Source organism: Trematomus bernacchii, unplaced genomic scaffold (assembly GCF_902827165.1).
Source record: "Trematomus bernacchii unplaced genomic scaffold, fTreBer1.1, whole genome shotgun sequence".
Classification (NCBI taxonomy): domain Eukaryota; kingdom Metazoa; phylum Chordata; class Actinopteri; order Perciformes; family Nototheniidae; genus Trematomus; species Trematomus bernacchii.
The window spans coordinates 2,428,063-2,716,420 of NW_022987524.1; the positions used below are offsets into that span (position 1 = coordinate 2,428,063).

The window sequence follows — 288,358 nt, forward strand, 5'->3', positions numbered from 1 at the left end:
AAGACTTTGTGTGTAAGAAACGTACCTGAAGAGTTTCTCCTTGTCAAAGACGGTGTCAGCTGACATGTTGACGGGGATGAGCAGATCAGGGTGGGAGTCTAGATGAACCATCTTTATGTTCTGCAGGGGGAGGTGTCTCGATGCAATGGCACGATAAATATGACGCACCACCTAGTACAGAACCAAGATAGAGTAAAATTAGCAATTTAAAGAAATTTGACTCATTAGAATGTCATGATAAAACTGACATCTCATCTAAGGCTGAAGATATTCAATAGAAGAACCAGCACAATCAAACATGCACTCTAGGAAGGGGGAACTCTGAAAACACAACAAGCTAATGTTATTTGATTGACAGGCAAGTGTCAAGTGGCTGACAAATTAAAAAAAGAGGCGTTGACAGATAAGGGACATTACATTTAAAAATAGACTTTTGATCATAACTGACCCCATTATGTATGTGGTTCGATTAACCCTCCTATCTTCAACTATCATTGTTTTTTTTACATTTGATTGAAACATCTATGTAAAAAATGAACGCCATTGCAAAGGAATGGGTAACCTTAGATTATGTTTGTCCATCAGATAATAAACAACCAAATCGATAACATGTTAATTTTGGAAGACATTTTCAGTGTCTATTATTTGTATATTCAGGTATTCATGTCATTGTTTACAAGGGTGTTAAATAACATTTGGTGATGATGAATCGTTTTAGTGTTAATGTAAGAGCAGTTAAAACAGACCGTGAACACCAAAGTAAGGCTGGAGAAACCAACATGATTAGAGGGTTAAATCAAATGTATTCCAGAGAGGTGGAGAGGTGTGTGTGTGTGTGCGCGCTTCAGTAGGCTGGTTTGTGTTTGCGTGTGTGTGTGTGTGTGTGTGTGTGTGTGTGTGTGTGTGTGTGTGTGTGTGTGTGTGTGTGTGTGTGTGTGTGTGTGTGTGTGTGTGTGTGTGTGTGTGTGTGTGTGTGTGTGTGTGTGTGTGTGTCTCAGTAGGCTGGTGTGTGTGTCTCAGTAGGCTGGTGTGTGTGTGTGGGCTGTCCCAAATACGATTTTCCGGGCTCCGGATATTTGGTAGTAATCAGCAGCGGATATTCGGCCCGCGCGGGGGGGGGGGGGCGTAGTAATCAACACGTGTATTTCGGTTTATTCACGGAATTCATTTTGTTATTCTACAGTATTGCTGTTTTATAGTTATTTGTTAATGTATATAACCCAATTTGTGTTCTTTGAAATTGAAAAGGATATTGCATTATGTTTGTTACTTTAGTTGCAGTTGTATTTATGTCTTAAGTGTAATTTGGCTTGGCTTCCTATTTTTTATGGACATGCTTTTATTTCGAAGGAGAGTTAGCGCTGTTGACAGGAAGTTGTTGTTGCTATGGAAACAACGTGACGGAGATTAACGGAGAAAAGTCATATCTACATATAAAGACGGAGAAATTAAACTATAACGTTTATGGTTAAGTGTTAGCAGCCCCCGAAGAGGCACAAGCTCTCGTTGATATTGGAGATTTCAATAAATTCAATCAAAAACGAAAAAAAAAACGAATAACGAAATTGAAACCCGAATAGTACTCCAACGAACGAATATTCGGGTACAGCCCGTGTGTGTGTGTGTGTGTGTGTGTGTGTGTGTGTGTGTGTGTGTGTGTGTGTGTGTGTGTCTCAGTAGGCTGATATGTGAGCAGTGTTCAGGCTATTTTTGGTACACACTGACTGCACAGCCTGCCAACAGCCTGCTTCTTGGCAGAGTCGGTTGAAAACAACACTGAAATGACTGTGACACAAATAAAACAAGAAAATGCATTTCCTGCTGAAAATGCGTGTGAATGCTGTAAACTGTGAACATTTGTTGCTGAATTTAGCTGAAAATGCAGAAAAAGCTGAATATGTTATTAGCTGAATGGTAGCTGCTTTTAGCTACAGAGACCAAGTAAGTGTGTTGCTGAACTTAGCGGAGAAATGCAGAAAAGTGAAATGATTTGAATCAAATTGTTACAGCTCAAATGCATTGCAATGACTTTGTTGAAAAGTTGAAAGTGAAATGTTAAACTGGAAGAGTAGGAAAAATAGTGAAGGTTTAAAAAAGGTATAAACAACTAAATGTATAGCCTCAATGTCCTGAAATAGCTGAATAAGTTAATAGTTGAATGGTTTATAGCTGCAAGTAGGCTGAAGGAGTTAGATATTAAATGTAAGTAGTAGTGAATGAATGTGTATTAAGAAGAGAAAAGAAAGTAAAAACGCTTTGAAAAGCATCAGAATATTTTAACTGCAAACTTTTGAACTAAAATCAAACGTCACCAATAATGTATAAAATATGTGGAACGTGTTGAAGTCAGTATGAAGTCTCCATCAGACAGAAAACAATAGGCTGAGACAGTCTGTTAAAGTCCAGTCTGTTTGTCAGTGTTTGAGGTGACTACGTTATGAAACACCCTGAGTTGAAGAAAACACAACCCTCTCTCTTTTCTGAGAGAGCATTCACACTAATCAGTGTGAAGACTGCCAATATGAAGGTAAACCACACAGAAAACACACATGTGAATACATTTTTACAAAATCTTAATTAAGTAAAATTACAAAAGTATTGGCATCAAAATATACTTAAAGTACCAAAAGTACTTGATGCATTAATGTGTTCATCACAGCTAGGTACATGTGGAGCTAATTGTATTACTGTATACTACTAGTGAATATCTTAACCTATAATAATTATATATCATAGTTTATGTATTACTTTATTTATGTTTTGACTTATTTGACTTATTATTTTTGTTAGATTGATGTAGTAAAAAGAGTAAAAAGTCCAATATTTACTTCCAAAATGTAATTTAGTGGAAATATAAAGTAGCATGAAATGGAAATACTCAAGTAAAAGTACCCCCAAATCGTACATAAGTAATACTTGAGTAAATGTACATCACATTACACCACTGGCTGTCACTAATAAACCAATAAGTGGTGAATTAGGTAATTACAGCTAGCTAACGTTAGCAACACACGACATTATGTTATGTTGCGGAGTTCTCCAGAGACCCCTCAGAGTGTCAGTATAAAGGGCCGGCTTACATCGTGGTGGTCCTCCACCACCCACACCGGCAGTTCCGTGTAGAGCCTCTTCAGCGGGAATCGGCTCATCTTCTCCGCTCCGTCAGATAACGGTACACTATCCCTTCACGAGCCGTTAGCTCACTGACCGCACGTTCTCACACACCCTCCGACGCGCACAGTCTGAGCACGTTCCTTCAGACAGAAACAGCAGAAGCATTCACTCGTGCTGTTAATACAGTCATCCACGAGCCTTTTAAACTGGCTGCTCGCATGAGTGAACCACCGGAAATTACACCATGCATTGTTTTCATGTCCGTGTGGAAACACAAATCATGATAAAATAAAGGTTCCTAGTGTGGGGTATTAAAACTGAAGGAAAAGTGTGGAGATACAATTGTAAGTGAATAATTACATTAGATTAATTGTTAAGAAAGCAGAAGTCGTATACAATATGAATCTAAAAAAAATCCCTTTTGTCAATACTATATGTTAGCAGATTTAGACTTATACCTTTTGTCTATCTACAGCAGAAAGGTGACTATTCTCACAGTTCAAGTTTAGCCATTCATTTCCGCGTTGTTCATTCGATGCACACAGGCAGTGGCGGCTCCAGAGTATTTTTGTTGGGTAATCTATGGTAGGGCTAACCCATACAGTGGTGGGGCTCAAGTCAGTATTTGCAATGTAATTACATACACGATATATCGCCCCCCTTGACAGTGAAACGCCACGCGTGAGGTTTAAATTATTTCCCTATCTCAATCAAAATTGAACTGTATGAAATAAAAAGGCACATTTGTCTTGTAGTAAATAAAAAGGGCGACCTAGAGCCAATCCTGCAATTTCCCCACAGGTGAAAGAATTGACACGCTGAAAACCCGACCCTGCAGGGGGGTCTGGGGGGATTCTCCCCCAGGAGATTTTTTGAAATACTAACATAAAATACACATTCTGGTACTCTCTTGAGAAGAAAATAAATACATCTATTACTACACGACATATTTAAAAAAATTAATGCTACATTAATTTTGTGTTTTGTTACTTTGTTCTGAAAGCTGAACCTGCTGCTCCTCACAGAGAAGAGGAAAGAGGAGAGAGGAGAGAGGAAAGAGGAGAGAGGAGAGAGGAGAGAGTGTGTGTGAATTACTTTACTTTGTTCTGAAAGCTGAACCTGCTGCTCCTCAGAGAGAGAAGAGGGAAGAGGCTGTGTGAATTACTTTACATTGTGGATAAGGGTGGATAGCCCCCATTGTTCTGTGTGTCAAAATGAAAGACAGCCCACACACCTATCAATCATCAAACCGTGGGGTCTTATTTCATTACGTGTTGATTTTTATCAACACGTAATGTTGTATCCATGGATATATAAAGAGAAGTTCTCCCGCAAAATGATTCTCCGCCAGGACTTCCTGCAACAACACCACCGCCGTTATCGTGATTCTGATTGGCCAGAAGACATTAGCAAAGATGTTTTATTGTGAAGACGATCACTACGTGACAAAAGTGTTCAAAACCGTTTCTAGTCTTCAGCATTTCCAGACAAGTGGCTACTGAAATCAATCTTACTAGCTGTGCAATTTACTCGGCGCGAGTTGGCGGACTTTTTTTTGTTTATTTTAACATAATTTTTCATGGTGGGGCTAAGCAATTTCATGGTATGGTTGTAGCCTACCCCAGCAATACCCTGAAGCCGCCACTATTTCAAGGATGCTACGTCATCGAGTCCCGCCGAAGGACTGCTCCAATGTCCAGGATCCTTGGAATTCTACCGAGGCCGGTGTCCTTCGTTGCGGGAAATTTCGAGGCTGCACATGTGTGTCCACGGTCTTAAAATCCCCACAATGCTTTGCACACGGACCAATTTCCAAAATCTTTGGCGGAAATCGCGCTCCATTTAAGGCGGGGCCTCGCATATGACGCAAACCTGCACACCTGTTAGCCTGTTCCACCATTCTTCGTTTTCCGAGGCTAGGAAGGATTCTTGCCTCGCTTCTGAAGGACCTGACTCAAAAGACATGTCCTACCAAGGAAGCGTCCTCGACATTGAGAAACACCCTGTGTCTCAATTCAGGGACTGTGTCTCTGAATATCAGTCCCAAACTGGTATTGTCGAGTAGCGGCGCTAACTCACAATAGGCGTCACCATTGAGCTTGTCGTCTTGAGCCCTCTGTGCCGCGGTCAGTTCTCCAGTGGGTGCTCGAAGGATGGTCTCCTTCAATCCCACTCTGTGCATGCAACACAGCATCCTCTCTTCCCAGAGCTCATACTCTTCTGCTTTCCCGTCGAATGTGGGCCATTTGCTCTTCCTTGTGGTTCTAAAACTACCCTTGGATGATGGTAAGGTAGACTAAAAGCTTTAGGAATCCAAAGTGCAACATATAATAAGTACCCTGTATCAAGATTGATGCAAAACAAGTGACATTTGACCTTTTTAGAGAGGTTTAGCAAAAGAAACTCCACCTCTGAGGTGATTTGGGTGGAAATGGGAGTTTTACCTTTCTCTGGAACCCATTGGTCGATTTTGGTGATTGACATCTTTTTCTGACCGTTAGAGCCAATAGAATCGAAGGGGAATCTCCCCTCTCACACACATGGTAAAAAAAAGAGGTGCGGGCTTTGCGCATGCAGTTTTGCATCAGAGCGAACCTATACTCTAGCTCTGACATCTGGAAATGGAAAAGCAGGTTTATTGCTCATGGATTATCAGAAATCATTTCAAAGGGACACAGACACATTGGATTAACCTATGGATTAACTTCAGCAGCGTTTTTATCGTTTTAATGCCATTGAAGACCACCTTTGACCAGACTACGAGATAGGTAAGCCATGTTAGCATTTTTAGCTACCTAGCGCCACATGTTTTGATGTCTGTTTTTGTTTATAAAGACGCAAGTTCGTATCATGGAGTGATAATGTATGCACCCATCGATTCTGTGTCACCTCACGATGTGAAACGATGTCATGGATGTGCAGAAAAGATAAATAATAAGGTTTTGTGAGTGAATTTTGGTGCAGTAATCTGTTAGCATTTTTCGCTCGTTGCTAATTCAGAGGCTCAGCGTTAGCATTGTGGGTTTTATTTTGAAAAAAAAAAAAAAATGATCAGTTAGATGAGTTTCTTCCCGTTACATGGATATAAAACATTCATAGTTTATTAACCTGTTACGCACGGCCCCCCCGGTACCGGGCGGATAAACGCGTCATTTGCAGGAAACAACGTCTAAGGAATCTTAATATTTAATAATCTATGAATGTTTTATATCCATGTAACGGGAAGAAACTCAGCTAACTGATCTTTTTAATTTTTTTTCTCCAAAAAAACCCCACAATGCTAACACTCAGCCTCTGAATTAGCCACGAGCGAAAAAATGTAACCTAAAACGTCACTTAAACTCACAATAACTCTCTTATTACTTATCCTAGATGCACAGCAAACCACTCATTTTGGGTCTCCTGGAGACACAGAATCGTTTGGTGCCCACCTCAACACTCAGTGATAAACATTTGCGACGCTATAAACGAAAGCGTACATCATAACATGTGGAGCTAGGTAGCTAGAAACGCTAACATGGCTTACCTTGGTCAAAACTGGTCTTCAATGGCATTAAAACGATAAAAAAACGATGCTGCAGTTAATCCATAGGTTAATCCAATGTATCTGTGTACTCTTTGAAATTATTTCTGATAATCCATAAGCAATAAAACTGCTTTTTCGTTTCCAAATGCCAGAGCTAGAAATAGGTCCACTCTGCTGCATATTTACATTCGCGCAGCCCCCACCTTTTCTCTTCACAACGTGTGTGTGTGGGGGCCTCCCCCTTCGATTCTATTGGCTCTAACGGTCAGAAAGAGGTGTCAACCATCAAAATTGAGCAAGGGGGGCCAGAGATATGGAAAAAAAAAACATTTTCACCCAAATCACCTCAGAGGTGGGGTGGTTTTGGCTAAACCTCTCTAAAAAGGTCAAATGTCATTTGTTTTGCATCAATCTTGATACAGGGTACTTATTATATGTTGTACTTTGGATTCCTAAAGCTTTTAGTCTACTAACCCATCATCCAAGGGTAGTTTTCACTATCTGTAAAAAATAATATTTGGACGGACACTATAATTTACAGTTTTTTACTATGTAAAATCTGAATTTTCTTTAAAATAAAAAACATCTATATTGATTCTGACACTTCTACATCCAACTCACAGATGTAACCTTGATTTGATAAAAGAAATTATTCATATAATCCTTTTAGAAGTTAACTTGTAGTCATTTGTTTTGGGCATGTCATTTTCGAGCCTGAAACATGAAAAACAGGCTTGGTGCTTAACAGGTTAAATGAACATGCCCTCAGACACTGTTTCCTGCAAGATGTTGCGGGAGTGCCCCGGTACCGGGGTCTCTCAGGCTTAACAGGTTAAGAAGTCAACAAAACAAAAATTCAAACAAATTGAGTTTGGATCAATTCATACAAATGGCCAGGACCGTAGGGGAGAGTGGGGTAAGATAAGCCAGTGGGTAAGTTTTCAACATGTAACGGTTATTTCAAGGCAAATGTATCCAGGTCTGAAAATATGTATCATACATGTTGGTTATATAGCAAGGTGTAAAACCATTTGAATCATTTAGCTAAAGATTAGCATGAAAGACTAAACTAGACTGTTCTGACACCATAGTGTATTGGCACCCCCTAGTGGCAAAAGTCGGTACTGTAGCTTTAAGGCACCAAATAGCGCGACTCTCCTTCTTGTGTTTTAGTTTACACAGCAAAGCCATGCAGAGCACATCGTAGCTCAGTTCTATGCCACAAATCATTTTTGTTTTAATCCTTGGAGTAGATCTGTCTGTAAGTATACAAACTTACCTGTGTGCCAAGTTATGTGTTTCAAAAATGTGGTTTAATTGATTGTGTGGTTTCAATGTTTAAGATAAGCTAAGCTAACTAGCTGCTCAGCTAACGGACATAGCTCATTCTTAGCATAGGCTGTTGATTATACTGCACTCTATTTGCATTATGTTGCACATGTATTATTTCAATTGTGTAACTTGTGTTGTATTTTTCTGTTTATTCTTGCAGTTTTACAATTTCAAGCCTCAGTAAATGGTCAACTCAACAACTGTCTTCTGATTCTTTGTTCGCTATCTGTTAAGCTATGCAGTGCGATGCATACGCAAGGGCAGAATAGTAAAAAGACACTACTCAGCTGGAAAGGCAGCGAAATAATTCTGTGATCAGCACGCTACTACTTCAACCTAAAGACTCATTCATCAGACAGCAGTAAGATGAATGACCAGGAAGAAGAACTCCGGTCTGTGGAGACCAGGTCCCGGGCCTCAAGTCACAGGTCATCAACAAGGTCAAGCAAGTAATCTGCCAGTGCTGCAGCGACAAGGGCAAGAGCTAAAGCCGAAGCAGCAAAAATAAAGGTATCCTTCGCAGAAAGGGAGGCAGCCATGATGAGGCAGAAAGCAGAGGTGGAGGCAAACCTTTATGTTTTGAAGCTGGAAAGTAAAGCTGTGGCCGCATCTAAAGAGGCAGCCATATTTGAAGCAGCTGCAGCAGATTTGGAAGAAGGACATCTTGGTGAGTTACAGGATGTAGCTCAGGAGGATCCAGCAAGACGCACAACAGAATACATTGATAAACATTCATTTTTACAAAACACTCACCAACAGTTTCAAGACGTGGAAACACAGAAACTCACTTCCCACAACAACGGACAGCAGGGCATACATTGGCCACACAAGGGTGCAGATGAGCACAAACCCACTGAGGACCTACACTATGCATCTCATCCTGTCTCTCCAGCATTCGTTCCAAATAACTACTCAGCTCCAACTCCTCATACTCCTGATCTTGCTCAGTATCTCGTGAGAAAAGAGATGGTGAGTTCTGGGCTCCTTGCCTTTGATGATCGTCCAGAAAATTACTGGGCATGGAAATCATCATTCCAAGTAGTTACAAGGGAGCTGTATCTGTCTGACCACGAAGAGCTCAACCTCCTTGTCAAATGGCTTGGACCGGAGTCAGTAGCACATGCAAAGCGGATAAGGTCAGTGCACGTTCATAACCCCACAGCAGGTGTCAATATGATATGGCGGCGCTTATGCGGCTTTCACACCAGCGCTTTTCCCTTTCTAGCTCCGAGCTAGAGCTTTTCTGGTTCAGCTCCGGTTTCCCTTTTCTGCTCCCGCTCTGTTCACACCACTCAAGAGCCGGGATGGTACTGCGTCATTGCCTCATCGTTTGCTTCATGACGTAACCGTTTACATGCCTGCTTCATAAAACCAAACCACGCGGAAATCCCTCACATCGACAACAACAACAATGGCCGATTGTATTGAAGCGCTGTTCGCTTTGGTTATCCTCTTACGAAACGAAATGGAAGGCATGGGACGACTTTACAAGGGACGACTTTACTTGGAACTTTACAAACATCACATGCGAAATGCAAGACTTCTTTGTGGTCTTCAGCATCTACTTCAACGACGATTCCGTAGGAAAAAGAAGGTAAATATACGTCCTATTCGAAGGTCGCATGTTATTTGGACACAGCCCAGATCTTCCGATTGGTGGGACACCATTGCTTCAGACTTCTCCCCTCAGCAATTCATGCAGAATTTCCGCGTGTCCAGGGAGTCCTTTGAGTACATCTGCAACCAGCTCAGCAGCGTTTTGGGGAGAAGAAACACAAATTACCGTCTGTGCATACCCAATAAAAAACGGGTTGCAATTGCCCTCTGGAAGCTGGCCACCGGCGGAGAATACAGGACCATCAGCCATCTTTTCGGGGTAGGCCTAAGCACCGTTTGCGTCTGTGTTCAGGATTTCTGCAGGGCGACCATGGAAGTTCTGCTTCCACTACATATCAAATTCCCTGATGTGGAGAAGTTGGTGGAAATGGCCACTTTTTTCAACAACCGTTGGAGAGCACCACAGTGTGTTGGTGCAATAGATGGAAGCCACATCCCTATTTTAGCACCAGAAAATTATCCCAAGGACTATTATAACAGAAAAGGATGGCATTCTGTTGTTCTACAGGCTGTTGTTGATGGCAGGGGGATGTTCTGGGATGTGTGTGTTGGCGACCCAGGTAGTGTACATGATGCTAGAGTGCTAAAACAATCCAATCTTTGGGTGGCTATCAGTGATGGAGTGTTGCTAGGCCAAAACAAAATGGCCATCTCTGGCTGTGATGTGGGACATTACCTGATTGGTGACCCAGCCTATCCAATGCAAAGATGGCTGATGAAACCATTTTCGGACACCTGAACAGCACACCTACAATCACAGGCTGAGCAGTGCACGGGCAGCTGTTGAGATGGCTTTTGGAAGGCTAAAAGGAAGATGGAGGTGCCTCCTAAAAAGGAACGACAGTGAGCTGGAGCTCACCAAAATAATGACAGTGACTTGCTGTGTACTACACAACATATGTGAGGAACATAGCGACAACTTCACTGAATATTGCCATGAAGTTGTGTACAACCAACCTCCTTTACACCCTTTTCCAGAGAACGGTAGACAAGAAGGAGCTGACGTTAGATCCGCATTGATGGACTATTTCAACATGGGGGACCACTAATATTACTGCAGTTAAACCTGATCTATTTTTTATCATGCCTCTTACAATAAAATCACTGGATCAGACTTGAATTGTGTTTTATTTTGTATACAAATCACAGAATGTAGATAAACAGGTATGAACGATATTCTTATAAAAATAGTGCATACCCAAAAGGTTTAGACCAGGGGTCTCCAACCTTTCTTCATCTGAGAGCTACATTTATTCACATAGCACTCATCGGTTGAATTAAAGTGGACCTATCATGCTATATTTGAATAATATAGTGTAGGACCATACCTATATAAGGCATATTTATACTTTTTTTTTTTCAAAATACCAAACAGATCATGCATTTTAGCCATGCCACATTTTGCTCAATTTGACAATTTCTAGCTCTGTTTTTGCAAGGGCAGATTCTGTGAGAACAGCACCATCTACTGGCCTGGCATATGTACTACAGCGTCTCCAGCGCTTTCGAACGACAATGGCCGTGGCTGTCTCCTCCTGATTGGTGGAGTTGGCCCAATAGCCGTAGCGCCACTGTCCTGACGTTAGGACAGTGTTCAAATCTGGATCAGTTTTTATCAGATCCGTTGTAGCCCCTTTTTTAGAGATTTGGGTATGGAGGAAAATAGAGAGGGTTGTGTTTTCTGACACTTTGTGAGTTCTCTGGAACACCGGGGACACATATTCATGTATAAAAGACGTAAAAAGTGCATTTTGCATGATAGGTCCCCTTTAAGCTACTTTTGTAAACATGTGAAATTGCAATACCCAAAGCTTATCAAAAATCTTAACTTCACATCAAGGTCCAAGAAAACGACAATTTCTCACATATTATTATGGCCCACATACAGTAAGTACATCACTGAAAATTCACATAAATATCCAAGAGAAAAATAAAATGTTAAAGGACATGACTTTTGACTTATGTTTATTTTACATACAAATCAAAGAATGTCTGTACAGACAAGTATGAACAATATTCTTATAAAAATAGTGCATACCCAAAAGGTTTAGACCAGGGGTCTCCAACCTTTCTTCATCTGAGAGCTACATTTATTCACATAGCACTCATCGGTTGAATTAAGCTACTTTTGTAAACGTGTGAAATTGCAATACCCAAAGCTTATCAAAATACAAATAAAATGTGTGTGAGTGTGCAGTCACCTGAGCTGCTGTGCTGTGTGTGCAGATACAGCTGTGCTCAACATTCATCAGGGATTGGTCGCTCTCTCTTTGGATGTGTTATGAACAATTTAGTGCTAACCTCAGCTTTATGTCATTACATTTGTGCTGGGTAAGGGCACAGTACATTTGAGTTTTTTTCCTTCACTTAGATTTATGTCAGTATTTTATATCCTAACTTCTTTCTAAAGATAAATAGGAATAAAATAAATGGTGTGCCTTGCTCCAGCTTGACAATGACACATTTACTGTATTTTCGATAACACAGGTAACGATTTCATTTAGCATCATTTTGTTTAAAGAATGCATGGCAGAATCAGACTTAGCATACGAGTAGTTCATCAGTGTTTAAGTTAAATAACGCTATAGTGTGGCAACACAATGATAATGGTAACATGCTGATGTTTAGCAAGTATAATACTTATCATCTACCACTGTTTTAGTTCAGTGTTTTATCATAGTGACATTAGCTAGTTTGCAGTGGATCACTGAAAAAATTAAATGTAATAAGACATGACTTTTGACTTATGTTTATTGTACATACAAATCAAAGAATGTCTGTACAGACAAGTATGGACAATATTCGTACTGTATATAATATAATAAAGTGTATTTAAAAAAGAATGTATACAAAGTATTCACAAAATAGTGTGGAGAACATACTGTATATACTATAATTAAGTGTATTTAAAAAAGAATGTATACAAAAAGGCATGAACAATTTAGATACAAAAATAAGGTCATTGTTTGCTGTTGGTCTCCATCACCTTCACCATCCTGTCTAACAAGCCAAGCATGTGGCTGTTCTGCTCGGTCTTCTCGATTCTGTTGATTCTGTTCTGCTCGATTCTGCTCTGCTCCGTTATGTTGAAAACCCGTAGGAACTCAGCATTGGTCTCCTGCACCTCCTGAAGCATCGCCCGGCTCTGCTCCAGTAGCTCTTCGTCCCTGGCGTCACTCTTCTCCATTAACAAGACAAGGCCAGATGACGAATCCCGCTTCCTTTTAACTACAAAGGGAAAAATAATAATGAGGTCAACACCGTGTTCATGACATTCTATGAGGTGTAAATTATATACTGTGTAATGAAATGTTTTATTGTTATTATGGCTGCAGTTGCATAACTTGAACAACTACTACAATGACAATGCCATGATAAATGGCAACAGGGAACAGTATTACCATTATGAACACTGTAAACCTTACCCTGTTTGTGTCGGCCCACTGGCTGGGTTAGGGTCACCAGAGATTCCTGGGAAGAGCTGCTTGTGGCAAGAGGAGACCCAAGCATGTGCACGGGCGAGCTACACGCCGACGGTAGTGGTGGTTCCGACACAGTACACTCCAAACGAGATATGCCTGGAAACACAATATAAACACAATGAACAAAAGTAGCCCTTCAACAAATCATACATCGTTAGTGAGAAGAAAGAAGACACATTGGAGGCGTTCACTGTCTTTGCCATGGGGATACCTTTGTTTATTATTGTTAGCATTAGCATGCTAGCGCATGGGTGCCCACCCGGTAGCTGTAGTAGGTAAACTTTAGCTATTATTGCCAGGTCTGTCGATAGCTACATGGTTTAGTTTATGTTGTAAAACAAAAAGTCACAAATAACACAAATCAGTAATGCATAACTCACCAGCATTAAATGACTCGTCCTCCAACCCAATTGACGAGAGAGAAAGCGAATTCACGGTGCATCCCAAACCACTCGTCGGTCTGTCTCCGAGGACCGAGTCTAGCAAGTCAAAATGTGGACTTGTTTTCGTACGACCGCTGCCACTCCGTCCGAGCTCTTTCTTTTGGTCCCGATAATCCTTCTTTATTTTTTTCAATTTGTTGCAAATCTGTAAGATGCTACGGTCATAACCAGTGGTTGCCATCTCTCGTTGCAATTGTTGCAGAATAGCTTTGGACCGCGTGCTCCCCTCCAGCTTCCTCTGTACCTCTTCGGAAGACCAGATTGCCACTAGGTAGCTGGTCTCTTCAGTGGACCACTGCTGCTTATTAAGTTTGAGGTTTTCCATCGTTCAACCTCCTGAACAACAACAAAATGCCTGCGTTTTATCCAGTTTGTACACAACGATGGAAAACCTCAAACTTAATAAGCAGCAGTGGTCCACTGAAGAGACCAGCTACCTAGTGGCAATCTGGTCTTCCGAAGAGGTACAGAGGAAGCTGGAGGGGAGCACGCGGTCCAAAGCTATTCTGCAACAATTGTAACGAGAGATGGCAACCACTGGTTATGACCGTAGCATCTTACAGATTTGCAACAAATTGAAAAAAATAAAGAAGGATTATCGGGACCAAAAGAAAGAGCTCGGACGGAGTGGCAGCGGTCGTACGAAAACAAGTCCACATTTTGACTTGCTAGACTCGGTCCTCGGAGACAGACCGACGAGTGGTTTGGGATGCACCGTGAATTCGCTTTCTCTCTCGTCAATTGGGTTGGAGGACGAGTCATTTAATGCTGGTGAGTTATGCATTACTGATTTGTGTTATTTGTGACTTTTTGTTTTACAACATAAACTAAACCATGTAGCTATCGACAGACCTGGCAATAATAGCTAAAGTTTACCTACTACAGCTACCGGGTGGGCACCCATGCGCTAGCATGCTAATGCTAACAATAATAAATAAAGGTATCCCCATGGCAAAGACAGCGAACGCCTCCAATGTGTCTTCTTTCTTCTCACTAACGATGTATGATTTGTTGAAGGGCTACTTTTGCATTTTGTTGTTGTTCAGGAGGTTGATCCCGCCCATGCCCCTGCCCCCGCCTCGACGTAAGAGAGACGTAAGCGGCCCCGCCTCTTAGCTCCGAAGCTCTTGCTTCTAGACCGACCATTTTTTGGAGCTGGAAGTGAACCGGATTCCGGAGCTAAGAGGCGGCGCCGCTGCGGTGTGAACAGGAAAAAACGGTACTTTTCAGGCTCTAGCTCCGAGCCGGCGCTGAAAACGCGTTGGTGTGAAAGGGGCATTAGAAGAATGTTATGGATGCACAGAGGTGATCGAAAAGGCCCTTCTAAAACGAATAGAGACATTTCCAACCATCTCAAACAAAGACATCCACCAGCTCAGAGAGTTAGGTGACTTGCTACTGGAGATAGATACCGCTAAATCTGGTGGATTCCTGCCTGGCCTAGCATATTTGGACACTGCAAGAGGTGTTAATCCAATAGTGGAAAAGCTTCCTTACAGCCTACGAGAGCGCTGGGTAACGCAAGGCTCCAGGTATAAGGAAGATTATCTTGTGCCTTTCCCACCTTTCAGCTTCTTTGTGAAATTTGTATGTGCCCAGGCAAAGATCAGAAATGATCCAAGTTTTGCATTCAGTCTCTCCTCTTCCCAAGTGACATTAGAGTGGATAGAACACCTAAATACACTCCGAGAACAGCTGTTTCAGTTAGGAAAACTGAAGTGACTGCTTCTGCCTCACAGTCTAGCTCAGCTATCAAGACAGAGGAACCAGACAAACAATGCCCAGTGCATAACAAGCCTCATCCACTGTCAAAATGCCGTTGGTTTCGAGGAAGACACCTTGATGAGAGAATAACCTATTTAAAGGAGAAATCCATCTGCTTTCGATGTTGTGAATCCACAAAGCATATTGCCAAAGATTGCGAGGCAACACTTAAATGCAAGGAGTGTGAAAGTGACAAACACACCTCAGCCATGCATCCTGGTCCAGCTCCTTGGTCGTTTGGTATGTTCAGACCTGAGAATGAGCAAAGCGGCGAGTCTGGAGGACAAAGGCCACCTGAAGTAACTTCCATGTGTACAGAAATCTGCTGTGGTGCTTCCAAGCCCAGATCGTGCTCGAAAATCTGCTTGGTGAATGTATACCAGGCTGATTATCCCAACAAGTCACACAGAGTGTATGCATTGATGGATGATCAAAGTAATCGGTCGTTAGCAAAATCACAATTCTTCGATCTGTTTGGCTTGAATGGCAATGCATCTCCCTATACTCTAACAACATGCTCAGGCAAAGTAGAGACAGCAGGAAGAAAAGCATGCAACATTATAGTGGAGTCACTTGATGGGAAAACTAAAGCAGCACTCCCTCCTCTGTTGGAATGTAACAACTTGCCTGACGACAGGTCAGAGATTCCCACTCCGGAGATCACACAGTATTTTCCACACCTCAGGCAAGTGACTGACAAGATTCCTCCCCTCGACACCAATGCTCCTATTCTCCTTCTGCTCGGAAGAGACATTCTGCGTCTACATAAGGTGCGTGAACAGTGTAACGGGCCTCAGGACTCACCCTACGCCCAGCGCCTTGACCTTGGCTGGGTCATAGTTGGAGAAATATGCCTGGATGGGACTCACAATTCAAACAATGTCAACGTCTACAAGACCCATGTCCTTCAAAATGGACGCCCATCCTTTCTTAAGCCGTGCACGAACAGCATTCAGGTGAAGGAGAGGTTAAATGGTCCAGCCAAGCATCATCTTCCAGCCCCATCTCACAGCCTGGAAAACGTCCTTAATGGAAGTTTAGATTGTATAGGAGAAAGTGTGTTTCGAAAAACACCTGATGACGACAAACCAGCCCTGTCTGTGGATGACAAGGTCTTTCTCCGAACCATGGAAAACGAGGTGTATATGGATGATGAAAACCACTGGGTGGCACCACTGCCCTTTCGCTTCCCCCGCAAACCCCTTCCTAATAACAGGGAACGCCTTGCAGCGTCTCTCCTCTCTCCAACGCTCATTCAGAAGGAGACCAGACACAGAGTAAGAAAATAAGACTGAATCATTTGAACCTGTGCAACCAGAGACTGATAAAGAAATGTATCCTCAAGTTATCTCTCTTGCAACCAAGGTCACAGAGCAGAGTCTCGGATCACAACGGTTCAAACATTTCTCTACTTGGAAGGCTCTTGTAAGAGGTATGGCAACGCTCATTCATGTAGCCAAGTCCTATTCCAGCAAGTCTCACACTGTAGAGTGCAATGGATGGCATCACTGCAAACAGTCACACACCTCAGAGCTCTCTCAGGCCAAAACAGTCATCTTGAAGGCAGTGCAGCAGGATGTTTACAAGAACGAGGTGGACTGCGCAACTCAGGGCATTAATGTTCATAGCCACAGCTCTCTTGTGAAACTGGACCCATTTCTTGACAAGGATGGATTGCTGAGAGTTGAGGGTCGCATCCATAAAGCCCAATTGGAAAACCAAGAGAAACATCCACTCATCCTGTCAGCCAGCCATCATGTTACCACTCTCTTAGTCCGACACTATCATGATCAAGCAGCTCACCAAGGTCGCCATTTAACAGAGGACACACTGCGCACTGCCGGTGTCTGGATAGTAGGAGGGAAGAGGCTCATTTTGAGTATAATATTCAAATGTGTCATCTGCAGGAAGTTGAGAGGCAAGTTTGAGGTTCAGAAAATGTCCGATCTGCCTGCTGACAGATGGATCCACCTTTTACACATGTAGGGCTTGATGTCTTTGGTCCATGGAGTGTGATAACTCGTCGCACAAGAGGTGGTGCTGCTGAGAGTAAAAGATAGGCAGTCATTTTCACATGTCTCAGTACGAGAGCTGTTCACTTGGAGGTTATTGAAACCATGTCCACCTCAAGTTTCATTAATGCCTTGAGGCGCTTCCTGTCGATTCGTGGACCTGTCAAACACCTCAGGTCAGAGGCACAAACTATATTCGAGCATGCAGAGAGCTTCAGATAAACACGGACGATCCTGAGATCAAGGACTATCTGCAAGACCATGGTTGTACATGGATATTTAATGCACCTCATTCCTCACATATGGGTGGAGCTTGGGAGAGGATGATTGGTGTGGCTCGACGGGTCCTTGATGCACTGCTGTTGAAGAATAAGGATAAACTGACCCATGAAGTCCTGGCCACTTTGATGGCTGAAGTTATGGCCATCATGAACGCCAGGCCTCTGGTTCCCATCTCTTATGATACAGACCTTCCTGAGATACTCTCACCTGCTACTCTTCTAACCCAGAAGGCGAGTATGACACCCACACCCCGGGGGACTTTGAACCGGATCACCTATGTAAGGTACCGTGGCGCCAGGTCTAGAGCTTGGCGAACTCCTTCTGGAAACGGTGGAAGCAGGAGTATCTGGCAACTCTTCAGCCTCGGAGGAAGTGGACCGAGGAGCAGCCTAATCTCCAGGACGGTGACGTTGTTTTGTTAAAGGACGTTCAAGCACAACGTAATGACTGGCCTCTTGGTCTGATAGTAAAGGCCATTCCAAGTTCGGACTGCAAGGTGCGAAAGGTCATGGTGAAGACATTAGGTCAAGGGACAGCTAAAGAGTACCTTAGGCCCATCAGCGATGTGGTGTTACTGATACCAAGGGTAAAGAGATGTAAATAGTGGTAAACAGGTTTACCAAGCGGGGAGTGTTCTGACACCATAGTGTATTGGCACCCCCTAGTGGCAAAAGTCGGTACTGTAGCTTTAAGGCACCAAATAGCGCAACTCTCCTTCTTGTGTTTTAGTTTACACAGCAAAGCCATGCAGAGCACATCGTAGCTCAGTTCTATGCCACAGATAATTTTGTTTTAATCCTTGGAGTAGATCTGTCTGTAAGTATACAAACTTACCTGTGTGCCAAGTTATGTGTTTCAAAAATGTGGTTTAATTGATTGTGTGGGTTCAATGTTTAAGATAAGCTAAGTTAACTAGATGCTAAGCTAACGGACATAGCTCATTCTTAGCATAGGCTGTTGATTATACTGCATTCTATTTGCATTATGTTGCACATGTATTATTTCAATTGTGTAACTTGTGTTGTATTTTTCTGTTTATTCAAGCCTCAGTAAATGGTCAACTCAACAACTGTCTTCTGAGTCTTTGTTCGCTATCTGTTAAGCTATGCAGTGCGATGCATACGCAAGGGCAGAATACAGACCATTTAAAAAAGAAAAGTGGCTGTGGGGCAAAGTGAGCCACATGCTGTGGGGTAAATTGAGCCAGTGATTCAACTTAACCTCCCATGAGGCACTGAAGTTAAGTTAAGTCAAGTCTCTCTAGTAGTAGCCCCGAGCCTGTTTTTCAGGTCTCAGGCTTGAAAATGACATTTCCAGTACAAATGACCATAACTACACTTCTAAAAGGGGAAAATTAATAATCTTTTTTCTCAAAGTAATGATAAACCTTTGAGTTGGATGTAGAAAAGTCAGAATCAATATAGATGTTTTTTATTTTAAAGGGGACCTATCATGCAAAATGCACTTTTATACGTCTTTTATACATGAATATGTGTCCCCGGTGTTCCAGGGAACTCACCAAGTGTCAGAAAACACAACCCTCTCTCTTTTCCTCCATACCAAAATCTCTAAAAACGGGGCTGCAACGGATCTGATACAGACTGATCCAGATTTGAACATTCCACTGACGTCAGGACGGCGGAGCTGACCTATCAAGGGAATGAGAGGTTGCCGTGGCATGGTAACAGCATGGTAACACGACGCTCGTAACTCGGCCCCCTCGTTTGCAGGGGGGCGTGGTCAGCTGCAGCGCATGCAAAGACAGGGTGGAGGAGTGCAAAATAGAGCGAAATGAGGCATGGCTAAAATGCATGATCTGTTTGGTATTTTGAAAAAGAAAACGTATAAATAAACCTTATATAGGTATGGCCCTACAATATATTATTCAAATATAGCATGATAGGTCCACTTTAAAGAAAATTGAGATTGAACAAAAATTCTTTTTTACTTATAGTGAAAACCACCCTTGAATGATGGGATGGTAGACTAAAAGTTTTAGGAATCCAAACTACAACATATAATAAGTACCCTGTATCAAGATTGATGCAAAACAAGTACAATTTTACCTTTTTAGAGAGATTTAGCAAAAAAAACCCACTTCTGGGGTCATTTGGGTGGATTTTCCATATCTCTGGCCCCCCTTGGTCGATTTTGGTGATTGACATATCTTTTTAACCGCTAGAGCCAATGGAATCGAGGGGAACTCCCACATACACACACACGTTACCAAATAAGGAGTGAGAGTGACGCGTAGCCAAAACCGGAAGCTGCGATAACTCTGGTGGCTACCATTAGCAGCTAACTTTTATTCTCCGATTTTTACATAAAAATGGAATTATGGATTATAAATAATTTGTTCAAAGTGACAGACACATTGGTATAACCTATGGATATGGACCTCAGCAGCGTTTTTATCGTTTTAATGCCATTGAACACGACTTTTGATCAGTATAACAGCTAAGGTGAGACGATGTCCCGTTTTTGCTCCGTAATGCTACGTGTTGTGATGTCTGTGTTTGCTTCCCCTGTCGCGAGTTCTGATTGCTCAGTGATGATACTATACCTATATAATCTGTGGAGTCTCAGCTTTAATCGGATATCTTGTATGTGCAGTTACGATAAGTAATATGGGTATCTTTATCTTGAGTTCTGTGCCAAATGCGTTAGCATTATTTCGATCAGGGGTCATTTAGATGCTTTTTATGAGACTTGTGTTTTGTTTTGGTAAAAATGGTTCGTATCGTCAGTTAGCTGAGATTCTTCCCGTTAATCTGGTATAACACATTAATAGGTTTTTAAATATTAAGATGCCCTGAAAAAAAAAAAAAAAGACCCGCCGAAGGGGTCTTTGGGGCTTAACAGAAGATGTTCTTTATAAAACGTTCCCTCAATGTTACATGATAACAAATGAAGAACATTCTCCAAGCAACATTCTGAAAATGTTTTCAGGATGTTATTGGGGCCTGAGATGACAGAAAGTGTTTTATAAAATGTTCCTTTAATGTGATATGTTAACAAAGGTGGAACGTTTTGCCTGCAACATTCTAAGGATGTGTTTTGGACGTTGTTGGGTAACACATTAAAGATGTTCTTTATAAAACGTTCCCTCAATGTTACATGATAACAAATGAAGAACATTCTCCAAGCAACATTCTGAAAATGTTTTCAGGATGTTATTGAGGCCTGAGATGACAGAAAGTGTTTTATAAAATGTTCCTTTATGTAATATGTTAACAAAGGTGGAACGTTTAGCCTGCAACATTCTAAGGATGTGTTTTGGACGTTGTTGGGGTAACAAATTGCATATGTTCTTTTAAAAAACATTCCCTCAATGTTATATGATAACAAAAGAAGAACATTTTCAAAGCAACATTCAGATAATGTTTTCAGGAGGTTATTCTTTATTTATAAAACGTTCCTGTGATGGCAAATATTAACAGAGGGTTTTATTTTCTAACACTTTGTGAGTCTCCTTACGGTGTGTAAGGAGACTCACAAAGTGTTAGAAAATAAAACCCTCTGTTAATATTTGCCATCACAGGAACGTTTTTATAAATAAAGAATAACCTCCTGAAAACATTATCTGAATGTTTGCACATATTTATGTATAAAAGACATCAATAAGTGAATTTTGCATAATAGGGGACATTTAAAGGAGTTTATGTTTGCCATATTTTTCTTCCAATTGTCCTTTAAAGGGCCCATGTCATGGCCATTTCTACTGATCATAATTCCATTGTTGAGGTATACTAAAATAGATTTATACTGTGCAATTTTCCAAACTCACATTGGTTTCTCATACAGCATCTCTGTAAAGTATGTGTATTCACTCTCTGTCCTCGTTGCAGCTGCTGCGAGGAGCAGACAGGCTTCCGTGTCGGCGATACAGCGAGAACAAGCGAAACTCATCCTGAGCACACACAAACACTCACAGCCGAATTAAAAACAATAAGTGTGGCTTGATATTGAGGCCCCGCTCACACGAGGCCGTTTGCGTTTTATGCACAGTATTCGTATTCAAAAAAGTCTTCCGTTCACATGCATTTGTTTCATTTAACGTGTCTGTTCAAACGAGGCCGCTGGAAACTCTGTAGTACATATGCTGGGACTGTAAGTGGCGCTGTACTTCCACACGAGACCGCTCGAAAGCTGTAGTACATATGGCGGGACTGTAAGTGGCGCTGTAACTTCCGCCACAAAATACACCAAAAGCAGCGAGTATAAGATCCCCCCCGGATGTGTGTGAGGCACAAACAAAACAAACAAACGAAGATGGCTGTTATTCGCGCAAGAAAGGAGCTATTTTCGTGGTCCGACGACGAGGTGGAACTTCTTTTAAGTGTAACACTTGAGTATAAGACGACAAAAATACAGGATAATGTAGACTGGGAGTCCTGCAAGCCTAAATATACGGAGATAGCCGACTTATTTCAGGCGCAATATCCGAGGACCCCGACTGAAAAAGATTTCCCTCACGAGAAGAACACAATTTCACAGGGCCAGCTTACAGCGAAACTAAAACAGGTACAAGGGGACTTGTTCGACATGGAAGAGTCGTCGCCCGGACCAAGTTCATCCCCGAGTTTGGAGCGTTCCACGGATTCGCCAGAGTCGAGTAGATCCAACGGAACTCTGCCAACTGCTGCGGTTGTGAGTCATCGCAGGGATCTGCTCCAGGTATGTTCATGATTTCAATCTTAAAGGGCTTGCTATATACTATGATGCAGTACCTTCCACTGAAAAACTGAACCGGTTTAAGCTTGGTAAAATTAGAAAGTATTTAGAGCTGTTTTATTTGTAAAATGTATTGAGAGCTATTTCACAACATGCCTTTTGTGTTCTGTTATCTGGTGGCTATGGTCCTATTGTGTATTAATTCAAACTTTCTCTGGTTTATTATAGGCACGGCTGGACGGCCACAGAAGTGACCGCATGAAGAGGAAGCTTCCAGCTGAACATGCGGTGCAGGAAGAGCTGCGATTAAAAAGCCGGATGTTGGACTTAATGGAGGAAGCAACCAGCCGCAGCGCAGCCAGCATGGATCGTATGAACAACACCATGGACAACATTAATGTGACTGTACAGAATGGCCTTTCCCTGATGAGCCAGTTCATGCAAGTTCATACTAACAACAGTGGATATGGACACTTCCAGGTGCCCTCATACCCACCCCGAAGGCCACACACGGCCACACCAAGATTAAACCCCTCTGTACCACACACCCCACAGCAACAATCTCCTCCATATTCATTCAGGCGGTCACTGGATGAGGAGGAGCAGTAAAGCAGTGAGCTTCTTTTTTTTTCACAGCACTTTTTGGTCAAAGGAAGTCTGTAAACATTTTTATTTTTAACTCCACCAGACTTTGTACAAATGGAGAATCACTTTTTTTTTTAGCTAGCAAAGGTATTTTTTTCCCTTTTACTGTGTACACATTTATAAATAATGTTATTAATAAAAAACCTTATTAAAATAAAAGAACAGTCTTGTCTTTCATGTAAGGGTCAATGTACTCCGCAAGCACTCTCCTCACTCTCTTTCCTTCTCCCTCATTACAGTCAGTGAGATATCTATATCAGTGTGTGGGAGGCTGTAAGTCCTTTTCACCTTGTAAACCTAATTTTGACTAAATACACCACATTTATGAAAAGTAACCCCCCCCCTAGTGTCAAATATCTGAACTGTGATATGTCACATTGGGCCTTAATGGTAAAGCCCAAACTATTGTTAGGCATATATTATAGTCTCATATATATAAAAAAACATGTCTATGAAGTGTTTTGCTCAAAATACCAAATAAATTACCCATTATAGCCTCATTCCCTTCTATTTCATCTCTGGAATCAATATGATCAGTATTATGCATTTCACAAAGAAAGTTTGCATTATGATTTTTATGAATTGTATAAATTCAACTTTGATTCAACATTTGCTTATATTACTTTTACTGAAAATCCTCAAATATTGGTTAAAATACTATTTAGAGAAGGGAAGGTAACACAATCTTAACAGGTTAATATAATAGTTTTTTACTACAGTGTATGTACTATGTTTCACTAGTGACCAATACAGTCTGAAAATACCATATCAAAATGTACGGTTCTTTTACTATATGTGTAAATAAATACGGTACAAAATATATATGGACAACCTGACTCGGTAGAATGGGCCATATAACTTCATTCATGAGGATGATGACATTTGTTGCACATTAAGTTCAAAGAAAGTCTGGAAGTGGTTGCAGCCAATTTTATTTTTAGTTTCACACTTTTGACATTGGAGAATCACATAGTTATTTGCTTAGTTTCACACATGTGACATGCATTAAAAAGTACTAAAAACAGTTAGGATATAATACAAAAAATCCTGTAACAGTCCTCAGATTTAGCAGCCAGGTACATATACCTAGCCAGGTATATGAATATTGTACAGCAGCCTGTCGCTGAAGGAGCTGCACAGTGAGGACAGGGAATGTAACAAAGAATGTTTATCACATCTTAATAAACACCTTTAAAAAAAATGTACAGTCTATGTACATACATGGTATGGCCTCCTCTTCGTCCACAATCTGTTTTTTCAGAGCAGGGATCTTTCCAGTTTTTAAGTACATGTTTAGCTTGGAATTAGCAAAGACCCGTGCATCATGCACACTCCCAGGCCACTTTACCACGACATCCATGAATCGGTACCTGTAATCACAGACAGCCTGTACATTAAAGGAATATTTTCCTTTCCTGTTGATGTAACTAGTGGAGTCGTTAGATGGCTGCTTGATTTCGATGTGGGTTCCGTCCACTGCTCCTAAACATTGTGGCATGCCATGTGTACAATGGAACCCCTCAACCAGATCCGCGGTCTCGGGCTCAGTAAAAGGCAGCTTGATGTATTTTGGACCCAGGTGGATGGTGATCGCTCTGCATGTCTCCCTAATAATGAGGGACAAAGACGGGCGGGAAACTCCGAAGGCGTTAGCAGTCTTCCGTAGCCTTCCCTCGTCGCTCAGGTAATAAAGAACCGCAGCAACCCTTTTCAGTGGATCAATTGGCGCCCTCATGTTTGTAGTTTTCTTCTCGATATATGGGCGCAGTTCTTCAGTCAGGGCAACGACAGAGGCTTTGGACATGCGGAAGTTCTCCCTCCATTCATCGTCCACGACAACGCCATTGACAAAATTGTCCCACCAACTGCTAGTTCTGCCCGGTCTTACCCAAAACTTTCTCCTGGTCGCCCTTCTGGTTGTTCTCCGCGGTGGATTTAGCCACATGTCGTGTATGTGGTTCTTCATGTCCACTAGTTGCTTGTGGTTGTCGTAGAAGCACCGTAGTTGTAGCACTAACATATTAATCATGGTCAGTAGCGTCTGGAGCACAACAGCAACCCTGTGATCCGCCATTCTTGTTGTTGTTGTTGTAGAAACAAATCAGCAATGAGGCGGGGGAGAGGTGGGAAGAGGCGGGGCTGTCGTTATTTTTTCAGGCAATATTCGTATAGAGGCGATTAAACGGACTCGGTTGACCCCCCAGAGCGTTTCGTTTGCAAATCTATCCACCTTGGGACCCGTTATCGTTTGTGTGGTCAGTTTCTATCGGCCTCGTCTAAATAATAGGGCTATACGCACGCGAAACTATGCAGATACAAGCAGTTTTCTCCTCGTGTAAACGGCGCCTGAGTAAGAAAAAGGTTTATAACGTTGTGAGAATGGGTCTGCAGAGAGCATTCCTCCGCGATCCCAACTTAGCAGCCCGAAAAACGTTTAGCCATTTAAACAGTCGTAGTATACCTTGTTTGTTTTAAACATCATAAATACACAAACAACAATGAATACTTACAGGTTGTGTACCCGAATCTCCCGCTGGTCCAAACAAAGTAGGAACAGCATCGTTCTTCAGTGCCCTACGCTCAGGGGCGCCGCCAGGGATTTTGGGCCCCATGAAAAGATATCACATTGGGCCCCACCACCAGGCCCAGGCCACGCCAACCAAGCACAATTGCTGTAACCACACCTCCAGAACCCAACCGACTCATTTATGCTTTAAATAACTCTACCAGTACAGGCTTGCATCTATCTTGTAGTCCAATACTAACCGCACAATATTTACTGACACTGAGCTGTGAAAATATAACACTGTGCAGACGTGCAACATTCTGCTGCAGTAGAATTCACTATTTGATATAAGACTAACATTCCTGACAATAGATCTCAATAGTCATCTTTTATGGTGTAAATGCCTTTTTAATAATAACATTTTTGAATGGAACATTCTCAACATGAATGCATGAATCCAAATAAATATAACTTAAATACTGTGTTTGAAATGTGTAATTGAAATTAGATGTTAGCTTTTTGTTTTGATATATATATATATATATATTTTGTATTCCAGTCTCCCTTCAAATATGTTAAGTGGCATGTCATTCAACACAATGCTGCTCACCTCCTTCAGTTGGGAGAAAAGCTGGTTCAGGTTCAGCCTTATGGGGGGACAGGGCTGCTGAGCCTAGAGATGGATCTGTTGGTCCTGGCACCAGGGGGAGGGACAACTGGTTTAGTATGAATAGCTGCTAAAAATGTACCTGCATTTATTAAATGTCAGCTAAAAGAGCAGTGAAATGAAAAACTTCTGAATTTTCTGTGAAGATATTAACAGTACTTAATGTCAGCTTAGTACATTATTATTTACAATGGACTACGCTTAGCTAACAGACTAATTTCCACCACTCATGGACACCCACCTTTTCTTTTGAAAAACTGGGTGACATACTGTCGCCCTTTAGTCCCTCTCTCTTGTCTTTCTCTCCTTTCTTTTTCTTTTTTGAAAGCCTGACTTTTTTAGTCGTTGAGACATCGTACACACATAATGTATGGAGGACGGAACATGACATAAGTATAAATAAATAAATGTGTAAATAAATGTATGAAGAAATACAGGAATAAATAAATAAATAAATACGGAAATAAATAAATGAGGAAATAAATACATAAATAAATAAATGTGGAAATTAATACACAAAAAATAAATAAAATAATAAATAAATATGGAAATAAATACTTGAATGTATAAATAAATACATAAAAGTCGAAAATAAAACAGAACACACTTTATTATATTATCTTTAATATATTTCTACATTTACGGTTACTTTTATTTATTTATGTATTTCTGTGAAATGCTGGCAGAGGGTGTGGCCTCTGGGTATCCCCACGTCAGAGTACCCAGGAAGTAAACAATGGAAAATGAGAAATCTCCAAGGAGGCGTTTTGGGGCAGCATAGACTGTGTTAGAGTTTTACTCGCTACAGGGTGTACTTTGAGGGTTTTTGACTCTGCAGACCGTTTACATGCATACAAACCTTCATAACACACAAGGGGACGGGTAATAACCAGAAAAGCATGACATGGGCCCTTTAATAAAAAAAAACATTGTGTTTATGGACACATGGGAGATCTTTTTTGCGTGAAATGTTAAACAGCTTGTGTTTAATAGCCACTATTTTATTTAACGCTCTCCTAGCTCCAATATTAAAACAATTCCACCACGGAGAGACTAAGACATCAGTAACAAACAAACAAACTGTATACAGAATTTCTAATATAAGTTCTGAGAACATGCTGCTGTGACAGGAAAGCATTTTAATGACAGGAAGTGAGTTCTCTACAGCCAGTCAGATCTAAGGGGTTGCGAGGCCTCCAGCCGTTAGAGCTGTGATTGATCGGTGGTCCGCTGACTGTTGTCCAGCTCCAGGAAGTCGTCCTGAGAGGAGAAGATGTCGGACAGCAGGTAGCAGCTCTCCTGCTTCGCCTCCTGTTGAGCATCCTGTCGGCGCTTGCTCTTCCTCAGCTGCTCCTGCAGGAGAGGAGTCACCCTCAGGTGCAGGAAGTCTATGATCTCTGCAACAGAAAGTGACATCAGGGGCATCATTTATAAAGTGATATACGCTCAAAAAATGGCGTACGCCAGTTTCTACGCAATGTTTGCGATTTATAAAATACTAACATGACGGGAAAATGTGCGGTCCTCCACGCAAACTCTAACCCATGCGTACGCACTAAGCACAACAACGGGAGAGACGAGAAACTGCGACACCGTTGGCAGAAGGAAGAATGGAGAGAAATATGTGGAAATAATACCATAAATAAAATGTTACCTCTCATTTATCAAATATGAAGAATTCATTTTCAAACATTGATTAAAGCCAATCTTAAAATGATTAAACAAACGCCTGTTTGAGACTCCTCAGTGCACACAAACACATAACTTGGAGAAATAAATAAATACGGATATGTTATTTAAAACCACCTCGAATATGTTGTGTCAATGTTATGAAATGTTTTCTCATAAATGATGCGGTAAGCAGGAGGACAGAATTACGTCTAAACTGACGCCGTTTTGCATTTCTATAGGTTGTAGATACGAGCATGGTTTTATATACTATCACGTTTAATCGTGTTTTATGCCGTTTGCCAAGACTTGATAAGTCGCTCGTAAAACACAGGAGGTATGGAAACTAAGAACACCATATGTGGTAAATTGTACAGCTAATATAACACAACACATTAGTTGTATTTCATTTAACTGGTGGATTATGGATATATAGTTGCTGATCGACAGCTGGAACACAAACCACCAAATACAACAAAATAATTCAGATCCAGTCGTCATGACTCCACTCCGGAGGGATTCCCCGATCATTTCTTACAGTTTCTCATCAAGGGGGTGTCTCCTGTCCCCGGGACAAACACACTGCCTGAGGAAGGTTATGTGTATTTTTTTTGTCATTAACTTTTTTCGGACCACTTATTTATTTATTTTGGTGACGATCCGACCTCCATGCTGCTACTCTGGTTCAAACTGCATCCACCAAACAATATGATTTATCTCCACCTCCCCACAATAATCCAAATCTGACACGGTGTGAGATGTCTTTTTTAGCTGTTCGGTCGTCATTTCCTGCGATCTTCTTCATGCAGTCAGTCAAAATGAATGAATGAATGGGCGTTTCTTTGACTATTTATAGGCAAATATGGGCGTTACGAGTTGATTGTGATTCATAAAGGGAAACAGGCGTAGGGAGTGCCGTACGCACTTCCCTCGCCGGTACGCAATGTTTTGTGAATCGGAAAATGTCGGAACATTTCTGTACCTATTTTTTTGCTTTGTACTACGTAAGCAACCTTCCCACGTCAATCCTACGCAAGGCGTTATGAATGAGGCCCCAGGTGAGGAGGACATCATGGTAGCTTAACTTAAATCAACTCAAACCGTTCATGCAGTACTCTGTGATATATATTGCAGTACTCTGTGATATATACATTACATTACATGTTACTTGTTAGACGCTTTTATCCAAAGCAATCCCCACAGGAGCAATTTGGGGTGAAGTGTCTCAGGGACACAAGGACATGCTGACTGCAGTGGGGTTTGAACCTGTGACCATCTGCTCCCCAGACCAAGGCGCCACACGCCTCCCATATATTGCAGTACTCTGTAATATATACTGCAGTTCTCTGTGATATACAGTGAAGGATTAATAATTATTTGATCCCTTGCACATTTTGTATGTTTGCCCACTTACAAAGAAATTAACAGTCTGTCATTGTCCTGCTAGAAGACCCATCCATGACCCATTTTCAGTGTCCTGGCTGAGGGAAGGAGGCTATCGGCCAAGATTTTACGGTTCATGGCCCCGTACATCCTCTCCTCGATGCAGTGAAGTTGTCCTGTCCCCTTAGCAGAGAAACACCCCCAAAGCAGAATGTTTCCACCTCCATACTTGACGGTGGCGATGGTGTTCTTGGGGTTAAAGTCAGCATTTCTCTTCCTCCATACACGGCGTGTCGATTTGATGTCAAAGATCTCGATTTTGGTCTCATCTGACCACATCATCTTCTCCCAAGCCTTCTCTGAATCATTCAGATGTTCATTGTCAAACTTCAGACGGGCCTTTCATCGGCCTTCTTGAGCGGGGGACCTTGCGGGCGCTGCAAGATTTGATCCATTATGGTGTAGTGTGTTACCAATAGTTTTCTTGGTGACTGTGGTGCCAGCTGCCTTGAGATTATTAACAAGTTCCTCCCGTGTAGTTCTTGGCTGCTACCTCACCTTTCTCATTTAGTGGGAATGCTGATACAGCATTCCCACTATCTGTTATGCTATGCACGAAATTCTTTATTATTCCGCCAGGTTATTTTGCACCTCTTCTTCTCCCACATTCCACATCGCAGAAACTCCGTTCAAACATCAAAACGTTCAGCTCGGTCGGGAATCGATGGCTATTACTTTTCTTATTCATAACTTTCATAATTCCAGTGATACATCCCATAATTCATCAAATTTTTAACATGGAAGTCAATGGAGAAACTCTTCAGACTTGAACAATCTTCATGCAACTTCAACTGCTAACTGCTCCTTCATACTTTCACTCAGAAACCTCATTCCAATTTTAAAATGTTACACATCTTTCTGACATTATTCATGTAACACAACTTTTAAATCTGATTCATACTTTTACAGATATTAAACATTGTTCAGACCTTGGTAAAAAGGCCTTCTTCAGATTTTAGAGTGCGTGATGTCACAGCTAGAGTGGAGGACAGATTTAATTTTGCCTTCATATTTTCTTTTAAACCTGCCATAATTCCCAAACCCTACATTCCTGAGACATCATATTTCATGAGAAACGTAGGAAAACATCTCGTAGCTTGAGAAATTAAAAAAGATTAAGCAAAAATAATTAAACAAAATGCCTCTTGAGGGCATGAAGTGACAGAAACTTTCAACATGTCTCCATTAAACCCCATTGTAAGTTCAGCCTCATCCCCACCACCACAGCAGCCACACACTTTAGTTAAACTGCCAAAAAGGCCACATTATTAACCCGAAAGTACACAAAAAGTACACTTCAGATGCTGAAGTACCTTGACATGCTTCACGCTTTGAAATTTCACCGATATGTTACGGTTCTTCAACAAAACGTTCACATGTAAGAGGTTTATCTCATTCAGAACAATGAAAATGCTCTCCTCTCACTGATCACCATGGAAACCTTTGATCTCTGGACACGTCGTTAGCTCAAATATAAACACCTGTGTCATGGAACATGATGATGTCATAACTCCAACTGACATGCTCAGAGCACCAGACTTCAGATAATGGTTAACGGTCCAGCCCTCAACAGCTCTACGTCAATTATGGGGTGTCATCATATGCCGTTTCCATGGAAACGCAACCCTCGCCATAAAAGACGATGTTGCTATAACTCCTATGAAAATGTTCAAAAAGTGCTCAAACTTCACGTGTGCTAACAGTCCAGCCGTGAAGACATCTACGAGACAGTTTTGAGATTTCTTCAAATGCCGTTGCCATGGCAACACAATGCCCACCATGAAACACGGTTTTCTCATAACTTCAATGAAAATGCTCCAAACGGCCCAAAACTTCACAGGTTTGGTAACGATGCAGCCATTAACACATCTAAGCGTATTATGGGATGTCATCAAATGCCGTTGGCATGGTGACAGATCATTCGCCATCAAGTTAGTTCAAAAGTTTGCAGTTCAAATATTCTGCTGCTTTTCCAAGCCTTTTTACTTTATTTTCTTCTCTCATCACACATTCAAGCCCCCAGTGTTCATGTATCATTTCAATCTAAATTATTCACTTTCTTCTTACACATTACATTTCAGCATAGCAGTTTAGCGTCAGCTTTTCAGCATAAAGCATTCCCACTAGCAATTTCTTCAGGAATTGCATTCTCTAGTTATCATTAATACCCTATGGGGCGAGACCTTGAGTTGAGCCCCAGACCGATTGATGGTCATTTTGTGTTTCTTCCATTTCCAAATAATCGTACCAACAGTTGCCTCCTTCTCACCAAGCTGCTTTCTGATGGTCTAGTTGCCAATTCCAGCCTGGTGCAGGTTTGCAATCTTGCCCCTGAGGTCTTTAGACAGCTCTTTAGTCTTGCCCATGGTGGAGAGGTCAATTTTTATCTTTTATCTAATTTCTGGATTTCCTTTTTGATATTCTGTCTCTCATTAGTAAAACAAACCTACCCTTAAAATGATAGACTGGGACTTCCGGTTTGGGACGGCATGGAGTACAAGCAACGTTCAGGCACTCCTGCTTACTTTTAATCTTCTCACCCCTTAACCTCTCATTTGCCCAACTAAATTGCTTCAAGTCATATATTACCCCTTTATATACTAATATTTACTCCCAAATGGCTTCAAAGACCGGTAACCACGGGAAAAAGGACGTCTCGGCGGCGACAGCTAGCTTAACGGTTGAAGCTATCTCTTTGCTACTGGACCAGCATCGGGAGGCGCTAACAGCGGACTATAAAACCTATTTTAGCACACTTGAAACTACATTTGACGAGGTCCGGTCTACAGTCGAGGATCACGGACAGCGTCTATCCTCTCTGGAGCTAATTTCTGATGACCTGAGTCAGCGTATTAACGAGTTGGAAGATGTCTGCTCGAGCCTGCGGGATAACAACTCCAAGCTCACTGCTAAAGTCAACGAGCTGGAAGGTCTTAGCAGACGACAAAACGTACGCATCCTCGGTCTATGCTCACACCAAAGACCCAAATGTATACAAAAAGAGGGTGGAGTTACAAACTGAATTTGATCTCTTTTCGACACATCCAATTGAACGCCACAACTTGTAAAGAACAAAAGTTGGTTTTATGCTCATGGGGAAAAATCTGGTAAGCTGCTGGCTAATCAGTTGAGAAAATACAAGGCTAAGCAGTTCATAACTCAAATTGCAAAGGAGGATGGCAGTATCACCTCAGACCACACCGCCATTAATGACACGTTCAGGAACTTGTATTCTGGGCTCTACTTTTCTGAATTTCACAATGATAACAATTTGATGGAAGGTTTCTTAAACAACTTAAACATCCCCAAAATCTCTACTGAACTGACTGGAGCAGCCTATTTCGCAAGCTGAAATAGCTATAGCTATCTCCTCCCTACAGTCTGGAAAATATCCAGGACCCGACGGGTTCCCTGCAGAGTTCTTCAAAATGTTCTCTTTACTGATTTCTCCTTAACTCAGTTTAGTTCTGTCAGAATCTTTCAAACAAGGCAAACTTCCCTCATCATTTTATGAAGCAACCATCACTCTTATTGCAAAGAAAGGTAAAGTCCCGATTGAATGTTCCTCCTATAGGCCTATCTCTTTATTAAACGTTGATGCCAAAATTCTGGCTAAAGTTCTGGCCCGAAGATTGGAGAACATCTTGCCAACAATTGTCTCAGATGACCAAACTGGTTTTGTCAAAAAACGCCAATCATATTTCAATACACGTTGTTTATTTAATATTTTGTACTCTCCCTCTGATACAGTTCCTGAGTGTGTTATTTCCTTGGATGCTGAAAAGGCATTTGACCGCGTGGAGTTAAAGTATTTATTTGAACTTTTGGAAAAATTGAATCATTTTAGACTGAACTTCATTGCTTGGATTAAGTTATTGTACTTGTGCCCTAGGGCATCGGTCCTCACAAACTCAATACAATCAAAGCCTTTCAACCTCCAACTAGGCACTCGTCAAGGTTGCCCCTTAAGCCTGTTACTTTTTGATCTGGTCATGGAGCCACTGGCAATCTCACTTCGCAGTAGCAAAAGATATTTCTGGGATTTGGAGGAGTGGGGTTGAGCATAGAGTGTCCCTTTATGCGGATGATCTCTTACTTACTGATCTCATATCGGACCCAGCTACATCTTTGAACAAAGCCCATCTTCCAAAATCTAAAACGAGTGGAGGCATGTCACTGCCTAATTTTCGTTTTTTACTATTGGGCAGCCAACATACGTTGTATTACGTTTTGATCTCATTTTCACAATCAGGCCGATTGTCCGTCCTGGGTGGCTATGGAGTTGAGTTCCTTCAAAGGACTTTCCATCTTAGCCCTGCTCGGATTTTCACTCCCTCTCCCTCCCAAAAACGTGGGTTGTAATCCGGTTGCTAGATACACATTGAGGGTGTGGGCTCAGTTCAGAAAACACTTCAGCTTTCATGGTTTCTCTCTCTTGAGACCTATTCTATCCAACCACCTTTTTCAACTGTCTGCATCTGACTCTGTGTTTCGGGAATGGCAGAGGGGGGGTATCACATGTTTTAAGGCTCTTTTTATTAACAACAGCTTTGCTTAATTTGAGCAACTTTCTGAAAAGTTTAGCCTTCCGAACACTAATTTCTTCAGATATCTGCAAATCAGGCATTTCCTCCATTCTAAGATCTCAAGCTTCCCAGAAGCACCCGAGTCGAACATCGCCGAGATGCTTCTTAATTTGCATCCAAGTGGTCTTATTTCGGTTATCTATGACAAGCTGACAGGTATAAGAAATGCTCCCCTCAACAAAATTAAAACTGCCTGGGAGCTTGATTTAAATGTTTCAATACCTGAGGACGTATGGGTTTCAATCTTCAAACTGGTTAATTCCACATCCATCTGTGCCCATCACTGTTTGCTACAGTTTAAAGTTTTGCACAGGGCTCATATGTCTAAAGCTAAATTGTCCCGGATCTACCCAGATGTAAGCACCTACTGTGAAAGGTGTAAAATAAATGAGGCCACCCTGGCACACATGTTTTGGACATGTCCTAGCCTAGAGAAATATTGGAAGGACATTTTCAATACTTTATCTGTTATCCTTGATCAAAAGCTGGACCCTCACCCTCTAGTTGCACTCTTTGGCACCACTGGAGAGGATGATACACTCAGTACTCTGATATATACTGCAGTACTCTGTGATATACACAGAACAAAAATATTAACACAACTCTTTTGTTTTTGCTCCCATTTTTCTTGAGCTGAAATCAAAGAACTAAGACTTTTTCTATGTACACAAAAGGCCTATTTCTCTCAATTACTGTTCACAAATGTATTGTCTGTATTAGTGAGTACTTCTCCTTTGCCGAGATAATCCATCCACCTCACAGGTGTGGCATATCAACATGCTGATCAGACAGCATGATTATTGCACAGCTGTGCCTTAGGCTGCTCACAGTACAAGGCCACTCTAAAATGTTACTTTTATCACACAGCACAACACCACAGATGCTGCAAGTTTTGAGTGAGCGAGCAATTTGCTGATGACAGGAATATCCACCTGAGCTGTTGCCAGTGAATTTAATGTTAATTTCTCTACCATCAGCCGTCTCCAAAGGCGTTTCCGAGAATTTGGCAGTACATCCAACTAGCCTCACAACCACAGACCACATGTAACCACATCAGGGGAGCCCATCTGCATGCTATCGTCATCTCCGGGTTCTTGACCTGACTGCAGTTCGTTGTGGTAACTGACTTGAGTGGGCAAATGCTTACCTTCGTTGGCGTCTGGAACTTTGGAGAGGTGTTCTCTTCTCTGTGAATCCCGGTTTTCACTGTACAGGCAAGATGGCAGACATGTGGGTGAGCGGTTTGCTGATGTCAACGTTGTGAATCGAGTGGCCCCTGGTGGGTGTGGGGTTATGGTATGGGCAGGTGTACGACAACGAACACAGGTGCATTTTATTGATGGCATTTTGAATGCGCAAAGTGACCGTGACGAGATCCTGAGGCCCGTTGTTGTGCCATGTTGCAAGAATCTGTACACAATTCAAGCTGAAAACATCCCAGTTCTTGCATGGCCTGTTTCCTCACCGGACATGTCACCCATTGAGCATGTTAGGGATGCTCTTGATCGGTGTATACGCCAGTGTGTTCCAGTTCCTGCCAACATCCAACAACTTCGCACAGCCATTGAAGAGGAGAGTAAAACCCATGAGGCCTGACATGGTCATATGGTCGGAGGAGGAAGATCATCATTATTGAGCTGACAGCCCCTTGGAAATACAGGTGCGAAGAGGCCTCGGAAAGGAGGGTTAAGCCATTAAGTACCAGGACCTGGTCCATCAATGCAGGGACAAAGGGTAGCAGACCTGGCTATATCCAGTTGAAGTTGGCTGCAGGGGCTTCCCGGTGCAATCTGTGTGAAAGATGCTCACAGCTCTGGGACTAGCAGGAAGGGAGCTAAATACAGTTGCTCGTAGGTTAGGGGAAGCAGCAGAAAGAGCCTCTTGTTAGCTCTGGAACAGACGGGAGGAGTTGTGCAGGAAGCCAGGGGAGGATGGGCAATGGGACGTGGTGATTCAGGGTGGAAACCAGGGCTCTCGGCTAACTTCTTTCACCATCCTCCCGGAACCGTCCCGAAATACAATCTAAGCCGTCCCGAAATTAATGTGGACCGTCCCGAATTTAAAATATTAGTTTTTCTACATTATCATTAGTTAAAATCATTCAAAGTGACCTTTAACATAAATAAAACATCATACAAATCATTAGATGATAATTCATCAACCTTTTTAATTGAGTAAATCAGTCAAACACATAAACAAAGGCCAAATATATTTAAAAAAAACACACAAGCGAGAAAGTTACTCTAATATTGAATCCAATCAAGTTCTATCCAATTATCAAAAACATCCAACACTCTGTCCTGAAGACAGAAGACAGAACCCAGAGTAACCACTAACCAGGATGACAGTCTGTAACACAGTCAGGAGACCTTTACAAACTGCCCCGCCCCCTCGCACACAGACGGGGGAGAGAGCTCTCTCGTCTGGATTGGAAAGATCGAAAATAAGATCGAAAATACATCATAGACGCATTTTGTAGACTTATTGCATATTAGAAACGGAGTTGGCGAAACTAAAACTGCGATATAATGTTCATGTAGCAATAATACATGACATATATGTTTTAAATGTCTCCACTACCGATAAAAAGTCAGATAACGTCGGAGCTTAACGCTACCACTGTCTTTAATAATTCCGGCCCGGGGCCCGTTTAATACCGGGGCTCGGTACCCATCCCTACATGGGGAGAGACGCAGCATATTGCTAAGGACTAAATACGATGGAGAGTTCTCATCTCAGCCTTATTACCCATAGGGGATGAAGAGGAGTTAGTAAATAAAGAGGCCGGCGCTCCAGGGTTAGGTTCTGCTGTGCGTTTTCGTGATGTAACGTAAACAATTGCAGAATTCCTCCACGGGATGCCATTGTCATTGTACATCACTCAACGCGAAATACACACACTCAGTACATAGCTAGACCCAATAATTTGCGGGCCAGGAGTTTGCGGGCACAGCTGTGTGTGTGTGTGTGTGTGTGTGTGTGTGTGTGTATTTCGCGGTTTGCTAAATGTTTTGTGCGTGTGTGTTTATGTTGACAAGGAGGTTTAATAACTGTGTGCTACACAAAACGTGCAGTCAGTTTCATTTTCATCGCCGTTCGTACTGTAGTAGAGTTATCAGGGTATTTTTATTTTAACTCTCGTCCCAAATTCGTCCCAAGATTATTTTTTATCCTCCCCGACCCTATTTTTTTCGGCCCCGGGACGACGGGACGTCCTTAAACTCGAGCCCTGGTGGAAACGCCACCTGACAACATCCTCTCTTTGCCGAAAGCCATAGTTATAAGTATATGACTGAAGGTGTTAGCAGTAGATGTATCTAACAGTGATATATACTGCGGTACTCAGCAGTATTACTGTAGTTCTCCCTAGTATATTAGTAGTATTACTGTAGTACTCAGGTGTATAGCAGTACCTCCGTAGAACAGGCCGCTCCAGTGAGGAACTCTGGAAACCTTCAGTCTGTGGAAACTCTTCTGAACACACATAGGAGTCACCTTCCTGAAACACACACACACACACACACACACACACACACACACACACACACACACACACACACACACACACACACACACACACACACACACACACACACACACACACACACACACACACACACACACACACACACACACACACACACACACACACACACACACACACACACACACACACACACACACACACACACACACACACACACACACACACACACACACACACACACACACACACACACACACACACACACACACACACACACACACACACACACACACACACACACACACACACACACAGTAAGGAGAGACATTGTTACCATGGTTACCACCTGGTCACCTCGGTTACCAGCTCTGTATGGGTGGGTGACAGTTTGAAATTATGACCTCACCCGACAGCATGAGCGACCTCGTCCCAGTCGACATCGCACATGTCCTCCACACGCATGTTGTACAGCCTGAGACACACATCATATTAGAATTTAAATAATTATTATGATTTCTTTTTTTATTATTATTACAATTATTTATCTTTTAAATTAAAAATATCATTATTATTAAAATTATCATTAGTGCTGATCAAACCCAGAATCTGTTTGAAAATAATAGATAAATAATAATTACAGGTCGACAATGATTAGGTGTTTTATTTTGAAAGGGACTCACGTGTTAATGAGGACGATTTTAGCCTCCAGTCCTTCAGGTCCTCTGCTGAATGTGCTCCCACCTGAGGCCAGCTTACCCTTCAGCAGAGAGAACCTGCAACACAGCAGCACTGTTATTGATGTTATTATTAGGGTCTGAGACCAGAGGTCGGCGAAGACCCTATTGTAATCGCTCGCGCAGCTAGTCCGCGCAAGCCCAGTCACGTGAATGCAACTTGCATGCTTGATATCCGTAGGATCAATTTAATCGCTTATTGATATTGGTCCGATTATTAGGGTCTGAGACCAGAGGTCGGCGAAGAGCCTATTGCAACCTTTTTTAGGATGAGAACTACTTTCAAAAAATAAAACAAGTCGGGGGCTACTTTTTTTTTTGCACGACTAGGCTGTTCAATGGGGCTGATGTGTTGTTTAGATTCTGCCAGAAGGAAAATCACGGTCACACTCCTTATGAAGCGGTGAGCTGCCGCTCCACATTGCTTTTCTTCCCGACTGCAACGCTGGTCCCGCAAATCAAGCAAGAACGTGATTGGTCGATATGCATTGTGGCGGTGGGGGGAGGAGGGGTGTTAGATAGATATAGAGTTGTAGTACCCAGACCCAGTGGCAGAGGAGGTGGCACTGGTCTCCTGCTCTCTCCCAAATGGAGCTTTTCCCTCTTCAAGCTACCTAACTTCACTCCTTCCACCTTTGAATTCCATGCCATCACAGTAACCCAGTGGTTCCCAAACTTTTTCAGTCGGGCTCCCCTTGGGTAATTGGAAATATTTTCGGGCCCCCCCAACCCGGTTCCCATCTATATTGGTAGGATTAATTGTATATTGTTGTAAAAACATTACATTTTCTCTGCTAATAATAATAAGATACAAAGATCCAACTATAATTTTATATTTTATTATGGATTACACATGAACAAAAGTGCTTGTAATAGATACTGTGAATTAATTTGATGGCAGCAACAGCAGAAAAGCCTGTCTCACACAAGTCTGATGTTGCAAAAGGCAGCAGTATGCCCACAGCTCTCTGACCAATGAGATATTTTCGAGCAGTGTTTGTTTACAATTTCTTCCCGTGCCCCCCCTGCAGTACCTCAGCGACCCACTAGGGGTCGCGCCCCACAGTTTGAAAACCACTGCAGTAACCCATCCTATACAATTAACCATTGTTGTTCTCTATTGTCCACCAGGCGCCTTGGGGGACTTCTTGGAGGAATTAGATCATCTCCTCTCACACATCCCTGAAACTGGCCCTCCCACTGTACTTCTCTGAGACTTCAACCTCCAGACAGGGAAGATATCTGAACTAACATCTCTTTTAACCGCCTTTGCTTTCTCACTGTCTCCATCCCCACCAACTCATAAAGCTGGCAATGTCCTTGATCTCATATTCTCAAGGAACTGCTCTACTTCTAACCTCTCTGTAAACCCACTTCACACATCCGACCACTCTTTCATTTCATTCTCTCTACCCCTTTCCAAACATAACAAACTAATCTCTTCTAATTCTGCACCTGTCCGCCGTAACCTTCGTTCCCTCTCCCCCTCTACTCTGACCTCATCGGTGCTCTCAGCCCTCCCTTCCTCTGACTCGTTCCAACTCCTGCCTCCAAACTCTGCTGCAGAAACTCTCCTCTCTACTCTTTCATCCTCTCTGGACTCTCTCTGTCCTCTCACATCTCGGCGGCCTCGTCAGTCCCCTCCTGCTCCCTGGCTAAATGACGCACTGCGTGCTAATAGAACCATCCTTCGGGCAGCAGAGCGGAAACGGTGGAAATCCAAACACCGTGACGACCTCCTAACCTATCAGGCTCTCCTCTCCTCTTTCTCTGCTTCGATCTCTCAGGCAAAAAGCACTTTCTTTCAAGATAAGATCCATTCTTCATATTCCAATCCCAAAAAATTATTTTCCATCTTTTCCACCCTCTGTCCTCACATCCCCGGACCCCCAGACTCGGAGGAGCACAGGAATGTCAGTATTGTTTATGAAGCAGGGTATAGAAAGTACACTATTGAAATGAAAATACTATTTATTTACTTTTACAAACAGTGAGCAGCTGCAGCATGTTTATTGGAGGACATGTGTTGGACTGTGTGGTTGGACTCTGTCTCACAGGCAGGTTGCAGTGTAACATCAGAGGAGACTGGGCCAATTGTACATTCTCAAACTGCACCACTTAGAACTAACTAAACAATTATTTTTATATAATTGTATTCAATAACCGTAACAAAATTAAACAGTATGAAGTGATTTATAAATAAGAATACAGATTTGACTTAATGTTTTCATCAATATATTTTTCTTCCAGTTTGTCATGGGACTTATGACCGGAATCGAAAAGCATAACCGGAATCGTTAAAATCCAAACGTTACCCAACCCTATGTGTGATGCAGTAAAATATTACCGTAAAAACCTTGGGAAAATGTAAAATATGATGCCGATCGATTTTTCTGGACAAGTGAAAAATGTATTCGGACAAGTAAATTGCCAAACTCACTTGTCCATGGACAAGTACTCTCTAAAAACTTTTTCTTACACTGTAACTACTTTGAAAAAAAGGTTGATGACATTCGTTCTTCTTTTTCTTACTCACCTTTACTCGCTGCTCACCCACACACTAACCTCCTTTTCCCCTCTCTCTCCAAGTGAGGTTCTTACCCTCATTACCTCTGCCCGTCCTACCACCTGTCCTCTGGACCCTATCCCCTCAAACCTCCTTCAGACTATCGCTCCTGATATTCTACCGTTTCTCACCCAACCCATCAACACTTCTCTAACTTCTGGTCACTTTCCAAACAGTCTCAAGGAGGCAAGAGTAAACCCTCTCCTAAAGAAACCCACTCTCAACCCGTCTGATGTTATAAACTACAGGCCTGTCTCTCTCCTCCCGTTCCTTTCTAAAACACTTGAACTTTAAACAACTCTCCTGTTATCTCCATCAGAACAACCTTCTGGATCCACACCAGTCTGGTTTCAAGGCAGGTCACTCAACAGAAACTGCTCTCCTCGCTGTCTCTGAGGAACTGCACACGGCTAAAGCAGCCTCCCTCTCCTCTGTCATCATCCTTTTGGACCTGTCTGCTGCATTCGACACGGTGAACCATCAGATCCTCCTTCGCACTCTCCAAAAATTTGGAGTTTCAGGCTCTGCATTTTCCCTCCTCACCTCATACCTCAAAAAGCGCTTTCACACCGCAGTACTTTTCCCGCAAATAAATAAAATGGCGGCTTCACAAAACCTTTTGGGAGTTTTACGGGGCGTGGTTTGCAATCCGCCCAGCCAATCAGACATAGGAACCTTTTTCTCCCACGAAAGTACCTGCTCTCTAGCAGGGACGGAAAAAAGGGGGTAAAAAGGTTCTCATGAACTCATTTTATTTCCGGCTCTTTTTGGTGTGAACGCGACATTTCGGAAATATATCGGAACTAAAGTGGGAAAAGTACTGCGGTGTGAACGCGCCTAAAGACCGCACCTACAGGGTAACTTGGAGAGGGTCAGAGTCCGACCCTTGTCAATTAACTACAGGGGTCCCTCAGGGCTCTGTTCTTGGTCCCCTCCTCTTCTCTTTGTACACAAACTCGCTCGGATCAGTCATTAGCCCGCATGGTTTTTCATACCACTGCTACGCTGACGACACCCAATTAATTCTGTCCTTTCCTCGCTCAGAGACCCAGGTCGTCGCACGCATCTCTGCTTGTCTAGCAGACATCTCTCAGTGGATGTCTGCTCACCACCTCAAGCTCAACCTTGACAAGACTAAACTGCTTTTTCTTCCGGGAAAAGATTGTCCCACTCTTGACCTAACAATCAACATCGGCACCTCTGTTGTTTCCCTGACTCAGACTGCAAGGAATCTGGGTGTGACCCTAGATAACAAACGGTCCTTCACTGCAAACATCGCTGCTACAACCCGCTGCTGCAGATACACTCTTTACAACATCAGGAGGATACGTCCCCTCCTGACCCAGAAAGCGACGCAGGTTCTGGCCCAGGCTCTCGTCATCTCACGCCTAGACTACTGCAACTCCCTCCTGGCTGGTCCACCTGCATGTGCCATCCGACCTCTGCAGCTCATCCAGAATGCAGCGGCTCGTCTGGTCTTCAACCTTCCAAAATGTTCCCACACCACGCCGCTCCTCCGCTCCCTTCACTGGCTTCCAGTAACTGCTAGAATCCACTTCAAGACAATGGTACTTGCGTACCATGCTGCGAATGGATCTGGCCCTTCCTACACCCAGGACATGGTTGAACTGTACACCCCAGCACGTGCACTCAGCCAAACGGCTCGCTGCACCAGCACTGCGAGGGGGACCCAAGTTCCCATCAGCAAAAACACGTCTGTTTGCTATCCTGGCTCCAAAATGGTGGAATGAGCTCCCCATTGACATCAGGACAGCAGAAAGCTTACACATCTTCCGGCGCAGACTGAAAACTCATCTCTTTCGACTCCACTTCGAGCGATAGAATTACTAACAAAGAATTACTAACAAAGCACTTATATACTAATAAAGGACTGGCTTATCTAAAGCCAGTTGAGAAGCACTTGAAATGTTTTGGCTCTATGAAACCTCATGTACTTATATGATTCTGTTTTCTTCAAGTTTGTATCTTCTTGGTCGAATGCACTTATTGTAACTCGCTTTGGATAAAAGCGTCAGCTAAATGCAATGTCATGTAATTAGGGCTGTCAGTCGATTAAAATATTTAATCGCATGATTGTCCATAGTTAATCGCGATTAATCGCACATTTTTTATCTGTTCTAAATGTACCTTAGAGGGATATTTTTCAAGTTTTGAATACTCTTATCAACATATGAGTGGACAAATATGCTTTATGCAAATGTTTGTTTATTATCATTTGAACAATGACAAATACTCTCATGAATATTCAGGGTTCTTACACCTTTTCCAAAGTCAAATTCAAGCACTTTTCAAGCATTTTCAAGGTGCATTTTCAAGCTTTTCAAGCATCTTACAGCTGTTGTAAATTACATATTTATATACACATACTTATACTCAAATGATTATTTCCCTACCTCACATTAAATCAAATGTTCTTTATGCTATAAACAACCAAATGTGTGTTTCGTAATAGCATTCTACATGAGGATGAAAAATTAAAGAAAATAAACCTAGTTTAATATTTCAAAATGAGTGACCCATCGTACGTAGACTGGGCATCCCATATAACCTGGCTGAGCCAATATAAAACAATCAGCCAAATAACTTTTCAATACATTATTGATTACTATTTTTGAGGTACTTTTAGGTTGGCAGTAAACACAAGTCAGAGGTAAATGGTGTACTTTGACTCCACTACATGTATTTAATACCTTTAGTTACTTTACAGATGTGGATTAATGATGTGAAATATAATCAAGTGTTAAATCAGACTTTAGTTCCACCTGGAGTAAATTCACAAGCTACCCTGCAGTATACATTAGCCGCGTTCACACCAAGTACTTTGCCGTACTTAGTGCCGGCACTTAGTGCCCCGGCACTTATTACCCCAGGGCACTAAGTACAGATCGCGTTCACACCGGAGTACTTTTTCCTGAGGGAAGATTACGCAAATGAGCCGCTGACGTCACTTCGTCTTCTTCTGCTTTGGGTTTACTGGCAGGCCGCAAACCACTTCACGGTGTATACTGCCACCCGAAAGTCCCCGGAGTTGGGGACTGGCTTCAGTAGAAGCTGCTGGGACTCCCAGCAGCTTCTACTGAAGCCTTCCGATTAATTTGCAGAACGCCGACACCTCCTCATCTTCACCGCTCCCATGTTTTATTTTGTGTTGCCATAAGTTAGTCTCTCTGCGTTTGTGCGCTGGGCGAATGCTAATGCTAATGCGAGGATAATCAAATGGCGGCTCTACAAAACATTTCAGAGTTGTACGGGGCGTGGTTTGCAATTCGCCCAGCCAATCAGAACTGGGACACTTTTTCCCCCCAGGAAAGTACCATGTCTCAGCAGGCACTAAAAATGGGGGTAAAAGTTCCTGGCACTAAATACTCTTTTTGGTGTGAACGCGACATAAGGGGTACTAACGGAACTAAACGCGAAAAGTACGGGGAAAAGTACTCCGGTGTGAACGCGGCTAAAGTCATTCAAACTAACTGCACCTTTACCAGCTTTGAGAACACTTTCATGATCAATCATTATAAAACATATCATATATATTATTCTGAAATGGACCAATCTGCACAATGACTACTTGTACTGTCGCTACTTTAACTATATTTTGATGATAATACTTTTCTACTTTTACTTGAGGAACATTTTGAATGCAGGACTTTTACTGTAACAGAGTATTCCTACACTCTGGTACTTCTACTTTTACTCAAGTACAAGATCTGAGTACTTCTACTTTTACTCAAGTACAACATCTGAGTACTTCTACTTTCACTACAATATCTGAGTACTTATTCCACCTCTGGTAGCGTATTAGCCTGAATTGTAGCCACAAAATCACGCAGAGCTGCATAAAAATAGACTCACAATGGTAACAAGTGGAAAATAATATTTACAAATGTGTACAATGATTTGTAGGTAATTTTGACTACTCAAGACACCTGACTTATACATCTTCAAAGGAAGACTGTGTTCATTACATTACATTACATTACATGTTACTTGTTAGACGCTTTTATCCAAAGCGACTTACATACTCAATACTGTGGGCAATCCCCACAGGAGCAATTTGGGGTGAAGTGTCTCAGGGACACAACAACATGCTGACTGCAGTGGGGTTTGAACCTGTGACCCCCTGATCAGAACACCTACACACAACCCACTGCGCCACACGCCTCCCTGTGTTCATTCTACAATTACATGGGATTAAAGCAAAATGTAGTTTTACTTGTATAATACTTCAAGATTTTATATAAAAGCCTGTTTCTAAAAGTATCAACCATAGCGACGCGGTCAAATCCTCAGTTTATAATTTATAACAACATACTAACAAGCTAAGGTCTAATTACGCAACCCAGTCTCACGGCATTTCGTGTTGTAGTCACAAAATAAATGTAATCTATGGATTCGTGTTCACCAACACGATTTTCCCCTTTTTTTCGTGTCACACAGAACGATTTTAAAAGTAATGTATTTCTATTGGTAGTGTGTTTCGTGCCTGCAACACGTCTTTTTGTCCGGTCGGGTCTTGGAAGACCGGAAGCTGTGTGGTTCATAAAAACATGTTCTTACTCAATATCAAGCCACGATTATTGTTTTTATTTTAAATCGTATAATGTCGGGCTTTTTTGGGGCTCAGAGCCTCAGAATACTGAAATCTGTATATATTTTTTTCCTTCTAATTTGTTATTATTTGTGACCCGCTCTACCGAAATCAGTCAAAAGTCGCAACGGCTGATTTAAAAAATAAACGTGGATTTGTGTAAAAAAACTAGTTTTTCAGGGTTCGGGTGTTTTGTTTGATTTTAAATAAACAAAGTCTTGGCTTTCAGAATATGAAACTGTTTGCCGATTAATTGCCAAAATCTCATGATAAATACATTTTTAAAGCTTGTAAAGGGAAGAAGAGGCACCTCTCAATTCGCACCCTGCTCTTCCGCAGCACCGCTCCCCCTCCCTCCGCTGAACTTATGAAGTAAAGGCGTAGAGTAATCATAGATAACACGACAGGGTCCGTTACAGTTTGTTTTTATCTGATTTCAAATAAACAAAGTCTTGGCTTTCAGAATATTAAACTTGTTTCGGCAAATTTAGATGATAAATACAACTTTGAAGCTTGTAACGGCATAATTACAAGCGGAGAACGGAGTAACTTGACGTCACAGCAGGCATAACAACAGCCGGTGTTTCTTGTGAGTGTTTCTCCGGTACACAAACACACATACGCAAAAATACACAAACATACACACACTCGCGAGCTTCCCCCAGACCAGTAATACAAACGAAAATGTGTCTGCGGGTCAATGTGACTGATTTCGATAGAGCAAGTAACATTTGGTTTAGGCACAAACATACTACCAGTAGAAATACATTGCTTTTAAAATCGCTCTGTGTCGAATCAATAGATTATATTTCGTGACTATAACACGAAATGCCTTGAGACTGGGTTGAATTACAACAGTGAGTGCTTCATCCTCTGAACACTGTAACGCACATAACATAGGTGCGCTCCTCTGAAATGATTGTCCCCTGCAATTATTATTATCCCTCATCGAGATCGCCTTGCTAACGTTAGCTTAAACAAACGTAACATGCAACGTTAGCCTTATCTAAAATGCTCTACTGCGCAGAGTTCTCGTTAGAATATTTTTTTGCCGGTCAAAATGACCGTTAAAGTTTAAATCTTCCGAAAAAATTTGAAAAGTGCCGGTCAAAGGTCTTCTTTGTTATTTATTGAGCTTTAAAACAAATTGATATGATTCGATATTAAACAAACTAATTATAGTAGATTAACTATTCAAAAGTGTACATTAACTTATAACACGGGAATAATAAACGGAACGCTCTCTCTCTCTCCTGACAGCCCGTCAGTATCATGCAGCTCGCGGATCCAGTAATGAGTAGGGTTGCAAAGGGGCGGAACATTTCCGGTAAATGTCCGGAAAGTTTCCATGGGAAGTTAAGCTGGGGAATTTTGGAAATATTCGATTCAAAATTAAACAAAAAACATGACATTTCAACAGATTTTTTTAATTTTTTTTAAGTAGAACAGAACAAGTTTTAATTATTTTATTGAACAATTATTTGTTTCATTGAAGAACGAAAACAGGAATGTTGAGTTAAATATTACTCATCTGTGCATGTGATGGAGGAATGCACAGTGCCTGTAGGGGGTGTGGTCTCAATAGCCATGCAGTAAGCAGTGTGCTATGGCATGGATATTCAAGTGTACTTGAATGGCATCTGTTTGTTTTAGTCAAGATTATGCTAAAATATACTTTCCCCAACTATATTTAAGTTCCCTATGAAGAGCCAACCTTCAATTTAGAAAATTCCCAGTTTATTCCTATAAATTCCCATTTATTCCCATGGAAAGTTTCCATCTTTGAAAATTCCCGGAATTTTGCAACCCTAGTAATGAGTGACCCCGGACAGTAAAAATAAACATATCTATAACTAGTTTAGGTAGTTTGAGAGGTAATTAAAATAGCTACGTGTGATATTCTAACCTGAAGTGTGTGTGTTGCTCCCTGCAGGTGATCATGCAGAGCTGCGTGTCGACTCGTCAGCAGCAGCTGATCTCTCTCTCCCGTCAGATTACTTTACTCGCGTTTATGTCCATATTTATCAGATCTAGCTAGTTCTAGCTAATGATATGACTACCTTGCTTATTAAAAGACACCTAAACAATAAGCGTCGCTATGCAACCGGGTGAGGCCGCAAAGTATAGCGCAGAATTATGCATTTGTTTACATGCCAACCGGAACCCCGAGGCATTACCAACAGATCAACGCACAATCAACCCATACAGGACATCTCTTTCTCCACATTAAGTGTTAGACATTAGAATTGACTCTTCTTGTCTGTCACATAAGTGGCGCAACTGATGCGGTATTGCGCTAAGGGGAAATGATTTTGACCGGAGAGATTTAGATTTGCCGGTCTTCAGCATATTTTACCGGTCATAGTCCGGTAATTACCGGCTAACGGGAACTCCGCTACGCTATGTCAACTATGGGGTGTCATCATATGCCGTTTCCATGGCAACGCATCCCTCGCCATAAAACACGATGTTGTCGTAACTCAAAGGAAAATGGTCCAAACAGCACCAGACTTCAGATGACAGTTGATGGTCCGGCCCTCAACACCTCAATATGACAAAAGTGAGTTTTCCTCAAAAGCTGTTTCCATGGCAATGCATCCCTCGCGTGAAACACGGTTTTCTCATAACTCCATTGAACATGCTGCAAACGGCCCAAAACTTCACAGGTTTGATAACGATGCAGCCCTCAACACATGGCGTATTATGGGGTGTCATCAAATGCCGTTGCCATGGCGACAGATCACTCGCCATCAAACACAATGTTTATGATACTGCTGTAACTCCTATGTGCGTTGTCCGATCGGCCTGAAACTTCCCACGTTTACCAACGGGTCCAGTCCGGAAAACACCTGCGTGACACGTCGACGTGCGGACAACAGCCTGCGGAGCGTCGAAGACCCGCTCAACGCTGCTTGCAGCTTTAATTATTATTGGAATTCAATTATTGATCAGGGCTGATGGGACACTCACCACTTGATGCGGCACTGGGTCCAGGACCGGGTCTCCACCTGCTGGCTGGTCTCATTCCAGGGCAGGTTGTTACACAGCTGGTCTCTGGTTAGACTAGGACCTTCAGAAGCAGCTGAATCTTCAGAACCAGCAGGACCCCCAGCCAGAGCCTCCAGGTGAGTCTTCAGTGCCCGCTTCAACCTGAACTCCTCCTCTACGCTCCACGCACCCCGTCCTGCAGCTGGAAACACCACCACACACACACAAACAGTTAGTAAACAGTGTGCGTGTTCCAACAGAAACTCCATAACCGGGTAAGGACTGACCGATGTGAGCAAAGCGTTTCTGTAACGAGTACGCGCTGCGGTCCATCTTCTCGGCGATCTTTGACCAGTCGTTCCCGTGCAGAGTCTGAAGCTTCATCAAAGAGCGCATCTCCTCCTTCGAGAACCTGGACACACACACACACCACACACACACACACACACACACACACACACACACACACACACACACACACACACACACACACACACACACACACACACCACACACACACACACACACACACACACACACACACACACACACACACACACACACACACACACACACACACACACACACACACACACACACACACACACACACCACACACACACACACACACACACACACACACACACCACACACACACACACACACACACACACACACACACACACACACACACACACACACACACACACACACACACACACACACACACACACACACACACACACACACACACACACACACACACACACACACACACACACACACACACACACACACACACACACACTTTTAAATGTAACTCAATGGGAGGAACCTTCAAATCCTCTTTTACCTACAATAGTTTAATTTTTTTTTGCTTCATTTTTTTTAATTTTACAACGTAGGAGAGGTTTTCCTACGTTTTTCATGGAAAATGATGTCCAAGGAGGGTTTGGGAGTTATGGCAGGTTTAAAACATTTTTTGGGGCGAATTTCAAGCTCTCCTCCACTCTGTTTTGAGATCAAAGCACTCTAGACTTAACGAGCGGCGCAATACACACTAATGGTGGTCACGTCTCTGCTTTCTTACAGTGCAGACGCTTTTCTGCTTGCTCTTGCCTCTGCTTACTTTTTTATGCTGATTTTCCTATTTTTCTTTTCTGAAAACTTCGAGCAGCGGCTCCTGGACATTAACTTATCACTGGGACAGTTATTCTTCGTAAATAGATGGAGGGTTTCAGCCATATTTCAATATTTTTACGACGACCTCAGTCTTACAGTAGCGTGGCCTAGAAACAGCTAAAGCCTGGTACTGCATGCTATTTAGCTTAAGCTAGTTAGCAGCAACATGCCTCTGTTCTCTAGAGATGACTTCCACAAACTTTTACAGAAGATGGCCGTGTTGGAAATGAAAATGCAACGGTTGGAAGTTAACTAGGAAGTGAATGGTGAATTACTAACAAAGCACTTCTATACTAACAAAGGACTGGCTTATCTAAAGCTAGTTGAGTAGCACTTGAAATGTTTTGGCTCTATGAAACCTGATGTACTTATATGATTCTGTTTTCTTCAAGTTTGTATCTTCTTGGTCGAATGGACTTATTGTAAGTCGCTCACAGCTAGTTAGCAGCTACAAGGATTCCAAGGAACAGGAGGGCTGTGTAGGCCTACCGGGTAATACATCTACAAGTGGTAGTCCTCCCTGGAACTCTCTGGGTGCAAAGCCTAAGAGTAAATCATTTCCATGGGATTTGGGAGGACGAATAACAGGCAGAGCCCAGCGCTCTGAAATCTGTGATGCGACTGGCTGGCCTGCATTGTTATCACCCAGGAAGAGTGCCTCTTCAACCCCTATTCATACTAGGAAACAGCCGTGGACAGCTGCTAAAGGGAGAGCTACAAACAATCCTCCCAAACCACCAAGTGTGCCAATCCAGAACAGATACGCTCCGCTGACACAGAACCGGAGATCTCTTTCTGATGACCTGGATAACCTGCCCTCTTCACACAGCAGGGTAAGGACCAATAGCTACTCCAAAAGTAAAAGGCTAGAGGGAAAGCTAACGACTGGGCCTGAAACTCTGATTGTGGGTGACTCTGCTGTAAGAGATGTAAAAAGTCTGTGTAGTAAGAACAACACCAAAGTACTCTGACTTGGCTGAGAGGATCCTGCATATTGGGTCTGGACATCCGACTGCGACAGAAGTGCTGAAAGAAGACTTTAAATGTCTGTTGGAAACTGTCAGCTCTCTAAATGCGGAGGTGTTCATCAGTGGCCCTCTACCACCAGTCAGAAGAGGAGTGGAGAGATTCAGCAGACTGTTTGCACTGAACACGTGGCTTTCAACTGCCTGTACTGACCATTCTGTCCATTTTATTGACAATTTTAACTTTTTCTGGGACCGCAGACATCTTTTTAAGGCAGATGGACTTTGCCTGAACAAGGCAGGAGTACAATTGTTTATCTCTAACATATTCAACTGCCTGCGTCATCAATCTGTTCCCTCTGCCAAGGACAAGCAACAAGTAAAACAAGAGAAAGACACAACACATCGCGCAGAACACCATGAAGAAGTATCACTGCACCCGCCTGAGGAATGTCTTGATTATGGGAAACCTATGAGACAAATGGAGGAGTCTCCACCGCCCTTCACCCCCCCTATCACCTTTGAGGATACTCTTCCTTCACCCCCCAGCTCTCTCTACTCTCCGTTCACCCTTTCACCCTCGCCCACCCTCCTGGAGTTCGACCACATGAAGGAAATACAGAGGGTTGGCACCAAGTCCTTCCTGGAGATCAATAGCCGTGTTCACACCGGAGTACTTTTCACCGTACTTTTCGCGTTTAGTTCCGTTAGTACCCCTTATGTCGCGTTCACACCAAAAAGAGCACTTAATCTCGGGAACTTTTACCCCCATTTTTAGTGCCTGCTGAGAGATGGTACTTTCCTGGGGGAAAAAGTGCCCCAGTTCTGATTGGCTGGGCGAATTGCAAACCACCCGCCATTTTATTATCCTGGCATTAGCATTATTAGCATTAGCATTCGCCCAGTGCACAAACGCAGAGAGACTAACTTATGGCTAACTCCTCTCTCACTTTAGGTAACTTCACTAAAAATCGATCCATGTTGCAGCTCGCATAAAGATAGATTTCGCTGTTTCTCGTTATTTTTTTCTCACGCTGCGCCTCCCCTGAAGCTCTCTGGCGCCCCCCAGGGAGGCGCGCCTCACACTTTGAAAACTGCTGGTATAGGGCATAAGACAAATACAAAAATAAAAGAGTAGGATAGATTTGAATACAATAGTGCAGGTTATGTTGCAAGACCAGTCCGCAAGTTGTGCAGATAAAGTTAACTATATACATGTGAGAACAATTAATAAATACAATGAGCTAAATGATGTAGAGAATGTTGAAAAAGGCAGGATTTTATGTACACACGCAAATAGAATAATGAACTCAAAACTAAGGAAGCGGGTCATCTCCTCAATCATTTTTGAAAACCCGGACCAGATTACTAGACTGACTGCACTGACACGCTTACTAACTGAATCCCGTGAGTAGAAGTGACTGTGTATTTTTTCTGGAAGAAGAAGGTTTTGTTGAGGATTTTCAAATGGAGAAATATTAGGGCTGTCAAGTTCACACGTTAATAACGTGTTAACGCAATTTTTTTTTAACGCCACTAATTATGTTAACGTGCGATTAACACATGTGTATTTGCCCTCGGCCCGCCCCGTAGTTTCAGAGCCCATAGGCTTGACGTTGTTGTTGTTGTTAGCCTGGACACGGCGTCTACGAGCAGCAAGCTTTCAACAGCGATAGCTAAATGGGTGGCGGTGGCTACAGCTTGCAGGACAATTAACATTGTGGAGGACGAGGGACTGTGTGAGATAATTCGGATCGCATCCAACGTGTCGACTGCACATCACAGCACATTATTTTGACCCCTGTGGGAACTTCAGTCTCATGCTTTGACTGAAGATGAAGACAGAGGAGCGGCATTTCGCCGACAACTGTAAACAGGCTTGTCTGTTTGAGCAACTGGCTCAGTGCAGAGAAGTACACAGGGTTGGGAGAGAGTGTAAGAGAGAGAGAGAGGTTCCAGGTTGTTGTGTTGAGAATATTCAGGAGAATATTTGTCATTGTTCCAATGATAATAAACAGACATTTGCATAAAACATATTTGTCCACTCATATGTTGATAAGAGTATTACAAACTTGACAAATATTCCTCTAAGGTACATTTAGAACAGATAAAAAATGTGTGCGATTAATTTGCGATTAACTATGGACAATCATGCGATTAATCGCGATTAAATATTTTAATCGACTGACAGCCCTAAGAAATATACATCTACCCTAGTTATTTTTGGACTTTCTTTTAATAAATGAACTGTCCTTTGTGAACCATTTGAAAACCAAAAGTGGACTTTTTGATTTATTTTGTATTTGTGGTTTGAAGGTTTCACTTTTTTGGTGCGAGATTTAAATATAAATACTAAATATGTTCTGTCAGTGTTGGGGGGTGTACTGTAAATAATATGCACCTTTGTGCAGTTTTGACTGTGATTAAAAAAAAATCTTAAATGTTAGGAGAGAGACCTGACTGACACCCCTAAATAAAATGATCAAACATCAAAACTAAAAGTCAAACTGTCACAAGGTGAACACAAAAACTGACAGTGTTCTGGTTTCTTATCACTAACCTCCCATTGTAGTTCCGATCATCAAACATCTTCCTGGCTCTGATATAGACCTGATGACTAGGGCGAGGAATCCCCTCAGCTGGACGGACAGAGAGTAGAGTTAGTTATATATATAACTATATATGTATATTTAACAAATATATTAAATATATATGTATATTTAGATATCCTGTATGTACAGGCCTAATATAAAAGGACGCAAAAGACAGTTCATATATTAAAGGAAAGTCCAAAAATAACCAAAGTAGATGTATATTTATCTGTTTGAAAATCCTCAACAAAGCCTTTTTCCCCCAGAAAAAATACAGTCTTTCTACTCACGGGATTCAGTTAGTCACTGTGTCAGTTCAGTTGCTGGGCAACGATTAAACATGGTTGGTTTGCAAACACTTTAAACAGTAAGGTGCTTTTAAATAATAGCAGTTAAAATATTTCTTGTAAATCTCAACTTCAACATAAATTAATGTAATCAAATCAAAGCTATTTGCCTCTGCCAGGGCTTTAACGTGTTATCTAGTTTGTTATAGAAGTTGCCCTCAGAGTCCAGAGATAAGATTTTCAACTTTGAAGTGGTTACAAATAACTCTGGTTCTATCATCTCCGCCCTCTGAAGAGATGTCAAATGTCCATGTAAGAGTTCGGTACCTTTGTCCATGTTTCTGTCCCCGCCAGTGGTCGCGTTAACCGAATATTTTCCGTCCATGACAATTCTTTTTTAACAATGACGGAAAACTCTGAAAGCAATCCGTCATTTTGACAGATTAGAACAAACTCAGAATAGCGCCAAAGTTTCCCCGCAGCGAGGCTCCGGTGTTATGCCGTGTTATGCATGCCCGCCAAAAAGGAAATGATATAGTTTCCAAACCTAACTTTGCCGTACAAATCATTGAAATGTCTGTGAGTATTAGCTTTACGCTGAGCGCGCTCCTGCGAGGTGCAGTGGGCATGCATAACACGGCAGAACATCGGCGCTAACAGTTCACGAGCGTGCCCCCCCCCCCCCCCTTGCTCCTGTGGTTTGTCTGTATGTTTTCAGAGCCAGGGAGCAACGGACTTTTTCGCACACTGGTGTGTAAATAAAATACAGCTTAGTGTCTGTGTGCGTACCGATCCTCTCTAGGAAGTGATGTCGTGCTCTCAGTTTTCTGATCTCCACTTCCTGTTCCTTGTATCTGCGTGGGAACAGCAGCAGATTGGCCGAGCTGACACTTGTCAGAGACAGGAAGTCTGCCATGTTCTCTCTTATTCGCTGGTTTTCCTGATGAGAGTAGCGGCCGGAGCGGAGACACACACCTGCACACAAACTGCACAGAGTAACACCTGCGCACAGAGTCACACAGTCTCACAGTCTCACATGGCGCACACACACACACACACACACACACACACACCCACACACACACACACACACACACACACACACACACACACACACCACACACACACACACACACACCACACACACACACACACACACACACACACACACACACACACACACACACACACACACACACACACACACACACACACACACACACACACACACACACACACACACACACACACACACACACACACACACACACACACACACACACACACACACACACACACACACACACACACACACACACACACACACACACACACACACACCACACACACAACACACACACACACAACACACACACACACACACACACCTTGCTGTTTGAAGGCTTTGAAGCGGTGCAGGTCGTATCTCAGCAGTCTTCTGATCACATCGTCACATTTATTCTTGATGTCTGGAACAAACTCCTGCAGCTCCTCCACCAGTTCAAAGTTCACCCTGACAACAGAACTTTCAAGAAGAAGTACAACAGGAGGTACAACAGATTACAATATGAGGTACAACAGGAAGTACACTGTTAATAACATAATAATGATGATAATAACTCACTGCTCTTTTTGTGCTGCTGTTGCTGTGCCGCTTGTCTTCTTCATCTGTTTCTTCTTCTTCTCCTCCTCCTTTTCTACCAGAACATCTTTCTTTCTCCTCTTCTCCTCCTCCTCCTGGCGGTGTGCAGCAGCAAGAGCACTGACCTCCTCTTCCTCCCTCCTCTTCTTCTTCTTCTTCTTCTTCTTCTTGGTGTGGTTGGTTTGCATGGTGCTAATAATAATAATATTAAAGTCATAATTAAAAAAATGCTTTTCATGGTACTCAAAGACCCTTTACATATTAAAATTCAAAAGTAAATCTACACACTTCACATGTTAACATCTGCACACATATACTACACATATTAACAGTGTTAGAGCCACAATGAAGTCAAAGTTATTATTTAGATTCATAATTTGATAAATGAATTAATGATGTAAAATGATTTATATTGCCATGGTGAATATCTTTTGATGAAATGATTGTTCATTTTAAAATCGTAAATATGATCTGTTTCCTTGTACCTTCCGGTGTTTATTTAAGTGAGGCAATTGAGGACAGCCGGGGTGCTCTGAGACCTGATGAGACGGGGAGCGGAACAGTTTTTCGACCGCAAATTGTAAACAGAAATTAGTGTTGCAAATTGGACTGCAAAGTATAGAATATATAAGAAAGTAAATCGCCGAAATTATTAGTTAGATTTGTTATTTTGAGACTATTTAAGTCAATACTTTTTTGTTAATAAATTACATTTTTTGACTGAAAACCTTCGGCTGCTTATTGCTTTGGATTGCGTGTCGTCAAACACACACACACACACACACACAAAACAGGCAGTACACTGTTAATAACATAATATTAATAATAACTCACTGCTCTCCTTCTGCTGCTGTGCTGCTTTTCTTCTGCTTCTTCTTCTCCTTTACTCCCAGCACATCTTTTGTTTTCTTCTTCTTCTTCTTCTCCTGGTGTTGTGCAGCAGCAGGAGGATTGACCTCCTCTTCCTCCCTCCTCTTCTTCTTCTTCTCCTCCTGGTGTTGTGCAGCAGCAGGAGGATTGACCTCCTCTTCCTCCCTCCTCTTCTTCTTCTTCTCCTCCTGGTGTTGTGGCAGCAGCAGGAGGATTGACCCTCCTCTTCCTCCCTCCTCTTCTTCTTCTTCTCCTCCTGGTGTTCTGCAGCAGCAGGAGGATTGACCTCCTCTTCCTCCCTCCTCCTCTTCTTCTTCTTCATGGTGTTGTTAGTTTGCGTGGAGATGTTCTTCTCTCCTTTATTCTGTTTCATCTTCTGATAATAATAATAATAATACATTTTATTTATAGAGCGCTTCTCATGGTATTCAAAGACACTTAGCATTTTAAAATTCCTTACAAAAATGTTTAACATTTGTGAAGCGCATATCGAGGCTTGTATCGTTTTAGGCGTTGTGCACACGGGAACGTTTGCGTTTATGCACAGTATGTGTTTTCAAAAAAGTCTTCCGTTCACATGCATTTGTTTCATTTAACGTGTCTGTTCAAACGAGACCGCTGGAAACGCTGTAGTACATATGCCAGGACTGTAAGTGGTCGCTGTAACTTCCTTCCGCCACAAAATACAACCAAAAGCAGCGAAGAAGGACCCGGAGCAGCCCCGCAGCAATGTTGCCATGGCTACCCTTTCTGTTTATGCCCCCGCGGTTGGATTTAGCCACATGTAGTAGTTTCATGTATTCTCCATGTCCAATTGTTGCTGATGGTTGTGGTTAGAGGAGCTGTAGATTTTGCACTAACATCTGTAGCATGGTCAGTAGCAGTAGCACTAGCAGTAGCTACTGACAGGAGGAAGTGTGTGTGGCGATTGCTGGTATTCAGCGGGATATAGTAATTTCCTCCGCATGTAAATATATGGATAAATGCAACGGGGAAGTTAACTGAAAGAAACCGAATCTGTGGATATTGCATCGACCGACCAAGAAGCACGTCTCCGTGGAGAGGACGCGCTCAGAAAGAGAGATATTCTCTACAACACCGGGTGAGATCGCTCTCTGGGGACACGCCGGTCCTCGTGTTTCCTTTTTTTGTGTGGATTATAGCCTGAATAGGCCTACAAACATTTCTCTTTTTGCCGCCGACGGGTGCAGGAGCAATGAACAATGATGGCCTGGATTAGGCAGTAAAGACAATTTTGGTGTATCGCAGAGCGGACTGTTTAATTTTGTTTGTGTTGTTTGGCTGGAAAATTGTCAATATAATGGATCAATGCATGAAATCTGACTCTGTTTATTTTGTTTAAGGAGTATATTGGGCGTTAACAATTCTGGTTTGCCTTTTATAATATTATTTCATTCAAGAACCCCTTGTGCGTTTAATTAACACAGCTATTTTTGATAGTTGATCGTTACAGATGGCTACTGGCCATGCTACAGCAGTGAGCAGGAGAGGTGGGGAGAGGTGGGGCTATCGTTATTTTTTCAGGAAATATTCGTATAGAGGTGATTACACAGACTCGTTTGACCCCCCAGAGAGTTTCGTTTGCAAATCTATCCACCTTGGGACCCGTTATCGTTTGTGGGGTCCGTTTCTATCGGCCTCGTGTAAATAATAGGGCTATACGCAAGAGAAACTATGCAGATACAAGCAGTTTTGTCCTCGTGTAAACGGCACCTTAGTCCTGTGAATGGTAAATGGATTTATGTGGGGCTTTGTTCAGGTTTTACGACTCCTCAAAGCGCTTTACATAGTCCCATTCACACTTCATTTATACAAAGCAATCGGCCACTTGCTCTAGGAACCTAATGGCGCGTTTCCACTACAGCCCGCAGCACGGTTTAAGAGGGCTGTGACGTCAGCGGCCCGTCTTTGGTTGCGTTTCCCACTTGGCCTAGTAACCCGGCCGGCGGGTCCTAATTCACAGTTTTTCTGGCCTCATAAAATCGTGGGTCTGGGGCCAGAGACAACGAGGCTGAGTCGGCTGAGTATGCTAAACTAGAGAGAGCATCGCTGGCAAGGGGGCAACAACTACAAACAAGATGGACATATTTGACCGTGATTTAATTGTAATACACGTTTCAAAATGATGCCGAAGTAACAACATACTGATACCGGTTAGTAAAAAACCATGAATTAATGCTTTGTCAAGTCTGCAGACAGACGGCAGGCGAAAAAACCTTTTAAAATGCTTGTTTTCTAAATGGAGATTGGCTAAGCTAACGCAGTATATGCTCCAAACCGTCCACACTCACACAACGGCCTATACAGACATAAATAAAGCAGCGACTGTATTCGCCATGACACAGGCAGTCTGTGGTTTGTACTTGTTAACTTTTGTCTAGTTTCTGAACATATATAAGGAGCTGTGAGCTCTGAGTGCTAACAGCTAACGGCTGTGTTGTTTTTCTGGGGTCCTCTGAAGATCACGTCACGGCTCCGCCTACACTGCGTTACTATAGATACTGCCCCAGTTCCTAAACTGTAATGGAAATGCGCCATAAAGTGAGCCAGTCCTAACGAGGCCTAGCCATAACCGAGCGGGGGCCGAGCGAGGCCGTGTAGTGGAAACGCGACATAACACTCACACAGCAACCGTTGGCCATCAGGAGCAACTCAGGTTTAGGTATCCTTCCCAAGGATACATGGACATGTTGACTGTAACAGTCGTGACGTCATGGATGACAATCCGAAGCCTAGCTGACCGTCTTAACCCATGTGACTGCTTTAGATATTGGTTCAGATCATTCCAGATCGGTGAAATCATCAATCAAATCAGTCAATAGGTCACTCTTTTATAGCTTTTAAAGATGCTATTGTTTTTACTATAGGGCTGTTATTATTTTATTATTATTATTATTATTCTTTATTTTCAGTTTTTATGTTTTTCTTTGTATTTTTACTTATGTTATAGTTTGTGAGCTGAACTGTGTGATTTTGTTTCCCATGTATTTATTCCTCTCTACAGCACTTTGGTCTGGAGGTGTTAAAGTGCTTTACAAATAAAGCTGTATTGTATTGTATTTTCCTGGTTTTAAAATGAAACATCCCTGTTGGAGCAATCTACAAACAGAAGGAATGTATTGATAATGGCATAAGAAATAGTATGAGATGAACCCTTTTGCGAACCAATTGGATGGAAAGCTTCAAAGCTTCATGAAGCTTCATCTTGCCCTCACAAGTAGTGATGTTACGTATTGCGCCGAGGCTTAGGAGCGTGGTTCGAGAAATCCAGGACGTTTTTGGTGAAGCGTGTATCGAGGCTTGTGTCGTTTTAGGCCAGTGACGTCATCGGTGACAAACGAAGCCTCGCTGCCCCTCGATTAGGGCTGTGCGATTATGGCAAAAATCATAATCACGATTATTTGGGTCAATAATTGATATCACGATTATTAAATACGATTATTCATTGACTTTGAAAACATCCATTTATTGAACTTTAAAACAAATAATAATTTGAACAGTATCTTGTTAACTGTTGATTACCCTGAACGTATAATTCAACTGAAAAACCAATACAAAAATAAATTAAATAAATAATATCAAAATAATAAATACCAATAAACAAGATCAACAAATATTTTGGAGCGCACTTCCCCAAGCTACTAAACATATATAAATATGATAAATACAAATAAATGAGACCAAAATTAATTAGATCAAATATGTTGCAGTGCACTGTCACAACCTAGCAAAGCTAAATACATTTTTTTTTCGATCATGTTGTTTTCGTAATTGTGGCAGGCCAAAATCGTAATTGCGATTAAAATACGATTAATTGCACAGCCCTACCCTCGATACCACGTGACTGCTTCAGAAAGAGCCAGTGTTAATTTTGGCAGCTGTTTTTGATTTAGTCTTAGTCTTTAGACAAAAATGGTTATTAGTTTTAGTCACATTTCAGTCATTCCTATCCTTCGTAGTTTTAGTCTAGTTTTAGTCGACGAAAACTCAAAACGTTTTAGTCTACTTTTAGTCGATGAAAATTCCATTTTAGTCAACTTTAGTCAAAATGTTTTCTCTCTTTAAACCAATTCAGTTAGGCAAATACAGGTTTCTGAAATTGTAATCAAGGTGACAGCATCAAGTGTTGAAATTTGTAAAGCAACATTTCACTCTCTTAACACTTTACTTACTGTAATATATAGGGATGGGTATCGTTAAGGTTTTTTACAGTACTACTCTTATCGAAACTGCTTATCGATCCGGTGCTTTAACGGTATTCTTGTAGGTACTTTTTGTTATTTTTTAAAGGGAAAAACTAAACAAATTGTTAACCGAATTAACATTGCTTTATTTACATGTGAAATAAATAAATAAAATATGTATAATGATGTTATTATATTGTACTGTACTTGAGTAAAATGTTGAGGTACTTGTACTTTACATTTAAATGTTTTGCTACTTAGTACTTCTACTCCACTACAGTTCAGAGGTAAATGGTGTACTTTTACTCCACTACATGTATTGAATCCCTTTAGTTACTTTACAGATGTGGGATGAATGATGTGAAATCTAATCAAGTGTTAACTCAGACTTTAGTTCCACCTGGAGTAAATTCACAAGCCACCCTGCAGTATACAAAGTCATTACAACTAGCTGCACCTTTACCAGCTTTGAGAACACTTTCATGATCAATCATTATAAAACATATCATATATATTATTCTGAAATGGACCAATCTGCACAATGACTACTTTTACTGTCGCTACTTTTATACTTTTATTTGAGGAACATTTTGAATGCAGGACTTTTACTGTAACAGAGTATTCATACACTATGGTATTTTTACTTAACTACAAGATCTGAGTACTTCTCCCACCTGTGCACACCTGATGTGATAACGTTACTCGTAATTGGCGCAACAGAGCTACGAGTTAAGGAAGTCGAAAATTGTGCATTTTCTCCGATTGAATATGAACGCCTTTTGGCCGGCTGTTTGGACAGACTACTCTACTCGTGTCAACGCGCTAAACGCCATAACACTAATGGCAAACGAGCTTTGTCCACATCGAGCCTTGTAGAGTGTCTCTATACTTCTGAACGCTCCGTCCCGGCAGATCTCTGTGTCCGCTGCAGCGTGTCTGGTTAGGCCCCCCCCCGCCCCCCCCCGCACACAGAGAGAGAGAGAGAGAGAGAGTGAGGCCCCGCCCCCCGCACACAGAGAGACACAGGGAGATCGCTCTTCTGGAGTGAAGAGAGAATAATGATATTGCAAGTTAGAAACGTAAGATGCATTTTGACAGACAAGATGGACACTTGGGGGGAAATACCCTGCATTTTGAATGTCCGATAGTCCACCATTAACACCTTAGTCCCGTCTCGTCTCGTCAACGAAAACTAAATATACATTTCGTCATAGTTTTCGTTATCAAGAATTTATTTTTAGCTCGTCATCGTCTCGTCTTAGTCATGTAAAAAAGGTCGTTGACGAACATTTTTCGTCATAGTTTTCGTTGACGAAATTAACACTAGATAGAGCGTCAGATCGGTTGAACCACTGACACTTCACAGTTTTACAACAGTCATATTACCACGATGGGATTCAGAGAGCTCAGACCCTCACTTATATGGAAGACAGAACATGATATAAGTATAAATAAATGCATAAATAAATGTACGAATAAAACATGAATGAATTAATAAATAAGGCAATAAAAGAATGAATACAGGAATAAATAAATAGACTAATAAATAAATGTAGAGATAAATAAATGTGGAAATAAATACATGAATAAATAAATATGGAAAAACATAAATGAATGTATAAATGAATATTTATTTATAAATAAATAAATGCATACATTTGTTTATAAAAGCTACAGCTTAATGTAATAATGCAGTTAATAAATGTACTTATGTTATGTTGTTTAGCCTTCTGAGGCTGTAACATGGTTAGATTTACGAATATTATGAGGAATAAAAATCCCTTTTTGTAATTTACCCAGCCTCCTTAGGCTTTCAATCACAATCATTCAACTGGAATAATCAATTCAAGGCTTTATTGTCATGTGCACATTGATCTACAGTGTAGATATGGCAATGAAACACTTAAGTCACAGGCTCCTCCAACAATGCAACATGAATATATATAGGACATAAAACAAATAAAACAGATAAAATAGTGCAAAAGAATGTTTTGAGATGTGCAAGTAAATACAAATAAATAGAAATAGCGCAAGAAGAGTCTACCAAGTAAATGGAATATGATATGTTAGATAAATAATTGCAAAAATGCAACAGATGATGTTTATGGATGTTCTTTAAAATGTTCAGGTGTTTAATAGCATGTACAATATTGATACAAATTGAATTACATGAGATAGGATTGTATGTTCATTGTTAGAGTTATTCTAAGGCTTTACTCATTGGGAACTCAGTACAACAAAGATCACACTGTTGAGAATATCTGCCTGTTTTACACACGTTGACCACCAGGTGTGTTGTGTTCAATGAAGCCTCATGAGATGAACCCTTTTGTCAAACCAATTGGCTGAAAGCTTCAAAGCTTCATAAGGCTTCATCTCGCCATCACTAATAATAATAATAATAATGAATTGAATTTATTAGCGCCTTTCATAAGCTCAAGGTTGCACAAGACATACAACATAAAACATAACATAAAACAGGGGGCAAGTAGTTAGTCTACTGCTAGAAATACAATTAAGTACTTTTAATGTGTAACTTTTTAAGTAATTCTCTGTCAAAGTAATAACTTAATAACTCACCGTCCGTCTGCACTGCACGCGGGGGAGGCTGCTTGTTTACTTCCGGTTTCCTATTGGCGCATGCGCATGGCACCTAAAGAGCAGACGGTGAAGAGGAGTCTCACTCTGACTGAGTTTCCTGATCCTTTCTGCTGTGAAGAGGTCTCACTCTGGAGTTTCCTGATCCCTTCTTCAGTGAAGTCGGGTTTTCAGGAGCACAATCTCACATATATATATATGACATAATATAGGGATCGCCCAGTCTGTTTGTAAATGTCAATTTTATTTGTTTTTTTAATTGTTAACAGACCATTTATAATACTTTGAGTTTGACTCATAGGGAAGCCCTCGAAAAGATTTTTGATGATTATGTCCATACTGTATCTCCGTTTTCAAATGTATATTTCTTGTCTTAAATCATTTTTTCTTTCTTCATGTATGTGCGTTGAATATAGGTTTTTCTAAAATGAACACTGTATAGCGCAACATTCAATTAATAGATCTATTTATTTTCTGCGTAAATGTCGGCTATATTCTTATACTAGCCTAACCTTGGGCTTGAATCTTTATAAATGGATTGGATGACTTTTCCAATCTGATCACTTTATCTCTGGTCATATTTAGCTGCGTTTTATATCTATACTGTATAAGCCCTCCTCTGCCAGCACAGCAATTAAGTTCAGAATTCAGACGTTTTTAAAATACCTGTGTGGCTTACCTCTGGAGTAAACCCGCATTATCATGGATACATCTGAACAGTGTTCACTCGGATTCCGAGTGAACACTGTGAAAGGTTTTCTCCACCTGCTGCTTTCAATTTCATTAAAATATATATATATATGATATTAAATTAAATAAAGACATTACATTACACTTTAACAAAATAAGAACTTGCAGTGAAATTGCTGTGTACAATTACAAAATATGTGCTTACATAGTACTCATATAATATAATTCCAATACAATGGCAAAAATAAACCCCTGTAGGAATACAGGATCCTCAGTCTGAACGTCTGTGGCTGTCAACAATGAGGCTGTTCCCATGCTACAGTACAGCTCATTTTAACCAGCAAGTCTTTCTAAATGTCTCCATACAGTCATATGTTCAAGCTACTACCATCGCACAGGAATACAAATGGGCTAATTTAATTTCAAACACAATAGCAAAGCAAAGAGATTTTTGCTGTGCCAGTGTTGTTGAAAGAGAATCTATACTTACTATACTTACCTTCAAAACCTCTCTTAAAGAGCACCTTAGGGGGAGAGCATTGCAAAACTGGCCCCGGGTAATGGTACAAATCTCAACCTGTCGTACAATGGACAGCTTCCCCCCCCCCATCTATGTATATATACTCACATTTTAGACTCTGTTACTAACTGTATATCTGTAGACTTGGTATGTCTTAAATGTCCGGTTAGGATGTATTAGAACGAAAATCTAAAATGAAAATTGTAAATAAGCCATCTGTATGTTAAAAAAACCACCTGTATGTAAATTGTAAATAAGCCATCTGTATGTCAATATGTCTTATATGTCTTAAATGATATGATGAAATTGGAAATGGGGGACCCTGATGTAAACAAGACGAAAGTCTTTCTCTGGTCTGCATCCCCTTAACAATTGTATGTTTTGAGCTGTACTGTACTGTACCCAATATACAAGCTGTTAATAAACTTTTCAATCAATCAATCAATCAAATCCGATTCCAGTTTCTCGCACAGATTTCATGTGGCGCCCCCCAGAGGGGAGCAGGGGGACAATTCAATTCAAGGTTCATTGTCATAACAAAACTACGGTGTAGTATCTAGGCTAATGAATGAAACACTTGGGTCACAGGTTCCTCAACAATGCAATTACAAGACATAAAACACATTTAAAAAACAATAATTATAAAAATGATGATTAATGTAGTTTATGATTTTATTTTGCATTATCAATCTAAAACATACAATCATCTGGAATTAAGTGGAGTACAAATATATAACATTGGTACTTGGATTAATCTTAAACGTGTTGCATATCTTATTATAAAATAATTGCATACTTATTAATAAATATCTTCATTCCTCAAGATTTCCCTTGAAAGAAATTCAAACACCTAACAAGCTAAAAAGAAATCCTCCTCAGATAGCTCTTCGTTATAATGTGCCTATAATCTTCAGTGTAACACTTCAAGGTCTTCAGCAGCTGCTTTAGTATAACACAACATTTCCTTCACACTGTTTTTTAATTGGAGGGACAATATGACAGTAAAGAATATAGATGAATAAGTGAACAGTGGATGTGAGCAACAGGAAAAGATGCACTGAGAAACTGAAATGTTGACTTTAATTAAATGTAATATGTCAACAGATTTCACATATCTGTATTTGTCACGATCTGTCTGTGTTTTATTTTGTCATCTCAAGATCTGTCTTTGTTTTCCCGTTATATTTTGAAAAGTGTTTACCCCCCCTAGTTATGTCTGTTTTTACTTTCTGTCTCTGTGTTTCCCTCCTGTTTGATTACCTGATTGTGTTCACCTGGTGACCCTGTGTTTTTCCTCCATCCCCACCTGTGTCTCGTCTTTGTGATTAGTCTTGCTGCTATTTAAGTTCTGCTTGTCTTTTAGTTGTTGTCAGATCCTTGATGTTGTTGGACAGATTTAGCTTTAAGAGAGTTTATGTTTTGTTTTGCTTTGCCTTGCCTTGCCTTGTTTGCCTGGCCCAGTCCTGAAAATAAAGGATTTGGATTTCAACAAATGGTCTTCTGCATTTGGGTCCTATGTACCTTTCCCTCCAGCCGTGACAGAAGGATCTGACCAAAGATGGACCCAGCAGGCGACCTTTACGAGGAGGTAACTTATAATTTATTGTGCCTAAAGAATGACTGTCGATACGCCTGGGGTTGAGAGGAGAGCCAGTCAATTATGTCAACCGCACACCAAGAAGTCACTTCCAGACCCTGGTTAAAGGACTTATTACGAGAGTGGGTGGAAGACTTTTTGGGTAGTTCTGAGGTCAAGCCTGATTCCTGGCCTGCTAGCTCCAGGCATGCTGTCCCCTTTCCTGCTCCTGTCCAGGACCCTTTCATGGGAACTCGCCTGGCCTTTGGAGGTCTGCTGAGCATTCAACGCACTCCAGGCAACCAGCCCATGCCCCGAGCCCCAGCCCCTTGCGCTGTGGCGGAGTTTTCCACGGCCATGATCCTGATCTCTGCTTCATCTAGCCGCCTGTTAGCAGACTGAAGCTCCGCAGAATGCTTATTAATAAACTCGACCAGAGGGCTGAGTTTATCGTCGATTACTTTTATAATATTAGCAGCATCAAGTTTAGGGCTTTGGCAAGGGCTGGGTTGAGTTAATCAGAGATATCAGATTCGGCCTGATCGCCATCTTGCGTGCACTGACCGGGCTCAGATTCAGCTGTGTCTTTCTTGTCTATTCCTTTGAGTTCTTCCCATTTTGTCAAAACACTGTGGCCAACATTTTTCTAAGGACATAGCCTTAAATGTTCATAACAAAAGTGGCTTCCAATTCACAGTTATTAACAGGATAATCAAATAATTTTATCCGAGTGGCACGGAGCTCCAGCCAAAACGGTGTCTTCACATCGCGCCATAACGTGACCCCCCAGAGAATGCTGTTTATTGACTTCAGTTCAGCTTTCAACACCAATAGGCGCGTTCATACCAAGTACTTTTCCCACAATAGTTCATGAGAACTCAGTTCATGAGAACTCTTTTAGTTCTGATGAACTAAAGCAGATCGCGTTCACACCGAAATGAGTTCCTGGGGGAGGATTAGGCAAATGAAGCCGCTGACGTCACTTCTTCTTCTGCTTTGGGTTTACTGGCAGGCCGCAAACAACTTCACGGTGAGTACAGTAGGTGGCGGTATGCACCTTAAAGTTGCAATCTGCCAAAAAACCAAGAAGAAGAAGAAGAAGAAGAAGAAGAAGAAGAAGACGACCTCGAAGACCTCCTGCGTATACTGCCACGCCCACCTGCTGTATATGAGGCGTCTGTTTACCTTCCGACCTCAGACATGAGCTTCGTCTGAGTTATTTAAGCAAACACAAATACAGATCGTCGACCAGTCAAATGCAATAGCAATGCTGATTCGGAAGCGAAGGCGGTTAAGAAGGATTGACAAAAGGATTGGACGACGACATGCACGCGCTATGGATTGCGTAACCTGTGTGAAATGAATAAACTGTGCCAGGTATGTCGTATGCACACTAAATAGGCTCAGCAGTTAACACACCTTTATTATATATCCTCCTGAGAGCAACTGCATCCGTCTGCCATGAACCCTACAGAAACCTACGTGTTAGTTTTGGCCCATAGTGGCCTCCATTTGTGTCGTGTAAAATGGGGGGAAATAAAAAGTTAGCAAATCCCCATGTCCTCCTCAGAGGACATTCATAAAAACATTTAGTTTTAGGTCAAATAATTATTACACTGCTCTGAAACTCACTACACTAACTCCTAAGATGTTCCCTTACTATAATTCATTAAAATATTGAACTGACAACACTGGTAATTACAAACTTAACCATTTCTCTTTCTATAAATAAATAGTGCTTGAGTTGATGGACGCCATTTTGAAATACAATGAAATTATCTTTTTCAAAGCCACATATTTGGGGTGGGACAGTTTATAACCGATGAAACATGATGGTATCAGAATAATCACTTACATGTGATGTATAGGATGCTACACAGGTCACTGTAAAGATAAAGTGTCAGAGGAGAAATAAGCAAGATACAGGATCTGTTTAATCGCCATGTAGGTTCTCTTTTATTGCACACTCAAGACAATATCAATAACGGCATCACGCTGTCCCAGGTGTGTCGTATGCATGTAAATACAAGTTAAAAGTTTTAATGTAAATAGAAGTTAACATTTTCAATATAAAAGAAAGTGTCAGTAGTATCAAAACTATATATATATATATATATATATATATATATATATAAAAAATAACAATAATAGGTAGGCTCAGCAGCAGACACACCTTAGTGCAAAGTGAAGTGTCAGTATTAATAACAGTGGCATATATATAATCACAATAATACAAAATTAACTGTCCCAGGTGTAGGCAATTTGGGGTGAAGTGTCTTGCCCAGGGACACAACGACATGCTGACTGCAGTGGGGTTTGAACCTGTACCACTGCACCACACGCCTCCCAACAAGGCATTGTACAGTTTATCAACGACGACAAGTTTTTCTTAATTTTTTTTATTGAAGGCCTGTTGGATTTAATCAGCTCGCTTAGCACTGCCAGAAGCCCAGCCTGAAAGGTATTTTGTTGCTCCACCTGGCGCGCCGCCAAGTCAGCATGGCGCAGCATCACCATGAGCAGCTGGTCGTCCGATTCCTGGGCCTTGTGTGAATGCAGCAGCCGTTCCTCGTGCATCTCCTTGGCACGCAGGTCCTCATTCTCCTTGCTGACCATGGCACGGCGGTCCTCCATCGCCATGATGGTGTCAAGGAAGCTGTCATCCCGTGCCCGCTTTCCTAAGAGGAGAAATAAGCAAGATACAAGATCAGTTGAATCGCCTAGTAGGTTGTCAACAGAGACAACATTGGACATGGTGCAGGCAGGGACAGTGTACAAAATGCAGGTGTAAAGTAGAAGATAAGATAGGATCAAATAAAAAAAATATATCAAAGTGCCCTTATTTATTGTTTTGTGCTTAATGTATGCTTGAACTTTGTTTTATAAGGATTAGTGGACATCAGTTTGATGCGTAACCTTCTTTCAAGGCCAGAGTAGTTACAGTGTAAGTGGATTGACATCTAACATAACATGGCTGAGTAAAATGATAACAATCAATATAAAAAAGGAAAAATAAATTTAATTTCAATTACATTTTTACTTAAATGTGCAAAATATTAGAACATCAGTCTCTGTGGCATGCAGGTAATCAACTGTTTAAGCTTTTACCATTAACATGTAGAATGAATGTTGCAAATGACACATGAAATTATAGCAACTACCATGTTTTACCTCTATTCAGTGTAGCCACAGAGGTAGCATTATGTCCAGCTAGCATGCTAATTGCTAACGTTATATTATCGTTTTATCCCGGAGGGGAAAGCTCACTAGTTTCCAATCCAGAGAGAAACACCTCGCCTGAAACACACGATTAGTGCCATGAGTTAGTGAAGCAAATTACAGAACATTGCACACTTATTCACAAGTCAAAACGTTTTCATAGCGGGCGCGGCTGAGAATAGCTAGCTAGCTAGATGTTGTTAGCCAGCTTGGAGCTATGATAGCCAGTTCAGCTAGCATGGCTAGCTCGATCTACTGAGCAAATAAAAGTACATCTGAGACCAGTATTGTGCAGATTAAAACAGTGCAGTGCTGTAGTTTATTTTACCTTTGTCGTCGTCCCGGCATGACTTTGCGGAACAACGCTCCTACATTTTGCAGTAGAAGCTTCTGGATCGCGTCCTCCGAGTAAATCGCCAGAAGCGCCAACACATCCTCATCACTCCACCGCTCCAATGATTTATTTAGTGTTGCTATAATAACTGCTTTCACAAAAGTAATCTCTTCGTTGGTGCGCTGCACTGAGTTTTTAATGCGAGCAAATACAATGGCGGCTACGAACACTTTTTGGGAGTTTTACGGGGCGTGGTTTGCATTCTGCACAGCCAATCAGACATATGAACCTTTTTCTCCCACAAAAGTCCCTGCTCTCTAGCAGGGACTGAAAAGCGGGTAAAAATGGTTCTGATGAACTAATTTAGTTCCTGGGGCTTTTTGGTGTGAACGCAAATATATTGTAGTTCTGATGAACTATTGTGGGAAAAGTACTCCGGTGTGAACGCGCTAATTGTGTCCTCCAAGCTCGTCATCAAGCTCAGGGACCTCCGGCTCTGCAGCGCCCTCCGGCTCTGCAGCGCCCTCTGGGATTGGATCCTGAACTTCCAACACCATTGTGAAGTTTGCTGACGAAGAGATCACCCCCATGAAACCAGCAAAGAAGAAGAAGCAGTAGATGGAGAAGACCTTGTTAGATCTTTGGAATCCCCCCCCCCCTCACACGCTGATATGTTTTTTTATGAGACAACATAAAAAACGATACAGCGCACAGAGAGGGGGTCGAAAACCTGGCATCTTGGTGCCAGGATAACGACCTCCATCTCAACGTCAGCAAAACAAAGGAGCTGATTGTGCATTATAGGAAGCAGCAGAGAGAGGGACACGCCCCCATCGCCATCAATGGGACTACGGTGGAGAGAGTCAGGAGCTTCAGGTTCCTCAGTGTCCACATTACTGAGGACCTGACATGGACTCTTCACACAAACACCATCACCAAAACAGCTCGACAGCATGTTTCACCCAAACATCGATAGTAGCTTGAGCGCAGCCCATTTGACATTGGGATATAGCATATTTTTAAATTGGATTGTCTGCTTGCTTTTAGCAGAGAGGGAAAATGCGCTAATTCTCCGTTTTGAATACGTGTCTTGAACAGTTTCAGTTTGTTAACAAATGCAAATACACTTTGCATAACCTTACATTCTGTTCTTTCACCTGCACTATTTTATTCAAATGTATCGTACGTATTTGTATTATTATTATTATAATTGTTATTTTGTTGTCTTATGTCCTTTATATAATATGTTACATTGTTGGAGGAGCTCGGGACCTAAGATTTTCATTGCCATAACTGCACATGATAATAAAACCCTTACTAAACGTTACTGTGTGCGTGGCATTTCACGGACCAAAGCAAACATTGCACAGCTTGGGGCCGGATATGCAAAGCGTGTGGTACGAACCTCACACAAAGAAGGAAGTGAAGTCGGAGATGCATTGCAGAAAGCTCAGAGAGAATCGGAAAACTCAGAAACATTCAGAAACGGTAGCATTGGACTGTTTTTTTTTTGGTGGATTTGCATAAACTGTACATTGACTGTTTCATCATGTCAACCAGCTCAGATGGTAGCCAAAGAAACGATATGGAATGGATGATATCCAAAGCTGCGAGGAAGAAAAGGGCTTTGAGAGAAAGAGATAGCTCAGTAAGAGCGCGAAATTGGTCGGGTGACGCAGACAAGGCTAACCATACATTAATTATATCTCCTACAATTTGGCCCTCTAATCTGCTCTTTACTCTGTTATTGTAAACTGTCTGCCAGACCACTTGATCACAGCACCTTTTGTCATGTAAATTACATTTCACTCACTAATCTTAGACCCCGTTTACACGAGGACGATACGGGTTGTATCCGCATAGTTTCTCTTGCGTATAGCCCTTTCGTTTACACGAGGCCGTAACAAAACGATAGAAACGGACCCCGCAAACGACAACGGGTCCCAAGGTGGATAGATCTGCAAACGAAACACTCTGGGGGGGCAAACGGCTCTGTGTGTACGCCTCTATACGATCATTTTCTGATAACGATGAAATAGCCCCGCCTCCCTCTCCCCACATCTCCCTCTCCCCACCTCTCCTGCTCAGAGATCAGCTGCTGGGCTGTCAGAAGAGGGGGAGGAAAAGAGAGGCTCCGTTTATTATTCTTATATTATTATATAGAGTCGTTATCAATTTGTTTTAAAACTCAATAAATAACAAAGAAGACCTTTGACCGGCACTTTTCACATTTTGTCCGGAAGATTTCAACTTTAACGGACATGTTGACCGGCGAAAAAAATGTTAACGGAAACTCTGCCGCACGGTCCCCTCGTCCCTTGGAAGAGGCGGAGAGGTGGGTGTTTTTCATCTGCTGGTGGACTACCGGGGAGATTTACAGCAGGAGAACACGCCGTCCACCGCGGAGAATAAACAGAAGGGCAACCATGGCAACCATGCTCCGGGGTCTTCTTCGCTGCTTTTGGTGTATTTTGTGGTGGCAGCAGCGCCACTTACAGGCCCGGCATATGTACTACAGCGTTTCCAGCGGGTCGAGCGGTCTCGTGTGAACGGACACGTTAATTGAGCCGAATGCGTGTGAACGGAATACCTTTTTGAAAATGCATACGGTGCGTAAACGCAAACGTTCCTGTGTAAATGGGGTCTTAGGATAATGTGAGTACTCTTTATGATGGGAATTTACAGTGATTCAATATGTATGAAGGTTTCCTGCCTATGAAATGTTCTCAGACAGATGGGTGTCGCCCTGACCATTGTCAGGCAATTATCATATGGATGTTCGGGTTGTAATTAACATGCTGTGCTTCCCCTTCTGTCTGCCCTCCACCCTTCTTGGGACTGCAATGTGGATTCCCTAGCTGAGACCCCCCCCCTTTTGTCTCCTCTGTATAAATAACATTGCTTTTCTGTGTAACCGGGTCAGATTTCTTAAGCATACATTGGTGTAGGGTTATCTGTCCTTACCAGCTGGAAATATGATTTATTCTGTTAAATTCTATAACTCTTTATTAAATAACACGACTTTGATTTAAGCTTGTATATTTGTCCTTTTTTTACCAGAAGGTGATTAAGGCCCCGCTCACACGGGACCGTTTGCGTTTATGCACAGTATGCGTATTCAAAAAAGTCTTCCGTTCACATGCATTTGTTTCATTTAACGTGTCTGTTCAAACGAGGCCGCTGGAAACGCTGTAGTACATATGCCGGGACTGTAAGTGGCGCTGTAACTTCCGCCAAAATACACCAAAAGCCGCGCAGAAGAGCAGCCCGAGCAGCCCCGCTGCAATGTTGCCATGGCTACCCTTCTGTTTAAGCCCCGCGGTGTATTTAGCAACATGTAGTTCATGTAATTCTCCATGTCCACTTGTTGCTGATGGTTGTGGTAGAGGAGCTGTAGATTTTGCACTAATATCTGTAGCATGGTCAGTAGCAGTAGCACTAGCAGTAGCTACTGACAGGAGGAAGTGTGTGTGGCGATTGCTGGTATTCAGCGGGATATAGTCATTTCCTCAGCATATGGATAAATGCAACGGGGAAGTTAACTGAAAGAAACCGAATCTGTGGATATTGCATCGACCGACCAAGAAGCACGTCTCTGTGGAGAGGACGGCTCAGAAAGAGAGATATTCTCTACAAACACCTGGTGAGATCGCACCTTTGTCAATATAATGGATCAATGCATGAAATCTGACTCTGTTTATTTTGTTTAAGGAGTATATTGGGCGTTAACAATTCTGGTTTGCCTTTTATAATATTATTTCATTCAAGAACCCCTTGTGCGTTTAATTAACACAGCTATTTTTGATAGTTGCTGCAGCAGTGAGCAGGAGAGGTGGGGCTATCTCTATTTTTTCAGGAAATATTCGTATAGAGGTGATTACACGGACTCGGTTGACCCCCCAGAGCGTTTCGTTTGCAAATCTATCCACCTTGGGACCCGTTATCGTTTGTGGGGTCCGTTTCTATCGGCCTCGTGTAAATAATAGGGCTATACGCACGCGAAACTATGCAGATACAAGCAGTTTTCTCCTCGTGTAAACGGCGCCTAAGTGTGGAATTTCCACCACACAATTGAATCTTGAATGTTGTCCATCACAGCACATCATTTCCACACTATGGCTTGAATATTCACTTGTGCATGTGCTTTTTTTTATCAGGTTTGTCCAAGAAACTTTTGAAACTTTCAAAGAACAAGGACTGCAAGGTGTTGAAGAGGTGGCTGCGCAGCATAAAAAACCATGTATACTGGAGTGCGACGAGCACAACCTCAGGGCCGGAGAAGCTGGCAAGGTGGACGTCAGTGGTCAACCACCTATAAAACATTCACGTGCATGACGACCCCCTATTCCCCAAATTCACATCCTGAAAGAGCCTCAAGCGATGCAAATAAATGGCTATAACCTGGTAAGTTCAATATTTATAATTGGAAATAACAAGTGAAACTTTTAAAAACACTTCACTTCCTTCATAAGATCAATAATATTGAATGTAAATATATACATTGTTGTTATGGCAAATTATTGTTGTAATGTTCTAATGGGCTGGTGATTTACCTAATATTTTTGTAATTTTACTCAAGGGTCAATAACACTCGCCAAAGTTGAAAGAATACTCAACAACAAGAGAGTTCTCAAAGATGTGCAAAAGCTAAGCCATCACTACCAGACCTCATCCCTGGAGTCCTTCCACAGCTTAATTCTGCGTTTTGCCCCCAAAAATGTGGTTTTCCCCTTCATGGGAATGTTGTGCAGGTAATACACTGTATAATTTATTCTGTAGCATCTTATAACACAGTCACTGTTTAGTGGCATGAGGGTTTTATTCTGTTATAACACAGTCTCATTTTATTTAGCTATTATATAGGTTAGCAGCCATGCATCACAATGAGAATGCTGACCGTGAGCAAGCCACAACAGCTGTAGGACAACATGTGTACAAAGTGGCCTATCCAAAATCAAAGAGGGGAGAATGTACCGCAAAGCCTGTAAAGAAGGACCCTACATGCAGTAAATTGTAAAATATTTTTGTTTTAATTACAAACATAACTTACATTTTAAATTATTATAGCCACACTGAATTATATGTACAATGAAAGTGTTACATGAAATAAAATAAGTTAATTCAAATAATAAATTATTATATGAATGCAATATTGTTCAGTGTACGTGGGTGAGCTGATGAGGCTTGTGTTTGGGGAAGTGTTTGAGGACCCAACACCCTTTGTGGAGGAGATGACTAAAATCCCCATCCCAAAGGACCTGTCCACTCAATTTGACAAGCCCTCAAAGGAGGAAGTGGTTGCCCGCCATGTCTCCCGTTTCAGTCAAGGGGAGGTCGGAAGCCAGATCAGGAAACTCCTGGCGTATCCGGCGGACAACACACACACACGGGATGACCACTCTGATGCCTCGTCCTAAAAATCCCCAGCACCAGCTTACAAAGCTGCGATAGGCAAGATGCCGAAAACGCCTATAAGGGGAGGAATGGATGATATACAGTGTATATATGTATATTTATTTACACATGTTCATTTTGTACATTTCTAAAAATAAAGTTTGATGGAAATACTTAGTAGCCTTTCTTCCCTGAATTATTTGCTCCATAACATATCATTCATATATAGCAAACCATGATTTGATTTTTCATCAAACACAGTAGTCATTTATTACAGGTAAGAATAACTTATGCCCCTTTCACACCGGCGCTTTTCCAGCTCCTGCTGGGAGCTAGAGCCTGAAAAGCGCCGTTTTTTCCTGTTCACACCGCAGCGGCGGCGCGTCATAGCTCCGGAATGCGGTTCACTTCCAGCTCCAAAAAATTGTCGGTCCAGAGGCAAGAGCTTCGGAGCTATGACGCGGCGTCTCTTACGTCGAGGCGTGCAGGAAACCTTACTTTGGCCATCCGTTCGCTGTTATTGATCATTGTGGAGAGCAGGCAGACGTTTTGTTTGTTATTATAGCAGCTATCGGATGGAATCAATACATGGGCTGTACAGGTTGTCATGTCCGACTATCACAAGTAGAATCATAATGAAAAATACGCCGGTAAAATGTGCCTGTAGAAAACGGCTTAGCAAGTAGTCAGTTTAGCTTCGGTTGCTATGCTAACATCACCCATGTTATACCAGAGAAACTTTCATAACAGCGTTGTGATGCCAAACAGCGTCAATTCAGACTGACACACATTCACTTAAGGGGAACTGGGGATATGTATCAGCTGCTTGTGTGACAGTCAGACAGTGAATACTTTAGAGCCGTGTGAGCTAACCCGGAGCTAACGGGAGAATAAACTCCCGTTGAAGAGCAGCCAGCACTGCAGCGGTCGGTAAATGCCGCTGAAACACATTAATAAACAATGAACCACGGCACTCTGGAGAAAAGTATAAGGTTGGAGAAGTCGTTATTTAATTTAATCTGGCTTCGTATGATTAAAAGCAACACGATCATCGACCCGACGCAGTCCCCGGCCCGTTGTTGTTGTGGGAGAAAATCAGCGACGTAAACTGTGACGTCATGACGCAGCAGCGGCAGCTCTGGGCGGTGTGAACAGAGCGGGAGCTGAAAAGGGAAACCGGAGCTGAACCAGAAAAGCTCTCGCTCGGAGCTAGAAAGGGAAAAGCGCTGGTGTGAAAGCCGCATAACTCTTCTTCTGTTCTACGCCTCAAAGGTCTATAATCGAATCTGTACATGTTATAGAGGTTCTGCAGGGTGTATGAGTTGAGACAGTTTGGCTCTAGTCCTGGGTGGTGTACCATGCACATAATAGGAGCCGGAACTTGGTTCATTCGTGTTACAACCTATAGGAAGGTAAGATATTTGTAACATAACACGTTTAGCAATTAAACCAACTATGGCGAGGTTTACAAAATAAACATTCAATTACTAAGGAAGAAATAAAAGGGCATATAATAGTCTATTGACTTGACAGGTATGTATGGTGTATATCTTGGCATATAATGTTGTGTGCTACTGTTGGTGTTTTCAGCTAGCTGGCTACATAATGTAACTGTCAGCTAGGCTACCTTTCTAATTTCCTTGCAGCAGACGTTTTCCACTTCGGTAGGCATCATGGCGCAGTTTCCACAAGTGCACCTAAATAACAACAGTTGTAAGTACAGTTTGGTTAGTCAGCAGACAAACTTGTTACTGTGATGTAGTCTCACTTTCAGGATCGGACTCCGGTTCAAACATATACGGCTCTATCTAATCGATAGATTTATGATCGATAGATTATATGATTAGCATAAGTTCGTTCATGATGGCTCATGTCAGTGATAGTGATGACATCGTTGCGAAATTATTAACCAAGTCATTTTCAAGATTGAGTTACAATGATAAATTGGAGTGGCAAAGGATCAGCTGCATGACCCGCCATCAAGTGCTTCATCCAAAAGGACAGGAGGATGGACTTTGTGTTTAAGTGATTTGATCATCAAAGGTAGGCCTAAGTCATTCTCAATGTGGGCCGCCGTGCCGACTTCATTCATTTGTAATTGTTACTTGGCTGTGGGTGCCCTGTCATGATAGGATATAAATGGTGTTGTTTTGTGTGGTAGAGGGTCGCTGTCATTGATGCGTTTTGCACCCCGGGCCGCTGTTTTGATATTCCGCTGAAGTATACGCTGTGACGTAATAACTCTTCTTTTTATTTATTTTTTCGAGGGAAGGGGTGGTCAGAGGGCCTAGGTATAAAAGTCATGGCTCGCCACTGCTCAAAATGATGGAGCAGGTCACATATCTGGTCGGAAAAGTACATCTGTGAGACGTACCAAGGTACAGGCAGGGCCGTCCCTGGCCAAGTTGAGGCCCCACGCAAAGTTAGATGATGAGGCCCTCTGTTTCGCGAGCATCGACGGGGGAGGGGGGTTGCTAGTGGAGCCGGCGAAACCGTGCCGCGCCACACTAATTGCGCCGCATAAACGCATAGGTGCACATTTGCGGCTCAGTTGAGGCACCTTCCGCAAGATGAGGCACCCTCCGCAAGATGAGGCCCCCTCCGTGAGGTGAGGCCCCACGCAGTCTGCGTGATCTTCCTGTAGGGAGGGACGGCCCTGGGTACAGGGTACACCTATGATAGATGGTGCGGCTATAGGGCATATGTGATAACAAATACCGTCCCGAAGGACTGGGGTTATCAACCAGAAAAAGCGAGTACTGGTGCTAAACCATTAAAAGGTCGAATTTCCATGTTCAAGGCATCTTCTCCTCCAGTAAGTTCTTGCAAAGAAGATTGTAATCCCCTGATTATCTCAATGAAGGACCCTCAATTCACAGATACAGGCATTTATGTGCTTGGTGCCAAGATGAGTGGTGAGGACCCCCTAGGCCAGTTAAAAATAAATGTAAGCCAACCAGCTACTGTTCAAGCTAACGGCACCTCGGCACAGACCACTGTAACCCCCTCATCTGCCAGCGAGAATGAGAAAAATTAATAACATACTTGGATGTCTCCACAGTTCAGCAAACGATGGCGGTGGAGACAGGATACGCAGACAGAAATACTTGGTTGGATTGGGTGCTGTACTCCGCTGGGCAGGCAGGTTTATTTGATTGTGTAGCCTTTGCCTCAGCCAGACCAGGACTTGGCACCATGCCATTTCCTATAACCAAGCAATGCCGACCCCCAAGGCCATGAGTGTTTTTTTTGTTTTTTATCCAACCCAATCCTCAAAATTGCACCTCAGTCGCCTTATTCCCCAAGGTTTCCCCAGGTCGTGTGCCCCCACCATTCATACCTTATCTAGGACAGTATGACTGTTAACGTCGTAACAGCAACCCCTATGGGTCCCTAGTAGGAGTAATGCTACCGACATGGTGCAATACCACGTATAAGATCCCAGCTACCAATACTACGTTCCTCAATAATTTCACTAAAGCCTTAGCTGATGTCTGGTGGTATTGTGGTAAGAAAACTCTGCATCCCACTCTCCCTTATAATTGGACTTTTAGTGGACATGCAGGAGTTTGCTCATAATGGCGCTGCTTTTGAAACGCTGCGTGACCGAGGCTATCGATCCAAAGAGCCCCTCCGTAGACACGGGGGCTCCCAGGAGATCATCACGGTCACTTTTTTGGAGAATGCCGGGAGTCCCAGCCAGCCGTGGCGTGATCCCACTGCTGGCCAGGGACATCACCTGGCCAGCAGTGGCTGCCACACCATGGATCAGGTTATTATGCTGCGGTCCAAATAATCGCTCTGATCCGGTGAGGCGGGGGCATCTTGCGGAGGAGTAATCAGTGAGACGCCCAACACACCCGTGTCATTTGCAGCCGCAGCCATCCGCTCCAAGCCGGAATATTCTATCAAAGATATTCCAGCGTTTTCCCTGTCATGTGGCAGCGGGGGCAGAGTTTCTCCGCCCAGCATGCTGCCTGTGTCAGGCTCTCATCGAGGGGGGGCACGCCGGGATATGAGGTCTCCGTGCGGCCCCGCACCCTCAGAATACCTACCATTCCTTCCACCGGAGCTTTCGTTTTCAGTGGCTATTGCCACGACGTCTCCACACACTGCCAAATATCTGGCAACGGGGGCGAGACGAAAGCCGGTTGCACCGGGCTGGCCGGACCGTAAAACCCCTGGTGGAGGCGGCTGGCTTCGGCGGCAGTGGTGGGGGGACGATGTCATCTTCTTCTTCTTCAGCAAACGGAGCCGTAACCCGCACGGCTGGGATGGCGATCGTTGGTGGCGTCGCCTCGGCCATATCCTGGTCTCCCACGTCCACCACCTCGAGCTCGTCTTCGGCATGGTCTGGTCCCAGGCATTCGAAACAGAGCTGGTGGGGATCGGCGCCCGCTATTAAGCCAGGCATGAGGGACAGGCACAGGTTTCCTGCATTCGCTTGCCTGGAGGTAAGATACTTTTTACTTGTTTTTTTTGAATGCTTTTCTGGTCAGGGGCCTATACTACGAAGCAAGATTTTCGTTTAGCAAGCTAACTTCAGGGGTTTCCGGTCCTACGAAGCTGGTTCACTTTTTAGCAGGCTAGATCTCCACGGTAACTTATCCTGGAACCTATCCTGCTCCGGAGCAGGATAGGTTCCAGGATAAGAGATCAACTCAGTGAAAGCACTGCCTGCTGACCAATCAGAGCTCAGTGTGCGGAGGAAATACAGTTTAAACTGCCGTTGCAGGAAAGACGGCCGGCCAAAATCACCGACTGTGTGAACGTGAAGATGAATAGAATATCACCTCCCATCTTCAGAGCAATCTGACTATTAGCCTATAACTATTATACTATTATTATATTATTATGTTAAGAAAGCTTAATTAAATATCTGCCACAACATAAGTAACCGGATCAAAGTAACATTACGTAGCCTACAGTCCGCGGCACTGTGAGTGCAGACGTCGATGTGTCCCATTATCATTCATATCATATCACATCATAATGTATCATATATTTCCTTATTTGAGTCAGCTTCTTGAGCCGTATCTGGCCGTGCAACACTCACAGTGTCACATACTGTATGCAGAAGTATTATTTTAAGCAACACATTAAGTTGACGAAACACTCGAGTCAAATGTAATTAAAGTCAGATCGTGTCTTAGACGGGGCAGTGATTTCATAAACCTGTTAATGTACGCATTCAAACACTTTCTCTGTTACCAGCTGTATTCACCTTGCAGGTGCAGCTATGTGGCTTTTATCCTGGATAAAGTGTTTAAGTCATGGATGTTTAAAGTTTAACTTCTTCATATTTGACTAATATTATAGTTCACTTTTCATTCAGGAAGTATGACGCTGCGCTGTCAGTGCGCTTGTCCATGTTTGTGATTGGTCGAATGCTCCAGATACCACCCCTTTTATGTGAACGCACACCTAACTAGATAGGACACGGCTGGCGTCGTAGGACAGTTTAGCGAGAGCGTTTTTTTTTTGGATTAAGTCAACCGGATAACTCAAAACATATCCAGGATATGTTGAACTAGATTCGTAGTATACCTCCCAGGTGTTGAAGAGAAAAGGATGACAGTCAGGAGGTGTAGCTGCCTTATATACTGTGAGCCTGCGCGCGCATTCAGGTAGGCTTGCCCTGATTGGCCGGCTACGGTTATACAACTTCAGTGTGTGAACGCTCGCGTCCAGTAGAGGGCGGAGCCTGTGTGAGATAGAACATGTAATGTAATGTAATGTAATGGATGAGGAATTGGGTCTTTTTCTAAAGGGAAGTACAGGGGTTAATGTGCTGATCTACCAGTCAGAGGTTCAGTGGTTCAATCCCACCCCCTGCTGTCAACAGGTCATAGTGTCCTCGGGCATGAAACCTAACCACAAATTGCTCCCGTACACAATACACATGTCTATGCTGTGTTAATGTTTCCAGGTGGCTTTAAATAAAATCATCAGTTAAACAACATGTTATGAAATGTATTAGATTCAGCATTAGATATTGGATAGCCATGGAACTGTTTACAAACAAACATGAATTAGCAGTTTCTGAAGCAGTCGTGGTTCAGTTAAAACACCTATACCAAGCGGATGGCACCCAAATTATTCATTATTACGTGCAGTTTTTAGCATCGCTGTGTAAAGCCTTACATTTCAGACAATGGCCACATAATAAAATAAACAACCAACTACTACAACCCATAAAAAGGTTTGGGTTTAACATTCATCTATCAATTTAAAACTGACATCCCCCACACACAGCTTTACATACACCTCTACATTGGGTGAAAAGACACATAACTTGAACCAAGTTTCTGAGCTCTTGTTCCTTTTGATGACATTCCAAGCCTCATCTTGATAATCAGGGTTTAAGATCCGTACCCAACATTCTTACGCAGGATATACACCTTGATTATTATTATTGCAATCTAATAATCTTGTTCCCAGTTTCAGGGGACAACCATAACCCAAACTAGAAATGTAATTTAGACTGTAATTATGAATGTAAATACAAAGCTTTTACCAACATTATTTATTTACTGCAACAGACAACAATATTTGATGGTCATTCTTGTAGAAGAAGAGACATGGAGTGAAGATGACAGTTGTTGGTAATTTGAGGACAGAGAAATCAACATGGATTAAATGGTGTGAAGTGACTACAGAGCTAACATGTTGACACAGCAAAAGGCAGAGAGCGCTTTAAAAAAGGAAAGAGGGAGAGTGAGGGAGAGTGAGGGAGAGAAAGAGCGGAAGAGGAGGACAAGGCAGAGAGAGAGAAGAGAGATCACAGAGAGAGAGAGCGTGTAGGGAGATGGAGAGCTCTCCCAGAAGAGTTCTGGCGCACAGAGAGATCTCACTGCTTGCAGAAATACAGAAAAAGAGAAGGACTGGAAATAATGAAATAATACAGAGTGAACTGGCCTCACTCTTCTTTGCATACTTATCACTGCTGTACATGTAGGGAAATCCAGTGGTACAGAGATTCCATGCCCAGGAAAGGTAAGAAGAAGGACATGACTGGGGACTTGAGAACAGCATTGTGTAATGTGAGGCTGAAAAACAGGACATTTAGACAACTTAAAAAATAAGACAGAAAGGATAGCATCGTGAGGATAACGAATAAGAACTGGTACACAGAGGTAAAGGAAAAAGACAATTGGGAATATCCAGGGTACACAGACTTGCCCTGGAGTAGTCTACTTTACTCTAGATGTCCAAGTCCTCCCGACTGGGTGCTCCCGCAGTGGGGTCTAAGAGCCCCAGGTTGAGAAAAGAGCCACAGAGTAATCGTTCATGTATGCTTCGGATTGGAGAGAGGCTGATGAGGGCCGGCAGTGAGGGGAACCTGGTTGAGAGACCCATACCAGTCCAGAGCCGGAGCCAGGCCTCTTCAAGCAGACTCGCTCAAGGACCGAACGGTCGGACACAACCTATAACCCTGGAGGACAAACCCACTGAGCATACAGAAGATAACTCCAGCAAAGGTAAGGGACCTCTCTCTCTTAAAATACAAATACTTTATTTAACAGCGTAACATAACATAACATAACATAAAATAACATAATACAGCCATATGAAATGCTTTGTTTACTTTTCTACTACTTAACTTCTTAAAAATGAGTACGTAGCTTGGTTACTTCCTCTGTTCTATCAGATTGTGCACCTGGGCTGTTATTGATATACTAAGCCTGTGTTTATTTCTATTCAGAGAGCTTCCTGCAGTATTTCAACTAATTCTTAGTTCCCACAAGAGGACTTTTACGCTAAATGTTTTGTCCTAACAATGTTATTGTTCCAGGAACATTTGAACAGCACTCATAAATGCTGGTTAGGACCAACAGAGGAATGCTCCAGATATGTTTCAGAAAAACAGAGACAAAGAGAAAATTCTTCACCCTAACTGGCTCTGCTTGTGGTCAATGTAGATATTATTAATAGCAGTGATAGTAAAGATATGCAAGAAATTGTATGCATATGAGCTACAGGCCATTTACAGGAGAGAAACACATTACTTCATCAGCCCTATGAAACAGCAACATGTTACATTTTTATGAAACGTTTCAGTTTGCCGCTGTTTCCATGTGTGTTGCTGCTTATTAAATGTAATGCTTGCCTAATCTTCTAACATTGGATGCACGAATTCGGAAAAAATGGGAGGATCTGACTAAAGAGAATATGTCAATAACGACATAAAGATATTTCTTTATTGTTTAATTTGTTGAATAGTAATATATTCATATGTTGGCTAAGGGCTTCTAATAGTAGATTTTTTTTCTTTTCCCACTGTTTGTGTCGAAGTCTTGTATTTATAGGCATATATTTAACATATAATACTTCCAATTAGGAAGACAAATATGATCTTGGTCATGTTATATAGTCATACCAGTATTCCAAATAGCAGTCAGTACAGCAGAGAGGGATTGTATGTGTGTCCTCACACCACATAATGCTGCTGCTGCAGGGCTGCATTAGTTGATGTCATGCTGTCAAGAGTTCATGCATGAGTTGTGATCCATCATAGTGTCAGTTGGTCAGTCTCGAAGTAGGACATTGCCCTCTCATTCACGACTACTCTGACTTTTAACAGGTCAATACAGAACTTTTGATATGATTGTTCAGAAGTTGTCCCATTACTTTATCATAGTGCGCTTACATACAGTACCAGTCAAAAGTTTGGACACACCTTCTCATTCAATGTTTTTTTATTTATTTTAATTGTGTTCTACTATGTAGATTAATACTGAAGACATCAAAGCTATGAAAGAACACATATGGAATTATCTAGTAAACCAAAAAGTAAAAAGAAATCCAGAATATGATTTTTATTTTAGATTCTTCAGAGTGGCCCCCTTGTGCCTTAACGACAGCTTTGCACACTCTTGGCTTCTCTCAGTCAGCTTCATGAGGCCGTCACCTGGAATTGTCGCTTTTTGTTAACAAAATCAACTTAATTCGGACTAATTTTAGCATTGCTACTTTTTAATCTGAACCTCGAGTCTACTGTCCTCTCTTGTCTGAATTTACCCTATTTCTCTACACAAGCTTCCTGACGTTGTATCTAATAAGCACCTGTCCTCCTACAAGTTAGATAATAATAACAATTGGTAATATCCCCCCAATCCCTGACAGGTCTTTCCACCATTGACCCAAGCCTACTCTTAAAAATAAATATCTCTCTCACCTCTGGCTAGTCCCCGATGGTTTCAAGACGGTGAGCGTCCATGCTATTACATTTTTTTTCCCCTTGATCCAACACAACAAAATAACTATAGACCTATTTCAAAAATACCATTTTTCTCTAAAATTATTTAAAAAATATTTAAATCAGCTCATTGAGGTCATTTAAGGTCACACTATTTTAAATCTGGATTTTGTCACCAAACTAAAACAGAAACAGAACTACTAATGGTGCACTGGCTGACCATGGGGCACATTCTATCATGGTCCTTCTTGAATTAACAGCTGCATTGGATTTCCGATTGTGTTTTAAAGGCTCAATAAATTGGTTGGTATCTCATGCTCTGATATAAAAAAAATGTGTTTATGCTATTTTTCGAATAAGCAGTTTGAGGTTACTGTTGTGTTCAAAATTCCAGGAAAGACAGACGACTTCTAAGTTTAACTATTTATTATGAGAGAGCAAAATATATATATCACTTGGCCAAGGACTCCGTCACGTCATAGAAATCACAGACTGCAAAGCTGTAATCTGTCAGTCTATTTCCGGACAAGAGCCTCGAACCTCGTGCGTGCATACATTTTTATTACACAGGGCGTTGCCCGTACATTTATGATTGGTCAAGACTAGCTGAAGAGATACCATGGTTTAGACTTGGTTCTCTCTTGGTTGGTGTGCAGACTTAGAAAAAAGTCTCTTGGCAACACGATCCTCCAATCAGCATTCGGCCGGCCTGTGGAAGTCCCTCCCTACTCTGACACCATCATACGTAATTTGTTTTCGCTAACGTTTCGACAGAAAAAGTGGAATCTTCATAAGGCTGCTTCCTAGCTGTGTGTGGGAGCGGAGCTCACCCAAAGCTCAAGGCCAGAGTGATGTCCTGTTTATGAATAACTCTTTGTATTCTTCCAGTGTCTGCACCTGACCTTGCTACATTAGTATTGCAAGCTAAAGACGTCTATTTATTCCAAAGTCACAGCCACATAAATGAGCACAATAAGCTTATAATGTAATAATAAGAATCAGTCTTTCTAATTTTATATACAAATAGCCTCCACATTACCATAGACAAATATGTATCCTAAGCTGCTCCATTACTCTGAGGAGTTCCACAGGGTTCAATCCATGGCCCCATCCTTTTCGCCCTCTACAAGTTACCTTTAGGCAACCTGCTTAGTCAATTTCACATTTTTATGTGAAGGACACGCAGATTTACCTTTCAGTCAAGCAAAATGACATAATATTATCAAAGAATGGATGTAAATGAACTTCCTCATATTAACTCTGACCAAATCAGGGTCTCAGATGTACAATCCTGTATTGGACCATTTCAGCTGTGGCTGTACCTCGTTATTTACAAAAAATAATGTTGCTCTCCTTGATGAGGTCGGTTAACATAGCTTTTTACAGACACAGGCTTCCATGAGTCATGAGAGCCCACAGCAATGTATTCATTTGTGTGTGTGTGTGTGTGTGTGTGTATGTGTATTTACACACATTATACTATTATTTTTCTTTCTGAGGACAGTTCTATAACATGAGGGTGCATGTCAAAGTCATAATGCACATGTACTACATGTACGAGTCAGAATGAATTAATATGTGCATTAGTGCGTGCCACACTATAAGGGTCAATGATAATAAGGAGATGTTAGATAATGATGACTTCATGCGCTGTCAGTAAATGCTACAATTATGCACCCTTGTAAGGGAAGCTCATTTATTTGTTTGTTGTAGTATTTTGTATTTTTGTTAAGGTATGGTTGTGTGACCTTTTTTGAAGGAGAATGGAAGAAATACAAAAAGAAATGTTGAACTTACAAGAGTCCTTTGCGATATCAGTGTTTCCCCTAGGATGGAGTCATAGCAGCGGTGCTAAGGAACGTGGGCCCAGCATAATGTGAGCGCGGAGCGCGTGGAATTTTTTAGTGTGTGCACGTGCGAAGTGTGTCCCGCCAATTTGTTTCTATGTGTCTGCCAGCACAAGAAAGGCTCTTGAGGCCTAGTACCAGGGCCGGTTCTAGACAATTTGCTGCCCTAGGCGAGATTTTAGGCGAGATCTACAAAAGACAAATACACTACAAAAACAGAAACTTATTGACATAGGTAATAGACGTCAAAATGGCTTCAAATGTATTCAGTATTGTATGAACATGTTTTAATTGGGGGGTGGACATCACCTCCTCTAGGGGGGTCCGGGGGTATGCCCCCCCGGGAAGATTTGTTTGAACATTTTAAAGTAAAATGCTTCAATCTGGTGCACTTTGAGCACACAATTACTAGAGACCTGATCTAGGGGGTACAACTCTAAACACCCATCTGAAAAAGATCGGTTTACATTTTAATAATCAAATAAGTATGTGAACATAACCAATAACCTACCATTGCCAATAACAAATAAATGTAACTTATTTTATTTTTGTTGTTCATTTATATCTTATTTTACCAGTTAACATTTATTTATTTATGCATATTTTTGTATCAAATACGTTTATTTTCTACATATCTTCTAGAAACATATTTTCTCCCACGTTACGTTTGTTATGAACGTATCTCAAATTATTATTAATTTGGTTATTTTCTACATATCTTTGCCATTTATTGTCTTGCTTATAATAATGATAATAGTCATTTATAAATATCATTTTAGAGCACACATTTGAAATCGACGTTAAATTAAAATCAGTAGGGTGTAATTTGAACACAGTCTCAAAGGCAATGTGAGCGTCCATTCCCATTGGATAACGGAGGATTTTACACCCGGAAGTAAGTATTCTCCTTACTATCGATTGATTTTACAGTGATATCTGCACTACTCATCAACTCAAAAACACCAGATTATCCTTGTTAATTACACAACATTGATTGGTTTAAATTGTGTACAATACTTTTGTATTTTTCCCCTTCGATTCGGAGAAACAAATCTTTTTTCTGAGTTTAGGATGGCAGAAGACACGACACTACCCAGAATCCTCAGCTACCGTTTGGGACTACACCATGTGCTTTGCTTGACAAACCCTGTGATTAGTCTTCAAGCGCTGTGATTGGATGTTGGAGTGGCAGTGCGCGAAGTTTACACCGTCAAACAGCAGTTTGAAATGGAATGAAACCCATCGACGGCACACTATTCAAAACAGGAATCGAACGTGTCCTACCCCCCCCCCCACATGAAAGGGATGTGCTATTTTGCACATCCCTTTCAAGATTTCATGATTTTCTAAGGTTTATTGACATATCATATACACAACTACGGTGTAGTTATGCAATGAATGAAACACTTGGGTCACAGGTTCCTCAACAGTGCATTACAAGACATCTATCAATATGTGTATACCTCCACCATTAAACTGTCATATTCTGCACATTTCTTATACTATCTACATACATAAGAGTATAATTAATGTATATATATATATATATATATATATATATATATATGTATATAATATCAGTTAAAATAAGTGCTTCAACATAGTTAACATTGCAGGAAAGCAATATATTAGACGTTAAGTACTTTGTCAGGCTTAATATTTACCTGTAAATACCCCCAAAGCTGTTTTCTTATTTAAAAGAAGACCTTAACCTAAAGCATTCTTTAATGTGTTAATAAAGGTTAATTAGTTTGTCTGTTTTGCACATCCTCATAATAATATCTTTATACATCCGGCACTAAACTGTTTTATTGTAGAGATCACAAATGCGGCTTTCACACCAGCGCTTTTCCCTTTCTAGCTCCTAGCTAGAGCTTTTCTGGTTCAGCTCCGGTTTCCCTTTTCAGCTCCCGCTCTGTTCACACCGCCCAGCTGCCGCTGCTGCGTCATGACGTCACCGTTTACATCGCTGATTTTCTCCCCAACGGAGCTCACAACAACAACAACAACAACAACGGGGGGGGGACTGCGTCGGGTCGATGATCGTGTTGCTTTTAATCATACGAAGCCAGATTAAATTAAATAACGACTTCTCCAACCTTATACTTTTCTCCAGAGTGCCGTGGTTCATTGTTTATTAATGTGTTTCAGCGGCATTTACCGACCGCTGCAGTGCTGGCTGCTCTTCCACGGGAGTTTATTCTCCCGTTAGCTCCGGGTTAGCTCACACGGCTCTAAAGTATTCACTGTCTGACTGTCACACAAGCAGCTGATACATATCCCCAGTTCCCCTGAAGTGAATGTGTGTCAGTCTGAATTGACGCTGTTTGGCATCACAACGCTGTTATGAAAGTTTCTCTGGTATAACATGGGTGATGTTAGCATAGCAACCGAAGCTAAACTGACTACTTGCTAAGCCGTTTTCTACAGGCACATTTTACCGGCGTATTTTTCATTATGATTCTACTTGTGATAGTCGGACATGACAACCTGTGCAGCCCATGTATTGATTCCATCCGATAGCTGCTATAATAACAAACAAAACGTCTGCCTGCTCTCCACAATGATCAATAACAGCGAACGGATGGTCAAAGTAAGGTACAAATAAACAGAATCACACGAAGCCTGGTTAGTGTTGCCTGACTTTATAAAGTGTGTTTTTTTTTATAAGTGTGTGGTTGCCTTCTAGTCACTTTGCTCAGCGATACTGCTTGTAGGCAGGCATGACGAGACTCTTCAGTCGACCCATGGCATGTTCAGGGGAGGTGGGTTTAGTTTCCTGCACGCCTCGACGTAAGAGAGACGTAAGCGACGCCGCCTCTAGCTCCGAAGCTCTTGCCTCTAGACCGACAATTTTTTGGAGCTGGAAGTGAACCGCATTCCGGAGCTATGAGGCGGCGCCGCTGCGGTGTGAACAGGAAAAAACTGTACTTTTCAGGCTCCAGCTCCGAGCCGGAGCTGAAAAAGCGCCGGTGTGAAAGGGGCATGAGACAGTTTATTAACATACGCACAACTGCAACTAGGGTAACAAGAGGTGCAGAGAGAGGAGATTGCATTATTCCACTCAGAAAAAGTTATTTCAGTCAGTCTTCATTTTCTGTTAAAGCTGCTCAGCAATGGAACTCAATCCCATCTCCAATCAGAGACCAGTCCACATTCACTTTATTTAAATCAAAACTCAAAATATGGTTAGTGAGGAATCAGCTCTGCCAACACTGATCCAATCTTCTGCTCCTTACAGCCCACTGCCTGTGTTTTAACATGTTTTAACATGTTCTTTTGTTTTGTTTTATTTGTTTTGTTTTAATGTTCCGTGTTTTAAATTGTTTTATTTAAGTATCCCAGTAATGTATGTTGCATGTTTTAAATGTATTGTATTTACTTGTTTAAAATTAAATGTGTTTTAGATTGACTTTTAAAATCTAACTAACTACAGATGAAAAATAGCCTCTTGGCTAACTCTGGCACATTTACAGAAATGTTCATTAATGTGCACTGTCCCTGTTAAATGAATAAATAAATAAAAACACCATTGCCACCGGTCATTCCAGTGCCAGTGGTCACTCCAGGGTCGGCGGCCAAACCTGATGAACCCACCAGGGCAGTTTCCTCAGAGCGAGAGGAACATTTTTATCAGGACAGCTTCTTTAAGGGACAGCATCGCCCTGAGATCTATGCTGCTAATATTTTCATAACGCCATATGGGAGAATGGTGAAAAGAACCAACTGGACTGGGACCAATGGGAAAATGCCTCTTCCCCTCAATGTGAAGCGATCTAACTAAATTCTATTCATATTCTTGACGGGAAGAGCAGTGTAAATAGTGGCCTATATGCATTTGAAAAGCAATATAAATCACACAGTTAGTATACAATAGGCTTTAAAAGCACCATCGATAACCATTGCTCTTCTCCAATTCAAACCAAAAGAGAAAATGCAGATATTACACTCTGAAAAGAAAGGGTAGACATATCTGTACTCTTAGTGCCAAGTAGCTAAGCTATTCATTCGCAGAAATGTAAAGTGATCTAACTAAGTTCTATTCATATTCTTGACGGGAAGAGCAGTGTAAATGGGGGGCCTATATGCATTTGAAAAGCAATATAAATCACACAGTTAGTATACAATAGGCTTTAAAAGCACCATCGATTACCATTGCCCTTCTCCAATTCAAACCAAGGTATCTTGGGTCAGTCTTGTCTTCCAAAAAGTTTGTGACAAGATGTGAAGTCAACAGGTATTCACTCAGAGGGGGGTAGGTACTAAATGCCACTCATTTACATGTAGGCAAACAAAGTCAAAAATCAACATACAGTAGGGGGGTGGGGGATGGTGAACGGTATGGTCAATGTTTGTAAACACAATCCCCAGGATGTGTCCTAATCAAACCAAAATAGAAAATGCAGATATTACACTCATAAAAGAAATGGTAGACATATCAGTAGCCTACTCTTAGTGCCAAGTTGTCTCAGACAATCTGCATTTCCTAATGTGGGACAGTTCTGTGCAAAATGTGGGACACTGAAAAGTCTATGTTAAAAAGCCTCAGTCACCTTAATTCATGTAATAAAAACATCTCAGGTCAGTAACACTGAAAGCTAAATGTGCAATACCATGTTCAGCTATGTTACTATTTATAATGTTATTGTTGTTACAACAGAAGATGTTTTTCTTTATATTGAAGTTAAATGCATCAATCTGGTGCACTTTGGGGCAAAATTAAGAGATTTATGGATACCGCCGGAAAACGCTGCAGTACATATGCCGAGCCTGTACGTAGCGCTGTAACTTCCTCCACAAAAGCAGCCTTCTGTTTATTCAACGTGGTGGGGGCCGAGGGAACCGGGCAGAGTTTTTCGCCGGTCAACGTGTGTTAAAGTTAAAATCTTCCTTATTGAGCTTTAAAACAAATGAATAACGACTATATATAATAATAAAATACACGGAGCCTGGCCTCTCTTTGTCCTCCCTCTCTTCTGACAGCGTCAGTGTCTGTCTCATGCAGCAGCTGATCCAGTAATGAGTGACACATTTTGAGTTGTATACACTGTTGGAAATAGGAGATTCCTAGCTTTCTAATGATATCAGGATTGTTTTTGTACTCCAAATATTAAGCTAAATATGTCACATTATGTAATGACTGTCACTGAGTCATCATTTTGAGAAAAAGGCCTTCAAAGTTTCCTCTTCTCTGGAATCCATCGATCTGATTGATTATTAGCGGAGCAAATGATCAAAATAGTCCGGAGGGAAAATATTTCGCGAGTGTATGTGTGTGTGTGTGTTTGTGTATTTTTGCGTAAGTGTATATTGTGTTTGTTTCCCGGGGAAAACACTCACGAGAAACACCGGCTGTTGTTATGCCTGCTGTAACGTTAAATTACTCCGTTCTCCGCTTGTAATTATGCCGTTACAAGCTTCATAGTTGTATTTATCATCTAAATTTGCCGAAACAAGTTTAATATTCTGAAAGCCAAGACTTTGTTTATTTGAAATCAGATGAAAACAAACTGTAACGGACCCTGCCGTGTTATCTATGATTACTATGCCTTACTGTACATTCATAATTTCAGCCGGAGGGAGGGGGGCGGTGCTGCGGAAGAGCAGATTGCGAGTGAGAGGTGCCTGTCATCTTCCCTTTACAAGCTTCACAAATGTATTTATCGTGTGATTTTGGAAATAAAAGTTTCATATTCTGAAAGCCAAGACTTTGTTTATTTAAAATCAAACAAAACACCCGAACCCCGAAAAAATAGTTTTTTACGCAAATCCACGTTTATTTTTAAATGAGCCGTTGCGACTTCCGACTGATTTCGAAAGAGCGGGTCACATATATTATATAGTGTATTGTATTATTAAGTAATATCATACATTAACCCCATTATAGCAGATGCCACATTGAATGGATGAACACATGTATGCATCAATAATTACAACAGAGTATTTCTAAATACAAGCTGTAAAAATACTTATATGTATTTAATACTAATAACATAATGATTAATTTCAGATGATAATACTTTTCAGTGTCTGTCTCATGCAGCAGCTGGACCTGTAATTTACAGGAAAGGAGTGCGCGCTACTAAAGAGCATAGACTGTATATATAAAGAGACACGCTACCATGGAAACCAAACAATGGTGTAGCTGTATTGAAGTCAGAGTGGAAACAGTAGCATTTGGAGCGTTATGTTTGAATGAAACAGCCAGGTCGTGACTCACACAAAAAAAGTGTTACTTCACTAACTGTAAGCTTGTCACTCAGAGTAACCCACAGTTAACTTAACTGCTGGAGAAGAAAGATCAGGGGGGAGGGAGAGAGCTGTGGCTGATGGGCCATTAGGTGTGTAAAGACACAGCATTCAGACTGTTTAAAAAACGGTAACAACGGACTATTTTTCTTAGCGGATGCATGTCAATTTAAATCAATACATACAACTATTTTTTAAATCAATAAAAACATTTTCTAAATCCATAAAAGCATTTCAATTAATATTGGGAGTCATGTCGTTACTTTGTTGAGAATGTGGCCATGTAATAAGCGGGATAATTTGCAGCGACTTGGTCATTGTGGGGAAAAATAACACCCCAAATAACACCCTCCGCTACGCGTCGGGATCCTGATCTGCCTGACAAGGCTCCATTAAAATATAAATATTTTTAGTGAATTACTGAGTTTAGGCACGTTAATAACGTTTTAATGAAGTTGAATACAGAATATTCATATTTGTTTGTGATTTCATGTCAATTCGGCGAACATAAACATAAATGATCGTGGTGAAGATGATGATTAAATTAGGATTAAAAATCGAGAGCCGGCTGCATTTCCTCTCGTTCGTTTTTTTCGACTAAACAACATTATTTTGTTAAATAACAACATGGTGATGTTTTGTAAATGATTACATGTCTTATTTAGCACAGACTATGATCCTATCCGTGACATATGGATCTTAATAAAGATCCGCTATACAGTAGTACCAGACATACTGTACATCCAGCTTACTGTATCGAAGTTGATGTCACATGAGCTCCAGTGTGGAACCCCACTGCACCTCCTGGTGGATCAATGATCCATTGCAGCTGGCTTCACAATAATTAAATGTATTTATCACGGGGGCGGTCTCAAGGCAGACTGGGGGCAGGCTCTTCATCGCTGGCCTTTCACGGGGCGTTCACGGGGCGTTCACGGGCCGACCACGACCCTCGCGTTTCAAACTGTCCTAAATAAGCTGCTACATCTGTAGCTGCTCCGTCCACACTCACAACAACTCTGTGTGCTGAGATCCTTACCGCTGATTGGCTTACACAATAACTCTTGCGATACATGCGGACCCCTTCAATCGTGTCAATCACGTAATTCGCGCGCCGCGTCGTTCACGCCGCCTGAGAAAATGTGCATCTATCCGCGTCTATGCATTGACTACATCGCCCAGAAATCGCATCGCGTCCGGTGTAAATGCACCATAAGGCATCAAAAACATCAGTTTTATTGTCCTACTGATCACCTTATAGCGAACACTTTATACAATATACAATATTTGCATATTATCTCCTCATATGATACGTTAGAGTAAATACTTCCATTTATTTTACATGATAGTATCACTTTTACACCATTTCTGCCATTTCCTCCTTCTGCCAAGGGGGCCGCAGTTTCAATCAATCAATCAACAACTTTATTAATCCCGCAAGGGGCAATTGGTTATGAGCAGCAGTTTATGTCATGTACACAGGCAGGAACATACAGGAAGAAAACACACAGATACACCCGGGAGCACAGATGTGGATCATTCCAATTTACACGATAAATAGTTCATAGCATCACAATAATAAACTCTCTCTCTCTCTCTCACACACACACACACACACACACACACACACACACACACACACACACACACACACACACACACACACACACACACACACACACACACACACACACACACACACACACACACACACACACACACACACACACACAAAGGTATTTCCAGTTACTTTACATTCAGTATAAAATTACAGACACACATATACATACATCTGATTACAAAGTATCATCTGTACAGGACGGTAAAATAATCACAGGCACACATATAAATACATCTATGACAAAGTCTCTTCTGTACAGAACAGTATGATAAAACTAGAGAATGCAATTCCTGAAGAAATTGCTAGTGGGAATGCTTTATGCTGAAAAGCTGACGCTGAATTGCTATGCTGAAATGTAATGTGTAAGAAGAAAGTGAAGAATTTAGATTGAAATGATACATGAATTTGTGATGAGAGAAGAAAAGAAAGTAAAAAGGCTTGGAAAAGCAGCAGATTATTTGAAATGCAAACTTTTGAACTAACTTGATGGCGAATGATCTGTCGCCATGCCAACGGCATTTGATGACATCCCATAATAAGCTTAGATGCGTTGATGGTTGTGTTACCAAACCTGCGAAGTTTTGGGCCATTTGGAGCATTTTCACTGAAGTTATGAGAAAACCGTGTTTCATGGCGGGCATTGTGTTGCCATGGCAACGACATGTCCCGTAGATGTCTTCACGGCTGGACTGTTAGCACACATGTGAAGTTTGAGCACTTTTTGAACATTTTCATAGGAGTTATAGCGACATCATGTTTTATGGCGAGGGATGCGTTTTCATGGAAACGGCATATGGTGAGATCTCAGATTTGGCATAGAGCTGTTGAGACATGGACCGGTGATATACAAGTGAAGATTGGGGGACGATTGGACCGTGTCGATTGGACTCATAGCGACATCGTGTTTCATGGCAAGTGGTCTGTCGCCATGGCAACGGCATTTGAAGAAATCTCAAAACTGTCCCGTAGATGTCTTCACAGCTGGACTGTTAGCACACATGTGAAGTTTTAGCACTTTTTGACCATTTTCATAGGAGTTATAGCAATATCGTGTTTTATTGCAAGGGATGCGTTGCCATGAGAACAGCTTTTGAGGAAAACTCACTAATGGTATATAGACATGTTGAGGGCTGGACCATTAACTGTCATCTGAAGTCTGGTGGTGTTTGGATCATTTGCATAGGTATCACGACAAGCACACATGTGAATTTTGAGCACTTTTTGAACATTTTCATAGGAGTTAAAGGGACATCGTGTTTTATGGGGAGGGATGCGTTTCCATGGAAACAGCCTATTGTGAGATCTCAGATTTGGCGTAGAGCTGTTGAGGCATGGACCTGAGAGAGAGAGAGAGAGAGAGAGAGAGAGAGAGAGAGAGAGAGAGAGAGAGAGAGAGAGATAGCGAGAGAGAGAGAGATACGAGAGCGAGTAGATAGAGTAGAGAGAGAGATTCAAGACTAGAGATAGCGATCCTGCTCTCCTCTCTCGCTCTCTAGCTCTTCTACTCTCTTCTCTCTCTCTCCACTCTATCTCGCTCTCTCTCTCTCTCTCTCGCTCTCTCTTCTCTCTCTCTCTCTCTCTCTCCTCTCCTCTCTCTCTCTCCTCTCTCCTCTTCTCTCTTCGATTTTCCCTTTTCCCTGACTGCTGTCAGTTGGAGTGATGACATCATCGTGTTCCATTACACAGGTGTTTATAGTTGAGCTAACGAGCTATGAAGAGATCAAAGGTTTGTATTGTTCTGAATGACAGATAAACCTCTTACATGTGAACGTTTTGTGGAAGAACGATAACAGATATCTGTGAAATTTCAAAACGTGAAGCACGTCAAGGAAGTTGAGTATCTGAAGTGTAATTTTTGTGTACTTTCGGGTTAATAATGTGGCCTTTTTGGCAGTTTAACTAAAGGTGTGCGGCTGCTGCTGTGAGGAAATATCTGCCTGAAATTACAATGGGCTTTAATGGAGACATGTTGAACGTTTTTGTCACTTCATGCCCTCAAGAGGCATTTTGTTTAATTATTTTTGCTTAATTATTTGTCATTGTTCAAGCTACGAGATGTTTTCCTACGTTTGTCATGAAAGATTATGTCTCAGCAATGTAGGGTTTGGGAATTATGGCAGTTTTAAAAAAATATATGAAGGCAAATTTCAAGATTTGCTACACTCTTGCTGTGACATCCCGCACTCTAGTTAATGTTAAAATCTGAAGAAAGCCTCTTTACCAAGGTCTGAACAATGTTTAATATCTCTAAAAGTAAGAATCAGATTTAAAAATTGTGTTACACGAATAATGTCAGAAAGATGTTTAACATTTTAAAGTTGGAATGAGGTTTCTGAGTGAAAGTATGGATGAACAGTTAGCAGTTGAAGTCGCATGAAGATTTGTTGAAATCTGAAGAATATCTCCATTGACTTCAATGGTTAAACATTTGATGAATTATGGGATGTATCTCTGGAATTATGAAAGTTATGAATGAGAAAAGTAATAGCCTGCGATTACCGACCGAGCTGAACGTTTTGATGTTTGAACGGAGTTTCTGCGATGTTGAATGTGGGAGGAGAAGAGGGCCAAAATAAGTGGGCGGAATAATAATAATAAACTTTTTGTCCGTAGCATAACATATAGTTGGAATGCTGTATCAGCATTCCAACTAAATGAATAACGACTCTATATAATAAAACACGGAGGACGGAGATCTATTTTTCTCCCCCTCTTCTGACTTGATCAGAGCACGCTCCCCTCTCCTGCAGGGGGGCGTGGTCAGCTGCGGCTCACAGAATCAGCCCCCTGCAAAAACAGGGCTGGAGAACAGCAAATAGAGCGAAATGAGGCATGGCTAAAATGCATGATCTGTTTGGTATTTTGAAAACAGAAACGTATAAATATACCTTATATAGGTATGGCCCTACAATATATCATTTAAATATAGCATGATAGGTCCACTTTTTGTAAGGTAACTTCCGGCAGCAGAATATGAAAAAACTGTATTTTTTTTGTTTCTGTTTCCTAGTGATTTTATTTTTTGTTTTGAGAAGTAGAAAATGAAAATCATCCCGTTTTTTAAGTTTAGTAAATCCCTTTTTGACCATGATAAAGAAAAAACGCCTTGTATTTCAATTTTGGTTTTTCAATTTTAAAACGAAAATTAAATATCCAGTCGTTTTTTGTTTTTGAATATCCATTTGTGAAAAGAAAATCCAATGACCAAAACATACACTGACCCTGTGCCCTAAGTTTTTTCATTCATTGCATGACTACACTGTAGTTGTGTATATGACATGACAATACATATTTGAATCTTTAATCTATATGTGACATAGATGGCCGTACAAATTGCAGATAGTGATTATGTGGCACATTGCAGGTTTATTGCACAGGATTGCAAGAGTCTCTATTGAGTGGGGGTCTACCAGGGGCCGTGGTGGTTGTAGAGCCTGACTGCTGCAGGAAGGAAGGACAAACAACATGTTTTTGTGCAAAGGTGTTGTTAACACAGACATGATAAATGACTAATTTCTCTGCATTTATCTCCATCTTTCTTTTCTCTACAATGCCACATAAGGATATATTTTCTGTCGCTGCTTCACTGAGATTGTGATTTGTTCTGACAGCAGCAGTGTGACCTAATCTCAGATGTCTTCTATCCGTCTTCACATTCTTTGCAATTCCTTTGTCTTAAAGTCAAAATCATGTGCGGTGTGCCTCAATGAGCACTGAGAGCCCTGGGAAACAGCTGTACTGCAAACATCTCCTGAGTATATATTCCATCACTCAGGCTACATGTCGGGCTACTTTCTCTGCAAATAACACTCATGACAGTTCCCGGTGATTATTTTTTATCCTGCCCACGGTGTGGCAATTTCTGCTTTTTGTAAGTGCAAATCATGTAACTTTTGTGGTCATACAAGGGTAAGCTTTAAAGCTACATCCAGAAAGGAACATGGACGAGCTGGGGCGAATGTCCAGTTGCTGCAATGCACTGTTCATCTCCATCAGTATGTTAGTGGGAGAGTGACTCAGCGGGGCCTGGGAAGTGTGGACAGCCACCGGCTTTTCATAGGACCGTGAGTACAGGGTCCACAAATATGTTTATTCATATTCAGTGTTCACGCCAAACGCTTTGCAGGTTCCAACAATGTTAGCATGTTTGTGGTTGTATGTCTGTATGGCCTGTGTTCATTAACGTTATAATCCTTATTTAGTGCTACAATTGTGGTGATTCAATTTTTTATTGAGGCAGAAAGTAAAGCTGGATTTAACCTTGATGAAAGTGAGGCCCTTCCCATGTACATTCTAAAACCCTTTCCTGCCTACTGAACTATTATTCTTGCAACTATTCATGACGTTCATTCATTCATTGTGATGAGAGATCTCAGAAAGCAAAAGGTGTGCAGAATAAATGGCTTTGCCTGATATTATTGAAGATCTTCTTTTTCTAATTGATAATCTTTTTGTTTTTTTTCATCATTAAATACTTGATTTTAACAATTTATTTGTTTGAAAAGCTTCGAGAGCAGCAGTAGTAATGTTCAAAACAGTAAAGCTATTATGTAAACTTAATATCTTACTGAAAACAAATCTGAGGGCTCAATAAAACAAATACCATTCCTTAGTGAAGTTTATAAAAAATAAAGATCATCATCAGTCCTTTATCCTGTCCGCCCTGCTGATGTAAATCTCATTTAGCTCCTTTTCACAGCCAGCAGCTTAAAAGAACCCTCCGAAGACACATGGTGAACTATACTGAACAGTAAGACTACATGCAGACTGCTTTTGTTTAGGCTTGTTTGTTACAATTTGCTATTGCTACTGTTGAACAGGTGTATTGATCAAGTATTAGCTGTTTCCTCAAAAGGTTTTATTGCACATACAGTATCAAGCATAGTTAGAGGAGCCACAACACAGAGAGCAGAGGAGATGCTGCAGCAGGGTCACAAAAGAATGTACAAATTACAGACCCAGTATTAATACTAAATATGTATCTATTTAGCCACGCTAACCTTCACAGTTATCTAACATTTAGGGTAAGACAGGAGATTAGAAATGATGCTGCTATAAACAGTAAATTATATGACAACTAATGTATGTTGAAACTGAGTGTGTCTAACAGATACACATAACTGTATCAACTGCTTACATCTGAAAACAGGCTCGATTGCCCCTTTTCCACCAAACCGGTAAAAAATCTCTTCGTTGGTGGCTGCGGCGCTGAGCATTTAATGAGCAAATACAATGGCGGCCTTCAAAAAAAATTCAGAGACTCACGGGGCGTGGTTTGCATTCCGCACAGCCAATCACACGTATGAACTTTTTTCTCCCACGTAAGTCGAGCAGGGACTGAAAACGGCGTAAAAATGGTTCTGATGAACTAATTTAGTTCCTGGGGCTTTTTGGTGTGAACGCAAATATATCGTAGTTCTGATGAACTATTGTGGGAAAAGTACTCCGGTGTGAACGCGCTAATTGAGTGTTTCTGCCACAGAGTCAGAGAGTGAGGGGCGGAGTCTGGCAATGTTTTTGAGATGGTAGAAGGCGGATTTGGTCATGGATTTGATATGCGCCTGGAAAGAGAGGGTGGAGTCCAGGATGACTCCCAGGTTGCGGAATTCAGTGGACGGGGAGATGGAGCAGCCGTTGATTGTTGTTGTTGTGAGCGGCATTTGGGAGACATGTAAACCGACGTAAATGGTGACGTCATGATGCAGCAGCTGCAGCACCAGTCGGGCTCTGAGCGGTGGAAACACAAGTGGTGCTACAGAGAAGAACCAGTAATGCTCCGGAAAAGCACAAGAATGGACCTTGAACCGCAACCGGTTTCGTGGAAAAGGGGCATATGAAGTGGTGAGTGATTAATATATCAACTAAAAAGAAGTGGACCAACAACACAACCATGCAGAACGGCTGTTTAAGTCTGAAAGTGTAATTAGTCATTACGTCTAAAGTAACATGGCTTAACATTACATTGTTAGACGCTTTTTTCCAAAGCGACTTACATACTCAATACTATGGGCAATCCCCACAGGAGCAATTTGGGGTGAAGTCTCTTAAGACCTTTTTAAGACCACTTTGAATAGAATTTAAGACCTATTTCACGGCAAGAAAGTATGAAGGAAAATTGCTATGAAAGAAGAAATACGTACATGAAATGTATTCATGTTCAACATAAGAACGATGACTGAACATAACAGCAACACAGAACTGTGTTAGCGTGTTAGACAAAAAGTGTGTGTGTGTGTATGTGTGTGTGTGTGTGTGTGTGTGTGTGTGTGTGTGTGTGTGTGTGTGTGTGTGTGTGTGTGTGTGTGTGTGTGTGTGTGTGTGTGTGTGTGTGTGTGTGTGTGTGTGTGTGTGTGTGTGTGTGTGTGTGTGTGTGTGTGTGTGTGTGTGTGTGTGTGTGTGTGTGTGTGTGTGTAGTGCTAGATCGTATAGCTCCTGGGTTTTAGGCGGCCGAAGTGACGTAATCGTGGATGAGAAGTCGGTAACTTTTGTATTAAAAGTTTAACGTTTACTCTAAATAGAGGAGAGTTCCGCTCACGCACGTCTTGTCACAAATATGAGGTTCATTAACGAATAATGCGATCATACTCGATAACAACATTAAAATGTGTGAAATATACTTACATTTCAATAATAATGGTTTTATTATTAAATAATAACTTACAGTTCTTATTTGTGTTGCATTTGTGGATAAAACCCAAAGAACATTTAGGATATATATAAATACTGGTCAGATATCCACCAGATCTTTTAGTGATTTTTGTCTCTCTTGGAGAAATTAAATTGCAACATCAAATACAAAAGTTAATCTGAAACAAACTCAAATACCATAATGAAATTAATCCACAAATTATGATTGTTATAACTTAAATGTTATACCTGGAAACACAAATACACAACCGAAAATAATACATTTAATATGCTCGTCTCTTGTCCTGGGTGGCAGATTACGATTTTTTGCAAAAGGTGCAGCGGGCTTCAAACACGTTCCCCTCAACTGGTTTCAACCAAGCACTAAATTCGATGTTTTCCAACCAAATATGGTTGAACTTACACTTCCCCATATTTGTTCGTAAATAGATTCGAAGATACCTTAGTTTCTGACTGCCGCTAGCTTGGTTGCTAGGTTACTAGCTGGGTGTTCTCCGATAAGAGGCCGGGGGAAACAAAGTTAGTGATTACTGGTTCCATGTTGATTTAATTCAATAAAAATTGTTGGGGGGAACTGAAAGGCTCTTACCGTACTGGTTACTTTGCAGCCCGGACATTTCCCCCCAAAACACAGTTTCCTCGTTTCCTCAGTCTCACTAGCAGCCCGGCGCGGGACCCTCGCTTTGTCTTCCTCCTGCGTCTCAGGTAGGACAACAGGTAGCCATGGCGAATCTCCATTGTCTGTCGGTGGGTTATTGTCCACAAAGTTTCTGATGTGAAGAAGTTCCTCTCTGCTATATTGTATAGCAGAGTTGGTGCGGTCGGCTTGCATCTTGCGAACCATGTTAAAAGCAAACGGCAAAAAGTAAATAAACACAAACAAAATACAAAAAAGGGCAAAGTTGGAGAGGAGCCAAAAGACAAGGCAGCTACACTGCTCTGTCTATAGATTGGGATAAGGTGTTGGTTCTGTTTTTGGGGGTGTTTTTGTTTGTGAGGCACGTTTTGCTTCGTGTATTAAAGTGCTCAATAAATAAAGTTTGATTAAACTAAATTCTAAATATAGAATAACACCAGACTACATTTTCAGAAGACTCATCTGAGATAGCAGCAGTGGCGGCCGGCCCATAGGGGCGCTAGGGGCGCCGCCCCCCATCTTCCCACATTAAAAAAAAATATATATATATATATTTAAATTAGGGCTGTCAGTCGATTAAAATATTTAATCGCGATTAATCGCATGATTGTCCATAGTTAATCGCGATTAATCGAATAATACTGTGTGTGTGTGTGTGTGTGTGTGTGTGTGTGTGTGTGTGTGTGTGTGTGTGTGTGTGTGTGTGTGTGTGTGTGTGTGTGTGTGTGTGTGTGTGTGTGTGTGTGTGTGTGTGTGTGTGTGTGTGTGTGTGTGTGTGTGTGTGTGTGTGTGTGTGTGTGTGTGTGTGTGTGTGTGTGTGTGTGTGTGTGTGTGTGTGTGTGTGTGTGTGTGTGTGTGTGTGTGTGTGTGTGTGTGGGAGAGACACTGTGATGGATCGTTGGAGCTATGTGCAGCATATGCTCGAATGGGAGCTGCCTGGACGCTGCAATCATGTTGCGCACACTATCCGTGCTGAGTGTGCTGACTTTTCGTACAATGTCCCACTGTCTGGCTACCTGCATAAAGTCAAGTGCTCGGCGCAGTTGTCGGCGAAATGTCATTGAAACAGCTCCTTATATCCGTTAGCACAGCTAGCTAGCACCAGATGCTAACAACAACAACAACAACAACACGTAAGGTGTGCCTCGCTCGCGCGAGTCGCGCCACACATACACACTCCCTCCCGGTCCTCCCGATGGCCAGTCCGGGCCTGCCAGTGAGCGTGGAAGTGTGGTCTGCCACAAGCGGGCGGCAGGAGCGGGGCTGTCAGCATCAGCTTGTAGATGGTATTTTACACTCGATGCGCTCTGAAACTACGGCGGCCGAGGACAAAAAATACACATGCGTTAATCGCGTTAAAATAATTAGTGGCGTTAATTTTTTTTTGCGTTAACGCGTTATTAACGCGTTAACTTGACAGCCCTAATTTAAATATATATATATATATATATTTAAAAAATATATTTTTTATTTTTATTTTTATTTTTAATAAACAAGGTAAATATTAAATAATTGGTATCAGTAAAATGTATAATCTACAATAAAATCTCGTTTAAAATTGTGTTACGATGTCTAAAGTTACTGATAAGTCACATGTTTCCTGCCTGGCCTTGCCCGTGTATCATTACTCCCTCTCGTCTGGGCGCTATGCACAGCGCCCAGACGACTGTTGCTATCTTTAAACTATGCCGCCGAAACATAATTTCAGCGTCGTCAAATCTGATGGTCACAGGGCTCCTACGTGAGCGCCCGGTGCAGTCTGTGAGTTGTTTGGACTCGTATCCAAGGAGACAAAACAGGAAGCTGTCATACACTCTGGAAGCTACCATTAGCAGCTAATGAAAACTCCGTTTTTGACATAAAAATTGAATTATGGATCATCAATCATTTTTCAAATTGACAGACACATTGGATTAACCTATGGATTAACCTTCAGCTGCGTTTTTCTCGTTTTTGATCAGAATTGTTATTCTGCAAAAGGTGAGCATATCTCCGTGTTTTGCTACCTAAAGCTACATCGTGTGATGTCTGTATTTGCTTCCCCTGTCGCGAGTTCTGATCGCTCAGTGATGATACTTATATTTCTAGAATATGTGGAATCTCAGCTTGTAAGCTTGTTTGTGCATATCCGATAAGTATATCGATTGATTTATACCTAGAGTGCGTTAGCATTTTTTCGCTCAGGGCTCATTTAGACGCTTCTTGTGAGACTTGTGTTTTGTTTCGGTAAACATGGTTCATATCATCAGTTAGATGCGTTTCCTCTGAGTAGGACACATGAATAGTTTATTACATTTTAAGAAGCCCTGAGACACAGTTTCGTGAAAAAAGAAACGGGGGAAAAAAGCCCCTTAACAGGTTAAATGGGAATTAAATCAGTGTTCCCAAAGCCCCGGTGTTCTGCAGTTTGTGTGGGCCTACTGTACTGTTGCACAGTTTATGCTGTAGAAACTATGTCCAGGACAAGGTGTTTGGAAGTTTTGGAAGATTCATAGCTAACCACACTGAAGTTATGGAGGTATTGATCAGTCTTCTCATATTTTTAAGCCTCAAATTGTCCTTCTCCCCCCCCTCCTCCCCCCCTCTAACATCACCAGAAATCATGATTTAAGGGGTCTTTTCTCAAAAAAAATTACCGGGGGAGCATCCCCCTGGACCCCTCTATTATTGTTTGATCACCATTTCCACAGCCCCACCTAAAATATTTTCCACCAGCCGCCACTGGATAGCAGACCTCGGCTGGGTGACTGGCTGTAGCCTCGTCAGCTAGCTGGTTAATTGGCTCACTGTCTGGTTATCTGACGGTCCACGTTGTGAGCCAAATATCATTACAGGCCTTCCATGCACAGTGAAGAGCTGAGAGAGGGTTACCTCCGGCCTCCACTGAACTAGATCCATCAGATCTGTTTTGTCAACGATAGAGAGAGGAAGAGAAAGTTGGAGACGGAGAAAAAAGAAAGAGAGGGGGAGGGGAAAGTGGGTGGTAGAGAATAATGATTGTAAAGAAATAGAAAAGCATTATCTTGTGTCCCCTATATCATGCAGAAATGCAGCAAAAATGTGAAGCACAATATAGGACATTATATATATATTTATATATGTGTGTCTTATCTGTATATATGTTGAGAACTTGGACCGGACAGGATAGTTTAGACAATAAGAAGTAAGTAACATGCCCTTGGAAGACATTTAACAGGACAGGAACAGGGAGCAATACAATTAATACAAATAAATAAATAAATACATAATATTCTTATATTCCTTTTACTATGACATAGAGTATTATATTGATATGCATTTCTGTCTTTTTCTTAATTTTCTGCAAAATATTATGTGAAGCTCAAGACATGTTAATGTGACCTATGCAGACCTTCAGTAATGAGTGTGACAATATGGCAACATGAGAGAATGAAACAGTGCTGGAGGGATTACTTTTCTTAACGAAAGGTAAAAACAAATAGATGTGGTGTGAGTTGTGTTAAGAAATTTTTATTTTAAAATTAAGCACAAGAATCGGATGATGCCATAATCAGAGTATGCTATTTTCACTGACCTATACTGAGCAACTTGACTAAAAGAGGTTCGGAAACTATAGTCTCTACTATAGTTTTAGAAGTTGTTTCCTTAATGATTGTTTTACTGTAACACACAAACCATTCCTTTCCGATTTGCTTTATCTGGTGCATCCAAGTTCACTAATTGGTCAAAAAGAGAGCTTTCTGAGATCTGCTGTGGTAAGCAGTGATATGAGTTAGGGCAGGCGGGGACAGAAAAACAGCCATGCCCACAACCATTGCCTATATGTTTAGGTGGCAAAGTTACCTATGAAGAGCACATGCACGGTTGTGGCTCTTTTCAGTGTGTGTGTGTGTGTGTGTGTGTGTGTGTGTGTGTGTGTGTGTGTGTGTGTGTGTGTGTGTGTGTGTGTGTGTGTGTGTGTGTGTGTGTGTGTGTGTGTGTGTGTGTGTGTGTGTGTGTGTGTGTGTGTGTGTGTGTGTGTGTGTGTGTGTGTGTGTGTGTGTGTGTGTGTGTGTGTGTGTGTGTGTGTGTGTGTGTGTGTGTGTGTGTGTGTGTGTGTGTGTGTGTGGTGTGTGTGTGTGTGTGTGTGTGTGTGTGTGTGTTGTGTGTGTTTGTGGTGTGTGTGTGTGTGTGTGTGTGTGTGTGGACATTTGTCTCAGGGGGATTGACAGTGTGTACAGCATATGACTCCCAAATAAATCCATGGCTTTTATACATTTAATTTCATTACATTTTGTATTATTTTTATATATTTATCCAAAGCAAATTACAATAAGTGTGATAAACCATACAGATCAGAACAACAACCAACATGCAGGTATCAAGTAAGCCAACCCAACCCAGTCTCACAAAAAACCGTGAAATAGCTACGTTGGTCCACAGGGCAAGACGTAGTATATTCACAAATAACTCTCTCAAAACGTGAAATGGATACGATTTCTTTTTCCTATTAATTTCTAATGACCGGTGTCCATGTCACGTGATCCCAAACTTTCCAGTGTGAGAAAAAAAAACATGGCGGTCACCCGACTTATTTTGAGTGGAAAATCCTAAATTGTAGGATAGTTTGTCCATTAAAATGCTTTTTGATTAGATTTCTTGCGAGAAGTGTATATTGTACTTTTAGAATTCACGTCCAGTGGATATGTAGGATCTATAGTTTGATAGATATTACAAAGATTATTTGCTCTGCGTGCACCCCCTGAAATTGTGAGATTGATACCTCTTTCCCCCTATTCATTTCTATTGACCAGCGTTCTATGTAAAGTCATCGTCAACGGGGTGAACATTTCCGGTCTCTGCGTTTTCATAGTAGGTGTTACAACCGGAAGTATTCCCCTCACTGTCACATGATTTTACAGTGATATCTGCAGTACTCATTAACTAAAAAACATCAGATTATCCTTGTTAATTACATGACATTAATTGGTTTAAATTGTGTACAATGCTTTTGTGTTTTTCCCTTTTGATGACTTTCAAAGAGTACAGCAAGCACTGCTGAATAAAGTATGATTTTATCTTTTACGAAACGTTTTTTTTCATATGGAATGCAGTTGGAGGTCAACCAATCACAGAGCTTGAGGCAAAGCGGAACAATAGCTGAGGATTCTGGGTAGTGTAGTGTCTTCGGCCATCGTAAACTCCGAAAAAATATTTGTTTCTCCGAATCGAAAGGGGAAAATGCAAAAGCATTGTACACAATTTAAACCAATCAATGTTGTGTAATTAACAAGGATAATCTGGTGTTTTTGAGTTGATGAGTAGTGCAGATATCACTGTAAATAAAATCAATCGACAGTAAGGAGAATACTTACTTCCGGGTGTAAAATCCTCCGTTATCCAATGGGAATGGACGCTCACATTGCTCTCTGTGTCCGTAATACAATAAAGGGGACATGATCAAATAGGAATATAATTATCTTTTAAATAACGTTAACCAAAGGGAACAATCTATTTGACACAGCTGAAGCTCTGGCCTTCCTTTAAAACTAACTAATTTAATAAAAATCACAGTTGTATTACACACAATGTACTGTTTTTTGAGAACAAAAATTCGTAACTAATGCACCATAATACATTCTGAGGAAAAATAAAAATGATTATGAATACAAATAAAATAAAAGAAGCCTCCCGTGAGTTACTACAAGCTATAAAGTAGATTTTAAAAACGTTTTATAGAATAAAAGCTCACTGCTGGACGTTGTAGAAATGCGTGTGTGCACCACGACAAAGGAGCCTCATTCACTTTACATTGGGTTTGTTTGCGTGGTGCAGACACGTAAATGTAGCAAAGTTCGTGACTCCACCACGCACTGCGGTGTTAAGGAGTCGTGGTGGAGTCACGCATTCTGGTGAGACCAGGTTGGGTTTTAACTGCCGCCAACATGGACGGAGCGGTGCTTCCCTGACTCTTTGCGTCCGTTTATGAAGCTGAAGGAGACTCGGTGCATCACAACTGCACGCTAAAGGACCCTGACCAAGAGTTGCTCTTGGACGATCAGGGAGTGAGACTGTGTTGCAAACGCCGCTCACAACAACAACAATGGGGGACTGCGTCGGGTCGATGATCGTGTTGCTTTTAATCATACGAAGCCAGATTAAATTAAATACTCAACCCTTATACTTTTCTAACTCACGGCATAACTTATAACTATATCTCGAAGAGCACTTATCCGCCCGAGTACTTCGAAAATGTCTTCAATATGGGCCAAAATAGTATCCGTCGGTAAACCGTGTTGATCAATTTGATCTGCTAAGGATAGCGTGGCATCTTGGAGCCCACCGACGTCTTCCATGTTGTCTGCCCCGCCTTATTTTTATTTAGTAGTTTGCCTTATTTTTATTCTGTAGTCCTTTTCCTTCTTTTTCTTCCTCTTCTTGAGTAGTCAGTGTTGTGGTGCTGTTGCTTTGGTCTGAATCTGTGAGCTAACCACGCCCCGTTCATTTGAATATAAGAAATGGAAATGTGGCATTATGAAATAAAAGTCCCCTGAAATAAATAAATGTGGCATTAAGAAATAAAAGTCTCTTGAAATAAATGTGGCATTATGAAATAAAAGTCTCTTGAAATAAATAAATGTGGCATTATGAAATAAAAGTCTCTTGAAATAAATAAATGTGGCATTATCAAATCAAATCAGGTTTTATTTATATAGCACATTTTTAAAACGATTTTTGGTCGAGCCAAAGTGCTGTACATATAATAATTACCTTACAGTAAGGACACTTTACAGCAAATTAGGGATGTCCCGATCACTTTTTTTGCTCCCGATCCGATTCCGATCATTTGATTTTGACAATCTGCCGATACCGATTTTTCCCGATCCGATCTTTATGCAATGCATTAAGAGAAAAAAAAAAGGAGAAAAGCATTCAAGTTGTCCCTTAAACCCCACGTTCTCCACCACAGATAACGGCTGGTCATCCAACGCGATGAATTCAGCTATCTTGGCTGTTATTTTTTTGGCCTTTTCACTGTTCTGGGGCAGTTTCTCTTTCCTTTTAAAAGTCTCTGAAAGTGTTGGTTGTTTCAGTGCCTTTACCTGAGTGGCCGCTGTGTACTCGTTGTGTTGTTGTTGGTGTTTGTTTCTCAGGTGGCGTATTAGATTGGTCGTAGCTCTGTTCTTTCCACCACGCGGAACCTCCGCCTTGCAAACATTGCATCTGGCTGTTACACTGCCTTCGCTTTCAATTTTATAATACTTCCAAACTCCTGACATTTTCTCTGTCCCGACTCCCGAGGCACCAGCTGAACGTAGCCTCTTGTTAGCTTACTGCTACTATTAGACACTGCGCCCTGCCCACTCTGTTGCCAGATTTGAGAGAAATAAGCAACCAGGTCTATGAAAACAGGCCCAAAAGAAGCAACACATACATGATGTTGTGTAATTTTAAACCAAAACTAAGGCCTCAGGATGACTTTAAGACGTGAACATGGTCATTTTTGTTTTGTAACATTAAATGAAATAATAAAAATATTTTATAAAAAAAAAAGAAAAAAAAAGAAAATTCCCGATCCCCGATTTCTTTCTCCCGATTCCGATCTTTTGAAAATCACGTGATCGGCTCCGATCCCCGATCACGTGATCGGATCGGGACATCTCTACAGCAAATACAACAGCACAGTTTGTGCAGAATATCAGTATGAGAAAACGACACCCTCTGTCCTTAGACCCTCACATCGTACAAGGAAAAACTTCCGGAGAAAAAACCCACAGTTTAAAGAGAAAAATGGGAGAAACCTCAGGGAGAGCAACAGAGGAGGGATCCCTCTCCCAGGACAGACAGACGTGCAATAGATGCCGTGTGTAAGAGATAATACATTTTACAGCGTAGGTAGACCGAATGTTTGGAAATGCATGTGTCTATAATAAGGAGATGAATCCACGAAGATGTCAACAATAATCCTGTGGGAGCCATCAGGGAAGCAGCATGAGGAGACCCAGGCAGGACCGCAGAGACAGGCCCAGCCACGACCCGAAGTCCACGACTTAATCCAGAACTCAGGATAGAGGATCCAGGGCACAGGACCACAGCAAGAGGATCAGCCTCGACTCCGGATCCCGGCGTAGATATAGACACAAAAGAAAAATTTGGGGGAGGCTGGGTTAATCGGAACATGCAAATACACAGACACAGACAGGCACACGCAGGGAACAAAGTCCCTGCTGGGGCCTTAGTTGGAATTGGTGAGAGGTAAGGAGGTACGCTGTGACTACGGCATAACACTCCCCGGCTGGAATAGGCCCCTCTGCAAACCTGTTTCCCTCCAATAAAACCTTGTGAGGTCATAGAGGGAAAAGGTTTTGGATAAAGAGAAAATAGAAAGAGTAGTAATAACCTTAGTTTTAAATATAAGATCCACATTTTTAGGATTTAAGTGAAAGAGCAAGAACCAAAATGTAGGTGAAGAGGCACAGCGTATCTGCGTCAAAGCACTCTCATTAGGTTATTTTATCAACTATAAGCTTTATCAAAAGGAAAGTCTTAAGCGTACTCTTAAAACGGATAGGCTGTCTGCCGCTCGAACACCTGAAATAAAAGTCCCATGAAATAAATAAATAAATGTGTATTTAAATTACATTTATATATATTTATTGCCTCATTTATTTACTTCAGAATTTATTTCATCGGCATATTTATTTATATATGTATTTATTTAATTATTTATTTATGTATTTATTTATTTAATTTGGGCTTAAACGGCATTCCATAGTTAATTGTGCCTTGAATTCTGAATAAATCACCAACAATGTCACCAGCAAATCCCCCCCCCCACACCATCACACGTCCTCCTCCATGCTTCACGGTGGGAACCACACATGCAGAGACCATTAGGGATGTGCATCTCCATCACTGAGGCCGATGCGATGCGCATCTCGATACGTTGCCAACGATACGATACATTAACGATACATTTGAAACACCAGGCGATGCGATACAATACGATTCACCCCTGTTGCGATACATTTCGATACGATTTGATTCAACATTATGCGATTCGGAGCGATACGATGCGATTCAACACAATGCAAAATAATGATACAATTCAATATGTTATGACAGAGGATTTTGTTTTATTCCTTATATGCAGCAAATCATACATTAACAAAAAAGTGCTTCACATATTTGGTTCTCTACTAGTACTGCGCATCCCATCATGCTGTTTCTTTTTTACCTGTCTCCAGAGTACAGTACCATTTTATAACACCTCACAGTTAAACAATTTAAGGATGCATTGCCCAGGATTAACAATGTACAAATAACAACTACCATAGTGCAATGCCCATACAACTGCCAGCCTGATGTGCTTAACACTCATTCATAGCCTAACTCACCAGTGAGCAGAAAGCAGTGGTTTCTATAGGAACAATAAAGAATACAAATAACCTTTCACAAACAGGTATTTCACAACTGCTTACAATTGTACTCATATGTCTTACTTTCAGGTTTTTATTTTCAGCCGCAGACCCCATGTCGCCTCTTTATGTGCGTCGCTAAGTTCCTCGTACTACTTGTGTACTTTAAAGCGGCACGGCATCGTTTACAATTTGCTTGCGATTTGTCAAGTTTTCCGTCTTTCTTGAAAAATCAGAAGTGTTGCCAAATGTTTGATTTGTAGGTATTTTTCGGTGCGCTGTGTTTCTCTTTCTCCTCCACTTTCATGTTTGTTAATAACTGTGACGCGGCTGTCGGCCACTGACCTGCCCCACCGGGGGGGGGGGGGGGCTGCGATAATAAAGGGGGTTAGGATACTTAATAACCTGGGTTCCCCAATACGAGCCCTTAGGACATGTCACGCAGATAAGAGTAAAAGGATGGACAGGGACGTGGCCTCAAGTTCAAATGTTTACAAAAGTTTATTATATAAATAATCAGGTAAAAGTTCAGTATTATAAAATGCAGATTAAAACTTGTTCAGCTTCCCCAGTCGACACACCTAAGTCCCACGATTGAAGGCTGGCTCTGACTAGGAGAGAAGGATTATAATATCACACATATAGTGATAGTTAAATAGTTAAAAGTGATTCTTCTGGCCAACTGCTGAGGGTTTCCCCAAAATCACAATATCACCACGTGTAGCTGCATTCAATTAACACTCACTGCAAATCACCCATATACCTATCTGCATGCAAAAAGTGCCCAGCAAACCACATGCTCCACTCCACAGTATGGCCAGGATCGTCACTGAAGAAGGATAAACACAGAGACAGTATTAGACCTTGTGGGACAGGGTGGGTCGTTACAAGGAGGGTGCTGTAGCTTTAAAGACTTAATCACTAGTTTGTACACAATACAACAAACTAGTCTATAAGCAAAACATAGAAGGCAGGCAAATCAATACTTCGGCAACAAATAGCCTTTAGGCATGGTAAAATACAGCTAAAACCTAAGATAAAGAAAAGGAAAGGCAAAACAGTAGCAAACTAATCCTCTGGTCGCCCCTACCCCTGATGCAAACGCATCCACTCAAATATCACCTCACTGGAGACCTCCGCAGCTGTGATTCTCTACACAGTCTCTGCTGGGGCTGTCAAGAAGCCTCGTATAGGGGGAATACACGCCTATCAGCCAGACAACGATGACCGGAACAAGAACACACTCGTAATAGTCACAGCTGATTTGGGTGAGGTGTCAGTGGGCATTTAAAGTGTAGCGGGAGATGCTGAACTACGTACAGCTGCTACAATAGATGCATTGCGAGTTCAATCCAAACTGTAACCGATGTGCACTCTTTCAACCGGTGCACTCGCATTTTGAACGTTGCGAATCGGTGACTCTTAACATCCCTAGAAACCATCCGCTCACCTTCTCTGCGTCTCACAAAGACACGGCGGTTGGAACCAAAATTCTGAAATTTGGCCCTATCAGAACAAAGTACAGATTTCCACTGTCTAATGTCCAATCTTTAATTTGTGGATTCTGAGGCTGGTTACTCTTGTGTTTTTATCCTTTGCAGCAGAGGTGTCTCTTGTAGGGATGTTAAGATTCACCAATTTGCATCGGTGCACCGGCATAAACTTTCAAAATGTGCACGGGTTGAAAGAGTGCACATCGGCTACAGTTTGGGTTGAACTCGCGATGCATCGATTGTAGCGTCTTTGCATCGGTAAAAAAACTATTCATTCATATAATATCCTCTCATCCTGTCAGCACTCAGCAGAGACGATCTTTGATCTTTGCTTCGCCACTACGGAGGCTGAGAGTCTCAGTTATATACAAACATGGAAGTCGAGGAGAAAGAGAAACACAGCGCACCGAAAAATACCTACAAATCAAACGTTTGGCAACACTTCGGATTTTTCAAGAAAGACGGACAACTTGAAAAATCGCTCGCAAATTGTAAACAATGCTGTGCCGCTTTTAAAGTACACAAGTAGTACGAGGAACTTAGCGACGCACATAAAAAGGGGACATGGGGTCTGCAGCTGAAAAGAAAAACCTCAAAGTAAGACATATGAGTTAAGTCACTGACTGAGGTGTTCTGTCACTGAGAGTGGTGTTTAGTTTACAACAGCCTGTGACTGCCAATAATAGTTTAACCTGTTAAGCCCGAGAGACCCCGGTACCAACGCCCTCCCTCAACATCTTGCAGGAAACAGTGTCTGAGGGCAAGTTCATTTAATAAACTATGAATGTTTTATATCCATGTAACGGGAAGAAACTCATCTAACTGATCTTTTTTTTTTTTTTTTCAAAATAAAACCCACAATGCTAACGCTGAGCCTCTGAATTAGCAACGAGCGAAAGATGCTAACAGATTACTGCACCGAAATTCACTCACAAAACCTTATTATTTATCTTTTCTGCACATCCATGACATCGTTTCACATCGTGAGGTGACACAGAATTGAAGGGTACCCACATTATCACTCAATTATACGAAATCGCGACATTATAAACAAAAACAGACATCAAAACATGTGGCGCTAGGTAACTAAAAATGCTAACATGTTTACCTAAATTAAAACAAACATCAGGAGAACATTTCTTCAGGGGGAAGATGCATTATAAAGGATCTGTGTTGCAATAAAATCAGTTTGAAATTTCAGTAAAGTCAAAATATAATTTACCAATGAATCCAAAATAAAAAAAACGCCTTTTCGAAGAACCTCTGGTCATGTACAATTAAAAGAACACCAGACTGCTTTTCCGTTTCTAGATGTCAGAGTGAGAGATAGCTTCACTCTCATGCAAAACTACATGCGCAAAGCCCCCACCTTTTTGTTTTACAACGTGTGTATGGGGGAATCCCCCTTCGATTCTATTGGCTCTAACGGTCAGAAAGAGGTGTCAACCATCAAAATCGACAAAGGGGGGCCAGAGATATCGAGAAAAAAACATTTCCACCCAAATCACCTCAGAGGTGGAGCGTTTTTGGCTAAATCTCTCTAAAAAGGTCAATTGTCACTTGTTTTGCATCAATCTTGATACAGGGTACTTATTATATGTTGTACTTTGGATTCCTAAAGCTTTTGGTCTACTAACCCATCATCCAAGGGTAGTTTTCACTATAAGTAAAAAAGAATTTTTGGACGGACACTATAATTTACAGTTTTTTACTATGTCAAATCTGAATTTTCTTTAAAATAAAAAACATCTATATTGTTCTGACTTTTCTACATCCAACTCACAGGTTTATCATTACTTTGAGAAAAAAGATTATGAATTTAACCCTTTTAGAAGGGAAGATATGGTCATTTGTTCTGGGAATGTCATTTTCGAGCCTGAGACCTGAAAAACAGGCTCAGGGCTTAACAGGTTAAATGTCTTCCTTACAATTGTAAGCAGTTATGAAATACCTGTATGTGAAAAAAGGTTATTTGTATTATTTATTGTTCATATAGAAACCACACCACTGCTTTCTGCTCACTGGTGAGTTAGCCTATGAATGAGTGTTAAGCACATCAGTCAGCAGTTCTATGGGCATTCCACTATGATAGTTGTTATTTGCACATTGTTAATCATGGGCAATGCATCCTCCAGTCACCAGTCTGTCAAGCTCCTGATGTTCGCAGACAACACCACCCTCATCAGACTCATCTCTGGTGGGGACGAGTCTGCCTACAGGTGGGAGATGGACCATCTGGTGACCTGGTGTGGGGAAAACCACCTGGAGCTCAATGCCTTAAAAACAGTGGAGATGGTCGTGGACTTCAGGAAGAACGCAGCCCCACCCGCCCCCATCACTCTGTGTGACTCCCCAGTCACTGCTGTGGAGTCTTTCCGCTTCCTGGGCACCATCATCGCCCAGGACCTAAAACCGGAGCAGAACATCTGCTCCCTCAGCCCAGCAGAGGATGTTCTTCCTGAGGCAGCTGAAGAAATCCAACCTGCCAAAGACGATGATGGTGAACTTCTACACCTCCATCAGGTATACTGATACTTCTACCTCCTCCATCACCATCTGGTACGCCGCAGCCACAGCCAAGGATAAGGGCAGGCTGCAGCGTGTCATCCGCTCTGCAGAGAAGGTGATCGGCTGTAATCTGCCATCCCTCCACGACCTGCATGCCTCCAGGACCCTGAGGCGGGCAGGGAAGATAGTGGCCGACCCCTCCCACCCTGGACACAAACTGTTCACCCCCTCCCCTCTGGCAGGAGGCTGCTCTCCATCAGGACCAATACCTCTCACCACCTGAACAGTTTCTTCCCCTCCGCTACCGGCCACTTAAACAAGGCCCAGTCCCCCCACTGACACTTTACCTCTGCCACATCATAGACTATATGCATTACATTAATGCACACAATGTTCATACTCCTTACTGCACATATTCTTATTTCACATTTCATAGTTTATATTCTAAAATTCATTCATAGCATTCTATTTCCATGCAAGCTACTGCTTTATTTTTATTTGTATTGCTATTTAACTATATTTTATTACGGTGTAAAAGATTTTTTGTTTTATATTAGATTTCTTGTTTTTTATATTTTATGTATGCACCATGACATCAAGTCAAATTCCTAGTATGTGCGAACCTACCTGGCAATAAACCTGTTTCTGATTCTGATTCTGATTCTGATTAAATTGTTTAACTGTGAGGTGTTATAAAATTGTACTGTACTCTGGAGACAGAGAACACTACTACACCTGAGAAAAGGCCTGTTTGTGAAAGGTCCAAGTGGTTTTTTTTTAAGGTAAAAAAGAAACAGCATAATGGCATGCGCAGTACGAGTACAGAGAACCAAATATGTAAAGCAATTTTTTGATAATTTATGATTTGCTGCATATACTGTAAGGAATAAAATAAAATCCTCTGTCGTACCATATTGAATTGTATCATTATTTTGCATTGTGTTGAATCGCATCGTATCGCCCCGGATCGCATAATGTTGAATCAAATCGTATCGAACTGTATCGCAACAGGGGTGAATCGTATCGTATCGCATCGCCTGGTGCTTCAAATGTATCGTTAATGTATCGTATCGTTGGCAACGTATCGAGATGCGCATCGCATCGGCCTCAGTGATGGAGATGCACATCCCTAGTCTCTTGGTCTTCCTTTGCCGGGGGTCCTCATGAGAGCCAGTTTCATCATAGCGTTAGATGGTTTTTGCGACTGATCGACTGGCCTTCAGTTCTTAAAGTGATGATGGACGGTCGCTTCTCTTCACTGAGTTGAGTGGTTCTTGCCATAATATGGATTACAACAGTAGTCAAATAGGGCTTTCCACTGTGCACTAACCCTACCTCTGCAAAACACAACTGATGCTCTCAAACACATTCAGAAGGCAAGTCATTCCACAAATGGACTCTTGACAAGGCACACGTGTTAATTGACAACCATTCCAGGTGACGACCTCATGAAGCTGACTGAGAGAAGCCAAGAGTGTGCAAAGCTGTCATCAAGGCAAAAGGGGGTTACTTTGAAGAATCTAAAATAAAAATCATATTCTGGATTTGTTAACTAGATAATTCCTTATGTGTTCTTTCATAGTTTTGATGTCTTCAGTATTAATCTACTGAGTAGAAGACATGGGGAGGCGTGTGGCACAGTGGACTAGTGCGTTGGTGTTCGGATCAGGAACCTGTGATCAGGGGAGCACAGGTTCAAACCCCCACTGCAGTCAGCGTGTCGTTGTGTCCTGGGTACAGTATTGAGTATGTAAGTCGCTTTGGATAAAAGCGTCTAATAAGTAACATGTCATGTAATGTAGAAAAACAATTAAAAAAAACATTGAATGAGAAGGTGTATCCAAACATTTGACTGGTACTGTATGACGTGGCAGGCCATTAGGTTTTCAAGCAAATTTTTTATTTGAGTCAAAAACATTCAAAATAATACACTATCATCATAAGGTGAAGAAGTTTGACATCATGTCTTTGCTTTGTTTTGCAGAGATATCTACTGAAAAGAGCATGCTAAGCAGCTAGCCCCAGCCTTTCCTGTTTTGTTATACTACTGTTACCTCGAGAGGTGAGGGTGACTCACTGCAGCATCCAGCCTGAACTCTGCTCATTATGACTGGATGAAGAACTAGAGCTGCCGCTAGGGCTTGTCTATTCCTACTCATTAAGTAAAAATAACCCCCCCCCCCCCCCCCCCCCCGGGATGTTAACCTATATATTCTCCAGAATATTTCTTGCTGTGTGTTAAAACCGTTTTCCTTTGAACAGACTCAGTGGTATTTCTAGTCCGCAGCTCCACTCAGTTCCATTCAGCCTATGCTGAGTAGAGATTAGGAAACTCGCCAAATAATCCAAATGAACAATACACAGACTGTAAACCAAAAGGAATGGAGCTAGAGGACAATGTTCTACTCTGCTAACTTGTACAACAACAGCAGTTCGCATCTATTTTGTGTTTGGATTGCTAACTGGAGTGTGTGTGTGTGAGAATGTTGCAGCCTGCAGCCCTGACAATGCTAGATGCCACACAGAATGGCATTTAGATCACACAAATTATTAAAGTACATACTAAGCAGTACAGTGCCGTCAGCCATTATGTTGGTTTGTTAGATATACTAGTGTGTGTGTGTGTGTGTGTGTGTGTGTGTGTGTGTGTGTGTGTGTGTGTGTGTGTGTGTGTGTGTGCGTGTGTGCGTGTGCGTGTGCGTGTGCGTGCGTGTGTGTGCGTGTGTGTCATAGTAATTATTCATTAAAGCTGGCAAAGATTTGGATAATTCTGTCAATCTACTGCCTGTCTTGTTTCTTACCTGGAGTGTGATCACATTTTTGCCCCTTTTCCATCAAACCAGTTCCAGTTCTAGCTCCATGCTAGTGCTCTTCTAGTTCCGAACTGGTTCTTCTTTTTAGCCCCAGTTGTGTTTCCAGCGCTCAGAGCCCGACTGATGCTGCGTCATGACGTCACCGTTTACGTCGCTTATTTTCTCCCCAACGCCGCTCACAACAACAACAATAGGGGACTGCGTCGGGTCGATGATCGTGTTGCTTTTAATCATACAAAGCCAGATTAAATTAAAGAACTACTTCTCCAACCTTATACTTTTCTCAAGGGTGCCGTGATTCATTGTTTATTAATGTGTTTCAGCGACATTTACCGACCGCTGCAGTGCTGCTCGTCCACCGGAGTTTAGTCTCCTGTTAACTCACGGCAGAGTTTAGTCTCTCGTTAACTCACGGCAGAGTTTAGTCTCCCGTTAACTCACGGCAGAGTTTAGTCTCCTGTTAACTCACGGCAGAGTTTAGTCTCCCGTTAACTCACGGCAGAGTTTAGTCTCCCGTTAACTCACGGCAGAGTTTAGTCTCCCGTTAACTCACGGCAGAGTTTAGTCTCCCGTTAACTCACGGCAGCGTCCACTGGAAAGTATTCACTGTCTGACTGTCCAACCCAGTCTCACGGCATTTCGTGTTATAGTCACCAAATGTAATCTATTGATTCGTGTTCACCAACACGATTCTCCCCTTTTTTTCGTGCCACACAGAACGATTTTAAAAGCAATGTATTTCTATTGGTAGTGTGTTTCGTGCCTGCACCACGTGTTTTTGTCCGGTCGGGTCTTGGAAGACCGGAAGCTGTGTGGTTCATAAAAACATTTTCTTACTCAATATCAAGCCACGATTATTGTTTTTATTTTAAAGGGGACCTATCATGCAAAATGCACTTTTTGATGTCTTTAATACATAAATATGTGTCCCCTGTGTGTCGGGGAACTCACGCAGCGTCAGAAAATAAAACCCTCTCTCTTTTCCTCCGCACCCAAATCTTTTAAAAACGGGGGTACAACGAGCGGATACAGATTTGCTGCCGATATGACGTCAAATCGGCGGCGGACCCACAGAAAGTTGCTATCTGCTATATAACACACTGTTATTTACTCAACAATAACACACAATTATCCTTGTTTTTATTTATTTGTTTAATTCTATAATGTCGGGCTTTTTTGCCGTCCGTCAGGAACTGAATTTCAAAAATAAAGTCATTAATAATATTATGTATGAAATTATTTTGTCTATTAACTAGAGCGCCGGGTCATGTTATGACCGTCTTTTCTATGTTGCTGTGGGGTTTTTCCATCGGTTTGGGGTTTAAAATATCAAAACAGTAATAAGCCAATAAGTAATAAGCCTTATCAACCATAACTATCAACAGAATTCCGTTGCCAGGCAACAGCTTGGGTTCATGTTCATTTACAAACTCTTCCCTAGTTATATATATATTTTTTTTAGAAGGCCTCACGAAATACATTAAATAAAAATGTAAATGTGAAGGAATGTGTGTATAACAAAATACATCCGTCATAAACAATACCGGAAACAGACGTAGGCCTATATATGGGACATTTCGAGCGTCATTGCGATACACCCACTGAACTGATTACCCAAGATCCTCAGCTATGGTTGAAGCTCGGTGATTGGATGTTTTAGCCGCAATGCACGTTGGGATATGGTGTTTATGCAATATGAAATCCGAAAACATTAAAAAAATAATAATAATACTTTATTCCGCGTGTACTTGCTTTTCTCTTTGAAAGTCACATCTGCCGTAGTTCTTTATTTATAGAGCCCTGATTAGAAGACTTCTGGATTTATTTAATAGCTGGTCTTATGTCTGAGACCCCTCCTGTTGTTATTTGATAAGCCTTGAAACATGCACTTGTCAAGGTTCAGAGGCAAATTTTGCAAATATGGCTGTAGTCATCGATCATCTTAAGATAAGATAAGATAAGATATACTTCATTGATCCCAAGTTGGGAAATGTTTTTGTTGCGCAATTTATTGTTACTTTGTAATTCTACTCCACTACAATTCAGAGGTTAACCTGGTGTTTTTACTCCACTACATTTATTTTAATTACTTTGCAGATTCTGATTAATGATGTGAAATATAAACAACCCTTAAATCAGACTTTAGTTACACCTGAGTCAAATTCAGGGAAGGTGATTGTCAAGTGCCAACAATCAGGCAAGAGATTTGATAGTTGGTGCTTGAGAAGACTAAACATTTATCTGCAGATCCCTATAAAGTATATTCATTACTCGTTATTCTCTAGTTAATTAAATAATGTATATAATGGCTATTTTGCACTTCCCTTTCAAGATTTCAAGATTTTCTAAGGTTTATTGACATATCATATACACAACTACGGTGTCATATTCTGCACATTTCTTATACTATCTACATAGATCTTATAAGAGTATAATTCATATGTATAATATCAGTTAAAATAAGTGCTTCAACATAGTTAACATTGCAGGAAAGTTGATTGTCAAGTCCCAAAACAAACTATGCAATTTATTAGACGTTAAGTACTTTGTCAGGCTTAATATCTGTAGATACCCCCAAAGCTTTTTTCTTATTTGAAAGAAGACCTTAACCTAAAGTATTCTTTAATGTTTAAATAAAGGTTAATTCGTTTTTCTGTTTTGCACATCCTCATATTAATATCTTTGGACTAAGCTGTTTTATTGTAGAAATCACTTACAGTATCTTCTTGATATTTTCTATTCTATATTTCTATCATTGACCTTCTACTTTCCCCCTATGAAAGTATGTACTCTTAATATTTTTTTCATCAAATATAACATATTCAACAACAAAATGCAATAACGTGTTTTAACCACTAGGTGGTGCGGGTTAAAAAACTGTCAAGTTTAAAGTGTTAACACAATAAATTATACTTTCCAGTATAAGTTTCCAGTTTAGTTTATGACGGATGTATTTTGTTATCCACACATATATTGTTTTGATATTTGTAACACCAAACCGACAGAAAAGATGGTCTTAACATGACCCAGTGGTCTAGTTAATAAAACATAATAATATCATGCATAATATATTTATTGTGAAATTAAAACAGAACGGTAAAGAAAAATACAGTTTCCGGTGTCCGGAGGCCCAATCTCTCTCGATTTGAAGCTTCTGCATTGTACCATGAACCTACACCTGTAACAGTCAAAGGACAGGCAACTGTTGAGGAGTTGGAAAGGTAGTTTCTGAAGATGTTACAAATAAGGTACACAAAGCATACAATGCCATAATAACTTTTTATTATTAGTGTAGGACACTGATGTATGTATAATATCTGAAGATGTGTAGTTTTATTCATGTTTTCACATAATTTTACAGGATATTGCTATATTATTTCACATATTGTAGTTCCACACATTCATATCTGATTTGTAAAACATCACAGACAGAAAGGTATATCCGTCATTTAACGGTAAGCTATTGAAATTCTGAATCCATAGATGTGTATCCCATCACCCAAAACCCCTGACTATTCTCTCAACTCAATATTTACATTGTTATATTCAAAGAAAATCAGTAATATCTTTAAAAACTACAAGTCCCTTTCTATCAGCTGTGCACCGTTATGGTGTAAATATGGCCTATCTATAAATTGGATCAAATATAAAAATCAACCGAATTAGTATTGATACTGCAAGGAGACGTATTGTGTGAAGAGAAATTGAAGATGTTGTTTAATTGTTGATATATTTATGATCCACGTCACATATTCAGTTTCGGTGGCAGTTCTTCCAGTTTGTCCAAAAGTCTTCTAATCAGGGCTCTATAAATAAAGAACTATGGCAGATGTGTAATATTTAAAGCCCGCCGGCCCTTCCCTTCCGACCAATCAAATAATCGGAAGGGAAGGCCGGCGGGCTTTCCTTGACATGTCCCTGACACAGCGGACTGCGGGTGTAGTATAGAGTAGGGATGGGTATCGTTAAGGTTTTAACGGTACTACTACTTTAATCGATACCGCTTATCGATCCGGTCCTTTAACGGTACTTTTATCAGTAACTCTGTTACTTTTGTAACGCGTTACACCCAACACTGATTATAAATGACTTTATTTTGAAATTCAGTTCCTGACGGATGGCAAAAAAGCCCGACATTATAGAATCAAACAAATAAAAACAAGGATAATTGTGTGTTATTGTTGAGTAAATAACAGTGTGTTATTTAGAAAAGAATAACAAATTCGAAGGAAAAAGCTAATCTGACTATCTTGACTTCTTGTTGCTATCCTATAGTGGCATAAACTGTTTTCTACAGGCACATTTTACCAGCATATTTTTCATTATGATTCTACTTGTGATAGTCGGACATGACAACCTGTGTAGCCCGTGTATTGATTCCATCCGATAGCTGTTACTCGATAGCTGATAGAGGTTATAGTGCTTTATCTTGTTATGCAGCAGTGTTAATTTTGGCAGCTGTTTTTGATTTAGTCTTAGTCTTAATCTTTAGACGAAAATGGTTATTCGTTTTAGTCACATTTTAGTCATTTCTATCCTTCATAGTTTTAGTCTAGTTTTAGTCGACGAAAACTCAAAACGTTTTAGTCTAGTTTTAGTCGATGAAAAATTACATTTTAGTCAACTTTTAGTCAAAATGTTTTCTCTCTTTAAACTAATTCAGTTAGGCAAATACAGGTTTCTGAAATTGTAATCAAGGTGACAGCATCAAGTGTTGAAATTCGTAAAGCAACATTTCACTCTCTTAACACTTTACTTGTGTAATATCTAGGGATGGGTATCGCAAAGGTTTTTTTACAGTACTACTAGTCTTATCAATACTGCTTATCGATCCGGTACTTTAACGGTATTCTTGTATTTACTTTTTGTTATTTTTTAAAGGAAAAAACTAACAAATTGTTAACCGAATTAATTGCTTTATTTAAATGTGAAATAAATGAAATATATATAATTATTTTAAAATATTGTACTGTACTTGAGTAAAATGTTGAGGTACTTGTACTTTACTGGAGTATTTAAATGTTTTGCTACTGTGTACTTCTACTCCACTACAGTTCATAGTTAAATGGTGTACTTCTACTCCACTACATGTATTTAATACCTTTAGTTACTTTCAGTGGCGTTTTTATATGTACAAAAGTGGTGGGGCACAAAAAACTTAGATGTCTATATATAAGCTTCTGCAGTGACGTGCAGTGAGGTTCATGGCTGGTGAGGCACTGGCACTGACTCTTCAGGTTTACAAATATTATATTTTGACCTAAACCAAAATATAATATTATTTTCAAAAGCTTTTTTTGTCTGATGCTTCGATTAATTTTAAACAGACAGTTCAACAAAAGGATACCCAAAAAATGTAATTTGATCATTTAAATATTGAATTGTTCTCTCTAAGTAAGATCCCATTTTCAAAAAATTGCGGTCTTACCTTGACTTGAAGATGAAGTCCATTTGCCTATCCTTCTGGACAAAAAATTCTATAACTTTTTTGTAAAAGTCCTCCTTATCATCTTGTAGTTTCAAAAGTCTATCATAAATCTAATCGATAGATTTATGATTCGAAAATGATAAAAGTAGGGTAGACATGTGGATATTATCCGGCTGAACAAAACGTGCATTTATCTAACAGGTACGTTTCCCACAGATCTTATTTCAAGCTATTTTCTAAAATCCTATAGAGAAACCTCATTGCTTTTTTGCAGCTTACTTCCTGGTTTTAGGACGCGTCACTGCAGCTCTCGTCTCCTCTTATTATACATCCATGCTCTTCACACACCACACTTTTCGCGGCACACGTACTTACAGCCAATCAGCTCTGAATGATGTGAGATGACGTATGGTGGGGATGGCAGCTCTGTGCCCCTATGGTGTTTTTTTTTTTGCCACACACATTACATTGAAAAATACTCTGAGCATGCGCAGTGTAGTTTTTACAGTCACCGTTCACTTTGACAGTGAAAGGGTGGGGCATGATCAGGTTTTGTCCCACATGGCTCAAAACGGCACTGTAGACACTAATTAGAAGAACACAGACTAAAACAGCAATGCACAGACGAATCAGATGATTAAACTTGACCTTAAAATATATTTTATATATTTTTTTATTTCTTTTTTTGCATCTCTTTCCATTTTTTGTAATCATTATGTGTAATACTTTCTGCTGACACTAGGTGGGGCTGTGCCCCACCTGCCCCTAATGACCAGTCGCCACTGGTTACTTTACAGATGTGGATGAATGATGTGAAATATAAACAAGTGTTAACTCAGACTTTAGTAAATTCACAAGCTACCCTGCAGTATACAAAGTCCTTCAAACTAGCTGCACCTTTACCAGCTTTGAGAACACTTTAATGATCAATCATTATAAAACATATCATATATATTATTCTGAAATGGACCAATCTGCACAATGACTACTTTTACTGTCGCTACTTTAAATATATTTTGATGATCATACTTTGACTTGAGGAACTCTTCCTACACTATGGTATTTTTACTACTTATATACTTATAGTACTTCTCCCACCTCTGCACACCTGATGTGATAACGTTACTCGTAATTGGGGCAACAGAGCTACGAGTTAAGGAAGTCGAAAATTGTGCATTTCTCCGACTGAATATGACGCTTTTGGCCGGCTGTTTGGACAGACTACTCTACTCGTGTCAACGCGCTAACGCGAAAACATGGCAAACGAGCTTTGTCCACATCGAGTCTTGTAGAGTGTCTCTATACTCTCTGAACGCTCCGTCCCCGGCAGATCTCTGTGTGCCGCTGCAGCGTGTCTGTTAGGCCCCGCCCCCCGCACACAGAGAGAGAGGGAGATCGCTCTTCTGGAGTGAAGAGAGCGGAAATAATGATATTGCAAGTTAGAAATGTAAGATGCATTTTGACAGACAAGACGGACACTTGGGGGGAAATACCCTGCATTTTGAATGTCCGATAGTCCACCATTAACACCTTAGTCCCGTCTCGTCTCGTCAACGAAAACTAAATATACATTTCGTCAAATTTTCGTTATCAAGAATCTATTTTTAGCTCGTCATCGTCTCGTCTTAGTCATGTAAAAAAGGTCGTTGACGAACATTTTTCGTCATAGTTTTCGTTGACGAAATTAACACTGTTATGCAGCATGTTGATTATTCTCTCAGAACCAGCTAAATACATGGGTCTGGGGTAGAGATCTTCAGAAACACAGATGATGTCTTGTGAATTCTCCCCGTGTCTCTCTGATGCGGCTTTCACACCGGCGCTTTTCACTTTCTAGCTCCTCGCGAGAGCTTTTCTGGTTCAGCTCCCGTTTCCCTTTTCAGCTCCCGCTCTGTTCACACTGCCCAGAGCTGCCGCTGCTGCGTCATGACGTCACAGTTTACGTCGCTGATTTTCTCCCACAACAACAACGGGCCGGGGACTGCATCGGGTCGATGATCGTGTTGCTTTTAATCATACGAAGCCAGATTAAATTAAATAACGACTTCTCCAACCTTATACTTTTCTCCAGAGTGCCGTGGTTCATTGTTTATTAATGTGTTTCAGCGGCATTTACCGACCGCTGCAGTGCTGGCTGCTCTTCCACGGGAGTGTATTTTCCCGTTAGCTCCGGGTTAGCTCACACGGCTCTAAAGTATTCACTGTCTGACTGTCACACAAGCAGCTGATACATATCCCCAGTTCCCCTTAAGTGAATGTGTGTCAGTCTGAATTGACGCTGTTTGGTGTCAGTCTGAATTGACGCTGTTTGGCATCACAACGCTGTTATGAAAGTTTCTCTGGTATAACATGGGTGATGTTAGCATAGCAACCGAAGCTAAACTGACTACTTGCTAAGCCGTTTCCTATAGGCACATTTTACCGGCGTATTTTTCATTATGATTCTACTTCTGATAGTCGGACATGACAACCTGTACAGCCCATGTATCTCCACAATGATCAATAACAGCGAACGGATGGTCAAAGTAAGGTTTCCTGCACGCCTCGACGTAAGAGACGTAAGCGACGCCGCGTCATAGCTCCGAAGCTCTTGCCTCTGGACCGACAATTTTTTGGAGCTGGAAGTGAACCGCATTCCGGAGCTATGACGCGCCGCCGCTGCGGTGTGAACAGGAAAAACCGGCGCTTTTCAGGCTCTAGCTCCCAGCAGGAGCTGGAAAAGCGCCGGTGTGAAAGGGGTATGAGTCTCCATTGCTCCAGAAGTTTCCATCAAAGTCACGTTCTAGTCACTTTGCTCAGCGCTACTGCTTGTTACAACTTTTATTTGCCGTACTCGCCATAAACTGTTATTGCTCAGGTTAATCTCGCCCCCTCCGACGTAAGCGTGAAGTATTGGTTCTTGGTTCTTGCTGGGCAGCCGAGTGGGGCCAGCTAAGAACAGGAAGAAACAGGAAGAACCAGAGCTTAATGAGGCTCTAGCCCGGAACCGGCCCTGGAACCGGTTTGGTGTGAAAGGGGCATTAAGCCCCGGCCACACAAGGACGATAGCGGTTGTATCTGCTATCAGATAGACGGTTCGGCCACACAAGGCCGACATGGAAACGCAGAAAACGATAACAATAACGATAACGGGTCCCAAGGTGGGTAGATCTGCAAACGAAACGCTCTGGGGGGGCAAACGGCTCCGTGTTTACGCCTATACGATAATTTCCTGATAACATTGAAGCAATAGCCCCGCCTCTCCCCACCTCTCCTGCTCAGTGATCAGCTGCTGGGCTGTCAGAAGAGGGGGAGGAAAAGAGAGGCTCCGTTTTTTATTCTTATATTATTATATAGAGTCGTTATCAATTTGTTTTAAAGCTCAATAAATAACAAAGAAGACCTTTGACCGGCACTTTTCTAATTTTGTCCGGAAGATTTAAACTTTAACGGACATGTTGACCAGCGAAAAAAAATCTAACTGAAACTCTGCCGCACGGTCCCCTCGTTCCTTAGAAGAGGCGGAGAGGTGGGTGTTTGTCATCTGCTGGTGGACTACCGGAGAGATTTACAGCACGAGCAAACGCTTGCCTCGGGGAGGGAGAAAAAGAGCCAGAGCGTCCACAGTGGAGAATAAACAGAAGGGCAACCATGGCAACCATGCGTGGGAAGTCTTCTTCGCTAATTTTGTGGCAGACTACAGCGCCACTTACAGGCCTGGCATATGTACTACAGCGTCTCCAGCGCTTTCGAGCGGTCTCGTGTGAACGGACACGTTTCTGGTGCCTGTTGTGTGTGGACGGAAGACTTTTTTGATAACGATTGCGGTCCGTTTGCATTATTGTCCTCGTGTGGCCGGGGGACTCCTCCTGAGAAGACTGTTATTCAGATGAGTTTCTTTTGTTGAGATCGGTTCTAATCTAACCTCACGGAAAATCCAGTCAGTTTTATATGCAGTTTCAATTTAGGTATAACATAGTACACACATAGCAAAAAGTTATACATGTCTTTAATAATTTAACTGTGACTGTTGAACTTCATCCTCTTTTTCTGTCCTCTCTGTCCCTATCTGTCTTACATTACTTATATTTATTTTTCTCTGTTCATTTTGTTACCTCCCTCCCTTCCTCTCTGAACTATCCCGTTCCGATCCAGAAAAATCTCCATCCAAAGTATCTTCTTCTTCTTCTCCGGCTGTGGACAGCTGCACTGAGCGTCTGCTGCAGAAGAAACCATACCCCAACAGCAGCCCGCTCTGTCACCCGGAGCCCCCCTCTGGTGGAGCGGCCCCCCGCTCTCCCAGCACCTTACCTCGGAGCCACATTACTGCAGCCCGGGCCGCGGCCGGCAGGGACGGCCAGCTGGTTAGCCTGGAGGCGCAGCACTCTGAGGTGGAGAGGAAGACGGACGTGTTCCTGGACCACCTGAGGCAGAAGTATCCTCACCATGCTGCCATTATCATGGGACACCAGGGCCGCGAGGGGGAACAGGTGAGACCCAAAGCTGTGCCCTCTGATGACTTTCCCTCCATAAATAAAGATTACACATCAGATCCAAACCCTTTATCCTGATGACAATGATGACCATTATCATATTTACTGTCCCAAAATTGTAATGCTGTGAAACACATACAGAGCTGACTGAAGATGAACCTTGGGGTATTCAGCTGCCACCCCTGTGTGTAGCAGCAGAGCATGTTTGTACCTGCCACCCACACACATCTTTTTAATTATTGCAGTGCACTGTAAAAACTGTTGCTTTGGTAAAACTTAAAAAATATGTGTCAAGTGGTTCCAAGCAATTTTAAGAGTTTACTTTTGCATTTTTTGAGTTGGTGAAACGTACTTTTTTTTGTTTTGCTCTACTCAAGAATGTACGGAGCCCCTAAAGGGACATTGAAAGAAAAAAAAAGAGAGAGAGAGAAAAAGAAAAGTTGGGATAACTGAGAAACTAACCCGTTATCCCGATTTTTTTTGAGAAAGTTACCGATGCGCCAAGGAGGAAGTGGAGCGCACAGGAGACAACCATTTCATTGCAGACTGTTATGTTTGTGGGGAAATGACAGTGCATACATAATTTGAGATATATTTCGTACTCAAACTTAATTTTAAGGACATTTCGGCCAGGGGTGTGTGGTTAAAACGTGGCAGCCTGCGGTCACTCCAGGAGGCAGCGGGACGTGTAACTCAGAGAAGAGCAGCACCAGCGCTCGAACAGCTAAAGAGTGACCGCAGGCTGCTACGTTTTAACCACACACACCTCTACACTTTACCATGCTGCACTGCGTTATATATCAAATGCACCCTATAGGACTCATCATTGCACACTGTATAGCCTAACTGGATGGTCCTCACTTACTATGCGTAGGATGCAGCACTGGTTTTTATTAATGTATAAAGCCATTTTAGGTAAGCTTCCACTCTACATATGTGTCAGATTTGCCCCAGTTTGCGACTCTTACAACCTCAGATCCAGTGCCTGGATACGGTTCCAGGTTCCTACTGTACGGACTGAGGCTGGAAAAAGGAGTCTTTCTTATTATGGTCCTTGGTCTTGGAATGACCTTCAATCACGCCTCAAACTGATGGCACTTGTCTCTATAGCATGTTTTAAATTGAAGTTGTCGGAAGTCCTCACCACCAACTGCTCTTGCAGTAACAAGTAGTGTACTTTTCTTACTGTCCCAATGTGCACAATGTAGTGACTGCTTTTTCGTCTTTTGTTTTCTTAGTTATGTTCTCTGTATTTTATATGTTTGTGTTATGTGTTATGTGTAACGTTGCTGCCTTCTTGGCCAGGTCAGCATTGAAAATGAGATTTTATCTCAATGTTTTTATCTGGTTAAATAAAGGTTAAATAAAAAAAAATAAAAACACACAGGGTTGGGTTGTAACGGAATACATGTAACGGCGTTACGTAATCAGAATACAAAAATCAAGTAACTGTATTCAGCTTGCGTTACATTTGAAAAACGAGTAATCTGATTACAGTTACTTTCGTAAACCTGAAGTGAATACATTTTGGATTACTTATTGGAATTATTGGTGGAAAGATTTCCTCACAACATTTAATATTCATTACTAAAGGTACAGCCGAATCATCACAGCGCACAAAACCTATTACCGCCGCAGATGGACCAAAAAAGGGAGCGTTTGAAAAAAATGTGCGGGTCCGCTCAGTGAAACAATAACAACGAAACATGGAGGAACAAAAGTCTGCGTCTGTGTGTGTGTGTGTGTGTGTGTGTGTGTGTGTGTGTGTGTGTGTGTGTGTGTGTGTGTGTGTGTGTGTGTGTGTGTGTGTGTGTGTGTGTGTGTGTGTGTGTGTGTGTGTGTGTGTGTGTGTGTGTGTGTGTGTGTGTGTAGAGGTGTGTGTGGTTAAAACACATCAGCCTGCGGTCGCTCGTTAGCCTTTCTAATGATTCTGAAGGTAAACACAGTGAAGGCGGTGCGTGAAAGGCATAGATCAAGGCAGACTGGTTTACAGACTCTCCTGTTTTGCCAATCCGGTGCTTAAACAAATAGCTCTACACCCCTGGCCGAAATGTCCTTAAAATGAAGTCTGAGTTCGTAATATATCTCAAATAATGTATGCACTGTCATTTCCCCACACAAACATAACAGTCTGCAATTAAATGGTTGTCTCCTGTGTGCTCCACTTCCTCCTTGGCGCACCGGTAACTTTCTAAAAAAAAAAAAAAAAGATCAGTTAGCTGAGTTTCTTCCCGTTACATAGATATGAAACATTCATAGTTTATTAAATCTTAAAGGTAGGGTAGGTAAGTTTGAGAAACCGGCTCGAGATACACTTGTTGTTATATTCCATGGAATGCTCTTAACATCCCGATAGCAATGAATATCTTAAGTGCTTTGACAAAAAATCCATAAGAAAATGTCATCTGTGGAAGCCGTAGTACTGTAAAAAGCACGACCAATCATTTTAGCCGGCCCGGCTAAAATAACTGGATGGCCTACCTGCCTGTCAGCCTTCCATCTGTGCACAAACTTATCTCGTGCCCTCATTGGTCATGTGCGCATTCGTGTGTGTTGGAGGAGGGGCTCTATCCGGTTGTGTATTTTCAAATTCTAGCGATCTCTAGCCGGTTTCTCAAACTTACCTACCCCACCTTTAAGCTTCTTTTAAATGTTGGGAAAACCAAGGTAATGCTTTTTTCAAAAGCAAAAAAGACTCCAGAGACTGCTTTGGATATTGTTACTATGCAAGGACAAGTACTCGAAGTGGTTACCTGTTATAAATACCTAGGTATCTGGCTTGATGATTGTCTTACTTTTAAACTTCAGGTCATTAATCTGCTTAAAAAGCTGAGGGTTAGACTAGGTTTCTTTTTCAGAAACAAGTCCTGTTTCTCTTTTGAAGCCAGGAAAAGGCTAGTCTCTGTGACCTTTTGACCTGTGCTAAACTATGGTGATTTGATCTATATGAATGTACCTGCCCATTGCCTGGAAAGGTTAGATGCCGCCTATCACAGCGCACTGAGATTTGTTACTAACTGTGAAGCACTTACTCATCACTGTACCCTGTATGCCAAGGCAGGTCTGCCTTCACTTACTGTACGGAGGCTCAGTCACTGGTACATATTCATATATAAAGCCATGCTGGGTAAACTACCACCTTATATCTGCTCTCTGATTTCACAGAGAGTGGCAAGTAGCTATTGCCTGAGATCCCAGGATGTGTTTTTATTACATGTGCCAAGTGCTAGGACTGTTTTAGGTACTAAAGCTTTTATGTGCGCTGCTCCTCTAGCTTGGAACACTGTGCAATTTTTTTTTAAACTGAGCATTTTGGTTCCCTTGCATCATTTTAAAGCGCGGCTGGATGATATGTTATTAGATATCTGTCATTGTGAATAGGTTGCTAATTTATACCCCTGTAATTATGTTGTATGATGTCCTTTTTGTTTTCTGTTGTTTTTATGTGTAACCAACGTGCTGCAGGTCTCCCTTGAAAAAGAGATTGTTGATCTCAATGGGATTTTCACCTGGTTAAATAAAGGCTACAAACAAACAAACATCTTGCTGACATTATAAATGCATCCTCGCCCAATACACACTTTTACTGAATTGCGCCTGAATGCACCTTAACAGAAGTCACCTCCGTCACTGGCTACTGAGAGCTAACGTTAACTCTCCTGCAGATTCCAACATGGATTTGCATCTATAGCGTTGCATAAGCATGAAAAATATAGTTTGCACTTAATTTTGTATAATAGCAACTCAATGCTGTAACTGCAGACTATGAGTTTAAATTGGGTACACATCTAAGATTGTAGAAAGGTAATTCATTGCTCACAGTAAAACAAACGGCGAAATACAGATGTAGCTCTCCAGATAGGACTCCAATGGGTGTGTCCCAACCAAAAACCCAGCGGATCCCAGTGGCTGGGGGCATTGCCAAATTGCTAGAGGACGTTGCCAAATTTCCCCATTTGTTCAATTACAGGATTTAACCATGAGATGGCGCTTCATTCACAAATACACACAGACAACTTGGTGTTGTAGAACTTAGTCTGTTTGCAATGTTGCAGCTCTGCAGTTGTGTTTGCTGAATACTGTAGCATTTAATCACTTATTTGTTATGGTTTTCACAGGCTACTATAACGAAAAAACATCAATATTTTAGATCAAATAAAGTATATCTAATCTTATTATCCTAATTGTAATTCAATAATATATAGTCTTTATATATTAAATAATCATAATAATGTAAATGTTTACACTTCTTTATTTTTTATGCTCATACTTTTACCTTTACAATAGTTTGCTTTATGCAGTATATTTTTTGTAATATTGTTGTGGTGTTTTTACACAGTACAGTAGATCGAAGTAAATCAACTTATACATTAAGATAAGATAAGATAAGATGGACCTTTATTAATCCCCGTGGGGAAATTCAGTAGTTCAAACAGCAACAGGGTGAGAGTGAAAAACAGGACAGCACAGATTCACACAGATTAATAAAATCAAAAATAAGATCAGCGATAAAAATAAAAATAATAATAATGAGAAACTATGAAATAAGAAATGAATAAAATTAAAATGTAATTATCATATCATATATTATAATGTATTGTATTATTAAGTAATATCATACATTAACCCCATTATAGCAAATGCCACATTGAATGGATGAACACATTTATGCATCAATAATTACAACAGAGTATTTCTAAATACAAGTTGTAAAAATACTTATATGTATTTAATATTAATAACATAATGATTAATTTCAGATGATAATACTTTTCAGGGTTAGGGTTAGGTCCGGTCTGACAGCGCTTAGCTCTCTGCTGCAGAGAGGAAGAGAATTCACTGCTCTAAACAAAGTCAAAAATCAACATACAGTAGGGGGGTGGGGGATGGTGAACGGTATGGTCAATGTTTGTAAACACTGTGAAATGTTGACTTTATTTGATCATTTCAGTTAAAAACTAACGTTCATATTTCTCTTTTTGAGAAGAGAAATATGAATATGTTAGTGGCTGACCCAGCCCCATGGTCTGTCACAGTAATGCGGGAAAGAGAAGTGCACTGTTTTGCCTAAGTCACTTACTCCAGAAGTAATAAGGCGTACGTCAGGTTTCAAATTGCCTAAGTCACAACAACATATTCGTAAATTGGCCTAAGTAATCTAATCCTCTTATGTCGCGTTTCCACTACACGGCCTCGCTCGGCCCCACTCGGTATGGCTGGGCCTCGTTAGGACTGGGTCACTTTATGGCGCATTTCCATTACAGTTTAGGAACTGGGGCAGTATCTATAGTAACGCAGTGTAGGCGGAGCCGTGACGTGATCTTCAGAGGACCCCAGAAAAACAACACAGCCGTTAGCTGTTAGCACTCAGAGCTCACAGCTCCTCATATATGTTCAGAAACTAGACAAAAGTTAAACAAGTACAAACCACAGACTGCCTGTGTCATGGTGAATACAGTCGCTGCTTTATTTATGTCTGTATAGGCCGTTGTTGTGAGTGTGGACGGTTGGAGCATATACTGCGTTAGCTTAGCCAATCTCCATTTAGAAAACAAGCATTTTAAAAGGTTTTTCCCCTGCCGTCTGTCTGCAGACTTGACAAAGCATTAATTCATGGTTTTTACTAACCGGTATCAGTATGTTGTTACTTCGGCATCATTTTGAAACGTGTATTACAATTAAATCACGGTCAAATATGTCCATCTTGTTGTAGTTGTTGCCCCCTTGCCAGCGACGCTCTCTCTAGTTTAGCATACTCAGCCCGACTCAGCCTCGTTGTCTCTGGCCCTGGACCCACGATTTTATGAGGCCAGAAAAACTGTGAATTAGGACCCGCCGGCCGGTACTAGGCCAAGTGGAAACGCAACCAAAGACGGGCCGCTGACGTCACAGCCCTCTTAAACCGGGCTGCGGGCTGTAGTGGAAACGCGCCATTATTTTACACAATTGACAGAAAGTGTTATTTGTACGTCAATAGTCATATATTGTCATAACCTTTTTGTGTGAAATAATTAATATTATTATTATTTCCGCCCACTGTTTGGCGAGCTGCATGAGAAACTGATGGGCTGTCAGGAGAGAGAGAGAAGGATAGAGGAAAAGAGAGGATCCGTTTCTCCCGTGTTATTATCCAAAGTTAATGTAAACTTTTGAATAATGTACTTATTATTATAGTGATGAACATTAAAAACAAAGCACGTTGGCTAATTTTGGACCCCCTCACTATTTTTTTTCACTACTTTAATTAAATTGTTTCCTCTTTTTATTTTATTTATTATTTTCGGGACGGGGAGACGTGTGTGATTAAAAATTCATTCGCAGAAATGTAAAGTGATCTAACTAAGTTCTATTCATATTCTTGATGGGAAGAGCAGTGTAAATGGTGGCCTATATGCATTTGAAAAGCAATATAAATCACACAGTTAGTATACAATAGGCTTTAAAAACACCATCGATAACCATTACTCTTCTCCAATTCAAACTCTTGACGGGAAAAAAGGTGTAAATGGTTGGGCTATACTGTACTGTATACATACAAAGGCCATTCAAGCTAGACGTTCTTCTGGAAATGTTCACATCAGGCACCTTCAAGTTAAACAATAATACAATAAACAATTAACACGGTAAATTATGTGGATTAAACCACATTTATTTAGTTAAAAATAAACGAAATATGATTTTGTTCGAATGATTAAATGTAGGGTGAATTGCCCTAATGTGGGACATTTTTTGCATTTCAGACTCCGGGAATATATTGCGATATGAAGCCGATACAATAAATCAAAATCCAGTACCATTCTGAAATCCCCAGGATGTGTCCTAATCAAACCAAAAGAGAAAATGCAGATATTACACTCATAAAAGAAATGGTAGACATATCAGTACTCTTAGTGCCAAGTTGTCTCAGACAATCTGCATTTCCTAATGTGGGACAGTTCTGTGCAAAATGTGGGACACTGAAAAGTCTATGTTAAAAAGCCTCAGTCACCTTAATTCATGTAATAAAAACATCTCAGGTCAGTAACACTCAAAGCTAAATGTGCAATACCATGTTCAGCTATGTTACTATTTATAATGTTATTGTTGTTACAACAGAAGATGTTTTTCTTTAAATTGAAGTTAAATGCTTAAATCCCGAAGTGCTTGTAGCACTTCGGGATTTGAAATCAAATATGAAGTGCTTTATAAATGGAACCCATTATTATTATTATTATTATAAATGCATCAATCTGGTGCATTTTGAGGGCAAAATTAAGAGATTTATGGATACAGCTCTCAACACTCATATGAAACAGAACTGTTCTTACAATGTGTGTTGGAAGGATTTATTAAATTACTATGCATATTTTATTTAAACTTGTTTAAAACATATCTAAATAAATATGTGTGTCCCGGCCAAGGAGCGTATTGAGCAGGAAAAAAGAAGTGATGGAATGATGGAGCAACTGCGCTGTCATATGTGTGGGCTGGACCTGTATAGTTGAATTTACAGGAAAGGAGTGAGCAGAGGGTAGAGTTGTACTAAAGAGATGCGTTACCATGGAAACCAAACAATGGTGTAGCATGTATTGAAGTCTGAGTGGAAACAGTACAATTTGGAGCGTTATGTTAGAATGAAACAGCCAGGTCGTGACTCACAAAAAAAAAGTGTTACTTCACTAACTGTAAGCTTGTCACTCAGAGTAACCTACAGTTAACTTAACTGCTGGAGAAGAAAGATCAAGGGGGGGGGGAGAGAGCTGTGGCTGATGGGCCATTAGGTGTGTAAAGACAGCTGATCACCTGAGAGCTGCCGTTTCATTCAGACTGTTTAAAAAAAAAAAACGGTCTGATTTTAACAACTCAATGTGTGATTGTTATAGCAGTAATATTAGACACTAATAATACAGTAAACTATTAACACTGTACATATTATTGTTTGCCCGTGGGATTAGGATTATCGGTAGTGAGAGCCGTGCTGCATTTTCCACCGGTCGGATGTGATATAAAAACAAACCGATTATTTTTGTAGTTGTAAACTCACGTGGATTAAACTACATGTATTAGTGCATTCATTTCAATTCGGCGAACATATGATACATTAAATGATCGTGAGGATGATGATTACAAATCGTTTGTATGAGCCGGTCTGCATTTCCTGACAAAAAAACATAGCGATGGTTTTGTATTTACGCCAACGTGGATTAAACAACATTATTTTGTTAAATAAAAACATGGTGATGTTTTGTAAATGATTACATGTCTCTTATTTAGCACAGAATATGATCCTATCCGTGACATATGGATCTTAACAAATATCCGCTATATCAGATACCTCTACTGTAGATCTATCAGCTGTTTATTTTTTATTTCACATGAGTTCCACTGTGGCAGCTTTTTAATCACTGCTCCCCCTGGTGGATCCATGATCCATTGCAGCTGGTTTCATAATAATTAAATGTATTTATCAAGGGGGCGTATCAAGTCCTGCGGGGGGTTTCCTTTTCAGCAGGGGCCCACCCCGTGCAGATCACGGACCCGCACGGACCCGAAATGAAGTGCTACATCTGTACATACAGAGGAATTCATATCAAATAGGCGCATTAGTGACTTACTCTTACATAACCGCTGGGTTATAAAATAGTAGGGAATAATTTTAGCGGAGGTATTTTACCAAAGCCCCCACCTTTTTGTTTTACAACGAGTGTGTGTGGGGGACTCCCCCTTCGATTCTATTGGCTCTAACGGTCAGAAAGAGGTGTCAACCATCAAAATCGACAAAGGGGGGCCAGAGATATGGAAAAAAAAACATTTCCACCCAAATCACCTCAGAGGTGGAGTGTTTTTGGATAAATCTTTCTAAAAAGGTCAAATGTCACTTGTTTTGCATCAATCTTGATACAGGGTACTTATTATATGTTATACTTTGGATTCCTAAAGCTTTTAGTCTACTTTACCATCATCCAAGGGTAGTTTTCACTATAAGTAAAAAAGAATTTTTGGACGGACACTATAATTTACAGTTTTTTACTATGTAAAATCTGAATTTTCTTTAAAATAAAAAACATCTATATTGTTCTGACTTTTCTATATCAAACTCACAGATTTATCATTACTTTGAGAAAAAAGATTATTAATTTAACCCTTTTAGAAGGGAAGATATGGTCATTTGTTCTGGGAATGTCATTTTCAAGCCAAACATTTTTGACTGTTTGGCTAATCCTAATGTTCAGCCTTGATGTAACAACATTCATAATTAAGTCAAGGTAACACCCTTTTCACCCCGGTTACAAAGTGGAGGATGTTGGCTTATCTGGCGACCGCAGCTCACAGCCAAAGTGCGAGCGAGCCTCTGAGCGAGCAAGAGAGAGAGAGAGAGAGGGCGCGCATCGGTACCGCGGCTGATAACTACAGCTCAGTGAGGTAAAGGACTCTGAGTGTTTAGATAGTTCACTTTAGTCTAAGTTATCTCAGTGGGTCTCAAACGGTTTGGTCAAGATTTATGTAAACAAATATTTCCAAGGCACACCTTTATAATTATTAGGATAAATAAACACAGGTTTTAAATCATTTCAGTTTATACTCAGTGTTTCCCCTATATACATTCAGCAGCGGCGTATGTGCGCCGCTGCTACGCGCCGCCAGCCAGGTTATTTTTTTTTTAATACATTAAAATAATAATCCGTGGCCACACAGCCTCTGTGAGCGAGCGAGACAGAGAGAGAGCTAGAGAGAGCACACCTTTAACTATTTAATATATTTGTAAAAAATAAAGTAAGAAATCATTCCAATGTGTACTATAGGACAGTAAAAAAAAAAAAACAGTTTAAAAGGGGAGTGATTAGTAATATGCATAAAGAAAAAGAAAGAATACTAACTAGGTAACATAAGATAAGAATAAACAAGTTTAAATTATTTGTTATTGGTTGTGATCATATTCTAAAGATGTTTGGATTATTGAAAAGTATACAGCTCCCTTTCATCTGAGTGTTGAGAGCTGTATCCATACATTCATGTTGTGCTCAAAGTGCTCCAGATAGATGCATTTCACTTCAACATTGAACAAAATCGTCCCGGGGGTGCATGCCCCCGGACCCCCCTAGAGGATGTGAGGTCCACCCACAAATAAAGCAGGTTAAAATAATTAAATTGCATACATTTTATTTTTGATTGTTTGTTATGTGGATGTGTAGTATGTGTGTTACTGTATGTTCAATAAAGGTGATTTAGCAAAATACACCTGTGGAGCCTCAAGAGCCTTAAATGTGCTGGCAGACACATACTGTAGAAACATATTGGCGGGGCGCACTTCCCACGCGCACACACTAAAAAATTCCACGCGCTCCGTGCTCACATTTAGCTGGGCCCGCGTGCCTTAGCACCGCTGCTATGACTCCATCCTAGGGAAACACTGATACTATAGGACAGTAAACCAAAAATATCGTTTAAAACTGGAGGTATAAAAAAAAATGCATAAATAAATAAATAAATAAATGTTAACTAGGTAAAATAAGATATAAATGAACAACAATAAAATACGTTACATTTATTTGTTATTGGCTATGGTAGGTTATTGGTTATGTTCACATACTTATTTGATTATTAAAATGTAAACCGATCTTTTTCATATGGGTGTTTAGAGTTGTACCCCCTAGATCTAGTCTCTAGTAATTCTGCACCAAATTGAAGCATTTTACTTTAAAATGTTAAAACAAATCTTCCCGGGGGAGCATACCCCCGGACCCCCCTAGAGGATGTGACGTCCACCCCCTAATTAAAACATGTTCATACAATAATGAATACATTTGAAACCTTCATTATGTATATAACCAACATGTCAATACGTTTCATTTTTTGTAGTGTATTGGTCTTTTGTAGAGATTTTTCATTTATTCTTTATATATTCTATTGTGTATTGCTTGGAGGGGGGGGGGGGGGGGGGGCACCAAATCATAATCTCGCCTAGGGCACCAAAATGTCTAGGATCGGCCCTGCACACACACGCGCACACACACGCACACACACACGCACGCACGCACGCACACACACACACACACACACACACACACACACACACACACACACACACACACACACATACATACAACATAAATTGATATACTTTCCTAACTTCATATTAAAAATTGTTTCCAATACAAATTAAATTGTCAGCTGGTAATGTATGTCAAGTTGTATACGATTTGAGATAATGATCACCGTACATTTGAATTTATATGTTTCTGTGTGTGGAGGCAGTCCACTGCAGGGGGGGGGGGTGATGTGTGTCAGGGTGGACTGTTCTGCCGGTCGGACTGGTAAAGCCAGAGGTAAGGTGGAGCTGTTGCATCAGGCAGCCGCAGCAGGTAGACAGGCGGGTCTGTTCCGCACCTGATCCGACACGGAGACATCCTGCAGGGTGAGAGGAACAATCAGAGTGAACCGGGAACTTAGCGACAGCCCTTAACCTCCAGGTGAGCTATTTGAACTTTAACAATGACCGAAGTTATTTTTCACTGCTCGAACGAGAACCGTTTAGAAAGTATTCCTGGCCACATTAACCAGCGGCGTGTAAAGCTTCAGTTAACGCCCCATGCCTGCGCTGCTGCACGGACTCCTCTCTGCGGGCGGTCCGCCGCTCGGTGTCCGCGGCTCGTTGTCCGCGGCTCATGCATGTCTACATCTCATTCTGGGGGCTATCCTACATGAGTTGCTTAAATGAAAAACTGTAGCCAGAAGTGGAAGAACTTCTAAAAAAATAGTGTACTTCATTAAAAGTAGAAGTACCAGAGTGTAGGAATACTCTGCAAGTAAGTTCTGCATTCAAAATGTTACTCAAGTAAAAGTAGAAAAGTATTAGCATCAAAATATAGTTAAAGTTGGCTACCCAAAGTAAAAGTAGTCATTGTGCAGATTGGTCCATTTCAGAATAAGATATGATATGTTTTATAATGATTGATCATTAAAGTGTTATCAAAGCTGGTAAAGGTGCAGCTAGTTTTAATTTATTGACTGCTGGGTCGTTTATACATTTACTCCAGGTTTAACTAAAGTCTGATTTAAGTGTTGATTATATTGTTTATCATTAATCTACTGTATATCTGAAAAGTAACTTAAGTTAAATGTGGTGTAAAAGTACAATATTTACCTCGGAATTGTAGTGGAGTAGAAGTACAAATAGCATAGCATAAAATGGAAACACTCAAGTAAAGTACAAGTATCTCAGAATTGTTCTTAAGTACAGTACTTGAGTAAATTGTTAAGTGTAATGTACTATTTTGCTTGCTAGTAGAGGTACTAAAGTACAATACCTTTTAATAAGGTAAAGGTAAAAATACTTTTGTCTTTTAATACTTTACTTACTTAAATAATTTACTTAATTTAGCCTACAGAAGTATTATCAGTAACAGTTACGCCCGTCCACACAGCGGCTTTGGAAAAAGCTTGCCGGCGGGCGTGTCTGAAGTTCGACCAACAACCAATCACAATTATCTCCCGCCCCTGACACACAAGCAGCGGTTTGATTGGCTAGAGCTTGTACTGGCATATGATTTGATTGGCTGACGCTTCCACCGAAAGCTTCAGAAGCTTCAAAAGTTGAACATTGTTCAACTTTTGCAGCCTGAAACGCCAGGAAAGCTCCGCTCTGCTTCCCACAATGCAGTTCGACGAAAAGTGACGTCACCCCATTCAAAGTGAATGGGCAGAAGCGTTGGAAGAAGCTTCCAACGCCGCTGTGTGGACGGGCCGTTAGGCTACTCAAAAGTCAAAGTAGGCCTACTCAATAATTAGGATGGCTGTTTTTATAGAATAATAGTGTTATAGAAAATTGTTCTGTTATCACCAACTAATATGTCAAATGATTAAAAGTTGTAGTTTGTTGAGCCAATTAAGATACTTGGTATGTTACTAGTACTGTACTTCATCAGATCCTGTCGACATCATGTGTAAAAAGTGTAAAAAGCTAGTAACTATGAGAATAAATTAAAGCAAAAAGTACAATACGTGTAGTTATAAGTTAAAGGGGACCTATCATGCAAAATGCACTTTTGTACGTCTTTTATACATGAATATGTGTCCCCGGTGTGTCAAAGGTCTTCTTTGTTATTTATTGAGCTTTAAAACAAATGAATAACGACTCTATATAATAATATAATAAAACACGGAGGACGGAGATCTCTTTTTCTCCCCCTCTTCGGACAGCCCAGCAGCTGATCAGAGCACGCTCCCCTCTCCTGCAGGGGGGCGTGCTCAGCTGCAGCTCATTTGCATTAAAGCTATGTCACAGAATCAGCCCTTGCAAAAACAGGGCTGGAATGAGCAAATAGAGCGAAATGAGGCATGGCTAAAATGCAGGATCTGTTTGGTATTTTGAAAAAAAAACTTCATAGACATGTTTTATATAGGTATGGCCCTACAATATATTATTCAAATATAGCATGATAGGTCCACTTTAAATTAAATGGAAATACTCAAGTAAAGTGTGTACTTAAGTACTGTACTTGGGTAAATGTACTTGGTTACATTACACCTCTGCTGGCTGTGCTTCTCCCACCAGTCTTGTTAGCAGCATTGATGAGAGTGGAAGCAAACTGAAAGCTAATTGTAAAAGATGATGTTTTACTTTCTCTCAATTAAATGGCGTATTACAAATGTGTATCAGTAAAACCCAAAACACCACATATTACAGCTCCACTGACCCTCTGTGCACAGGTGCATGGGAAGGATGGCAAACTGGCATGTACACTGTAAAATGTTTGGCTGTAAAATTACAGTAAATTACTGGCTACTAGTTGCATGGATTTCACAGTAATTGACTGTAAATATTTCACAGTAATTGAGTGTAAATATTTCACACTAATTTACTGTTGATATTTTACAGTAAATTAGAATAAAAGTACAACTAAATACTGTGACTTTACAGTTGCCATGCCCATGGAATTACTGTGATATAGCAGTACAGAGCTGTGGTATTATGGTACCTTGCTGTACATAAATTACAGTAATTACCTGTATTTTCACACTTTTACTGTAGAAGTAATGCAACACAGTAGCCAGTAATTTACTGTAAATATAAAAATGTAAATAATACGATAATATATTGTAAATTTGACTAGTTAACTGGGATTTTAGCATAACTACACAATTCAATCAGCTCAATCAACAAAGAAAAACAAAGAAAATGCCCATTTTAATTTTGTATTACTCCATTGAAGTGCAAAGTACATTTCACAGTGTCTTGGACATGTTGTTACGGCCCCAACCTCTACTCCACGGTAGTGGCTCGTGCTGAGACCCGCAACATGAAAGAATACACGCAATAACCGGTACTTGGTAACAAGCATTTATTGATAATCAGCCGTTTGCTCACACAAGCGAAACGGGAAACAAAAAGAGGTCTGGAGGACTGGCCAAAATAACAAACAGAAGGAGGGAACCCGAGCCAGCCACACCACGGACCGTAGGACCCAGAGCTCCCCCCCAACCAGAAATCAATTATAAACCCTATGGGAAACAAAATAAAGACGCGAAAACTGGACTACCAGGTCCTCCAGGCTAAACATAAACACATCTGCAAAAATATGGCCAACAGCTCAAAATGGCAAAGAGGTATTCTAAGGAGAGTGTCTCCCGGCGTTAGGATAGGCGAGACATCCTTCTCCTCCAGCTTCTCTTTGTATATACACGGCTGAGTGGAATTTGGAACACCTGGGCAGAGGCGGAGCCAGGGGCAGACCAGGTGCACCTGGGCAGAGGCGGAGCCAGGGGCAGACCAGACAGAAAAGAGGAGGGGAGCACGTAACACATGTCTACACAGACATCCACTCGAAGTCAACCATTGTTCTGAAGAATGTGCTGACATGGGGGTTTAAATTGCCATGCCTCTTTTTGGCTTTCGAGCCCGTCTCAGGATTAATGCCCAGGAAGCACCTGAAAACAATAAGCCAAGAAAACAATTTCAATTTTACATAGATTTATATGTTGCAACGTTTATTTTAAGGCACATGCAGTGGTGCCCCTTTCAATTTAAGTAAAACCTGCACCAAAGAAAGAAATGAGTATTTAAAGCCAAGCAAGAGCGATAAAAGCAAGAAAATCACGTAATTTGTTGTGTTATCACAGAGGATGGTATGAATACAGTATTTTACTGTGAAATAATACAGTAACACGTTGTGAAATCCTGGTAATCATTTATCCTGTACATTCACAGTAATTAACTGTGCCTGCATTGATTTCACTGTGAAATTCAAAATTACAGTATTATATTGTGAACATTACAGGTAAAGACTGTAAAGTGGTAAAACAGTAATTTATTGTAAAATATTGAATCTGCCTTGGATGCTTCAACACTGAAGAGAGGGTCTGTATTTCCCTCAATCTGCTTATCGACACATCTAAATTATGCAATTCCTGATAAAATGATTGAGACATACCCCACCCGTAGTAGAACTATGTCGACAGTCTGACAAAAATTAGTGTTCATTCAGAATCAGAATCAGAAACGGATTTATTACCAGGTAGGTTCACACGTACGAGGAATTTGACTTGATGTCATGGTGCATACATAAAATATAAAACCTTTTTTTTTTTTAAAGTACACAGATAGCGAACTATAAGAAGAACACTGTAAAAAAATATAGATAGATAGCAATAAAATAAATCAGTAATTTACAGCGAAATAGAATGCAGTGAATTATAGAATATAAAATATGAAATATGTGCAGTAAGCAATATTTGAACAATATTTGAACATTGTGTGCATTAATGTAATGCGTATAGAGTCTGCGTTGTGGCTGAGGTAAAGTGTCAGTGGGGGCGCCGGGCCTTGTTTAAGAGGCCGGTAGCGGAGGGGAAGAAACTGTTCAGGTAGCAAGAGGTTTTGGTCCTGATGGAGTGCAGCCTCCTGCCAGAGGGGAGGGGGGTGAACAGTTTGTGTCCAGGGTAGGAGGGGTCGGCCACTATCTTCCCTGCCCGCCTCAGGGTTTGAGCTTGACTAACCAGTCTGAACCTGATGGCGTGCCAGTAGTAAATATTAAGAGACTATTTTGACAGTGGGTTTACCGAGCGAAGGTGGCATTCCCAAACTGAATGTCCTGTACGGATCGGTTCAGGACCAATACATTAACTGTTCCGCCCCTAGTATACAGGACCATGAGGTGATATAGCCTGTTAATAGGTCACATGTGAACTGGGCCCGTCCCTGTCCTTTCTCGGCCTCTCACTGTGTGCTGTGTTTGTTCATTCTTTGAGCTCCTCTGAATGGTTTGTGAGCAGCGGGCTGTGGGATAGATGAAACGAAGGATCTGTTCAATTGTTGTCTGTTGATCAAAATGGGAAAATTAATGCCACCTTTTGGAAAAATGCAAGCTCGTCTAACAGTCCACAGTGGATGCTTATTGGTCTGCTGCTACTTTGTTTAACATATTTTTTGACATTGACTGGTTCTGCTTTATTTTGCATGTTTAAAAATGGTCACTTAATGTCAGACACACAGCACTTTCACAGCGAGAAACACATTGGGCGTCCTGAGCTGTTTCTGGTGCACATTGGTGCGCTGTGACCTCCTCTTGGCAGGTTTCATCAAACACCTGCGCTGCTGTTCCACTCAGTATGAACTGTGTTTTCTTTTTTGTAAATGCAGATGTGACATAAATCATGTCAACATGAAATCATCATTAATGTGTTTTATCAATTACCAATGGTATTAGCTATGTATAAAATGATATGTTAATGGTGCATTGTGATGAAATGTGTTGTGAATACCCACTTGTCTTTATTGATTACAGTTAAATACAGTTTGAAGGCAAGACATCCAACATGTACGCATTTCCATTTAGTGAGTTGATTTCTATACCATCATACCCTGAGGGTGCATGCTACATTTGTATAATATTTTGTTTGGAATTTGTTTGGATATTGAAATTTGTTCAGAGAAAGTTTTTTTCACAAATTAGAGGAAGGCTTCTGCCCCGGAGTTAAATGTGTTTTTTGGCTGGTATTACATGGAAAGCCCATTCCTGAAATATAAAATGTTTAAATATCCCAAAAATTCACCAATGACCTTACAAAGACAAGAAGAGAAAGCTTATGAATCACTTCACGATACGATACTACTTTTTTGGACAGATCAAGTCTGAAATTTGACATCACAGCAGCTCCATGTGTAACATCAACATAGACAGATATCAAGACACAATACATGAAAAAAGAACAACAGACATTTAACATAACAGCACAATCACTGAGAGAAAACATTTTCAATAACCCTTTAGCGTGCATTTGATCTGGGATTCAGCAGACTGGCCATCGGGACGTACATCCCGATGGGCCGGTACTGAAGTGGGCCGGTCGAGAGTCCCGGGCTGATTTGTAGACCCAGTCCGCCCCTGGATTCAGCTCTGTATTTACTGTGAGGATTGACTGGAGCACAAAGGAATGTTTCAGTCTGACTTTATTGAATCGTGGGACCTTGTATCTCCGATTAGATGGTAGCAAGTTCATATTAGCAGTTCAGAACATGGTTTGGGTTCGTGATGATGTTGTTGGACAGCCTTATTGGGTTGTTATGATAGGCTGAATCAGCATACTGAGACGCGGTGCGCATCCGAGCAGCGTACTTCGCAGTAGACTTTGAACGTATATGTTAGAAATATCTGTCACCAAAGATGGTGTCCAGGCCAATGAACGCATATTTGAAGAGATCTTTATCCGCTGAAATATAGTTAATCATAACCAAATCCACATTTTAAAACACGATGCATCTCAAAATGTATTTATCTAATACGTTTAGTTATGCCAGCAACCAGTGTAAATGTTTTTTTTATTACAGTATTTTCATAAACTTAGGTTAGAATCACTCTCTAATATAACAATTACAGTAGTTCATAATAAATGTAACATATCCATGTAACGTTATTGCACAAATCTGATATCTATCTATATTTGTAATTGAACTGCCATTCAAATGTGTAACTCTATAGTATTTCATATTTCACTCTCCTTTACTCGAGCAGTGTTCTGGTGTGATCATCTTTGTCTTACCCTGACCCCCCTCTGCATAACGTACCCTGCACAACCCTCCCCCAACCCACACTCATCTCTGTTAGTTTAAGGCCCTTTAGACACACTGTGGTCCCCCCCTTCCTCCAGGCTGATGCGGTTCAGGCATCCGACCACTACATTTTCATGTGGCCAGGATCCAACGGCGTCCTTCATCAGGTCTTTGCAAATGTTTTAATACATGACATCCTCTATTGCGAGCTGACGTATGAAGATGTTTGCTCTGTGTGTGTGAGTGCTGTGGATGTGTGTCTGTTGGCCGCAGGGCATTATTCAGCCCAGTGGTTTACCCTGTCATTACAGTGCAGTGACTCAGTGTTTTTGTGGCTGAGTCTCTGTATCTGTGCTTGTGTATGCATCTGTTCATATGTCAGGTTACAGACATCAGTTCAGTATTCGTGCATGGATGAGAGCCTCTGCTTACAGGAACACGCGTCACACAGGGAGTCACATCAGAATAATGACCTCTGATCAGCTCACTGCTTCACACAAACACTCACATGTTTGTGCTGCTATACATGTGAGCACCCTCTCTGGCATAAAGCATTCCAAAGATTGAATCCTGGAAAATAACAATCATGAGTTTGGCTGTCTGTCCGTCTGGCCAGACACATCGGGCCCTGCAAGGGCCATGAATTTCAGACCTAGGTTTCATCTCCAGCAGAAGCATCAATATAACAAAAATGAAAATAAAAGTAATTATAGCCTCGTGATTATTTGTCCACAAAATCCATCCTCCTTTCTTTCCTCAAGAAGAGTTCAATTCTTTTATCATATTATTTTCAGTTCCAATAATAAATAAGTCTGGTTCTATCACGATGGAGGCTAATGCTGAAAGTCCAGTCTGTCCAGTTGTATTTCCGGAAAAAACATTGTGGAGCAACATTTCCCGCCGTTCTTCTTCGTTAAGCTGTAGATCCACTCGGGCTTCCCCAAAAGTTTTCAAATGCAGCGTTGCTTGTTAGTGTCGAGCAGTGATTTGTGTCCTGCTGCTGCCTTGGTTAGACAACAGTTTCAAACCCTCTCTGGCTCCAAACACAAAGTGGATCAGTTGTGAATATCAGGCGTTCCCAGCAGTGTGCAGTGCTCCTCGGAGGCTGAGAGGTACCGCTGTAGCTACCGGGCTAGCTACCGCTACACACGCTAGTGTTTGCTAGCGCTAACCATCCAATCAAAGGACGTGAAAAGGCTGACCTCATCGTAATGGTGCTAGATGGCTCGGTGTCCCCAACTCGAAATCTGATTGGTGCAACAGTTTCATTGCCATTTGTTTTAAGCTACAACAACTGTTGATTCTGAAGGCCTCAGGGCAGATTGATTTGACCCAGCAACACATTCTGACTGAAATATGATTGGATAAAAGTTCCAACATTAACAATCATTACTGGACGCAGCGCAACTGAGCGCAAGACAGAGCTATAAGATGAAGAGAATAGACTATTGGAAATAATTTAATATGTTAATGAAAAAACTATGTTAAAAGGTTAGTCAGGGATTCTGATAGTAGTTAGTCCAGCAGAGAAGGCCTTGCTGGCTCAGACGGCACTCACTGTTTCTTTTACTGCCTCACTCCTCATTAGCCTACAGGCCTTTAGGGGTCACATACAGTATGTTCAACAAATGCCCCAGTATAAACTTACTTGTGTGTAAGTTGTACCATTTTTTATTTATGAAAAGCGTGCAAAATCTCCGGAGGCCCTGTATCCTTGTCTGTCTATCTTTGACATACTATATGTGCTCCATAAAACAAGGGGGGACTTCCACTCGCTTCATTGTAAACAAAACGTGGGGCACTGAGCTCAAAGCCAAAGCACAGAAGTTTACTCATTATTCAATTGAAACATCTGTTTCAGAGCTAATGTAAAGAATGTTGGGTGCTCTACAGACAGCCACTGTGGGCCAGGATACACTATGTGTAGTGTGCACACACAGTTCTAGGTCTGTAAACATCTTCACACCACGTGTGTTGTCTGACTGCAGAATAAATATTTGCCTTTGATGTGAATGAAAAGGTGTGTGTGTGTGTGTGTGTGTGTGTGTGTGTGTGTGTGTGTGTGTGTGTGTGTGTGTGTGTGTGTGTGTGTGTGTGTGTGTGTGTGTGTGTGTGTGTGTGTGTGTGTGTGTGTGTGTGTGTGTGTGTGTGTGTGTGTGTGTGTGTGTGTGCTCTTGAAAAAGTGTTGCACCTTTGTGAAAGCAAACAAACCTCCCACAGAGGATTGTATATCTGCTCAGAAAGTGATCTTACAATTGATCTGAATAAGGCCATATTTTTATCTAGTTATGCTTCTGCATCAAAAAAAGAAATTCTTAATTGAAGAATGTATTATGTTGTGTAGATTTGTCTGGCTGCATATTCTGGCTGTGGTGTAGAAAACTGCCTTGAAGTGAGGAGGAAAAAGGTCACCTCAGGCTGTTTAAGCCTAACAATCTGTGGTTCTCTAACCAACATCTGAAAGTGGAATATTTCACAACAATTGAAGGCTGTCACAATATCAGATTTCCGATCTGACTGCACTACAATATTGTTGTGATGTCTATTGAAAATTGAAAAAATTATAATAATCTGACTCAAAGTCATCTTTAACTTGGTTTATTGTGTTTTTATATCTCTGTTTGGATACATGACACTGAAAGGATTCTCTAATTGGTTTAAATGAGATGTCTCTGCCACTGTCCTACCTTCTGGACTCCACTCTCTTATGTCCAGTCTGCTCTTTTCTTCACGTTCATCCACACAGGAGAGGAGTGTCCACCCCTCTGAAAGCCCCCCCTGTGCAGGAGTGTTGGGCCTGGTGGAGCAGCAGGACCCTCTGACTGCAGATACCATGTCAGATAGAGCAGTGATGCCCCCCATGGCCCCCTTTACAAGGGGCTGTAAAGAAAGAGCAAGTCTACCTGTCGGCTGGTTAAGGGGTCAGACGAGAGAGAGGCTGCCTGGTATGTACACACACACACACACACACACACACACACACACACACACACACACACACACACACACACACACACACACACACACACACACACACACACACACACACACACACACACACACACACACACACACACACACACACACACACACACATACACACAACTAGTAGGCAGATGAAGAAAACCTACAGACCCCATCAAGTTGCCGCAGTTCCCACCAGCTCTCTGAAGACACTGATAATGTCACTGTTTTCGCAATAAGGCTAATTTATAAAGAACCACGGTGACGACAGTGACGGCTTATGAACTTTTTATAAATACATGCAGATGATACAGGAGCACGGGATGCTCTTTGTATGGCAGAGCAGGCAGGGTAATATTGCAGTTTGCAGGTTAGGGTTATTTACGTATTTGATGTCGTATAAAAACACGAAAATCTCTTTTGCTTGTCTTAACCACTAACCATACTTCAGGAGTCTATCTATTAAAAACACTATTGACTAAGAAACGAAAGTGATTAAATGCTAACTTATTTCCGAGTTATACTACACTCAGCTTTCATATTCAAACTGTAAATGTAAACTTGCCTGTCAACGCTGGGAGTTAAATGGAATCAGGGCTGTTTACAAAATGCGTTTAAAATGTGGGTTCCTCTCACAGAAGACGCCACTGCATATCAAATCAAGCGCTCCCTAAACTTAGCCAGACAGCAGAGGGCTTTAGAGAGGTTTTGATTTCACTTTTAGCAAGCCATCATCTCGGTTCTTTAACCGGCTACAGTTTGTCAGCTTGGTGGAACTGGCTCTCTAACTATAACCTGGAGATCCATCAATACAGTCCCCTCCAAAACTATTGGAACAGCGAGGCCAATTGCTTTATTTTTGCTGTACACTGAAAACAATTAGGTTTGACATCAACATATGAATATGAGACAAAAGGTCAGTATTTCAGCTTTTAATTCCAGGTATTTACATCTAGATCTGTTAAACAACTGAGAAGATAGCACCTTTTGTTTAAACCTACCCATTTTTCAAGTGAGCAAAAGTATTGGAACATATTACTGACAGGTGTGTTTGTTGCCCAGGTGCGTCCTGCTACATTGATTATTCAAACAATAAAATGCACTGCATGTCTACTCTCAGTTTGAGCTTTGGGGTTTGCCTGTGCAGACTGCATTTTTAGTTAAAACGGAGTAACCAACATGAAGACTAGAGAGCTGCCTATGGGAGAAAAGCAAGCAATTTTGAAACTGAGAGAAGATGTAAAATCCATCAGAGCCATTGCACAAACATAGCCAGTACAACCATTTAGAATGTCTTTAAGAAGAAAGAAAGCACTGGTGTACTGAGCATCAGACTTCAAACTGGTCGACCTAGGAAAACATCAGCAGTTGATGACAGAAACATTGTGAGAACTGTAAAGAAACCATCACCAACAACCTCCAGAGGGCAGGAGTGAAGGTATCACAATCCACCATTAGCAGAAGACTTTGGGAACAAAAGTACAGAGGCTACACCAGAAGATGCAAACCACTAAACCGCTAAACCACTCATTAGCAATGAGAATAGGATGGCCATATTTGAATTTGCCAAAAAGTACAGAGACGAGGCTCAAATGTTCTGGGATAAATTTGTATGGACCGATGAGACAAAGATGAACCTTTACCAAAGTGATGGAAAGGCTAACGTCTGGAGAAAGAAAGGACCTGGGGCCTCATTTATAAACGTGGCGTACGCTGAAAAGATGACGTATGCCAATTTCTAAGCAATCTTTGCGATTTATAAAAAACAAACTTGACGGGAAAATGTGATGAAGAAAGAAAGAAAGAAAGCAGAAGGAAGAATGGAGAGAAATATGTGAAAAGAATACCATAAATCAAAATATTACCCCTCAGGACTTCCGGTTTGTCTAATGGAGGAGTAGGTCGCACCCCGGTTGAGCTCTGTTGAAATCCTGTCTAATATTACAGTATACTCGCTTAATTACGACATCTAACTTGTGCAAACGTGTCTAAAAGACAACCGAACATGGGGAAATCTACAAAGAAGCAAAGTCAGCCTGCAGGCGAGAAATCTTATGAGAGTGACACAGAGGACCGCACGGGAGCTAGCCAAAATGAGGAACATGCAGCTAACCATGCTCCGCTAACGCTAGCTGACATGGAGAAACCTTTCCTCTCAATGGAGGAGCGCATTATTGCAAAACTGTCCGTCCAACTCTCGGCTGACCGTGCCACCATTGACCGGCACGACCAGACCATCCAAGACATGGAAGTGGCACTCAACGGCATGGAGGCCAGACTGCAAACCATCGAATCCACCTGCACAGCCCTATCCAGGGAAAATGAGAACCTCAAGTTTAAGGTGGACAACCTGGAAAACAGATCGAGACGCAATACTATCCGCATAACTAGCGTACCTGAAAAAGTTGAGGGCCCACAGCCGACCGCCTTTATGCTTCTTTTTTTTCAGTTATAAGATAAACACAGACATTGCACCAGATAACAGAAAATACAAGACATAACGGGGGGGGGGGGGGTGGATGCAAGGATGACTTCCTAAGACAGCAAATTGTTTCATACACAGGACATTACTGTACATACACAAGACATTACACAGGAGATGCCATATTGTAAGGGTCAGATAGGAGAGCTGCGGACAGTGAACCTTAATCCTCCTGTCTCGCCTCAAAACCCCCCAGAAGAGAAGCTGCTCCATATTCAGCAGGTCCAGATACTCCCTCAGCCATGAGTCCCTAGTAAAGCAGGCTGGTTTGCGTTCCTTCCAGTTTAGTAGGACGAGTCTTTTTGTGGCTAAACAGCCCAATGCCCAGAGTTGATCGGCAGTCCTTACAACATTGCCATCTGGCTTGAGACCTAGTAGGCATGCAATGGGACATGTAGGGAAATTAACATTTAAAGATTCAGACATTAAGGATATTACTTCTGACCAAAGTTTTTTTACCGCTGGGCATTCCCAGAGTAGGTGCAACAATGTACCTCGCTTGCGACATTCATGCGAGCATAGGTCTCTGTGTTTATTGTCCATCTTGGATTTTGTAACAGGGGTGATGTATGCTCTATTGAGAATTTTGAATCCTGAATCTTACACATTTAGAAGAGAACATAGCTGACCTCGGAGTTCCATTGCAAAGCAGACCGAGAGATATTCAAGTCATGCTCCCAGGACAGTTGGACAGGAGAATAGGTATTAGGGGCAGCCCTAGATAATAATTTATAAATATTAGAGACCACACCTGATGATATTATTGCTTTCTTGAGGCGCTGGTCCTCTTCCATACATGAAGCAGTACATTTTGTACTAATAATAGATGCTATTTGTGCATATGATAGAAAAGATGAGTCTGAAAGACCATACTGATTTTTGAGTTGTTGAAATGGAAGGGTTTGGTCCCTACAGTATATATCTGTCCAATTGTAGTAATACCAGCCCTCTGCCAGATATTATTACTTAAAGTGCCTCCTCCTGCAGAAAGACAGGGGTTACTCCAAATAGGGCAAGATGGTAAAGAGAGCCCCTCTATGTTGAGTCTCCTGTGCAGTTGCTTTATAATAGAGCATGAAAAGCGGATGATGGTATTATCCATTGAGGGTGGTGGTTTTGGGCAGTACCACATTGATGCCAGGGATGTGTTTTGGTTTACAGACATGGTGGATTGCTCCAGCCATTGCCAACTGCCTACCGGAGAGGCACTTTTGTACGCCCACGATAATGGATACTTTGCATTGAAGGACAGATAATACTGGAATACATCCGGGACTCCCAAACCTCCCATTGATCTTGGAATGATCAATTTATTATGTGCGATTCTGGGTTTTTTATTATTCCAAAGGAACTGAGTGAAGAGGGATTTGATATCTTTAAACCATTTTAGTAGGAATTCAAGAGGGATATAGGAGATCATATGAGAAAGCCTTGGGAGAACATTCATTTTCAAGGTTTCTGCTCTGCCCCATAGAGAAAGTGGTATGGCCATCCATCTGTTAATGTCTTCCTTAATGGACTGGAAAATAGCAGGGCCGTTAAGGCTAAAGATTTTAGAGATAGGAGAGACGATGTTAATTCCCAAATACCTCATTCCATTTGTTTTCCAAATAAAGGGGGTGTTCATTAGGTTGTGCTTATATGTATATGAGTTAAGTGGGATTGCTTCACTCTTGTTCCAATTGATCTTATATCCAGAGAAGCTGCCAAATAAATGTATCATATCAAGAACTGCGGGTATAGAGAGTGCTGGCTTGCTCAAAGTAAGAAGTATATCGTCAGCGTACATATTTAATTTGAAATCATGTCCATGAATGTTCACACCATGTATGTCACCATTAGAGCGAATTGCACAGGCTAATGGTTCTAGAGCCATAATAAAAAGTAGGGGATAGGATTGCTTTCTTGAGGCGCCGGTCCTCTTCCATACATGAAGCAGGCATGGCTCCCTCCTTACATTTTTTACTAATAATAGATGCTATTTGTGCTCGGATCCACAACTTCCAGACCAAAGAGCGCTTCCTGAAGGTGGCGAGGGAGGCCGGTCCGCTCTCTTTCCGCGGATGCAACATTTTCCCGGACTACAGCGTGGAGGTATCAAAGAAAAGAGCCACATATGCCGCGGTCAAATCGGAGCTGAGAAATGCGGGACTCAGATACAGGATGTTTTTTCCTGCCAAACTACAGGTCACTGACAAGAACGGACAGAAACACATTTTTTTCTCGCCCGAAGAAGTTTCCTCCTTTCTTCACAGCCGTTCAGGTGCGTCATCCTCACAGCCTATCCCATAAACGTGTCTAATAACTGTTAAATCACTGGGTTGATATTATAGATGCTTTCGTCTTTCTTGGTTGTATATATTTTCTTTATTATTATTATGGTCGGTGTTCTATAGCACTGTTTGCCAAGCGTTTTATATGTAGAACTAAACTCGGGACAGTCACTGACTTTTGTTGAAATGTCACTGTTGGTCCACACAGCGCTGCTCCTTTATTATACCTTAGGCCACTATCACATTTGAGCACGGAGATGCGCAAATACTCACGCGCGCATACTGATAGGGGTAACTATCAACTATAACTGACTCATACATGTCTATAAAGCAGTGAATATATGCATGTTCTGTTCCCTACATATATTACTGTTTTCCTCCATGTTGCCACTATTGTTATGAATGTATATATCCACCTGTATGTGGCAACACTCTTTAATTGCTCCAATCGTTATTACCGGCCTTTCATGGCTTCTGCACAATTTAATGTTACATTTTGTATACTGTTTTTGTTGATGTTACTATTGACAATTGAGTTTTAGTGTAAGTTAGGTGTTTTTGAGCTGGCAATTAAGAGCACAGTTCAAGCCCCACGTCCCCTCTGGGATGCTGTTTTTCACAATCTCAGAGGTTTTTATGCCATCAGTTTAGTTTCCCCTTTTTTCTTTTTCCTTTTTCTCTCTCTTGTCCCATTATTTTCCTTTCCCCCTCTCCACGCTCAACACCCGGCCCTACCCGGCGTATTACTGTCAGGGAACACACTACGCCTAGAGTAAAGACTCCGGTTAATGCACTTTACCGTAGTGGTAAAGGGGACATTATGGTGGAGCGCGTGCTCACACAAGAGCACGCGGCGGTGCGTTCAGGGACCTCAGTAAAAAATCGGCCCTTTCTGTGTCGATCCTCAATGGGCAGAACTTCCCTTCACGGGGAGTTTTGCGGCGGAACGGTCACCAGGGAGTACCACAGCTTCATAGCTGCGGCCCCACAGCTGAGGGCTTGTCCCCTAACACAATGTTATGGGGAATGGAAACTCAGCTGTGTGCTAACAAAGTGGATGGACAGGACGCTGAAACGGGGCTATTCACTCCAGTTTTGCAGCATCCCACCTCCATTCAAAGGCATGCGAGAGGTAAATCTATCATCCCAGCAGAGATTCAGGCTCTGGTGCAGAAACAGGCTGTGTATGTTGTGCACCCTCAGCACAGAGAAAAGGGTCTTTATTCCATGTACTTCCTGGTTCTCAAGAAGACAGGGGAATTCAGACCTATTCTAGATCTCCGCAGCCCTTACAGGGCTGGAGGGCTCTCCTCGCCTGCCTGGGGGCAGGAGGGGAGAGGTATTTGATGACAGACAGACATAGAGGAAGCGCAGAAAAGTTATTGAGATTAAAAAGTTTGGAGGCAGAGTATCGTATTATCGTGGTGCCGGTAGGATGCTAGCGTTAGCACAGCGCTGGCTTTGGTTGCAGACTGGCTGGGAGAGGATGATATCGGCCAAGAGGACTACCGCACCAGGACAGCAGGCAAGCTGTCCAGGAAGTGACCCAGGGACGGACGGAGAAGTGGTGGAACTCCAAGATGATGCCGCAGTGGAGCACCGGTGGCCGATGCAAGTGGAGCTAGGCTAGCTGTTGGTAGCCGTCAGACAGGTGGAGAGGACAGTTGTTGTTGTTGCGGGCTGTCCTTTACAGGGCACTAACATTAGCGTTAGCCCAGGAGAAGGTGGGCTACAGTGCCAGGTGTAGCAGGGTGTACAGGTAGAAAACCAGAGCGTCCGTCAAAGTGGCAATTGGGTGTGACAAATGTGTCCAGATCAGAACACGAAAGCCACAGAATAGTTAGAAAACTGTAGCAGTAGAGAATGGTCAGAAACTGGTAGATTAACACAGAGAAAGACGAGATTATTTTGGACAGAGAGGCCTCCTCTCACATCCGATGCCGTCTCTCTTACTCTCTCTTCCCTTCTCTTCCCCTCTCTTCCCCTCTCTCTCCAAAACATTTGCAGGAAACTTCTCTTGTTCTTTGATGTTGACAAAATGCCAAAGGTGTCACAGCCGACATTTAAAAAAAATATAAAATCATCTAAAAGATGTGGTTATATCAGTATTATTGCACTGTTACTCTTGTGACTGTACACTGTGTATAAGTAAGAGGTGTCAAACTCATTTTAGTTCAGGGGCCACATACAGCCAAATTTGATCTCAAGTGGGCCAGACCAGTAAAATCACAGCATTATAACCTAAAAATAACTGTTTTAGTGCAAAAAAAAGTACATTCTGAAAAAGTTTACATTTAATGAACTATCTTTTTACAAAACATTATGAACAACCTGACATTTCTTAAGAGAAATTTGAGTAATTTCAACAATCTTCTGCCCGTCAGTTTGTCATTTAGACATGTGCATTACAACGTACAGATCACAGTGTATCCACAAAGGCACAACACATTTAGTCACCGGTATCTGGAACTGAACAATGTCGTTTTTTACTTTATGATCAAAACTTTTACCTTCATTTCCACATCTGTGTAGTAATCCTGACACACCACCATACAAGCTAAAGTGGGAACTATTAAAGAAGAAGGTTAACTTATCCCTTGCCTTGCTAATTTATCAAATGTATACATACAAAATACATCAAAGATGTGAAAGCTGCAGGTAATGTCTTCTCTGAAATTATTATACTTTTCAAAGTCATCCCGCAGGCTGGATTGGACCCTAAAGCGGGCTGTGTGTTTGACCCCCTGGTCTAAAGTGTGTGTGCTCTGTCAGGTGTGATGTACCTGCAGTACGGGGAGCAGACTCAGCAGGTCAGGCTGCCGGCGGAGCTCAGTGGGGAGGACGCTCTGCGGGCTCTCTTTGTCTCCGCCTTCCCTCAGCAGCTCACCATGAAGATGCTGCAGTCTTCCAACATGGCCATCTACATCAAAGACACCAGCCGCAACGTCTACTACGACCTAGAGGACATCAGGTGAGGCAAACTGTTTCACAGAGGCCTGGGCCTAACTTTCAAAGGTCTTTTCGTTGAATATATCTTTGGTCTATGCACTTTGGTCTTTCACCACACCCAGTCAGCATTGGGCTCTGATATTTCCCTGATTCAGTCATAATCATAAACTAGAGAGCATTTTGTTATCACCCTTCAAAACTTCCTATGACTCTATTTAATTTATCCTATGGATAAAATAGGTAACTATAAAATGCATTTCCTGCTGAAAATGCGTGTGAATGCTGTAAGCTGCGCACATTTGTTGCTGAATTTAGCTGAAAATGTAGAAAAAGCTGAATATTGTAATAGTTGAATAGTGACTGTAGCTGCTTTTAGGTACAAAAATCTAATAAGTGTGTTGCTGAACTTAGCGTAAAAATGCAGAAAAGTGAAATTATTTGAATTAAAATTGTTAAAGCTCAAATGCATTGCACTGACTGTTAGCAAATACCTTTGTCAGCATCATCAGCCACAAAGAGAAGTGAAATATGAACCCAGGATGTGCTAGCCCAGCTGGATGAAGCCCTTCATAAGGCACCCTGTGTAAGCTTAGCTGTAGATGAGTCCACTGATGTTTCTGACAATGCTCAGCTGTTCATTTATGTAAGGTTCTTCAACAAAGACAATAAAGTGTTCTGTGAAGACATGCTAGGTGTAACTCCCCTTCAGACCAGTACAAGAGGAGAGGACATCTACCTGGCCATTAAGGAGATGTTAACAAAGTGAGGAATAGAGCCAAAACAAGTGGTTTCAAGAACCACAGATGGAGCCCCTGCCATGATAGGGAGAGAGAAAGGAGCTGTGTCAAGAATGAAAGAGGATAATCCTGAGCTCATCTCTTACCATTGCATCATCCATCAATCTGTCCTGTGCTCCTCCCTGTCAGATGAGCTTGCTGAGGTGATGAACACAGTGATGAAAATGATACATTTTCTCAGGGCATCCTCTTCCTATCAGCATCGCATGCTCAGGGAATTCCTCAGAGAAGTTGATGCAAACGCTGATGATCTTTTGCTGCACAACAATGTGAGATGGCTCAGCAAAGGCAAGGTGTTGGAGCGCTTTTGGTCCATCAGAAGGGAAGTAGCAGCTTTCTTGGCAGAGATGAGAAGTCAGAAGGCAACACAGTTTTCTCTCTTTTTAGAAGATGAGAAAAAGATGGATAATGTGGCCTTTTTGGTTGATATCACTTCACATCTGAAGGAACAGAATTTGAAGCTACAGGGCAAGGACAATTCAATTTGTGAATTGATGACAGCTGTCCGCTCCTTTCAGAGGAAACTTGAAGTGTTCAAGGAAGATCTGCAGGGAGACTGTGCACACTTCCCAGCAGTGCAGGAACAGGGTCAGGGACAGAGACATGTGTCTTCTTTTGTTGACTTTGTAGATAAGCTGATTGTAAACTTCAGCAAACGTTTTGACAGCTTCAGCTTTGGACGGCAGCTCACCATGTTCATTCAGAACCCATTTCTTATCACAGATGTCAGGGAGTTCTCAAAGGAAGTCACACAGCACTTCAAGTGGGAAAATGCTGGGCCTCTCCAGATGCAACTGGTTGATCTCCAAGCAGACGTGGCCCTGAAAGAGCAATTTGGAAGAACTGACCCTGCCACTTTCTGGCTCAAAACAGTCTCTGAGACAGCTTTCCCAGGTCTGAGGAAAGTAGCTCTATATATCTTCACCATGTTTGGCTCCACATACAGCTGCGAGGCAGCTTTCTCCACAATGAACATTATGAAAACTAAATATCGTTCCAGGCTAACCAATGAGCGCCTGCATGTGTGTATGAGAATGGCCCTGACACCATTTCAGCCCAGATTTAAAATCCTGGCAAGACAAGCTCGAGCTCAATTCTCGCACTGAGCAAAAAAAAGTGCGTGAGGGACTGTTACGACTGAGGCACACATAAAAATGATAGGACCCAAATGCACGACTCCAGACAAAAGATGATTCAAAAAAGGAATTTACTTGATAAGCAAGGCAATACAAACACTCAAGTAAAGCAAGGACTCCAAAAAATGACTTTACAAAAAAATAACTTAAATTCACTGTAGCTCAGATAACAACTGGCTGACAAGTATCATAAGGGTCGAAACGATCTGCCACTTGGCACAGAGAAAACACAGAATAAATACACACACACTAGGGGCAGGACATGACTACACATGGGTAGGTGTCGAACTACCTGAAATGAGAGAGGAGATTACCAAAGTAAAACAGGAAATGACAGACAACAAAAAAGGGTTAGCAGACGCGGACTTGACGATATTAACTAAACAGAGAAATAATACTAACAAATCTGACGAGACACAACAGGGACTGCAAAAAAAAAGAGGGAAAGAAAGAGAAACTTTAAAACTGTTCAATTGTTATGATGTGTAAAGACTGATATTGTTCTATAATCGTCTGAAACTGTTAAGTCATGATGTGAAACGGTTAACAAAGAAAAAGGGAAACTCAAGCTGCTGCTACACATTATTTTATTTATCTAAAATCAAGCACAGATGCACATTTTCAAAAGCTATTTTATTTTTTAAATGCAGCCCGAGAGGAACATTACACATATCCACAGTATTTACTGTATATCTGTATAGTTCAATGTTAATTGACAATAAATATTGTTGTTTTTGAATTGTACTTTCTTTATTTGATTGGCAGTCGGTTGTTGATTACATGCAGATGTTGATAAAGCTACAGGCTACTTAAGCAATAGCTCACGACAGGCCGTGGTATATGGCCATTATATCACAGTTAAGGGGCGCGGTTCGGCCCGACGCGAAGCGGAGGGTCGACAACCCCCTTAGCTGGCAATATGAAAGAAAAATACACACTCTAATTTAAATAGTTTTTATTAGTAAATAATGATGTTCAAAATAAAATAGTCCCTCTGTTGCCTTCTGCACAAAACATAGTGCGAGGTGGTTGCTATGCAACAACACTAACAACAACTAGCGAACATATTAGACAGAGAGCGTTGATCCATTATTTGGCTATTTATTTACATTAATTTGTATGTTGCCGTTTATTGTGCACCCACTGAAAAACTGTCCAGCATCAGTAGCATGGCTTACGTGGTTACTTGTATAGGTTGAGGTTGTTCTAGGATGTTGCTTGGCGTGGCGAGAATATTGCTCCACTTTCTCCGGTCCCCGAGATTCGGCTTCCAGTAGCTCTGGAGAGAGCTTTCGCACCTGTGGCCACTAACGGTCATCATTTCTCTGCTTTGTTTCAAGACCCGCATCAGAAAGCTTTTGAATGGTGGTACCTTTCCAGTTGGTCTACCTGCTCTTCACGTAGCTCTACATGTCGTCGTTTAGGTGCTTTTTGTTCTGGAGATAGGCACTCCTCAATCAACTCCTCCATAGTAAGACCCCCCCACCCCTGCTCTACACTCTAAGTGATGATGTCACGCACTCTAGCCCTGAAGAGTCCGTCCCATAGACACCCATTATAACATCTAAAATGGCCTAAAGATTTAACAAAACTTAAACGTTGATAATTCAAGAAGTGTAGAAGATATCAAAAAGCTGAATACTACTTTAATACTACTTTGCAGAAAAATGCAGTGAAGTGAAATGATTTCAATCAAAATTGTTGAAGCTCAAACTGCACTGACTTTGTTGGAAAACTGGAAAGTGAAAGGTTAAACTGGAAGAGTAGGAAACATGGGGATGAAGCTTCATATTTAAAAGAGGTATAAACTACAACATGTGTAGCCTCAATGTCCTGAAATAGCTGAATCATTTAATAGTTGAATGGTTTCTGCAGCTGAAAGTAGGCTGAAGGAGTTACATATCAGATGTACGTAGTAGTAGTAGTAGTAGTAGTAGTAGTAGTAGTAGTAGTAGTAGAAGAAGTAGTCGTAGAAGTAGTAGTAGTTGTGTTAGTAGTAGTAGAGTAGTTGTAGTAGGAGCAGTAACAGTCATAGTAGTTGTTGAAGTAGCAGTAGTAGTGTGTGTGTGTGTGTGTGTGTGTGTGTGTGTGTGTGTGTGTGTGTGTGTGTGTGTGTGTGTGTGTGTGTGTGTGTGTGTGTGTGTGTGTGTGTGTGTGTGTGTGTGTGTGTGTGTGTGTGTGTGTGTGTGTGTGTGTGTGTGTGTGTGTGTGTGTGTGTGTGTGTGTGTGTGTGTGTGTGGGTGTGTGTGTGTGTGTGGGGGGGCTTTTATTTAGAAAACCTTATTATTATAACCTTATCCTGTGCGTCTTCTTTGGATACAGGGACATTCTAGGGCTTTTACTTAAAAAATACATCCCTCTTCCAGTGCTTCCTGTAAGGCTACAGGAAAACTATAGGGCTTTTATTATGAAGGGGTCTGTGGTTGGGGGGATGAGAGGGGGAGAAAAACAAATCTCTCCCTGTGTGTGTGGGTGTGTGTGTGTGTCTGTCTGTCTGTCTGTCTGTCTGTCTGTCTGTCTGTCTGTCTGTCTGTCTGTCTGTCTGTCTCAGTGTTAATTTTGGAAGCTATTTTAGATTTTTTTATTCAAAACGTTTTAGTCAACTTTTAGTCAAAATGTTTTCTCTCTTTAAACCAATTCAGTTAGGCAAATACAGGTATCTGACATTGGAATCAAGGTGACAGCATCAAGTGTTGAAATTCGTAAAGCAACATTTCACTCTCTTAACACTTTACTTGTGTAATATATAGGGATGGGTATCGTTAAGGTTTTTTACAGTACTACTCTTATCGAAACTGCTTATCGATCCGGTGCTTTAACGGTATTCTTGTATTTACTTTTTGTTATTTTTTAAAGGGAAAAACAAATTGTTAACCGAATTAACATTGCTTTATTTACATGTGAAATAAATAAAATATATATAATTATGTCATTATATTGTACTGTACTTGAGTAAAATGTTGAAGTACTTGTACTTTACTGGAGTATTTAAATGTTTTGCTACTTTGTACTTCTACTCCACTACAGTTCAGAAGTACATGGTGTACTTTGACTCCACTACATGTATTTAATCCCTTTAGTTACTTTACAGATGTGGATTGAAATATAATCAAGTGTTAAATTAGACTTTAGTTTCACCTGGAGTAAATTCACAAGCTACTCTGCAGTATACAAAGTCATTCAAACTAGCTGCACCTTTACCAGCTTTGAGAACACTTTCATGATCAATCATTATAAAACATATCATATATATTATTCTGAAATGGACCAATCTGCACAATGACTACTTTTACTGTCGCTACTCTAACTATATTTTGATGATAATACTTTTCTACTTTTACTTGAGTAACATTTTGAATGCAGGACTTTTAACTATAACAGAGTATTCCTACACTATGGTATTTTTTTACTTAACTACAAGATCTGAGTACTTAACTTCTCCCACCTCTGCACACCTGATGTGATAACTTTACTCGTAATTGGGGCAACAGAGCTACGAGTTAACCCTCTGGAGTCTAAGGGTATTTTCTCGATTTTTAGATGTTTCCTTAAATCACCTTTTAAATGTACTTCTTATAACATGGCACCCCATGTGTTACATATCAAACAGACAATCTCTGGTCTTGCTATAAATGCAAATTACTCACCTTAGAGCACTGTGTGATGAGATAAGTAGCTCTAAAGCTTAACATTTTACATCAGATTTTCGGAAAATCTTCAAAACTCTTGTGAAAACACAAATTTACTAATTTCATCCAATTGTTTTGGTGTTTTAGATTTGGTTACCAAAGTCTTAGGATCACAAAAGTAGTGGAATATTTGAATTACACTGTATATAAATGTGTAATTCATGTCTAAAATGAAACAAATTAAATTTGAATTTTGAGTAAAATAGGTGTTTATCACTTTACTTTCACCACAGCAGGGACTGAGATACATTAGGACTGAATAATGACTTCATATTACATACCAAGGTTCATGTGATGTGTACAAATACAAATTGAGCATTCAAACTTTTTTTTTCAACCAACAATTTATAAATATGTTTTTTTTAACCAACTATTTATATAAATATAAGAAACTGGAAAATCTCACTATTTACAATATTGAACATCAGAACTTTCAACCAACTATTCATTATAAATGTAAAGACAGTGTCAAGGTCTTTGTCTGTCTTCCAAGACAGTGGGTCTGGCTGCTGTGTAGGTGGGGGGTACAAGTGCTATACGAGACCTCCACGAGACCTCCTTGCTGGCTGGGTTGATGGTGATGGCTGTGGTGGAGCCTTTGTGCTGATGTGTATCTTGACCTGGTGGCAGCCGCAGATGGAGGTGGAGGCAGCTGTAGTGATGCTGGTCTGCTGGTCCTTGGCGGTGATGGCTCTGGTGAAGGCCCTTGAGCCACGGTAGATCTTGACCTGGGGGCAGGCACAGATGGATGTTCTGGCTGCTGGATAAATGCCGCCTGTGGGCCAAATTAAAATGTAGGACAATAATTACAACTAATTTAATTGAAATAAAGTTCAAGTAAAATGTTGCTCAAGCACAAATAACAATGCACACATAAAAAGAAAGTGTGGGAGGTTGGACAGGAGTCTCTCTCTCTCTCTCTCTCTCACACACACACACACACACACACACACACACACACACACACACACACACACACACACACACACACACACACACACACACAAAGGTATTTCCAGTTACTTTACATTCAGTATAAAATTACAGACACACATATACATACATCTGATTACAAAGTATCATCTGTACAGGACGGTAAAATAATCACAGGCACACATATAAATACATCTATGACAAAGTCTCATCTGTACAGAACAGTATGATAAAACTAGAGAATGCAATTCCTGAAGAAATTGCTAGTGAGAATGCTTTATGCTGAAAAGCTGACGCTGAATTGCTATGCTGAAATGTAATGTGTAAGAAGAAAGTGAAGAATTTAGATTGAAATGATACATGAATTTGTGATGAGAGAAGAAAAGAAAGTAAAAAGGCTTGGAAAAGCAGCAGAATATTTGAACTGCACACTTTTGAACTAACTTGATGGCGAATGATCTGTCGCCATGCCAACGGTATTTGATGATGTCCCAGAATACGCTTAGATGCGTTGATGGCTGCATCGTTACCAAACCTGTGAAGTTTTGGGCCGTTTGGAGCATTTTCACTGAAGTTATGAGAAAACCGTGTTTCATGGTGAGCATTGTGTTGCCATGGCAACGGCATTTGAAGAAATCTCAAAACTGTCCCGTAGATGTCTTCACGGCTGGACTGTTAGCACACATGTGAAGTTTGAGCACTTTTTGAACATTTTCATAGGAGTTATAGCGACATCGTCTTTTATGGCGAGGGATGCGTTTCCATGGAAACGGCATATGGTGAGATCTCAGATTTGGCGTAGAGCTGTTGAGGCATGGACCGGTGATATACAAGTGAAGATTGGGGGACGATTGGACCGTGTCCGTTGGACTTACAGCGACATCGTGCTTCATGGCGAGTGGTCTGTCGCCATGGCAACGGCATTTGATGACACCCCATAATACGCTTAGATGCGTTGATGGCTGCATCGTTACCAAACCTGTGAAGGTTTGGGCCGTTTGGAGCATTTTCATCGTCGCAATGAAAGCAATTAATAAAATAATATCCAGGGGATGCATGCAGAGCTGTCATTGGCTGAGATAAGTCCGACCGTGCGTCACGACTCTTTTAAACATCTCTGTTGCCGGAAATACATCCGCGGAGGTTACGCGGACTGGCGCGGAGGACCCATCAGTGTATCCTCGATTATAGCTCCTCCAGAGAGCCTCCTCGATGCTCGATCCTCGGTCCTCAAAGTGCATTTAGAGAAATTAGATGTCCTTCAACATGGCGCGCTGAAATCCATTTCCGGGTCACTACCGGAGGACCGAGGATTCGAGGAGTCGAGGAGGGGAAATTAGTGAAATGAGAAAGGGCCTGTGTCTGTGGGGGCGTGTCTACTCTGATTAGATGATGTCACTCAGCTGTGTCTGCCCCAATCTGTCCAGTAACTATGGTTACCATGGTCACCTGCAGCAGGAGAGGGAGGCTCATTCAGAATGCATTGAGGTTTATCTCTGACAATTTTGTCTCATGTTCAAAGACTATGGCTTCTATAAAAACAATGACCTCAACAGGAGCATCTGGGAGCCCTGATGAACGCATCTCTTTGCTTTTTTTGTGTTTGGTGTGTAAAATGTGGAGATTGCGGCAGTTTGTTTGAAATGTACTTCTTTCTGATCTAAAGAAAGATCCGGCAAATTTAACATGGGAGTCTATTGGGAGCTTGGTGGATACAGCGCGGTTTGAGCGTGCCGTGCCGTGCCCGACCCGTTTTTGGTTGCGTTTCCACTAGGCGTAGTTCCGGCTAACGGGTACTTTTTCACAGTTTTCTGGCTCTCCAAAATCGAGGTTCTTTCCATGCCAACAACCGGGCTGAGTATGCTAAACTAGTGAGAGAATCGCTGGCAACTCCAACAAAATGAACATATTTGACCGTGATTTAATTGTAATACACGTTTAAAAATGATGCCGAAGTAACAACATACTGATACCGGTTAGTAAAAACCATGAATTAATGCTTTGACAAGTCTGCAGACAGACGGCAGGTGAAAAACCTTTTAAAATGCGTGTTTTCTAAATGGAGATCGGCTAAGCTAACGCAGTATATGCCCCGACCGTCCACACTCACAACAACGGCCTATACAGACATAAATAAACCAGCGACTGTATTCACCATGACACAGGCAGTCTGTGGTTTGTACTTGTTTAACTTTTGTCTAGTTTCTGAACAGATATGAGAAGCTGTGAGCTCTGAGGGCCAGGGCCGTATCCAGGATTTCCTAAATACCGAGGTCCAAACATGATAAGGGGGTTCGGGGATATACCCCCCTGAGATTTTGGGGATTTTCATGATCTAGTTAGGTGCTTTTTAAGTCCTGTGGGGGGTCACAAATGGGATAATATATTGATTTCAAACCATGTCAGTGGGCTGCAGCATACATTATTTTTGAAAGTGTAATGCATAAGAATCAGTTGATTGTTACTATTAATGATCTGGACATGCAGAAGAGGCTAAAATGATCACAAAACATTGTCAACATTCAAGAATAAAGAAAAGAAGAACTATCGTGGAATGCTGTAGCACAGCATTCACACTAATAAGAAGAAGAAGAAGAAGAAGAAGAAGAAGAAGAAGAAGAAGAAGAAGAAGAAGAAGAAGAAGAAGAAGAAGAAGAAGAAGAAGAAGAAGTTGAAGAATAAAGATTTGAAGAACAATAGTGGAATGCTGTTGCTGCATGATAATGATAATATTGTTATTAATAATAATCATAATAAATATTCATTTACTGTATGTGAAGGACTGTCTGATCACATGTTAATGTTAATTATTCCTCACAATAATTATTAACAATGATTTACCATGGTAGGAAACACAGATATATTTAAACATACAATATGATTTATTTATTATAATCATATAATACATAATATTATTATGTCAAGTTTAAAAAAGAACATCAACTATTTTTTTAATTAAATCAGATCATATTTTTATTAATTTCTATGTGTGGGAAACCCTGGATATATTTTAGGCATGATGGTTTTCAGGTTAGCATGGTTGAAGTCCCCATGAAGGCCGTCTGGGTGTGCTGTCTGCTGCTCAGAGATGGCCCGGTACAGTTCACAGAGGGCCGCCTCTCTGTCCTTGTTGCTGGAACTGGGGGGGATGTAAACAGCTACCACCAAGATGGCTATAAACTCCATCAGGAGGTAGAAAGCGTCCCGGCTCCTAGCGTCACTGATGTTAACAATAACACCGCCGCTGCGAGTCTCCCGTAGCTCTGTCCGCTTGCTAGCATGTTAGCCGGTCCAGCTGAATGGCAGAGTCCGTGATGTTTTTGTTAAGCCATGTTTCTGTATCCATAGTGCGTACATTAGCCATTAGCATGCTCAGAATAGCGGACCTGTGTGGGCTAGCTGCTAGCCTAGCCCGGATGTCTCCGCGCTGACCCCTGTTCCGCTTCCTCTCACGGCGGCGTCTCCTTTCCAGCTGGGAGGCAGCACTCGAGGGCGAGGTCGGCAGAGTAGTCCAAGGCCGCTAAGTTCCTCTGCAAGCGTAGCATCCAGAGTGTGGGTCGTTGTTGTTTTTTTGTCCAGCAATAACTCACAGCTGTACTGTCTACTCCTGACTGTGCTGTCGGTCCGGTCTGTTGAAATGAACTTAACAAACATGACGAGGAAACATTAAAAACACTGAAAATCAGGAGCGCGAGGGGCCGCTGCGTCTGCACACGGCGCCATCTTACTCACCATCTTGTGATGGGACCACACCAGTAGCGTTTGGATGTTGATTCTTCATAACATGTTTGTGTCCTGACCATTTAGTGACTCTGTAGGACTTCTAACATTAAGAACATTAAACTTCACTGTGTGTGTTCTGTTTGCTTCTAGGAACATCACATCCCACTCCTGTTTGAAGGTGTATCACAAGGACCCTGCACATGTGTTCAACCGCCATGCCAGGCCTGAGGGGAAGGTGAGTCCCCCCCCTTAATATGTTGCATTGTGTCCTGCAGTGTTGATAGAAAGACTAGATTTAGATCAACTGCTTTCAGGTGGGTTTCAGAAATGCACTTTTAGGAGAAATTAGCCTTTTAAAGCAGAAACTCTATGTGTTTATTTAGGAATGCAAACCAATAAGCCGTTTACAACAGTTCAGTCTTTAAAATGAATGTATCCATGTGTGTGTTTGTGCTGTAATAAATGGCTGGATATAATTAAGATGTAGCCCTTATAAATAGTGAAAGGCAGCGAGAGAAAAGTCAGTGAGGTGCATCTCACTTTGCTTAGTTTCGGGAAAGTACTGAGCCTGTGTTGACCCCTACTCATCACACAGTGTCATTGCGATCTAAGAACTTTGAACCAGCTCTTACTAAAGTTATTGCTTCTGCAACAAATGACAGAAGTGGCTTAATTACATCTAACACTTTCCCATAACCAATTGCAAAAGTCTTCTCTTATGGCTAAAACAGCTGTGCTGTAAAAAACACAATTCTTCTTTTTGTTGCCGATGGCATCAGAAGACAAGACCTGTGGATCCTGTTCTGCTCATAGAGATCACACATACACACACTCATCCACAAACACACATACATCAACACACTGAATAATGACTGTTTTCTGTGTATTGAGCTAAGTCATCTACTCCAAAAAAAATATACATAATTTTCATCATGAAATATTCCTGTTTGATTTGGTTTGCTGAACTTTTGGTCTTTGAATTAAAGTTGCTGATTTTATTGTATGTGGAAATAATGTTAGTGGCTTTAGAATAAAATAATCAACCCAGTAACCTCTATATAAGCAAACATTTTGATACATAAAATTCAGTTTTTTTACAGATGAATCAAAGAAGGTACAACTGGGTAGTTATGTGGGCGTTGGTATGTTTTCTTTGGAGCTTAGCCATGCTGGCTGTTCCCTTGTTTCCAGTGTTCATGCTCAGCTAGGCTGACTGTGTCCTGACTGCTGAGTTTTTGCAGCTATATGCTCTATATACACACTGTGTGTGTGTGTGTGTGTGTGTGTGTGTGTGTGTGTGTGTGTGTGTGTGTGTGTGTGTGTGTGTGTGTGTGTGTGTGTGTGTGTGTGTGTGTGTGTGTGTGTGTGTGTGTGTGTGTGTGTGTGTGTGTGTGTGTGTGTGTGTGTGTGTGTGTGTGTGTGTGTGTGTGTGTGTGTGTGTGTGTGTGTGGAGTCATCAGAGCACAGTCAGCTTCCAGAACTACAGGAAACATGAAGAAGAAGAAGAACCTTTGTTGATCCCCCAGGGGAAAATACTGTTGTCCACTGTTTTTATACACACACAGTACAAATACACACAGGTATATAGGTGCACACATGGACATGCATTTTTGAGAGCTGCCAGAGTGGAGAGGCAGCCAGTCGGCCTAGCGCCAGGTAGGGCTGCTCGATTATGGCAAAAATCATGATCACGATTATTTTTGGTCAATATTGATATCACGATTATTAAATACGATTATTCATTGACTTTGAAAACATCCATTTATTGAACTTTAAAAAAAAAAATAATAATAATTTGAACAGTATGTTTTTAACAGTTGATTACCCTGAACTTTAAAATGGACCTATCATGCTATATTTAAATGATATATTGTAGGGCCATACCTATATAAGGTATATTTATACGTTTCTGTTTTCAAAATACCAAACAGATCATGCATTTTAGCCATGCCTCATTTCGCTCTATGTGCTGTTTGCTGTCTACGGGTCTGATTCTGCTGACCACGCCCCCCTGCAGGAGAGGGGAGACGTGCTCTGATCAGCTGCTGGGCTGTCAGAAGAGGGGGAGAAAAAGAGATCTCCGTCCTCCGTGTTTTATTATATAGAGTCGTTATTCATTTGTTTTAAAGCTCAATAAACAACAAAGAAGACCTTTGACCGGCACTTTTCTAATTTTGTCCGGAAGATTTAAAATTCAACGGACATCTTGACCGGTGAAACAAACTGAAACTGAAACTCTGCCGCACGGTCCCCTCGTTCCTTGGAAGAGGCGGAGAGGTGGGTGTTTGTCATCTGCTGGTGGACTAACCGGAGAGAATTACAGTGCTTGCCTCGACGGGGAGGGATTGCATTGCAGCGGGAGCAAACGCTTGCCTCGGGGAGGGAGAAAAAAAGCCACAGCGGAGAATAAACAGAAGGGTAACCATGGTAACTGTGGTCGGGAAGTCTTCTTCGCTGCTTTTGTGGCAGACTACAGCGCCACTTACAGGCCTGGCATATGTACTACAGCGTCTCCAGCGCTTTCGAACGGCAATGGCCGTGGCTGTCTACTCCTGATTGGTGGAGAGTTGGCCCAATAGCCGTAGCGCCACCGTCCTGACGTCAGGACAGTGTTCAAATCTGGATCAGTCTGTATCAGATCTGTTGCAGCCCCTTTTTTAGAGATTTGGGTATGGAGGAAAATAGAGAGGGTTGTGTTTTCTGACACTTGGTGAGTTCCCTGGAACACCGGGGACACATATTCATGTATAAAAGACGTACAAAAGTGCATTTTGCATGATAGGTCCCCTTTAAGTATAATTCAACTGAAAAACCATTACAAAGTATACATTTATATATACATTTAAATAAATAATATCAAAATAATAAATACCAATAAAGATAAAAAAATATTTTGGAGCGCACTTTCACAACCTACTAAACATATATAAATATGATAACTAATGTCACTCACAACCTGTAATGTTGAATTATACTGCTACACGCAGTACTCTCTTTTTGGTAACCCCTTATCCGGAAGTAACGAGCTAAGAGGCTCCGGCTTGACGAGTTAGTAAAAGTTGACTGTACGCTAGAGACCGGAGCATGGAGGACCGGAGAATAAAGACAAGGCAACTAAAGCTTCCTTTGTAACGTGTTTATATGGATTTATTAAACAGACTGCAAGTCACAACCTTTATATATACAGTCTATGGTCACAGCACAACCTGGCCGAGAGGGCTTTTACGGAGGGGCGAAAGCGCACGCGCGGGCAGGATGTATAACGCAAGACAAATTGAGAGCATCATTGCGAAAGGGAATGCAGCAAAATAATCGTTTTATTCCGATTACGCTGTTTTCGTAATCGTTGCAAGCCAAAATCGGAATCGAGATAAAAATACGATTAATTGCACAGCCCTAGCGCCAGGGCACAGTAGGGGGTTCAGTGCCTTGCTCAACGGCACCTCGGCAGAGCCCAGGAGGTGAACTAGCCACTGCCGCCCCATGTTGCAGTTGCCGATGAGCCGATTCCCCATTGTCTGACGTCTCGGTGATAGACTGCTGTCCACACAGTTTTTGATGTGTAGAAGTTCCTCTCTGCTATATTGTATAGTAGAGTTGGTGTGGTCGGCTCGCATGTTGCGGACAAATTTAAAAGCACACAACGAAATGTAAACAAACACTGAAATAAAACGAAAAAAAGGCAGAGATGGAGAAGACACAGCATCATCACAGGCGCCATCTTCAGGATCATCTAAAGGGAGTTGTGTGACTGTGGCCGTGTCTCAATTCAGGGGCCGTATCCTTCGGAGGCTGCATTCGTAGACCGCATACGTCACTTCCGCCAAAGAAGGCTGTCCCAATTTTTTTTTAAAGACAAGACTCCTCCGAATGCGGCCCACGAATGCGGCCTTCTTTTCCCGGGTTTGGAGGATAAATCTGATGTATCCTCCGCGGTCTACCATATCCCAGGATGCAATGCGCGCTGGGAACAAGTGAGTTTTTTTCATCACTAATAAATGTGAGTATTGGGTTTTAACTTACTTTAAAATAACTAACGTCACACACGTCAAACCCAAGGGGCATTAAAACGTACATTTCCGTTAAATAATACGGATAAATACGTTAGTGACGCTAGCTAGCTAGCTGGAAGTGCTGCACTGTTGTTTACACTTATTTTGTATTCAATTCAGAAGTTTACTAAAGTCATACAGAGATCTTGGCTCTGTTATAGATAAGTTATACTTTATATTACATCTATAAATAAACCAAAGTGAAAACATTTAGACCGGTATAGCCTACAGTACGGTGGGATTTATAAATGCTACCCTGACGTTTAGCTGCTGTTAGCTTTATTTATTTCTCTGACATGTTGCACGTTTATTAAACTTGGGGACAACATTACAACCTTTGTGTTCAGCTCATGCTGCTTTGAGGTAGGGCTAAAAGAAAAGCCTATTTGAAATATTTCCACCAGATGTTATCATCTTTTATTTAGGTTAAAGTTTATTTAATTGATCCTAATCCCATAATAATAAGACAATAAAAAATAGACAACAGCCTTTTGCTTGATGTTAGTTTGTGCCGTGCTGTCAAAGGGATGCAAGCTGTGACTGTCATTTCATCTCTTTAGTATTTTAAAAACCAAAACAGTACATAATTTTAAATAATCCTTTAGGGATTGTTTGTCTGAAATGCTTAGAGTTACATTTTGCAATAATAATTTTGCAACCCTGTGTTTAATGTGATGACTTCATTTGTCTTTTTCTCTGTGATTAGGACAATTCTGGAGAAATAGATCTGAAAAGTGCACAGCGGATCATCAGGACAGAGCTGCCATCCTCCTGGACCCCCCCCCGTGGTGCTGGAGAAAGCAGAACGGCGATCAGGAACATCATCCACCCAGACCTCTGCTTACTGCCGTCCTACAGACGTATGAGAGCAGAACTGTAGAGCTCGTCACTGCTGTCACTTCAGCCTTACATAATTTTACTTCAAATTAACACATTTCATCTGTGTGCCATATATAACATCTCATTTTGCATATACTGTATATACTTATTACATTTCTGTTAACAGTTAATTTATTTGCAATACTGTCTAGATTTAATCTACAATTAAGATTATATTACTTAATCTAAATTGTGTTTGTTTATATTTATCTATATTTTATCTTCTGTGTCTTAGTTTCAGAATTAGATTTTTTCTGTGTTCTTTCTTTTAATAGATATTTAATGGTTATAGCTTGAGTCTGTCTGATTCCCCAAACAGCTGCTTCTATATACTTGCTGCACATATAATACAAATAAACAACTCCATAAACACACTTTTGCTGATATTTGTTTTACTGCTGGTGTGATTAGATGAAAATACAAAATTGAATTAAAATAGTAATTGTTAAACACATTTACTGAGGTTTTAACCATTATTTACAACATGTGTACATAAGCAGTGGAATAATAGGATATCTCTAGGTCATTGAACTGTCTTAAATTCAGTGTAGTTATAGCAATACAGAACATCTGTCACAATCTGATGAAGGAACCAAATGCAGCACTCGAGAAACCAAAGAGTATTGGTAATATACTTTATTGGTATTACCAGAGCAGAGGGATACCAGCAGAACAGTAACAGCCGGATGACGTGCAGGCAAGCGAACCTGAGGACAGCAGGCAGAAGGTGAGTCAGGGCCGGGCAGAGGGTCAGGGAGCAGGCGAGGCAGGCAACGTAGGTACAGGCAGGGTCAGACAGCAGGCAAGGCAGGATAGTCCAAGGACAGGCAGGATCAGGGAACAGGCAGAGCAGGCAGGTCAGGGACAGGCAGGGTCGGAACCGGGTAGGCAATCTGGTAACAAAAGTGTGAAAGACTAGCATGAAGGCAAAGTACGATCTGGCAACGGGTGTGTGTCTGGTGAGGGTTTAAATACTGGCAGTGTGACTAATGGGTGCAGTAGAGAAAGAGAGTGAGCAAAAACGTGTGTGTGGTTAACAGGTGAGACAGGTGAATGGAAAACTACTGGTGAATGATGACTGTGACAACATAGGCCATAGAAAATGTTTAATTGTATATTTCAGCAGAGCAGGGGGTCATGGTGCGGCTGACCTGGTGTAGGTAGGATAACATCTGGGCTGGTTATAAACCACAGCTAGATATTAAGATTAGAAAAGTAATATTGTTAAAAATCAATTTATACAACATGCTTTTGTACATTTAAAAAAACGTATTGTTTTATTAGTACAGAAAAATTAAGACTTATTTTAAATATGAAATAATATGATTAAATTACATGAGCTATATATAATTTACTTGTTAACTTACTAATGTAACATTACTGGGGCCTAAAGGAACAGCTTGATCTCATTTACCTGGCCATGGTCCTCTTTATTTCATCGCCATCGGTGATCTCCAACAAATGGAGTAAAAGTAACGTTTCTGGATCCTTTTCAGCTGAGTTAGCTTGTAAGCTAATTTGCTAGCAGGCTGCTGGAGCAGCGCAACCGAACAGCGCGTATCATGTGACGTAAATACGAAGTGCTCCGTAGGCTAGACCGTCTCATTTCGTTGGCCGGCCGCTCGGTCCAGCCTACCCGGTCTACGTGGGCTGCATCCTTCGTGGACCGCGTAGACTGCGTCCTCCGAAGGATGCAGTCCCTGAATTGAGACACGGCCTGTATTTAATAAGTGCCAGACACTAGTTTCCTGGCCCTCAAACGTGGGTGTGAAGAAGAACGGGGACATTATTTGTATCACTCACATTACACACACTGGTTGATTTACACGAGCATGCACAGAACCACATGCAGGATAGGAGAGGGGGAGTGAAGGGGCAGCCAGTTCACCGGAGCCCAGAGCAGTTAGGGGTTCGGCGCCTTGCTCAAGGGCACCTCGGCAGGGCCCAGGAGGTGAACTGGCACCACTCCAGCTACCAGTCCACGCTCTGTGTTTGGTCCGATCGGGACAGGAGGCGACCCTTCGCTTCAAATGCCAAGTGTGTATGGTAATATGCAAATCACTGGCACTGATTGAAGTGTTTTATCAAAAATAAAATGTGTGTGTGCGTGAGTTGAAGTTGGAAGGAGTATCTGTTGTTGTGAATCTGTGTCATTGCTTTAAATGACAGCCTGTGTAACTGGTCTGGACGTTACACTGCAGGCTTTATTTCATTTTATGACAGACTCTTTGCAGTTTATGTGTTATAACATGTCAGATCTGTGCAGGTTTAGAGATCAACGCCCTTTTGAAATATAGACATGGATTTCAATGTTGTAGGCGCAGTCATAGGCTGCCGTGCACCTCTCTGCACGGCTGCTGCTCCACTGACTGTGTTCAGAGGTAAGTAACACTTGTAGAACTTTTGACCAAAGATACATTTAATATTATGCTGTATTACTTTATTTTAGGGTTGGTTGGGCAATAGCAATGGTTGTTCAACTGTTAATTTTGATGGAAAAGTAAAAAAGGATAGAAAATCATTGTTATCCTGTGCACTGCTTACAGCCAAACTTTATATATAAACTTAACACAAAAAGTAAGGCATATATATATTTTTTTATAACTGCTGTATAATGACTGCAGTTAACATGTAAAAGACGACAAGGTGGGACAGGGTGAGAGCTTTTGTATTTGTTGTTTGATTCAAAGGCTATGGCTATTGCCAGGTTTAAGTATCTAGCAGTGCAGATCTCTGCAGATTTATGAAGAAGAACGACTATTATAAGAGTGTTTGCGGGCAGTAGGTTCTACATAAACTCCGAATTTAGAATTGCAGCCGGCTCTGGTGGTGTTTCCATCGCTATCAGCTCAAATGAACCCTTCTAAACTTCATACTTTATGACAAAAGGACTACTTTACTTGGGGAGTAACGGATTACATCTAAGGAAGGTAATCAGGAATCCAATAAAGGGAACTGTATTATTAAAAAAAATATGTAATCAGATTACTGTTCTATTTCTAAACATTGGGGATTAGGGTTAACCTCATAACTTTATTAGCTATTGTTTAATGTAATTGTAAACTATTGTCACTAAAAAGTTTCATTAAGAACTCAGGAGTGATCCAGTTTCAATTGACGCCCATCAGCTCTGATCTGAGGCAACTCCCCCCCAGAAACTGTATTTAATTCTCACTCTGAGCACTACAGTATATGTGACCTGCTCCATCGAAATCAGTCGCATTGACCCGAAGACACATTTTGAGTTGTATACACTGTTGGAAAGAGGAGATTCCTAGCTTTCTAATGATATCAGGATTGTTAGTGTACTCCAAATATTAAGCAAAATATGTCACATTATATAATGACTGTCACCGAGTCATCATTTTGAGAAAAAGGCCTTTAAAGTTTCCTCTTCTCTGGAATCCATCGATCTGATTGATTATTAGCGGAGCAAATGATCAAAACACTACGGAGGGAAGATATTTTTGTTTGGATTACTGGTCTGGGGGAAGCTGGCGAGTGTGTGAGTGTATGTGTGTGTGTGTTTGTGTAATTTTGCATTTGTGTGTATTGTGTTTGTTTCCCGGGGAAAACACTCACGAGAAACACCGGCTGTTGTTATGCCTGCTGTAACGTTAAATTACTCCGTTCTCCGCTTGTAATTATGCCGTTACAAGCTTCATAGTTGTATTTATCATCTAAATTTGCCGAAACAAGTTTAATATTCTGAAAGCCAAGACTTTGTTTATTTGAAATCAGATGAAAACAAACTGTAACGGACCCTGCCGTGTTATCTATGATTACTATATGCCTTACATTCATCATTTCAGCCGGAGGGAGGGGAAGCAGCGCTGAGGAAGAGCAGAGTGGCGAGTGAGAGTTGTCATCTTCCCTTTACAAGCTTCACAAATGTTTTTATCGTGTGATTTTGGAAATAAAAGTTTCATATTCTGAAAGCCAAGATTTTGTTTTTTTAAAATCAAACAAAACACCCGAACCCCGAAAAACTAGTTTTTTACGCAAATCCACGTTTATTTTGAAATGAGCCGTTGTGACTTCCGACTGATTTCGATGGAGCGGGTCACATATGTTCATAAAATAGTGTGTGTGAGCTTAACCTGAGTATGCTTCATGAAAGGCAGGTTTCCCTATACAAAAAATCATTTTTGATCCTACATTTCTTGGTTTCTTCTTTTCTAAAGTTACATTGTTCTGTTGTCTTACATAAAACACTTAAGTAAAAAACATGTTATTAGGGCCTGAGCTCGACAAAGTCGAAGGCGAAGACCTATTGTAATCCTAGTTTTTTTATTTATTTTCTCTTTGATTTATTTGCATTGCATTTGATATTGAGCTAATCCAGCGCTACAAAACATGGCAACATTAAGCCAGTCCCATACCGCTGCAGGGGCACATGAACACTCTCTGGAGAAGCAAATTACTTTGTTTTGAATGTAAAGCAATACTTTACAAATAAATGGCTGCATGACATGAGCATGATGAGGACACAGACTTTGTTTTAAAGGTTGACAGAGCGCCTTGATGGCAAAACTTGATATGAAAAACAGACTTAGAAGGACCACCTACAGATTTTGGAATAAAGTGCACCAAGTTCAGGCCTGTTTAGGGTTTACTGAGGACTGACAAAAGGTATAGCAAAGGAAATAATTTATCACACACAGTAAGTGTAATAAGTCCATGAAAGGCAATGAACATGAAAACATAAGGTTGAAGGAAACGATCAGCAAGCTCAGAGTTTTTTGCGGTTCACACAGCAGTGCGACTGGCTGTTCCTGGATCAGCCTGGCAGTCAGAGCCTGGACCTGTTCAACTGTAAACTACACAGCAGGGGAATCAGAGTCAACATGTGTGAAAGCATGTCCATACTTGGAGTTTTTCCCACAGTACCTGCACACATTTGTCACACTCGCTCACTCACTCACACACCCAAACACACACACACACACACACACACACACACACACACACACACACACACACACACACACACACACACACACACACACACACACACACACACACCTGGGCCTATGCAGGGTTTATCTGTAAAGCGTTTTTTCCGGCGCTGGGTCTGTTTTGGTGTCTGAGCATTCGGCCTGTTTTTGCCATCTCCCCATCTTATTTCAGATACTTTGTGTTTTTCACAGATCTCTAAAGAGGTTCTGTACGGCAGTCACAGTCCAGTCCACACCCTGTCAGCGTCCAGCCGCAGCCCCCTGCACAGCCTGCAGGGCTCCATGTCCCCCCCCATGGTCCGCTCCATGCCCTCCTCTCCCTCCAGGAGGCCGTATGGTGGGAGCACAGGGAGTAGGACTGGGATGGTGGATCCAGGAAGCAGCATGTTACCAGGGGGGGGGCGATCCAGCTCCCTGAGCTCCAGCAGCAGTGCCATCCTGGAGAGGAGAGACGTGAAGCCTGGTGAGAGACCTGCCGCTCACCATCCATCAATGACTAGTGTCTGATGACAAAACCAGTGTGCATGTTTCTACCTTGACTAAAGAAACACATGGGCTTTCTGCCTCTGAAATCTGTACAATCTGTACAATACACAGCACTCTATCCTGAGACCGAAGGATTGCTTACATTAAAGTGACAATAGACAACTTTTTTTTTACTTTAACTTATTATTATTATTAGGTAAATGGTGCACAAAGTAAAAGTAGTCATTGTGCAGATTGGTCCATTTCAGAATAATATATATGATATGTTTTATAATGATTGATCATGAAAGTGTTCTCAAAGCTGGTAAAGGTGCAGCTAGTTTGAATGACTTTGTATACTGCAGGGTAGCTTGTGGATTTACTCCAGGTGGAACTAAAGTCTGATTTAACACTTGATTATATTTCACATCATTCATCCACATCTGTGAAGTAACTAAAGGTATTAAATACATGTAGTGGAGTCAAAGTACATCATTTACCTCAGTATTGTAGTGGAGTAGAAGTACACAGTAGAACAAAATTGAAATACTCAAGTAAAGTAAACGTCTCTCAAATGTTACAACAAGTTATACATGGGAAAGGTATTCCATTACTCTTTAACAAGAGAGGTAAAAAAGACGCAGAACAAGCAACTGCTCTGAAATTCATCTGATGTAACTGTGTGTGTGTGTGTGTGTGTGTGTGTGTGTGTGTGTGTGTGTGTGTGTGTGTGTGTGTGTGTGTGTGTGTGTGTGTGTGTGTGTGTGTGTGTGTGTGTGTGTGTGTGTGTGTGTCAGATGAGGACGTTGGCAGCAGTAAGGCCCTGGTGGTGCGTGGTGAAGGACGACCACATTTCCCAGACTCCTATTGTTCCTCCCTGCAGGATGGAGGGGGAGGGGGTCGCCTCAGCTTCAGCTCCTCCCAGTGTAGCGCTCCCCCCTCTCTGCCTGCAGACATGGTGGATCCGGGGGTCACGGGGATCCCGGGGGGGATGAAGCAGTACCGGGCCTCCGTCAAACCCCTGATGGACCATGGAGACAGCCAGCAGACCCGCTCCCTGCACAGGTACACACTGATCCAGCAAACTGTGGGGGGGGGAGTCCTTTGTCTCTTGCATGGTTTGAGACAGAGGTCATGAGCCCGATTCAGTCTGCCACCAGAAACTATCCTGTTCATATAAATGAAGGATTCAGAAGGATGTTAATGATCTTCCCGAAGCTACCAAAAAATAATAAGGTGTGTGTCAGGCAATACCATGGCAACAGGCACAGCCACTACACATAATAATAATAATAATACATTTTATTTTCAAGCGCTTTATCAGGTTTATCAGACACTTACACTTTAAAGTGGTAAAAATAAATAACATAAAAAAAGATAAAAAGTTGAATAAAAAATCTGGCTAATAAAACAACATTTAGAAATATAACACAACATGAATCACACAAGCCAGAAAGGTGTGTTTTGGTCAGTGTCTTAACGGTGGGGAGGTCAGTGCAGTCTGTGATGTGTTGTGGGAGTGAGTTCCAGAGGGGGGGGCAGCGAGGGAGAAGGCTCTGTCCCCCTAGGTTCGGTGCTTGGTGTAACCTTTAAGTGAGTTTCCTGTTAGTATATGTGGGCTTGTTCTTTTCTCATTTTAGATAGAATTTTACTACGTTTAATTGGGTTAAGCAGCCCATTGATATTATGTGAGATGAATTTCACTTTGCCACGAGCCATAAGTATAAGTTTGTCTTTGCAACATTGTTATTATCAAAACAAAAATAAGATGATCTACTTCCTGAACATACCATAACAAAAAAACACATACTAACAGAACAGGTGTGGTTCCAAGGCCGGGGTCTCTTGTAAGCGACCCTGGGCTAGAGAGAACGTCTAGCTGTGGGGGAAGGCCTCTTCTACCTGTAGGGTGAGGGCCCCCATTGTCTCTATCCATTACCATGGAAAAAAAAAAGATTCCCTATGTTTTTCCCATGTATATATATTCTCATTTAAATAGGGAAGAAAGAATACTTGTAAAAAATATTAGAGGAAAAAAAGAAAATGTCACATTGGTCCGTCTAATTTTAGAATGTTAAACACAGCACTTTCTTAATCAGATTCTGTTCAGTTCACCTTCTTAGTCAGAACTTATGGTTTGTCTCCTGTGGTGGACGGGACTTGTCTCCTGAAGGCACGCAGTTTCTCCCTGATATTCCTCCCTCGTTCCTCTCCTGCCTCTGTCTGCCTCTGTCCTCCCACTGTCTCCCAGGCTGGAGTGGGACAGCTGCTCAGCCAGGCTCTCTCTCGGTGGGATCACGGTGACAGGCATTCCTCTGTCCTTCATGTCTCTGGATGCTTCCACAGCAGTCTGGTAGAGCCTCGTCCCGTTCTCGGAAAATACTCGTAGTTTAGCAGGGAACAGGGTCTGGAAGCGAATATTTCTCTGCCTTAGCACTCGCTTTGCCTCGGAGTAGTCTTTTTTGTTTTTGCAAAATAGCTGGTGGGTAATCTTGGTCGAAGTATATCTGTTTCCCGTTCAAAAAAAATATCGTCTTTAGTTGAGTATCGGAGAAACTTGATCATTATTGACGGCGGCTTGTCCTCCCTGTCTCCGGAGGCCCTCGGTACGAGCGCTCGGTACGCTCTTTCAATGCCGAGCTCCGTGGCGGGGGGGATCTCAAGATAAGATAAGATAAGATAAGACTTTATTGATCCCGAAGGAAATTGTTGTGCCAGAGCAACAACAATACAACAAACACAGCAGCACAACAGCAAAACTGTACACTAAAAGTGCAGCAAAAAGAGCAACTAAACATCTACAGAAAACATGAAACATAGACGGTCACTTAATTAACGTAATTATTAGCAGTATTGAGTAGTGCAAAAAATAAAACGTAGTGGCAGATACGTAATTGGACGTTATCATAGCATATTATTAATAACTAGAAAATGCATTTCCTGCAGAAAATGCGTGTGAATGCTGTAAACTGTGAACATTTGTGGCTGAATTTAGCTGAAAATGCAGAAAAAGCTGAATATGTTATTAGCTGAATGGTAGCTGATTTTAGCTACAAAAACCAAGTCAGTGTGTTGCTGAACTTAGCGGAGAAATGCAGAAAAGTGAAATGATTTGAATCAAATTGTTACAGCTCAAATGCATTGCAATGACTTTGTTGAAAAGTTGAAAGTGAAATGTTAAACTGGAAGAGTAGGAAAAATAGTGAAGGTTTAAAAAAGGTATAAACAACTAAATGTATAGCCTCAATGTCCTGAAATAGCTGAATAAGTTAATAGTTGAATGGTTTATAGCTGAAAGTAGGCTGAAGGAGTTAGATATTAAATGTAAGTAGTAGTGAATGAATGTGTATTAAGAAGAGAAAAGAAAGTAAAAACGCTTTGAAAAGCATCAGAATATTTTAACTGCAAACTTTTGAACTGAAACCACACGTCACCAATAATGTATAAAATATGTGGAACATGTTGAAGTCAGTATGAAGTCTCCATCAGACAGAAAACAATAGGCTGAGACAGTCTGTTAAACTCCAGTCTCTGTGTTTGTGTTTGAGGTGACTACGTTATCAAACACCTGTGTACGTGAGCCCAGAGATCAGAGGTTTCCATGGAGATGAAAGGAGTGCCTTTCCATTGTTCTGAATGAGAAATAAACCTCTTACATTTCTAACTATAGTTTAAAAACGGTAGCTGCTTTCGGTAAAATCAGCTTTTTGTGCACTTTCAGGTCAATAAAGTGGCATTTTTGGCAGATTCACTAAAGGTGTGCAGCTGCTGCTCTGAGGAAAGATCAGGCTGAATTTACAATTGGCCTTAATTAAATATCTCAAAAAGTGTAAAAGATATGAAAAATCTGAAGAACATGTTTTATAGCTGAAGGTCTTGTGATCATTTAAAAGTTGGAATGAAGTCTCTAGCTGAAAGTATGTGGAAGGAGAAGCATTTGGCGCACGGTGTAGGAAAAGAGGATTTGAAGGTTCCTCCCATTGAGTTCCATGTTAAAAAAAGAGTTTAAAAAGCTGAATATATATCATAAAAGTATGAAATATTTGGAAAAAGTCTAAACTTTCCCATCATGTGCTGAAAAGGCTGAATAGTTTGATATTTGAATGGTTTCTTAAGTTATTGAGAGACAAACTATTTGGTGAAATAAGAAGAAGAAGAAGATGATTAAAGAAACAGAAGAACAATAGTGGAATGCCGTAAACAGCATTCACACTAATAATAATATTGCACATGTTATATAGCAGCGAGTGTATTGTAATGATGGTAATGATATTTATATTCCACATAGTGTTGGCGTGGAAGTTTTCAGTTCCCTTTTTTAAGTGCCTCTTGTAGTAAACTCTTCACAAAGTCAACCAGAGATGACCCCTCCGCTCCCTCTGGGACATTATAAATCCTTATATTCTCCCTTCGGGATCTTCCTTCTTGGTCTGTCAGTTTATTTTCTTGCTGATTCATTACCTTGATCATCTTGCTCAGCACCTGTTCCACATTTTGAATGCAGTCTTCCACGTTTTCAATTCTCATTTCTGCCTCCGCTATTTTAACGTTGATGTTGGTTAGCTCAGACTTTATTTCGTTTAATTGTTGTTTTGTGTCTTTGCAAAAGTCCCATGTCTCCTCCAGAACTTTAGCTAAGCTAGCCACGTGTGGCTCTGCGCTAGCTTCCTCATCATCAACCTGTGCAGGCGAGTTGTTCGTGGTAGACTCTGGGCCAATGTTTTTATTTTGTCCATACTTTCATCCCATCTTCACCCCGTTAACTATTTGTAATTTTTTGAGAAATTTCTTATTTGGCAATTAAACGAGGCAAAATTAATATCTTACTGCGGGAGAAGCTAGACTAGGCTGCCATTCGGTATGGTGATGTCACCAGAACTCCGGTGTGCTGGATTTTTATTCCGTAGATGCAAGAAGGCAGTCCCTAAAGTGTGTTTAATGTTGGAGTTAAAGGACCCAGCCTAATCATAGGTAACAGTGAGTTCCTTACGGTGGTGCTGGGGGCCAGGGCTGGGACACACAGATGAGCTGTATCTGTAGATGGTGTGTTTCAGAGCAGTTTGGAGCACAGAACAAGCATTTCTGTTATGTCGGAGATTAACATCGAAAAGTTTCAGCAGAACTGAGATCTAACAAGACAAGAGCAGAGACACATCTTCTGTCTGATGCAATCAGAAGACCATGTGTGACTGTCAACAGTGCTGTCTCTGTGCTATGATGGATTATCATGGTCATACAGAATGTGAATGATTGAATGGCTACTGTACAGTGACAGTATAGTAGGGGTTCTTCAGCTGAGACATTAAAAGGCCCTCCTTGCAGGATTTTTTCTTATCTGTTAATTTTGTTGAGATAACAATAGTTGCTGTAACCCCAGACGGTGATTTGTGGTAGAAACATGAATGTAAATATTCCCCTTGGCAATATAACCTCCCTTTAAGCGTAGAGGAAAAACAGATCAGTGACAGAGTGGTGGAGTGATAGATTGTAAAACAATGGTAGCATTTTTCACTAGTGGGACCCAGCACACCCTGTGATGTTCCTGTAACAGGTGTATATGAATCCATACATTGCATATTTTTTCCACCATGCAGGCAGAAGAGCAGGAAGTTTGGAGACAGCCAGCTTCCATCGCTGGGAACCAAAACCCCGCCCCCTTCCCCTCACAGGGTCAATGAAGTCAGGATGATTGGCGGACAGATCATCGGAGGCGTGGGCCTGGTGTCTCCAGAGAGGATGTCTCCGATCCGCCGGTCCCTCCGGCAGGACAGTAACGGAGCCGGAGTGGAGATTGTCAACAGAAGAAGAGGAAGTGGCTCTTCCTCCTCTACCTCGTCTGTTTTTTTGGACAGCCCTCTGGGACAACCAGAGAGACTGCTTCATGGTCATGTGACTAACAGCAACCCCCAGAGGTGAGCTATAGCCAGAGTGACCCCGTTCATTCCTTCATTGTAAACACTTTATGAGGTGTATATTTAATAAAAAGTCCTCGTCAGACCTCAGACCTAAGTATTCAAACACATTGGTAAAGACAAGATGCAGCAATCACACACTGCTTCAACGCATTACATTTGAATAGCAATCATAATTTTGGCTTCCTACAAACAAACAAACATGATGGCATGTGATAATGAAGTTTTACATGCGCCTAAACGCCTGTGCAGTGTGCAGTCCAGAGCAGAAGATTAATAACCTGTTTATTACTAGTCCTGTCTGTCTGTGCGGTTTTGTCATGGCTTTAATTAAATATAAAAGTGCAATACAAATATTTTGTTACTAATTAAAGCCTTATCAGGATAAATAATCATAGATCTATTATTGATAAACAAATGTGATAATCATTTTGGCCATCTTGCAGCCCTCCTGCAGAGCAAGAGAGATATTTTCGTAGTTTCCTGTGATCATTACAGTAGTGTGCCGTTTGGAGTTGTTGCCCACTAGTAATACTGTGGAGCACAAGGTGGGTCTCCTTTGTTCTTTCTTTGACCTTGAGGAGAGACACTATGCGGTTTGAAAAGAACAATACACTTTTTTATTTGCAATAAATATGATATGAACACTCATAAGGGCCAGGATGGCACACAGTGAGGAGGGCTTCATCTCTTTTCTTTGGCATGTCTGCTGGATTGCATTGTGAATTTGAAGGGCTGATTAAGAAACATCATATGATTCAGAAATTACACAGACGCCCCATTTAAGACCTCATTTGATACTGTGCATGTCTTTGTATTTTTCAGTGAGAGAATGAAAGCCATGGAGGAGCAGATAGCCAGTCTGGCAGGGCTGGTGCACAGTGCTCTGTCTATGGGGTCAGATGTTCCAGCAGTCAAGGCTCTCAGGTCTGTAACAGCACACTTTATCTCTTTAGTGAGCAGCAGCTCTTCAGAATCAATATGTTCTTTGATTCAGCCATGATTTGTTTACAAACTTATATATTAGCTTGAACCAGGAAATAATTCTGCCCAACACATAGGGTACTAATCAGTGGCGGCTGGTGGAAAATATTTTAGGTGGGGCTGTGGAAATGGTGATCAAACAATACTAGAGGGGTCCGGGGGGATGCTCCCCCGGTAATTTTTTTTGAGAAAAGACCCCTTAAATCATGACTTCTGGTGATGTTAGAGGGGGGGAGGGGGGGGAGAAGGACAATTTGAGGCTTAAAAATATGAGAAGACTGATCAATACCTCCATAACTTCAGTGTGGTTAGCTATGAATCTTCCAAAACTTCCAAACACCTTGTCCTGGACATAGTTTCTACAGCATAAACTGTGCAACAGTACAGTAGGCCCACACAAACTGCAGAACACCGGGGCTTTGGGAACACTGATTTAATTCCCATTTAACCTGTTAAGGGGCTTTTTTCCCCCCGTTTTTTTTCTCACGAAACCGTGTCTCAGGGCTTCTTAAAATGTAATAAACTATTCATGTGTCCTACTCAGAGGAAACGCATCTAACTGATGATATGAACCATGTTTACCGAAACAAAACACAAGTCTCACAAGAAGCGTCTAAATGAGCCCTGAGCGAAAAAATGCTAACGCACTCTAGGTATAAATCAATCGATATACTTATCGGATATGCACAAACAAGCTTACAAGCTGAGATTCCACATATTCTAGAAATATAAGTATCATCACTGAGCGATCAGAACTCGCGACAGGGGAAGCAAATACAGACATCACACGACGTAGCTTTAGGTAGCAAAACATGGAGATATGCTCACCTTTTGCAGAATAACAAATCTGATCAAAAACGAGAAAAACGCAGCTGAAGGTTAATCCATAGGTTAATCCAATGTGTCTGTCACTTTGAAAAATGATTGATGATCCATAATTCCATTTTTATGTCAAAAACGGAGTTTTCATTAGCTGCTAATGTGGTAGCTTCCAGAGTGTATGACAGCTTCCTGTTTTGTCTCCTTGGATACGAGTCCAAACAACTCACAGACTGCACCGGGCGCTCATGGAGGAGCCCTGTGACCATCATATTTGACGCCAATGATTGGCTGAAATTATGTTTTCGCGGCATAGTTTACACGTTACAGATAGCAACAGTCAGCTGCTAGTGGCTGCTGCTGCACTGGTTGAGGGCTCCTCTCTAATGTCGCGTTTCCACTACACGGCCTCGCTCGGCCCCGCTCGGTATGGCTGGGCCTCGTTAGGACTGGCTCACTTTATGGCGCATTTCCATTACAGTTTAGGGACTGGGGCAGTATCTATAGTAACGCAGTGTAGGCGGAGCCGTGACGTGATCTTCAGAGGACCCCAGAAAAACAACACAGCCGTTAGCTGTTAGCACTCAGAGCTCACAGCTCCTCATATATGTTCAGAAACTAGACAAAAGTTAAACAAGTACAAACCACAGACTGCCTGTGTCATGGTGAATACAGTCGCTGCTTTATTTATGTCTGTATAGGCCGTTGTTGTGAGTGTGGACGGTTGGAGCATATACTGCGTTAGCTTAGCCAATCTCCATTTAGAAAACAAGCATTTTAAAAGGTTTTTCCCCTGCCGTCTGTCTGCAGACTTGACAAAGCATTAATTCATGGTTTTTACTAACCGGTATCAGTATGTTGTTACTTCGGCATCATTTTGAAACGTGTATTACAATTAAATCACGGTCAAATATGTCCATCTTGTTGTAGTTGTTGCCCCCTTGCCAGCGACGCTCTCTCTAGTTTAGCATACTCAGCCCGACTCAGCCTCGTTGTCTCTGGCCCTGGACCCACGATTTTATGAGGCCAGAAAAACTGTGAATTAGGACCCGCCGGCCGGTACTAGGCCAAGTGGAAACGCAACCAAAGACGGGCCGCTGACGTCACAGCCCTCTTAAACCGGGCTGCGGGCTGTAGTGGAAACGCGCCATTAGCGCCCAGACGAGAGAAGGTACACGGGCAAGGCCAGGCAGGAAACATGTGACTTATCAGTAACTTTAGACATCGTAACACAATTTTAAACGAGATTTTATTGTAGATTATACATTTTACTGATACCAATTATATAATATTTACCTTGTTCATTAAAAATAAAAATAAAAATATATATTTTTTTTTTATTATTATTTTTTTTTTTAGCCACTGCTAATCATGTCTGTATATTTCAGGTAATATAAATATGAAGTTAGTTGAGTGTAGTGTATAAACCCTGGCTAGACCAAGGATGGTAGGTTTATTATGTAACTGTCTGTGTGATTTTCAGTGAGAATGCTGAATGCAAACATCTCAAAAACGGAGCTGGTGAGAAACGTTTTTATTTGAATTATTTTCCATAATTTGAACGGATGTTCCCGTAACCTGCCACAAAGAACATGCTACACCTTACTTTGACCTTCAGGAGCGTCACCTGAGGTCCCTGTGGCTGTGATTGACAGCGTCAGCCCCGCCCCCCCCCTCGGACAGCGGGCTGCAGCAGAGCTTGGTGTTAGCGAAGAGACATGTGTGTGATCTGCGACTCCAACTCAACCAACTCAGACACTTACAGGTAAATTACCTGGGTACTCCGCAATTGTAATCATCATCATCATCATCAGCATCATCATCATCATAATCATCACCATACATATATATGGCCGTATATGGATAGGAAGTTACATCTATAATTAAGAGTGCCAAAATTGGCTTCAAAGCCTGGTACACTACTTGGGGGTGTGTCCTATAGCTTCAGTCATGTGATGGATTTATGAGTGCTGCCTTAAGGCTGGTGTCACACTGTCCAGAAATTGACACCAGATGGACACACGAATATGGAATTGTGAATTTCGCACGAAGATGGCCCCGAACTTGGTCTACAGCCAAGCAACAGCCGAAGCAAGTACGATGCCTACAGAAGGCCACACGATGGCACCCGAACCACACACGAAGGCAACACGAAGATGTGAATTTTTTGACAAGATGCCCTCACGAGTGCCTTATGAAGGGTAAAATGGACACACGAATTCAACACGAAAATGAACCTTCGCAAGGTCTTTCGACAATTTTTTGGCATGCCAAAGATTTTGCCACCGCTCACGAAGATGCTGCCGGAGCATGAGAAACTCCACCGGCGGTCATACGATGGCTTAAGATGCCCCCACGAATGGCCCGATGTTGTTACGATCAGAGCCGAATTTGAACATTTCCTTTATCGTGTGTCCATCTGGTGTCAATTTCGGGACAGTGTGACGCGGGCTTAGGGAAAGATGAAAGGAGAATTCCTCAGGAATGAGGAAAAGACAACTTCCTTGCTTTGAGAATCCGACTGAAATTACATCTGACGTCATTATGATATGCCAACGGATGTTATTAATGTTTAAGTTAAATGTATTAAGTTTCTGCCATGGGAAACTGCAATTTTCTATACAGCGGACTATTAAAGCTATAATTATAAGATACTTTGCATCTTTTGCTATTATGGTGTTGTTTTATGCTTTATGAACGTGGACAACAGAGAAAATATATTCTTCATTACCAAGATTGTAATTGAAGGTGAACTTATGGTTGCTCGCACTCACCCTCACCCTGCGGTCAACACATATGAATCCCAATACATATGATTGTATGAAAATCTTTAAAGTAAATACAATTTTATGCATTATTTACAGTATACATAACTTGTTTGGACTTGGACATCCATCACTGTGTATATCACCATTCAAACATGTTTACAACAGTTTAAGAAACCCTATACAACTCAGTAAACACTGAAATGTTGACTTTATTTGATAATTTCAGTAAAAAAGTGACGTTCATATTTAGCTTAATTTTGATTAAAATAGTTCAAATAAAGCACTTTGGCAAGTAAAGGCAATAAGTTGTAAAATGGTTCGGTTGTTTCCGTGACCGGCCGAATGTTGTGTCGTGGGGATTGTGCAAGCCGCAAGGAATTGTGGGACAGCCTTTTCTCTTTCTCTTTGAAGGTCCAGTGTTAGTGAAATTATAAAGGAAGCATTAAAGCTCCTTTCCTATCATTTAGAGAATCCAAACAGCTCTTATCATGGCTGACACTTATATATTTCCGGGTCATTTCCCTCTGTTAGGAACCTTCCAAAGCAAAATTAACAATTTGACTGCAACCCCGATGTTAGTTATTAGAAGGACTCAAATCTTCAATATGTGATTGGATCACTCAAAGTGGATGTTGCAACGTTTTGCAACATCCACTTTGCTCTTTGTTATGAAGCTGGAGAGAGACAATGTAAAACTGTTGAGCTACACCCACGCTGTAGGATTAGGTAGGAGGGTGAGGGTATACTTAATAAATAAGAACCCAACCATGGTCTACGGAAATCTTAACAAAGTTTTTACCTTTACCTTCTGAAATCCAAAAACACACCTCAAACTCACATATTGCTCTCCTGTTTACGTCACTGCTTTCATTTGATGGACAATGGTTAGCTAGCTCATCACATAAAATTACATTGGATTGGATGATTTTATGTGACTGAAATCAAGTTAAAGATCGGTCATCAAAAATATTATTAACATGGTATGTAAAGAGTAATTTGGAACACAAGATTCGTATGACCAATAAAAGCCTTGAGCCTTGAAGATTAGAACTTTACTGTGTTTTTATATTGTTCAATGTATATTGCTCATACAGTAACACACCACAGTAGCTAGTCAACTTAATTTAAGTCAGGGTTCATTTCACAATATTGACCATTACTACAGGCCTCAGAGAGGTAATGCTCTTTGGGGTTTTTATATAAAAGTGACCAATAAGGCAAAACAAGAACAAGTTTTTACTGAGACTGGCATCAAACGAAAGATCATATAGTCAAAGGTAGGGATGCTCCGATCGCCAATTTTGGGGCAGATCACCGATCGCCGGAATCAGTATCGGCCGATACCGATCGCCGATCCGATCGAGTGGGCGGGGCCTATGGGGATCTTCCATTTAAAGTGATGTTTAAAACTCAGTTAATGGGGCTCATTCACTGGCGCTTCCACAAACAACAACCAACATAATTATTACATTCAAATGAAGTACATTATTCAAGTTTACATTAACTTTGGATAATAACACGGGAGAAATCGGCGGCTGATCGATCGGAGCATCCCTAGTCAAAGGTTCCTGTGTTCAGGGGCATGAATGAAAACCAGTTATGTTGTTGACCCCTGATTCCTGAGTTGTTCCATGTGCTCCAGCTGTCAAACCAGGAGAGCCTGAGATCCATGCTACGGATGGCGGGTGAAGAGCTGGTGGTGCTGATGTGTGATAGGCTGGTTCAAAGTGAGGAGGCAGCAAACAGACGGCTGGAGATGGAGCAGGAGAGGATCCACTATCTGACCGCAGAGGAGAGGACACTCGAACAGCTCCAGTAAGGGTTTGACTTTGTGTTTTAGAAAAAAAGACTGTAGCCGTGAAAAAAGAAGTAGCATAGCCTTTTTCTCACAGATACAAAGTGGATTCTATCAGCAGTAATCCCCCCTTCAGGACATTCAGAGGTTCTGCTGCTACAGTTTGGCTGGTATGACCAGTAGATCATGGTGCCTAATGTTAGCAACCTTCAGATAGATTTAGCTGCCTTCCTTTTGGTCAGTTCACTGATTTTATGACTTAACAAGTAATGAAATGATGTAGGATTTTTTTAATGTCATAACATTTCTTAACTGACTGGTTTGTTACTTCTTATTACACGGCTTATTGGAATACTCAATTATGATGGGCAGAGATGGGGTCGTTACTAAAAAAAAGTAATATATTACACTACTTCGTTACTCTCTACATAAAGTAACTTGTTACTTTACTCGTTACTTTACTCGTTACTTTACTCGCAGGGCCGGCCCGCCCCTCCCTGCAGGCAGATCACGCAGACTGCTAAAGTTTCAAATGTTCTCTTTAGTTCAGTTTCCATTGTCGCATAAGACTGATCCAGATAGCTCTGACCATGGCTGTCCTCTGTCTCCTGCTATCTGTATTTTGCGCAGTATATCTCTGAACGATGCGATGGTGATTCCACTGTGCAAATGGGCAACATTACCTCTACTATGAAGGATGCTACAAGCCTGTCCATCTCTGCTTTGGTTACCGGTCCTCCAAATTCTCATTTGTGCTGCTTCGGAGTCGGCGGCGGCGCACTCACAATATCCTCACTCTGGGTTCGGGGGTCCTTAGCTATTAGCTTCACCTTAGCATGTGTTCTTTGCAGGTGTTTGTTGAGGTTTGACGTGGTGTTTACAGCAGTGGATAACAGCTTCTGGCCTGGACACAGTTTGCACCTCACCGTCACATTCCTGTCTATTCTTCGGACGAACTCAAAATAATGGGCATACCTCCACCCCTCGAAAGTTATCGCTGACTCAGCCATGTTTATGCAGCACTGCACGCGGAGATATGGACGTGCAAATCGCGCAGATTACGTACATATAAACCTGCGGCGGAAACCCCTCTTGTCTGTCAGTGTGATTATGACTGATTTTATAAAAGTAACGAAGTAACGCGTGTCGGGGCAATGTTAGTAACTGTAGTGTGATTACTGAATTATAAAAGTAACGCGTTACACTACTCCGTTACCGACAAAAGTAATATTACAGTAAAGCGTTACTTTGTAACGCGTTACACCCAACTCTGATGATGGGTCAGTGTGGACATTAGACCCCATTTACACGCAAACGCATACGAAACGCAAACGAACCGAATATGATATCAAAAAAGTATTCCGTTCACACGAGACCGCTCGGGAGCGCTGGAGACGCTGTAGTACATATGCCGGGCCTGTAAGTGGCGCTGTACTTTCGCCACAAAATGCACCAAAAGCAGCGAAGAAGACCCCCGAGCATGGTTGCCATGGTTGCATGGTTGCCCTTCTGTTTATGCCCCGCGGTGGATTTAGCAACATGTAGTTCATGTAATTCTCCATGTCCACTTGTTGCTGATGGTTGTGGTAGAGGAGCTGTAGATTTTGCACTAACATCTGTCGCATTGTCAGTAGCTACTGACAGTAGCTACTGACCATGCTACAGCAGTGAGCAGCAGAGGTGGGGAGAGGTGGGGCTATAGAGTGGCCAAGTCCCTCCCCTTCCGGTGGACCTCCATGGGACCTTATTTCGGAAAAATTATGTATTGAAGTCAATGGAGAGAGAAAGATTATCTTTCGATCCCGTTTGAATTGTGCCACAAATTACACATATGATGTTTGTCAATTTAAAAGATAATTTTGCAAGTCAAAAAAAAAAAAATGTGTCGTAAAACTGTGACTTCACAGTTTTACGACACATTTTTTGTGTTACTTAACACATTCTTTTGTGTGAAACGCTCAATGAACTACATCTCTGGTCTCGCACAACAACACGCGTCACCAAGATGGCCGTCACTACTGTCTTGCCTAAAAAGGGATTGACTACCCTCACTATCACCACAATGAAACACGTCCAGAAGAATGTCATGCAAAGCTGCCTGCCAGTTATGACATGATTTACGCGACTCTGGGATTTGTAGTCTTTCTAGTTGCGTATTTTTCATAGTCTTATATTTCAACAGTTTTACGACAAACTGTGACTTTTTTGACATGGAAATGATTTTTTAAGATTGACAAAAATCATATGTGTAATTCATGGCAAAATTCAAACGGGATCGAAAGATACGTTTTCTCTCTCCATTGACTTCAATACATCATTTTTCAGAAATAAGGTCCCATGGGGCGGAAGTAGATGGGCGTGACTTCGCCTCTCTATAGCTTCATCGTTATCAGGCAATTATCGTATAGGGCGTACACAGGGCCGTATCCAGGATTTCCTAAATACCGAGGTCCGAACATGCTAGGGGGGTTCGGGGATATACCCCCCCTGAGATTTTTGGGATTTTCATGATCTAGTTAGGTGCTTTTTAAGTCCTGTGGGGGGTCACAAATGGGATAATATATTGATTTCAAACCATGTCAGTGGGCTGCAGCATACATTATTTTTGAAAGTGTAATGCATAAGAATCAGTTGATTGTTACTATGAATGATCTGGACATGCAGAAGAGGCTAAAATGATCACACAATATTGTCAACATTCATTTTCCATGTCTCTCTCCTTTCCATAACCTGCAGCCTCTCTTCCATCTTCTTTAGTCTCTCTGTCTTCTTCCTGTTCATTACTCTCTCTGTCCTCTACTCTTTCTCTTTGTTCAATCTCTCCCTCGTTGTTCACTTTCTGCTCCTTCTCACTTGTCGCTCCTGCCAGTGAATTAAAAGCAATTCAGCAATTTAGTTCATTTCACTTGTTTGTTTGCATTTTTTTTTTTTATTTAAATCTGTTTGATTCTCAAAAGAGAACAAAGATGTAAGCAAATTGTGTGGTTTTATACAATTGTATCATAACTGCAATAGATATATGTTGTTTTAAAATGATGCCTATTGTCTATAGTGTAAATGAAGACTATTGTTATAGATCAGGGGTCGGCAACCTTTTTGATATGAAGTGCCATTAAAAATTTGTATTGTTATCAGCGTGCCAACGATCGAGAATTATCAACGGGGGGGAGTTGAGGAGCTTGACGCTGGTGAACTATCAACAGGAGGGCGGGGGGAGCCTCGCTGCGGGGAAGCACGAAGCAGTGTGTGTGTACCTGTCAGCACAACTTACATGATGCCGAATTTAACAAACACATTTTAATAATTGGTTTAAACGGCATAATAATAAGGACGATCGTCCGTTCTGTGATTCTCCAGAACACACATGTTATGATATTAGGGTCAGGCAGAGTGAGATGAGATCGCTGTCCCTTTAAGAGAGAGAGAGGGGGGTGTGGCGTGTGCATGTGTGTGTGTGGATGGTAGAGCGACAGTGAGCGAGCGTGTGTATGTTTCTGGAAGTGAAACGAGGCAGCAGAAAAACAGAGGTCTGTGATGTATTTTGTGAAACAGAAGAACAGCTAAATAAATTCAATGGCCTCCCAAGAAGAGCTCGCCTCTCTCCAGTCATTTAAGCTAAAGTGGGTTATTGAACCTGAAGCTTGTTGCTTTTGCCCTCCAGACCGCCCCTTTGTAGCATATTATTTCAATGAGAGATGAGCAGATCGCCACTGGGCTTTCAACTAAAGACACAGCCACGCAAAAACTGCTGCATTTGTACAGCTCCTTATGGGTACTGCAATTTGTGCTTTCCTCCATGGTGAAGCGATCATCACTGCACCACGGAGGAAAGCGGCAGAAAGCCACCTGGAGTTAAAGAGAGCGGGGCTGCGTTGCGTGCAAAGGTCTTCAATGACATCCACTTAAACACAGACAGTGGCAGAACTTCAGTGTTAGTATTATTAGATCTCAGTGCTGCATTTGACACTGTTGACCACAACATATTACTAGACCGACTAGAAAACTGGGTGGGACTTTCGGCAACAGTTCTAAATTGGTTTGAGTCCTACTTAAAGGACAGAAAAAACTTTATTTCTATAGGTAAATACACATCTGAGTTGACAAATATGACATGTGGGGTACCTCAAGGCTCCATCTTGGGGCCTCTTCTCTTTAACATCTACATGCTACCACTGGCTCAGATAATGCAAAACAACAAAATAAGTTACCATAGCTATGCGGATGACACACAAATTTACGTAACAATTTCACCAGGAGATTATGCTCCAATTCAAACACTGAGTAAGTGCATTGAACAAATCAATGACTGGATGTGTCAGAACTTTCTCCAATTAAACAAAGATAAAACTGAGGTAATGGTTTTTGGAGCCAAGGCAGAACGTATAAAAGTTAGCGCTGAGCTTCAGTCTGCAATGTTCAAAACAACAGATAAAGCCAGAAATCTAGGTGTAGTCATGGACTCTGACCTGAGTTTCAACAGTCACATTAAAACAGTTACTAAATCAGCCTACTATCACCTAAAGAACATATCTAGGATTAAAGGACTAATGTCACAGCAGGATTTGGAAAAACTTGTCCATGCTTTTATCTTCAGTAGACTCGACTACTGCAATGGTGTCTTTACAGGCCTCACTAAAAAATCTATTAGAAAGCTGCAGCTAATTCAGAACGCCGCTGCTCGAGTCCTCACTAACACTAAGAAAGTGGATCACATCACTCCTGTTCTGAAGTCTTTACACTGGCTTCCTCACTGACACTAAGAAAGTGGATCACATCACTCCTGTTCTGAAGTCTTTACACTGGCTTCCTGTGTGTCAAAGAGTAGATTTCAAAATACTGCTGCTGGTTTATAAAGCTTTGAATGGTTTAGGCCCAAAATACATGTCTGACCTACTGCTAAATTATGAACCATCCAGAACCCTCAGGTCTTCAGGGACTGGTCAGCTTTCTGTCCCCAGAGTCAGAACTAAACATGGTAAAGCAGCATTCAGTTATTATGCTCCGAATATCTGGAACAAACTCCCAGAAACCTGCAGGTCCGCTGCAACTCTTACTACTTTTAAATCCAGGCTGAAGACTTTTCTTTTTGCCGCTGCTTTTAATTGAACTATTCACATCTTAAACTGCACTGTAACTTTTAACTTTTATCCATGTATTTTTTCTTTTAATGTTTATTTTATTATCTTTCCTTTTTAATGACTGATTTTAAATGCCATTTTTAAAATGTCTTCCATTTTTGTAAAGCACTTTGAATTACCTTGTGTTGAAAGGTGCTATATAAATAAACTTGCCTTGCCTTGCCTTGCCTTACCTTGCATGGCTTCCTTCTGCAGGTAACGGGGAGACGCGCTCTGGCGGCGGTCTCGTTCAGGATCCGAAAATACAATTTAAATATTTTGCACACTTATTCCACTTATTCCTAGTGTGCCACTGGTTACGGTGCCGCGTGCCAATGCTGGCACGCGTGCCAGGGGTTGCCGACCCCTGTTATAGATAAATAGATAGATAGATAGATAGATAGATAGATAAATAGATAGATAGATAGATAGATAGATAGATAGATAGATAGATAGATAGATAGATAGATAGATAGATAGATAGATAGATAGATAGATAGATAGATAGATAGATAGATAGATAGATAGATAGATGAATAGATAAATAAATAAATAGATGGATAGATAAATAGATAGATAGATAGATAGATGGATAGATAAATAAATAAATAGATAGATAGATAGATAGATAGATAGATGGATAGATAAATAAATAGATAGATAGATAGATAGGTAGATAGATAGATAGATAGATAGATAGATAGATAGATAGATAGATAGATAGATAGATAGATAGATGGATAGATAAATAAATAAATAGATAGATAGATAGATAGATAGATAGATAGATAGATAGATGGATAACTAGATAGATAGATGGGGTTATTAAACCTACATTCTTTTGTGTGACTGAACCTGCAGTTCCTCCCTGACTTCCATCACTTTCTCTCTCTCTCTTTCTCTCTGCCTGTCCTGTCTCTTCCTAACCAAAGCTGAGCTTCGACTGACGTAGTCTTTTCATTATATCTGAGTCAGTGTAAAAAGAAAACAATACAATGTTATATCTTCAATGTTTTACTCAAATTGAAATGAAAGAAAAGCATTACAACGTTTGTTAAAAGGTAATCCTTCTGACATTGGATGAATGTAATTAACTGTAGCTCTCTAGCTAGTTTATTCACGCAATGTAAACCAAAGTATAGCCTATAGCTGCAATATAAGTTAGTGTGCATGTTGTCGGACGTCCACTGACTAACGTAGAGCGTTCACACAGGATCTGCTGGTCATATGATGTCCTGATGAACAGAAACACAAGCAGCCCGCTGGACTCAGATCTCTAGATACCTCATCACTCCTCCGCTGCTCCGATACAAGTCCGGGCTTTGGTGGTTTGTTGATACATGTCGTCTTCTTCTGTTTGCTTTAATCGAGGCTACGTAGTTATTCAGCGCCCCCATCGGCAGTAAATGGAAGTACTACAAAGAACCCCGTTTAGTGCAGTTATTTCACACGTTTTGTTATATACACAGCTCGGAAATTATTACCGAGGTCCGGACCTCGGTGACCTCAATGGTGGATACGGCCCTGGGCGTACACAGGGAGCCGTTTGCCCCCCCAGAGCGTTCCGTTTGCAGATCTATCCACCTTGGGACCCGTTATCGTTTGCGGGGTCTGTTTCCGCGTTTCCGTAACGGCCTCGTGTGAACGAACGGGCTATACGAAAGAGAAAAGTAGCAGATACAACCGTTTGCGCTCTCGTGTAAACAGCACATAAGCGGTCTGCCCTTTTTCAACAGCACACCAAGATTGCTAAAGACAATTTGATCAAGAGGCAATTTGCAGTCATATCAATCCGCAGAAAGAAGTCCAGTCAATTTCACATCGGAAATCGATTTCAGCGGACAGACAGGTCTCAGTTGGTTTGGTTTCCCCTACTTACTTTTAATAATTGTAAATAACACTTTTGGCCCGTAATTTCATTTCCCAGGAGGGCTGCTGTGCCTCCTGTCATTATTAATGGACGTCTCTTTAAAATGACCGCTCAGAGGAGTGGATTTCTCATTACGTAGGTTCATCCCAATGTCCCTCCTCGACTCCTCTCTCCTCTCTCCTCCATGACTTGACCCGGAAATCGATCGAGACACGCCATGTTGAAGGATGTCCCAATCGCTTGAATGCATACGGGTAGCATACCGAACTAATCTTTTAGTGATTTGGATCTCTCTATGTAGGAGAAATTAAATAACAACATCCAATACAAAAGTTCATATGAAACAAGCTCAAATAACATAATGAAATTACTCCATCAATTATTATTATTATTATTATTATTATGATTATAATTATAACTTAAATGAAATTTGATACCTGGAAAAACCAATACAGGACCGAAAATAATACATTGAAAACTATAATAAAAGAGATGGACGAAATCATTTCAATGTGAAACTAAATCCCAGGTTTGAAGGGCTTTATGTGGAGGGAAGTCCAGTGACAGGTGACAAAACTGCGCGCACGCCAGAAGTAAAGGGCGTGGTTTATTGTGACGCTGGAGTGAACGAGGACATCCCAATTAATACCTGAGGACTCCTCTGTCCTCACGTCTCTTCCTCGTGTCTCTCGCTCGCATCTTACGGAGGCGGAGCTAAGACGCAAGGAAGGGACGCGCGTGGGGGAAAAGAGGAGGCGAAATAATCAATTGAGATGAACCTCTTAAGACGCGAGGAGAGGAGTCGAGGAGAGGCCAATTAGAATTGGGAAAGGGCTGAAGACAGACAGAAAGTAAACACTAACAGGAACAACAGAAGAAGACAGACAGGGAAGGTTTCACATTTCTCTAATTTCCCCTCCTCGACTCCCCTCCTCGACTCCTATCCTCGTGTCTTAGTCCCGCCCCCAGGAGATGCGAGCGGAGGAGTCGAGGAGGGGAACCGAGGAGAGAGGAGGGGAACATATACACACACACACACATATATATATTTATATAAATGTATATATATTCAATTTCAGAATCAAACAAGTATGAGAGCATTCCCCCCCCTCTGGTCGCTACAATGGGGAATTGAAATTACGGGCCAAGATTTGTATTTACAATTATTAAAAGTAAGCAGAGGACACTGTACCACCCACACCTACACACTGTACCACCCACACCTACACACTGTACCACCCACACCTACACACTGTACCACACAGACCTACACACTGTACCACCCACACCTACACACTGTACCACACAGACCTACACACCGTACCACCCACACCTACACACTGTACCACACAGACCTACACACTGTACAACACACACCTACACACTGTACAACACACACCTACACACTGTACAACACGCACCTACACACTGTACAACACGCACCTACACACTGTACAACACGCACCTACACACTGTACAACACGCACCTACAGCTCCTAAAGCATCAGGATACAGCCGTTGTGTATTTTATTATGTGAAGCACTAAATGGTTTTAGAAAAATATCGACTTTGTTTGTAGATATCTACTAAACTAAAGCATACTGAAAAGGAATCTAACTTCGATACAACCAACGTTTGTCAGGATTGGAGTTTCGCATTGTTGTCCTCAACCGTTGTAACCGTTGTCAAGGAGTCAAAAAGCACAACGCCTTCCTAGAATTGTGGTTGGAACTTTGATGCTTTGCTTGCACCTTCTAAAATGCATAATGTGCATAGGTCAAGAGTTCAGGATGTTCTGTCTAGTTTCACATGTCTGGTTTCACATGTCTGATAAGACATTATTGAGACATACATCCTTTCCATCAAACCAAATGATAGCCAATTTAACATTTTGTATTAATGGTAAGCTTAATAGAGGTAGGTGATAAAGGTGAGGTCTGTCACGGCCACTTAAACAGCAGATCTGTCAACAATACAAATAAAGAGAGTAATGTAGGCCTGTTATACTGAGTGATATATATTATACACACTGCTCTGCTTTCTGTACGGACCTCACAGCTGTTCTCTCTGTAAACATCGCGTCGAGATTAAAGCAGTTAATACAATAATATCCAGGGGATGCATGCAGAGCTGTCATTGGCTGAGATAAGTCCGGCCGTGCGTCACGACTCTTTTAATCTTCACTGTTGCCGGAAATACATCCGTGGAGGATCGATCAGTGTCTCCTCAATCATAGCTCCTCCAGAGAGCCTCCTCGATGCTCGATCCTCGGTCCTCGATGTGCATTTAGAGAAATGAGATGTCCTTCAACATGGCGCGCTGAAATCCATTTCCGGGTCACTACCGGAGGACCGAGGAGTCGAGGAGGGGACATTTGAGAAATGGGAAACCTTCAGGAAGTAAACACTAACAGGAACAGCAGAAGAAGACAGACAGGAAGTCAACACTAACAGGAACAGCAGAAAAAGACAGACAGGAAGTCAACACTAACAGGAATAGCAGAAGAAGACAGACAGGAAGTAAACACGAACAGGAACACGGTTTGGGCTCTGGCAGTGTTTAAAGACTGGTTGAGGAAAAAGAAACTGTCAACAGACTTGGACAGTTACAGGAAACCTCGGTCAGTGCTACCGTCAAGTCACTTTTGCTGCAGTTAAGCCGTTGGAACAGACTATTTTTCTTAGCGGAACCAATTCAATCATTGGTTAATCCGTATAGGGATTCAAATCGATGATTCTTTTAGAAAGTATCCTCCCGTCGGGGGTTCTTTTCTCATTAATGACTGGCTGCACATTGTCCCTTATTAATTTGTCTTATTGTCAAAGATTCAAACCAACAGAGAGTTATTCTGTCTCTCAATACTTTGTGAATTAATAAACCTTGTCTGTGGCACTGAGCATCTCCTCCACCACTCTCCAACTGAACAACCTCTGCCCCCCGATCCATCCTGCTCAAACATGTCACTGTGGGAATACCCAACTGAACACAATTTGAACTTTCCATTAGTGCCCATTATTTCTGAAGTGATGATTTTCAACAATCACACACTTGCTCTGACATCATTCCCCTAATGATGTCACTGCAGCTGCAAATCATTGGTGACAGTCAGGACACAGCACGGCAACATTCTTAGGCATAGAGAAAATGTGAAGAAACGTATTGTTAAAAATAGAGCCAGGGGGATGGGGAGTGATTTGATTGGGTGAGACATGGGTTTCCAAAGACATCACATCTCATTCTCATGTTAGCATGCTACGCACTGAGGACTCTGAAACAGAAGCCTGGCATTTATCAAGCATCATGAGTTTTAGAATCAGTTTGATACAATTATCTCTCTACACACCAATCCTAATCATATTATACATCATTAACACAATTCCAACCCAACACATCGAGAAAGCTTCACTTGTCACTTTTCTTCAAGAAAAGTCTTTCAGCTCAAGTTTCAGCTACTTTGTACTGCTCAGCTCATATATATTCAGAACTAAAACATCTAGTTTGTATAGAGATGAATCAGGATTATAATTCCTTTATTAGTCCCACAGAGCGGAAATGTACATAGTTTCATCCTCTTCTGATCGTATAGCTATCCTATGATCTTTATAGAATTTGCCATGAACGGTTCTTTCTTCAGTTTCTTTCTCCACATTTATCATTGGAGATAAAACACAGAGATTGTTTGTCAGTTATGAATCATAGTTTTATGCAAGCTGTCGTCACGCCACTACTAAAACAGTTGATAAAATGGCAGGATTGATGTAACTAATTGCTCCGTTAATTATTGTGTTTATGGTAAAATGTTTCTCTTAGCAAACAGTAGGCTATTCATCATGATGTCCTCATTCTTAACAGCCATCAGTTAAGACAGGACCTATCTTCATTATAACTTTTAATATGCGGACAGTCAGGTCTGCAACATATACACTGAACAAAATTATAAATACTTGTTTTCGCTCTCAAATTTCATGAGCTGAAATCAAAGGTCTAAAACGTATTCCATGAACACAAAAGGCCTATTTCCCTCGAATATTGTTCACAAATGTGTTTAAATCTGTGTTAGTGAGCACTTCTCCTTTGCCGAGATAATCAATCCACCTCACAGGTGTGGCATATCAAGATGCTGATTAGACAGCATGATTATTGCACAGCAGCGACGTGCAGTCAGTGGAGGCAGGGGAGGCAGAGCCTCACCTGTCATACTCCAATGTAACGGAAAAACAACTAAAGAAAAACGAAATAGTAATAATAATAAAATGTCTCCACTGATCTGTGTTGTAAGTGTGATTTATGTATGATTCCAATCGCTTTTTATAGTCAAAATCAGCAATTTTGCCGAGCTCCGCTACGGGAGCGATGACAAGTGAGGCAGGGACGTGCTCTGCCTCTCGTAAGCCCACAGTAACTTGCTGGAGCACGGGCACTAATTTAGCGCGGGCACTTATTTTGTGAGCGCGCTCAAGCCATTTCCTGTGGGGTAGGTGAGGCACAGATGAGATCTGCCTCACCTCAGAATGCATCACCCCACAGAAACTGTCTGGAAAGCGGGCCCTAAGCGCATGCCTGTTACCATCTCACTGTAGGTCACCAATGTAATGTATGTAGATCCCTTTATTACATTTATCCTCGCCATCCATAGTCTCTAAATAACTTATTTCACGTATATATGATATTTAGGCTCCCTGGTCTCAACGGCAATGAAAATGCACCAGGGGAGGCAGCCATAACCTCTGCCGCACTGAAGGGGGCGCACGTGAGCCCACAGGTTCTTGTTGCTACTGTGATTCTACGCAGAGACGGTAGACGTAACAACAAACTAGACTTTTGAAACTACAGGAAGATAAGGAGGACTTTTACAAAAAAGTAATAGAGATTGTTGTCCAGAAGGATAGCATGGACTTCATCTTCAAGTCAAGGTAAGACCACATTTGTAATGAAAATGGGATCTTACTAAGAAAGAACAATCCAATATTTAGATTTTGGGTATCCTTTTGTTGAACGGTCTGTTTAAAATGAATCGAAGCATCAGACTAAAAAAGCTTTTGAAAATAACCGAATATTTCGATTAAGGTCAAAATATAATATTTGTAAATCTGACTCAGTGAGTCAGTGCCTCACCAGCCATGAACCTCACCGCACGTCACTGTTGCACAGGTGTGCCTGGATTCCACCGGGTCCGTCTGCGCCGCGTTACGGCTGCGCCGCGGTTTTGGTCCGGCCTCCTCCGGCGTCATACCCTACCAGGCGCGTTTCAGAAGCATTTCAGAAGCGGAGAGTCTTGCCTGCCGGCTCGCAGTTTTTGTTGATTTGGGCATATTTCCTGGACAGGCTACTTTGTACAGACAAAGTTAATAATAACTGTAATATTCCAGTTATAAACGACATGAATCAAAGATGTGTTGCTGTATTTTAGTGGTAAAAAAAATGCATTCATCATCATAATTATTCTATATGAGTGATTCTACAATTTAGGGTACATTCCATGTCCATTGATGTCCATTGATGATAATTATAATTATTCTAAGTATTTTCTTCAAAAATATCATATTTTGCCTATTATTGGAAAGCATGTTATAATATCACACAAACATTATATGTATCCTATGCTTTATTTAGCTTGAAATGTGTCATGATGTTCTTAAATTGTCAATTTTTGCTCTGTCCGTTTTTCAGTTGAGGGTGTCTTGGTTTCAAAATAATGAATTTAAAGTAAATAAAAAAAAGTATTCATTTATTTCAAAAGTCTAAATACTAAAGAATAATAACATCTTTTTAATTGATTTCCTCCTTTAAATAATTTAAATATCTTAATATATGAATGTCCGCAAAAGTTCTGTCAACTATGTTACTAAGAGAACTCCCCCCTTTAACTCAAAAATGGTTTGTCCCAATACCATGTCACCAGCATCACATGATGCCATGTTCCTCTTTGGCAGACATTTTGAACACACTGTGGTGATTGTCCTCTAATTTTTTACAATATTTTATGTATAATAGCACATGGTCAATTAATATACTCATTGACAATCAACAATGTTACGTCCATTGTTATGGTTTACAATTGTTTAATGATTTTAATTCAATTATATGTTCAAATGTGATGTTAACCTGTTCAAGAAAATGACATGTGGTCATCCAAGCAAGGCCTACCATTGAAATGATGGGTCAAAATAGGGAAATTGTCAACTAAGTTACCTGTCAACTGAGTTACCCAGTACTATAATAACTGTAGTAACTTAGTTGACAGGTAACCTAGTTGACAATTTGTAGGACATGTAGACGTCATTACACATCATTATCAATGGAATTTTGCACTTCTGCCTTGAAATTAACATAGTGCTGATCAGCGACGTGCAGTCAGTGGAGGCAGGGGAGGCAGAGCCTCACCTGTCATACTCCAATGTAACGGAAAAACAACTAAAGAAAAACGAAATAGTAATAATAATAAAATGTCTCCAATGATCTGTGTTGTAAGTGTGATTTATGTATGATTCTAATCGCTTTTTATAGTCAAAATCAGCAATTTTGCCGAGCTCCGCTACGGGAGCGATGACAAGTGAGGCAGGGACGTGCTCTGCCTCTCGTAAGCCCACAGTAACTTGCTGGAGCACGGGCACTAATTTAGCGCGGGCACTTATTTTGTGAGCGCGCTCAAGCCAGTTACTGTGGGGTAGGTGAGGCACAGATGAGATCTGCCTCACCTCAGAATGCGTCACCCCACAGAAACTGTCTGGAAAGCGGGCCCTAAGCGCATGCCTGTTACCATCTCACTGTAGGTCACCAATGTAATGTATGTAGATCCCTTTATTACATTTATCCTCGCCATCCATAGTCTCTAAATAACTTATTTCACGTATATATGATATTTAGGCTCCCTGGTCTCAACGGCAATGAAAATGCACCAGGGGAGGCAGCCATAACCTCTGCCGCACTGAAGGGGGCGCACGTGAGCCCACAGGTTCTTGTTGCTACTGTGATTCTACGCAGAGACGGTAGACGTAACAACAAACTAGACTTTTGAAACTACAGGAAGATAAGGAGGACTTTTACAAAAAAGTAATAGAGATTGTTGTCCAGAAGGATAGCATGGACTTCATCTTCAAGTCAAGGTAAGACCACATTTGTAATGAAAATGGGATCTTACTAAGAAAGAACAATCCAATATTTAGATTTTGGGTATCCTTTTGTTGAACGGTCTGTTTAAAATGAATCGAAGCATCAGACTAAAAAAGCTTTTGAAAATAACCGAATATTTCGATTAAGGTCAAAATATAATATTTGTAAATCTGACTCAGTGAGTCAGTGCCTCACCAGCCATGAACCTCACCGCACGTCACTGGTGCTGATGGTTAATAATGTGTCCAGTCAACTATTTTATTTGCGTCAAATGTTTGACTTTCATTGTCAACTATGTTGCACCTCATTTTTTCAAATTTAAAATATCTAAAATAGTGCTTCTGATATTCTTTATAGTATAATGTATATCTACACAGGTTGGAGTTTTACATGACATCTCTTAAAACTATCAAAATGACCTGTATGGTAGTTTTATAATACAAAATATCCCTAAACTTAATGACAGTGCTGAACATATCACATGAAAAAACAAAACTTTAATACAATTATTTTTTAAACTTTAAAAAATCTTTGGATATATGGTAGAATAGACTCAAGAGCCTTTCAAATGTGATTTTACTTGAAGTGCAGGACTTAATCAAATGATTGTAATGACATCAAGTTTGTCCGTAACATAGTTGACAAACTGAGTAGTGAAAACATCCTTTCCCTTAAAATAAAATAAAATAAAAAAATGTTTAAGCTTTGCAACTAGTGGATATGTTACACTGAAGAATATACTAACTTGAACCACTGATTGTTCTATTGAGAAAGAACACTTTCTTTGTACTGTTTTGTTGATGTGAAATGCACCCTAAATTATAGAATCACTCATATATATAATTTACACAGTGCCTGTAAACCGGAGGAGAACGCTGGCATTTCTCCTCCTACTTGAAAGACTACGGAGGGATAGGGTCTGCAAAATTAGTTTGTGTGTGTGTATATATATAGGTCTATATAGCTCTGAACGTTCCACTTCCTGCCTGCCCGACCTTACGTTACGGCTGCGCCGTGACAAAAATAGAATTCGATCCTAATTTTAGAGGAGCCCTGCGCCGAGCCGCTTCTGGGACGCTTCTGGGACGCGTCTGAGCCGTAACGCGCCGCGTGTGGTGGAATAGCACCCATTGACTAGAGTGGCCGCGATCACCTTGGCGATCGCGGCCACTCTAGTCAATGGGTGCTATTCCACCACACGCGGCGCGTTACGGCTCAGACGCGTCCCAGAAGCGGCTCGGCGCAGGGCTCCTCTAAAATTAGGATCGAATCCTATTTTTGTCGCGGCGCAGCCGTAACGTAAAGTCGGGCAGGCAGGAAGTGGAACCTTCAGAGCATATATAGAATATATATATAGATATATACACACACACAAACTAATTGTGCAGACCCTATCCCTCCGTAGTCTTTCAAGTAGGAGGAGAAATGCCAGCGTTCTCCTCCGGTTTACAGGCACTGTGTAAATTATATATTGTGGTGATTGACATTATCCACCCACAGATCTACTGTACTGTATTGTTTCACACGGACATTTGAGTGAGGCGGACTTAGGGTTTCCGCCGGTATTCTTCTCCTCGTGCATGTTGTTGTGACATGAAGTTCAGATGCAAAATAAAGGTCTAGCTTGTTCATTCGATACACCGCCTCCGACTCCCGTCTCTCGGCACCACATTGGTGACCCCGACGAAAGTCTCGTTGAAGGATCCGAGACTGTTCAGAACATGGCAAACAACGCCGTTTTTTTTCAAACTGCCGGAGTTTTGGGAGACATCTGCGGCTGCATGGTTCGCTCAGGCGGAGGCTCAGTTCGCCCTCCGCGGAGTTGCTGATGACGCAGCACGCTATTTTCACGTCGTTTCGGCGCTGGGGAGCTCCACTGCGACCCGGACGGTGGGTTTTATCACATCTCCCCCTGCCCAGGATAAATATGCAGCGTTCAAGGCTTTCCTGCTAAAGACGTTCGAGCTGTCACGGTCGGAGCGGGCCCGACGCCTACTTGCTATTCATGGCCTGGGGGACAACAAGCCTTCCGACCATATGGAGATGATGCTCAGCCTGCTGGGTACGGAGGAGCCTAATTTTTTGTTTATCGAACTGTTTCTTCGGCACATGCCGCCGCATGTGCAGACGGCGCTCGCTAATACAGCTATTACCGAGCCCCGCGCTTTGGCCGAGGAGGCTGACCGGTTCTTCCTGGCGACCCAGCGTTTTACCCCTGAGGTGCTGGCCCCGACACACAGCGGCGCCTTCCCGGGTACAGGCATGCCGCCTAGCAGGAGCTCCAGGGCCGACGTCAGCGCCTCCAGCCCTGGCCTGTGCTATTACCATGCACGCTACGGGGCGAAAGCGAAGATGTGCCGTCCCCCCTGCACCTACAAGGTAGCGGGAAACGCCAAGGCCTGCGCTCGGTAGTGGCCGCGAGCGTGGGTACGTCCAACCGGCTCCTGTTCATCAGGGACACCCTCTCTGGTCGCAGACTCCTTTGTGACACAGGAGCCCAGCGAAGCGTCCTGCCGGCTACCGTGGAGGACGCCGCCGGTGGGGGTCACGGCCCGCCTTTGACATCTGCTAACGACACCCCTATTCGCACCTATGGCACAAAGACAGTGGACCTGTGCTTCGAGGGTCAGCGGTTTAGGTGGGATTTCGTCACGGCTGACATCTCCTTCGCCCTCCTCGGCGCAGACTTCCTGTGCGCTCACGGGCTGCTGGTGGACGTCAAGAACAACCGCCTGGTGGACGCAATGACATTTGCCTCGTTCACATGTACCCGCGGCGAGGCGTCATTCTGCGGGCTCTCCAGCTCACTCTCACAGGGTGACAAGTTTCAGCACCTTCTCAGTGAGTTTCCCGACTTGACGCAGCCCACCTTTTCCGCTGCCACCGCCAAGCACGGGGTAGAGCACCACATTGACACTGTGGGCCCTCCAGTATACGCTAGGGCCCGGCGGCTCAACCCTGACATGCTGGCAGTCGCCAAGTCGGAGTTCGTCAACATGGAGCGTCTGGGCATCATCCGCCGCTCAGGCAGCCCTTGGGCTTCGCCGCTTCACATGGTCCCTAAAGCAGCCGGTGGCTGGCGACCGTGTGGCGACTACCGCCGCCTTAACGACACCACTACGCCAGACCGCTACCCGGTCCCTCACATCCAGGATTTCTCTGCTCACCTGGCGGGCAAGCTGGTCTTCTCCAAGGTGGATCTGGTGCGGGGCTACCACCAGGTTCCGGTGCACCCCTCGGACGTCCCCAAAACTGCTGTGATTACGCCGTTCGGGCTTTTCGAGTTCCTGCGTATGCCTTTTGGACTTAAGAACGCTGCTCAGTCCTTTCAGCGGCTGATGGATTCGGCGCTCAGAGACATGCCATTCATTTTCGTCTATTTAGACGACATCCTGGTCGCCAGCTCCTCCTCCGAAGAGCACCAGGCACATCTCCGGGTCCTTTTCGCAAGGCTCGACCAACACGGCCTGATTATCAACCCGGCGAAGTGTCAGTTCGGGTTGTCCTCCATCCAGTTCCTCGGGCACCTCATCAACAAGGGTGGGGCCGCCCCCCTCCCGTCGAAAGTGGAGGCCGTGTCCGCCTTTCCACGACCGCCTACAGCTCGGGCGCTCCGGGAGTTCCTCGGGATGGTGACGTTTTATCACCGGTTCATCCGCCGGGCGGCCCACACGATGCGCCCGCTGTACGAGGCCCTCAAGGACAAGTCCCCCGGCCAGGCCATAGACTGGACGGCTGAGAGGGAGGTTGCTTTCGACGCCACCAAAGCCGCCCTGAGCGAAGCCGCCATGTTGGCTCACCCGTCGCACGGGGCCCCCATCGCTATCACCACCGACGCGTCTGACTACGCGGTGGGCGCGGTGCATGAACAATGGGTTGACGGCGCCTGGCAACCGCTCGCCTTTTTCAGCCGCCAGTTGACTCCCAGGGAGCGCAAGTACAGCGCTTTCGACAGGGAACTCCTTGGTCTCTATTTGGCGGTTCGTCACTTCCGTTTCCTGCTGGAAGGCCGGGAGTTTGCGGCGTTCGTGGATCACAAGCCGCTTACCTTCTGCATGTCCAAGGTGGCCGAGCCGTGGTCCGCCCGACAGCAACGCCAGCTTTCGTACATCTCCGAGTACACCACGGACATTCGACACATCGCTGGCAAGGCTAACGTGGTCGCGGACTGCCTCTCCAGAGCGGTTGTCGGAGCTGTGCAGCTGGGCCTCGATTACCTCCGCATGGGTGCTGACCAGGCCCCTGACCACGGGGTCCAAACCCTCAAGGCCTCGGTCACGGGATTACGCCTGGAGGAGGTCACGGTCGGTGACTCGGGCGCGAAGCTGTGGTGTGACGTCTCCACGGGCCAGCCTCGGCCGCTGGTCCCTGCGGACTGGCGCCGACCCGTTTTTGAGGCGGTTCACAATCTTTCCCACCCCGGTAGGAAGCCGTCCGTGAGGTTGTTGTCGCAGAAGTTCGTGTAGCAGGGGCTTAAGAAGGACGTGAGGTCCTGGGTCGACTCATGCATGGCCTGTCAGCGGGCCAAAGTCCACCGCCATACTAGGGCCCCTTTTGAACTTTTTGCGGTTCCTGAGAGGAGGTTTGACCATGTCAATGTCGACCTCGTAGGTCCGCTTCCCCCCTCTCACGGTTTCACATACCTGTTTACGATGGTGGACAGGACGACCCGCTGGCCCGAGGCCGTTCCCCTCACCTCGACGTCAGCTTCCGACGTCGCCCGCGCCTTCATCGGCACGTGGGTGGCGCGGTTCGGGACCCCGTCTGACCTCTCCTCTGACCGCGGTCCTCAGTTCACCTCGGAGCTGTGGAACGCTGTTGCTGTGGGTTTGGGGGTCAAGCTGCACCGCACCACCGCTTATCACCCCCAGGCTAACGGATTGTGTGAGCGGTTTCACCGGTCCATGAAGGCGTCGCTGCGTGCCGGCTTGACAGACGGCAACTGGGTGGATAAGCTCCCATGGGTTATGCTCGGCCTCAGGTGTGCCCCCAAAAAGGACCTGCAGTCCTCGTCGGCGGAGCTCGTTTACGGCCAGACGCTACGGGTCCCCGGGGAATTCATTCCCACCGCTACTGTGCCCTGGTCTGCGGCCGGGCAGCGCTCCTCCCTGCTGGAGGCCGCCGGGACATTCGCGCCCGTCCCAACGTCGCAGCACAGCAGCCCAGCTTTCCGGGTGTCCCCCGGATTACGGTCGGCGGATTTCGTTTTTATTCGCCACGACGCCCACCGCGGCCCCCTGCGCCCCCCGTACGACGGTCCATTCAGGGTCATACGTCACGGGGACAAGAGCCTGGTGGTGGACGTTGGTGGCAGGCCTGAGACTGTGTCTGTGGATCGGGTTAAGCCTGCTCACGTGGACGTTTCCAGGCCGTTGGAGTTGGCTTTGCCCCCACGTCGGGGCCGCCCTCCCGTGGCCCGCCCCCCGCCCCCTGTGGGGATGCCCTCGCCCTCGTTGGCGCCCCTGCCCTCGCCTGCGGCCCCGCCCTCCTCGGCCCCTGTGGTCCGTACGCGCCGGGGTCGGGTGGTACTTCCCCCCAGGCACGAGGATTTTGACTATGGGTGAATTCTGGGGGGGCTTGTGTGGTGATTGACATTATCCACCCACAGATCTACTGTACTGTATTGTTTCACACGGACATTTGAGTGAGGCGGACTTAGGGTTTCCGCCGGTATTCTTCTCCTCGTGCATGTTGTTGTGACATGAAGTTCAGATGCAAAATAAAGGTCTAGCTTGTTCATTCGATACACCGCCTCCGACTCCCGTCTCTCGGCACCACAATATATAGAATAATTATGATGATGAATGCATTTTTTTACCACTAAAATACAGCAACACATCTTTGATTCATGTTGTTTATAACTGGAATATTACAGTTATTATTAACTTTGTCTGTACAAAGTAGCCTGTCCAGGAAATATGCCCAAATCAACAAAAACTGCGAGCCGGCAGGCAAGACGCTCCGCTTCTGAAATGCTTCTGAAACGCGCCTGGTAGGGTATGACGCCGGAGGAGGCCGGACCAAAACCGCAACGCGGCGCAGACGGACCCGGTGGAATCTAGGGGTCAGGCTGCTCACAATGTGAGCCACTCTAAAACACAGCACAACGCCAGAGATTACGCATGTTTTGAAGGAGCGAGCAATTGGCATGCAGGAATGTCCACCAGAGCTGTGAATTTAATGTTCATTTCTCTACCATCAGCCGTCTCCAAAGGCGTTTCCGAGAATTTGGCAGTACATCCAACTGGCCTCACAACCACAGACCACATGTAACCACACCAGTCCAGGACCCCCACATCCAGCATCTTCACCTGCAAAATCATCTGAGACCCTCGGACAGCTGATGGAACAATCGGTTTGCATAACCAAAGAATTTATGCACAAACTGTCAGAAACCGTCTCAGGGGAGCCCCTCTGCATGCTATCGTCCTCACCAGGATGGGGTTATGGTATGGGCAGGCGTATGTTATTGACAGCGAAAACAGGTGCATTTTATTGATGGCATTTTGAATGCACAGAGTTACCGTGACGAGATCCTGAGGCCCGTTGTTGTGCCATACATCATCCACCATCACCTCATGTTGCAGCATGATAATGAATGACCCCATGATGCAAGGATCTGTACACAATTCAAGCTGAAAACATCCCAGTTCTTGCATGGCCTGCTTCCTCAATTGATTGTGTGGATCAACATTCCACACAATCAACAACCTGATCAACTCTATCTGTTGCACAACTGCCAAAGAAAAAGTATTATTTCACAAAAGTATTGGAAACTATTCAAATACGATGTGCAGAATGGCCCCATCATTTTCATGTTGGAGCTGATTGAGCTTAAAATTGGTCAATTATTTATATATTTTTATTTTATTTTTGAGCAAAGTTTGAAATAAATGCAGTAAAACATATGACAGTTTTATTAGAAAGGTTTAGAAGTTTAAGGATAATGTAGCGTAGTAACCCAAACTTTTTCTCTAACAATGCACTTAGTTAGTGTACTTTATCTTTCCTTGTTGAATCATGTGCACCAGCAGACTGGTCAGGGTGGTTGTTGGTGGGATGAAGCAGATTTGAAGTGTTGCAGTACACAGCCCTGCTCAGACACCTCGGTGGGCTACATGAATATTCTCATGAAATAAAGATAACTAATTGTTTTGAAACCTAATGGTGATTCATTCATTGACTTAATTTGCCTTGGATCAAAAATACAAATTCAATGAATGAAAGTGGAAACAGACACATTCATTAATGATCTGATTGAACATCTAAGTGGGTTGATGGGTCTAAACAGTGTTTCAACCCTATGGTGGGTTTAAGAACTGTAAGATTCTCTGACTTTAGGGTTGGATCTTAAATTATGATATCTTCATTTGAACCCCCCCCCCCCCTCTTGTGTCTGCTGCAGGCACCACACGGTTGACCCAGCCTTTGTTGACGGCTGATGTTTGATGTCTTTTGTCTCCTCAGGGAACTGGAGGACTATGTGGTGCGTCTGCAGCGTAGCTCCGCTCCCAGTACCAAGCAGCTGGCCCCCACTCTGAGAGAGGTGGAGGATGGAGCGGTTAACCTGCGGCGGGTTGGAGAAGCTCTGGCCCTCCTCAAAGGTCTGAATCAATCACACTTAAATTTTTTTTGTCATTTTATGTGATGACAGTAGTACGCCTCAAAAGGGGCTACCAAAATGTTGGGTATGAGCAAGTCAGGTTATTAGCACGTATTAATGATATTTAATATAAATAGTACTAAATATTTATAAAATCCTAAATAGGTGTTGATAATAACTGTCACTGGAGTTAATCTGGTCCATTAGCTCAAAAAACATTTAAATTAAATAGTCAGAAAGAATCAATATTTTTATATAATTTTATATATTCCTAAACTATATTACTTTTTATGATAAGATAATTGACGGAAACACAAAACCTGAACTAATGTGAGATGGTCACGTGTATTGGTGCTGCCGGGTTAAGAAGATAGAGTTTGCGTAGGACTGTGTCTGTGTGTGTCTCTCATGTGGCCATTAGCTCAACAATAGATCACACAATTAAACTTAGTGAACAACCAAAAAACCCCTGTACACACATTTACAACTGTACAGTAGTCCTATGCTTATTTAGCTCTGTAAAGTTAATGAACTAAATATATACAATGACCGGTGGATGGTTATTCCATTATAGCAAATCATACTTAGCTGATAGTTTGTTACCTTAGCTGGGGAACCTGTCCAGTGTAGAACAGCTGTGCCTCTGTTGCTGCAGCGTGTTGTCAGTTGAATGGTCAGTAAGCTGTGTTGTTATCCTGCAGAATGCAATTATTTGTGTTAGCATTGCCAGCTGTGGCTCAGTGCTGGTTGACTTAAAGACTTTGAAGATGCTTGCATCTGTGCCGTCAAAGATGGGTCCAGTTCAATGCACATATTGGCACTGGAGACCCATGGTGTGGAGGTTCGAGCAAGGACGCAAGAGAAAGATAGCATCATGATGTTTACTGCTCTACATTTCCATTAAGCCGGATATGAGCGGTCGAGCTCACGAGGGGGTTTAAAACTGATGGACGGGAAACGTTGGGTTGGAAAACAAACAAAGTTTATTGGAACCACTGAGGGAGTTAACACAAAAAGGGGTTAACATAAATGTAGGCTCCGGTTCTGCCCCTCTATTCACGGAGGTGGCTGGGGGGTTCACGGTCCTCCTCCCAGGACCCAGTCTACTGCAAGAGACCAGAATCGGATTATCAGCATGCTTTTTACTGAGAGCTTAATTACCTGATTCTGATCAGCTGCCTGGTCTTCGGCCGAGCCACTCCCATCACTCCCATCACTCCCATCACTCCCATCACTCCCATCAATCCCATCACTCCCATCAATCCCATCACTCCAGCAGCCAGCGCTCTAATCACACCCCGCTGCCACATACCCCCACCGCCCGACTCAGGCCGGGACTCCTCCGCCGAGCAAGAGAGGAAATCAGCCACGACCATCCGGTTACCCGGCCTGTGGACCACCTTGAAGTTAAACGGCTGTAACACCAGATACCAACGAGTGATCCGGGCGTTGGCATCCTTCATGCGGTGGAGCCACTGGAGCGGGGCATGGTCCGACCAGAGGGTGAAAGGGCGCCCCAGGAGGTAGTAACGCACGGCACCGACCGCCCACCGCATGGCGAGGCGCTCCTTCTCCACCGTACTGTAGTTCACCTCCCTCTGGGCGAACTTACGGCTAATGTACAGTACGGGGCGGTCGACCCCCTCTACCTGCTGGGACAAAACGGCCCCCACCCCACTGTTTGAGGCGTCAGTCTGCAAAACAAAAGGGAGAGAGAAGTTAGGAGTGTATAAGAGCGGCTTTCCACAGAGGGCTTTCTTAACCCTCTCAAACGCCAGCTGACACCCCTCCGGTGATGGAGGCGACTGGGGTGTTTCTGCCGGAGGAACTTGTGATTGCTGATCCCTGTTTGTATACACTTTCCTCCTCAGCCTCATTCACAATGGTGGCAACAGCAGTGGCCCTCTGCTTCCTAGGTTTTAGCACCTTTTTCAGCCTGTAGCGCAGGGTCTTCACCTCATCATTGAGGGCATCCCTCTGAGCCCTCAATGCAATTCTTTACAGCCTGACCTGCCTGCAGTCCTCTTTGTCACACTCGGTCTGTGGGGAGAAGGGTGGAGGGTGCCCCAATAATTCCTTTATGTTTTCATTGTCTACATCCAATGACGTAACCATTCCAGTTTTGGGGTGACTCATACGGAGGTCCCGAAGCATCAACTTTTGTTTGGAAAACGTCCTACCTGCCAGGACCGTGCAATGTTTTCCCAACAACAAACCCTGGATGACCCCTGAGATAAAGGCTTTCCTGAAGGACAAAAAGAGGGCCTTTAGATCAGGCAACAGAGAGGAGCTGAGGGTTCTACAGAGGGAGCTGAGGGTTCTACAGAGGGAGCTGAGGGTTCTACAGAGGGAGCTGAGGTGGAGGATCAGAAAGGGGAAGAACAGCTGCAGGAAGAGGATAGAAGAACAGCTGCAGGAAGAGGATAGAAGAACAGCTGCAGCAGAGGAACGTCAGCGGAGTCTGGAGAGTCCTGAAGACCATCTCTGGCTACAAAGAGCCAGACTCCCAACAGTGGGTAAATGACTTGAACATTTTTTTTAAGAGATTTAATGTTTTAAAGAGGGCCCCTTCCCTGGCCTATTACCCCCTGCTTGCACCACCCATTGTCCCCACTCCAACCCCCCCTCCTGCTGACGGCACCTTGTCCCTCACAACCAACCAGGTGACGAGAAAGCTGCAGAAGTATAAGAGCGAGGAAGGCGGCGGGTCCAGATGGCATCAGCTCGAGGCTCCTCAAATCCTGTGCGGATCAGCTGTGTGGGATTGTGGAGCTTCTATTCAACCTGAGCCTGAAGCAAGGGAGGGTACCACAACTGTGGAAGACGTATTTGGTACCTGTGCCAAAGACCCCTAACCCCAAGGACTTCAACAGCTACCGGCCGGTGGGGCTGACATCATAGCTGATTAAGACCCTGGAACACCTTCGGCCCCTTGTGAGACCATCGATGGACCCACTGCAGTTCGCCTACCACCCTGACATCGGGGTGGATGGCGCCGTCAGCTACCTGCTGCAGAGGTCCCTCTCCCACCTGGAGAAGGCTGGGGGGGGGGGCACTGTGAGGATCATGTTCTTTGATTTCTCCAGTGCCTTCAACACCATCCAGCCCCCACTCCTGGGGGACAAGCTGCTGCTCTCTGGGGTGGATCACCACCTCCACCTTTTATACTTTCACCTGGCTGCTATATCGCTAAACTGTAACTGTTACTGTGTATCTTGTAAATTGTTTAATTTCTAGTTTTTATTTTTAAGATGTTTTCTTATGCATGCATATTAAGCTGTCTTTGCTTTGTAACAATTGTACATTTCCCCTCTGTGGGACAAATAAAGGTATTCTGATTCTGATAGAGATATCCATTCTGAGGGTGGGCCTAATGACCCAGTGAGGTCATAGGTCACAGGCTAACCAATGGACACTGTTAATTGATGTCCACAGCTGGGGATACGAGAACTTCTACTGTAGGTGTTGACACAGGAAGGGGCTTTGGATTTCCAAATGAAAAGAGGATCATGTGAATGAAGATCCATGGCTCAGTGTCCATGTTGTGGAGCCCCAACATCAAGTTACCAAGGATTATTAGAGAGGCTAAAGTCAGAAGAGGAGGTATGACAGTGATGTTTGTGATCATGTGATCTTGGGTTTCCTTTTATTGTTTATTATACAAATGATAATTCCTTATATAAAATTACACAAACAGTTGGAGGAAATCCGTGATACAGATTATTTGCTTAATGCTGAGCGATTCAGATGAACCAAAACGAATATTATGAATAAAATTCAAATTCTGCTCCCAGAATAATTGATCCTAATCCTGCTCACATATACACACTTTAATACAGAGAACTATTTATTTATTGGAAACAGTTGTGTTGGGTAAGAGATGATCAATGATCATTCAATCTGTACTCTACACTGCACTGTTGTATAAGTCTATGTAGGACAATATAAATATTGGATCAAATGAATGTAAAACTGACTCTCAACCACAATCAGAGACAACGGAGGTTGATGTTGACATCATTTGTATCCAATAATATCCTGACAGCTTATCCCCCAAGGGTAGCAGACCCTGGGATTCCATGTGAAATACTGATACAAGGTAATGGAAGTATTTCTGAGTTGAACAGGGTAACACGTCTTTTTAATTGAATTTCCTCTTGTGTTCTAGGTGAGTTTCCAGAGCTGCAGGGGAAGCTGCGCTCAGTGCTGAGGCTGGAGGTGGAGGCGGTGCGTTTCCTGAAGGAGGAGCCTCATAAGATGGAGTCCATGCTGAAGAGGGTCAGGGCCCTGACGGAGGCCCTCAGCTGTCTCCGCAGGTGCCCATTACCTCCACCAGGCTTCTATGTTCAGCACGAAAATAATTCTGATGCATTCTCACATCTTCTTCCCTCCAGGTGTGTGTCAGAGTCAACCCCACCAGCCACAGCAGCTCAGGTGGAGACTCTGAACGTCCCGGGAACAGACCAGGGACCCGTGAAGACCCAGAGCCCCCAGAGCTCCCCCAAACCCCAGCCCCGATCCTCCGTCAGACCTGCTCCACTCACCCCCTCCCTCCCTGGGGGTCCCGCTGAAGCCTCCCCCGTCATGGCCCGCAGAATGAACGCTTCCACCTCAGTGAATCAGCCCCCCCACCACCAGCCCAGCCCCCCACTGACTCCCACCCATGGGAGAGACTCCCCCTCTGTAGCCAAGGTGCTGCACAGATGAATGTTTATGAGTTATAATCTGAGCCTTTGTGTGTGTATTATATAATAAACAGGTTGTTTGTTTGTTGTGAAGGTGAGTCCTCGCAGCAGAGAGAGCAGCCCCGCCCTGCAGAGGAGGCCCCTGCAGCCCCCAACACAGGGGGGCCACACTGACCAGGCAAGCATGATGCACACACAGACACACATATGGCGCGTTTCCACTACAGCGCGGAGCACGGTTTAAGAGGGCTGTGACGTCAGCGGGCCGTTTTTGGTTGCGTTTCCACTTGGCCTAGTACCGGCCGGCGGGTCCTAATTCACAGTTTTTCTGGCCTCATAAAATCGTGGGTCTAGGGCCAGAGACAACGAGGCTGAGTCGGGCTGAGTATGCTAAACTAGAGAGAGAATCGCTGGCAAGGGGGCTACAACTACAACAAGATGGACATATTTGACCGTGATTTAATTGTAATACACGTTTCAAAATGATGCCGAAGTAACAACATACTGATACCGGTTAGTAAAAACCATGAATTAATGCTTTGACAAGTCTGCAGACAGACGGCAGGCGAAAAACCTTTTAAAATGCGTGTTTTCTAAATGGAGATTGGCTAAGCTAAGTATGCTCTGACCGTCCACACTCACAACAACGGCCTATACAGACATAAATAAAGCAGCGACTGTATTCGCCATGACACAGGCAGTCTGTGGTTTGTACTTGTTTAACTTTTGTCGAGTTTCTGAACAGATATGAGGAGCTGTGAGCTCTGAGTGCTAACAGCTAACGGCTGTGTTGTTTTTCTGGGGTTCTCATTGAAGATGACGTCACGGCTCCGCCTACACTGCGTTACTATAGATACTACCCCAGTTCCTAAACTGTAATGGAAATGCGCCATAAAGTGAGCCAGTCCTAACGAGGCCTAGCCATACCGAGCGAGGCCGTGCGAGGCCGTGTAGTGGAAACGCGCCAATACTGAGGTGTGCTGGTTTTATTGAATGTATATATTTTAAACTCTTTTTTTAACAATCACAATTAATAATAGGAACCTTTTATTTATAGCATTTAAACACAGTTACAGAATGTTTAGCAATACACATTGCTATCAAAAATATTGAAGTGACTGTTATTTTGTATATATTGATTGTTGTGTTTTTATTTAGGTCTTAATGTGTGCACATGTAAAAATGTGTCTTTGACTGTGTATATATATACATATTTGCACACATATTTTAATATTTTATATACATTTGTTTTTATATTCTGGATTGTGGGAAACAGTATTTCGATCTCTGTCTGTACACACAACTGGAAGATTGACAATAAAGTTGACTTTGACTTTACTTTGACTTTGAATACTGACATGAAACTGACATTTAGCAGCTGGACACACAACACACACACAGAAACAGTTTGATCAATAACCTCATCATAACTCTCTATTGTTTACATATCATTTTAAACAAAGGGATTTGCTGAGGTATGTGTGGAGGAACATTGAGGTTACTGCTGAAAGGCTCTCTGTTCACTCTGCTGTCGGACCCTGAGAGTCTGCAATACAGTCATATTTAGATGGTTAGTTAAAACTATTAAGCATGTTTACATTATATACAGTACAGGCATTACATATTACTAATGAGAAACGGAGGTCACAGTCAATTTGCTCTTTATGTTGATTTAATAACTTACAGGTCAAAAGAGGTCTGTATGTGAAAACAGGCTTAATGGAACACTTTGAGATCCAATTCAACAGACGCTGTTTTAATGTGAAGCAGGAACCATCTACATGTTTACACATAATAATAATAATAATAATAATAATTCATTACATTTATTTCGCGCTTTTTCAAGTGCTCAAAGAGCTTTACATTACATAGTACACATATCAGACATGTAAAACATCAATACTGTGGACAATACCCACAGGAGCAAATTAGGGTGAAGTGTCTTGCCCAAGGACACAACGGCATGCTGACTGCAGTGGCGGTGGAGGCAGAACTGGTGTTCCCCAGCTCCCCTGATCTGAGGATCAACGCACTAGCCCATAATAATGATTGTGATGCTGAAGCAACAACACTAATATTCCTGACTTTTCTACCAAAATTAAGCCAACTTCCAAACTAGACATTTTAAATCACTGCCTCTTGAAGGTATGACAGTACTGATCATCTTTAGCTGATTCAGACATATTCATGGTTTAAAAACCTCACCTCTCAATACCATGTGTGCCCTGTATGTGTCAGACTGCAGAGAGACGGACTCCAGAGGGCAGTCTGAGTGTACAGACTCTCCCGCCCACCACCAACACACACTGTGACCAGGACCTCCAGGAAGCACAGGCCAGCCTGATGCAGTCTGTCCCTGCGCCAGACTCCACAGAGGGATGCTCTGCTTCAGGACAGAGAGATTCCACAGCCTCAGTGGAGCAGCAGGAAGTGATACCTCCCCAGCTGAGGGAGTGTGTGGGCTCCACCCAGTTAGATGCCCGAGACTCAGGTATGATACTAGTTTGAAGAAAGAAAATAAAACACAGCCATATTCACTAAATATGTCCAGAACAAGGAAGTATTCCTTTGGTCCACCAGCCTTCAACTGATATGAAGTGAGAGTTCTGATCCAACTTTCAGGCAACAGCAGCACCTTGGTAATCAGAGAAGTGTTGCTGTGATGGAGGCAAACAGGAAAGCTGACTTTGTGGAGACATTAGTTGTCTGCTGTTTATCAGTTTGTAAATGTCATGGATGTATGAGGAGAACTGGATCCAGCGATGGAGGCGGGCTCTCATTAATTCCTAAAGAAGTTGCTCAGTGGAGCATGAAGCCAAAATGGCCTGACTCTGGAGAACAGAAGCACCCGGGTCATCCGGGGATCTGGGCCTGTAGAGATGTGCACTAGTGTTCTCCTTATCTGCTCATGTACAGGCCTCACGTCTGGCTTCGGATCAGTCACATGAATGGAGAGGGAAAATGAAAACTTTTATGACCTAATTATTCAAATAAGGGATGTTCAAATGTCTGTAATGGGAAGATGATTTTGCTAAAATAATTATACATATATTCGCTGATTTACAGACGTCTCTTTCCCAATGTTAGTCAATGGGAAACTGTCTGTTGAATTCTAAGTGATTAAATGACTTCTCTCTGATTTGATGTGTTCAGCTCCATCAGCCTCGCAGCTTGTTACAGTCGCTATAAAGCCTCCACCCTCAGCCCCCCCCTCAGCCTCTCCCAAAACAGAGCACAGCAGCCGGCCACAGGTGGAGAAACCACGGCGCACCAGTGTGGACAAGGCCATGAAGCAGAGTCCAGACAGGGGGGGGAAGTCTCCCCCTCCTCCCCCAACACGGAGGTTAGTTCATCCCTGAGGCTCAGCTGCAGACCCAGCTATCTGAAGTCTACTAACGATAGATCACCTCTGTGATCTATCATTATTATTGTTATTAACTGGATCCTCCTCCCCAGGTTCCACGCTGTCAGCTCAGGACTCACCACCGGGAGCTCAGGAGAAGTGATATTCACCACCAGGAAGGATCCGGGGGGAGCCAAGGTGTGTGTGTGTGTGTGTGTGTGTGTGTGTGTGTGTGCGTGTGTGTGTGTGTGTGTGTGTGTGTGTGTGTGTCTGTGTGTGTGTGTGTGTGTGTGTGTGTGTGTGTGTGTGTGTGTGTGTGTGTGTGTGTGTGTGTGTGTGTGTGTGTGTGTGTGTGTGTGTGTGTGTGTGTGTGTGTGTGTGTGTGCGTGCGTGCGTGCGTGCGTGCGTGCGTGCGTGCGTGCGTGCGTGTGTGTGTGTGTGTGTGTGTCTAAGCATATTCGCAAATAGAAAAGTCAGTTTCCCGATTCAAACGTGCAAACATGAGTTTTCATTTCAATTACCCATCTTGGTACCACTTTACAATAAGACTACCCTTATAAAGGTTTTACGAATAGTTTGTAATTCATTTATTAATTAGGTTGTGAACACTTTATAAATCATTAATAAGCTTTTATAAGACATGAGATAAACAGGGCAACTGTGACCGGTTTCTTGCCAAATAGTGAGCCCACATTTATCTGTACTGCTAAGCCTTATATTGGCTACTTAGCTTACTTCGTCTTCTTCATCAGCCAGCATCCTTGGTATCTGTGGCTCACTGAGTTGATTCTCGCTAAGTAGCCAATATAAGGCTTAGTCATCTTGCCAAATAGTGAGCCTGTGTTGATGTATGAAAGAACTGGTTTATAAATGGTTCTTAATGATTAATAAAGTGTTTACAACCTAATTCATAACCCAATTATAAACCCTTTATGAATCCTTTATAAGGGTAGTCTTATTGTAAAGTGGTACCGAATGTTTCAGATGTTTAAAAAATCACAATTTCTTTATTTGGCAGGACAAGGAATTGTCATACATATGTATATATCATGCAGTGTTAAACAGTCTGATGACAAAGATGGTGAATTTCCTCTGGTACAATGCGTATTTATAATAATAATAATACATGTTATTTTTATAGAGCTTTTCCTGGTGCTCAAAGCGCTTTACAAGCAAGTAAAGAAGAACAATAACAACAAATGTAGAAAGTGCTAAGCTAGGTGGAATAAGGGCGAGGGGTTAGTGGATTAGGAGTTGAAGTCAAGAGTGAAGAGGTGAGTTTTGAGAGATTTTTTAAGGAAAGTGAGATTGTTGGCAAATCGGATGTGACTGGGGAGGGAGTCCAGAGTGAGGGGGAGGCTGCTGCGAAGGCCCTGTCCCCCCCAGGTCCGGAGCTTTGTCCTGATAGGCTTCAGTAAGGCAAGGCAAGGCAAGGCAAGGCAAGGCAAGGCAAGGCAAGTTTATTTATATAGCACCTTTCAACACAAGGCAATTCAAAGTGCTTTACAAAAATGGAAGACATTATGAAAATGGCATTTAAAATCAGTCATTAAAAAGAAAAGATAATAAAATAAACATTAAAAGAAAAAACACATGAATAAAAGTAACAGTGCAGTTTAAAATATGAATATATCAATTAAAAGCAGTGGCAAAAAGAAAAGTCTTCAGCCTGGATTTAAAAGTAGTAAGAGTTGCAGCGGACCTGCAGGTTTCTGGGAGTTTGTTCCAGATATTTGGAGCATAATAACTGAATGCTGCTTTACCATGTTTAGTTCTGACTCTGGGGACAGAAAGCTGACCAGTCCCTGAAGACCTGAGAGTTCTGGATGGTTCATAATTTAGCAGTAGATCAGAAATGTATTTTGGGCCTAAACCATTCAAAGCTTTATAAACCAGCAGCAGTATTTTGAAATCTACTCTTTGACACACAGGAAGCCAGTGTAAAGACTTCAGAACAGGAGTGATGTGATCCACTTTCTTAGTGTCAGTGAGGAAGCCAGTGTAAAGACTTCAGAACAGGAGTGATGTGATCCACTTTCTTAGTGTCAGTGAGGAACCAGTGTAAAGACTTCAGAACAGGAGTGATGTGATCCACTTTCTTAGTGTCAGTGAGGAACCAGTGTAAAGACTTCAGAACAGGAGTGATGTGATCCACTTTCTTAGTGTCAGTGAGGAACCAGTGTAAAGACTTCAGAACAGGAGTGATGTGATCCACTTTCTTAGTGTCAGTGAGGAACCAGTGTAAAGACTTCAGACCAGGAGTGATGTGATCCACTTTCTTAGTGTCAGTGAGGAACCAGTGTAAAGACTTCAGACCAGGAGTGATGTGATCCACTTTCTTAGTGTCAGTGAGGAACCAGTGTAAAGACTTCAGAACAGGAGTGATGTGATCCACTTTCTTAGTGTCAGTGAGGAAGCCAGTGTAAAGACTTCAGACCAGGAGTGATGTGATCCACTTTCTTAGTGTTAGTGAGGACTCGAGCAGCAGCGTTCTGAATCAGCTGCAGCTTTCTAATAGTGAGACCTGTAAAGACACCATTGCAGTAGTCGAGTCTACTGAAAATAAAAGCATGGACAAGTTTTTCCAAATCCTGCTGTGACATTAGTCTTTTAATCCTAGATATGTTCTTTAGGTGATAGTAGGCTGATTTAGTAACTGTTTTAATGTGACTGTTGAAACTCAGGTCAGAGTCCATGACTACACCTAGATGTCTGGCTTTATCTGTTGTTTTGAACATTGCAGACTGAAACTCAGCGCTAACTTTTATACGTTCTGCCTTGGTTCCAAAAACCATTACCTCAGTTTTATCTTTGTTTAATTGGAGAAAGTTCTGACACATCCAGTCATTGATTTGTTCAATGCACTTACACAGTGTTTGAATTGGAGCATTGTCTCCTGGTGAAATGGTTACGTAAATGTGTGTGTCATCCGCATAGCTATGCTAACTTATTTTGTTGTTTTGCATTATCTGAGCCAGTGGTAGCATGTAGATGTTAAAGAGAAGAGGCCCCAAGATGGAGCCTTGAGGTACCCCACATGTCATATTTGTCAACTCAGATGTGTATTTACCTATAGAAACAAAGTTTGTTCTGTCCTTTAAGTAGGACTCAAACCAATTTAGAACTGTTGCCGAAAGTCCCACCCAATTTTCCAGTCGGTCTAGTAATATGTTGTGGTCAACAGTGTCAAACGCAGCACTGAGATCTAATAATAATAACACTGAAGTTCTGCCACTGTCTGTTTAGGTGGATTTAATTGAAGACCTTAACAGGAGCAGTCTCAGTGCTGTGGTTTGGACGAAAGCCTGACTGGAACACATCCAAACAGTTATTTAAATGCAAGAAATTACTCAACTGTTGAAAAACTACTTTTTCAATGATTTTACCTAGAAATGGCAGGTTTGATATGGGCCTGTAATTGTTCATTACTGAAGCATCTAGATTATTCTTTTTTAAGAGCGTTTTAATGACTGCAGTTTTCAGGGCCTGTGGAAAAACACCTGAGTGAAGAGACTTTTTTACTATATGAAGTAGATCTGAGGCCATGCAATGAAAAACATTTTTGAAAAATCCTGTTGGAATAATATCAAGGCAGCAGGAGGAGGATTTTAGATGTTGTATAATGTACTCTAGTTTTTTATCATTAATCTGATGGAATTGTGTCATGGTGTTTGAATTGATTTTAAGTGGACACAGGGACAACACATTTGCTGTACCTGATGCAGAGGCACTGACTGCTTGTCTAATTTTCTGAATGTTGTCAGTGAAGAAGGAGGCAAATTCATTGCAGGCCCTGGTGGATAGAAGTTCAGAGGCTACTGACACTGGGGGGTTTGTTAGTCTGTCGAAAGTAGCAAACAAAGCATGAGCGTTGTTTTTGTTTTTGGCAATGATATCAGAGAAGAAAGACTGTCGTGCATTTTTCAATTCCAAATTATAAAAGCCAGGTCTCTTTATAGATTTCAAAATGAACCTGGAGATTTGTTTTTCGCCACCTACGTTCAGCTTTTCGACACTCTCTTTTTTCTGTTCTCACGGTCATGGCCTTTCTCCATGGAGATATTTTCTTGCCAGTCACTTCCTTTACCTTAGTTCAGGGGTGGGGAACCTCCAGCCTCCGGGCTGTATACGGACCGCGAGACCATTTGATACGTTCCTCGAGGTAATTTATAAACACACGCAAAAAAAAGAATTAAAGATATCTAGACCGCAAAAGAATTAAACAAGCGAGTGCCTGTTTTTCCTGGCCAAGGTCAGGGTCCTTGAACACAACCCGAGCCTAACGTGTCATCACGTGGTATATGTCTCGTCTGATGACACATGCTGAAGGAGAGCACCGCAACACCGCTCTGCCACTTCAAAAAGTGCAGTACCCATAAGGAGCCGTACACATGCCGCAGTTTTTGCATGGCTGTGTCTTTAGTTGAAAGCCCAGTGGCGATCTGTTCATCTGTCATACTGATCATACAGTCAATAACTTTGTTGTTATTAGCATCTGGTTAGCTAGCTATGCTAACGAATATAAGAAGCTTTTTCTACAACCAGTGAGGTAAAGGCACATTTTTATATGATCATTATAGTTAAACAACATTAAGAGAATAAAGGAAAAACTGGTATGAAATACTATATGACAGTAAAAAATTGTTATTAATAAACAAGAATACAGTTTAAAAGGGGAGTGATTTGTAAAATATCCATAAAGAAAAAGAAAATCTGCTTACAGTTTCATATGGGTGATGGTGCGTGTCTCTGCTTCGGTGATTGTGGTGGGCGTTGTTGAGGGACGGGGGTCAAGGACTTGGTGCCAACCCTGTGTATCTCCTTCATGCGGTCATTGAACTCCAGGAGGGGGGCGAGGGTGAAAGGGTGAGCGGAGAGAAGAGAGCGCTGGGGGATGAAGGAAGAATATCCTCAAAGGTGTTGGTAGGGGGGGTGAAGGGCGGTGGAGACTCCTCCATTTGTGTCAAAGGTCTCCCATAATCAGAACATTCCTCAGGCGGGTGCAGTGATACTTCTTCATGGTTTTCTGCGTGATGTGTTGTGTCTTTCTCCTGTTTTGATTCCTCTTGTCGCTTGTCCTTGGCAGAGGGAACAGATTGATGACGCAGGCTCTTGAATATGTTAGGGATAAACAATTGTACTCCTGACTTGTTCAGGCAAAGTCCATCTGCCTTAAAAAGATGTCTGCGGTCCCAGAAAAAGGTAAAATTGTCAATATAATGGACAGAATGGCCAGTACAGGCAGTTGAAAGCCACGTGTTCAGTGCAAACAGTCTGCTGAATCTCTCCACTCCTCTTCTGACTGGTGGTAGAGGGCCACTGATGAACACCTCCGCATTTAGAGAGCTGACAGTTTCCAACAGACATTTAAAGTCTTCTTTCAGCACTTCTGACTGTTGTTTCACAACATCATTTGTTCCAATGTGCAGTACCACATTCTTCACAGTTCTCAGCCAAGTCAGAGACCATATCCTTGGGAAAACAGAGTACTTTGGTGTTGTTCTTACTACACAGACTTTTTACATCCCTTACAGCAGAGTCACCCACAGCAGAGTTTCAGGCCCAGTCGTTAGCTTTCCCTCTAGCCTTTTACTTTTGGAGTAGCTATTGGTCCTTACCCTGCTGTGTGAAGAGGGCAGGTTATCCAGGTCATCAGAAAGAGATCTCTGGTTCTGGGTCAGCGAAACGTATCTGTTCTGGATTGGCACACTTGGTGGTTTGGGAGGATTGTTTGTAGTTCTCCCTTTAGCAGCTGTCCACGGCTGTTTCCTAGTATGAATAGGGGTTGAAGAGGCGCTCTTCCTGGGTGATAACAATGCAGGCCAGCCGGTCGCATCACGGATTTCAGAGCGCTGGGCTCTGCCTGTTATTCGTCCACCCAAATCCCATGGAAATGATTTACTCTTAGGCTTTGCACCCAGAAAAGAAAAATAGGAAAATCAGCATAAAAAAGTAAGCATAGGCAAGAGCAAGCAGAAAAGCGTCTGCACTGTTAGAAAGCAGGAAGAAAGTTGGTCTCTCAGTAGGTTAGCTTCAGCAGACCTGAAGCGACGGGTAGGGGTGTGTGGTTGGATGAGGTCACTGAGGTAGGGGGGGGCAATGTTGTTGATGGTTTTGTAGATGAGAAGTAATATTTTAAGTAAATCCGGTGTTTGATGGGGAGCCAGTGGAGGTCCTGAAGGATAGGGGTGATGTGGTCGGAGCGTCGGGTGGAGGTGAGCATACGGGCAGCGGAGTTTTGGAAATATTGCAGTTTATTGAGGATGTATGCAGTAGAACCATAGAGGATGCTGTTGCAGTAATCCAGTCGGGATGTATTGAAGGCATGGATCAGAGTTTCAGCAGCGGTGGATGAAAGGGAGGGTCTGATGAGAGGGAGGATCTGATGAGAGGGAGGGTCTGATGAGAGGGAGGATCTGATGAGAGGGAGGGTCTGATGAGAGGGAGGGTCTGATGCGTGCAATGTTCTTTAAGTGGAAGAAGGCGGTTTTTGTGATCTGGTTGACACGAGGGAGGAAAGTGAGTGATTTGGCTGAAGGCTGTAAAAGGGTGCCTGGAAGGAAGAGGGGAGGCAGGTTCCAGATAAGGATGGCTGGTGGACGACACGGAGTTGTCTAGGCTGCTGTGTATGATTTCGATTTTGCTTTGTAAGGAATGTGAGGAATGATTAACACTTTGAGGTGGTGAAGAAGTTGGAGATGTTGTCCATGGGGTTGAGGAGCTTGTTAATAGTTGAAAAAAGGGTATTTCGGTTATTGCTGGCAGATTGTATTACAGAGGAGTAGTGGAAGGAGTGTGCACTGTTGAGGGCGTCTTTGTACTGCTGTTGGTGCAGTCTATAAATGTCTTTGTGGATAATGACACCAGTTCGTTTAGCATTTATTCAAACTGGCGGCCTTTCGTTTTGAGGTGACAGAGATACCAGGGGGCCGAGTGAGTGAAAGAGACATACTTGGTTTTTATTGGAGCGAGTTGGTTGAGGCAGGAGGAGAGAGCATTGTTGTAGGTGTTGACCAGGTCACATTCTGGGTGACGGTGGAATCAGGGATGGTGCCAGCCAGTAGGGAGGAGAGGGAGGAGGGGTGTATGGACTTGATATTCCGGAAATGTATGGTGCGCTTCTGCTTGATGAGGGGGGTTGGGGTTAGGTTGTCCAAGATGAGGGCCAGGTGATCGGAGATGGTGAGGTCAGAGGTGGTCAGGTTGCTGATGGCGATGCCAGTGGTGCAGACCAGGTCCAGTTCATATTGAAATCACCAAGTAATAATACGGATGGAGAGATGGAGCAGAGTTGTGTGAGGAAATCAGCATGCAAGGTTTTGGACTGGACAGTTTAAATGCAAGGTGCTCAAATGAGGAGGGGCAAGGGATTCTTATTGCAATTGTTTTATATTATTTCGTAGAATTGTGGCAATTCCACCGCCCATGGTGGCGTGGTTTTTCTATATATGTGTATCCGGGGGGTGTTGTCTGATTGAGGGAGAAGTATTCATGTGGTGCTGTTAGACTTACTGTTTTGACCATTTAACCTTTAAAAGAGAAAATTATACTGACAGCTAATGAGGAAAACAGATTTTAAATGAAAGGCAAGGTTCAGTTAGAGGTGACTACAAAAATGTTAGCAGTAGAAGTTCGAACCCCAAGGTTTTGCGTTTTGTCACTATCGCACCATCTTCCTACGTCAACACAGCTGTACACACTTTCTGTACCTGTCTATTTTCCACTTGAGTATAAAAAACAGGTCCAGAAAAACAAACCAGATATACAAATGTCCTTCATAAACACCACACCTGTATTTGCTTTATCTCCCCCCAAAATAGAGGTAAGAGGTAAACTTGTGATTAATCATGATTGAATTACTAGATCTTTTATTTTTTGGGGGATAAACAGTGCTACAAAGAGGAGCTGTGCATATGTGAAGCTTTTAGGGCTGTCTGCAGTCACTGAACGTAACTTTAGCTTATTGTTAGCAACCAGAGGAAGGACTGGTCACATGTCTTCAGCCTTATTTCTCAGATAGAGCCCACGTTAATCTCTGGAAGTCATGAAATTATTTACAAGTAATTACATAATGAACATTATATTTAAATACAGTTCTTAATGCAGTATCATACAAAAATGAGTTTTTTTTATAATCTTTTTTTTTTTTACTTTGATGTCTTTATAAATGTAGCCTGAAAACGGAGAACTACAATTGTTTCTTTCACAGAAAAAAAAAACATCACAAAAATATATTTACTGTGCAATATGTTTCCTTAAATAATACGCTAAGGTCAATTCTAAACTGTGTTTATTTATTTTTTATTGAGTCAGGCACAATGAGTTACATTTATACGGTCTATATTTTTCCTTTCCCCCCCTCCCGGTCCTAGCTAGTAAAGTACATAAATAAATAAATACATAGGTAAAAATAAAGTAATGTAAAAGATCATTTAAAAAAATTAATAGATAAGGAAATAAAAAATAATAACAATAATACATGTACCCATATACCCACATATGTATACCCACATATACACATATACATACACATACATACACACATATACTTAAGAAACTACAGAGTAAAAGGCAGAGACAATGCATGGTTCACATCAGATCTTTCTGATTTACTACACGAGCGCAATGTGGCATGGTCAAAAGCCAGGAGTACAGGTCTTGGGTCACATTGGCTGCTCTTCAGGCAGCTGCGAAATGCATTTACCGTTAAAATCAGAAAAGCCAAAGCGGATCATCTCCTAACTGAAACTTCAGACAACCTAAATAATCCCCTTAAATTCTGGAAAACTATTAAATCATTAGCTGGAAACAAAAATGTTATAGAGCTTCCACATTGCATTGTGAAGGAGGACTCTGTTCAAATCTCTGATAAGGCAGAAATGCTTGGTTGTTTTAATGAACATTTTATTGCTTCTGGTTCGCTGTTTACCTCGCAGAACATAGCTCAAGGAGCCACTGATCGCTCTGACGGTGGTATCTGGGAGGGTGAACCGTTTAATTTGATTCCAGTAACAGTCTCAGAGGTGCATAAAGCCCTGAAAAGTTTGGAACCAAGAAAATCAGCAGGTCCTGACAACCTGGAGCCGTACTTTTTAAAGTTAGCAGCTGATTTTATAGCTTTGCCCTTGGCTTATTAAAAAGATCTGTCCTTGGAGACAAACGAAATTCCCCTTATTTGGAAATCTGCTTTTGTTCTCCCACTGTTAAAAGGGGGTGACCCCACTCTCCTGAACAACTACAGACCCATCTCCAAATTATGTGTTTTAAATAAAGTACTGGAATCACTGGTCAATTTCCAACTGAAGGAGTTTTTATCAATACATAATATTTTATCTGAGTTTCAATCTGGTTTTAGGAAAAAACACAGCACTACAACAGCTGCCTTAAAAGTAGTAAATGATCTTATTTACTTCTTAGACAATAGAGAGCATTGCGCAGCACTTTTTATTGACTTTTCAAAGGCTTTTCATACAGTGGATCAACTGTCACAAAGACTTCTTAGTATTGGTCTTTCAGGTAAGGCTGTCTGTTGGTTCGAGAACTATCTTTCATGCAGATCACAGTGTGTGCGGGCAGAAGGCTTAACTTCAACATCTCTTCAGGTATCCAAGGGTGTGCCACAGGGATCTGTTTTAGGACCATTGTTATTTATTATTTACATTAACAGTCTTAATAACAATGTTTTGAATGCAAATTTGCATTTTTATGCTGATGATACAGTTATTTATTGTTCTGCGTCCACCCCGAAGCAGGCTCTTTGTCAGCTCCAGAATGCTTTTAACATTGTACAATCCAACATGTGTGATTTGAAACTTGTTTTAAATGCTGCCAAGACAAAGCTAATGATGTTCTCGAAAGCAAAACCCAAGGTCTTGAACCTTCCTCCTATCACCACCTTGCAGGGGACGGAGATTGAATCTGTGTTGCAGTATAAGTATCTTGGAATTATAATTGACAATTCGCTCTCTTTTAAACCACACATTGTGGAACTCTTGAAAAGATTAAGAATAAAATTAAGTTTTTTCTTTAGAAACAAGTCTTGTTTTTCCTATGAGGCCAAAAAGAGACTAGAGTCTGCAACCTTTCTGTCTGTGCTGGATTATGGAGATGTGGTTTATATGAATGCATCTTCTCAGTGCCTTCACTCGCTGGACACCGTCTACCACGGTGCACTGAGATTCATCACAAACCTCAGATCCTTGACGCACCACTGCAATCTATACACTCGTGTTGGATGGTCTTCCCTGACCACGCGTAGACTGAAACATTGGCACATCCTTATATATAAGGCTATTCTTGGTGCTCTTCCCCCTTATCTAAGGATGTACATAAATAGAAAATGCACAGGATCTTATCGGCTCCGAGAACTTTTTCCTTTTAACTGTACCAAAGGTCCGTACTGAACTGGGGAAAAGGGCATTCAGTTACGCTGCCCCTCAAGCTTGGAACCTGCTTCAAACTGAGCTGAAACTCAGAGAGCTGGTCTCATTAGAAACACTCAAAGCAACTTTAACTGACCTTGAAGCAGGCCGCTGTGTCTGTAAATGCTTTGGCTAAACTTGGTGTAGTATGACTGTGTTGTGATTGTGTTTTTTAATTGTCTGTAACTGTAAAACTGTCTGAAACTGTGCTGTTACCATTCTTGGGCCAGGACTCTCTTGAAAAAGAGATTTTTAATCTCAATGAGACCTATCCTGGTTAAATAAAGGTAAAATAAAAAAAATACACACACACCAGGGTTTCCGGTAGGATTTTTTCTTGCCGGTCAAATGTCCGGAAAGAATTTATTTTACTGGACATGTTTAAATAATAATAATAATAATTGTGTAGCAGAGTTTCCGTTAGCAGGTAATTACCGGACTATGACCGGATATTCTGATGTTTAAAACTCAGTTAATGGGGCTCGTTTTTATATTGCTTCAGTTTGTAATCGTAACAGATCGAAAAGTTCAGATTCATTTTTCAATAAATGATTCCACAAACAACAAACAACATAATTATTACATTCAAACAAACTACTTGTAGTAGATGAAGTACATTATTCAAAAGTTTACATTAACTTTGAATAATAACACGGGAGAAACGGATCCTCTCTTTTCCTCTCTCTCTCTCTCTCTCTCCTGTCTCCGTCAGACTCAGCAGCACGCTAAACAGTGGGCGGGGCTTCAGGTGATTATGCAGCAGCTGATCTGATCTCTCTCTCGTCCGGTTACACTTCACTCGCGTTTATATCCATATGGATCAGATCCAGCTCTCCTGATCGGCCTTTATAGAGAGTACAGATCAAACTATTAAGAGTGAATATCGGCCCATAATGATCTGCGGCCAATCGATCGGAGCATCCCTAATTATTACCGGACATTTTGACCGGCAGGTTTTGAATTTACCGTTTTTTAATACATTTTACCAGCTAAAAACCGGTAATTACCGGCTAACGGAAACCCTGACATACACATACACATACAAACACGTACATACATACATGTATATAAAAAAAAATAAAAAAATACATTCATAGTCCCGCCTTTCTTCCTAACTCACCGACTTAAGTTCAGCTATGTAGGCTATCACAGAGCCCCAGACAGATTCAAACATTTCTGAAGAACCCCTCAGGTTATATTTAATCTTCTCCAAGTTCAGGTATAACATTACATCTTTAATTACATGACATTACATTGCATTTAGCTGACGCTTTTATCCAAAGCAACTTACAATAAGTGCATTCGACCAAGAAGATACAAACTTGAAGAAACAGAATCATATAAGTACATCAGGTTTCATAGAGCTAAAACATTTCAAGTGCTACTCAACTGGCTTTAGATAAGTCCTTTATTAGTATATAAGTGCTTTGTTCGTCATTTTATTGCTCGAAGTGGAGTCGAAAGAGATGAGTAGCCATCTTTAAGCCATAGAGATGCTTTACTGTAGGTGCTATTGAGGATTTCCATTCAAGGAGTATTCTTCTACGTGCTAATAGAGATGCAAAGGCTATACTGTCCTTAGTTTTCCTCCTCATCATTCGGTGGCCAGGTAGTACTCCAAAAATGGCAGTTTCTGCACATGGTGTCAATACCACGTCCAAGGCCTCAGCAAGGTGTTTGAAAATGCTTGTCCAGTATCCTTGTAGGCGAGGACAAGACCAAAACATATGAGTCATGTTTGCTGGTGACATGTGACATCTGTTACAGGTATCCGTGACATTTGGATATATTTTGGAGAGTTTAGAATTGGTGTAATAGATACGGTGGACAACTTTTAGTTGTATAAGATTGAGCCTGGCACAGGACGTACTATTGTTCATTCTCGCTAATCCCAGACATCATCATCTATTGCTTGGACTAGTTCCTCTTCCCAATCTTGTTTGATTTTACCAAGAGATGTTTCTGTGAGACGGGAGACGGAATTGTAAATTCTTGAAACCAGACCTTTTTCGGTTGTTAGAGTGTCCAGAATTGAGTCAATTATTGAATCCGGAGGGATATTGGGGAATGAAGGGTTATTTAGTTTAACCCAGTTACGGACCTGGAAGTAGCAAAATAGATGAGAGTCTGGGAGGCTAAATTTGTCAGAGAGTTGGCTAAAGCTACCGAAAACATTGTTAATGTAAAGGTCCCTTACTCTGATAAAGCCTTATCTCTGCCACATAGAGAAGGCCCCATCAGTGTAACGGCCCCTACACACGGCGGCGTGCGTTGAAGCTTCAACGCTTCTGCCCATTCACTTTGAATGGGGTGACGTCACACTTCGCCGAACTGCATTGTGGGATCAAAGCGTAGCTTTGCTCGCGTTGCTCGCTTCAAAAGTTGAGCAATGTTCTACTTTTGAAGCTTCAACGGAAGCGTCAGCCAATCGAATCATATGCCAGTACAAGCTCTAGCCAATCAAACCGCTGCTTGTGTGTCCGGGGCGGGAGATTCATGTGATTGGTTGTTGGTCGAGCGTCAGACATGCCCGCCGGCAAGCTTCAACGCACGCCGCCGTGTGTAGGGGCCGTAAGGGGGGAGAAAGAGATGGTTGTTGCGAATGGGACTATGAATAGAGGATCCATGAAGTCCATGAGCACTTCTAAATTGGGAACATATTCTTAGGGTGGAAACAACTATCGGGTTATTCGAATATTGAGTCGGCCGGCTGGGTAATGTAAGCAAAGCCAAAAGTGAGGTAGTAGGACAGGATTTGGCTTCAAGCTCACACCAACTCAATGTTGGTTCCTTAATCCATAGAATTATTTTGTGGATATTGGCTGCCCAATAGTAGTGTCTTATGTTTGGAAGCGCCAATCCTCCTGTAGATCTGTGCCTTTGTAAAAGCTCTCTCCTAATTCTAGGAGTCTTCCCTTGCCATCAAAAAGAGGAGATTAGTGTGATTTGGGTATGAAGACATTTTTAGATTTTTTTAAATCAATTTAGCCACAGTATAATCCCCAATGTCTGCCCCACTATTCACACATAGCCTTAAAGAAGTTGAAGTAAGATTGTAGCCTCTGGAAACGTAATAAATATCTGCAAACACACACCACATAATACTGAAAGCTGTGTGGCTTTCAATAATCAGACAGAAGAATAACAGAGCAGTGGATTCACTCTGTGTGTGACTTGAATCTGTTTAAGGATGACAGTGAGAAAAAGCCTCCTGGGGTTCCTCAGCCCAAACCCTGGAGACAGCCCCCAGAGGTGAAACCCAAACCCACCATCACCATTCCTAAAGCCCCGACACACATGGAGGAAGAGGAGGAAGACGACAAGTTCATGAAAGAGCTGCAGGTATGTGGTTTCCTAAAACTCAATTTCAGGAATATGTTAGAGCAGCTGGAAAACATATTTAGCACCCATTTATTCTTTGAAATCGGCAGTCAATACTTTTACAGGATATGCTGTATATGTGAGATTAAAGATAGCCACAAGATAGAGCTGCTGTCATGGAATTTACCTTGATTATAAATTATCTATACATCAATAATTCTGATAATTCCGGTCAAGGGTTATTCATTTCACTCAGGGCCCGATCGACCCACATACACACCCCCATGTTTAATGAAAAGATGAGTTAATGAACATTTGTTTAAACACTGTTGTGTTTATGGATATACAGATTTATATGATATCACAAATGTTTTATACTATTAAGATACTATTTACAGAAAAAAGGATGAAAAGAAACACAGGAGGCACCTTTGGGCCCATTTAGTGGTTTACCTATCGAATGTGTAATTAATTAAGGTTCCACACAGTTCGTGAGTAATAACCGGAAGTACTGTATGTCAGAGAGAGGGAGAAAGAGATGGTTATACTTGAGATATTTAGACACAAAACAACCACAAACCTTACCCATCCATAACATTTGGGGGAAATCTACCAATAAAGTTAACTTAGATTAATGTATTTTAAAATACAATTACTACAGAGTTGAACACAGACAGAATCTCTCAGGCCAAGGAAAGATCATGGTCCAGAAAAGTGACCTACCTACCACAGCTATGCAGACGAAACTCTGATCCTGTCCTTTCCCCCGTCTGAAACCGGGGTGGACGCACGAATCTCAGCTTGTCTGGCCAACATCTTTCAGTGTCTGCACATCACTTGAAACTCAACCTCGATAAAACAGAAATGCTCTTCCTTCCTGGAAAGGGCTCTCCCGTCCATGAACTTACTATCAACATTGACAACTCAGTTGTTACGCCGACTTGGACTGCAAGGAACCTGGGTGTGATACTGGACGACCAATTGTCCTTCGCTGCCAACATCGCTGCGACAACCTGTTCCTGCAGATACACACTTTACAACATCTGGAGGATACGCCCCCTACTGACCCAGAAGGCAACGCAGATTCTGGTCCAGGCTCTTGTCATCTCACGCCTGGACTACTGCAACTCCCTCCTGGCTGGACTACCTTCATGTGCCATCCGACCTCTACAGCTCATCCAGAACGCAGCAGCTCGACTGGTTTTCAACCTGCCCGAATCCGCCTACCGTGCCGTGAATGGATCAGGCCCATCCTACATACAGGACCTGGTCAAACCATACACCCCAACCCGCTCACTTGATCTGCATCGACCAACCGGCTCGCTACTCCATCACTACACCTCAACAAAAACACGACTGTTTGCTGTTCTGGCTCCTAAATGGTGGAATGACCTCCCCATCGACATCCGGTCAGCAGAAAGTCTATACATCTTCCGTCGCAGACTGAAAACACACCTTTTTCGACTGCACCTCGGCCAATTAAATCTCTATACATATTGTAATAATGTACTAGCACTTAGAATGGATTGGCTTAGTTGAAGCTAATGTACTAGCACTTAGAACGGATTGGCTTAGCCTTAGTTGAAGCTAAGGTATTAGCTCGTAGAACGGAATGGCTTTGTTGAAGCTAATGTACTAGCACTTCGAATGGTTTGGCATAGTTCAAACTAATGTACCTACATCAGGGATGCAAACTTGTCACCTTTCGGCGAAATTCGCCGTTTTGAATCCAAAATAGGTCGTTTGTGTGATTCATGTAGATCTGCAATAAAAATATTTTTGGGGTATGCGTGTTATGTGCCATCATGACACGCATGGTGTTCTTTTTTTATATATTATAATGAAGCGCGAGCTGTGTGCTCGAGTCTTCCTGCCTGTCGTCTCTGCTCATGGATGTATAATAAGGCTCTGCTGCTCCGGGATGATGGTCTAGCTTCAGCAGCTACATTACCTACGGTGCGTTCGTTAATATTAACTGTGCGGTCCGGAGTCACTGTGGCACAGACTGGACCGCTGGTGAACAGCTGTTAGAACGGGCCGTTCAGGTGTTCAGAGCAGAGCTCCCTGTCGGAGCGGCAGAGCGTGATGTGCACTGAAAAGTGTTCCTGTCGCAATATTATCGTTGAGCTAGCTAACTAGCATACATTGTCACTATCTGCTAACGTTAGCTTTAGCCTTCGTTTTCAAATCGTTTTAAAAGAGTAAAAGTAGAAGTACTCAGGTCTTGTACTTGAGTAAAAGTAGAAGTACTCAGGTCTTGTACTTGAGTAAAAGTAGAAGTACTCAGGTCTTGTACTTGAGTAAAAGTAGAAGTAGAAGTCCTGCATTCAAAATGTTCCTCAAGTAAAAGTAGAAAAGTATTCTCATCAAAATATAGTTAAAGTAGCGACAGTAAAAGTAGTCGTTGTGCAGATTGGTCCATTTCAGAATAATATATATGATATGTTTTATAATGATTGATCATTGAAGTGTTCTCAAAGCTGGTAAAGGTGCAGTTAGTTTGAATGACTTTGTATACTGCAGGGTAGCTTGTGAATTTACTCCAGGTGGAACTAAAGTCTGATTTAACACTTGATTATATTTCACATCATTCATCCACATCTGTGAAGTAACTAAAGGTATTAAATACATGTAGTGGAGTAGAAGTACACCATTTACCTCTGAACTGTAGTGGAGTAGAAGCACAAAGTAGCAACACATTGACTACTTAAATAAAGTACCTCAAAATTGTACCCAAGTATAGTACTTGTTGAGTTTATGAACTTAGTTACTTTACACCACTGGCTATACAGATAGAAAGACTAAGCCTTGCACAGAGGCATGAAAATACATTTTCAAAATGCTCAACAGTGCTGCCAAAATTATAAACTGACTGCTACACAATTAAAATAAATGCTTTTATATATTTCTATTAGATGTGACTCTTTGGCGTTTCTGTTATTAACTGCTTTAGTTGTTCTGACTGCTAAAATCATCTGTTATTCCTCATTTTAAAGCCGATATTCCGTGGGGTCGGGGGGGTCGGATCCTTGTCACCTTTTTCATACCTGATGAGTTTGCATCCCTGCTACATGATTCTTGTTACTCTGTACTCTCCTGGTTGAATCAAATCAAATCAGGTTTTATTTATAAAGCACATTTTAAAAGCGATTTTTGGTCGAGCCAAAGTACTGTACATGTAATAAAAAAACACATTACTATAAAACACAATAAACGACAATAAATTACAACAGATATAACTTTAAAAAACAAAATAAGAATAAAACACACGGAAAAGTCAGGAGTCGTGCTCCGCTCTAATTAGAAAGCCAGAGAGAAGAAGTGTGTTTTTAATGTGGATTTAAAAACCCCTAGGGTCTGGGCCGACCTCACATGGAGGGGCAAAGTGTTCCAGAGCCTAGGGCCAGCTGCTGCGAAGGCTCGGTGCCCTCTGGTTTTTAGCCTGGTCTTGGGCACTATCAGCAGCAGCTGGTCAGCAGACCTTAAAGCTCTGGCTGGGGTGTAGCACTGGAGCAGTTCAGCTATATAGGCCGGAGCCAGCCCATTTAGGGCTTTAAAAACAAATAATACTATTAAATTCAATTCTGAACCGAACTGGAAGCCAGTGTAATGAGGCCAGAATAGGGGTGATGTGGTCGCGCTTTTTGTGACCAGTCAGCAAACGTGCAGCCGCGTTTTGGACTAGCTGTAAGCGTTTGATTGAATGCACTTATTGTAAATCGCTTTGGATAAAAGCATCTGACAAATGAAGTGTAATGTAATGTAATGTACTATATTTATACCATTCTGTAGCATTCAAACAAAACAATTATAAATGTCCTTGATGAACACTCCATCTTGAGTAAAATCAAATTGATTAAAAACCGCAACCGTATACCATTCACACTTTTAATAAAACACTTGAACACCAAACACAAAAGGTTATATCTTAATTTCTGACTCTATGACGGCCTGTATTACAGGCTTCTATGTGTGGTCAATGAGGTGGAAATAAATGATCTGGTTAAATCAATGTGTTTAGAAAATAAGTGCTACCATTTGAAGATAGAAGAGTTTATTTCAATGTGTAAATAGAGAAGAGAACAGGATCCAGCGCTGGAGGCGAGCCTTTGTTAATTACTATGAAAGTTGCTCAGTGGAGCGTGAATCCAAAAGTACAGTACAGTCTGGGCCTGTAGAGATGCACACTTGTGTTCTCCTAAAGCCTGTTTACTGATTATTGTGTTCACATTTGTATTGTATGAGATACAGCATGTGTAATGACTATAGATTCATACAAACAAACATGACCAAATAGCTTTAATATTCGTTGAAAAAACAAGCTGTGGATATTCTATTTTATTTCTCATTTGTGATAAGACTTCATGAAACTAAACTGGTGCTTCCTTTCTGTAACCTCCATGCCTGTCTTCTTTTGGGAAACCTACCCCCATTTAACAAAGTGTTTAATGTTTCCCTTTCTATTATAGGTGACTAAAGCACTGTCAGGTATTCATTTGCCAGGTGGAAATAAACAATGGAATGGAGAGATGTCTCAGGTGGCCAATCAGAAGCCTTCAATGATGGCAGCATATGATCACCAATCAGCTCATCAGATGGGAATTTCAGAACAAATTGAAGTTAGTAAAGAACATGTACATTCTCATAAGAAAAAAGGACTGGAGGAGAGTCTGGTTAAACAAGGGTATTCCCTAAACTGTGCAGCAGTAGAGAAGATTGTACAAAATGCTCAGACTGCCCAGAGGAAGGAGGTACCAACACCAACCCATAAGAAAGCAGGCAAGGTGGAGGTTCTTACAGCTATAACTTCACATAAAGAAAATGTTCTTACTTTGAAAAGTCCTGATCGGATTAATAAGGAGTGTGTTGGTCAAATGAGTTCACCTACCACAGCAGAGAAAAGGAAGGTCACCACCATTGTTACTCTACATAAAGAAACCATTCAAGCCACTGACCTCACAGGTCCTGACGCCACAAAAGAAAAAGCTGTCAAAGAGAAACCAGCTGAGGAGAAGTCAAATATGACAGTAGCAGAAACATATGAGAAAGAAGACTCCCCCAAGGATGGCTTGATACAGTCCCAGGAGAAACTCCTTAGCTTAGATCAGTGTGTAACTTCTCCACATGTCCCAAAAATGTCCCCCAGCAGGACGGTCAGCCACAGCAGCAGGCAGCAGAACCTGCAGCCTTCCCAGGACACGACCCAGGACACGACCCAGGACACGACCCAGGACACATCCCAGGACACATCCCAGGACAGGTCCCGGGACACAGAGGAAGGAGGGAATCTGAGCCCTGATAGTTTGGACAATGAGGGACCTCCTCCTCCTCCTCCTCCTCCACCTCCCACAGGTCAAATCCACCTGATAATCACCAAGAGCCACAGAGTCTTGGATGGCCCTGACACACAGTCTGGGTCTGGGGACAGCAATGGTGAACTCACTTATGTCTCGTATGAAAACCAAGGTTTTGAGGACAGTGATGACTCTGATAAGAAACCTATAATTGTGATCTTGAATGAGCCTATGGACATCCAGTCAGCCTACAAGCGTCTGTCTACCATCTTTGAAAGTGAGGAACATCTTGATAAGATTCTTTCTACAGAAAGTGTTGTGGATGAAGATGAGTTTCATTATGAAGAAGACAAACAGGAAATGAGAAAAATTGGCAACAGTGACATCAACACGGGTTTAGAGATCACAGGAAATGGTCAGATATCTCTACACATGCAACAACAAAGACCTTCAGCAGGTAGCAGCACAATACCTGAAAACCAGGACCAGGGTGAACCAGATTTCCTTAAAAAGCCAGAGACCAAACGAAAGTTCAAATTTAAGTTCCCCAAAAACAAACTGAGTGCAATTAGCCGGGCCATACGAACAGGGACGACCAAAACAGGAAAGAAGACTCTGGAGGTTGTTGTCTATGAGGAAGAGGAAGAGATAGTATTGGACAGCAAGTCAGCGAAGGAGACCAAGAAGCAGACAAAAGAATCCAAGAGGTCTGAGACCAGCAGTCCCAGACAGGTCAACTCTGGTGAGAGAGACATCCAGGTGTCCCTTATCACTGTCAGCAGACCCTCAAAGTCACATGGCCGGGCAGAGAGGCCCTGCAACAGTACGCTCGACTCTATAGACAGTCTAGAAGAGTCCATTAAACAGCTGGAGATCAGTGTAGACAGCATGGCGGGCCCCCCCTCCCCCTGCAGCATCGGGTCTTTACCGCCTCAGTCCCCTGATTCTTCCTTGGACTCCACTGACAGAGCTCAGTCTAAAGTCAAACGGGAAAGGGAGAGAAGCCTTTCCAAGAGGCCAGCCTCTCAGGTCCTCAAGGGCCCCAATCCACCTCAGAGTAAGAGGTCCAAACCACAGCCTCCACCTGACACAGGGAAAAGCTCCACCATGAAACAGGTCTGATGCTGCTCTGCCTGCTGCTGGTGGTGGGCTGCTGGTGGGCTGCTGGTGGGCTGCTGGTGGGCTGCTGGTGGGCTGCTGGTAGGCTGGTGCTGGGCTCTCTCCTCCCTCTGCCCTCCTCTTTCCTCTTCTTCTTCTCTTTCCTGTTATTACACCTGCACTGTTATTAGATCAGTATAACCCAGGTAACACCAATATTTCACCCATATTATAGAGTTATTACAGAGTTATTACAGAGTTATTACAGAGTTATTACACCAATGTTCCACATGCACACAGCATGCCAAATGACTGTATCCCCCCAGGATACACAAACAATTTAAGGTTTAAGGGACGTATGCCCAATAGGCTGTTTAAAATGAACAATAAACACTTTTTGTGTTATCTTCAAGAAATGATCCTTGGAACTGTTCAAACGTTGCACCCTCCATCTGTGTGTGGGGTGTCTGTGCTCAGACTGAGTGTTCCTAGAACTCACAGGAACATTATTTCTCTGTGACTTTCTGCCACTCCCTTCCATGAATCGTGCCTCAGGGATTCACTAGAGTAAAAATATCAGATCATATTGACGGCACAGTCCTCTCATACAATCCTGTCTTTGGTCATATTCTTTAATATCATCTAAAGAGTTTACTTAGACTACTCAATTGTACATTTTCCCTCCATGTGCTGCTTGGGTGAAATGATGTTTCCTCCTTATCAGTCCTAGTCCCGCCAGTCTGTCCTAACTTCCTGTCTGTGTGTTTCTCTCCTCTGCAGACCTACAGCTCCAGTTCTTCTGCTCAGAGGCCCCTCACCAGGTCCTGCCACACGTCCCCCTCTGGCCCCCCAGAGAAGGCCCATAAGGGCCCGAAGCAGCCCGGCCAGGTAATGAGCTGAAAGCCTGAGCAGAGGGGGGTTAGTGTAACGCTCCTGCACGGGGTCTCTGGGTGTTCTTTAAGAACCTGGTGGTGGTAACTGACAGAGGATGAACCGATCCCTCCATTAGTGACATCAGTCGAACTTAACAAATATGGCAACTTTAATATAAGAGCACATGTACTGAACAAGGCAAATGAAAGCCTTCTAGTGCGTTTAAAAAAACATTAAAAGCATTTAAAAGCCAAGGGAATACAAAATGTAACAAGCCGGGTATAAAATACTAGAATAAATGGTAGAGTTCAGTGTGAGATATGAGAGTTCTTTGTTTGAATGAAAGGCAGCAGAAACATGTAAGTCTTCAGCTTTTATTTGAAAGCGGTTAGAGTGACAGCAGACCTGCAGGGTTCTGGGAGTTCCAGATATACGGAGCATAATAACTGAACGCTGCCTCTCCATGTTTAGTTTGACTCTGGGCACAGAAAGCAGACATGGTTCATAAGTTAGCAGGAGATCAGAAATATATTTGAGCAATCAGTGCTCTGTAAACCAGCAGCAGCAGTATTTGGAACTTATTTGTAAGTTATAGTTAAACATAAAGTGCTTGGATGCGGGGTGAACTGCATGTTTTAGATAGCATAGCTTTGATAACATCTGAGTGATGTCACTATGCAGTGGGGTTGAATGTGTTGAGCTCATTTCTGTGGTGGTGCTGTCTGGATCTGAGGGTCTGCCTCCACTTCTACCTGTCTGTTTCTGGCTGTTCACGCTCTGCAGGTTCACTCTCCGATGCTGATGTGTTGAAACTCAACCCTGCTGATTGAGTTTCCAGATGAGTGTGATGCTGTCCTGCATGTTCACTGTGAACTGATGTTCCTCTGGACAAAAACTCTTGAAACCTAACACATAGAAGCCCCCCTCTAAACATACTGTATGATAGTTTCCATGTCTGGAAAATCCCTTTAAATCAATGTCAAACATTTACATGTGTTGACATGTTGAGGTGCAACAAAACATCAACAAGATCTTTCTGAAAGAATACAGTATTTCATGTCTCTTAACTTTCTATCTTTTCCCAGACTGGTTCATTTCAGAGAAAAAGCACTGCATTCTAAAAATGAACATTTATTCAGAAGTCCAGAGAATCCTAGGAGTGTCTGTGTGATATGTGATGCAGATGTATTACCTCGTAGCTGATCAACAGCATGTAATAGTTTATAGGCTTCAGTGACATCATAGGAGAGGAACTTCACATGACACAGACCTTCATTCACAGCACTGTGTTGCCAAATGTTGTTCATTCAAACTGAAACAAAAACACTTTAATGGGGAAATATGCATAAGTGAAGCACCAGCAGCGAACCACTGCAGCAGGGGGCTAATGCCGCTGAACTACATACTGTAGCAGCGACATGAACTGTGACATCACGACGAGGCTGCTGGAGGGCTCTGCTTGGTGAAAAGAAAACTGGTTTTAAGTGGTAAGCAAGCTGAGCCAACTTAGATCCTAACTAGCACCAGCACAGAACCAGAACATAACTCATCTGAGTGGAAAAGGATGCTCAATTCCACCATTTCATGTTTTGTAGGGGTTAGGGGAAAACCAAGCAGCTCCTAACAAAAGAGGTTTACAACAAAATAAATGCCATTACAGATTTTTGGAGTTTTATTTGAGTTATTATATATTGTCTTTTGTCCAAGAGATGCTGATTTCAAACCGTTGTTATGAAAAGTTACAGCATTTCCTGTTTCAGCTGGAGAGAGGGCAGTTTGTCCCAAAGCGTGCTGCTGTTTGTACTCCCTCCACCTTTAGGAAGGGGGCCGCGTGCTGCTGTGAAAGAGACTCCAGACAGTCATTCCTTCACGGGGTGGGAGTGGGTAGGGGGCGGTTTCAAATTGGGCCAAAAAAGAAAACAATTCTTGGTGTGAGGGTATTGAAATCAAGCTGGCCAAACCCAGACACATAAGCTGTAGGAGTATGGAGTGTGTTCTCTTCTGCTGTGTGTGTTTCTGCTGACTCGCTGTGTGTGTGTGTGTGTGTGTGTGTGTGTGTGTGTGTGTGTGTGTGTGTGTGTGTGTGTGTGTGTGTGTGTGTGTGTGTGTGTGTGTGTGTGTGTGTGTGTGTGTGTGTGTTTCTGCTGACTCGCTGTGTGTGTGTGTGTGTGTGTGTGCATGTGCGTGTGCGTGTGTGTGCGTGTGCGTGTGCGTGTGTGTGTGTGTGTGTGTGTGTGTGTGTTTCTGCTGACTCGCTGCGTGTGCGTGTGTGCGTGTGCGTGTGCGTGTGCGTGTGTGTGTGTGTGTGTTTCTGCTGACTCGGTGTGTGTGTGTGTGTGTGTGTGTGCGTGTGCGTGTGCGTGTGCGTGTGTGTGTCCACAGGCTGTCAGGGAAAGAGCCTCTCAGACCCCCTCCTCTGGGAAACCCTCTCTTCTTCCTAGCCCTTCAAAGTGTCCGTGGTCTCCTTCCTCGGCCCAGCTCTCCTCTTCCTCTCCCTTTGTCTCTCCCCCTCGCTCCCCCTCTCCTTCCTTCTCCTTCTCCCCTCCTCCTCACAAGTCTTTAATCCTGTCTCTGAATCTGAGTCGTCTCCTCCCCTCGTCTAGCCACTTCTTGTTGCCATCCCACGCTGACGTCCCCCCTGCCCAGGGGCCCCCCCGCAGCAGCAGCAGACGCAAGCCCCCCCTTGCCTTCACCTCCACCTCCCCACACAGCTACTACTTTTCTTCGTCCTACTCTTCATCCTCGCCCTCCTCCTCCTCCACCTCCTCCACCTCCTCCTCTCTGTCCCCCACCTCCTCCCCATCCTCCTCCCTCCTCCCCACCGCGGTGAGTCCTGGGCCGAGGAGCATCCAGATGTCAGCGTCCAGCCTGCACTCTCCAGGCGGGGGGGGCAGGAAGCGCAGCGGAGGTCAGCAGGTCCTGCGACCGGGGGAGGGCTCCAAGGACGCAGCGTGATGCTCCATCAGACTCCGTGGGGGGGGGGGGGGGTGCTCACCTGTCAACAAGTGGTGGGTTAGCTTGTAGAACAAATGTAAAATATCTGGCCTGAGTCTGTTTTAGTTCCAAAACACACTCGAGCCCCACCGACACACAGGCATGTTGCATTATGGGATGTTTCAGCGTTGCCCAGGTGTGTCTTTATTGCTGTTGAAGTCAGCACAGGCAGATCAGAAAGGTGGAGCGTCACAGGGTGAGTCCACTAAAGAACACACTCAGCGTGACAGACACATGAAGAAGAGCTTTGGATTGGATACCATAGATATACAGTTTTGCGGGGGGGTCCATTATAGTGCCGAATGATTTGAGGGGAAATAATGAATGCATGTGATATGATTCTATATATAAAAAGGAATGATCATTTTTGTGGCTAATCAAAGAAATAAAACCTAAAACTGGGTTTAAAACGTTGGGGCACGCCAATCTTAAGGCAGGAACAATGTCACTGAACGTCTGTGTTCATTTGTTTTTTATTTTCTTGTATTCCAATAATACAATTCATCGAGAACAATGGTTTCACCTTTTTCCTTTCCCGTGATTATCTCAACCAACCCCTGTGTCCAAGATAAACATCATCACCAGGTGCCCGAAACCTCCTTCAAAATAAAAGCTTAAAGAATTACTTCAACTATATTAATTACGATAAATGTAATACAACCAAAAAACAGCTAGAAAATAAATGTTTAATTACTAAATAACATAAATCATTGTATAGCTCCAACAATTATTTTTGAAAGATGATGCACATCAGTAATAAACGTATATTTAAATGATCATGGTGTGATTGACACGATCTGAACCAAACAAGGATCTTTGATGAAGTCTGTATAGTGTTCTGTTCTCTGCCGCTCCACAAAACTTTGTGATCTTTGATATTGCACCAGTCCATGTTGCAATGTGGATACAAGGTTGGTTCATTGAGCATCCCAAGGCCATAGTACAGTTTGGGTCAGGCTACAAAGGTTACATTGAAGCCCGGGTGGAGACATGCATTCAGAAGGAGCAGCGCACGCACACACACTTTGGTGTCACACATTTTGTTAGGGCACAAAGGCCACATGCCAGGGCACAAAGGCCATTGAGGGAAAAATGTGGATTTGGAACTTACAAATAAATAACTTCACTTTTCTGAAAAACACACAAATGACATGGAAAACAAATCACTTTTTTTATATCAATAATGTCAAACATTATAATCATATATAGTATTACCGTATATAAAATGATTAGTGTTTGGTATGTTTTCTATCTACTACTTCTCCCATTCACAAATCCGAAATCAAATAAAAAAATCTAAAATTCTATTAATATGTAACAAATATATTCCATTTCAGAGCAGAAGAAACAGCCTTCAAGGGTCAAACTCTGTGTGTGTGTGTGTGTGTGTGTGTGTGTGTGTGTGTGTGTGTGTGTGTGTGTGTGTGTGTGTGTGTGTGTGTGTGTGTGTGTGTGTGTGTGTGTGTGTGTGTGTGTGTGTGTGTGAGCGTCTCTTTAATCCATTCAACTCGAGCGTCAAATTCGCGTGACGCGTTATCGCGGTAGCCAATCAGCAGTGAGGATCTCCGCCACTGACGTTGAATCAGAAAACCAAAACATCAGCCGTTAGCTCACAGCTCCTCATATCTGTTCAGAAACTGGACAAAAGTTAAAGAACTACAAACCACAAACTGTGTGTCATGGCGAATACAGTCGCTGCTTTATTTCTGATTTTAGGACGTTGTTGTGAGTGTGGACGGAGCAGCTACAACGTTAGTTTAGCCTGATCGATCCGATCTCCATTCAGAAAACACGCATTTTAAAAGGTTTTCGCCTGCCGTCTGTCTGCACACTTGTCAAAGCATTAATTCATGGTTTTTATTAACCGTTATCAGTATTTAGTTACTTCTGCATCATTTTGAAACGTGTATTACAATTAAATCACGGTAAAATATGTTAATGTTGTTGTAGTTGGTTTCTACCAGTATTTACATGGATATAAGCCCCGCCCCCTCTCCAGCGCGTCCTGTTTGAATGACAGGAGTAAACACAGCTGACAGCCGCGGTGAAACTCCAGCGATTAGAGCAATGTGAATATTCGCATCGCGTCCGGTGTGAACGCAGCATAATGCAGTTCAGAGACCAGACCACTGCTCTGACGCTTTTAAAGCAACTTCGAGATTGTAACAGTGTGAGGGGCACAAAGGCCGTGGTGGCCGTAGGACGTACAATTATTTGTGGGGCATAACGGCCAGACCGAGGGGCAACGACGGCTATGGCCGTCATGGCCGCCGTGAAATTCCTACCCTGATCACTATGCAGCAGAGGTGTGGACTCGAGTCACATGACTTGGACTCGAGTCAGACTCGAGTTACCAATTTGATGACTTTGGACTCGACTTGACAAAATCACAAAACACTTGCGACTCGACTTGGACTTGAACACCAATGACTCGGGACTTGACTTGGACTCGAGCCTTCTGACTTGAGGTGACTTGATCATTTAATTCAGGGGTCTCCAACACGCCGATCGCGAGATGCCGTTAGAAGAGCAGACTCCCGTCGGGGAGAGCAGAATCTTCAGCCGCACCTACTCTTGCTGAGAATCCATGCAGGCAGGGGCGGGACTTTATTTTGCTGAGCCACCATGCGGCCAATCATATGCGAGGACACACTAGGATCATACCATTATGTGAAAGAAGGGTGGGGGGCAGACGCTCCAAAGACAGCAGGTGTAGTGGTACAGGCCAGCTACAGAGCCACAGGGAGACGGGGAGCCGGAGTTAAATGCAAGCGCGTCGGAAAAAGTCAAGAAATGTGCGAAAACCGAAAAAAGAAGCAGCATCTGGCTGCATTTCAATGATATTGGAGAAAGCAAAGCTGAGTGCAGGATTTGTCAAATGAAAATAACCTTCAGAGCAGGGTTTTTATTTGGTAACCACTCAGGATTTATTGCCAGAGGTGGGAGAAGTTCAGATCTTGTACTTGAGTAAAAGTACCAGAGTGTAGGAACACTCGGTTACAATAAAAGATCCTGCATTCAAAATGTTACTCAAGTAAAAGTACAAAAGTATTAGCATCAAAATATAGTTAAAGTACCACCTGCAGAGGGATGTAGATTCAGGTGTTCTTTTCCCCATAGAGACGCCTCGCTGCACATTATCCCTTGCATAAAGATAGATTGTGGGTCCCTTATAACATGCTGTACACAGTGGAAATAAACATTCTGGTCACCTCAACATCAGGGATCTTATACATTGAACTCCTTCTGAATCAAACCGTCACGGTAGCCTTACCTTACTGATCCCTCTTACAATAGAAGACAAACACGTTACTTTACCAGCAGAGAGAGAATGGATTATTAAATTATTAATGTGACTAATAAAGAGCAGTTTGATTATTAAGTATTATTCTGTTGATCGGTGTCATTACATTTGTTGAAAAGCACATAATGACTTGTTTAAGACTCGTTTTGTCAAAGTAAAGGACTTGGACTTGACTTGAACTTGCCCATCCTGACTTGAGACTTGACTCGGACTTGCAAAACAATGACTTGGTCCCACCTCTGCTATGCAGTTTACCCAAAGACACAATCAAGCGTTGAAGGATTTGTTCTGTAAAGAGCAATCTCTCATGTAGATGAAGGATGATGTAGAAGGTTTCATATATATATATATTATAGACTTATGTAGCTTCTTTGAACAAAGCTGTTTATTGTGCTTATTGTGCTGAACTGTTTCCATTTGTGGTGAGACTCTTGCCAGAATGAACTTGGTGTTTTTGGTCAAGTTTATGTTTACTGCAGAGTCTATTATTATTATTAGTAGTAGTAGTAGTAGTAGTAGCAGTAGTAGTAGTAGCAGTGGTGGCCGGCCCATAGGGGGGCTAGGGGCGCCGCCCCACCTCTTCCCACATTCTAGATTGTCATTAAAAAAATAAAAAAGTTTAAACGTTTTTTTTTTTATGAACAAGGTACATATTATATGGTGTCAGTTAAATGTATAATCTACAATAAAATATGCATAAAAATTGTTTTACGATGTCTAAAGTTACTGATAAGTCACGTGTTTCCTGCTTGGGGCGCAGAAATCTTTGCCCATTGACTCTCGTTATAAGTGGTGCATGCACGGTCCGTACCTCTTCAATGCAACAGATAGAAGCAGCTCTTCAACAGATGGGAGCAGCTCTTCAATACAACAGATAGGAGCAGCTCTTCAACAGATAGGAGCAGCTCTTCAACAGATAGGAGCAGCTCTTCAATACAACAGATAGGAGCAGCTCTTCAACAGATAGGAGCAGCTCTTCAATGCAACAGATAGGAGCAGCTCTTCAATGCAACAGATAGGAGCAGCTCTTCAATGCAACAGATAGGAGCAGCTCTTCAATACAACAGATAGGAGCAGCTCTTCAACAGATAGGAGAAGCTCTTCAACAGATAGGAGCAGCTCTTCAATGCAACAGATAGGAGTAGCTCTTCAACAGATAGGAGCAGCTCTTCAATGCAACAGATAGGAGCAGCTCTTCAACAGATAGGAGCAGCTCTTCAATGCAACAGATAGGAGTAGCTCTTCAACAGATAGAAGCAGCTCTTCAATACAACAGATAGGAGCAGCTCTTCAACAGATAGAAGCAGCTCTTCAACAGATAGGAGCAGCTCTTCAACAGATAGAAGCAGCTCTTCAACAGATAGGAGCAGCTCTTCAACAGATAGGAGCAGCTCTTCAACAGATAGGAGCAGCTCTTCAATACAACAGATAGGAGCAGCTCTTCAACAGATAGAAGCAGCTCTTCAACAGATAGGAGCAGCTCTTCAACAGATAGGAGCAGCTCTTCAACAGATAGGAGCAGCTCTTTAATGCAACAGATAGGAGCAGCTCTTCAACAGATAGGAGCAGCTCTTCAACAGACAGGAGCAGCTCTTCAACAGATAGGAGTAGCTCGGGGCGCACCAAACTGCGCCCAAAGCAGCTGTTGACACCTCCAACAACTAGGGGGCAGCAGGAGGCCTGAGTGAGTGATTGACGTTTGAATGAGAGAGAGTTAGACGGAGACGGAGTGTAAACAAAACTAGATAGTGAATATGCAGAAGGAAAATGATGTTTAATCCCTTGAAGAAACACCCAGGAGGACACTGGAGGGAAAGCTGAGAGTAAAAGAGCTCGGACCTGATCAGCCTGACATAGGCAGGAGTTAAGCACAGAGGAAGGCAGTATACCTGCTCTTTCTCAAGGAGCTGGTTTAGCAAGAAGGCTGGGCTAACTACCTGTAGCAACACCAGTGCTATATTTAGCTTCCCCTGCCTCCCTTTTCAAACGTCAGGATCAGACCAGTCTATGGACCAGACCCAGCATGGATCCAAACAGATGTGAGTGTGTCACGCTCACAGGTACAGATCAGAACCCAATAGCACGACACAGATACAACCAGTGTTTAGAATGTTCAGTTTAATCGGGTCAGGGACAGGCAGGGTCAAAACCAGGAAATCCAGCAGTCAGGCAAACAAATCCGAGAAGGGGCAGGCAGAACAGGGCTCAGAACAGGGCTCAGAACAGGGCTCAGAACCAGGCGATCCGACAGACAGGCAAACAAATCCAATCAGGGGGCAGGCAGGAAACTCGAGGTCCGATAACAGGCAGGCAGGGGTCAAAACCGGGCAGGACAGGTAACTAGGCAAGAGATAATCAAACACTGGATAGCTTGGCAGAATACACAAGACAATCTGGCAGAGGACTAGTGAGCGTGAGGTGGTAGATATACTGTGGAGTTAATGAGGGAATGAGTAGCAGGTGAGGGGAAGGGCTGGGGAGACCAGAGGCCTGTACTACAAAGCCGGATTTTCGCTTAGCCGGCTGACTTCAGGGAAAACTCGGGCTTTCCGGTCCTGGTTCTCTTTTTAGCAGGCTAGATCTCCATGGTAACTTATGCTGAGCGGCAAACCTGCTCCGGAGCAGGTTAGGTGGCAGGCTAAGAGATCAACTCAGTGAAAGCACCGCCTGCTGACCAATCAGAGCTCCGTGTGCGGAGTTTAAAGCTATCAAGTCATATTACAGGATAGAGGAAATACAGAAAAACTGCCGTTGCAGGAAAGACGGCCGGCCAAAATCAACTGACTGTGTGAACGTGAACATTAATAGAATATCCCCTCCCATCTTCAGAGCAATCTGACTATTATAATATTAGCGTTAAGAAAGCTTACTTAAATATCTGCCACGACATAAGTAACCGGATCAGAGTAACATTAAGTACAGTCCGCGGCACTGTGAGTGCAGACGTCGATGTGTCCCATTATCATTCATATCATATCACATCATAATGTATCATATATTTCCTTATCTGAGTCAGCTGAGCCGTATCTGGCGTGCAACACTCACAGTGTCACATACTGTATGCAGAAGTATTATTTTAAGCAACACATTAAGTTGACACACTCGAGTCAAATGTAATTAAAGTCAGATCCACTCGTGTCTTGGACGGGATCTGAAATGACAGGAGAGTTAAGATGTGCCAAACCAAAAACAACAATAAATGTGTCTAACTTGTGACAGAGTGACTTAAAGCACATATCAGAAAAAACTAAAAAGCATGAACAAACCAGAGTCCACATGGATGATGCTATGCCATGTTTATGAAAGTAAACACAGCTGTCCAATGAGGGCTACAGGATAGGGATCAGTAAGCATAATAAGGAGGTTGACAAAAACAGGCACTCAAATAATAGACAAGTGCTGTGTGCCTTTGAGCTAGCCCTGCGTTGTAATATGACATGTTTTTAACTTTTGAGTTTGTGTATAAGTTTGCCTACATTTTGGTAGAGCCCCCCCTGGAGAAAAATGCACCAGCCGCAACTGAGTAGTAGTATTATTATTATTATTATATAATTATAATTAAATGTGCTGTCAGAGTCGGATGACAAGATAATCCTGCAATTATCACCAATTAATGATTGTAATTGTTTTTTTGTTTTTTTTCTCGTGGAATAACTCAATAAAAGCATACCAAAAACATTGTAAATGAAACCAAAATGTGTCCAATTGCTAAGAGAAGAAGCCACTGAGAGTGTTGTTGTGATGAATCACTTCCTGGATCTACACGTTGAGATGAAATCATTGGTTCCTCTTCTCATCTGACTCTATGTGTCTTTCTGTCAGGCCTAAAGTGTTTGGGATGATCTAAGAGAGAGTGTATGGACCTTTTACTGTACTCTGTTTATAAATACCAAAAGTAGATTTGGAAATAAGCTTACATTATTATATATGCACATTTATTTTGTTGTTGTTTTGTTGTCTTACCACAACCAGTGTATGCCAGTAACACTTTGAAACTTGTTCTCTCTCACGGCTGTAAATATCTGTTTTCTGATTGTCTAAGTTGTTGCTGTGGTACATGTGAGCTTCCTGAATAATAAAGGGTTCAGAGCACACAGCCTCTGTCCGGCTTCCTCTCACATGCAGAGCTGTGCCAGCAGAGGGCAGCAGAGACACACCGCGTTTTCCTTCTTCCAGGTCCCTGTCTCAAAGTCAATGATTTGTTTTAATTAATTTTGGTTAGATTCCTGAAATAAGGTCTGTGGTTTAATTTGAGTTCTACGACATCAAATATGTAAATAAATACCCCACTGATTCAAGATCCAAGATTCAAAGATTCAAAGGCTTGTTGTCATATGCACAGTAGCTACAGTGTAGGTATGGCAATGGAAATCTGCATTCCCTTCAACATAGAACATAAGAAATAAATATAAGACATAAAACAATACAAATAGTGCAAAAAGAAGCACAACAGAAATAAAATGTTGCAAGAGACCAATGTGCAAGCAATGCAGGAGAAGTGAACTATATACATGTACAAATGGAATAAGATAAGCTAAAAACTGAATGTAAAATTAAATACTGTGCATTACAAGAATAAATGCGTATTTGAGTAATAAATAAATATGTAAACTGCAAACAGAAGGATGCTTAACCCTCCGGTATCATTCAAATGCAGTACCCTAGTAAATCGGGACAAAAATGTCCACTGCCAAAGAACTTTGATAAAAACATTATATTCAAATGTTTTTTTCACCACTTTTTTGTGTTCAATCTTTAAAGCAACTTCAGTCCTGTTAAAAAATACCAAATATTGAATTATTCTCAGGATTTTAACCCTTTAACTGCCAGTTTGAAAACATGTCGTGTTTTTTAAGAAAAACAAAAAGGCAGTTATTTTCCATATAATAAATGTTGGTGGCTTTTTTTTTTATCACAGTCTTGGATGTGGCAAAGATTAGCAACAACATTGATTTTGGTGCATTATTAGTTTTTGCACAGAATCAGATTAAACCAAAAAAATCCCACATTAGCCACTCGTGGACAAACATTTCCCATTCACTCCCATTATAACCACCTCCTTTGATCTCTCCGCCATACCGTTATATAATCATCCATTTTGTAATGTCAGGGTTTTATTTTGGAGGAAAATAGTTCAATTTATCATTTTTACTGTATATCACCAGATGTGACATTTTACCATTGAATTACATGCTTGTCATTTCTTGGTTTCTGGACCAGTTGTATAATGGGGCGCTGCCAGCCATTGGAATACATGTATGCAACTAATATGATGTAGGTGTGTTGGTATGGATGTGGAAGAGTGGTATCAGCTGAGAAATGTGTGTGTGTGTGTGTGTGTGTGTGTGTGTGTGTGTGTGTGTGTGTGTGTGTGTGTGTGTGTGTGTGTGTGTGTGTGTGTGTGTGTGTGTGTGTGTGTGTGTGTGTGTGTGTCTGTATGTACAGTGTACACACTCATACATATTAAACCTCCTTATACCTTGTGTGTGTGTGAGTGATTGTGTGTGAGAATGAAGGACTAAGTTCGCTCTCATGGCATTTTGTTTTTCATTTGTGCTGTTTCAAGTGTCTTAGAGGTAAACAGATGTGTGATCTTGACCCAGCTTGACCTCGATGTTTTGAATTGTTTGGAACTTCAAAGTCCTTTGATAATGTCTGTTTAGCAAACAGACATACACAGCCATACATACACTCCATGCAAAGCCAAAGCAACGAATATGTGTAGTTTGGCTGGCTGGTCATTTCATTCCTGTGATACGCAACAAGCAGGTAAGATGAAGAGGAGCTTCTCTGTGGGACAAGAGGTATCTGCTTATGCAGCCCGTAACTTCAGCTGCAGGACTCATCCTCTGAAATGGAAACACCCTGAGAAGGAGAATCTGATGTGGACTTTGTGGTGGAGTCTGATCCTTCTTCGTCTGACCCTTCCCCTGAAAGTGGAGAGGACACAGAGGATCCCATCCCGTAGCTGCGCTACATTCCTCTGCACTATCCTATCCGATGTTTGCTCAAACATCTGTCACATCCACATCACTCCAGTTTGCCACCGAACGTCCCCCCTGCAGGTTTGTCATGTCAAAAATACTGCTGATGATCTCAGGGGTAAAGAATAAATCAAAGAAGGTTTCCACGCCATGAATTCTTATTTATGCCACGTGTTATGGCATAACGCGTGGGCCCTGAAACCAAACCTCTGGATCCTTTCTCAGCTGGAATGTAGCGCAGCGTCTCCTCGTGAGAGGAAATCAGATTTGACCATTTGTGTATGTCCACTATACTCCGGATAGTAGTAGATAGCAGTGAATAATAGACCCATTTGAAGAATTGAAATTGGAATTCCAAAATATATCAAGAAAATAGCCTTGTTACAAAAAATTATGCCATTTGCAGTAACACAACCAAAGTTATTGCCAAATGAAACGTGAAAAACAACCCATTTGGACAAAAATGTCCATTGATACCAGAGGGCTAAGCTTACTGATGAAGCTTAAAAACAGCAAAGAATCCCGATGCACCTTAAAGGTCCCATGACATGGCCATTTCTACTGATCATAATTCCATTGTTGAGGTATACTAGAATAGATTTACATTGTTCAATGTTCCAAACTCACATTGGTTTCTCATACAGCATCTCTGTATAGTATGTGTATTCACTCTCTGTCCTAAACGGCTTGTTGGAGCTCCTGTCCCCCCCCTCCCTATGAGCCCACTGTGCTCTGATTGGTCAGCTCGCCCACTCTGTTCTGATGAGTCCACCACCGTTACAGCGGAACATCAGTGATTATGTGTTACAATGGCGTTTGTTAGCAACCAGAAAATGACACCAGTAATGACAAACAGATGAGAATGCTCGAAACCAGCCCGAGCACACACACACACACACACACACACACCCGCAGCCTGGCTGTGAGTCTGTGTGTGTGCTCACACACAGACACACAGACTCACAGCCTCGCCGCGTCCCGCCGTCTCAGGCTAAGAAATCCGCGGAGCTGCAGCTGAGAAAAGATTGAGTGTGTGTGTGTGAGGAAGTCCGCGGATTGGTATTTGGACCAATTAGCGTAACGGCTCGGCGGACGTAACGTAACGGCTCCACGGATTGGTCCATGGGGTCGTCGTTACGTCACTTGGTTCCCGGAAGAAAAAAATGATAAAGAAAAATCTCCAACGAGGCGTTCTGGGGCAGCATAGACAGGTCTTTTCTGTGTTAAAGTTTTACTCGCTACAGGGTGTACTTTGAGGGTTTGTGACTCTGCAGACCGTTTACATGCAGAAAAACCTTCATAACACACAAGGGGATGGGTAATAACCAGAAAAGCATGACATGGGACCTTTAAGCTGTGTATCAGTGGGGTTTAAAGAAGGAGGCAGTTACATTAATGAACAATGAGTGTTAAAAAAAATATGTTTTGTGATTGAACACAATTCATGATGGAGAATTTCTGAAGAGAAGATTGTTAGATTTTACAAACAAGAATAAATCTACTGAACCCAGAACAGGCAGTGGGGTGGACACGAGGAACAAACTCCAACCAAACAAAAAGACAAACTAAAGGTTTACATTTCCATATTGTCATTTTGCTGAGTATGGACTTCCATGTTAGGGTTGGTCCTAATGAGCAGGGGCCAGCCTCTGTGGTAGATTACTTGAAATGGTCGCTAACACTAGAAAACCCTGTATGTTTCCAAATGTTTCCAAAGCCAGAGACATTTGTAATTGAATGAAGAGATCTTGGTGGTTTTTAACTCTACATTATAATCGGTTGAATGATTTTAATCATGGGGCATGGATCTGAATTTTTCAGAGACACAAGCTGAGCAACCTTTAGCCGTTTTTTGAACTTCAGAACCTTCTGCTTCTGTCTATAATAAAATGATACACTTTATGTATACAGCTACACACATTACAAAAACACGCCAAAACACTTCCATTAGAAGAAACAATGCAAATGCACTTGTCCATGATATAAGATTTCTTAATTTGCATGTGTTCTGGTGTTTTTGTGTTTGCATCATTTCGGAAACTGCAGCCGTTTCTGCAAATGGAAGTGTTTTGGGCAGTAAGTCCTGCAACTGGTGGACACTGACCCAGATTCTTCTCCTGCTCTCCTCTTTGTCTCAAACAATTCCTTTTCCTCCAAGCCTCCTTTTTCTGAAAGTATAATGAGGTAGCCAGGCCTTATAATTGGCTTAATTAATAGTCATTAGTTCCATCATATGATAATTAGCTCATATGTAAATTGCGGGCCAGACGAATCCCAGTGCCCGTCTCTGAGTAATTAGTGTGTGGTTCCTCTGCATCCTGCGGAACATGGGTAGTGTGAGAGCTCAACAGAGGGAGGGACTGGAGACTAATTAGAAATATCTCACATGAAGCATTTCTACATTAATTACAACATTTTCTGCGTCCCAATACTTTCCCTTCTTCTCCTAACAACTGGGCTGCGTCAGAGGAGGACACCACAAACCAACAAGGAGCTGCTGCTTAATCACACATCAGATCCTGATTTGCATTTCTAATTGTAATTAATTAGGATTGTTCAAATAGAGTGTGTGTGTGTGTGTGTGTGTGTGTGTGTGTGTGTGTGTGTGTGTGTGTGTGTGTGTGTGTGTGTGTGTGTGTGGTGTTTCTTATCCGATGATGTCATTATCACAGCACAGGGCAGCAGCATGTGGGCACTTCCTGTCCTCTGTGACTGTGACTTTGGCCCAATCCCAAACCACGCCCTACACCTCCGTGACGAAGTGACACTCTCAGCTCAACGAGCCTCCCTCCTGTCAGATGGAGGGAGTAAATACGGCGGCAAGCTTTGGGACAAACTCCCCTCTCTCCGGCAGAAACACGAAATGCCTGTTTACTTAGGATCATACCTGTGTTTAGTCTAGACTCTAGAAAAAGGTAAATGTGTGCATTTTATTATAAAGTTGTGTATATTTACAGACTGTTTCAAAAACTAAGAAGCTTATAAAAATCAGGTTTAAAACTAAAAGAGCTTTACAAAAAAGTAACACAATTAAAGAAGTTTGGAGTTTTATTTTAGTTATTAACTTACATTTTTTGTCCAAGAGATGCTGATTTGAAACCGTTGTTACATACAGTTACGGCATTTCCTGTTTCTGCCGGAGAGAGGGGAGTTTGTCCCAAAGCTTGCCGCTGTATTTACTCCCTCCATCTGACAGGAGGGAGGCTCGTTGAGCTGAGAGTGTCACTCCACAGAGTTCACTCCGTCACGGAGGGGGAGTGGGTAGGGTGTGGTTTGGAATTGGGCCTGACTGTGCTCTGTGAATGTGACTTCCTGTCCTCTGTCACTGTGACTTCCTGTCCACTGTGACTTCCTGTCCTCTGTGACTGTGACTTCCTGTCCTCTGTGACTTCCTGTCCTCTGTGACTGTGACTTCCTGTCCTCTGTGACTGTGGGTGTTTCTCAATGTCGAGGACGCTTCCTTGGTAGGACATGTCTTCCGAGTCAGGTCCTTCAGAGGCTAGGCAAGAATCCTTCCTAGCATTCGGAGAACGAAGAATGGAACAGGCTAGCAAGTGTGCAGGTGTGCGTCATATGAGAGGCCCCGCCTTATATTGAGCGTGATTTGTTTGAAGACTCATAACTGATTTGCGAAGATCGAAGATGTACTTGAGTAACTGTATTTTGTGAAATGATCATCTCTCCAGGACAGAACCACTTAACTAACATAAAACATTCTCCTTCTGTTTGCAGCCTTGAAAAAGTCCTGGAGGATAAGCAGCCATAAGAAAATCATAAAATCACCATCACCATTACATTACATTACATTGCATTTAGCTGACGCTTTTATCCAAAGCGACGATAAGTGCATTCAACCAAGAAGATACAAACTTGAAGAAAACAGAATCATATAAGTACATCAGGTTTCATAGAGCCAAAACATTTCAAGTGCTACTCAACTGGCTTTAGATAAGCCAGTCCTTTATTAGTAGATAAGTGCTTTGTTAGTAATTCTATCGCTCGAAGTGGAGTCGAAAGAGATGAGTTTTCAGTCTGCGCCGGAAGATGTGTAAGCTTTCTGCTGTCCTGATGTCAATGGGGAGCTCATTCCACCATTTTGGAGCCAGGATAGCTAACCGACGTGTTTTTGCTGATGGGAACTTGGGTCCCCCTCGCAGTGCGGGTGCAGCGAGCCGTTTGGCCGATGCAGAGCGGAGTGCACGTGCTGAGGTGTACAGTTTAACCATGTCCTGGGTGTAGGAAGGGCCAGATCCATTCACAGCATGGTACGCAAGTACCAGTGTCTTGAAGTGGATTCTAGCAGTTACTGGAAGCCAGTGAAGGGAGCGGAGGAGCGGCGTGGTGTGGGAACATTTAGGAAGGTTGAAGACCAGACGAGCCGCTGCATTCTGGATGAGCTGCAGAGGTCGGATGGCACATGCAGGTGGACCAGCCAGGAGGGAGTTGCAGTAGTCTAGGCGTGAGATGACGAGAGCCTGGGCCAGAACCTGCGTCGCTTTCTGGGTCAGGAGGGGACGTATCCTCCTGATGTTGTAAAGAGTGTATCTGCAGCAGCGGGTTGTAGCAGCGATGTTTGCAGTGAAGGACAGGTTGTTATCTAGGGTCACACCCAGATTCCTTGCAGTCTGAGTCAGGGAAACAACAGAGGGGCCGATGTTGATTGTTAGGTCAAGAGTGGGACAATCTTTTCCCGGAAGAAAAAGCAGTTTAGTCTTGTCAAGGTTGAGCTTGAGGTGGTGAGCAGACATCCACCGAGAGATGTCTGCTAGACAAGCAGAGATGCGTGCGACGACCTGGGTCTCTGAGCGAGGAAAGGACAGAATTAATTGGGTGTCGTCAGCCTAGCAGTGGTATGAAAAACCATGCGGGCTAATGACTGATCCGAGCGAGTTTGTGTACAAAGAGAAGAGGAGGGGACCAAGAACAGAGCCCTGAGGGACACCTGTAGTTCATTTACAAGGGTCGGACTCGGACCCTCTCCAAGTTACCCTGTAGGTGCGGTCTTTGAGGTATGAGGTGAGGAGGGAAAGTGCAGAGCCTGAAACACCAAGTTCTTGGAGAGTGTGAAGGAGGATCTGATGGTTCACCGTGTTGAATGCAGCAGACAGGTCCAAAAGGATGATGACAGAGGAGAGGGAGGCTGCTTTAGCAGTGTGCAGTTCCTCAGAGACAGGAGGGTGGAGAAGATAGAAAATAGTTTTTTGGGATTGGAATAGGAAGAATGGATTTTATCTTGAAAGAAAGTGCTTTTTGCCTGAGAGATCGAAGCAGAGAAAGAGGAGAGGAGAGCCTGATAGGTTAGGAGGTCGTCATGGTGTTTGCATTTCCACCGTTTCCGCTCTGCTGCCCGAAGGATGGTTCTATTAGCACGCAGTGCGTCATTTAGCCAGGGAGCAGGAGGGGACTGACGAGGCCGCTGAGATGTGAGAGGACAGAGAGAGTCCAGAGAGGATGAAAGAGTAGAGAGGAGAGTTTCTGCAGCAGAGTTTGGAGGCAGGAGTTGGAACGAGTCAGAGGAAGGGAGGGCTGAGAGCACCGATGAGGTCAGAGTAGAGGGGGAGAGGGAACGAAGGTTACGGCGGACAGGTGCAGAATTAGAAGAGATTAGTATGTTATGTTTGGAAAGGGTTGGAGAGAATGAAATGAAAGAGTGGTCGGATGTGTGAAGTGGGTTTACAGAGAGGTTAGAAGTAGAGCAGTTCCTTGAGAATATGAGATCAAGGACATTGCCAGCTTTATGAGTTGGTGGGGATGGAGACAGTGAGAAAGCAAAGGTGGATAAAAGACATGTTAGTTCAGCTATCTTCCCTGTCTGGAGGTTGAAGTCTCAGAGAAGTACAGTGGGAGGGCCAGTTTCAGGGATGTGTGAGAGGAGATGATCTAATTCCTCCAAGAAGTCCCCCAAGGCGCCTGGTGGACAATAGAGAACAACAATGGTTAATTGTATAGGATGGGTTACTGTGACGGCATGGAATTCAAAGGTGGAAGGAGTGAAGTTAGGCAGTTGGTAGAGGGAAAAGCTCCATTTGGGAGAGAGCAGGAGACCAGTGCCACCTCCTCTGCCAGTGGGTCTGGGTGTATGGGTGAAGGAATATGCTGTGGAGAGAGCTGCTGGGGTGGCTGAGTTGGATGGTGTAATCCAGGTCTCAGTGAGAGCAAGGAAATCCAGAGACTGCAGGGAAGCGTAGCCCGAGATGAAGTCAGCCTTAGGAACAGCTGACTGGCAGTTCCACAGGCCACCTGCAACTAGATGTTGGATCTCAGTGGAGCATGTGGGATAGACGAGAGCAGGCCGGTTATAACGATTACGAGATGCACGGGGCCAGTGATAATTTGAGACTCCAACAGGACTCTATTGTCTTTGTCAGTCTTTGAGACTCCAACAGGACTCTATTGTCTTTGTCAGTCTTAGAGACTCCAACAGGACTCTATTGTCTTTGTCAGTCTTTGAGACTCCAACAGGACTCTATTGTCTTTGTCAGTCTTAGAGACTCCAACAGGACTCTATTGTCTTTGTCAGTCTTAGAGACTCCAACAGGACTCTATTGTCTTTGTCAGTCTTATGGCGCATTTCCACCGCAGGCCTCGCTCGACTTAGTACGGTTTTGTTAGGCCTTGTTAGGCCCGGCTCACTTTAATGCTGCGCTTCCATTACAGTTTAGGAACTGGGGCAGTAACTATAGTAACGCAGTGTAGGCGGAGCCGTGACGTCATCTTCAATGAGCACCCCAGAAAACCAACATCAGCCGTTAGCTGTTAGCACTCAGAGCTCACAGCTCCTCATATCTGTTCAGAAACTAGACAAAAGTTAAACAAGTACAAACCACAGACTGCCTGTGTCATGGCGAATACAGTCGCTGGTTTATTTATGTCTGTATAGGCCGTTGTTGTGAGTGTGGACGGTCGGAGCATATACTGCGTTAGCTTAGCCGATCTCCATTTAGAAAACACGCATTTTAAAAGGTTTTTCGCCTGCCGTCTGTCTGCAGACTTGTCAAAGCATTAATTCATGGTTTTTACTAACCGGTATCAGTATGTTGTTACTTCGGCATCATTTTGAAACGTGTATTACAATTAAATCACGGTCAAATATGTTCATCTTGTTGTAGTTGTAGCCAGGGCCGTATCCAGGATTTCCTAAATACCGAGGTCCGAACATGCTAGGGGGGTTCGGGGATATACCCCCCCTGAGATTTTTGGGATTTTCATGATCTAGTTAGGTGCTTTTTAAGTCCTGTGGGGGGTCACAAATGGGATAATATATTGATTTCAAACCATGTCAGTGGGCTGCAGAATACATTATTTTTGAAAGTGTAATGCATAAGAATCAGTTGATTGTTACTATGAATGATCTGGACATGCAGAAGAGGCTAAAATGATCACACAATATTGTCAACATTCATTTTCCATGTCTCTCTCCTTTCCATAACCTGCAGCCTCTCTTCCATCTTCTTTAGTCTCTCTGTCTTCTTCCTGTTCATTACTCTCTCTGTCCTCTACTCTTTCTCTTTGTTCAATCTCTCCCTCGTTGTTCACTTTCTGCTCCTTCTCACTTGTCGCTCCTGCCAGTGAATTAAAAGCAATTCAGCAATTTAGTTCATTTCACTTGTTTGTTTGCATTCTTTTTTTTATTTAAATCTGTTTTGTTTGATTCTCAAAAGAGAACAAAGATGTAAGCAAATTGTGTGGTTTTATACAATTGTATGTTATTATGACATCATAACTGCAATAGATATATGTTGTTTTAAAATGAGGCCTATTGTGTATAGTGTAAATGAAGACTATTGTTATAGATAGATAGATAGATAGATAGATAGATAGATAGATAGATAGATAGATAGATAGATAGATAGATAGATAGATAGATAGATAGATAGATAGATAGATAGATAGATAGATAGATAGATAGCTAGCTAGATAGATAGATCGATAGATAGATAGATAGATAGATAGATGGCTGGCTAGCTGGCTCGCTGATAGCTGGATAGGATGGAGAGCTCGCTAGCTAGCTAGATCGATAGATCGATAGTCTCGCTCGATCCTCGCTCGCTCTCGCTCCTCGCTGCTCGCTCGCTGCTCGCTCGCTGGCTCGCTGGCTCGCTCGCTGCTGGCTCGCTCGCTCGCTCGCTCGCTCGCTCGCTCGCTCGCTAGCGCTCGCTAGATAGCTAGCTGGCTAGATAGCTCGCTGCTCGATAGATAGCTCGATCGATGATAGATGGGATGGGGTTCTTTAGCCTACCCTTCTTTTGTGTGCCTGACCTGCAGTTCCTCCCTGCCTTCCATCCTTTCTCTCTCTCTCTTTTCTCTCTGCCTGTCCTGTCTCTTCCTAACCAAGCTGCGCTTCGACTGACGTAGTCTTTTCATTATCTCTGAGTCAGTGTAAAAAGAAACAATACAATGTTATATCTTCAATGTTTTACTCAAATTGAAATGAAAGAAAAGCATTACAACGTTTGTTAAAAGGTAATCCTTCTGACATTGGATGAATGTAATTAACTGTAGCTCTCTAGCTAGTTTATTCACGCAATGTAAACCAAAGTATAGCCTATAGCTGCAATATAAGTTAGTGTGCATGTTGTCGGACGTCCACTGACTAACGTAGAGCGTTCACACAGGATCTGCTGGTCATATGATGTCCTGATGAACAGAAACACAAGCAGCCCACTGGACTCAGATCTCTAGATACCTCATCACTCCTCCGCTGCTCCGTTACAAGTCCGGGCTGCGGTGGTTTGTTGATACATGTCGTCTTCTTCTGTTTGCTTTAATCGAGGCTACGTAGTTATCCAGCGCCCCCATCGGCAGTAAATGGAAGTACTACAAAGAACCCCGTTTAGTGCAGTTATTTCACACGTTTTGTTATATACACAGCTCGGAAATTATTACCGAGGTCCGGACCTCGGTGACCTCAATGGTGCATACGGCCCTGGTTGTAGCCCCCTTGCCAGCGATTCTCTCTCTAGTTTAGCAAACTCAGCCCGACTCAGCCCTGTTTGTTGGCCCCGATAGAACCACGATTTTGTCGGGCCAGAAAAAAGGTGAAAAAGTAGCCCCGGGCAGGAACTAGGCATAGTGGAAACGCAACCAAAAACGGGCCCGGCACGACACGGCACGACACGGCACGCTTAAACTGCGCTCCGCGCCATGGTGGAAATGCGCCATTAGAGACTCCAACAGGACTCTATTGTCTTTGTCAGTCTTCGTCTGTCTGACGCTCCTGGAAAGTGCTACCTAAAATGGACACCAATCAATAATACAATTTGTATTCATATCATACTTGATGTCTGCAAACCTTTTTTACACATATTGGTGCACATTGTAGCATAAACCACAAATATCAACAAAAGAGGCAAAGTCAAAACAAGGTTCATTTTAATTATTTATTTAGGTGCAAAACGCTCTAAGGTCTCATTGAAACCTAATAGTCCGCTTCTCTGGTGCGCACCAGACAACAGTTTGTTACATTGTTTCATTTTTCAGAAGGTTCGGTTTGCGTTCACACGGGCAAAACTCAACGGACTATAAACTTTAAACACAAGTCATGTGCACATTTACTACGCTACTGAACATAATTACATTTAAATGTGTACTGCCTGGATTCAGCCATTTTCCACCAAAGATTTTGGAAATTGGTCGGTGCGCAAAGCATTGTGGGGCTTTTAAGACCGCCGAGGATACACATGTGCATCCTCAAAATGTCCACCCTGGCCGTTTCTCAATCGCGAGGATGCTGGCTTGGTAGTCGCGTACTTCCAAGTCACTTCCTTCAGAAATGAAGCAAGTATGATTCCAAGCCACGGCTTCGGAAAACGAAGAAGAATGGAACAAGCTAACAAGTGTGCCAGGTGTGCGTCATATGAGAGGCCCCGCCTTACATTTTCCACCACTGATTTGGGGAAATTGGTCCGTGCGCAAAGCATTGTGGGGATTTTAAGGACGCGAAGTCTACCCATGTGCAGCCTCGAAATTTCCCCCAAACCAAGGACGCGGCCCTCTGTGGAATTCCAAGTATGCTGGACATTGGAACGGTCCTGCTGCGCCACTTGATGACGTAGCATCCTTGAAATATTGGCTTGGAAGCCAATATCCTCGCGATTGAGAAACGGCCCCCGTGAATTACTGGGTGTTTCTCAATCGCGGTGTACTGTGTGTGTGCGTGTGGGGAGTGTTGCAGTAAAAAATGCCACTGTAGTGCCGCCGCCACTGTGGGCTAAGCCCCGAATGTTTTCAGGTCCAGGCGACGCCCCTGGCGAGTACGCTTGCTTGGTAGCACATGTCTGCCGAGCATCTTGCTTCAGAAGCGAGGCAAGAATACTTCCTGCCAGTCGGAAAACAAAGAGTGGAACAGGCTAGCAAGTGTGCAGGTGTGCGTCATATGAGAGGCCCCGCCTTACATCTTCCGCCACAGATTTGGAGAAATTGGTCCGTGCGCAAAGCATTGTGGGGATTTTAAGACCGCGGAGTCTACTCATGTGCAGCCTCGATATTTCTCCAAACGGAGTACGCCGGGCTCGGTAGATTTCCAAGTATGCTGGAGATTGGAACAGTACTTCGGCGGCACTCGATGACGTAGTATGCTTGAAATAGTGGCTCTGCAGCAGCTTTACTCGCGGGTGTTTCTCAATCGCGAGTACGCTTGCTTGGTAGCACATGTCTTCCGAGTCACTTCCTTCAGAAGCTAGGCAAGAATCCTTCCTGGCATTCGGAAAACGAAGAGTGGAACAGGCTAGCAAGTGTGCAGGTGTGCGTCATATGAGAGGCCCCGCCTTACATTTTCCGCCACAGATTTGGGAAAATTGGTCCATGCGCAAAGCATTGTGGGGATTTTAAGGACGCGAAGTCTACCCATGTACAGCCTCGACATTTCCCCCAAACCAAGGACGCGGCCTCGGTGGAATTCCAAGTATGCTGGAGATTGGAACGGTCCTGCTGCGCCACTTGATGACGTAGCATCCTTGAAATATTGGCTTGGAAGCCAATATCCTCGCGATTGAGAAACGGCCCCACTGTCCTCTGTGACTGTGACTTCCTGTCCTCTCTGACTGTGACTTCTCGACGTTATTTTTGAGCTTATTCAGTGCATTTTCGAATTCCTTTTCTGTGATGGGAGAAGTTCATGCTTCATTTTGAAATGTCTCCGTCCAGCGATCTATATCGTTTTTTGTATTCTCTTTTCTTTCTTGTGTCGCTTGTGAATACAGCGTCCTGTAATATGTTTGAAATGCAGCGTTTATATCTTCTAAACTGTTGCATATTTTCCCTGTATTAGGATATATTACTTTATTGTGGTAAAGCACTTCAAATGGTTGCTAACACTAGAAAATCAGAAAATGTTTCCACATGTTTTCAAACCCAGAGAAATGTGTAACTTTAAAAAAAATAAAGGTAACGATGTTAAAAGCTTTGCATCCCCTTTGACCATGCGTCAGTGTTATCAGTGCTAATACTTCACCAACACCTTTATTTACAATAATGGAGGGTGTGCAAACCCCCTCCTGAGGGTCTTGGTGGTCCACAGATCAGCCTCCACTGAACCAGGTTTGGGGGGAGACTTCTGGCCAGCCTGTCCCCGCGACTGCCTGCTCTTTGGGCTGGCTCCCTCAGGGTCTGATCCGGGTGGTCCCGGTATTACTGTATGTCTCCCTCCCCCATTAACACAATTAATGTTGTGTTTTATATATGCATTATGATTTTCATAATGGGTTTTGTTATTGTTTTATTTATTTCATGTATTGTTTAATTGACAGACATTTATCTTAAAGTGAACCTATCATGCTATATTTGAATAATATAGTGTAGGACCATACCTATATAAGGCATATTTATACTTTTTTTTCCTTCAAAATACCAAACAGATCATGCATTTTAGCCATGCCTCATTTTGCTCAATTTGACATTTTTTAGATCTGTTTTAGCAAGGGCAGATTCAGTGAGAACAGCACCATCTACTGGCCTGGCATATGTACTACAGCATCTCCAGCGCTTTAGAACGGCAATGGCCGTGGCTGTCTCCTCCTGATTGGTAGAGTTGGCCCAATAGCCGTAGCGCCACTGTCCTGACGTCAGGACAGCAGTGACGTGCGGTGAGGTTCATGGCTGGTGAGGCACTGACTCTTTCAGTCAGATTTACAAATATTATAGCCTATTTTGACCTTAATCGAAATATTCTGTTATTTTCAAAAGCTTTTTTAGTCTGATGCTATGATTAATTTTAAACAGACCGATCAACAAAAGGATACCCAAAATCTAAATATTGGATTGTTCTTTCTAAGTAAGATCCCATTTTAATTACAGTTGTGGTCTTACCTTGACTTGAAGATGAATATAAGTCCATGCTATCCTTCTGGACAACAATCTCTATTACTGTTTTGTAAAAGTCCTCCTTATCTTCCTGTAGTTTCAAAAGTTTTGTTTGTTGTTTGCGGTAGAATAACAGTAGCAACAAGAACCTGTGGGCTCACGTGCGCCCCCTTCAGTGCGGCAGAGGTTATGGCTGCCTCCCCATGTAATTGTTTCATTGCCGTTGTATGATAAGACCAGCGAGCCTAAATATGATATATACGTGAAATAAGTTATTTAGAGACTATGGATGGCGAGGATAAATGTAATAAAGGGATCTACAAACATCACATTGGTGACCTACAGTGAGATGGTAACAGGCATGCGCTTAGGGCCCGCTTTCCAGCCAGTTTCTGTGGGGTGACACATTCTGAATTGAGGCAGAGCTCATCTGTGCCTCCCCTCAGAATGCGTCACCCCACAGTAAATGGCTTGAGCGCGCTCACAAAATAAGTGGCCCCGCTAAATTAGTGCCCGCGCTCCAGCAAGTTACTGTGGGCTTACGTGAGGCAGTGCTCGTGCTTGCCTCACTTCTCATCGCTCCCGTAGCGGAGCTCGGCAAATTTGCTGATTTTGACTATAAAATGCGATTGGAATCATACAGAAATCACATTTACACAAGATCAGTGGAGACATTTTATTATTATTATTATTTAGTTTTTCTTTAATTGTTTTTCCGTTACATTGGAGTATGGCTCTGCCTCCCCTGCCTCCACTGACTGCACGTCGCTGCAGGACAGTGTTCCAATCTGGATCAGTTTGTATCAGATCCGTTGCAGCCCCTTTTTTAGAGATTTGGGTATGGAGGAAAATAGAGAGGGTTGTGTTTTCTGACACTTGGTGAGTTCCCTGGAACACCGGGGACACATATTCATGTATACAAGACGTACAAAAGTGCATTTTGCATGATAGGTCCCCTTTAATGAATGATTCTTGTCTTACTCATATTATATTATTTATATTTATTATCATTATTATCACTATTATTTATCTATTTGTTCTTTGCTTCTCTCAATCTCACACAAACATACACACACACACACACACACACACACACATCTGAACATGTGCTGTACGGTTTGTTCTGGTCTCTGTTGGTATTTTGTTATTTGTTTTTCTGTCTCACCTGTAAATGCTATATCACTTAAAATAATAAAAAGACATTAACAAAACCTCCCAAAAATTGGATGTATATTGAATGCTCTTCCAGAGCAAAGAGAATGACCTTTCAGATATCCCTGAATAAGATCCTGTTTCCTCATTTACTTATTTTTCTTCATTAATTAACATTGATTCAAGATTCAAGGCTTTATTGTACTGTGCACAGTAACTATGGTGCACCTGAAGGTCAGGATGCTCTCTATGGTGCACCTGAAGGTCAGGATGCTCTCTATGGTGCACCTGAAGGTCAGGATGCTCTCTATGGTGCACCTGAAGGTCAGGATCCTCTCTATGGTGCACCTGAAGAAGGTCAGGATCCTCTCTATGGTGCACCTGAAGGTCAGGATCCTCTCTATGGTGCACCTGTAGAAGGTCAGGATGCTCTCTATGGTGCACCTGTAGAAGGTCAGGATCCTCTCTATGGTGCACCTGAAGAAGTTGCAGAGTCTCCTGGAGTCCATGTTGAACCTCCTCAGCCTGTGGAGGAAGAAGAGCCGCTGTGGAGCTCTTTTGGTGATGGTGTTAGTGTGATGAGTCCATGTCAGGTCCTCAGTGATGAGTCCATGTCAGGTCCTCAGTGATGAGTCAGGTCCTCAGTGATGAGTCAGGTCCTCAGTGATGAGTCCATGTCAGGTCCTCAGTGATGAGTCCATGTCAGGTCCTCAGTGATGAGTCAGGTCCTCAGTGATGAGTCCATGTCAGGTCCTCAGTGATGAGTCCATGTCAGGTCCTCAGTGAAGAGTCCATGTCAGGTCCTCAGTGATGAGTCCATGTCAGGTCCTCAGTGATGAGTCCATGTCAGGTCCTCAGTGATGAGTCCATGTCAGGTCCTCAGTGATGAGTCCATGTCAGGTCCTCAGTGATGAGTCCATGTCAGGTCCTCAGTGATGAGTCAAGTCCTCAGTGATGAGTCCATGTCAGGTCCTCAGTGATGAGTCCATGTCAGGTCCTCAGTGATGAGTCCTTGTCAGGTCCTCAGTGATGTGGACCCCAAGGAACCTGAAGCTGCTGACTCTCTCCACCGTAGTCCCATTGATGGCGATGGGGGCGTGTCCCTCTCTCTGCTGCTTCCTGTAATCCACAATCAGCTCCTTGGTTTTGCTGACGTTGAGATGGAGGTTGTTATCCTGGCACCAAGATGTCAGGTTTCCGACCTCCTCTCTGTACGCCGTCTCGTCATCGTCTGTGATCTGGCCGATGACGGTCGCGTCGTCAGCAAACTTCACGATGGTGTTGGAGCTGTGTGTGGCCACGCAGTCGTGAGTGAACAGGGAGTAGAGGAGAGGGCTGAGCACGCAGCCTTGAGGGGCTCCGGTGTTGAGAATCAGGGTGGAGGATGTGATGTTTCCCACTCGCACTGCAGGGGCCCAGAGAGTCGGGGAGGGAGGAGGCGATGAGTGTTTTGACTAACCACTCAAAGCACTTCATGATGATGGAGGTGAGTGCTACTGGGCGGTAGTCGTTGATGCAGGTGATTATTGTCTTTTTGGGGACAGGAGCGATGGTGGAGTGTTTAAGACATGTGGGGACTACAGACTGCAGCAGGGACCTGTTGAAGATGTCTGTGAACACCTCTGCCAGCTGAACTGCACACGGCCAGAGAACACAGCCAGGGATGCCATCAGGTCCAGGAGCCTGGTGTGGGTTAACCCTTTCAAAGGATTTGCACACATCTGCCCTGTTTAAAACAAAAGGGTCGGGCTCCTGATCCTTCTGTGGCTCCACAGCCTGGCTGCTCTCAAAACGTGCATAAAAACAGTTAAGCTCATCTGGGAGAGACGCACACTGACAGTCCCTCAGCACCACCCGCTGCTCCTTTGTAGTCAACCTGAAGTGTGAGGGTTTCATGTATTTTGTAAGATGTGATGTATGATCCAGCCGACTGTTTGTTTTGTCTTTGAAGTTGTGATGTGTTGCATGTTGTTTTGTTTGTATTGTACTACTGTAACATGACACGGTCACCCATAACCGCTTTATCAATGCGGTCAACATGTGTGTAAAAAATCTATAAATAAGGTTCACTAAAATCTTCACCATTGAAAATGCTTTTACTGGCATGGATCAATCTTCACCTCACAGTTCCTCTGCAGTGCAGTCAGGTGGCCTTTAGGCTTGTTATTCAAACAAAAAATTGTTTTTATAATGAACTTTTCAGTTAGTATAAATTCACAGCTTCCATCTGAAGTCCTGCAGGTTTCTACAGAGGAAAGAGATGAGAGATATTTCCAGCTCAGTGTGACGCCTCACACCTTCACTCTCAGAATATGTAGCACATGACCTTGGCTCAGGCGCTTTAATTCATTCTGCTGCAGTTTTGAGGGCAGCCCCGCAGGCGACGCTGCATCCCCCCCCCTCCCCCCACCCACACGACCCCAGGCTATCTGTCTGACAGTCAGCAATTAGAACTTCAGCAGTAACTACCCCAGAGCCTCATTACCAGTTCATTAAATCTGGTCTATCAGGAATTATCAGGAGGAACACCGGAGGAGAGTGGCAGCAGAGCTTTCGTTCGAGTGACTCCCCAAACTTCTGATCATGCTCCATCTCTGAGCCTTTGTTTCCCATGCTGAAGACTAACGACCTAAATATTAAATCAATGGGACACATGACCTCCCAGCATGACCAGGAAGCAAACAGAGACATGTTTCACAATCATAATATACAGTTTTTATTCCAAAGAGCAGCGTGTACCAGCGGAAGCTTATACACATTCAAATTCAAACAGCAAAAGGTTAAAATCCTCCATAATTTAAATACATCTCGGAAAAATAACACCCATTTATTTATCCTTAAAACAGGTAATAAAAGCTACAAAATGACTAGAGATCTATGCAGAGAGATAAAAAGATAGAAAAGTCAGAGTGGACTCCATCTGCTCCTCCTCTTCATCATGGCTGCACCTTCAGGTGAACTTATATGTGGGCCTGTCAAGGAAACTCACTGTGGGGGGGGCAAGTCTTCTGAATGTGATGAAAAGGTGTCATTCACAGTAAGGCAGGATTCTTCATATCAAAACACAATATGCTGTCTACATCACTATATACTCAGTATATAGTACATACTGTGGACATATGCAGAATCAAAGTGGATCATTAGGAAGCATCATGTGACATGCAAACAGAATCAATCAAATGTCAATGGAAGTCACAATATTGACTAGTGTGTAATATGTGTAAATATCATTCTGCAGGAAGTATTGTGGAGCTGCAGAGATCCAGATCCATATTCTACTGACTAAACAAAACATCTGTATTTGGTACAGATCCTCTTCAATCATAAGAATAATGGATCTGTGTGTGTGTGTGTGTGTGTGTGTGTGTGTGTGTGTGTGTGTGTGTGTGTGTGTGTGTGTGTGTGTGTGTGTGTGTGTGTGTGTGTGTGTGTGTGTGTGTGTGTGTGTGTGTGTGTGTGTGTTTCAGGGCTATAAAGGATATGAGTCGTAGTCCAGCTTCTGGGTGAGGACTCCGGTCAGGATGAACTCAGCGTTGTGGACGTCTGGAACAGAGACAGCAGAGACACAACTTCACACACAATGCTGCTGACCATGTGCTCTGCCACACACTACCAATGACAGTGTGTGTGTGAGCAGCTGTGCTTCTACTCCATAAAGGCATAGTGTGCATGCCCACCATTACTTCCTCTTATATGCGCACTGCAAATACCAGTGCTCCTGCCGGTAACACTACTTAAGGCAGGGGTGTCAAACATGTACAAGTTTCAGAGAAGACATTACCTGCAGCTTTCACATCTTTGATGTATTTTGTATGTATACATTTGATAAATTAGCAAGGCAAGGGAGAAGTTAACCTTCTTCTTTAATAGTTCCCACTTTAGCTTGTATGGTGGTGTGTCAGGATTACTACACAGAGGGTTCCTGCAGGTTTCGCCAACTCAAATGTAAGACTTTTTAAGACCACTTTGAATAGAATTTAAGACCTATTTCACGGCAAGAAAGTATGAAGGCAAATTGCTATGAAAGAAGAAATACGTCCCATAATTACTTACAAAGTAAATGTATTCATGTTCAACATAAGAACAATGACTGAACATAACAGCATAACAGTCCAGAACTGTGTGAGCGTGTTAGACAAAAAGTGTGTGTGTGTGTGTGTGTGTGTGTGTGTGTGTGTGTGTGTGTGTGTGTGTGTGTGTATGTTCGGGCTGTGCAATTAATCGTATTTTAATCGCAATTACGATTTTGGCCTGCCACAATTACGAAAACAACATAATCGAAAAAAAACTATTATTTAGCTTTGCTAGGTTGTGACAGTGCACTGCAACATATTTGATCTAATTTATTTTGGTCTCATTTATTTGTATTTATCATATTTATATATGTTTAGTAGCTTGGGGAAGTGCGCTCCAAAATATTTGATGATCTTGTTTATTGGTATTTATTATTTTGATATTATTTATTTAAATATATCATTTATTTAATTTATTTTTGTATTGGTTTTTCAGTTGAATTATACGTTCAGGGTAATCAACAGTTAACAAGATACTGTTCAAATTATTATTTGTTTTAAAGTTCAATAAATGGATGTTTTCAAAGTCAAGGAATAATCTTATTTAATAATCGTGATATCAATTATTGACCAAAATAATCGTGATTATGATTTTTTGAGTGTGTGTGTGTGTGTGTGTGTGTGTGTGAGTCTTACCAATGTTTTTCAAGAAGTACTCTCTACAGAGGTGCAGGTCGTTGTCGCAGGAGATTAAGATGATCTCTGGGAGGTTCTGAACAACACACCAACGTGGAGTTTGTGAATAAAAGAAGTCCAATAATCTTTATGAATAAAATGCTTATTACTATATTATTATATTCTACCTTATATGAAAATGAAATGCATTATCATGATTCCTTTATAACATCCCTACCACCCAGTGGCTGTAAGGACTTTATATCATGTGATGAAAGTGTGAGCACCTTGTTCTGTTTGTGCTCCATGATCTTCCTGTAGGACGGCTGTTTGGCCAGCAGCTTCCCTCCTGCACTCTCCAGGATGGGCTTCATGGTGCTGAGGCTGGGGCACATTCCCGGGGTGAGGTAGAAATACTTCCCCTGCACCCCCATCAGACAGACAGACAGACAGATGGTGGAGGACAGGGACACACTCATTAGAACCAATCCACGCCCATCAAAGCATTCCCCACTGTATTTCAACTCTGGAGTAACCAGACCAACGGCAGACTTGATGTCTCACCTTGAAGAGCGGTGCATTGTGGGCCCTCTTCAGTGAATCTTCCAGACTGAAGCCAAACAACACCTCTGCCTCTGCATCCCTCAGGGTGTAGCTATGCTCATCTACAACACACACAAACTTTTTTTGTTACATCTCATACATCCTTATTCTTTTCAGTAAGAACATGTGTAGCCTTAATGTAAAAACATACCCACAAACTTCTGGCTCCTCCAGCTCTCCTCCAGCCACTCGGGGCTGACGATGTGTTTCACCACAGACATGGCGCTGAGGAACTTGACGGTGCGAGTCACCTTACAGGCCACCAGGTGAGAGACCTTCTCACTGCCGTCTGCTACCTCCCCCCCTAAAGCATGTAACCTCTGCAGGGGGAGAGAAGACACACACCAGCAAACACAGAGAGCAGTTAGCAGCAGGAGACAGAGGAGATAATGCTAAAAGGAAATATCACTTTCTTTCTGCAAGTCTTCTGAATCCTGACCCACCCCGTTACAGCTTTACCTTATTTTGCTTATTCTGTTTAGGATACAGTTTGTTTAATGAAACCATTCAGTTGATCACTTGTACTTGACTTGTATATGACTTGTGACTGATTAAACCCATATCATTTTGTTATAAAATCGCATCTGGATATTCCTATCTTTATAAAACAAGTGTCAATTGGCAGATGTGTGGATCAGAGAGATCGCACTCTCATTGGTTGAGGCTCATGCTTTATCAGCTGGGAGAACTGTGTCTCCACTGACCGCACATTGTCTGACGGAGCTAGCTGGCTAGTGCTGCCATCCAGTGGAGACTCAGACAAAAGGTTTCCTCCCCTCTTACACACACACTGACCTACAACAGGCTCTAGATGTTTAACAGCAAACTGTAAGGTCAGCATCCTGTCTGAAGGTCACTGTCTTTAAACAGCTGTGTGAAGTCTCATGCTTATTTAAATACATGTGGTTTGTGTGTGTGTGTGCGCTTGCATGTTTGTGTGTGTGTGTCCAGCCGACCTTACCTTTGTGTATTGCTGCACTTGTGCCGGCTCAAAGCCTGTGAACATGACCCGGGGAGTGGACTCTAGAGGAAGCTTCTTATTGGGCGACTGGATGTCCTCCAGCCTGCACACACACCATTGGACTTTTAGCCACAAAATGACACATCGTAACACGGTAGTCTGCAAAGCTCCAACTGTGTGTGTGTGTGTGTGTGTGTGTGTGTGTGTGTGTGTGTGTGTGTGTGTGTGTGTGTGTGTGTGTGTGTGATACAGAGTGCACTGACCTGGCCTTCTTGTTGGCGGGCTGGCTGCTGGAATCGCTCATCTTCTGCTTGTGGAGCAGCTGCAGGCTCTACACAGCACACATCAGGACAGAACCACACTCGGATGAGCCAACATACACACTCAAACAAGCAGTGCAGCATCTACTAGGGCTGCTCGATTATGGCAAAAATCATAATCTCGATTATTTGGATCAATAATTGATATCACGATTATTAAAAACGATTATCCATTTACTTTGAAAACATCCATTTATTGAAAAAGAAAATGTGAACAGTATGTTTTTAACAGTCGATTACCCTGAACCTTAAGTATAATTCAACTGAAAAACCAATAAAAAAAAAAGAAAAAAAGAAAAAATCGTTTTATTTCGATGATGTTGTTTTCATAATCGTTGCAAGCCAAAATCGTAATTGCGATTAAAATACGATTAATTGAGCAGCCCTAGCATCTACCATCCACTGTTTGCTCTTTTCTTTCTGTGCTGACATGTATCACATTGAGATCAATGTGATACAGAGCATTGCATCACATCAAAGAAGAAGTAGGCAATAGTGTAAAACACCTCATCATAGACTTGCAATTCATAAAGGGTAAATAGAATGATTTAGGGTAGCATTACAAAAAAATCATTCTAATGTCGTTGAACTTGATAAAAGCCATTTTATTTTGTATTTTTCTTTTAATTATTCTCCAAAAACCCAGCCTGATTGGACTGTAAGGCTGCTCCTGTGTGAATGAATGTGCAGCAACAAGGCAAACACAAAGAGTCAAATGGTCAGACTCACCGCCACAGCCTCAGGAGACACTTTGATTGGCGCTCTCCAGGCGCCTGCAGAGGGAAACACACAGAGGTCAATGCAGATCATAATCTTTCCTGAGATAGAATATTCACAAAATGTAGACATACATACATTTTACTGCAAGTCCATACACTTTAAAAGCACCGATTACAGGGTTGATCCACAAGGAGCAGTGCTGTTATTAAAGGAACACACTCCAACAGAGGAGTGTGTGTGTGATAACTGCCTCGCTTATTGTAAGATGACCCAGATATTATCTTTAAGGAGTGTGAAATAAGGCCTGCAGGATTTGTGAAGAAAGAAAGTATTCAAGATTTTGGAGAAACCGGCTCGAGATCGCTAGAATTTGAAAATACACAACCGGAAAACATCTGCCACTTCCTTACAGAGCCCCTTCTCCAACACACACGAACGCGCACATGACCAATGAGGGCACGAGATAAGTTAGTGCACAGATGGAAGGCTGACAGGCAGGTAGGCCATCCAGTTATTTTAGCCGGGCCGGCTGATTGGTCGTGCTTTTTACAGTACTACGGCTTCCACAGATGACTTTTTTTATGGATTTTTTATCAAAGCACTTAAGATATTTATTGCTATTGGGATGTTAAGAGCATTCCATGAAATATAACAAAAAGTGTATCTCGAGCCGGTTTCTCAAACTTACCTACCCTACCTTTAAGTGTGCAAAAGATGATGGCGTTTTTCAACAACAAAAAATATTGAAATAATAAAACACACCCAAGCAAACCCTAGAACAAAGGTAACATTAATAAATGCAAGCCTTTTTTGGGTAGATTTCTGAATTTTCAGTGACTAAATAAATAAAATAGGTAGGCCCAGGCTAGCTCACAAAAATGCTTGACATTACTTTGACAAAGTGACCTTTCGGTTTTTTTATTTCCCTATTATTTTACCATTTGCCAATTTCTCCATTAAAATAACACTCATTATCCAAGATAAAATGTGTGTGTATATGTTTATGACTGTATCCATTTACTCACCCAGCAGGTTCTGGACCAGCTGTGTGTTGGGCACCAGGGGCTCGGGGTGTGTGTACATGCAGTATCTGCTGTGCTGGACCTGCCGCAGGGCTTCAAAGTTGCCAAGCAGGATGTCACACAGCCACTGCGCGTTCACACACGGGATCTTCCACTCCTTAGCCTTCTCATATTTCAGCCCACTGGGTCTGAGGAGAGATCAGCAAGATGACCATATGACTCACACTGTTCTGCTAATAAGTGCTACACAACACATAGGTTTTGCCTTCTTACATTTAGCAGTCCTTTATCACTTATTAAAGTAACAAAATCAAACTCAACGGCAGCGGGGACATTTCTATCCAGGTATTTGTTTGTCTTTTTACAAAGTTAGGAAAGGACAGTTTGAGGTAAGCTTGCTGTATCCTTATGGATGAAATAAGTTAGCCCAGTCTCCTAACTCAGTGGTTCCCAACCTTTTTGGTCTGGTGTACCCCTTGAGCTGGTCTCCATTCTATAAGTACCCTTTCACTCATCTGTGATGATTCGCCTGATTCAACATGTTGAATCGGCCGCGGGAGGTGTGAAAAGGTGCCGTAAAATCGGGTTGGTGTGTAGCCAGCTTTAAGCCCCTGAGCCTGTTTTTCAGGTTTCAGGCTCGAAAATGACCATATCTTCACTTCTAAAAGGGGTAAATTAATCATCTTTTTTCTCAAAGCAATGATAAACCTGTGAGTTGGATGTAGAAAAGTCAGAATCAATATAGATTTTTTTATTTGAAAGTAAATTCAGATTGAACATAGTAAAAAAATGTAAATTATAGTTTCCGTCCAAAAAAAAATACATGACTTATAGTGAAAACTACCCTTGAATGATGGGATAGTAGACTAAAAGCTTTAGGAATCCAAACTATAACATATAATAAGTACCCTGTATCAAGATTGATGCAAAACAAGTGACATTTGACCTTTTTAGAGAGGTTTAGAAAAAATGAACCACCTCTGGGGTCATTTGGGTGGATTTGCCATATCTCTGGAACCCATTGGTCGACTTTTGAACCATTAGAGCCAATAGAATCGAGAGGGAAGTTCCTAAATCCACCTACACGTTACCATTGAGGAGTGAGAGTGATACGAACGCAGTTTGCCCAAAACCGAAAGCTATGTTATGCTCTGAAAACTAGACTTATTGCCATAAATATGATGATGGATTATCAGTAATCATTTCAAAGGGACACAGAGACATTGGATTAACCTTCAGCAGCGTTTATATGCATTTTAATGCCATTGAACACAACCTTTGATCAGAAAACAACAAAGGTAAGACGTATTTTCCGTTTTGGCTACGTAAAGTGAAGTGTGTGTTCTCTTTGCTGGCTTTCGCTGCCCTGAGTCTTGATATCTTGGTTATGCAGATCCGATGAAGTATAACATTTGTATACCGTGAGTTATGTGCTAAGTGCGTTAGCACTCTTTCGCTTAGTGGTAATTCAGAGGCTTGACGTTAGACTTGTGTTTTGTTTCGTTAAAAACGGTTCATATCGTCAGGTAGCTGAGTTTCTCCCCGTTAAGTGGGTATGACACATTCATAGTTTGTTAAATGTTAAGAAGCATTTCAACTTGACACTTACACTTATTGTCAGTGAAATTAATAATAGCAGTTTCCACATCTGTTGTTAAGACTAGAGCTTTTGAAGGAGATTTGAGGTTGCTTGTCTTTCATAATCTTTGATAGTTCTGGGGGCAGGACACCAGGCTTATGAACATTGATTTAGTGTTTGTTTTTGTGGAAATATATTGCAATCCCCAATTCTTCCCCAGGATCAAACCCCCGGCTGGGAACCACTGTCCTAACACAGTTGGCAACAAGTGATAAATAAACTCTGGGGGAGGACACACGTAAATGGTCAACCACCAACTACGGATGGACGGGTACCCAGAGCCCAGGTATCAGCTGGGTATCGACTGAAAAGTATGATCAGAGCTACAATTGACACCTGCAGCAACCCCCCCCCCCACCCTCACTCTTTGCAGATGAGGACGGTGTTACTGCGACATAGATATCCTGTGTATCTGGCACCAGCCAGGTAGGCCATCAGCTTCAGGTCGTCCCTGTCGGCGTCCACAAAACCCGTCACTGAGATTATCTGATGGAGAGGACAGGCAGACAGCATCAGAGACATACAATAGTAATATACATAAGACACTGAAAATGGCAGAAATGAGCAGAAAGTGAAATAATAAATTTGTATTACTTATTGTCTTAGCCTACAATGCCAAAAAGAAAAAAGGCACTTCCTTGTGTTGGTACATACAGTATACCATCAGATAACACTCATGAATGACAGCAGCAGACATGTGTCGGCTGGACCTACGTGCTGAGAGCAGGGTTTGGCCCCAGGGGGGAAGGCGAAGGGCAGATGTAACGTTCGATGAGGAGGAACCATCCTCTTCCTCTTCAGGACGGTGTTGAGCCAGTGGGCAGTTACACAGCGCTTCCCCTCTCTGAGAGCCTGCCACAGAAAACAGCATAATCATCAACGACACGGACAAAGATGGACAAAAGGTTGCTAGCGTGAACTGTGGACTCGCCGGAGCATCGCAGCGGGGGTAGTACGCAGGCTACTGTCCCGCAGCTGCTGCCTCTCTGTTGGACTCCAGTACTGCACATTACTGACGAGACGTTTCTCAGTGAAACATTCAGGGCTTTTCAGAAAACATCCGGGGCTTGAGCCCAAGTAGCCACCCCCTAGCGCCGCCACTGTCATCGATTAACGTCTGAAACTTCTATGTGTTTTAAAAACTCTGGACGGCTAACATCTCGCTGTTACTTAGCCGCCTTTAGCTTAGTAGTGGTGATATTTGCGACCGTGATGTAGATTATTTATAGCCTAACGCAGAAATGTGTGAGACACAGAGCTCATTTCCTGCAATTATTTATTTTGGGTCTGCCTACAGAAAAAGTCATCACTGCACCACTCTATTAATGCACAATTAATGTACACATTACATTGAAGGAAATTCTCTCGGGAATCGGGTTACATTAATGCAGAGTTTCTGGACAATTTAGACTTTTTGCACATTACACATTCAGTGTTTCCCCTAGGTTTACTGCCTTGGTGCTTTGATATTGTTATTGTTATCGTACAGTAACAAAGTATTTGTACATTAAAAAGTAATACAGTACAGTGTTACACTGTACTGTATTACTTTTATTCAAACTGTATTCCCTTCTTATCATGTAGCCTACACTTCTTCCTTTCATTGATACATTGAAATCACCTGACTACAGCATATAACATACCTGCAACCCTGTGCTGCTTCTCTCTGCCTCACCCTCTATTGCTGGAGGCAGCTCCACCTCATCTGATCTCTGATATGAAAGCAATCGTGTTATGATCATATTGAGCTATTGGTGTGAGTCTAACATTAAACAAGCAGTCTGCTTGTCATACATTGCTGACGATACATTTTAAGAGGCAATTTGTTGAGTCACTGCCGCTAAATGCCGGTAGCATCAAGCTAGCAAATCCTGCATTAGCCTCACATCAACAGGTGTAGACAGAACATCCAATTATCCTGAGCTAATTTACTGAATAAACCAACTCACATCTCCTGTCTTTTTTTTCACCCAACTCATTAGACTATTCTTCTGCTGGCGTTTCATTGTTGTTTTCTGTCAAATTCAATACTGTAGTTCAAAACCGCGGTACCTGCTCACCATCTGTGAGCTATTTTTAGAATGCGCACGCTACGTTCGTTGTCGCGCGCATCCGGGAAGGCTGTGTGTCCTTCTCCTCCGTGACGATAACGGCTTGAGGTTAAAAAAAAAAATAATAAACGAATTTGAAACTGGGGGGGGGGGGGGGGGGACACACACACACAAACGGGCAGACAGCAGAGCTCGGGGCAATAATGCAGATTTGTTTGACTTTTTTTACACTTTGTTGTTCTCCTCCTTTTGTGTGTGTGTGTGTGTGTGTGTGTGTGTGTGTGTGTGTGTGTGTGTGTGTGTGTGTGTGTGTGTGTGTGTGTGTGTGTCCTTCAGAAACAGAGCGGAGGGAGAATGAGAATACGCAAAGCAGTGGACACTGAAACATGCACATACATTGGATAAATAACATAGGCGTTTAGTTTATTTAATAAAAGAGCACATGTTCAATGTGAAAAGTGACCGTAGATAGATTACTTCAGTTGCAATTTGGTGCTATATATATATTATTTTTTAATAAAAATAAATAAAAAAACACCTTGAATTTCAGGCCAAGACAATGGTAGGGGAAACACTGACATTATTCATACCATGTACATTCTTTAAACTTTGTTGTATAGCTCTTTTGTGTTTAAAAAATATATTCAACAAATATCACCAGATTGTTTTCTCTTACTATGTTTACTGTGACTGGTATGCACCTAAACACCAAGAAAAACTCCTTGTTTGTAAAAAGAGTTTGGGATTCTGATTGGTTCGGACGGTCTGCAGTGTTTAACAGTGGTAGAGTTCTGATAGCACACATTACCTGAACATACATGCTGCTGACTTGACTCTCACACAGCAGGTGTGTGCAGCGGCTGGTCAGGGTGGGGTCTACAGCACCCCCACATGCCTGGATCACCTGAGGAAGGGGTTAGGCAAACATGAAATAATCCACAGCAGAATTGATTTTTTTTCTCCATCTTTGCTTATTGGCACTATTTTAAACACATGTTAGATGCATTAATGTCTTACTCTCTTCCATGTAGCAAGGAGTTGTTTGTCAGCCATCTGTTCTGGGTAGTCAGCAATAGCAAACACACAGCCGAGCAGGAAGCCATCCTGTGGAACTGAGAGTTGGAATAGAAAGAAAGTACACAAGTGAATCTGCAGGTCCAGGAAAACCAGGTCAGGACCTTTTAAAGGACTTGCACTGAGCACGGAGTTTTGGTCACGCAAGTCGAAGGGAAGATTTTAAAAACCCTGCCCGACAACTAGTGCTGCCTTCGACTAAGATTTTGTTCTAGTTGACCAAGAGTCCTCAATTCATGCAATTAGTTGACTAATTGTTGCACGTATATCATATATTATGATTATTAATATTATGTATAAATGTTTTCTCCCAAAATGGTTTCATGGTATAAATTAAATGTACATGTAGAAAGCGAATGAGAGCACAGAGTCACAGCGCGGACGGAGTTAAGAATTCTTAATGTTTGTTGGAACAAGCAGCGAGGACACACACGGAACATTTAGGTCTAGATACTAAATACTACACAGGAAACGGAAACACTGAAAATATGAGCGTCGTCATCATGAAATTAAAGATTTAATTTCTCGTTTTATGAGGTCAGAATGATTATATATTATAGGTCTATATACCGTATTTTCCGGACTATAAGTCATGTTTTTTTTAGCTGTCTGGCTGGTCCTGTGACTTATACTCCGAAGCGACTTATATATTGTATTTTGTCTGACTGCGTTCAAACTACGGCCAATAGATGGCACTGTATACAATCGTGACAAGCCGGCTCGGCTAAAATAATTGGATGACCTACCTGCCTGTCAGCCTTCCATCTGTGCACAAACTTATCTCGTGCCCTCATTGGTCATGTGCGCGTTTGTGTGTGTTGGAGGAGGGGCTCTGTGAGGAAGTGGCAGATTTTCTCCGGTTGTGTATTTTCAAATTCTAGCGATCTCAAGCTGGTTTCTCCAAAATTACCTACCCCACCTTTAACGACACATTTTTTAATAAGAGCGACTTATACACAAGTGCGACTTATAGTCCGGAAAATACGGGATGTTGATACAAAGCTAGGCTGCTGCCTGACTCATTGCTGCGGGTATGATTAAGCTCTTTGTTTTCGAATGATGCCCACACTCTGGAAGCTGCGCTCCGATGGCGTTGATGTGGAGGAGACGTTTTGCCTGCGGAGTTTGCATTTCACCTTTACACGCTCAGAAGGATCCCAAACTTTGGACATCCTGCCCGACAAAATTAACTGAATGACCTGGCACAGCTCTGAAGGAAGTCTGAGGGGGTTTCCGGCTTACGTGTCAAAGCACACGCAGCGCACAAATTGACTTTTTCTCCTTTTAAAAAAAAATGTATGCTTGGATTAAATAGACTAATTAAAAAAATGTTTGTCAAAGATTTCTTTCGCCGACTAACGTTTAGTCGACTAATCTCACTTTCTCCTTCTCCGCTGAGAGTTGCACTTGCACATTATTCATCATGCACTCACAAAATATAAATGGTGAAGAGTAAGCCAGCATTTACATTTTCCTTGAAACATTTTTAGTGAGTGAGGTTTTGTGGTGTGAACAAAACTCGAGATTCATTTAAAGACCGCTGTCAAGAATTCTTCATGTTAAGACGCAAAGTGCTTTCAAAAGGTGTAGGGAGCATTTACTGCTTCAGGTTTAGACCTAGTGGAGCAGACCTACCCAGTGCAGGTGCTACGGAGACGCCACGCTCACTCACGAAAGGTCCTGCTGCAGCCATTCTTCAACGCAGATCAAGCACATTGCATCACTGCCACCAAGCCAGGTCGCAAAGGAGCTAATGATGGGCCCATCGCAATTCACACTGCCGTTGGATGGGCTTTGCAAGGTGGGGAAGAATGTGCGCCAAAACAGACCTCAGTGCAGCAATGCCTTATCTCCCCAGTTACAAGCGCTGAGGACCCCCCGGTCCACAAGCAGAGTGTCGAACACTGGCCAAAGACGCCTGAGCTTGCAACCATTGCTGGTTCAACGGACATAAAGGGCTCATTAGAGATCTGCGGTTTTACAGCAGCAGAGCCAACAATCTGCATCCTTGATACTCACAAGCAGTACGTTCTATACACAACCTTAATGGAAGTGAAGGGGAACTCTAAACCGCTTGGATATGTGTCGTCTGGCGTGGCCGACCGTGACCCCATCATGCCAAACTATCTTCTCATGGGGCAGCGGAATGCAACCCTGCCTCAAGCAGAGGTCTTAGTAAAAGGTAAAGTCTACAAGAGACCAGTTGGTGGTGGCGAAGTCCATAGGGACTTGGCTTGGCAACTGGAAGGTCACCAGTTCAAGTCCCGGCAAGACCAAGGTGAGGTGAGACCGAGGTGTCCCTGAGCAAGGCACCGTTCCCTACACTGCTCCCCGGGCGCCGTTCATAATGGAAGCCCACTGCTCCTGACACTAGAATGGGTCAAATGCAGAGAAACCATGTCGTTACATAGTACTGAACTTAACTTACAGTAACTTTTTTAAGTTGCGGGTTTGATTCAGCTTCCTGACATCAAGGACGATACCACAGGCACTTTCCTGTTTTGCACGTTTGCTGCACAAATGTGGGGGGGGGCGTGTCAATAATTATTCATGTTGTACCGTACGTAACCATCCATGCTCTGGAAGTAAAGACATTTAATTCTATCTGATGACTCTGTGCTCTCTGACCGGAGCCCTGCCCACAACCCCAGTTTAAAGGGGTCCAATACCCAACAACTGCATAAAGATTGGACTTGACAATTAACTTTAGCCTGTTGTTAGTGAAAAGTGATACTTCAGACCTGCTTTTAATCTGTAATACATTTTGTGTTTTATATATTTTAAGTGTGTTGTTTTAATGATGTTTTTATGAAGTTTTACTCTGTAAAGTGTCTGTGAGTTTCTAGAAAAGCGTTCTATAAATAAAATGTATTATTGTTATTGTTATGACTCACTTTCTTGACCAGGCTCGTGTCCGAACAGCTGGGAGATGTGTGGAGTCTGCTGTAGCTGCGGCTGCAGGGCAGTCTGCTGCTGGTTCTGCTGGGTCAGCTGGTTCTGCTGCTGCAGAGCCTGCTGCTGCTGATGGTTCTGGAGGTGCTGCTGCTGCTGCATCTGCTGCATGTGTTGCTGCTGCTGCAGGAAATGCTGCTGCTGTTGCTGCTGCTGCTGTTGCTGTAGCTGCTGATGATTCTGCTGCTGCTGCTGCTGCTGCTGCTGCTGTAACATCTGCATGCGTTGCTGTTGTTGGAACTGCTGCAGCTGCTGTTGCAGAGCCTGTTGCTGCTGCAGCTGCTGCAACCCAGGCCGGAGGAGCTGCTGGGGCCGGAGCTGCTGCTGGGAGAACGCATGTTGTTGTTGTTGTTGTTGCTGCTGCTGCTGCTGCTGTTGTTGTTGTTGTTGTTGCTGCGTAATCATCTGCTGTTGGTGAATTTGCTGCTGCTGTTGTTGCAAAAACTGTTGCTGCTGTTGGGGTAACTGTGCAAACCCTTGTTGTGGGACCTGTGGCTGTTGCTGCTGTTGGTGGTGTAGCTGCATCATTTGATGCTGCTGCTGCTGGAGGTGCATTATGGGATGTTGCGGTTGCTGTGGTAACTGTTGCTGCTCAGCTGCCTGGTGTGACTGTTGCAGTAACTGCTGCTGCTCTGCTGTAAGGGGCTGGCCGGCCAGTTTAGACGGGAAGAGAAGAGGGTTGGTACTGTTTGGGGTTTGAGCATGGCTCTGATTGGTCTGTTGCTCCAATGGCTTTGTCTGATTGGCTGTCAGATTCTGGATGATCTGCAACAGAGGAGGACAAGGGAGAATTAGCAATGTAGAAAGGTCCCTATAGGCACGTTCACGCCGCAGTACTTTTCCCACTTTAGTTCCGATATAGTTCCGAAATGTCACGTTCACACCAAAAAGAGCCGGAACTAAAATGAGTTCATGAGAACCTTTTTACCCCCTTTTCCGTCCCTGCTAGAGAGCAGGGACTTTCGTGGGAGAAAAAGGTTCCTATGTCTGATTGGCTGGGGGGATTGCAAACCACGCCCCGTAAAACTCCCAAAAAGTTTTGTGAAGCCGCCATTTTATTATCTTCGCATTAGCATTATTAGCATTAGCATTCGCCCAGTGCACAAACGCAGAGAGACTAACTTATGGCAACACAAAAGAAAACATGGGAGCGGTGGAGATGAGGAGGTGTCGGCGTTCTGGCGATTTACTCGGAAGGCTTCAGTAGAAGCTGCTGGGAGTCCCAGCAGCTTCTACTGAAGCCAGTCCCCAACTCCGGGGACTTCCGGCCGGGGACTCCGGGTGGCAGTATACGCCGTGAAGTTGTTTGCGGCCTGCCAGTAAACCCAAAGCAGAAGAAGAAGAAGTGACGTCAGCGGCTCATTTGCCTAATCCTCCCCCAGGGACTTATTCCGGTGTGAACGCGATCTGTACTTAGTTCATGAGAACTAAAGAGTTCTGATGAACTAAGTTCTGATGAACCTTTGTGGGAAAAGTACTGCAGTGTGAAAGCGCCTAATGATATCAGTGTGGTAATTTGGTGTCATTGTTTGTTTACATTCATTAATTGTACAATTACAGCAGGCAGGGATTTTCTTACATGTGCTACGTTGGCAGGTCGATTGGCTGGCTGCATGTCAGAGTTGTTGGTTATGTTGCGGAGGGTTCTAGCAGCTGGGCTCCACCCAGGGACGCCCTCTGGAACTGGTACACCTAAATATCAGACAGAGGTGAAACGTTAATTTACAGGATACTGGGTTAGAAATATGTAATGCCTTCAATTAAAAAGTCCTGCCATTGATCCCATTAACATTCTGGAATAGGAGGTGGAGGAAGTGGAGAAATCTGCCAGTAGACTGGACTGAAAAACGAGCTCCACTTCAAAGACATTCATCACAAAATCTGACATCATGGTCTGACAGAGTGAGGCCTCTTTGAGCTGTCAATGTTACTTCATGATGTAGCAGGGCTTTAAATGCACATGGGGATGAAGGGCTGTATGTAGGAGGAAGTGTTTAGCCTGTGGATGGTCTAGAGCAGTGGTTCTCAAACTTTTTTCAATAATGTACCCCCTTTGAAAAAAATGTTTTGCCAAGTACCCCCTGATCAGCGCAAAAACTATTTGTTAGGGGGAAAAAGCCTATATAAAGAGATACAGTACAGCGCTGCACCATCGGTGTCTGATTTATTAAAACAACAACCTTGTAACTGAGAAACACTTAAATGCTACATTTCAAATGTTTACAATCCATCACTAAATTCATGGCAAACCAATTTGAACATCATGCAATAACACTGAGACGACATTAGTTGCATTGAACTGATCTTTTTAATAAGTTGTACTAACAATATAGTGAGAAACATGGGCTTGTGCTTCACTGAGGATCTTTGTCATTCTCAGTGACAGGGAGGCAACTGCAGTTATTACACTTCACGTTTTGAAATATGTGTAACTGTTCATATAAAACCCACACTGCTCAAACTTTGTTACTTTTCCTAAAATTGGTATATTTATTTATTAATTTTGGGGCGTGGGGAATGAAGAGAAAAAATGTATATGAGCATTTATACCTATAACCGCCAGACGGGATTTTGACCACTCATATAAACATATGCATAATGCTGCGCTATACTTTGCAGCCACACCCTGTTGCCAAGCAACGCTTTTTGTTTAGGTGTCCTTTGATAAGCAGGCAGTCATATCATTAGCTAGAACTAGCTAGATCTGATCGATATGGACATAAACGCGAGTGAAGTCTAATCTGACAGCAGAGAGAGAGATCAGCTGCTGCTGACGGAGACACACGCAGCTCTACATGATCACCTGCAGCAGTGAGCGGAGCAAAACACACACTAAGAGTTAGAACATCACACTTAGCTATTTGATCTACTCTGGAACTAGCTAAACTAGTTATAAATATGTTTATTCTTTACTGTCGGGTCACTTATTACAGGTTCTTCAGCGAGCTGCCTGAGCCTGATACTGACGGGCTGTCAGGAGAGGGAGAGGAAAAGAGAGCACCCCGTTTATTTTTCCCATTTTATTATTCAGAATTACTGTAAACTTTTGAATAAAGTAGTTAATCTACTATTAGTAGTTTGTTTAAATGTATTACTTATTTAGTTTTTTTCATTAACATAAAATAAATCTCACGTACCCCCTGCAGTACTCCAACGTACCCCCATTTGAGAACCACTGGTGTAGACTGACCTGGCTGTATGGCGTGAGTGATAGCGGTGGCAGCAGCAGAGCGAGCCTCAGCAGGCGTAGCAGCTGCGCTGCCGGGGACCGGAGGCACAGTGGCACACAGGTTGATCAGCCCGCTGCCTGTGGACGGCGCTGGTTCTTTGTTGCCAGGTGGCCCCCCTCGCCGCCTGGCTGTGCCGCTGGAAATAGGGGGCGTCGGGGTGACAACCTCTGCAGGGGTCCAGTTCAGGTTGGGGCCTTCCTTTTCTGTGGAGGAGTCGGAGTCGGAGTCGTCGAACATGCGCTCGCTGCGGCGGTCAGCTTTACGGGGGGAGCTCGGGGAGACGGAGTTCAGTCTTTTGGGTCCCGGCCGTCGGCGGGGGCTGGAATCCTCACCAGACGAGCCGCCACTAGACATCCTGGAACGCCGGGGGCTGAAGCTTCCGTCTGAATGGTAGCGCTGGTCATATGAGTCAGCTTCACTGTCCTCCTCCTCAGGCTCTATGTACGTGAGTCTGGGATGATAGAGCAACTCATCCTTCCTGATTTTTTCTGTGAAGGAGGAAAAAGGAGAGTTGTCACAATTATTGTTCATCATTTCAAGTCTTGTAGTGTTCAGCTGCCAAAGCACTGCAGATTGAAATGAGCTTTAAAGATCTCCTATCATGCTATTTTTAGGCATATATTATGGGTCTCAGATATATAAAAATATATAAAAACATGTCTATGATGTGTTTTGCTGAAAATACCAAACAGATAGGAGAGATTTCTAAAATAGAAATCCCTTCTATCCCTCTATTCCAGCCCTGTTAGAGAAACGCAGATTGTGGGTCCTTAGCTAGAAAAAAGAAAAAAGAGGAGGCGGAGCTAATGCCTGCTCACAATTACCGGGCAGCTACAGTTAAATTCTGCCGTGATTAAACGCCATCATGTTCCAAACTACTTCAAGGATTATTTCTGAAACAGTATGGAGCTCAAACTCTTTTTCTCTCTCAGGTTTACCACAAGGTGAGTTCCTTTTTTTATTTCCTGCTTTTTTACACACTCTCTCCAGTACAGGTTAGCTCTGAGTGTTAGCGATGCTTGCTAATGTAAACAAAGACCATATTACGTCCAAAACACATCAGGCATTGTTTCTGATAGCAACTTTCTGATAGTGCCGTGGGTCCGCATGTCCAATCTGACGTAAATCACGTCATATTGGACATGCGGACCCGCGGCAAATCTGGATCAGCTCCGTTGTACCCCCGTTTTTAGAGATTTGGGTACGGAGGAAAAGAGAGTGTGTTTTCTTTTCTGACACTATGTGAGTTCCCTGATACACCGGGGACACATATTTATGTATAAAAGACATCAAAAAGTGCATTTTGCATGATAGGTCCCCTTTAAGCTATAGTCAGGCATATAGCATATTCTCCCTTTTTTAGATTCATGTATTTTAATGCATGGTCCTGGTTCAAAAAAGACATAAATATATAAGTTTAAATATATTAATAGACTGGATTATACTTGATAAAAGTGATGACTAGCAACATTATGTTGAAAATATATATGTATATATTTGCATTTTAAGTTCACTTGTTCTTGCACCTTTAAAATAAAAGGATGTGTCCTTATACCTTTAGACTGAAAGGCCATTTTTTATATATATATTTTTAGTTTATTTTATTAAATCTTTGAATTCTGTAATAGAAAAGTAATCATATTAAAGGTTTGGACGGTTGGTGGTTCAAAACAAGCAACCCGAGTACATGACCTTGGGAAGTGGGAAACTATAACAGGCATATCATCGAATCTTTGAATGAATGCATTGATACAGCAGACACAACATTACCATCACCTTTAACAGAATGTGTGATCCAGTCTGGGGTGACAATCTTGATGCCCGGGTGTTTCAGGGCACACTCAAACTTGGCCTGAAAGACGAGAAATATACAACCACTGAGTGCCTACATTAGCACTTGCATAGGCGCATCTACAAAAACAGGTTTCTTACAACACATTAGTTTTCTTACAGAACCTGAGCCAACAATAAGACCAGTATTTCTATGACAGACATTCTTAGCAATAACATGCATGGTGGATATGGCAAAATGGTAGAGTACACAGAGCTGGACCTTACCCCCTTCGGTTCCTTCACTACTAAGTGGGTGACCTTCTTGTTGAGGTTAAGTTGACATGCTCCTCCATAAAAGGTTACGTAAGCCCAGAACGCATTGAGATCATCTGGAAGCTACACACACACACACACACACACACACACACACACACACACACACACACACACACACACACACACACACACACACACACACACACACACACACACACACACACACACACACACACACACACACACACACACACACACACACACACACACACACACACACACACACACACACACACACACACACACACACACACACACACACACACACACACACACACACACACACACACACACACACACACACACACACACACACACACACACACACACACACACACACAGGTGGTGAAGTCTTTCAAAAGTAACTCCTGTCAGGTCAGCAAAAGGCCACAGTTACCAAATATAAGTTTAGCTTTTTCAAAATAATGTTGAAGAATAGACAACATTTATCAACCTTTGTGAAATCCATGTCTTAACTAGAATAATTAAAGTGTCTCACACACACAACTCACACTGTTACACACACTTACCCGAGGAAGACAAGCCGTCACACCAAAGAATATCTGTCCTGATTCTGGGGAGAACCCTGTAACACTGGTGCTCATAGTTAGGGAGAAAAAAAAACATTTCTTTGGGCGAATAAATCCTATTTTTTTTAATATCTGGAATCCTAAACATTATTTTTCTCTAGTCATCGCCACTGTTACTTTACATTTTTAAATGACACCACTTGGAGGTATTTTGGACTCGATGGTGGAAGGATACGGTAACAGGTCTCCACATCTGACCGAGAGGATCACCCAGGATGGCTGGAAAACATAGATTAAAGCAAGTTGATATGAACTGCTTTCACTTTGTTACACTATTTTAAAGTGTTTTTTTAAAGATGTTTTTAGTTAGAGGTCTGAAATAAGGTCTGTGGTTAACACTAGATTAAAAGATGTTGTTCTACAACATAAAATCTGTCAGTCAATACCACACTGCTGAATGCCCTAAGATTCTAAGTGTTATAAAAATGGCGGGTGCAGACAAGTGTCTAAATGAGACAAAAAAACATAACGCTGAACATAAGCCGCCTTCAGCTTAGAATCAGAATCGGTTTTATTACAAAGTAGGCTTACACATACGAGGAATTGGCTTTGGTATATGTATGTATGTATGTATGTATGTATGTATGTATGTATGTATGTATGTATATTAGCTGTGGTGACGTGAAGTCATGCCACCATGATGTAGTTCCTTTATAGCCTCACGCAATATTAGAAAACCCAATGTAAAAATCCCATTGTTTTTTTACGAGGGAGCCTTGCAATGCTAACTTCCGGATCTGCGTACAGAAACATGTCATCACTGCATGGCTCTAGAGCGGTACATCCAAAAAGAAAACCAAGCTTAACTTTGTTTAGTATGAACACACTGTGGCACAGGCCTTACCTTGACCACAGGCAGGTCAAACACCTCTCTGGACTCGCCCACCTCGGGGTTGTCCCCGTCCTCTGCGATGATGTGAGTGGCCAAAGCATTGTAGGACACCTCCTTCCCCTTCCCCGCCTTCAGCAGCTGCACCACCTGAAACACCGGCACACAGTTCAGTTAAGATCATCTCACTCCAGACTGCAGCCCAGACTGGCTTCAACAATGACATCAACATCAGAGCTGCAACCATTAGATGAAGGAATTGAACATGTATTCAGCCTCTCAAACATGGAGACTTCCTGCTTCTCTCTGTTTTGAAAAGGTTATTATCTTTTGGTTCTTTAAAACAAGATATATAAAGACATCCCCTTGGACTGGGATGGACATGTTTCACTACTTTTTTAAATGGTTTAGTCCAACAGTTAATCGAGAAAAATATTCAGCAGATAAATAACTTATACAAAATCTTCTTTATTAGCAGACTTAACTAACCGTTTAAAGAGTGGCCAAAGATCAACAACATGAAATGAAGAGAGTATGAGAGGAGGCAATTGCCGAGTACAGTTAATAGCAATATTTTGGAATAAACAAGTCACTAGTACAGAGCTGCGGTTCAGTGAGCTCTTCTATAAACACACAACATGCTGCTGTGAACAATAAGCATTAAGCAAGGAGAAGTCTCTCTTTTGGGATCATTTAGTTGACCTTTTCCCAAATGATTTCCCCCCGCGTACTTATAAGACCAGAAAAAATGATTTGATAGAAGCTTGAATACAGTAAATGTCAAACATATGTGTTTATTATATCTTATTGGTAATGTTTAAAATGTTTAGCTCTTAATGCTTATGTGTAATACATGAACTCTCTACAATTAAAGATGTGTGCCGTTTAGTGGCTGGGCCCCTGCTCTAAAGCTTAGGAAAGCCATTTCCATCTCAATTATGTTTTATGATTGTACTTGTAATAACAACAAAATGTTTCACTG

The 288,358-nt window shown here is 42.3% G+C and overlaps 6 protein-coding genes across 7 annotated transcripts in view; 2 read left to right on the forward strand and 4 right to left on the reverse strand.

The window, feature by feature from the left end:
* cunh5orf22 (chromosome unknown C5orf22 homolog) overlaps positions 1-3,349 on the reverse strand; it is a 12,981-nt gene extending 9,632 nt beyond the window's left edge. The window contains exons 1-2 of the mRNA XM_034119350.1: positions 3,081-3,349; positions 26-171 (exon numbers count right to left, since the gene is read on the reverse strand). Of these exons, the coding sequence (XP_033975241.1) occupies positions 26-171; positions 3,081-3,149 (215 nt within the window). The 5' untranslated portion in view covers positions 3,150-3,349. The remainder of the gene's footprint in view (positions 1-25; positions 172-3,080) is intronic.
* A 9,051-nt stretch (positions 3,350-12,400) lies between these two features.
* On the reverse strand, positions 12,401-13,839 carry LOC117473284. The gene is made up of 3 exons (XM_034118797.1): positions 13,452-13,839; positions 13,015-13,167; positions 12,401-12,817 (listed from the first exon to the last, which is right to left on the reverse strand). Exons 1-3 carry the CDS (start codon positions 13,837-13,839, stop codon positions 12,549-12,551), a joined length of 810 nt encoding a protein of 269 aa, XP_033974688.1. The 3' UTR covers positions 12,401-12,548.
* A 7,908-nt stretch (positions 13,840-21,747) lies between these two features.
* LOC117473658 lies at positions 21,748-23,020 on the forward strand. Its single transcript, XM_034119364.1, has 2 exons — positions 21,748-22,249; positions 22,475-23,020. The coding sequence occupies exons 1-2, from the start codon at positions 21,809-21,811 to the stop codon at positions 22,853-22,855; spliced, it is 822 nt and encodes a 273-aa protein (XP_033975255.1). The 5' UTR covers positions 21,748-21,808; the 3' UTR covers positions 22,856-23,020.
* Positions 23,021-26,949: 3,929 nt separating this feature from the next.
* Positions 26,950-56,082, reverse strand: LOC117473664 (transcription termination factor 1-like). Its single transcript, XM_034119376.1, has 12 exons — positions 55,902-56,082; positions 55,647-55,767; positions 54,795-55,004; positions 54,559-54,695; positions 53,960-54,145; positions 52,853-52,931; positions 48,433-48,557; positions 48,128-48,347; positions 37,929-38,021; positions 37,655-37,720; positions 37,175-37,260; positions 26,950-27,461 (listed from the first exon to the last, which is right to left on the reverse strand). The coding sequence occupies exons 1-12, from the start codon at positions 56,080-56,082 to the stop codon at positions 27,268-27,270; spliced, it is 1,698 nt and encodes a 565-aa protein (XP_033975267.1). The 3' UTR covers positions 26,950-27,267.
* Positions 56,083-81,425: 25,343 nt separating this feature from the next.
* On the forward strand, positions 81,426-242,364 carry LOC117473292 (sickle tail protein homolog). Its single transcript, XM_034118809.1, has 24 exons — positions 81,426-81,699; positions 126,173-126,507; positions 137,937-137,960; positions 147,285-147,483; positions 155,030-155,228; positions 165,635-165,719; positions 175,566-175,836; positions 176,636-176,903; positions 181,433-181,750; positions 182,576-182,733; positions 183,905-183,946; positions 185,209-185,318; positions 187,964-188,136; positions 209,684-209,820; positions 213,988-214,135; positions 214,214-214,511; positions 214,599-214,682; positions 216,743-216,995; positions 217,658-217,847; positions 217,961-218,045; positions 231,458-231,610; positions 236,059-237,999; positions 238,762-238,878; positions 241,165-242,364. The coding sequence occupies exons 1-24, from the start codon at positions 81,426-81,428 to the stop codon at positions 241,807-241,809; spliced, it is 6,507 nt and encodes a 2,168-aa protein (XP_033974700.1). The 3' UTR covers positions 241,810-242,364.
* Positions 242,365-267,280: 24,916 nt separating this feature from the next.
* The window catches only part of paxip1 (PAX interacting (with transcription-activation domain) protein 1), a 24,528-nt gene continuing 3,450 nt past the window's right edge, over positions 267,281-288,358 (reverse strand). Inside the window, exons 2-23 of one of the 2 annotated variants that reach the window (XM_034119400.1) lie at positions 287,392-287,526; positions 286,723-286,766; positions 286,488-286,551; positions 285,907-286,017; positions 285,625-285,700; positions 283,809-284,336; positions 282,198-282,310; positions 280,561-281,383; positions 277,610-277,704; positions 277,401-277,496; positions 275,256-275,393; positions 274,906-275,027; positions 272,906-273,090; positions 271,890-271,933; positions 271,104-271,171; positions 270,841-270,943; positions 270,031-270,199; positions 269,841-269,941; positions 269,564-269,698; positions 269,298-269,373; positions 268,071-268,131; positions 267,281-267,554 (exon numbers count right to left, since the gene is read on the reverse strand). In XM_034119400.1, coding sequence (XP_033975291.1) covers positions 267,539-267,554; positions 268,071-268,131; positions 269,298-269,373; positions 269,564-269,698; positions 269,841-269,941; positions 270,031-270,199; positions 270,841-270,943; positions 271,104-271,171; positions 271,890-271,933; positions 272,906-273,090; positions 274,906-275,027; positions 275,256-275,393; positions 277,401-277,496; positions 277,610-277,704; positions 280,561-281,383; positions 282,198-282,310; positions 283,809-284,336; positions 285,625-285,700; positions 285,907-286,017; positions 286,488-286,551; positions 286,723-286,766; positions 287,392-287,526 — 3,303 coding nt within the window. In that variant the 3' untranslated portion in view covers positions 267,281-267,538. Of the gene's footprint in view, positions 267,555-268,070; positions 268,132-269,297; positions 269,374-269,563; positions 269,699-269,840; positions 269,945-270,030; positions 270,200-270,840; positions 270,944-271,103; positions 271,172-271,889; positions 271,934-272,905; positions 273,091-274,905; positions 275,028-275,255; positions 275,394-277,400; positions 277,497-277,609; positions 277,705-280,560; positions 281,384-282,197; positions 282,311-283,808; positions 284,337-285,624; positions 285,701-285,906; positions 286,018-286,487; positions 286,552-286,722; positions 286,767-287,391; positions 287,527-288,358 lie in introns of both variants that reach the window. The other variant, XM_034119391.1, reaches the window with a different exon arrangement.

Excerpts from the sequence above, each read along its gene's own strand:
- LOC117473658 (XM_034119364.1), top strand. The coding sequence starts at position 21,809 with ATGTGTGTGAGGCACAAACAAAACAAACAAACGAAGATGGCTGTTATT. Across the intron at positions 22,250-22,474 it reads ATCGCAGGGATCTGCTCCAG|GCACGGCTGGACGGCCACAG; the intron begins GTATGTTCATGA and ends GGTTTATTATAG.
- LOC117473284 (XM_034118797.1), bottom strand. The coding sequence starts at position 13,839 with ATGGAAAACCTCAAACTTAATAAGCAGCAGTGGTCCACTGAAGAGACC. Across the intron at positions 13,168-13,451 it reads GGACGAGTCATTTAATGCTG|GCATATCTCGTTTGGAGTGT; the intron begins GTGAGTTATGCA and ends TTGTGTTTCCAG. Across the intron at positions 12,818-13,014 it reads AGTGGGCCGACACAAACAGG|TTAAAAGGAAGCGGGATTCG; the intron begins GTAAGGTTTACA and ends TTCCCTTTGTAG.
- LOC117473292 (XM_034118809.1), top strand. The coding sequence starts at position 81,426 with ATGTCCAAGTCCTCCCGACTGGGTGCTCCCGCAGTGGGGTCTAAGAGC. Across the intron at positions 126,508-137,936 it reads AGGGCCGCGAGGGGGAACAG|TTAGCGACAGCCCTTAACCT; the intron begins GTGAGACCCAAA and ends TGAACCGGGAAC. Across the intron at positions 188,137-209,683 it reads AGGACACTCGAACAGCTCCA|GGAACTGGAGGACTATGTGG; the intron begins GTAAGGGTTTGA and ends TTGTCTCCTCAG.
- LOC117473664 (XM_034119376.1), bottom strand. The coding sequence starts at position 56,082 with ATGTATTATTATTATTATTATCAGAAGATGAAACAGAATAAAGGAGAG. Across the intron at positions 55,768-55,901 it reads GAGGAGGGAGGAAGAGGAGG|TCAATCCTCCTGCTGCTGCA; the intron begins GTCAATCCTCCT and ends AGGAAGAGGAGG. Across the intron at positions 38,022-48,127 it reads ACCCAGTGCCGCATCAAGTG|GTTCTCTCTGCTGAAGGGTA; the intron begins GTGAGTGTCCCA and ends GCTGTGTTGCAG.